The sequence below is a fragment of the Salvelinus alpinus genome, chromosome 33 (assembly GCF_045679555.1).
Source record: "Salvelinus alpinus chromosome 33, SLU_Salpinus.1, whole genome shotgun sequence".
Lineage (NCBI taxonomy): Eukaryota > Metazoa > Chordata > Actinopteri > Salmoniformes > Salmonidae > Salvelinus > Salvelinus alpinus.
This window is the reverse complement of record NC_092118.1, coordinates 7,500,399-7,782,288: the sequence shown is the minus strand read 5'-3', so window position 1 is coordinate 7,782,288 and position 281,890 is coordinate 7,500,399. Positions and strand designations below refer to the sequence as shown.

At 42.4% G+C, this 281,890-nt stretch overlaps 7 protein-coding genes and 1 long non-coding RNA gene across 30 annotated transcripts; 4 read left to right on the top strand and 4 right to left on the bottom strand.

Moving 5' to 3' along the window:
* The first annotated feature begins 65,503 nt into the window (after window positions 1-65,503).
* Window positions 65,504-70,633, top strand: LOC139563183 (uncharacterized). Its single transcript, XR_011672500.1, has 2 exons — window positions 65,504-65,776; window positions 70,207-70,633. It is a non-coding gene; the product is annotated as an uncharacterized lncRNA (long non-coding RNA).
* A 16,860-nt stretch (window positions 70,634-87,493) lies between these two features.
* On the bottom strand, window positions 87,494-91,134 carry LOC139563096 (potassium voltage-gated channel subfamily A member 1-like). 2 transcript variants are annotated; one of them, XM_071381375.1, is made up of 2 exons: window positions 90,627-91,134; window positions 87,494-90,312 (listed from the first exon to the last, which is right to left on the bottom strand). In XM_071381375.1, the coding sequence occupies exon 2, from the start codon at window positions 89,753-89,755 to the stop codon at window positions 87,797-87,799; it is 1,959 nt and encodes a 652-aa protein (XP_071237476.1). In that variant the 5' UTR covers window positions 89,756-90,312; window positions 90,627-91,134; the 3' UTR covers window positions 87,494-87,796. The 2 variants fall into 2 exon arrangements, with proteins under 2 accessions (XP_071237476.1, XP_071237477.1); XM_071381376.1 differs by having other exon boundaries at window positions 90,654-91,134.
* Window positions 91,135-104,124: 12,990 nt separating this feature from the next.
* Window positions 104,125-106,220, top strand: fshb (follicle stimulating hormone subunit beta). The gene is made up of 2 exons (XM_071380935.1): window positions 104,125-104,345; window positions 105,811-106,220. The coding sequence occupies exons 1-2, from the start codon at window positions 104,160-104,162 to the stop codon at window positions 106,036-106,038; spliced, it is 414 nt and encodes a 137-aa protein (XP_071237036.1). The 5' UTR covers window positions 104,125-104,159; the 3' UTR covers window positions 106,039-106,220.
* Window position 106,221: 1 nt separating this feature from the next.
* On the bottom strand, window positions 106,222-108,893 carry arl14ep (ADP-ribosylation factor-like 14 effector protein). The gene is made up of 5 exons (XM_071380934.1): window positions 108,679-108,893; window positions 108,336-108,525; window positions 108,097-108,240; window positions 107,815-107,876; window positions 106,222-107,547 (listed from the first exon to the last, which is right to left on the bottom strand). Exons 1-5 carry the CDS (start codon window positions 108,747-108,749, stop codon window positions 107,319-107,321), a joined length of 696 nt encoding a protein of 231 aa, XP_071237035.1. The 5' UTR covers window positions 108,750-108,893; the 3' UTR covers window positions 106,222-107,318.
* Window positions 108,894-117,834: 8,941 nt separating this feature from the next.
* Window positions 117,835-150,018, top strand: LOC139562820 (oxysterols receptor LXR-alpha-like). 6 transcript variants are annotated; one of them, XM_071380933.1, is made up of 10 exons: window positions 117,835-117,973; window positions 127,467-127,594; window positions 133,261-133,500; window positions 139,470-139,736; window positions 140,031-140,233; window positions 140,645-140,824; window positions 141,179-141,278; window positions 143,247-143,360; window positions 148,934-149,028; window positions 149,294-150,018. In XM_071380933.1, exons 3-10 carry the CDS (start codon window positions 133,335-133,337, stop codon window positions 149,438-149,440), a joined length of 1,272 nt encoding a protein of 423 aa, XP_071237034.1. In that variant the 5' UTR covers window positions 117,835-117,973; window positions 127,467-127,594; window positions 133,261-133,334; the 3' UTR covers window positions 149,441-150,018. The 6 variants fall into 6 exon arrangements, with proteins under 6 accessions (XP_071237034.1, XP_071237032.1, XP_071237033.1 ...); XM_071380931.1 differs by having other exon boundaries at window positions 143,247-143,408; window positions 149,294-149,590; XM_071380932.1 differs by lacking the exon at window positions 127,467-127,594 and having other exon boundaries at window positions 143,247-143,408; window positions 149,294-149,590.
* Window positions 150,019-154,421: 4,403 nt separating this feature from the next.
* LOC139562906 (MAP kinase-activating death domain protein-like) lies at window positions 154,422-235,388 on the top strand. 15 transcript variants are annotated; one of them, XM_071381049.1, is made up of 38 exons: window positions 154,422-154,747; window positions 176,618-176,833; window positions 176,962-177,600; window positions 180,172-180,475; window positions 186,881-187,012; window positions 187,471-187,584; window positions 188,158-188,238; window positions 190,778-190,834; window positions 191,735-191,907; window positions 193,806-194,041; window positions 197,633-197,792; window positions 198,050-198,085; window positions 198,334-198,434; window positions 198,777-199,003; window positions 199,233-199,480; window positions 199,746-199,885; window positions 200,280-200,393; window positions 202,858-202,917; window positions 204,818-204,932; window positions 205,247-205,433; window positions 205,561-205,711; window positions 207,588-207,797; window positions 209,319-209,375; window positions 211,053-211,156; window positions 211,486-211,569; window positions 212,109-212,267; window positions 212,489-212,621; window positions 214,932-214,994; window positions 215,537-215,657; window positions 215,762-215,867; window positions 216,010-216,120; window positions 218,694-218,801; window positions 219,003-219,167; window positions 219,343-219,415; window positions 220,079-220,185; window positions 223,341-223,410; window positions 231,748-231,794; window positions 233,612-235,388. In XM_071381049.1, the coding sequence occupies exons 2-38, from the start codon at window positions 176,775-176,777 to the stop codon at window positions 233,723-233,725; spliced, it is 5,166 nt and encodes a 1,721-aa protein (XP_071237150.1). In that variant the 5' UTR covers window positions 154,422-154,747; window positions 176,618-176,774; the 3' UTR covers window positions 233,726-235,388. The 15 variants fall into 15 exon arrangements, with proteins under 15 accessions (XP_071237150.1, XP_071237149.1, XP_071237148.1 ...); XM_071381048.1 differs by having other exon boundaries at window positions 199,227-199,480; window positions 207,591-207,797; XM_071381047.1 differs by having other exon boundaries at window positions 199,227-199,480.
* A 628-nt stretch (window positions 235,389-236,016) lies between these two features.
* On the bottom strand, window positions 236,017-261,912 carry LOC139562908 (gamma-butyrobetaine dioxygenase-like). Of its 3 annotated transcripts, none has more exons than XM_071381065.1 (8): window positions 261,754-261,912; window positions 260,147-260,573; window positions 257,338-257,452; window positions 249,361-249,559; window positions 240,897-241,002; window positions 240,406-240,602; window positions 238,979-239,145; window positions 236,017-238,674 (listed from the first exon to the last, which is right to left on the bottom strand). In XM_071381065.1, exons 2-8 carry the CDS (start codon window positions 260,570-260,572, stop codon window positions 238,514-238,516), a joined length of 1,371 nt encoding a protein of 456 aa, XP_071237166.1. In that variant the 5' UTR covers window position 260,573; window positions 261,754-261,912; the 3' UTR covers window positions 236,017-238,513. The 3 variants fall into 3 exon arrangements, with proteins under 3 accessions (XP_071237166.1, XP_071237165.1, XP_071237167.1); XM_071381064.1 differs by having other exon boundaries at window positions 260,147-260,629; window positions 261,754-261,902; XM_071381066.1 differs by having other exon boundaries at window positions 260,147-260,586; window positions 261,754-261,901.
* A 1,111-nt stretch (window positions 261,913-263,023) lies between these two features.
* On the bottom strand, window positions 263,024-265,174 carry LOC139563073 (fin bud initiation factor-like). Its single transcript, XM_071381348.1, has one exon. It carries the CDS (start codon window positions 264,571-264,573, stop codon window positions 263,944-263,946), a length of 630 nt encoding a protein of 209 aa, XP_071237449.1. The 5' UTR covers window positions 264,574-265,174; the 3' UTR covers window positions 263,024-263,943.
* Window positions 265,175-281,890: the final 16,716 nt, after the last annotated feature.

Genomic DNA, 281,890 nt, shown 5'->3' with positions numbered 1-281,890 from the left:
TGGTAACTTCATAATGTGACCAGTGAATTGAAGAACGCAATCTGCTTTATCTTCTAACCTTCTAAAGCTTCTAAAGCAATCACTCTTTCCAAACACCAGGAGGCAGCACTTGCCAGATAATTATCCTGGAACGTACAGTATTATTGTCCCTTGTGACAGTCTGATGAAAACAACTGGAAAGAGTGCCTCCAAATCTTCAATAAGAATTCTGTAGGTGAACAAGGATTTCCTCTGTTGAACCTACCCCCTGCGTAACACGCTAAAGAGCCTACCCCCTGCGTAATATGACAAAACCATAATTAAAAGTCAAACTACACTGCGCTAATTATTACTGCGCTAATGTCCAGAAAAATAACATCCGTCCAGACAAGTAGCCAATTATGAATCGAGGTCTTTTGAATAGCACACATTCATGTGAACACCGCAAGGTGAGTCATCGCTTGCTAATCAAGACTATAATAGTTTCTTAGAGGCAAAGCGTGTAAAGGGGGAAAAAATTGTTTTACATTTCCATTGGATAAGAAGTAATGCAGCACATGGACCAATGTAGTTTAACAGGAAGCCTTCTGAGGCTGACCATCTGTAGAACCAGCCTGGACTCAGAGCCATACGAAATATCAGGGGCGCAACTTTGGTTTTAGAAGTGGGGGGGACATAACATTTTATTTGTATTTTATTAAGTCTGATAAACACTCCACAAACAGCCTACCGGACCGCTCAGAGTCATCCCCATGGTCCTAAAGCATTCCGTTGCCTCGCTTTGTATCACATTCTAATGATAAAACTTGGGGGGGACAAAAATTGAATTTCAGTGAAAGTTGCACCCCTGCGGAATATACTATACATACAGTATTTCTGAGCACCTACATACAGCCAACGACTAGCAATCCAAAGGTTGTGTGTTTGAGTCACATTGGGGACAACTGTAGCATTTTAGCTAACCCTTCCCTTTTCACCTAACCTGCTACATAAATTATACTATAATACTATACGTCACCAATTTATATGCTATTGTACGACCAGGTAAGGTGTGATACTATACCTCCTCTAATTCATATGATATTGTAAGACCCCTATTCAATTCATAATGTGACCTAACACATCATACTAAATTAGCGGTATTCAAAGGTGGCGTTGCGACCCCTAGTTGGGTTGGGAGTGAACTGTGTGGCCCCCCCCACACACAAAATAAACAAATCTGTAATTTGTTTCGGGAACAAAAAATTTACAGTACAGATTACTGTATAGGACAATATACAAATGTTTTTAAGAAAGAACATTTGAAAAAATTTAATTTGATTGAGTAAATGTATTTATTGGTTTCTTTTAATTTTTTTAATATATTAGAAGGTTATTTGTTGATGTAAAAAATCGAAATGTACAGATTTTTAGGTTGTCATTGGATTTGGGGTGGGGTTGAGAGTAATTCTTGAGGTTAAAATGGGGACCCCAGAAATTCTGCCGGGAAAAATTGGGTCCCTGCTGAAAAAGTTTGAATTACACTGTACTTAATGGAGGGAAGAGATTAACATACCAAATCCTACGAATTGCCCTGAGACCAGGTTGGTGATCACCATCCATGGGAGCTGCAATGCGACTGATCCTGTGGCTTTCAAAATGTGTATCTGTCTGTCTCGGGATGTTGGGGAAAAGGAAGAAGAGTTGAAGTCGGAAGTGTACATACACAAATTTCTGGTTAACAAACTATAGTTTTGGCAAGTCAGTTAGGACATCTACTTTGTGCATGACACAAGTCATTTTCCCAACAATTGTTTACAGACATATTATTTCACTTATAATTCACTGTATCACAATTCCAGTGGGTCAGAAGTTTACATACACTAAGTTGACTGTGCCTTTAAACAGCCTGGAAAATTCCAGAAAATGTCATGGCTTTAGAAGGTTCTGATAGGCTAATTGACATAATTTGAGTCAATTGGAGGTGTACCTGTGGATGTATTTCAAGGCATACCTTCAAACTCAGTGCCTCTTTGCTTGACATCATGGGAAAATGAAAAGAAATCAGTCAAGACCTCAATATTTTTTTGCAGACCTCCACAAGACTTTGTTCATCCTTGGGAGCAATTTCCAAACGGCTGAAGGTACCACGTTAATCTGTACAAACAATAGTACGCAAGTATAAACACCATGGGACCACGCAGCCGTCATACCGCTCAGGAAGGAGACGCATTCTGTATCCTAGAGATGAACGTACTTTGGTGCGACAAGTGCAAATCCATCTCAGAACAACAGCAAAGGACCTTGTGAAGATGCTGGCGGAAACTGGTAAAAAAGTATCTATATCCACAGTAAAAACGAGTCCTATATCAACATAACTTGAAAGGCCGCTCAGCAAGGAAGAAGCCATTGTTCCAAAACCGCCATAAAAAAAGCCAGACTACAGTCTACAACTGCACATGGGGACAAAGATCATACTTTTTGGAGAAATGTCCTCTGGTCTGATGAAACAAAAATAGAACTGTTTGGCCATAATGACCATCGTTATGTTTGGAGGAAAAAGGGGGAGGCTTGCAAGCCGGAGAACATCATCCCAACCGTGAAGCACAGGGGTGGCAGCATCATGTTGTGGGGGTGCTTTGCTGCAGGAGGGACTGGTGCACTTCACAAAATAGATGGCATCATGAGGAAAGAAGATGATGTAGATATATTGAAGCAACATCTCAAGACATCAGTCAGGAAGTTAAAGCTTGGTCACAAATGGGTCTTCCAAATGGACAATGACCCCAAGCATACTTCCAAAGTTGTGGCAAAATGGCTTAAGGAATTTTTACTAGGATTAAATGTCAGGAATTGTTCAAAACTGAGTTTAAATGTATTTGGCTAAGGTGTATGTAAACTTCCGACTTCAACTGATTATATTGCCATTCTGCAGTTTCTCTGGATGAAAGCCATACTAATAAAAGATCTCCCTTCCTCTGGCGTAAGCCTACTAAGCCCCACTGCCAGTAGAATGCTGGTTACTTGTCCAACACTTTGAAGCCCTAAATCAATCACCATCAGCACGCTAGAAATGCCATGCATGACAATTCGCAAATATTTCCTCCGGACAGAAGCATACCTCACTGGGCAGTTGTCCAGTAATTTGCACCCACCATGCCAAACAGTGTATCTTGACCTGTAGGTCCAACGTGTTTGGAAATTATTTTTGGTGGGGCTCCCTTTCTATACTCCTCACCTTTGACCCTTATTGGAAGGTGTTTTTGTTTCCATAGCGACAGGCGGTGAAACAAACAGTGGTCGATAACATGCTTGTATAATTTGTCCTGGGGTTGTTGTCAGGGGTTGGTAACGGGGACGGAGACTCAGTGTCCCCGCAGGCATTCCCCCTCAGGGTCACTCACCAGCGAGGGGGAGGGCTCTTGGGTTATGGTGTGCAAGAGGGTCGACGCAGAAGTGTGTCACCTAAGCACATCTTCCATCTTATTCAAAATTCAGAAAGCGTTGTATTTTTTTTAATGTATTTTTTTTATTTATTACAGCTTCACGAAAAGACCGTTATGAAAAAGCTGGCCATGTGTTAATTTATTTAGGATTTATGGAGTTAAAGCCTACTGTTTAAGATACGGTACGTTTGCATAATTCAGTGGGGACTTGTGTATGGTTATCTTATGCCCTGTAGATGGCAACCTTCAGTCTATAAAATGGAAAAAAAGGATGCTTTTGTTTTGGCTGTCGAGCTACAGACTTGAAATTGAAATTTAATTGAAATATCTAGCGTGAAGAAAATCTATTTCAACCTTAGTCGTGAAATAAATCTACATATCTGCAAGGCACAGCCTGTCTAGCCTCATAAACTACATTCACATTGTACACATACATTCACCCAAAGAGACGTTGCCATTGCTATTAATAGACACACACACACACACACACACACACACACACACACACACACACACACACACACACACACACACACACACACAGGCCCACATACAAGTGTTTATTATACAGAAGCACACTATCCATCATTAAAAAAGAACATACTCTCAATGTTATATACTTAAAAACATACCAAATGCATTCACACACATTTAAAAACTTAAATCATTAACACATAAATACACACACACACACAAACACTAACACTAAACACAAACACACACACTAAAACAATCCCAGTAAGGGGTCCACTACACAAAGTGGATGATGAACACGAGACCGGGGATAGGATAAGCTTCATTATCCCTGAAAGAAGGCACATCAGTTTCCTTCCACTCTGTCTGGTCCAACTTCAATTGACTGCCTCAACATTAGGCCTACTTATTATATTTTGGCTATTTTTACACTGTTATCAAGGGTGTTGTGAAGCGCCGACTTCACATTTTGCTGCTGATTATGTGACTTGTTTACATTTCTCCAATTGGGGAGTGACTGGCTCTGCTGGGTGTTGGAGTTTGAGCCATGATGGCAGCCCTCAAGCTCCCTGCAGACTCGCCAAAACACTGCTACAAAGAGGGTAGGGTGACACGAGGTATTTTTGTCTAGTGTGCCCTCGCCAAATGTGGCATAACCCATATTTCATTATATTGTAAAATGTTATGATTTGTGAAATATTTTGCTCGTGAGTGGGACGGTCTGGCCCTTTCTGTCCAATGAGGTGATTTCTGGACAATATTTGTGTCCATTTCAGAGTTTTGCAAGAGCACCCTCAGAGACAATAATAGTTCTGTATAGTATGTTTAATGAAGCCTTCATAAGATGTACTTCAAGATGTTTAAAGTGCGACTCACTTTTCGAATTTACCGACTATTTATTATGTGAACTTCAATATTTCAGATGTTTTTTTGCCCTGGGTAGCAGAGAGCTGCTGAGATCTGACTATAGTGCTTCCCTTCTCTGTGTCATTGAGGGAGAAAGCGGAGGGGAGAGCGAGAAAGCCGCTGGGGCAGAACCCGTCCGCTTCTATCTGCCGACTTCCATGGCCGGCAGTGAGACGACTTGCGTCCGCCCGTTCTGCCCGCTGCTCTGCCTGAACGGACGCTATACTAAGGGTTTCTGGGAGCCCGCACCTCCACCATTGTGTATCTGCCCACACAGAACCCGGGCTGGGCCGACCTGTTGCACCATGAACACCCAACCCTAACCCTCTCCCCCCTTTTCACACACACATGCCAACCCCCCCACATGGGCATGGTACATGGGTACAAAGAAGGTGGTGAGGGTAAATGAGGAAAGGAGGGAGGAGGGGGTTGGAGGTTAATGTAGTCAAGCAGGGCAGGCTGGCAAGGAGGGATGGCTGGCGGAAGGGAGGGAGCCTGCCTGCCTGCCTTCCTGCCTGCCTCCCCCTTAGGCCAGTTCCTCCCCTTCCACATGAGTCACTCCCCAACACACAGGTCATCGGCTCCCTCAACATGGTAATGAATGAATTCCAAAGCATGCTGAATTAAACTGCAATCACAAGATGGGCCCGTGATGTCTTAGTCAAGCTGTCTCTTGCATTAAGGTTATATAATTGAGGCAGTGGGAGATGGAGGGCGACCGGGCTGTGTGTAGGAGGCGTAGGGTAGGCCTATAGACTAGCTCGACTTCTATCCGTCGGTTTATGGTTACGCCCCGTTATTAGCATGCCCATTGGAGGGTTTCAAAGAACAACAGAGGAGGAGGCAGGAAGCAACATAAATGGGACATTAGTGTTGATAATTGAATTGTTTCATTAGAGTCATTTTTTTAAAGTTTGAGTTTTTTCAAGATGGTAGTGTATATATTAAATGTCTGATATTATATGTAAACAGACCATATTTTTGAATGGAGCAGCACAGTGCATTTTGAAGATGAAAGAGGGCAATTTTCCGTTCGTACATTGGAAACATACGTTTTGAAAGGAAATTCAGGACAATCAAACCCCTCAACTGTTCCATGGTCTGAACTCAACCTATGGTAACTGGAAAGAATGGCAAGCTAGACAAATGCTGGTATCTTTGTGTTGCACACAAAACTATCTAGACATACTCCAAATAACATTTGGCATTAGAAAACGGAGCAGTACGGTTCGTGTCATTTTCGGCTTGGAAAGCGGACAACATATATAAACATGATATTCATTGGATAACGCCAACTCAATAGTGATGATGAGACATGTTAGATAGACCACAAACCATTTATCACGTGCTTGTGTCCCCAGCTTGGTTGCTGTGGTAGGGAGTCTGTCTGCAGTGAATGCAAGGCCCATGCTCGCTTGTGCAGTAGCTTTCCTAGCTGGGGGGCTGGGGGGGGGGGGGCTGGAAGCTGCCACTGCTCTGACTGTTATCAGCATAGACTGAGAGGAGGAGTGTGTGTGCACTCGGGCAGGTGGGTGGGTGTGCATGTGTGTGTGTCAGAATATAATATAATACAACTTTATTATGCAATGTGTGTATGTGTAGGGTGTATGAGGGGCTGGGTTAGTTTAGTGGTTCACCTTTGTAATGTGACTTTTGGACGAGATACACAATGGAAACAGGACCACAGTTCCCCCAGATTTCATTTCACTCGGTCATGTGGCCTCCAGCACTCTACTCATGCTTGGTTCAAACTCATTTGTCTTTTCAAACAACCACGCTATTTCCAACACAGTCATACCTACAGTCATACCTACAGTCATACCATATCTGTCGTTTTGGAGACCTATTTCGAAATGGGGGGAGGGAGGGAATGCCTGATGCGAGTGCCTATTTGAATTTTGATTCACTCTAGTAGAGTTAGCATACTGTGATGTCTATCAGTCAACGATGAAACACACTCACACAAAGAAAGACACACAGCATACACTGGTTGTGCCCCGGAGGAAGCATGCAACATGTTTGTCCTCGGCGTACATCGATCCACACGCCTGGCTCATTATGATAATTCATCAGGCATTATTTGAGCGTGCTCTTCAGGGTCCTGAGGGTGCAGGCGTGTTCTCATGCCTCTCTGTTTATTTGCGTAATTTTTTAAAATGTAATTGATCAATTAAATGAAACTAATTGCAACGTTGTGACGATTTCTCTGCGTATGCAGAAGGGGAAGGATCTTATACATTTTGTTGCTGATTTTGATATTTTCCAACTCTTTGGCATTTAAGGTACAGTATTTCATAGGGGATCAAATCCTTACTTACTTGAAATATGCACCAATTGACATTTGAAACATTACCATATTTAAGTTGGGAGTGAGTGAGCTGATCTCAAGTTAGATTTTAGACCCCCAAGAGTGATATTGTCGAGACTGCCTCTAAATGTTAATTGCATTTGAAAAGAAGGTCTTCTCACATGCTGTCTTACATTTTGAGTTGATTCGTTTTTGTAAAGAAATATTCCGACAATAAATCAGAATTTTAACTTGCATTGGATCGTATTAATTTGGTTCCAACTGGAAGAGAACGGACTGAAACAGGGCTGGATTACGTTTCAATGCGCTTTTACACTGAACGCAACCCTGGTGATGGAGGATCTGTTGGCCTGCTGTGTTGGTTTGTTCCAGAACAGACTCATGGAATCAGCCCCTGGCGTCTCCCTGGAGAAGCCAAATTAGATGGCTGTAATTTTGAACAAGTGGAAGAGAGCAGGCACTAATGATATCCAATGTAGGTCAGGCTGATTCATACAGGAATCAGCCTTGCAAAACAAAATCTCTCTGGCTGACTATATGGAAACCTGCCAGACATGTGAGGGCTGACTCTGACGGAGCAGCCTGACGGCCATCCGTCGTCCGTCCCCAGCTCATTGAACTCTCCCTCCATCCATCCATCACGTAGTGTTGTGCATCCTATCTGCACTGACAGTATAACTGCCTAGCCAGACACATGACTCACGTCATTATGGTTTTATGGCTAATTTCAGTGGGAGATATTTAGATGCATTAACATTGTGCTATGCCGGTGCAATACTGCAATGTTGTGGTTCATCTGTGTTTGATCAGGATTCGAACCTGGGTCTCCTGCTTGCCACAAGACTGTGTTAGCCTGCTGAGCTACAGTAGGTATGTTTTTAGGTCCCAGACAAGGTTACTCATCACCGAGTGTGGTTCCGCAACAACCCCGCTGTAATTCACCCCACCTTTGACATTCTTTTTCATTTGCAAGACGCATTGTGTGATTTGTAGGTTCAGATTAATAGTTTGCATCATGATCACGATGAAAGCTCTATTTTTGACCGGACTCCTACCTTTTACTAAAGGCTACTGACTCATTGAGTTTATGTATAGGATTCAACATTGTTAATGGGCAAGTAATGTGATTAGGTTGACAGCGTTGGCTGGTTTAAACATAACAAACCCGTGTTTTGATATGACGAAAAGGAGCAGTTGGGATGTGCTCAATGATTTCTGGAGGTACAGGGTAACTACAGCGCAGGTTTAAATAAATCCAGACGATAGTCTAGGGGCCACTAGATTATACTGTACTTTGGTGAAATTTGAATTCATGCCCCTTTTCTTTGTGCTATCAGATGTTATTGGCCCTGGAAACCAACATGTGTGCACGTGTGCTGATGCACGGTTGTCCGGAGAGTTTGTCTAGGAGGTGTGGTTCAACCAATGCATTCCTCTCACTGAAAAACATAATTGTCTGTGTTTTTTTTACGCGTCATTTCTGTATTTAGGGGCCCTTGCCCTGTCTGCAGTTTGTAACTTTTAAGCAGGGCAGCAGACTATTCTATGAACACCCCTGTCAGGGTCCATCAAATCAATTCGGCGTGTAGGCATTGTTTCGTCCCCAAAATACAGAGATGACATCATCGTCGTGCAAAGTACAAGGGATGACTCTGAACGCCTTTGCTTTGTGGATGACCTAGTGTTTGTACATTTGCTTTTAGGAGCATAGACAGCCAGAGATTAGTATCTTTTTGACTTTGAATGTGTTGTGAGAGTGCACAACACTCTCACAACACAAAACTAAGGTGAAGTATTCCAGAAAAATGACAGGCTGTGATTAATAGCTTGGCATGTTGATTCTAGGGGATGTGGTGAATTTGTCAATCGTTCTAGGGCATATCGTGTCAAATGTTTTTTTAAATTTTTTTTATGGATGCAGATCATTCAGTGTTAATATACAATATAATTGTGCTTCTACACCTGCATTGCTTGCTGTTTGGGGTTTTAGGCTGGGTTTCTGTACAGCACTTTGAGATATCAGCTGATGTAAGAAGGGCTATATAAATTGATTTGATTTAGAATTTTGTAAATCTAGATGAAGGGCCTCAGTTTTTAAAGTAAAGGAGTAGGGGGCTTTACTTACTTTTCTCTTTCTCACTCACTCACGCAGGCATGCATGCCGAACGCACCCATGCAGACACACACACACACACACAGGTACTCTATATGCATCTCTGTGACCCTTAACCTGATCCTTTCCACTGAGCTCATTTTAAGCATCCCCCTCTGACACTGAGTCGACCTGCACTACTCAATACCCCTCTCAGCTTATGACCTCGAACACTTATCGCTCTCCTTTCCAGAGTGACCCCTGTCCCTTTGCGTACTGTATCCAGCTCATGGGATGTTTGAAGGACAGGCTTTGTGACAGTTGTTATTTCAAGGGTTTGGTCATGGCACGCACTGCGAGGGCCCCGATCCCAAAACTGTTACACAAGCCTTGACCCCCCCCCCCCCCCCCCCCCGAAGGGATCATCGAACTGTAACCAAGCAGCAGCATTGTTGTGTGTGTCTCTGTGTCCTTTGGTCTCACGAAACACAACAACACACAGTCGTCTCCTAATGCTCTTATTGTGATGCTGTGGATGACAAACGGATTTTGGTCACACCGTACAAAGCTGCTTACCGCGAATAAAACTGATCTCATCCAACAAGCAGCCTGGAGACTTAAGAGACGGCGTACTGTATAAATGTCTCTGAACATGCTTTGAGAAGTAACCTGAAAACATTTATTTAGTTTGTACTCTACTCTTCGTGAGTGTTACGTTCCCCAGTTTCTGTGTTCTGGTTTGTATAAAAGTGTGTGTGTTTCAGGAGAAATTCCTGTAACTCCCCAAGCAGCTGATTGGTCGACCCCAGGCTAATTGATGATTGGAGAGCTGACCCCGCCCCCTCGTCAAGATACAGCTGTTTCTAATCACCATTGCCACCTGAAGCTATAAAAGCCAGTGTTCTGTTTAAGAGAAAGGAAAATTATTAGAGAGAGAGGATAGGCAGGGAGAGATCATTGAAGGCTGAGGAATGCAGAGAGTTTGATTGAAAGAGAGAAAAGATTAGAGGGAGATTGAATGTTTTGGAGAAAAGATTAGAGAGAGAATTGAATATTTTGGAGAGATCATTAGTGATTAGAGAGAGATCATTGTAGGTTGACATTGAATGTTATATAGAGCATTGCTGAGGGTTAAAGCATATTGGTCGTGAGTATGTACTATGTTAGTTGTTGTTGGTAGCAGCTTTGCTATGTACTGTGTTTGTTGTTCTTTAGTGACCTGAGTTTTCTCAGTTTTGTTGTGGATTGTTTGTTGTTCTGTTTCATTTGTTCCCAGGGGGGAAGGGGAAGGAACCTAGGGAGTGCTTAGGCAAGAGGCCCGCGGGCATACATATACCCGTAGTATATTCACTGTCTAGGCACACTAGGTAAGACCTGGGCGGACCACCCCCTGTATTTTGGTTAGGGCACCAGGTGGTGCTAAGTTAGGTAAGTTAAGTGAGTAGGCAGGTTAGATAGGAGAGGGGGAGCTTTGATATTTACTTTCTTTGCTTTGGTTCCGTCCAGCCCCTTTTCCCCATATTACCGTGTAGGAAATAAATCCTAGTAACGGTAAATTCTGCCTTTGTCGTCCTTTCTCGCACCTACAGTTCATACCTCTTTTGCTTCACGGGGAGTTGAGTTGCAGCAGGGAGTTGCGTTCCCTCTTCTCAGAGGCGTGCGTAACAGTGAGAGAGACCGTTGAGCCTAAGGACCGCCTTAAATCTGTCAAATCTGAAAGCCTGTGTGACATAGTCCTTATCTGCCAGTACATGCTACAGCCAACATATTGTATACATTAAATTACATCTTGTGTTATTAAAAAACACCTATCAGGCACCTTGGCTAAAGAAGGGCTGGCATCAGTAAGAATGGGGAGGAAGGATAGTGGGGCCATCCATCACCTTCTGCTGCAGTTAGGTTAGACAGCAACTGATATATTTAAGCAATAAGGCCAGGGGGGGTGTGGTATATGACCAATATACCACAGCTAATGGCTGCACTTATGCATGAAGCAACGTGAAGTGCCTGGATACAGCCATTAGCCGTGGGATATTGGCCATATACCACAAACCCCTGAGGTGCCTTATTGCTATTATAAACAGGTTACCAACGTAATTAGAGCAGTAAAAATATGTGTTTTGTCATAACCTTGGAATACAGCCAATTGGCTGTCAGCCAATCAGCATTCAGGGGTCGAACCACCCAGTTTATAATAGCAAATGACCCATATTGGTTGATTGTATCAGAAAGACTGATGATCGCATCTGCTGGCCGGCTCCCTTGGGGTGTTGGCAGTCCCCTGAAGTGGAAGTTGCATCTCATTCCTCCAAGATTTGAATGGCACTCCCATTTAACTTGGCAGTGGGCAATAGGGATGGGCATGGTTAATCGAATATCCGAACGGACGTTAGTATTCGATTACTTGAGTGAGTGTTCATAAAGAATTATCCTTGTGACATTTTTACTGACAATGACATACCATAATATTTGAAATTCTTAATTTAATAAAACAACAAACGTTTGAATGTAGTTGACATACTACATTCCCTTCAGGTTGCCCTGATATCAGTATGCTATTTTCCACACTTCAAATAGCAATTACAGGACGCTCACCTAACAGAGTTTCCACAAAACTTGACACAATGCAAAACACTCATGGCGAAAATCAGACTTCTCTTTCGCTGTTGCTTTTCAAACTACCGTAAAAAACCCTGAATCAAATCAAATGTTATTGGTCACATACACATGGTTAGCAGATGTTAATGCGAGTGTAGAGAAACGCTTGTGCTTCTTGTTCCGACAGTGCAGTAATATCTAACAAGTAATCTAACAATTCCCCAACAACTACTTAATACACACAAATCTAAAGGGATGGAATAAGAATATGTACATATAAATATATGGATAGCCGAGCGGCATAGGCAAGGTGCAATAGATGGTATAAGGTACAGTATATACATATGAGTAATGTAAGATATGTTAACATTATTAAAGTGGCATTGTTTATTAAAGTGACTAGTGATCCATTTATTAAAGTGGCCAGTGATATGAGTCTCTATGTAGGCAGCAGCCTCTCTGAGTTAGCGATTGCTGTTTAACAGTCTGATGGCCTTGAGATAGAAGCTGTTTTTCAGTCTCTCGGTCCCAGCTTTGATGCACCTGTGCTGACCTCGCCTTCTGGATGGTAGCGGGGTGAACAGGCAGTGGCTTGGGTGGTTATTGTCCTTGATGATATTTTTGGCCTTCCTGTGACACCGAGTGCTGTATGTGTCTTGGAGGGCAGGTAGTTTGCCCCTGGTGATGTGTTGTGCAGACCGCACCACCCTCTGGAGAGCCTTGCGCTTGAGGGAGGTGCAGTTGCCGTACCAGACGGTGATACAGCCCGACAGAATGCTCCCGATCGAGGTGTGCATGGCCACGCAGTCATGGGTGAACAGGGAGTACAGGAGGGTGCTGAGCATGCACGCTTGTGGGGCCCCAGTGTTGAGGGTCAGCGAAGTTGAAATGTTGTTTCCTACCTTCACCACTTGAGGGCGGCCCATCAAAGGTGGATGTGGAGGTGATGTGATCCTTGACTAGTCTCTCAAAGCAATTTATGATGACAAGTGAGTGCTATGGGGCGGTAGTCATTTGCTTCAGTTTTCTTTGCCTTTTTGGGTACAGGAACAATGGTGGCCATCTTGAAGCATGTGGGGACAGCAGACTGGGATAGGGAGCGATTGAATATATCCGTAAACACGCCAGCCAGCTGGTCTGCGCATGCTCTGAGGACGTGGCTAGGGATGTCGTCTGGGCCAGCAGCCTTGCGAGGTTTAAATGTCTTACTCACGTCGGCCACGGAGAAGGAGAGGGGGGGCGCAGTCCTTGTTGTGGCACTGTGTTATCCTCAAAGCAAACAAAGGTGTTTAGTTTGTCTGGAGGCATTATGTCCGCTGTTTACCTTTGCCGTGTGCATTTACAGTATATTATTCTGATTGCTCGAGAGTCAGTAGCTACTTATTTATATATTTTTTTGAATTTATATCCCCCAAAAAATGCCCAGAAATTATTTGAATAGTAAAATAATTTCAAATGCCAATCTCTAGTTGGCAGTGGGCACCCTCATAAGTCCTGAAAATCAATATTGGTACAGTCCACTGTTTTTAAGACACTCCCAATAATTGATTTGTATAATTCTACCCTAAATGTATTCCTTGTGACCTATATGTGAATAACATTACAATAACACAGAGTTCAGGTGGGCCTTCGCACTTCAGAAAACAAAGGAAAGGAGGGGTGCTCAACAACAATGACAAAAATCATGAGAAGTGCTTAGCAAGAAAAACTTCCAAAAGGACAAATTCAAGGTAAACAGGAGTTGGAGCACTCAACAACAAAAAAAGTCAGAGATTGATTTCTTATTGCTCACTTTAATCCATTGTACAGGATGTGGACAGGTGACTGACGTTTCGACATCTTCCTCTGTAACATATAAGCTGGGAGTCAGGAAGTAGGTGCAGAAGGTGAGTTTAATAAAGAAGCGATATCAATGAACAAACATGAGAAGCGGACAGAACGTGAGAGATAACAGTACAAATGACTGATGTCAACTAAGGGCTAAATAAAGGGGGAGTAATCACGGAGTAAATGATGACCAGGTGTGTGTAATGATGGGGAACAGGTGTATATATTAATAGTTGCCAGGACCGGTGGTTAGTAGACCGGTGACGTGGAGCGCTGGAGGGAGGGAGCAGGAGTAAGTGTGACAGTACCCCCCAGGGGAGGCAGAGGGGTGTCTCGGGGGACGGCATCAGCCAGGGGACAAGGACCCACCGGCCTGAGGAGGGAAACATGAAAGGAGCATGCGATCCGGTAGTTAGTGGGGAATTTTAGGAGATATGTTACCTCATTGACCATCCGAAGGACCTTGAAGGGCCCCGCAAACCAGGGGCTCAGCTTCCGGCAGGGCAGGCGGAGCAGGAGGTTCCTGGTGGAGAGCCAGACGCGATCACCAGGATGGAACACGGGAGCCTCACTGCGGTGGAGGTCCACCGGATCCTTCTGCACTGGAAGGGAGTCAGCCCGGTGGAGGAGTGATGAAGTGAGTTCTGGGCGTATTCCGCCCAGGGAAGGAACCGGGCCCACTCCCCCTGCCAGTCATGGCAGTGACTTCTTAGGATCCTGGTTGGTCCTCTCCAGCTCCTGGTTGGTCCTGTCCCCATGCCCATTGGACTGAGGCCGATACCCGGATGTGAGGCTGACCGTGGCCCCCAGCTTCTCCATAAAGGCTTTCTCGACCCACGATGTTTATTGGGGACCATGGTCGCAAACGATGTCCTCCGGAAGGCCATAGTGCCGGAAGACCTGCTGGAATTGTGCCTCGGCGACCTGGACAGCGGTAGGTAGACCAGAGAGAGGGATAAAACAGCAGGATTTAGAGATTATGTCAACAACAACCATAATAGTGGTAAAATCAAAGGGGGAGATCAATTACAAAGTCTATGGACAGATGTGACTAAGGTCGCTGAGGCACGGGAAGGGGAAGTAGTTTCCCTGCTGGAGCGTGCAGGGGAGACTTTGATTGGGAACGTACGGAGCATGAGTTGACATAGTGGGTGACATCCTGCGCCAAGGTGGGCCACCAGTATTTATCGGAGAGGGATTGGATGGTGCCGGTGATACCTGGGTTTCCAGCGGTGAGGTGTGTGTGCCCAGGTCAACAGCTGATCTCTCACCCCCATGGGGACGTAGATTTGCTCTGGAGGGCAGGTAGCAGGTGCGGGTTCCCTCTCCAGAGCCTGGCGGATGTACACATCTACGTCTCAAAACACCGGGCCAACGATACAGGAGAACAGATTGATAAGCTGGAGGACACTCACAGGACCCTCCACCGACGTGGAACCACAGGGTGTGGGAAAGCAAGTCCTCCGGCATCCTGGTCCACAGGCGGTGATTCTCATCCTTGACCAGGAGATGGTGGGGTTATGAAGTTGAAGCCACGGGAGGCCGAGGATGAATTGTGTACGGGTGCGGTGATGATGAGGAAGGGAAGGCTTTCCTGGTGCATGAGTCCTACATTGAGGGTGAGTGGAGGTGTGTGATGTGCCGGGTCCCAATGATCGCTTATCCAGGGCTTGGACAGGAAAAGGAGAGGAGAGAGGGTATGAAGTTATGTTCATGGAGGAGGCGAGGGCCTGGTTGATGAAATTCCGGGGGCACCGGAGTCCACTAGACTCCTCTGTAGAGATAACACCTGAGGGACAGCCAGCCAGTGAAATGGGAACCAGAAAGGGTTTGGAGGAAAACGATGATGATGAAATAATCACGCCTACCCTGGGAGACGGAAGATCACGGGGCCGCCCCTCTGCTCTAGTGTACCCTGGGTTAGTACGCTCTGGACACTGTTGAAGCTGCGGAGAGGTGTGTGTGGCCCCTACCTCCATGGGTTCAGTATCCGGACAGCCAAAGGAGGGAGGCTAGTGGCGAGGTGGGCACCGGTGCAAGAAGATTATCCAGACAGATGGCCAACGATGAGGGCGTCCAGGGAGAGGTTGTCATCCCGACATGCCTACACCGATTGGACCTCTTCGCGCAGTCCTCTCCGGAATAGAGTGCGGAGCGCCGGCTCATTCCATCCGCCGGAGACTGCCACAGTCCGATAGGTGAGGGCTTATTCCTCAGGAGTTGGAGAAGTCACTCACCTCCCTCTCTGCGCTCTGGAGGATGGTCGAAGACCGCCCTGAACAGAGCCATGAACCTCCAATAGGAACCCAGCTCCTCCTCCTCCTCTCTCCCAGACGGCCATAGCCCACTCCAACGCCCACCTGGTCAGCAGGGAAATGACCGTGGCAATCCTAGACCTTCTGTGGTGGGGGCTCCCGTCTGATAGGCGAAATAGAGAGAGCACTGGAGTAGGAAGCCACAGCATTTCGATGGAGTACCGTCATACTTCTCCGGAAGGGACACTCGGGCATCGCTGACCTGGACGGATGGCTGGGTAGGCTGGAGGACTGGCTCACTGTGACAGAGTGCCTCCTACCACGGGTCGTCACAGTGAGCCAGTCCTCCAGCCTACCAGAGAGCCTTGCTGGTGGTGTCGAGGCAGTGGAGAACGCAGAGGACCTCCTCCATGGCCGTACCCAGTTGTGCCAGCTGGTCGTGGTGTTGGTGGAGTAGATGACCATGTTCCTTGACCGTCTGGAATATGGTGTTATCCTCTTCTGCTTCCATTTTCTTTTAGATAGTATTGTGTAACATACAGTGGGGAGAACAAGTATTTGATACACTGCTGATTTTGCAGGTTTTCCTACTTACAAAGCATGTAGAGGTCTGTAATTTTTATCATAGGTACACTTCAACTGTGAGAGACGGAATCTAAAACAAAATCCAGAAAATCACATTGTATGATTTTTAAGTAATTCATTTGCATTTTATTGCATGACATAAGTATTTGATACATCAGAAAAGCAGAACTTAATATTTGGTACAGAAACCTTTGTTTGCAATTACAGAGATCATACGTTTCCTGTAGTTCTTGACCAGGTTTGCACACACTGCAGCAGGGATTTTGGCCCACTCCTCCATACAGACCTTCTCCAGATCCTTCAGGTTTCGGGGCTGTCGCTGGGCAATACGGACTTTCAGCTCCCTCCAAAGATTGTCTATTGGGTTCAGGTCTGGAGACTGGCTAGGCCACTCCAGGACCTTGAAATGCTTCTTACGGAGCCACTCCTTAGTTGCCCTGGCTGTGTGTTTCGGGTCGTTGTCATGCTGGAAGACCCAGCCACGACCCATCTTCAATGCTCTTACTGAGGGAAGGAGCTTGTTGGCCAAGATCTCGCACTACATGGCCCCATCCATCCTCCCCTCAATACGGTGCAGTCGTCCTGTCCCCTTTGAAAAAAGCATCCCCAAAGAATGATGTTTCCAACTCCATGCTTCACGGTTGGGATGGTGTTCTTGGGGTTGTACTCATCCTTCTTCTTCCTCCAAACACGGCGAGTGGAGTTTAGACCAAAAAGCTCTATTTTTGTCTCATCAGACCACATGACCTTCTCCCATTCCTCCTCTGCATCATCCAGATGGTCATTGGCAAACTTCAGACGGGCCTGGACATGCGCTGGCTTGAGCAGGGGGACCTTGCGTGCGCTGCAGGATTTTAATCCATGACGGCGTAGTGTGTTACTAATGGTTTTCTTTGAGACTGTGGTCCCAGCTCTCTTCAGGTCATTGACCAGGTCCTGCCGTGTAGTTCTGGGCTGATCCCTCACCTTCCTCATGATCATTGATGCCCCACGAGGTGAGATCTTGCATGGAGCCCCAGACCGAGGGTGATTGACCGTCATCTTGAACTTCTTCCATTTTATAATAATTGCGCCAACAGTTGTTGCCTTCTCACCAAGCTGCTTGCCTATTGTCCTGTAGCCCATCCCAGCCTTGTGCAGGTCTACAATTTGATCCCTGATGTCCTTACACAGCTCTCTGGTCTTGGCCATTGTGGAGAGGTTGGAGTCTGTTTGATTGAGTGTGTGGACTGGTGTCTTTTATACAGGTAACGAGTTCAAACAGGTGCAGTTAATACAGGTAATGAGTGGAGAACAGGAGGGCTTCTTAAAGATAAACTAACAGGTCTGTGAGACCCGGAATTCTTACTGGTTGGTAGGTGATCAAATACTTATGTCATGCAATAAAATTCAAATTAATTACTTAGAAATCATACAATGTGATTTCCTGGATTTTTGTTTTAGATTCCGTCTCTCACAGTTGAAGTGTACCTATGATAAAAAGTACAGACCTCTACATGCTTTGTAAGTAGGAAAACCTGCAAAATCGGCAGTGTATCAAATACTTGTTCTCCCCACTGTATATGCCGTCAGGAAGCAGGTGCAGAAGGTGAGTTTAGTAAAGAAACGATACCAATGAAGAAGCATGAGAAGCGGACAGAACATGAGAGAAAACAATACTCTCTAATGACTGATGTGATCACGGAGTAAATAATGACCAAGTATGCATAATGATGGAGAACAGCTGTGTGTAATAAAAGTTGCCAGGACCGGTGGTTAGTAGACAGGGAGGGAGCAGGATCAGGCTGTCACGTTCATTGTAATGAGGAGACCAAGGCGCAGCGTGATATGCATACATTCTTCTTTTAATGAAGAAAGAACACTAAACAAAGTAACAAAACGAACGTGAAGCTATACAAAACGAGTGCTGACAGGCAACTACACATAGACAAGAACCCACGAAACCAAAAGGGAAAATGGCAACTTAAATAGGATCCCCAAAAAGAGAAAACGATAAACAGCAGCCTCTGATTGGGAACCAAATCAGGTCACTATAGACCTAGAACTACCTAGACTTACAAAAAACCCTAGATCTACAAAAACCCTAGACAAGCCAAAACAAACATACCCACCCTCGTCACACCCTGACCTGACCAAAATAATAAAGAAAACATCGATAACTAAGGTCAGGGCGTGACACAGGCGTAACATTCTCAGAGTGACCTGACCATTGCACTTAGCTCCTATTTATCGCCTAGTGGCTCATTGAGACACAACAATGTAAGAAAATAATAATAATCTGTTTCAAAACATTTATAATGATAATATGTTTCAAGGTTAAATGGCAAATTATAGCACAAAATAAAAAATATAAATAATGTGTCTTGTTAATCAATAGGCCATGTGAAAATATACACAGCTGATATTTGGGTGTCTGTGAATCCGGGGACACAGAGACCCAAAAAATCAAGGCAACAACATTATAGAAACGAGGACAGTGAAAAATCATTGCTTAGCCCTTTTGGGTCCACAGTGTCTGAGTACTGCCAGAATACCTCTCTTTGTTTTAGTTTACGTACGGTATCACCTCTTGGTGATATTTGGACAGGTTCTATGGCTACAAAGCGCAGGGAGAAAGGTGGGCCTTGGTTGACTTTGATGAAGTGGCACACAATAGCATAGTCTGTGTATTGGTTTCAAATAGCAGCCTCATGTTCTGCAATGCGAAGTTTAGTTCCACCAATATAAGCAGCTCCGCAGATGCATTTGAGGATGTACAGTATATGACATTTGTGGTGCTAAAATGAATGCGGTATTTGGATTTTGTATTCTTTACCCGTTCTCGTGTGGTTAAAAAACGTTTGTATTGGTCATACTGTCATAATGTACACAGTGGCCACGTTTAATTATAATAACACATGTAGGGTAACAATTCAGTGTTCTTATTACTGTGTAATTACTCTCGTAAGTACTGTGCAACAACTACTGTAATTACTCGTTTTCACATACAGCTGTAACCATAACCTGAGCTCTAACCCTTACCCTACCTAGTGTAAGGCAAGTGCAGTGTAACGAGTGATTACAATACTTTTTACACTGTACAAGAATAATTACACAGTAAAAAGTACACAGTAAAGTCTGACCCAGTTTATTCATAATTTACGAACATGATACAAACCCCTACACTCAGAGCTGAGTGAGAGAACCACACATGGCAATACACAGTCTGCATTGAGGAGTAATGCTTGTGTCACATCTACTCCCGCTCCCTCTCTCAACCCATCATTACGCACACCTGGCAACCCTCAATACGCACACCTGGCAACCCTCATTACGCACACCTGCGCCCCATCATGAGGCACACCTGGACTCCATAACTACCGAGATAACTAACCCTTTATCTAGCACTCCCTAGCGTCTCTCCTCAGGCAGTATTGATTATGTTTCCTTGTCAGCCGTTTCTCTTGTTTTGTATCGTTCTACGTTCATTATTATGAAACTCACTAACTGCACCGACTTCCTGACTCCCAAGTCAAATCTAATTTTATTGGTCACATACACATGGTTAGCAGATGTTATTGCGAGTGTAGCGAAATGCATCAACGTTACAGCTTGACTATCTGTAACTTCCAACTAGCACATTGTGTACATAGGTTTAGCTCATGCACTACACCCTGGACAGAAGGCAGATTTTGGGTGTGCCTCAATGGACACTGGACGGGGAATGTAGTTGGACATGTGTTGTTAATTGAGGCCATAATAAAATGAAATAGAAAAATTGAAACATTAACCTCATTGTAAAGTTTCATTGGAATATTTCAGGGCTGTCCTATTCAATTATGGTAAACACGCCTGGGAATTGTGGGAAAGCCAAGCAGCTGCAGGACTAGCCAAACCCCCCGTGTTTAAAAGCCTATTAGTAAGTTTGTGACGTTTTCCCCATTGCCAAGTGTGGCTTTGGTGAAATGAAACTAATACGTCTTTTGTGTCTGGGGTAACAAGACACTAAGTACATAAAGGCGCATAACAAAGACCACAGATTATCCCTCATTTCAACAGCACTACTAGTGACTCTTTCCAAAAGTATCGACAAAAACAAAGCCTCAAATCCCTCCAAAAATACCGGCCAATGTACACTGTGGAGAAAACGCAGATTTTCTTGTTAGACCGATTCTGATTCACGCCACTTGAATGTATGTGCGTACTTGTAGAAATAACATTCAGGGGGACAGGTAAGGCCTAAGGCTTAGACTAAGCAGATGTAAGCATGGAGAACATCATGCTGGTCGATTCGCCCTTGAGCCAACACCCATCTTGAAATCAACGGACCGTGAACAATATAATGCGTTCTAATAATCCTAAACCCAACATCTGTAAGCAAACATAACAAACATTTATTTGAGATATAATGCACGTCAATCTGTGGCATGTGGTGTTTTATTCATGGATGCTTGAAAACCCTAAGAACATATGGGCAGATTTTGGCAGGAATTTTACAGCCCAGCAGACAATAGCTCACCTCCACCCCTCCTATTCGACATCACTCATTACCTTTGTATGTGGACTTAAAACCATTATCCTAACATATTTTGCATTGTTCTACAGTAAGTTGTTGTACATTTTACAATGGGCAAAGCTTGTCATAGGTCAAACCTATGGTATAGAAAGGACACCCTCAGCAGGTAAATCTACTTCCTCCCTACTTCCTCCCCTCCTCCTCCTCCTCCTCCTCCTCCTCCTCCTCCTCCTCCTCCTCCTCCTCCTCCTCCTACCATGACTTTGCAGGACTTTAAATTTCCTCAGGCCAAGCAGCAACCTATCAATCTGGTCTCGCAATCTTTCACATTACATTTAGGAAAACACCTATTCAGTTTGATCTATTCAAAGGAATATGCTTGTTTTCCCTAGTAATGTTTAGTGTTTAGCGCGTCATATACTGTATGTAGTTCCTGACATTGACGCTCATTTGAGAGTCAGTACCTGACTTTGTCTCTAGTCTCCTCCACACACAGTAGTCATTGACAGGTGGTGTTTACCTCTCTCCTGCTTTACGGGCCCGCTCAAGTACTGCCAGGGTCCACGGAGTAGGAGTGGAGAGCGCTGGGTGAGTGTGCTTTGTAGGAGGACACATTCGCATCTAACTGCGCCTCGCAACGTCCGTCCATGCAGCCCTCTCTCTTTCTTCCAACAATGTTGCGTAATGAAGATTTTTTTCCCCATGTTACATCTACAAATGTAGCTGAAGAAACAGTCACTATTAATCACATAATCAACACAACAGTGTTGCATTATCAACACAACAGTCAAGAGCTGTTATGAATGTTTATAGCAAGGCGTATAATGGTCTTCACCACCTAGGGGCCGTGCAATGAGTGCATATATAGCTATGTGTTTATAAATGCTGTTTAAACAGCGACAAGCAATTACGACTGCTTATAGCAAGCCTAATAATGCATGACGGTGTGCCAGAAGATGCTATTATTGCATTCACAATACATGATTACACAGATGGTTTGATTCACAGAAATTGTTAGCACAGAAAGTGCACCTAGTGAGAAGACACAGGGTGCATACCAGGTCAGGAAACAGCAGAAGAGAAGCACTCAGTCAAGAGAGAGAACATAATAAACCTGAACAAGGCCACATCTCATTAGATGGGCTATGCATATTAATTAAGTCTGGTTAAACTCGACTAAACTTACCACTGTGAGCACAGCATTCGGTCTTGTTTAACCAGGCTAAGTACATAAACAGCAGGCGTATTAATCCTCATGCAAGACCAGCCAGAGGGGAATTGAGCTGGACTTGGACACGGTGAGGCGTTGCTGCCATTAACCTGTCCTGCCTGGTAATAAATAGCTGTGAGCATATGGCAAGATGCGTGCACTCAAACACTTTCATAGGGTGCCAACTCATTTCGTTGGGTATTTTTTTTATTGCTGGATTATCTGCCTGGCCCTTGTTATAACACTATTCTGCAGCAATGAAAACAAGCAAACATTTATCCTCGGATTTCAGGGCTGAACAACAAAAGACAACACTCATTTTTGTATTATTTGTTTTGGCTTTGGTTTGTGTTCTCGTTTGATAGCCACTTTGTGGGAAGAGACGGAAATCCAACTGCAGGATGGAAGGATGTCCTGGCCCAGCTTTGAAGAGTTGATTGATTAAAAGGATGTGACGTGAAATTGTCACTACGAACTAACACTTGGCGCCCTATGTGAATACATTCCCCTTTATTGGCAGCAGGGCTAAAAATGAACAGCTTTCCAATTTGTGAATTGAATTTAGATTCATTTTCTAAACTGACATTGGTTCAAGTGGAATTTACACAAACTCTGCAACAGTATTTTCCAAGAGAGGGAGAGTTCTGTTGTTGAATGATGTGGTCAGATTTGGGGAATTTTCAATTCCAATTGACCACTTATTGGTTTGGAATAAATTGGAAAATTCCAATAAGTAACTTAATTTTAGGCCTTGAAATTGAAATTGAACTGGATCGCTTTATATTAGATTCTTTGACTTATTTAATAGGCCAAACATTGTAGTTTGTATGTTTTGAGAGAAAATCCAAGACATCCTAGGCAAAAATCCAAAGGTCCTATTCAGAGAGAGAGAGAGAGAGAGAGAGAGAGAGAGAGAGAGAGAGAGAGAGAGAGAGAGAGAGAGAGAGAGAGAGAGAGAGAGAGAGAGAGAGAGAGAGAGAGAGAGAGAGAGAGAGAGAGAGAGAGAGAGAGAGAGAGAGAGAGAGAGAGAGAGAGAGAGAGAGAGAGAGAGAGAGAGAGAGAGAGAGAGAGAGAGAGAGAGAGAGAGAGAGAGAGAGAGAGAGAGAGAGAGGCTTCCGTTATTCCCCAGCTTACCAACAAGTCATAGTTCTTTAGTCTTGGACATTGAGGTCAAGGAAGCTATTGTCAAACCATGTTATGAGGCTGTCAATGAACTGGGAGTAGCTTAAACTGGATTTGCCCAACAGGCAATCAACCAGAGCCATGTCGTTCGCGTATTTGATGCATGCCATTTCATTTGTGTATATGGAGAACAGGAGATGTGGCATGAGGTCTCTAAAATCTTTGCATACCTGGATTGTACAATATTTGCACAATGTATAATTTTTTAAATTCTTCAATCTCTGTCAAGTCGGATGTTGATTGTCACAAGACAGCCATTTTCAAGTCTTGCCATAGAATTTCAAGACGATTTTAGTCAAAACTGTAACTAGGCCACTCAGGAACATTCTATGTCATCTTGGTAAGCAACTCCATTGTATATTTGACCTTGTGATTTAGGCTATTGTCCTGCTGAAAGGTGAATTTGTCTACCAGTGTCTGTTGGAAAGCAGACTGAACCAGGTTTCCTTAAGGATTTTGTAACTGTTTTAAAGTCACCATTGGCCTCATGGTGAAATCCCTGAGCGGTTTCCTTCCTCTCCGGCAACTGAGTTCGGAAGGACGCCTGTGTCTTTGTAATGACTGGATCTATTAATACACCATCCAAAGTCTAATGAATATATTCACCATGCTCAAAGGGATGTTTTGTAATCATGCTTATATCATGCTCATATCTGAAATAAAATGTTCTGGTCATTTGCCAAGTTAAGGGGGTCTTCACAATGAATGCTTGTTTTCTGTGGCCTACCCATCATCGAGTTCAGTTCTCTCCAAGCCTCTCTTGCATTGCCAACACTGAATTTCTCCTCAACCTTGTTTTTGAAGTAAATTTAAGCAGTTCTTATCTTGCATCTGATGTCCTTTCAATTTCCCTGTGCCACCCTGTGCAAAGGTTATTCTCTTGATATTAGGACATTGTTTTAATTCTTTGTTCACCCATGTTTTGTTGTTGTGGAAAATTCTAACATCCTTCGTTTTGATGAAGGAGAACACAGAAGTTAACATAGCAGGTTAGTGTCCAATAGTAATTATTGGTTTAGGGAACAGAGTACTCAGATCACTTACTTTAACTCAGCATGTGTTTTTTTAGACCATTAGGGGGAATGACCAGATAACTTTCTTGGACCCCCCCAGATAACATTTTTAGACTATCACAGATCACGTCTAGTGACTGAGAGTTCATCAGGAAAACTCCTAAGTCTCACAGATCACATGTTTTAATCCCCATGGAGGTTTCAAGTGTCTTTTTGTAATCTTACCCATTTACATGTGTGACCGACTGGCTATTGAGCCCAGGTTTTTAGGTAAGGTTACTTGTCATTTGCTGAGTGTCATGTTCACCCTTAGGCTATCAGTATTCTCCACTTCACATTGTCTACCAAGTCTCTTTTATTGCTTTTGAATTAGTTATTCAGTTTGCCGCAGATCATTTATAAACAAACTCTCAGAACTTCGGCTTCCTCATTGCCTGTATGTCTTCATGAATATGTGCATGCATTTGCATTGAGAGAAAGTAGCATACGTTGAAAGAAATAGGGCATAACTGTAGGGGTGCATAAAAGCACAAATGGCTTTGAATATCTTGACAAGAAAGAGTATGTGACTTCACATAAAAAGGAAATCAGAGCACTAAAAGCGTCTCCTTGCTTTGTTTTTACGTAGGCCTACTCTTCCATACAAAAGAACACACGGCTTCCACTTCGTTGTTATTCCTTTACTTGTACCAAAGATGTTTATAACTAACCCAAGATAGACCACACTGTCGTTTCCAATAGGAACAAATTAGTCATAGTGGGCAGAACAAGAAAGGATGGGGCAGAGCCAAGCACGAGCTAGTAAGATCCTATTGGTGCGTTCTAGCATGTATTTGCATTTTTCCGTTAGGGAACGCCTACTCTGTGAAGTGTGAGTGTGCAATAACTCACTTCGCACTTGCTCTCGTTCTAAACAATGCCATTTTTTGAAACTTTGGCAACGGTTAAAGTCTACAAAACTTAGTCCAATCTGTTCCTAACAGATTCTAGTTTTGGGAGCAGAAAACTTTGAGATCAAATGTTTCATCGATGAGAACATTTGCAGAATGTTGGCCAAAATCATCTCGTTCCATCTTCTCCCACTTCCGGCCACTGGGCTTCCTCTCATCAGCATATTTGGTAGTGAGTGGAAATGCCAAGCGGATGCTTCACATTTATACATCCGGTGTAATATCTGTCTCATTGTTCTATCTGTGCTTATTCAACGGGTGGGTCTAATCTTGAATGCTGATTGGTTAAAACCAGATTCCAGCCGGTGTCTATTCCACAAGTTACCACTGGCTAAATCTATGACGTTAAAATTCCTATTTACTCTGTTCCATTTGATTGTGCAATCCACTGTTTCATCAGCCCAGCAAAGCAATTTATAAACTTGATCTCCACTTTAAAAAGCATCTAGACATTATCTCACATTTCTTTTAGACTAATATTTCATTTTCAACAGCGAAGATTTGTATAAACCTTGTCTGTTTCTTCATTTGCAACATTGTTTCAATATTGAAATTTGATCTCCAGCTGTCCCATAGTAATGAACGTGTCGGGACAAGACAGACAGGCAGGCAGCGTTTCTCAGCAGGCATAATTTTTATGGATATATACAAAGAAATGTCAATTGAAAAAAGGTAAAACGAAACGAAATGCAGCTAGTTTGCAGTCTTTCCATCTTCAGTTTGAAGTGATTGTGTTAGCTGTGTTGTTGGCTAGCTCCTCTGAACAATAGTGTCCTGACGAGTGAGCACATTTTCTATGCCAGGCGAAATCGCGCATCATTAGCTCGTTGTTATGGATGAATCCAAAAATAAATGTCACTAGAAAACAGCTTGAACAAATGCAAATGCAGCAACTTTTCTGTTATTCTGGCTGCACTTTTTGAAGTGACTGTAAGTTAGCCTTAGTTGCCTAGCTAGCAAGCAAGGGATAAGAACGTTGCCAGCCAGTATGGCAATGGAACATTTAGAACGAACGACTACCTGTCTGTCTCATCCCAACTACCAACCCCTACACGTTCATTACTATAGGACTGTAGATCGAATTTCAATACTGAAACAATGTTGCAAATGTCAAAGAGACAGATGGCAAGGTTTATACAAATCTCCGCTATGGAAAACCAATTGCTAGTCTAAAAGAAATGTGAGATAATGTCTAGATGCTTTTTACAGTGGATATCAAGTTTATAAATTGTCTGGCTGGGCTGATGAGACAGTGGATTGCGCAGTGAGACGGAAACAGAGTAAATAGGCATTTCAACGTCATAGATTTAGTCAGTGGTAATTTATGGAATAGACATAGGCTGGAATGCGGTTTTAACCCATCAGCATCCAGGATTAGACCCACCTGTTGTATAATTCCCTATAATGCAAAGTATATCAGCACGGTCTAATTCAATTACAATAGTTAATTATTTCTTAAGCTGCTTTTGAAAGCAAAAGTTGAATTGAATTGTTGATGGTTTGGTTAGATAAACTAGCAAGTCTGTTTGTTTGGTTACCAAGGCAACTACTGTCGCTATCTAGTAAACGACCTACTTCAGTGGATGTTGAACACATTTCTACCTGCAAATGAACAATTCTTTTTTTTATGGCAAATGTGTTAAATTGTATCCATGGTATAAAAGGGATAATCAACTCGGGGCTCTATGCGTTCTCTGGAAAATAATGCAACTCTGTGGAAGGTTAGCACCTTGTGTAACTAGCTAGCACCTTGTGCAACACACCTTCCACGTCGTTCATTGTTTTCCATAGAATGCATAGCCCCTCGTTGATTATACCTTACATAGTGAATTCATATTGCATTACACGCATGGCAGTTAATATAAAGTGTTAACTTGCATTTGACTGTTTCAACACGAATCGTAAACAGTATGCGACAGGCCCGCTTAATGTCATTTGGAAGCAGCATCTGCTGAAGCCAGAGGTCATGAGACTTATGTACCCAAACATGTGGTGAAAAACAGAAAGGAAAGACATTTCCCCATCACATGTAATTAGAAGCTCATTATGAAAGTGTGGCTTTTGGGAAAACTTTTCCGTCTGTCTGAATGAATTTGACATACCGTGTCCTTGAAAATGCATCAGACCGCTTGGAGTGGCAAAAAGACACGGGCTGCGCTGCAGTGCTGTACTAACGTTTGAGTTGTTGGGAAAACTTAAAGGTGAGTTAGGACATTGTGGTGTCATCATTTTGGTCTGAGTGTCATTTGATTTGGTGAACATTCATTTGAGCAGTGGACATTCTAAATCGAAATTGTTTTTTTTGACACCATTTTGACTTTGTTGTTGCCAAAAGGTTTTATTACATCCTCCGTCATCCTACTATTAAAATTGTCTTAGCCAACAGGATGAAGTGAATTTAATGACAGGAATGTGAATATTCGGTGGAATCGTTCGAATTTTTGGTTTTTATCTTTCTTTTTGCTTAATTTACCCCAACATTTGAGCCTGTTCTTGCATGTGGGAAAGCCTGGAATACCAGTTCAAGCTGTTTTTCTTTTGAGATATTACGTGCAAAGAGAAGTGTTTGTGTTTTAGATGCGCTTTAATGACTCACAGTAGCATTCTACAAGCTTCAAACTTGGGGAAATTCTAAATAACAAAATAATTCAAATGTGTAGCAAGGTGTGATAACATATGGCATATGTCGAACCATGTACAAGTGACTCCAAAATAAAACATCATGCTTGGTTGTTTCACCCTTGCTTGAATCTTATCTCCATTCTCTACAATTTTCTTACAGGGCTATAGAATTGCTAAACAATAGGCGATGATAAGGGCCTTGGCTATGGAAGTCCCATATGTCCAAATGCCTATGCATTGCCCCAGTTACAACTGCCATTCTTTAACGTTTGGGGCTGTGGTCTAAGGCACTGCATCTTAGTGCTAGAGGCGTCACTACAGACACCCTGGTTCGAATCCAGGCTGTATCACAACTGGCTGTGATTGGGAGTCCCACAGGGCGGCGCACAATTGGCCCAGCATCGTCCGGATTTGGCCGGTGTAGGCCATCGTTGTATATAAGAATTTGTTCTTAACTGACTTGACTAGTTAAATAAACGTAAAATAAAAACATTTAAAAAGAAAATGTATCCCAAGTTGCTGCGGCCACAGTGGAGCAGTTGGCATCTCTAAGAGAATCATTAAGGAAGCCTCCGCTCCTCCGTTTCCTGGCAGAGGCCCGGGGCTGGGCCACTGGGTATGAGACGACTTGCCATCTGCTGCATAACGCCAAACCTCACATGAGTCTCATTAAGTCTTGCCAGGACTTCGAGCCACAGCCTCTCGGTATCACCGCTCAGTACTCAATATAGGGGGGTTCACAACCGGATATCCCTAAACACAAACACACAGACACTCAGATCACTTTCCATTTGTAATAGAAATATCTACCAAGAGACTCATACGAAAACAAGCATCCTTTGTTTCTATTTCCGTTAAGTTCATGCCTCATCTCCCGAGTGACACAGTGGCCTAAGCTACTGCATCGCAGTACTAGCTGCGTCATTACAGATCCTGGTTCGATCCCAGGCTGTGTCGCAGCCGGCCTCTACCAGTAGACCCATGAGGCGGAGGACAATCCTTGTCCCATCGCGCTCTAGCGACTCCTGTGGCGGGCCGGGCGCAATGCACGCTGACACGATCGCCAGGTGTACGGTGTTTCCTCCGACACAGCCCAACACCGTGCAGGACGTTTGGCATTTGCCAGAGAACACCAAGATTGGCAAATTCGCCACTGGCACCCTGTGCTCTTCACAGATGAAAGCAGGTTCACACTGAGCACATGTGACAGACGTGACAGAATCTGGAGACGCCGTGGAGAACGTTCTGCTGCCTGCAACATCCTCCAGCATGACCGGTTTGGCGGTGGGTCAGTCATGGTGTGGGGTGGCATTTCTTTGGGGGGCCGCACAGCCCTCCATGTGCTCGCCAGAGGTAGCCTGACTGCCATTAGGTACCGAGATGAGATCCTCAGACCCCTTGTGAGACCATATGCTGGTGCGGTTGGCCCTGGGTTCCTCCTAATGCAAGACAATGCTAGACCTCATGTGGCTGGAGTGTGTCAGCAGTTCCTGCAAGAGGAAGGCATTGATGCTATGGACTGGCCCGCCCGTTCCCCAGACCTGAATCCTATTGAGCACATCTGGGACATCATGTCTCGCTCCATCCACCAACGCCACGTTGCACCACAGACTGTCCAGGAGTTGGCGGATGCTTTAGTCCAGGTCTGGGAGGAGATCCCTCAGGAGACCATCCGCCACCTCATCAGGAGCATGCCCAGGCGTTGTAGGGAGGTCATACAGGCACGTGGAGGCCACACACACTACTGAGCCTCATTTTGACTTGTTTTAAGGACATTACATCAAAGTTGGATCAGCCTGTAGTGTGGTTTTCCACTTTAATTTTGAGTGTGACTCCAAATCCAGAACTCCATGGGTTGATAAATTTGATTTCCATTGATAATTTTTGTGTGATTTTGTTGTCAGCACATTCAACTATGTAAAGAAAAAAGTATTTAATAAGAATATTTCATTCATTCAGATCTAGGATGTGTTATTTTAGTGTTCCCTTTATTTTTTTGAGCAGTGTATATATTTTGAAAGTTCCTGCCTCATAAGTAGCCCTGTATAATCCACAACTCATTTAACTTCTTCTCTACGCATTCCTCCTCCCCATTCTCCGGTCCAGATTTGATAAGGGGGGTGGTCATTTTGCCAGGGGAACATTGTAAGAACCTACTGCATGTTTCTTAGTCAAGATGGGGATGCTAGGGAGGATCAGTTGCACAGCAAGGTGACATGTGAGCGAGAGGTCATTTGAATATGTTTATTGGATCCTGGGTGATAATGAGGAAGGCTGACATTTACTTGGCGCCCATTCTGTTTCAAACCTTCTGGTCCTTTTTCCAGCAAGCACAGACACAAAGCAACTGTCCGCTCTTCTATTGACATTGTCTTCATTCTTCCTTTGTTCTAATAGGCAGTTGCGACTTCAGCATGTATATTTTGGAGGGGCGAACTCAACCTATTTTTTTGTAGATGCATGCCAGCGTAGCCACTACACAACACGACACTTAACAATACATTAAATGCAGTAGAACGGTGACAAACGGTGTCCACAAACTGTTAGGGCCTACATAAAGCTGTTCTGACAGCTGTGCTTTCCTTTCAGCATCACGGAGTGAATCATTACCACCACCACACCTGACTATCAGCGGAGCCTCATCTGGCAATGAAACAGTTCATTCAGCTTGATTTCCTGCCTTTAAAAAAAATCATGGCTGATATGGCTGACTTGCTGAAATAAATCTGCTTTCTACTGACTTCTTGTGGATTTGTGTAACTCGATAAGAACCGCATTCTCCTTCAATAACGAATGCCGACATGAGTTTTGACTTGTTTTGAACCATACACAAACATTATTACATGTATGTTCAGAAAATGCATAATGTTTGTTCTTATATCATTAACACAACTCTAATTTATAAGCAACTACAAGCAAAAGAGCTGCGACGAGAGAGAGAGACACGGACTCAGCGGTTAACCTACCATTTGAAAGGAAGGAAAATACAATGAAGAGGATCCACTTATATAGACAATACTGACGCACAGACAGCGCATTATGCAAAGAAAAAAGAAACCCTCGCAATATGAATTGGAATTACATGTGTCTGTTACGGAACTTTTTGTTAAACACAAATATTTGAATGGGAAGAGACTGTAACTGGCAAACATGGTTACCCATGACCCAACAACATTATATAGTATCCCCTCCTCGTGAAGAAAAGCACATGAGCTAATTATAATACACAAAGTAAGGGGCATGGACTCTTCAAGGTATCGAAAGCGTTCCACAGGGATGCTGGCCCATGTTGAGTGAGAAAAACCCAGCAGCGTTGCAGTTCTTGACACTCAAACCAGTGCGCCTGGCACCTAGTACCATACCCTGTTCAAAGGCACTTAAATCTTTTGTCTTGCCCATTCACCCTCTGAATGGCATCCATGTCTCAGTTGCCTCAAGGCTTAAAAATAATTATTTAACCCGTTCATCTACACTGATTGAAGTGGATTTAACAGGTGATATCAATAAGAGATCATAGCTTTCTCATGGATTCACCTGGTCAATCTATGTCATTGAAAGTGCAGGTATTCCTAATGTTTTGTACATCCAGTGTATATACGCAATATAACAATGGAGATGTACAAACTATGGCATAAGGGAACGATGAGCGGATAAGAGCTGTAATTTCAAATAAGATATGAGTTAGCTGAGACGGATATAGCCTATATCACTATTCGTTCAGCAATTTTGAAATGGACAGCGGGAGAATTCTGAACATGGGTCGTTCTTAAAGCATTCTCCCTGTACACCAAGTCAGAACATTAGGCTAAATAACAGGTACACATAAGCAGACAATGAAATCTCTTACAATATTTGATGATTGCATTTCTCTAAAACAGGCTAAAGGCTACATGTGCACCACCAAGTCAAAACAATAGTTCTGAGGGGGAGAGGGACCAAAGTCTTTGGGTGAGACACAGCTTACTACACAACATTCGGAAAGTATTCAGACCTCTTCACTTTTTCCACATTTTGTTACATTACAGCCTTATTCTACAATGGATTAAATAAAAAATGTTCCTTATCAATCTACACACAATACCACATAATGACAAAGCGAAAACAGGTTTTTTAGAAATGTTAACTAATTTATTACAAATAAAAAACAGAAATACCTTATTTACATAAGTATTCAGACCCTTTGCTATGAGACTTGAAATTGAGATCAGGTGCATCCTGTTTCCATTGATCATCCTTGAGATGTTTCTACAACGTGATTGGCGTCCACCTGTGGTAAATTCAATTGATTGGACATGATTTGGAGAGGCAAACACCTGTCTATATATGGTCCCATAGTTGACAGTGCATGTCAGAGCAAAAACCAAGCCAGGAGGTCGAAGGAATTGTCTGTAGAGCTCCGAGACAGGATTGTGTCAAGGCAGAGATCTGGGGGGGAGAACGACCTTAGTCAGGGAGATGACAAAGAACCCGATGGTCACTCTGACAGAGCTCAAGTTCCTCTGTGGAGATGGGAGAACCTTCTAGAAGGACAACCATCTCTGCAGCACTCCATCTATCAGGCCTTTATGGTAGAGTGTCCAGACAGAAGCAACTCCTCAGTAAAAAGCACATGACAGCCTGCTTGGAGTTTGCCAAAAGGCACCTAACATACTCTCAGACCATGAAAAACAACATTCTCTGGTCTGATGATACCAAGATTGAACTATTTGGCCTGAATGACAAGCGTCACGTCTGGCGGAAACCAGGCACCACTCATCACCTCTGCCAATATCATCCCTACGGTAAAGCATGGTGGTGACACCATCATGCTGCGGGAATGTTTTTCAGTGGCAGGGTACTGGGAGACTGGTCAGGATTGAGGGAAAGATGAACGGAGAAAAGTGCAGAGAGATCCTTGATGAAAACCTGCTCAGGACCTCAGACTGGGGCGAAGGTTCACGACCCTAAGCACACAGCCAAGACAACGCAGGAGTGGCTTTGGGACAAGTCTATGAATGTCCCTGAGTGGCCCACACAGAGCTTGGACTTGAACCCTATCGAACATCTCTGGAGAGACCTGAAAATAGCTATGCAGTGAAGCTCACCATACAACCTGACACAGAGCTTGAGAGGATCTACAGAGAAGAATGGGAGAAACTCCCAAAATACAGGTGTGCCATGCTTGTAGCGTCATACCAATGACGATTCGAGGCTGTAATCGCTGCCAAAGGTGCTTCAACAAAGTACTGAGTAAAGGGTCTGAATACTTATTTAAATGTAATATTTCAGTAAATGTTTTAATATATTTTTTTGCTTTGTCATTATGGGGTATTGTGTGTAGATTGATGAGGGGAAAAAACAATTTAATATATTTTAGAATAAGGCAGTAAAGTAACAATGTGGAAAAAGTCAAGCGGTCTGAATACTTTCCGAATGCACCTTACACTTAGTGTTACTTTCTTAGCTACACTATACTCATGTATCTCCCTGGTATATTACATCACTTCTGCAGCAGCAGCATACAAGACATATTTCAAGACATATTTCTGTTGTTGTGCTTGAACAAGAAGGTGGTGCGACAGTCCTTCTTGTGGGCAAACTTCTCAATTACTTTGTCATCAAAATCTGGCATTCTCTGGGTGAAGTCATGCTAGTTTGACAGCATGGCCAATACATTTAACCTTTTCTGGCCTATGGTGTTGCGTGTGAATGTTTTTAAAGGGGTTGGTCATCATAATGCCTTTGTAGCCTGTAATCACCTTCATGAATGGTCTAAAAAAATCACCTGAAAATGCCTGGGCAGGTATTGGCCGACTCGTCATTGCCCCGCAGTGCTGTCTCACAATTGCCACACAATTTAATGCATGTTATAATTCTGGCAAGCATGTACCTATTATCCTCCAGTCTTGGTTGTGAAGGTCAATGTTTGATTTCCCCAGTAATCTAAGTTTAACAGCGCTGTCTACATGTGATGCACAATTCTCATGTTTTGAGACCCTTTCAGACACGTTTTAAATCCTTAACCCACTTGGATCACACACCCTCTCCACTGAATAGAAGGCAGGGGAAGCAAAATGGTGATTGCTTTGCGACGCTCGCACTGCTTCCTTCCAAACCACTCAATGTTGATTTACAAATATCCGACTTGTTGTGTAATGTTTATGTCCAATGGCCGATCTTTAATTTCTCTTCATATTACAAGGATCAAAAATGATTTGCTAGTAGATTGTTGACAAGATTCATGATGATGACTGCTTAACTAGCTAGCTAGCTTGCTAGCTAAGATTTAGAAAGTATGATGTTGACATGATCCGTTTAGTCAAAGCTACAAGGAGATACAGCGTGATTTGGCGTCATTTTATCTGTGGCCAATGACCTTGAGCTTTCTTGGATGGGCACTTCTACTGTAAATCTATGGCAGCACCCAAAGGGGTCGTGAACTGCCTAGCTCTCCCGTAGATTCTGCGGTGATGTAGTGTCCCCATGAGTGACAGAACCATGAGCCAATCACAGCGCAACCAGAGAAGATCAACAACGCCTACTTTAACCCAACCCCTCTGAATCAGAGAGGTGCTGGGGGCTAAAGAGACCAAGTTTGTATACTGCTTTATTAACTCAAGGATTTCTTTCTTTACATTGTTTTCTATTATGTGACACAAATTAATGACAGAATTACATGCAAAACAGGCCAACTTGTATTTATTTTAAACAGGTGGCTCTGTGTCATGTATACTCCCTCTCCGGCCTCTACTGGCTGCTCGTTATGGCGCACACCTGTCACCATCGTTACGTGCAGCTGCGCGTCTACAGACGCACCTGGACTCCATAACATCCTTGATTACCTGCCTTATATATGTCACTCCCTTTGGTTCCTTCCCCAGGCATATTTTTTTTTCTGTTTCCTGTCTGTGCGTTGTTCGAGGTTCTTGTTTTGTATTATGTTCTGTTTATTTTATTAAAACACTCACTCCCTGAACTTGCTTCCCGACTCTCAGCGCACATCGTTACACTCTGCCCTGAATGACGGGTCTACAAAAATAGAATGTCTATGTCTGTATTAATCATCAAACCTCTGTTAAAGGTTAAGATGAAGATTTGGACATCGTATTTGGGATGAAAAACTGAGTTGCTGAAGACAGTTTCTGGGCCCCCCGGGATAATTTGGTCTTGGATGCATGTCACTTTCCCATCATGCATCAATGATTTGGAGCTTATATAGCCTCTGGATGTAAAGATGGAGAAAAAAATCTGTCCTCAGAAGCTGCGCTGGATCTGACTGGTAACTTACTTTGGTCAAAGTTAGGTACAGGTGCGCAAACGTAGATCCTATCACAGTGCTACGTGCGTATGTACCTGTTTTGGTACCTTCTCCCCGGATTTAGGAACTTTCAGAACAGATGCTGAGAAGGCCAACAACGTCGAAGGCAATATTACCATAACAGCATGAGTCTATCAGCTTAGCTGCTCCACAATGCCAGCTCCCTGTCAAGCACGTCGCTGTCAACGCCGTGTGTCACGTCTGCAGCTTTACCGCAAATTCACTAGCCGAGCAACTCTGAGAAATTAAATACGTTTCACATTTTTTCCTGCTTCTTCAGTATGTTTGAAATCGAGCGTGGTTACGTAAGTCCACGCTAAATTTATCAATGCTCATTTTATGTAAAGTCTGCGCTCAGAAATTTCTCAGAACCAAAGGATCCTTTTTGTTTCCCTTCGAGCCATTTCGTTTCTATTTTGGTCTGTGAGAAAAACAAGATTTAAAAAGGTCATGTTAATTTTAGTATGGGTTCTTGGGGGAGGAATGCGTATGACTTTCGGTTCACACTCGTGCAAACAATCAAAGCAGACCTCAATCATGTTAAAGCTATGCAGCGGATTAGTCGAGTATGAGTGAATGAGGCGAACGTTACATCTGCACATGCTGCATGCCTCAGTTGTGTGTGTGTGTGTGAGGTCTTTGACGAATGCATTTATATTCCTCTAGTGCGTGTGACTTGAAGAAGTGCTCTGATTCTGCAGGAGCTGTTAGCATCCCTCTCTTCTCTTTCTCTCCCCCGCTTCTCCTCGCCAGTGAAGTCGGGACGATGTTAGACTGAAATGTATCTCAAAACAAGCAGTGACCGCAAACAACTGTGTCTCAGTTAAGCCAAGACTAGCGCAGGCTGCTATCACTTTCATGTGTTCAGCCAGTGTGCCACTCAACGGCCATTCAACTCTCTCTTTTTGACAGATTGCCAATTACAATTTCCAAGTTATCCACATTAATGACATATATTTATTGATATATTTTTGTGAATAATTTTGGACCATATGTTGCTTTTCCATGGTCATTTTCCACAGATAATGTGGAATCTATTTAGAAGGACTTTCCTGATGGTTATTTTACTGTCCTGTTCCCCTGTAAAGGGAATTAGCAGGTGATCAATGTCCAGATACTTCTCTTTTGTCGGGCTCATGCCATGGACTGAGAGACACCTTCAAAAGGCTTAATGCATTGTGCAAACCAAAGAGCATACCACTAGAATGGTGAGGTGATATGCTCTGACATAATTGCAAGGGCACATATTGTATTCCCATCATTCAAAACATGCAGTTATTTACCATTTATGGCAGTTTAAAAGTGTTATTTGTCACCAAGGATCACCAACTAGATTCAGCCGTGGGCTGATTTTTTTTTCTTGAGCGGATGGTCAGGGGCCGGAACATAATTATAAATCATTTGTAGACTGCAAATTAACTGCAAGAAGCCCAAACAGATTTACATTTACATTACATTTAAGTCATTTAGCAGACGCTCTTATCCAGAGCGACTTACAAATTGGTGCATTCACCTTATGATATCCAGTGGAACAACCACTTTACAATAGTGCATCTAACTCTTTTAAGGGGGGGGGGGGGTTAGAAGGATATAACATTTATAACATTTGACTAAAACCTAATCATTTCAAACCTTGCTTACATTTGTATTCGATCACATATACAGCATCTCTCTATTATGCGAAGAAATACTCTGGAACAGATTTCCAAAATGTAAATAATTTGGATCTGATTTTCTGGTGTTTTTACAGTCCTTTATGTCAGAAAACTTGGGGGGTCAAACAAAATCACCTGTGGGCTGTCAGTCGGGGAACCCTGCCATAGACGGTGACAACTTGCTACACAGGATGATTTTTATTGTTGCCCTGCTAACAATAATGAGTCGTTAGGACATTGCGAAATGGTCGCCTAAAGTCATCAGGACGTTGTGTTATGAACCCGTGGAGGTTTTGTCTAGTTCCCGGTTGGTCCCGAGGAAGTTTTTAAGACATTCTTGGGAAGTTGTGTCATGTTCCCCTTGAGGTTTTTTCTAGTTCCCGGTTTGTCCCGAGGATGTTTTTAGGACGTTCTTGGGGCATTATGTCATGGTCCAGTAGAGGTCTTGTCTAGTTCCCGGTTTGTTCTTGGGGACATCCCCAAGAACAAACCGGGAACTAGAAAAATGTCCCCCAGAGAACGTTCCCTTGTGATCGTCACACGATGCCCTAAACACTAGTCAAATGAACCTCCTGAGAACGTTATATAAAGGTCCTGACATGGTCCTCAGTGATGTTCCCTTGGAACTTACAGGGAACTAGACAAAGGTCCCCCAGAGAACGTTCCCTTGGGACCATCATGCGACGTCCTAAGGACTAGTAAAATGAACGTCCTAAGAATATCCTAAAAAGGGCCTGGCATGGTCCTCAGTGACGTCCAGGGAACTTACAGGGAACTAGACAAAGGTCCCCCAGAAAATGTCCACCAGAGTGCTGGAATCAGGACGTTATCAGGATGTTAATTTTACTAGTCCTTAGGACGTTGGAACTTACAGGGAACTAGACAAACGTCCCCCAGAGAATGTTCCCATAGGAGCATCCCACAACGTCCTCAGGACTAGTAAAAATAAACGTCCTGACATGGTCCTCAGTGACGTCCTGGGAACTTTCAGGGAAGTAGACAAAGGTCCGCCAGAGAACGTTCCCTTGGGACCATCACGCAAGGTTCTTAGAATGTCAGCCGAAACCTTTAAGGGACCTAATGGGAACGTCACTGCATGTCCTCAGGAAATCCCCTGTTTGCTGCACTTTACCTGAAAATCCAGTTCCATGTTTTGACTGAACAGGGTCTTAGCCTTTAGTTCTTCAAGTTCTGTGCACAATAAAACGTTTAGCCTTTTCATTAAGATGAACGTCTCTTTCAAAATGGAGGAGAGCTCTCCTCTGAAACAGTGCTGGATTCAGACTAGACCCTTGCCAGGGTATGTTTTTTGCTCCAGACAAACCATACCGGCAGTTACCATGACAACAAACAGAATTTTCCCTTCACACGTCACCCATATGCATTTCGCTGCCAGAGCAACACAGCGCCCTCTCTCTACGCACAAACCGTTTCACTCCTGGCAGCGTCCTCAAGAGACACGGGGATAAGCTCAGACAGAGCTCCTGCAGACAACTGGAGCCAAACATCACGTGTTACATAACGCCTACTATCAAACTGATGTCTTATTTGCAGCCATTTCATTGATAGGCTATGACGAGCCCAGAATAGTACATAGTCATGGGAAAGTGCACACATGAATGGCTAAACATTTGGATCAACTACATTAGATCATACACAGGCTCATTCTGTAGGTAACTGCTAAACATATAACTAGCTCAGCAAGGTGACCAGAGTGTAATGTATCATGATGTGTGTATTGAATATGCTTGTCTTTAACATAGATCTTTATTGATTTGCTTTCGTAAAAAGTCTGGTATATAAGTTCATTTATTTGCCTTATTCAAGCCGCCATTAAAAAATATATAGATCTTCCCAAGCATCCTTTTTTACTCCCTCTTTTCTTTTGCAATGGTAGACAGGGTTAATGCTACCTCATCATAAGCACTCCTCATATTACCTAACAAAACATGTTTTTAATCCATCCAAGAACATAATTCTCCACAACCTTGTGGTTATCTTGGATCTGGTGGGATTATAGAACAGTAAAGACATAACAACACGCTCCAAAGCAATAGGTCAAGACCTCATCATTGGAACTTGACCTCCCTTTGGCATGTTGACCTGTGACCACCTAATCCCAAACACACAGAGGTGCCATGATGAATGTACCGTTGTGAGTTGATTACAGATGTTATGAATTCAGTGTCAGGGGTTCAACCACAGATATTGTACATATTGTACATTACTGGGCTTAACTGTCTGCCTGTTCACCCCATAGTCCCAGTTTGTTCCAACTTTATATGAAGGATCACAATTTGTAAGTACTAGCAAAATACCAATTAACAATGTATAGTTACAATGTAATTACAATGTACTGGTTTATATAACTACCCTGTAAATGCATGATTTTAGTGCCACAAGGTGGGAGCACATTATTTCCTGTTATCTTGGGTACCACCTCTACCAAGTTAGGCAGTCCCAAAATAAAGCAATTTCTGCTTACATTTAGATTGTATTTGTTTTGTGAGATGACGGCCAGTTGACAACTGAACAATGACTGAAAAAGCCTTTTTGTATTTTCATTGATTTTTTTCCCCCCACTCAAATTCAAGTCTTCTATTACATTTTGTGACACTTCTCATCTTCTCTCAAGTTTGCATTTCCGTATTCACAGTACTGTACGTAAACATGGGGAAATGCTTCCCGTTCTCAGAATTAGACATGTGCAGGGTTAGCAGTCATGTCAACAAAGATAATGCATGAACATTGCTAAAGCAGGTGTGATTAAATTCACCCTTAGGTTAGCTAAACAAACTTATATTTAGTCTTTGCAGAAAGAACACCTCACCGCAAACACTACTGCATCTCAAAACCTCTTGTTTACATGATTCAGATGAAGGCCTTTAATGTGCTCACCTTAGCTGTTATACATTTATTAAATCACTACATTTGATGAGTTGAGAGAGCAAGAAAAATGCTATTGCACGTCCAAGGTCAGGGCCAGTCACGCTGTCTGCAATGCTTTTTAAACACACCCGTAGGGAAGGTTGGTGCTTGAGTCATAGCACGGTTGTCTTTGACTATTATCGTTTCCAAAAAAGTACAAGAACATCTCATCCGTCAGCCTTATCCATCAACATGACATGTTTTTTGTCACCTGTTGACATGAGGGGTGATTCTGTAGGACATATACATACGTTATCTTCATGTCTTTGACAACCTGCTGTCCAATTGTACAGACCACTATTGCAAATGGTAAGATAGCTCGTAGGAGGGAGGGATAGGAAGGAACAGCGGTGTGTAGAGCAGTAGATAGGTACCGTTGGGGATTTGGGGTGTCCCATTTCAGGGGCCGGTACCGTACAGAGGCATTTTGTTTCCCAGTGCTCCGAGTGGAAGGCGGCAGCAAAGATGAACGTCACATTTGCTGGCATGGGAACGTAGCGCTGGGCCTGCCATGTGCAGGGATATTGTTCCCTGTCAAGTCTTGTGTTACGCCTTTGAGTGATGGAGCCTATTCCTGGAAGACAGTGGCAGGTTCTAACAAAAGCGATGGAACCAACAACAAACATTACTCTATATGCGGTCTGGGGGTGTTTCTGTATGTGTCCCGGCATGTGTTTGTGTGCGCAGCAAGTGTATGTGGCCAGAACCTTTTGTATCCCCCTCTGCAGGTTCACCGAGTTTCAGAGGACAGCTGTGATGGGCGCCCGGCTATATATAACTCCACATAGGTCTAATTTACGCACCCGTGGTCTTGCCCCATTGTCACACATTGACCTTTGAGAGAGAACACTATCACACACAATGACAAGTGCATTATTATCTCATTCCCTTTCTTAAAGGGGAGAGGACATTTCAAATACACCTGAAGCAAGGGTAACAAAATAATTGACTCCTTGATGATCAGTATGATAAGAATCCAGAATCATCAAGGGTACAATTATTTTGTTACCCTTGCTTCAGGTGTATTTCAAATGTTGTGACCCCTTTAAAAAAACGTTACGAAGCAATATGCACTTATCACTTATTTCATGTTTCCTTCAACATTTTCAAATACTTTAGGTATTTGTAAGATTTTTGGCTTCAGTGGTATTTGTCTAAAAACAGCTGGGTTAAATGTCCCTGTGGTGACGCTTGTGGTTTGGCTGCTGCGAACAGTGGCTGCTGCTGTGGACGTGTCCCTGTGGAGCTAATTGTGAGAAGCACAGAGAGCAGGTACAGTTCAATGCCTTTGTCGAGGGCTTGACTGACGCGGCTGGCGCTTGTCCAACAGTCAAGTAATTGCAGCACGACAGACCCATTTAAAATATTTAAACCGTGCCAAACATGAATGACTCGAGCATCAGCTTTCAAAAACAACAACCTAAAGACGCCTTTGGAAGAAAACGTCCTGTTATTGTTGTGATCCTCAATCTCTAGTGACGGAGGTGAGCTGACATTGAGAGAGAGACAAAAGGGGCCAGTCATAAAAAACACGGTGGATCCTTTTATCTATCTGAACAGTAACTGAGGGAGCGACTACGAGCCAGCTGAGCCACTGTTTCCATGTTGGCGTCAAATGTTCCATGACATTAGCATTCTGCTTTTATAATAAATAAATCATTAGGTAACCAAAGGGACAGTTCACATTCATTCCAACCAGCAACAGTTGATGGCTTACTTGCTGAAGTAGTTGACGATTTTGAAAAACATGATATCATATTTAGATGTGAGTTTAAGAGATTACACTGGTTATAGTCTCGCGTTGCCATACCTTCAAAATCACATCGTTGTCACGCCTCCCTTGGACGTCTGGAGAATTTTGTATCTCAAAAACAGTTAGAATGTTGATGTTACGTTTCAAGAACCCTCCCCCCACACGCCCATAGAAGGGGTGCTGTGTGTTATGTGCATCACTGTTTTCCATCCAGTAGGACACATTTTGTAGAGAGGAGTTGCTAGTTTCAAGTGCTCGCTTTGAAGTTCTCAAGTGTGGCCGATAGTCTGTGATTTATATTTCTAGAAACTGAAAGTGGATTATGCTGGTAAAGTCAAACATCACAACACATTCTAAACCGCTCTGGTGACAATTCCATTCATCCATATGGCTGCTGGCTGCACTTTGCTATCACTGGAAAAAATCTTGAAGATTATTATTTTGTTTTTTTAAGCATCCAAAAAACAGAGGCAGTGGGAGAACCTATTCAAGTAAGTAAATACATTTTGAAAATGTTGAACGATGTATTACTGTAACGGTTTTCTTCCATTGGTGAAGGAGAGGACCAAAATGCAGCGCGGCTAGTGTTCAACATATTTAATAAACAAAGAGACGAATACGTGGACACTATACAAAATACAAAATAACAAATGAGAAAACCGAGACAGACCTATCTGGTGCAGAACACAAACACAGAGACAGGAAACAATCACCCACAAAATCCCAACACAAAACAAGCCTCCTATATATGATTCTCAATCAGGGACAACGATTGACAGCTGCCTCTGATTGAGAACCATATTAGGCTGGACACAGAAACAGACAAACTAGACACACAACATAGAATTCCCACCCAGCTCACGTCCTGACCAACACTAAACAAGCAAAACACATAAGAACTCTGGTCAGGACGTTACAATTACAGTACTAGTAATAGGCCACTTTGTAGGCTAACTCAACTAAGCTGCTAGCTAACTAACTTTACACACTGTTTAGCTAAGTGAATTACATACATAACAATGGCTAACTGTGAACTTTCACACAAAGCAACTGTGCATACCAGCGGTATTTTTGTATACAACATTTGCTAACATATGTACAGTGGGGAGAACAAGTATTTGATACACTGCCGATTTTGCAGGTTTTCCTACTTACAAAGCATGTAGAGGTCTGTAATTTTTATCATAGGTACACTTCAACTGTGAGAGACGGAATCTAAAACAAAAATCCAGAAAATCACATTGTATGATTTTTAAGTAATTAATTTGCATTTTATTGCATGACATAAGTATTTGATACATCAGAAAAGCAGAACTTAATATTTGGTACAGAAACCTTTGTTTGCAATTACAGAGATCATACGTTTCCTGTAGTTCTTGACCAGGTTTGCACACACTGCAGCAGGGATTTTGGCCCACTCCTCCATACAGACCTTCTCCAGATCCTTCAGGTTTCGGGGCTGTCGCTGGGCAATACGGACTTTCAGCTCCCTCCAAAGATATTCTATTGGGTTCAGGTCTGGAGACTGGCTAGGCCACTCCAAGACCTTGAGATGCTTCTTACAGAGCCACTCCTTAGTTGCCCTGGCTGTGTGTTTCGGGTCGTTGTCTTGCTGGAAGACCCAGCCACGACCCATCTTCAATGCTCTTACTGAGGGAAGGAGGTTGTTGGCCAAGATCTCGCGATACATGGCCCCATCCATCCTCCCCTCAATACGGTGCAGTCGTCCTGTCCCCTTTGCAGAAAAGCATCCCCAAAGAATGATGTTTCCACCTCCATGCTTCACGGTTGGGATGGTGTTCTTAGAGTTGTACTCATCCTTCTTCTTCCTCCAAACACGGCGAGTGGAGTTTAGACCAAAAAGCTCTATTTTTGTCTCATCAGACCACATGACCTTCTCCCATTCCTCCTCTGGATCATCCAGATGGTCATTGGCAAACTTCAGACGGGCCTGGACATGCGCTGGCTTGAGCAGGGGGACCTTGCGTGCGCTGCAGGATTTTAATCCATGACGGCGTAGTGTGTTACTAATGGTTTTCTTTGAGACTGTGGTCCCAGCTCTCTTCAGGTCATTGACCAGGTCCTGCCGTGTAGTTCTGGGCTGATCCCTCACCTTCCTCATGATCATTGATGCCCCACGAGGTGAGATCTTGCATGGAGTCCCAGACCGAGGGTGATTGACCGTCAACTTCAACTTCTTCCATTTTTTAATAATTGCGCCAACAGTTGTTGCCTTCTCACCAAGCTGCTTGCCTATTGTCCTGTAGCCCATCCCAGCCTTGTGCAGGTCTACAATTTTATCCCTGATGTCCTTACACAGCTCTCTGGTCTTGGCCATTGTGGAGAGGTTGGAGTCTGTTTGATTGAGTGTGTGGACAGGTGTCTTTTATACAGGTAACGAGTTCAAACAGGTGCAGTTAATACAGGTAATGAGTGGAGAACAGGAGGGCTTCTTAAAGAAAAACTAACAGGTCTGTGAGAGCCGGAATTCTTACTGGTTGGTAGGTGATCAAATACTTATGTCATGCAATAAAATGCAAATAATTTCCTTAAAAATCATACAATGTGATTTTCTGGATTTTTGTTTTAGATTCCGTCTCTCACAGTTGAAGTGTACCTATGATAAAAATTACAGACCTCTACATGCTTTGTAAGTAGGAAAACCTGCAAAATCGGCAGTGTATCAAATACTTGTTCTCCCCACTGTAGGTCTACCAGTTTATTTGCTACACAACCCCGTTCACAAAAATGATTTGCTCCATGTAGCCGTGGCTTGCTATATAAAGCAGGCAGACAAGGCATTCAGTTACTGTTTGAATGAATGTTAGAATGGGCAAAACGAGTGACCTAAGCGACTTTGAGCCTGGTATGATCGTCAGTGCAAGGCGCACCAGATGCAGTATCTCAGAAACGGCCGACCTCCTGGGTTTTTCAAGCACGACAGTGTCTAGGGTTTACCGAGATAGGTGGGACAAACAAAAACCATCCAGTTTGTTGATGAGAGGTCGAAGAAGAATGGCAAGAATCGTGAAAGCTAACGGGCAGGCCACAAACAGGAAAATAACAGCACAGTACAACAGTGGTGTGCAGAACGGCATCTCAGAAGGCAGAACTCATCGGTCCTTGCCACTGATGGACTATTGCAGCAGACGACCACACCGGGTTCCACTCCTATCACCTAGAAACAAGAAGAAGCGGCTCCAGTGGGTACGCCATCACCAACACTGGACAATTGAGAACATCGCCTGGTCCGACAAATCCCGGTTTCTGTTGCGTCATGTCTATGGCAGAGTCAGGATTTGGCGTAAACAGCATGAGTCCACAGCCCCATCCTGCCTGGTGTCAACAGTACAGGCTGGTGGTGGTGGTGTAATGTACATTTATCGCCCTCCAGGTTCCCTTGGAGAGTTCATCAATGAGCTTGACGCCCTGATAAGTTCCTTTCCTGAGGATGGCTCACCTCTCACAGTTCTGGGTGACTTTAACCTCCCCACGTCTACCTTTGACTCATTCCTCTCTGCCTCCTTCTTTCCACTCCTCTCCTCTTTTGACCTCACCCTCTCACCTTCCCCCCCTACTCACAAGGCAGGCAATACGCTTGACCTCATCTTTACTAGATGCTGTTCTTCCACTAATCTCATTGCAACTCCCCTCCAAGTCTCCGACCACTACCTTGTATCCTTTTCCCTCTCGCTCTCATCCAACACTTCCCACACTGCCCCTACTCGGATGGTATCGCGCCGTCCCAACCTTCGCTCTCTCTCCCCCGCTACTCTCTCCTCTTCCATCCTATCATCTCTTCCCTCTGCTCAAACCTTCTCCAACCTATCTCCTGATTCTGCCTCCTCAACCCTCCTCTCCTCCCTTTCTGCATCCTTTGACTCTCTATGTCCCCTATCCTCCAGGCCGGCTCGGTCCTCCCCTCCTGCTCCGTGGCTCGACGACTCATTGCGAGCTCACAGAACAGGGCTCCGGGCAGCCGAGCGGAAATGGAGGAAAACTCGCCTCCCTGCGGACCTGGCATCCTTTCACTCCCTCCTCTCTACATTCTCCTCTTCTGTCTCTGCTGCTAAAGCCAATTTCTACCACTCTAAATTCCAAGCATCTGCCTCTAACCCTAGGAAGCTCTTTGCCACCTTCTCCTCCCTCCTGAATCCTCCTCCCCCTCCTCCCCCCTCCTCCCTCTCTGCTGATGACTTCGTCAACCATTTTGAAAAGAAGGTCGACGACATCCGATCCTCGTTTGCTAAGTCAAACGACACCGCTGGTTCTGCTCACACTGCCCTACCCTGTGCTTTGACCTCTTTCTCCCCTCTCTCTCCAGATGAAATCTCGCGTCTTGTGACGGCCGGCCGCCCAACAACCTGCCCGCTTGACCCTATCCCCTCCTCTCTTCTCCAGACCATTTCCGGAGACCTTCTCCCTTACCTCACCTCGCTCATCAACTCATCCTTGACCGCTGGCTACGTCCCTTCCGTCTTCAAGAGAGCGAGAGTTGCACCCCTTCTGAAAAAACCTACACTCGATCCCTCCGATGTCAACAACTACAGACCAGTATCCCTTCTTTCTTTTCTCTCCAAAACTCTTGAACGTGCCGTCCTTGGCCAGCTCTCCTGCTATCTCTCTCAGAATGACCTTCTTGATCCAAATCAGTCAGGTTTCAAGACTAGTCATTCAACTGAGACTGCTCTTCTCTGTGTCACGGAGGCGCTCCGCACTGCTAAAGCTAACTCTCTCTCCTCTGCTCTCATCCTTCTAGACCTATCGGCTGCCTTTGATACTGTGAACCATCAGATCCTCCTCTCCACCCTCTCCGAGCTGGGCATCTCCGGCGCGGCCCACGCTTGGATTGCGTCCTACCTGACAGGTCGCTCCTACCAGGTGGCGTGGCGAGAATCTGTCTCCGCACCACGTGCTCTCACCACTGGTGTCCCCCAGGGCTCTGTTCTAGGCCCTCTCCTATTCTCGCTATACACCAAGTCACTTGGCTCTGTCATATCCTCACATGGTCTCTCCTATCATTGCTATGCAGACGACACACAATTAATCTTCTCCTTTCCCCCCTCTGATAACCAGGTGGTGAATCGCATCTCTGCATGTCTGGCAGACATATCAGTGTGGATGACGGATCACCACCTCAAGCTGAACCTCGGCAAGACGGAGCTGCTCTTCCTCCCGGGGAAGGACTGCCCGTTCCATGATCTCGCCATCACGGTTGACAACTCCATTGTGTCCTCCTCCCAGAGTGCTAAGAACCTTGGCGTGATCCTGGACAACACCCTGTCGTTCTCAACTAACATCAAGGCGGTGACCCGTTCCTGTAGGTTCATGCTCTACAACATTCGCAGAGTACGACCCTGCCTCACGCAGGAAGCGGCGCAGGTCCTAATCCAGGCACTTGTCATCTCCCGTCTGGATTACTGCAACTCGCTGTTGGCTGGGCTCCCTGCCTGTGCCATTAAACCCCTACAACTCATCCAGAATGCCGCAGCCCGTCTGGTGTTCAACTTTCCCAAGTTCTCTCACGTCACCCCGCTCCTCCGCTCTCTCCACTGGCTTCCAGTTGAAGCTCGCATCCGTTACAAGACCATGGTGCTTGCCTACGGAGCTGTGAGGGGAACGGCACCTCCGTACCTTCAGGCTCTGATCAGGCCCTACACCCAAACAAGGGCACTGCGTTCATCCACCTCTGGCCTGCTCGCCTCCCTACCTCTGAGGAAGTACAGTTCCCGCTCAGCCCAGTCAAAACTGTTCGCTGCTCTGGCACCCCAATGGTGGAACAAACTCCCTCACGACGCCAGGTCAGCGGAGTCAATCACCACCTTCCGGAGACACCTGAAACCCCACCTCTTTAAGGAATACCTAGGATAGGATAAAGTAATCCTTCTAACCCCCCCCCCCCTTAAAAGAGTTAGATGCACTATTGTAAAGTGGTTGTTCCACTGGATATCATAAGGTGAATGCACCAATTTGTAAGTCGCTCTGGATAAGAGCGTCTGCTAAATGACTTAAATGTAAAATGTAAAAAATGTAATGGTGTGGGGAATGTTTTCCTGGCACACGTTAGGTACCTTGATACCAATTGATCAATGTTTCCATGCCCTGGAAAATTCAGGCTGTTCTGGAGGCAAAGGGGGTTCCGACCCGGTACTAGATGGGTGTACCTAATAAACTGGACACTGAGTGTATATGTCATGGGTTATATGTGTATTCCTACATAATGTAAGCACATGTTGTATACACAAATACAGTTAATCATCATACATAATGTATAAACCTATGACAATTGGAGCAGGCCAATCCTGCTGGAGGTCTGCTGGGTGTGCAGGGTTATGGTTCAGCCCAGCAATAACACACCTGATTAAACTTATCCAACCTAATGAGTTGATAATCAAGTGTGCTATTGCTGGGCCGGAACACCCAGTAGATCAGGGATCAGTGGAGCAAGGTTGGCCACCGCTGGTATCGTGTTTTTTTTGTTCACCTGAAATGATGCTTTAGTAATAATAGCCTACTTGTTACTACTCAATGATCTGTTGTTTTGTAGACCAGGGGTTCCCAAACGTTTTCACCCGGGGCCCACCTTCTAGCATTGGGGAACATCCCGCGCCACGTCTATTTCAATGGGCACAAGCACTGTTCACACCCCTCTTGTTGGTGGAGAACATTTTACTGCCTGTGTTTCTGTGTTATATTCTCAAATGTACATTTCCTTTTTATCTAGTTGTAAGATCTCCAATCTGTCTCAGTATATCAGCTATCTGAATCCATTTAGCAGCTTATCATATGGCCTGCATCGCCAATGCAACCATAGGCCTACAGTATGGTGGCATTACTGGCCTTATGGGGATCTGTCATCTGAAACAGAGAATAGCTACATTTTACATGTTGAGCTATATGTTCTCAATTTAAAATGATACCAGCAGACAGTGTATATGAGGCAAACCATACACCAGATTTTGTACATGGCTTTTAAGTGCTGACATATAAATATGTTTAGTGCAAATCCAACCCTTGTAATTTAGGTACAATATGAAAATAAGGAGATGACAATTTGGCTACAGGAGATTAGCATTACAGGTAACATATGAGGTTTAATTTAATTGAATTCATTTTAGCAGTGTTGGTTGCAAAATGATTGCGGTTGTTCCCATAGTAGATAGACCAGGGGTATTCAACTCTTACCCTACAAGGTCCAGAGCCTGCTGGTTTTCTGTTCTACTTGATAACGAATTGCATCCACCTGGTGTCCCAGGTCTAAATCAGTCTGTGATTACAGGGGAACAAAGAAAAAAAAAGGCTTTGAGGTTTGAGGGAGATAGAGCAACCATGTACTGTCTATGTAGGCCCATCACTGACCCTGGATAAGCTAGATACTGGGCTCACGGCTAACCTTTTAGGTCAATAACATTCTTTATATATGTATTTTTAAATGGCTTTCTAATCGTGACAGAAATTGAACTAGCTAGTAGCTAACGGTACAAGGTTAGACTTTTCTCAAAATTAACCTCATTGTGGCTAGCTACTTCCTGTCCCTCATGCTTGCCTGCACAGCCAAATATCACTCCAGAAACATATTTTTTGTTATTATTGATATGGTCAGCATTGTAGACCATTTCTCCCGTGCTGCAGCTTCAGCTCATCTCAACATAAAATAGAAATGCCGTGAAAACCAGCGTGCTTCAAACGTTCTAAAATGTTTTGTCACCAGTGCGTGTATTGTAGACATCTTTTGTCCTCACAGCACTAATCTGGTGAGCACCTTTGGAGCTCTGCCCAAGCAAGGCATTTGAGTGGTTTGACGTGGTTTGACCCCCCTTTAGCTCAGTTCTGCCATGGAACTTGTTTTCGGGAAGCCTGGTTCGCGACGAGGCTACACTGGTTATAGTCTCGAGAAATCCATGCAGCTCTAAGATTTTCTGAGGACATTGTTGTGGACTAACACGTTTTAGAAATGGTGTACAAGGTCTTATCAAAAATATCTTTCAAATGATGAGATAAGAGTAAAAGAAAATTGTCATGAGTGGTTTATACAGAATATTTCTGGTTATTGGGAAGCCTTCGAGGCAACTGGGTGACAGATGTAAGAAAGCTTGGAACATTCTAAAAGACCCTGGGTGACACTGTCTGTTTCCAAATTTGGAAGAACTAGGATGAGTCACAGAATGCCTATGGCAGCAATAAACATTTTTAGGGAAACATCTTATTCCGAATTGAATTCATCAAGTCCTTATTTATTGTAATTGCCATATGCGTCTTTGGATTTGGAATCCTGCCAAACACTATATATCAACGTCTATAGGAGAGAAAATAATGCAAAACATGTTCTTGCATAAGGACATAACCAGTAAATTATGAGGTGACATATGAATACCACTCATAGATCAAGTTGTTGCAATACCTTCAAGTCACTCTCGCAGTTGTTTTTATTTCATATATTATATTTTTCTTTATTCAACATTGCACATACTCCGTTTGATCACATCTCATATTGCTGCCTACAAAAATGATATTAATGTAGAAAATCAAAAAGTCTGAAGATTTACCTAAATAAAAAAAATAAAAAACATAGGTAGGAAATGAACGAGCTCCAAAGATAGTACACAGAGAAGAAGTAACCGCAAGAAAAGAATACAAACATCTCAGATGAGGATGCACTTTTCAAAAACAAAGCATCATGCAGAAAAAAAGCACGGCTGACCAAAACATGGGCACTTTATCACATTTGGACTGTAGAAATATTATAACATCCTCAAATACACTTCTACGGAGTTGTTTTAATATAAACTTTAAGAGTCAGTTCTAATTTGATTTCGCTCCCTTAATGACCCTCCAGTGTTCATGAAAACGAATGGTTCAAACACACACACATACGTGGACTGCATTAACATTGAGTTACAATTTAACAGAAGAATAACCCATGTCATTTCCATGTGGATGTTCACGGTAAACGTACTTAGTGATGGTACAATGATTCCATGGCTGAAACATATCACTGTAACAAACACACACACCCTACATACGCCCACACTCACATAACATGCACACATATGCATACTGACGCAACACACACACACACACACACACACACACACACACACACACACACACACACACTTTCACACTCACCACATATGCATGCTGCTACTGTGTGTTATCTATCCTGTTGCCTAGTCAATTTGCCCCTACCTATATGTACAGCACATAGCTACCTCAATTACATCGTACCTCTGCACATCGACTCGTTACTGGTACTCCCTGTATATATGTTACTTTTACTATTTATTTGTATTTGTTATTCACTGTGTATTAATTCCTTGTGTCACTATTTAAATGTCGTATTACATGTTTTATCTTTAACTCGGCATTGTTGGAAATAAGCATTTCACTGTTAGTCTACACCTGTTGTCTATGAAGCGTTTGAAAAATAAAACTTGATTTGATTTGTATATGTTTGTTATATTTATATACACAATGGACCCTTAACAGCTCCCCAGTTTATACCTGAGAAGGCACTACTTTCAAATGTATACAATGGTTAAACATGTCTTTTATAATGATTTTGAAGTCATGAACTTGATTTGATTTGTATATATTTGTCATATTTGGGGCTGTACGTATCAAGCGTGTCAGAGTAGGAGTGCTGATAAAGGATCAGTTTTGCCTTTTATATTACAATGAATAAGATAACCTGGACAGGGGAACTGATCCTAGATCAGCACTCTGAGACACTTTGTGTGAGTACGGGCCCAGGTTGGTGTTCAAAGACAGACCAGCTAGTTGTACATTTTCTGGACCTTTTCACTGTAACTAGTCACACCTTGAAGCAGGCCTCATATCTATACTAAGGATACGTATAGATACTGTAAACAGGGCTAAGCCCCATCTTTGACATTATTGCATTGTAAAACGCCTTTTCTTTGACTCTGTCTTTTCAGTTCAGTCCAATCACAATTACGCCATTACCATAATATTCTACCATAATGTAGTCAAATATCATTGTTGGGTACTCAGGCTATACCAATTACTTATAGTGATTTTTTATTTTTTTTACATTTTCATCATTATGCAAAGTGCTTTAGGCCGGGACATAACACTGACTGATAATTTCAAAAGAAGCCACCACTTCGGAGTTGTACTACGGATTGTGTAGTTAACTAGGAAGAAGGTCATCTTTGCTAACAGTATACAGTATCTAACAGTATAGTAACATCGTAATATACTAGAAACACTTGATTTTGAAAGATACATCTTTCTCTTTGTTTTCCCTTAAGTTACTGCTTATTCAACTACAATTTGGGAATCCAGAGTATTTTAGCTTAACTATGGCAAGACACTGCAACTTCTTGCTAGGCACACTAAATGATACCATTAATTGCTGAGGGATTTAGATGTAAACAGACACTGATATAAGGGCAATTTCCATCTCCAGATTCAAGTGATCTATGTCTTTTCAGACAGTACAATGAAATATGTTAGTTTTCTTTTTATGGAAGAGAGTAGAAATGCAGTACATTGCCTATGCAAATAATACAGTATCAAATATTAGGTTCCACCCCTTTCAATAACATAAAATAATAAAGAACTCTGTGTAGATGATGCTCTAAAGCACAGCCATCATGGGCCGACCTCACAATTATAGACAGTACGCCCAGGAGCGAGCATTACTAAGTTCTTGGCTGTTGACTGAACGTAAGAAGGATGGGGTTAAACATACGATGGCATTTATGTTTTAAAAAAGCAAACACTTGATTTGTCTGACAAAGCTGCAACAAGCAAGCAGTGCATACAAATCGGTGTCTTTGAAAGCAGGCCAAAAAGAGAGTGGGCAGGTTTTCTACGAGCAGTTATATGAGAACAGCACAAAAAAGAAATAGCCCACTTGTCAAAAAAACGAAATTGAAGGGGGAAATCATGGATCTTGTTGGAGCAGCATCCACAAAATGTTAATGTAAATAAAAATGGAACATGACTTCTGAAGATCTGAACATCGTTAACAGTCAAACTAAATAAAAGTGTCCCGAATGTCATGATTTGCGACACATTGTAGGACACATAAATATAAACATCAGCATATATATGTTCTATTCAATGTGCATCTATTTTCACAACATCTCCAGAGGAAGTGTCCACCACGTACAATAAAATCAGGGTTTAAACTTTGGTTAAGATATATAGTCAAGGCTAGGTTTACAAAAATATATAACACACTTCCATGTTACTTTGCATACAGTTAACTTTAAATGGATCGAGGTTTGCGTCAACCAAGCAGCTGGTCAATTCTTTCACTAACATAATACAATTTGCATCTTAGGGAAAACCCTTTGTGTCACTTCGGTAGATCATTGTGTGTGTGTGTGTGTGTGTGTGTGTGTGTGTGTGTGTGTGTGTGTGTGTGTGTGTGTGTGTGTGTGTGTGTGTGTGTGTGTGTGTGTGTGTGTGTGTGTACCTGACATCTTTTGTGTTTGAGAGTGCGTGAACAGATGCTTACAGTATGTGAAAAAAAGAGGAGAAAAATAATCAGATGTTTCATGTATATTGTAGAGTCATTTTGTCTCATTTTTGACTCCCTACTCCTTTCTGAATTGGAATATAGTTGTCATAACATGATGTCGTGAATTGAAAGACATTGGAGCCGGTAGCTGAGCGAGCAGCTCCGCTTCAAGCCAGCCTCATTTTGGTTGACAATACGAAACGAGATAAAAATAGATCAACTCATTCTGCTGGCTGCAAGTAAGCAGAGAAAAACTCCACCATTTGGTTATCAATGACACCTACAAAGCAGACCCAACTAAGACATTGTCGACATTACAACCAAACTATTTTTCTCTATCTTATTAATAAAATATTCACATCTGTTCCTTACAAGACACTGTTTCACACATAAAGAAAAACATATTTGAACTCGGATAAGTCTCTAGTTTCATCACTTCATATATAGGTATATACAGTGGGGAGAACAAGTATTTGATACACTGCCGATTTTGCAGGTTTTCCTACTTACAAAGCATGTAGAGGTCTGTAATTTGTATCATAGGTACACTTCAACTGTGAGAGACGGAATCTAAAACAAAAATCCAGAAAATCACATTGTATGATTTTTAAATAATTAATTTGCATTTTATTGCATGACATAAGTATTTGATCACCTACCAACCAGTAAGAATTCCGGCTCTCACAGACCTGTTAGTTTTTCTTTAAGAAGCCCTCCTGTTCTCCACTCATTACCTGTATTAACTGCACCTGTTTGAACTCGTTACCTGTATAAAAGACACCTGTCCACACACTCAATCAAACAGATTCCAACCTCTCCACAATGGCCAAGACCAGAGAGCTGTGTAAGGACATCAGGGATAAAATTGTAGACCTGCACAAGGCTGGGATGGGCTACAGGACAATAGGCAAGCAGCTTGGTGAGAAGGAAACAACTGTTGGCACAATTATTAGAAAATGGAAGAAGTTCAAGATGACGGTCAATCACCCTCGGTCTGGGGCTCCATGCAAGATTTCACCTCGTGGGGCATCAATGATCATGAGGAAGGTGAGGGATCAGCCCAGAACTACACGGCAGGACCTGGTCAATGACCTGAAGAGAGCTGGGACCACAGTCTCAAAGAAAACCATTAGTAACACACTACGCCGTCATGGATTAAAATCCTGCAGCGCACGCAGGGTCCCCCTGCTTAAGCCAGTGCATGTCCAGGCCTGTCTGAAGTTTGCCAAAGACCATCTGGATGATCCAGAGGAGGAATGGGAGAAGGTCATGTGGTCTGATGAGACAAAAATAGAGCTTTTTGGTCTAACTCCACTCGCCATGTTTGGAGGAAGAAGAAGTATGAGTACAACCCCAAGAACACCATCCCAACCGTGAAGCATGGAGGTGGAAACATTCTTTGGGGATGCTTTTCTGCAAAGGGGACAGGACGACTGCACCGTATTGAGGGGAGGATGGATGGGGCCATGTATCGCGAGATCTTGGCCAACAACCTCCTTCCCTCAGTAAGAGCATTGAAGATGGGTCGTGGCTGGGTCTTCCAGCATGACAACGACACGAAGCACACAGCCATGGCAACTAAGGAGTGGCTCCGTAAGAAGCATCTCAAGGTCCTGGAGTGGCCTAGCCAGTCTCCAGACCTGAACCCAATAGAAAATCTTTGGAGGGAGCTGAAAGTCCGTATTGCCCAGCGACAGCCCCGAAACCTGAAGGATCTGGAGAAGATCTGTAGGGAGGAGTGGGCCAAAATCCCTGCTGCAGTATGTGCAAACCTAGTCAAGAACTACAGGAAACGTATGATCTCTGTAATTGCAAACAAAGGTTTCTGTACCAAATATTAAGTTCTGCTTTTCTGATGTATCAAATACTTATGTCATGCAATAAAATGCAAATTAATTATTTAAAAATCATACAATGTGATTTTCTGGATTTTTGTTTTAGATTCCGTCTCTCATAGTTGAAGTGTACCTATGATAAAAATTACAGACCCCTACATGCTTTGTAAGTAGGAAAACCTGCAAAATCGGCAGTGTATCAAATACTTGTTCTCCCCACTGTATGTAATAATTAAGGCAATCATTTGGGCCATGACTTACTCATTTCCCTGCCTCCAGGTTTACTAGGAAAGATTCTCGTTCCTTGTGCACTCCGTATAGTGTCCCAGTGTCTAATTTGTCCGTTCAAACTTCCCATGTCCGATCGCTGGGTTCACTCTTGCAGTAGATCTGTGGTCATCGATGTCCGTTGTCTCACCCCAGATGACCAGTCATAATATTTGCTCTTTCTCTGACAATTCCAAGAGTACCAGCCAGCACATCCTCTCCTAAGCCATCAACTGACAGCACTGTAACAAAAGATAAACAGGACATGAATACCAGGTTATCATTCCGGGTTATCTACAAATGCCAGGTTATCGTACCAAGTTATCGTTCAAGGTTATCTACAGATACCAGGTTATCAGAGACCATTCCAGGTTATTTATGAAAACCAGGTTATCATTCAAAGTTATCTACACATACCAGGTTATCAAAGACCATTCCAGGTTATCTATAAATACCAGGTTATCATTCCAGTTATCTATAAAGACCAGGTTATCATTAAGGTTATCATTGCAGGTTATTTATGGGTACCAGGTTATCATTACAGGGTATCTAATACCAGGTTATCATTCCATGTTATCTACAAATACCAGCTTATCATTCCAGGTTATCAATACAGTATATACAATATCTATCAGGTTAGCAACTGGTGTCAGCGTTTATGAACATGAAACCATTAACATATTATAGTCTCATGGGTACCAATACACTGCAGTCTCTTCTTTATTAAGGTCCAGTGGAATATCTACAGCATACCATAACAGATAACAATCGCCCGAGCTCAGCCATTAAGTCTGAGTTATTGGGTCCCTGACACGCTTTTGCACGCCGTTCAGCTCGGGGCCAAACACCTCATGTAGTTCCAAAACATTAACCTGGACTGCCAGTGCCAGGGGTGGGAACTGGAGGCCAACACGGAGGGGTGCGTCGTGACATCCTTCCACTACTGTTGAACTGCATGCTCCCTCTGAGGCTAGGGCCTCTTTGGGGAAATAAACCCAGATTTAAACATTTGGATAGATTAAATGTATTAAATATATTTTTTATTGCCCAGAGCATATTGTGAAAATGGACACGTCTCATAATATCTATGTATGAGACATTGAATGAATTAGCAGTACAATTCCATAGCATTTCTCTTCCTTTTCTGTGTAATGTAAATGTACCTCATTTCATGTGTATTTATTTAATAGTAAAGACATGATCAATTCAAGACAGCCCTCTTCTTTGAACGATATAGCTGGTGTTTCAGTATATCAGTAATTGCAGGATTCCCAGATTCCTCACACTATCTAGGCCTAGACCCAGACGTTCTGTGTTAACTCCAAGCTATGCCAGAGACTAGACAACTACAACTAACTTACTGAGTGGTTGTGTTGTGAACGGTCAGGTTCAAGGACAGTCATGTCTGTCCTTAGGCTGCTCTCCGAAAAAACTGAATTAGCATGGCATCTATGTGACGTGTCCTGCTGTCTCATTTTACAACACTGAAGCCAGGACCACGAAATAGGTTCCCATATTGACAATACATGAAACTCCTTCACATTCTCCTGCTGCATTTTGTTGAATTCAGGTGTCAACAATCAACATTCGTTAGCTTTTAATAAGTGAAACATACAGTAAGCTATAGAGAGTGTTGTAGAGAGTTTCTTCTGATGACTTCACGGCTATTTTATGACTACTTTATGGCACTTACAGTACTGTTCAACAAAATTTGGGGTCACTTAGAAATGTCCTAATTTTAAAAAGAAAAGCACATCTTTTGTCCATTAAAATAACATCAAATTGATCAGAAATACATTGTAGACATTGTTAATGTTGTAAATGACTATTGTAGCTGGAAACGGCAGATTCTTTATGGAATATATACATAGGCGTAGAGGCCCATTATAAGCAACCATCACTCCTGTGTTCCAATGGCACATTGTGTTAGCTAATCCAAGTTGATCATTTTAAAAGACTAATTGATCATCAGAAAACCCTTTTGCAATTATGTTAGCACAGCTGAAAACTGTGCTGATTAAAGAAGCAAAAATCTGTCCTTCTTTGGACTAGTTGAGTATCTGGAGCATCAGCATTTGTGGGTTCGATTACAGGCTCAAAATGGCCAGAAACAAAGTACTTTCTTTTGAAACTCGTCAGTCTATTCTTGTTCTGAGAAATTAAGGGTATTCCATGCGAGAAATTGCCAAGAATGAAGATCTGGTACAACGCTGTGTACTACTCCCTTCATAGAACTGCGCAAACTGGCTCTAGGAGTAGAACAGAACATAGGAACATATGAGTAGCAAAAGGGCTAGCTTTTCACAGGTTGCACACTAAGCTAGTGTAAATTATACAATGGATTATACAGTATCTCCCCTGTCTATACCTAAGAAGGCGCTACTTTAAAATGTATACAATGGTTAAACATGCCATTATAAGGATTTTCATGAGTTTTATGAATGTATTCACTATTGTTTGTGTCTCAAATCTTCAATACTGCCACAGGAGTTAGCGTAAATTAAAAGTGGAAATCCCAGTCTCAATTGAGCTAATTGTGCGTCCACAATACTATCATACAGCTACTGCATCCCCTGCCATGATATACCATCATTGTTGATGACAACACTTAAAACCTCTGACATCACAGACTACTTTGTATTTTTCTCTGTGTTCCTTAAGTGTTGTATGTGACAGACCGATGCTGGCACTAACGCCGCACTCAGTGAGCTGCATATGGCCTAAAGCAAACAAGAAAATGCACATCCAGAGACGACGCTTCTCGTAGCCGGTGATTTTAATGCAGGGAAACTAAAATGAGTTTCACCAAATGTTTACCAGCATGTCACCTGTGCAACTAGAGGCGACAATACTCTAGATCACCTTTACTCCACACACACAGAAAAGCAAGGCTCTCCCTCCCTTTGGCAAATCTGACCATAACTCTATCCTCCTGATTCCTGCATGAAAGTAAAATCTCAAACAGGAAGTACCAGTGACGTGCTCAATACAGAAGTGGTACGATGAAGCGGATGCTAAGCAACAGGACGGTTTCGCCAGCACAGACTGGAATATGTTCCGGGATTCATCCGATAGCATTGAGGAGTTTACCACATCAGTCATACGACGTAGTCCCCACAGTGACAGTACGTACATATCCCAACCAGAAGCCATGGATTACAGGCAACATCCACACTGAGCTAAAGGCTAGAGCTGCCGCTTTCAAGGAGTGGGACACTAATCCGGACGCTTGTAAGATATCCTGCTATGCCCTCCGACGAACCATCAAACAGGCCAGCTTCTACCCCCAAGCCATCAATTCGGGAACAAGATCGTATCCAACTACAACGGCTCTGAAGCTCGTCGGATGTGGCAGGGCTTGCAAATGACCACAGATTACAAATAGAAACCCAGCTGTGAGCTGTCCATTGACGCAAGCCTACCAATGAGCTAAAAGGATTCTATGCTCGCTTCGAGGCTAGCAACACTGAATCATGCATGAGGACACCAGCTGTTCCAGACGAATGTGTGAACACCCTCTCCATAGCTGATGTGAGAAAGATCTTTAAAAAGGTTAACATTCACAAGGCCAGACGGATTACCAAGACGCGTACTCAGAGCATATACTGGCCAGCTGGCTAGTGTCTTCAGTTACATTCTTAACCTCTCCCTGACCCAGTCTGTAATACCTACATGTTTCAAGCAGACCACCATAGTCCCTGTGCCCAAGAACACCAAGGTAACCTGTCTAAATGACTATCGCAGAGTAGCACTCACATCTGTAGCCATGAAATGCTTTGAAAGGCTGATAACGGCTCACATCAACACCATCATCCCAGACACCCTGGACCCACTCCAATTCACATACCGCCCCAACAGATCCAACGATAATACAATCTCTGTTGCACTCCACACTGCCCTTTCCCACCTGGACAAAAGGAACACCGACATGAGAATGCTGTTCATTGACTACATCTCAGCGTTCAACACCATAGCGCCCTCCAAGCTCCCCACTAAGCTAAGGACCTCCTTTGCAACTGGATCCTGGACTTCCTGACGGGTTGACCCCCAGACGGTGAGGGTAGACAACAACACATCCACCATACTGACCCTCAACACGGGGGCCCCTCAGGGGTGCGTGCTTAGTCCTCTCCTATACTCCCTGTTCACTCACAACTGCGTGGCCGCGCACGACTCCAACACCATCATTAAGTTTGCAAAGGACACGACTGTGGTAAGTCTGATCACCGACGATGATAAGACAGCCTACAGGGAGGAGGTCAGAGACCTGGCAGTGTGGTGCCAGGACAACAACCTTTCCCGCACCGTCAGCAAGACAAAGGGGCTGATCGTGGATTACAGGAAACGGAGGGGCAAGCACACCCCTATCCACATCGACAGGCTGTAGTCGAGCAGGTTGAGAGCTTCAAATTCCTTGGCATTCACATCACTAAGAAATTATCATGGTCCACACACACCAACACAGTTGTGAAGAAGGCACAACCATGCCTTTTCCCCTTCAGGAGGCTGAAAATATTTGGCATGGGCCCTCAGATCCTTAAAATGTTCTTTGGCTGCACCTTTGAGAGCATTTTGACTGTTTGCATCACCGGTTGTTGTGGCAACTGCTTGGCATCCGACCGCAAGGCGCTACAGAAGGTAGTACGGAAAGCACAGTACATCACTGGGGCCGAGCTCCCTGCCATCCAGGACCTGTATACCAGGTGGTGTCAGAGGAAGGCCCTAAAAATTGTCAAAGACTTCAGCCACCCAAGTCATAGACCGATCTCTCTGCTACCGCACGGCCAGCACTTCCAATACAACAAGTCTGGAACCAACAGGACCCTGAACAGCTTCTACCTCCAAGCCATATAATTACTAAATAGTCCGGGTAGCTAATGGTTAACTCTTTAACTATCTGCATTGACCCTTTTTGGACTAACTATTTTGACTCATCATATGCGCTGCTGTTACTGTTTATTATCTATCCTCTTGCCTAGTCACTTTACCCATATATGTATGTACATATCTACCTCAATTACCTCGTACCCCTGCACATCGACTCGGTACTGGTACCCTGTGTATATAGCCAAGTTATCGTTACTCATTGTGTATTTATTCCTCGTGTTAATATTTGTCTATTTTTCTCTCTCCCTGCATTGTTGGGTAGTGCCTGTAAGTAAGCATTTTATTTTACAAAGCATCTGACAAATACAATTTGATTTGATTTGAAACATACATAATAAATTATATCAAATATACCAATAAATGTGAGGAGCAACATATATCTCTGACTGGACTTCCCCTTTAATGGTTTCATTTACATTTTGTTGAAAAGGAACTCTTTATTTGCAGTAAGTACAGGACTGAAGGTGACTAACGAGGGAAATGCAGGGCTAAAATACCTATCGTCAGTCCCTTTACTCTGACAGAGATTGATATTCATATTTTGCCAAGGGCACAAGGTCAAACAGGAGCCTATCAGCATGCAAAGAGGGGTGGATCGGTGTGCCCAACGACTTCAGAACCAACGCTGATGCCATAAATATATCCTTAAGCACAATACCACAAATTCCACTTTGGTAACAGTTTACTTAAAACCTGCAGGTCTAACGCATTATGATGCAGTTATCATCATTCACCACAGAATACACATGAACTGTGACACTTTGTTTTGTGTTCTCTTTTTAATTCTTCACTTTATTTATTCTTCGTTTTTTTTTATTCTGATGTTTCTCCCCTGTGTACTGCTTGTCTGTACTGCTTCTACGTTACCTTATACTTAATATAATACAAGATAATTGCTCACAAAAAAATATGCAGTTATCATGAGCATGAATGACCCCACTTAAATCTATTATAATCATCTCATAATAAACCACATTAAATACCAGCCTGGTATTGGAGTAATAATTTCAGAAGTTACAACTTCAAATATGAGACATTTTAAACTATTGGCATGTGTTTTATGATGCAAGCCAACTCCCAAACATAGCTTTCCAAGGAACGATGTAACCGCAGTAACACTGTAGCAGCTCCTTTTTAAATAGCTGTGGAAAAGACCATGCTTGGGCTCTCGTCGAGCTGCAGCAGATTCACACAAACTGCTCCAAGTAACAATAATAAAAAAGGAAAAAAACATTTCCTGGCCAGAGGAAAATCAAATAATAGCTTAATAGAATGTTTTCCCTGTGACATTTTATCACAACATTACTTCCTACTTTCGGGAATCTGCAATTACCGACAGCATTCTTCTCGGATGTTTCACCTGAGTCGAAAGTGTGATGAATGCTGATTGTTTGTTAGATTTTATGGAATGGGCTTGAAGTAGGCTAGTTGTCATAGAAATGGAATGTGAATCAGGAAGTAAGGAGGGGTTTGGGGGGGTTAATAGATTGGAGAGGCCCCGCATGACACATCACAACTTAGACAAAACTCTCATGTGCTTTCCAGTGGACTGTGAAACATTTTAGAATGCTAAATGTAGTCTACAGTGGCCCAATAACAATTCTGGCTCCAAAGGTAAGTTAATGAATTAATGAAACGCTCGCCATCTTTTTACTAACAAACGAAGAAAAAAGCTTGTAAAGTGCATGAATGGAGAATGTAAGAAAAGCAGACCTTAGGTGAACCAAGTTCTGCCCAAGCATTGTGAGTTAGGGCTAGATTCTATCAGATCGGTGATAGCCAACACCCGCATATCGGTTGTTTGGGGGTGTGGAACTGCATTAGAGCTGTGAAATCATTGGATTACGGTTGTAACCCCAGTTCCCTGAAAGAAATGAGTGAGACCCCTCAGTATGGGACACGCACTCATGTGTGTCACTCGCTGAAGCCTATTCCATCACACCTAACAGGCTAATCAGAGCTTTGCCTATATAACTGCTCTGGTTTCCTCCTTCTAAGAACTACCTCTTACACGAGATGTGCAAGAGGGGCAATCTGGTTAAATGTCTCCCTCATCTCCTTCCGAGAACCAGAGGTAAAACCGTAACCCTAAGTGCTTTCAATCGACTTGGTTCGACATCTCACTATGACACACTTGAAAAACACCCCGATTGCCAATAGCCCATTTCCTTAGACGCCTGTGTGGTGGTACATACAGTTAAAGTCGGAAGTTTACATACACCTTGGCCAAATATATTTAAACTCAGTTTTTCACAATTCCTGACATTTAATCCTAGTAAATATTCCCTGTCTTAGGTCAGTGGGTCAGAAGTTTTCATACACTCAATTAGTATTTGGTAGTATTGCCTTTAAATTGTTGATCCTGAGTCAAACGTTTCGGGTAGCCTTCCACAAGCTTCCCACAATAAGTTGGGTGAATTTTGGCCCATTCCTCCTGACAGAGCTGGTGTAACTAATTTTGATTCCTTAAGTCAGGTTTGTAGGCATCCTTGCTCACACACGCCTTCAGTTCTACCCACAAATTTTCTATACGGTTGAGGTTAGGGCTTTGTGATGGCCACTCCAATACCTTGACTTTGTTGTCCTTAAGCCATTTTGCCACAACTTTGGAAGTATGCTTGGGGTCATTGTCCATTTGGAAGACCCATTTGCGACCAAGCTTTAACTTCCTGACTGATGTCTTGATATGTTGCTTCAATATATCCACATACTTTTCCTCCCTCATGATGCCATCTATTTTGTAAAGTGCACCAGTCCCTCCTGCAGCAAAGCACCCCCACAACATGATGCTGCCACCCCTGTGCTTCACGGTTGGGATGGTGTTGTTCAGCTTGCAAGCCTCCCCCTTTTTCCTCCAAACATAACAATGGTCATTATGGCCAAACTGTTCTATTTTTGTTTCATCAGACCAGAGGACATTTCTCCAAAAAGTATGATCTTTGTCCCCATGTGCAACTATAGTCTGGCTTTCTTAATGGCGGTTTTGGAGCAGTTGCTTCTTCCTTGCTCAGCGGCCTTTCAGGTTATGTCGACATAGGACTCGTTTTACTGTGGATATAGATACTTTTGTACCTGTTTCCTCCAGCATCTTCACAAGGTCCTTTGCTGTTGTTCTGGGATTGATTTGCACTTTTCGCACCAAAGTACGTTCATCTCTAGGAGACAGAACGCGTCTCCTTCCTGAGCGGTATGATGGCTGTGTGGTCCCATGGTGTTTATACTTGCGTAATATTGTTTGTACAGATGAACGTGGTACAGGCATTTGGAAATTGCTCCCAAGGACGAACCAGACTTGTGGATGTCTTAAAAGATTTTCTGAGGTCTTGGCTGATTTATTTTGATTTCCCCATGATGTCAAGCAAAGAGGCACTGAGTTTAAAGGTAGGCCGTGAAATACATCCACAGGTACACTTCCAATTGACTCAAATGATGTCAATTAGCCTATCAGAAGCTTCTAAAGCCATGACATAATTTTCTGGAATTTTCCAAGCTGTTTAAAGGCACAGCCAACTTAGTATATGTAAACTTCTGACCCACTGGAATTGTGATACAGTGAATTATAAGTTAAATAATCTGTCTGTAAGCAATTGTTGGAAAAATTACTTGTTTCATGCACAAAGTAGATGTCCTAACCGACTTGCCAAAACTATAGTTTGTTAACAAGAAATTTGCGGAGTGGTTGAAAAACTAGTTTTAATGACTCCAACCTCTGACTTCAACTGTAGTAATGTACCTGATCCATCCTACTCAGTTCCAGCGCCGAGGTCTGTGTGTGCCAGGAAGGGCGCAGTGACATCCAGATGATAGAACCTCCCAAAGGTGTGATGGGAAGCCCAACTAGCCGCCAAACAAATCTCAGAGACGGAGATACCCCTGAACAGTGGCCATGACGTAGCAATTTCTCTAGTGGAAAGCGCCTTGACACCCAGAGGAGACTGCAGTCCCCGACAACTGTAGGCCTTGGTGATAGCCTCCACTACCCAGTGGGAAAGGCGTTGTTTGGACAAAGCCTTATCCCAAGCAAGTTTGGTAAAGCAAACTAACCGTTGGTCACAACCCCAGAATGGCCTCGTCCTGTCCATGTAGATGTGCAGGGCTTACAGTGGACACAATGTGTACAGGCGCCGCTGCTCTGGGGAAGAGAATGGCGGCGGATGGAAGGAAAATAGATTAATGGCTTGACTACTATATGTCATTTAGGGCATATTGTAATCTTGGAGTAGTTGGGGGCAAACTGAGCGCGTGAAGGATGAACTGAGAGCACATGAAGATCGCTAACGTGCTCATTGGCCACGGTGAACAACAGTGCCATCTTATAAGATAGAGTCTTAATGCGGGATCAGTGTCCCTTACACGATACGGTTGAGCTAATGTAGGCTAATGCGATTAGCATGAGGTTGTAAGCAACAAGAACATTTCCCAGGACATAGACATATCTGATATTGGCAGAAAGCTTAAATTCTTGTTAATCTAACTGCACTGTCCAATTTACAGTAGCTATTACAGTGAAATAATACCATGCTATTGTTTAAGGAGAGTGCACAATTAATTTACAAATTAGGCATATTTGGGCAGTCTTGTCACATTTTTTTTACAGAAATGCAATGGTTCATTGGATCAGTCTAAAAACTTTGCACATACACTGCTGCCATCTAGTGGCCAGAATCTAAATTGCACCTGTGCTGGAATAATACATTATGGCCTTTCTCTTGCATTTCAAAGATGATGGTACAAAAAAAATACGAACGTTTTTTTTTTGTTGAACGGTTGGTTTTTTATTTTATTATCTTTTACCAGGTCTATTGTGTTATATTCTCCTACATTCCTTTCACATTTCCACAAACTCCAAAGTGTTTCCTTATAAATGGTACCAAGAATATGCATATCCTTGCTTCAGGGCCTGAGCTACAGGCAGCTAAAGTTGAGTATATCACTTTAAGCAAAAATTTAACAAAAGGGGCGGATCCTTAAGAGGTTGATGCACTGTCTTGAGGGGTTCAAAACCAGCGGCAAGTGGCTTGGAGACCGGACGGATACCTTTATAAAACAACGAACCAGGGGGTGTATCCTGGGGGGGAGTCAGGCCCACGGGAGGAAAGGCTATTGGCGCAGCGGTCTAAGGCACTGCATCTCAGTGCTAGAGGCATCACTACAGACCCTGGTTCGATCCTGGGCTGTATCACAACCGGCTGTGATTGGGAGTCCCGGGTTAGGGTTTGGCCGGGGTAGGCCGTCATTGTAAATAAGAATTTGTTCTTAACTGACTTGCCTAGTTAAATAAAGGTTAAATAAAATACATTTTTAAAAACGGTGCACAGAAGCACTGTAGAGGAGCGCAGTGATCTCTCATCGCGAAGAACAAGCGACAGTGTGCATTGTCCTGCCATGCCTACAGATCTGCCGTAATGTCCCCACACCTCCTCGACAACTTCAGGATGAAGTCGCCACTCCCCTAGTAGGAGGTTTCCCTTTCCATGTACCTTACTCTACGTTTAAGTACACCTGGGCCCAGCTGGGCGCAATGTGCACATCTAGCGTGGTCCACGCCGAGGCAGGCAGCTCATAACTGATGGGAATCAGAATGGGCCATGTAATTGCTGCAATTACCAGGACAAGCCTTGCTAGGCTTGCGTTGCTTTCTCTCCCCCTTCCCTGATGACTTGGTCGTTAAACCTGTCGCCATCTCGTTTCGACCGGGGGGAGCGATGGATACCCGCACCACAAGCTGCTATTCAACAGGTAAGTCGGACGAGGTAACATTAGCTGGAAGTCAGGTAAGGAGAAAAAGAGAGCTTTATTCACCAGGGGAGTGGGAAATAAAGTCATTCTATATACTTTCAGGTTAGTGAAAGTAGCTCTAAGAGTGATGCTACCTCATTAGCTGGCCATAACCACCACCATAGTTAGCTAGCCAAGCCAGTGCGTGTTAATACCATTGTGCAGACTGTGCTTAAACCAAGTAACTTGAGGTAAAATGCACTGCTAGGCTTATCTTTTACAAGGGATTCAAAAGGGGGATGGTGATTCAATGGTGGGGTAACAACTTTGAAGAAACAGCCCCGCTCTTGTTAGCCAAACAAAGCACGAAAGGTTGCTAGCTTTGACACGTGTGGTGCCGTTCGCTATCTATCTAGATAGGACACTCAACAGTTCAGCTAGCTAACTCTGAACGGTGGGAACCAACCCAATTTGAGCATCATTATTTCTATATAACCTACACTTTCTCGTTCTGAACTTCTAATGCGAGTGGGACGGGTGTGGCTTTGTGACAATGATCACAAGAGCAGCTGCTCACCGATTTAACAGTTCCAATGTAGTTACACCTTCAACACCGCCATTGCATCAAATTAATCAACAATACTCTTTGGGGCCATATTTGCGAACATTAGAAATAGTTTAAGTTTAAACCTTTTATCCATCTCAAAATGCGTATCAGCCAATTAAAGTCCTTGACGTAGTTGCATGTGTGATCACACTCTATATGTTAGCTATTACCATCAGATAACCTGGCAGACAGATGGCTGTGATTATATCCGGTTCAAATTCCGTATCAGCCAATTAAAATCGTTGACCTAGTTGGATGTGATCCAACACTTGTTTATGAAAGCGTCCTTAAAAGAAGTCCAACAGCACGTTCTGATAATCAAAGCAACTACAATATATCATGTGTTTGACTGACTGGTCAAATAGCTCTCTCTGTGGAGTACCTAACACCATGTAATTGTCGCAGATTGTGCCATGGGTTTGATTTCACATTCGTTTTTTTCCCCCTTTGAAAATATAGAATTACATTTATTGTGTTAGTGTTGAGAAGAAAAGGGCAGTAAAACCTTATAAATGAAGAATACGAATACGTTTAATGAGGAGCTTCTAGGTGGAATACCTCTTGCAGACGTCACATAGGCTACTGGCACTGCTACATAGATAATCGTTGCTACTATAGGCTATATTACTTTATATTGTATAATCATCCACTTTGTCCCATATGCGTTATTTGAATCAAGCATCGAGGACCAACAGTGGACCGTGTTTTCCTTAACAAAAATGCTTGATGCGAGGGAACCACTTTAGCAGTGTGTGCTACCAGAATGCAGTAATGAAGTCGGTAAATTACAGCTATTTGACAAGTCCATAATGTAATAATTTTGTATTATTTGTCATAAACTGTACGTTTCCATCTAATTGGCTAAATATTTTCATGTGAATATTCTAAAATCCGCATAAAGGAAATATGCACATTTTCCCACCAGTGGTGTGTTTCCACCAAACTGACTTTGCGGATAAAAAAAAAACTGTGTGTGATGACGTGGTGCACACAAAATGTACTTTTTCTCTTAAGTTTTAATGCACCGAATGAAACTTCAATGTATTTATGTTGCATTTTCAACTCTACCGTTAGTTTTGTCACAAAAACTGTTGCGTTAAATAGCAAATGTGCCTACTCTGGTCTTGTCACGTGTGCTCTAGCCAACAGCTCGCAGATACAGTGTGGGTAGACTGTGCGGATAGGCTAGTGTACATGGTGAGATTATTATGGATAAAAGCGAGAATATTTGTATTTGTCGAAAGGCAGTCAAGCATCGATCACCATGTCACCAGAATAAGACCCTCAATATTTATTGGAAAGGAACATCAAGATCACTGTGCACTTTCACCACCCTGTAAATGTTATCATAACTTATTGAATCTATAGCCTAATAAACTGCATGGATTCCTGAGTCGTAGTGGGAAAATCATACACCAAGTTTACCTCGATATGATGGCTATCGTTTCCACCGCCATTTATCACATTATAAATGTTATTGACACATAAAGATCACACCATGTCGAATGAACAAAATGATCTGTTAGCATTTATAATTCTGTAACGAAAGGTCCTGTTTCCATCACAGTTGTCATAATTTTTTTTATACAGTATTATTTAAATAGTATCAAATCTGTGGATGAAAATGTGATTATATATGCGAAATCTTTTGAATTTTGTCTAAAGTTAGTAGCTGGAAGCCTAGTCAAGGATGCATCATGCAATATTGTCACTCTGCACTTGAGACAGACCAAGCGGAACAAAACTAAACCTTGAATTTGGAGGTGTAACATATCCCTCTGGTGGCCAAGTTGACCTATTTTAAGAAATGCTATTGGTTGGTGGATATAAAGTCTAAGATATTTGATAGGCTGATGCAGAATTTATCACAGGAAATAATCACTGCCACCTGCTCAGGTTAGCATAGGGCTAAATATGCTAGGTTGTGTAATTGGAACAGCTAACATGTAGCATTTGATCATGTGCAACTACTTCAACGATTTGAATTGGCTGAAGCGCATTTTGAGGTCCAGGTTGAGCTTAAACTTTTTCTAATGTTCGCAAGTATGGACCCTGTGAGTCTCCTTAATGTACATATTGTCATGAATTTTAATTGTGATTTCAACTTGAATGTGTTATTGGGTGTGTATTGTAATAACCATGTATTTCAGTATTTTTGACTGCCATGTGGATATCAGTAAAAACTTGAACTTGAACATCAGCTATGCAGGTGTCAGCTATCGCCGGTTAACGCTTGATCTGATTGAATCTAGGCCTTAGCCTTGCCAAGTACAGGCATATCCAAGCAGCGAACAAAAGGTAGGCCTATACAGTGTGTTTCACCATAACCTTACTGATCTAAATTACCTGTGAAGAAACTGCCTACCCTGCCTTAAAAATTCAGATTTTTTGGTACCAATACTCATAGATACAACTACCTCATAGGCGAAATTTAAGAATGACCAACACCAAGGCACATCTTTCCCAGATATATTTTGATAGACAAACGTAGGGACCAAATCCCTTGAGCCAGTGACACATAGACTGAATGATGAAATGTAGAATTATCAACTGGAATATTTCACTTTTGGAGAATCTCTTATAAAATGGGTTAAAATCATGTATAGTAACCTTAGGTGTAAAATAGTAAATAATGGCTACTTCTCAGAATGTTTTAAACTGTCAAGAGGAGTAAAACAAGGTGTCCACTATCGGCATATCTATTTATTATTGTCATTGAAATGTTAGCTTTTAAAATTAGATCCAACAATAATATTAAGGGATTAGAAATCCAGGGCTTAAAAACAAAAGTGTCATTGTACGCTGATGATTCATGTTTTCTTTAAAATCTACAATTTGGATCCCTCTACAGCCTCATAGAGGATCTAGATCATTTTCCTAACCTCTCTGGATTACAACCAAATTATCAAATCAAATCAAATTGTATTTGTCACATGCACCGACTACAACAGGTCGTAGAACGTACAATGAAATGCTTACTTACAAGCCCTTAACTAACAATGCAGTTTTAAGAAAAATACATAGAGGTCCTGGATGGCAGGAAGCTTGACCCCAGTGATATACTGGGCCGCAATTGCCATACCAGGCAGTGATGCAACCCGTCAGGATGCTCTCGATGGTGCAGCTGTAGAACCTTTTCAGGATCTGAGGACCCATGCCAAATCTTTTCAGTCTCCTGAAGGGGAATAGGTTTTGTCGTGTCCTCTTCACGACTGTCTTGGTGTGCTTGGACCATGTTAGTTTGTTGGTGATGTGGACGCCAAGGAACTTGAAGCTCTTAACCTGCTCCACTACAGCCCCATAGATGAGAATGGGGGAGTGCTCGGTCTTCCTTTTCCTGTAGTCTACAATCATCTCCTTTTGTCTTGATCACGTTGAGGGAGAGGTTGTTGTCCTTGCATCACACGGTTAGGTCTCTGACCTCCTCCCTATAGGCTGTCTCATCGTTGTTGGTGATCAGGCCTACCACTGATGTGTCATCTGAAAACTTAATGATGGTGTTGGAGTCGTGCCTGGCCATGCAGTCATGAGTGAACAGGGAGTACAGGACGGGACTGAGCACACACCCCTGAAGGGCCCCCGTGTTGAGTATCAGGGTGTTGTTACCTACCCTTACCACATGGGGGTGGCCCGTCAGGAAGTCCAAGATCCAGTTGCAGAGGGAGGTGTTTAGTCCCAGAGTCCTAAACTTACTGATGAGCTTTGAGGGCACTATGGTGTTGAACACTGAGCTGTAGTCAATGAATAGTATTCTCACATAGGTGTTTCTTTTGTCCAGGTGTGAAAGGGCAGTGTGGAGTGCAATAGAGATTGCATAATCTGTGGATCATTTGTTTTTCAACAGGACAATGACACCTCCAGGCTGTGTAAGGGCTATTTGACCAAGAAGGAGAGTGATGTAGTGCTGCATCAGATGACCTGGCCTCCACAATCACCTGACCTCAACCCAATTGAGATGGTTTGGGATGAGTTGGACCGCAGAGTGAAGGAAAAGCAGCCAACAAGTGCTCAGCACATGTGGGAACTCCTTCAAGACTGTTGGAAAAGCATCCCAGGTGAAGCTGGTTGAGAGAATGCCAAGCGTGTGCAAAGCTGTCATCAAGGCAAAGGGTGGCTACTTTGAAGAATCTCAAATATAAAATATATTTTAATTTGTTTAACACTTTTTTGGTTACTACATGATTCCAAATGTGCTATTTCATAGTTTTGATGTCTTCACTATTATTCTACAACGTAGAAAATAGTAAAAATAAAGAAAACCCTTGAATGAGTAGGTGTGTCCAAACTTTTGACTGGTACTGTGTGTATATATATATATATATATTTATATTATTGTTATTTAAAAAATGGCAATTCTCTTAAGAACAAATTCTTACTTCCAGTGATGGCTTACCCCGGCCAAACCCGGACAATGCTGGGCCAATTGTGCGCCGCCCTATGGGACTCCCAATCATGGCCGGAAGTGACATATATATATTTGCCCAAAAATATATGGGGATTGGAAATTATGCAGACACGTACATTGATGGAAGTTACAATTTATCTGCGATATTAAAGCTGATCTACACCTTCAATTTTTTTTTGAATAATAATTCTCAACAGCCGCACTAAGATTCTTTGAATTAGATCTCTATTGATGTTCAAATGGCATGCCTTTCAAGTAGCTACAGACCGATATGGAGAGGATTGAAAACCTGAACTAATGGAGAGGATACTGGCTGTCATGAAGGGCTTCAAGACAATCGAGAGACTATAATGGAACGCTGTGTACTGTAGTATGGAGAGAATTCAAACAGACAGCTTTAGAGACCCAACAGACACACGTAGCTCAGGGGGGGGGGAAGTGCAGCCTTCGTTTCCTGCACACTGACACTAATCCAAAGGCTGGGGGATTCTTGCCTCATTCCCCTGCAGGCACTGCTCTCAGATCAGTCCTGACATTCACAGTCACACAAAGCAGACTATAAATATGCAGGCCACACACGCACACACAAATAATCAACATTCGGTTCACCATTCTCAAGCTCATTTTAAGCCCACAGCCACCAATTGTCAGCTGAAAATATTCATACGTCGTTTTTCTACGATTCATCTACAGTGGGGAGAACAAGTATTTGATACACTGCCGATTTTGCAATTTTTCCTACTTACAAAGCATGTAGAGGTCTGTAATTTTTATCACAGGTACACTTCAACTGTGAGAGACGGAATCTAAAACAAAAATCCAGAAAATCACATTGTATGATTTTTAAGTAATTCATTTGCATTTTATTGCATGACATAAGTATTTGATACATCAGAAAAGCAGAACTTAATATTTGGTACAGAAACCTTTCTTTGCAATTACAGAGATCATACGTTTCCTGTAGTTCTTGACCAGGTTTGCACACACTGCAGCAGGGATTTTGGCCCACTCCTCCATACAGACCTTCTCCAGATCCTTCAGGTTTCGGGGCTGTCGCTGGGCAATACGGACTTTCAGCTCCCTCCAAAGATTTTCTATTGGGTTCAGGTCTGGAGACTGGCTAGGCCACTCCAGGACCTTGAGATACTTCTTACGGAGCCACTCCTTAGTTGCCCTGGCTGTGTGTTTCGGGTCGTTGTCATGCTGGAAGACCCAGCCACGACCTATCTTCAATGCTCTTACTGAGGGAAGGAGGTTGTTGGCCAAGATCTCGCGATGCATGGCCCCATCCATCCTCCCCTCAATACGGTGCAGTCATCCTGTCCCCTTTGCAGAAAAGCATCCCCAAAGAATGATGTTTCCACCTCCAAGCTTCACGGTTAGGATGGTGTTCTTGGGGTTGTACTAATCCTTCTTCTTCCTCCAAACACGGCGAGTGGAGTTTAGACCAAAAAGCTCTATTTTTGTCTCATCAGACCACATGACCTTCTCCAATTCCTCCTCTGGATCATCCAGATGGTCATTGGCAAACTTCAGACGGGCCTGGACATGCGCTGGCTTGAGCAGGGGGACCTTGCGTGCGCTGCAGGATTTTAATCCATGACGGCGTAGTGTGTTACTAATGGTTTTCTTTGAGACTGTGGTCCCAGCTCTCTTCAGGTCATTAACCAGGTCCTGCCGTGTAGTTCTGGGCTGATCCCTCACCTTCCTCATGATCATTGATGCCCCACGAGGTGAGATCTTGCATGGAGCCCCAGACCGAGGGTGATTGACCGTCATCTTGAACTTCTTCCATTTTCTAATAATTGCGCCAACAGTTGTTGCCTTCTCACCAAGCTGCTTACCTATTGTCCTGTAGCCCATCCCAGCCTTGTGCAGGTCTACAATTTTATCCCTGATGTCCTTACACAGCTCTCTGGTCTTGGCCATTGTGGAGAGGTTGGAGTCTGTTTGATTGAGTGGGTGGACAGGTGTCTTTTATACAGGTAACGAGTTCAAACAGGTGCAGTTAATACAGGTAATGAGTGGAGAACAGGAGGGCTTCTTAAAGAAAAACTAACAGGTCTGTGAGAGCCGGAATTCTTACTGGTTGGTAGGTGATCAAATACTTATGTCATGCAATAAAATGCAAATTAATTACTTAAAAATCATACAATGTGATTTTCTGGATTTTTGTTTTAAATTCCGTCTCTCACAGTTGAAGTGTACCTATGATAAAAATTACAGACCTCTACATGCTTTGTAAGTAGGAAAACCTGCAAAATCGGCAGTGTATCAAATACTTGTTCTCCCCACTGTATGTAGATTTATCAGCAATGTACTTTTTGCTGGCACAGTTGAGTGCCCACACAGACACTGTTGTTTCTTTTTCTCATTGGCTGTGCTGTGCTGGTCAGCTGCGCTGGCCAAGGCAGCCCATGCAAGCAAGCGTGGCGTATGTGACGGTTGTGCGCCTCAAGTTGATTCAAAGCGACAAAGGGGGGCTCCACTCAGAAAGCACATGTGCAATGCACTGTGAGTCATATTACACCATGACAGAACATCACAGCAAATTAAAGGCATGGCGCTGGCAGGGTTGGCGGTGGTCAGAAAACATCATTAATGCAAAGACGCCCTCGTCCCCTCTATACGAGCTCTCTGCACATGGATGGCAGGACTGGCAAGAGCAGATCTACGAAATACAGTGTGTACGAGTGAATTCACTACAAGCCGACTGAGGGAGCTGATACATCCGCAACTCAAATCACTTGAGTCCCGCAAAAGCTTTTTTTCTTGGGACATTGCTGGGAGGTTGAAGAACCTATGTTTAGACCCTATTCTACTGGCTTACAAGTGGAAAGCAAGCCTGGCTACAGTTGTGACAGGTTGCTAGGCAGTGAGAAACGCCTCCAAATGCACCGTGTTCATGGGATGTAGGGAGATCATCGCTGGTATAATAGAAGTCCATAGCAAATATATGCCGAAGATATTGAAATAATCACAAATAATGACAGGTATACACAGTTATACATGTGCAATTCTACCGGGTCCACAGACAACTTTTTAAAGGACCAGGGCATCATTACTGCCACAGAGTGAGAGGTTCAACCATGAATAACTAATCATTATTTGTGCACCAACTCGCAAGGGCAAAGAGTAGGATTACTTTGCATGTCTAACTTGTAAGCTTAGGAAGGATATACTACTATAAAGGGACATGTTTATAAAGTGTTGACAACCAAGTACAAAGTTTACACCGATTTTCTCAGTTGGGGTTAAAACACCTCCCTAAAAACTAGAAACAAAACATCAAAATGTGAGGGTAGAAGATTGCGAATGCACTAGCAGGACAACCCTGCATCGTGTGAAACCACAGCCGAAATGGGAAAGTCCAGCTAGCATGTCTGATTTTCAAGCCTCTACAGCCAAAAGCAGGAACGGTAACGTTTCTGTGACTCCCTAGCAGAGGAGAAATGCCAGAGCGGTTGATTTATAGCCTCACTTCCCACATAATAAATCACACAGATGCTTCTGAAACAAAAAGTGATATCAGCTGTCATCTCTACCCAGACTTCCATCCCTCCTCTCCGAAGGAATTCATACTGTCAATGACCTTCATCCATACGAGAATGATAAAGCCATTTGTTTCCAATGGATTGCAGCTCATGCAAATGATCTGTCCGTGAATGCCGTTGTTTATGTGTGTGTGTATACAGTGAGGGGAAAAAGTATTTGATCCCCTGCTGATTTTGTACGTTTGTCCACTGACAAAGAAATGATCAGTCTATAAATTAATGGTAGGTTTATTTGAACAGTGAGAGACAGAATAACAACAACAAAAATCCAGAAAAACGCATGTCAAAAATGTTATAAATTGATTAGCATTTTAATGAGGGAAATACGTATTTGACCCCCTCTCAATCAGAAAGATTTCTGGCTCCCAGGTGTCTTTTATACAGGTAACGAGCTGAGATTAGGAGCACACTCTTAAAGGGAGTGCTCCTGATCTCAGTTTGTTACCTGTATAAAAGACACCTGTCCACAGAAGCAATCAATCAATCAGATTCCAAACTCTCCACCATGGCCAAGACCAAAGAGCTCTCCAAGGATGTCAGGGACAAGATTGTAGACCTACACAAGGCTGGAATGGGCTACAGACCATCGCCAAGCAGCTTGGTGAGAAGGTGACAACAGTTGGTGCGATTATTCGCAAATGGAAGAAACACAAAAGAACTGTCAATCTCCCTCGGTCTGGGGCTCCATGCAAGATCTCACCTCGTGGAGTTGCAATGATCATGAGAACGGTGAGGAATCAGCGCAGAACTACACGGGAGGATCTTGTCAATGATCTCAAGGCAGCTGGGACCATAGTCACCAAGAAAACAATTGGTAACACACTACGCCGTGAAGTACTGAAATCCTGCAGCGCCCGCAAGGTCCCCCTGCTCAAGAAAGCACATATACATGCCCGTCTGAAGTTTGCCAATGAACATCTGAATGATTCAGAGGACAACTGGGTGAAAGTGTTGTGAAAGTGTTGTGTCAGTAAAGTATTGAGTTAGCATGCAGTAGGTTCCTGGTTTTATCCCAGTTACAGTTAGGTAGCAAACCCCCCCAAATATGCTAGACTGGTGTCAGAAGTGGGATGGATGGCTGTGGTCAGGTATTTTACGTGAATGTTAGATAACCAATTAGGCCATGTCCTTACCGAAGTCGCAAGACTGAATCTTGGCTCACACGAGTGGCATGATCGTTATTGCTTTTCCATTCCTCTTCATTAACACAACTCTGACTGCCTTTTGGATCTAGACACAGCTTTCTTTGTAACGCCATTGGCCACAAGTGCCTTTCCTGACTGCACGGCACTGCTGAAGCTCCTTTGCCTAATCTTACCATAACACCCGAGAACAACTTAGTCCTCTTTCCTTACCACAATCGCCTACCACAGAAGGCCAATGCAATTAACCATTTGAGTTAGTGATGCCATTTGGTCACACTGTACATTAAGCATAACTTACAGTAAATAAAGCATGAATGTCTCTTCAAGAAATGTATGGATGACCCACCTACACACATCAAGTAAATAGTTTGGGTCAAGCAAGAAACTCATAGGACATGACACACATAAATAAAGTCAAATGCAAATGAAAAGTGCTTTGTACACTCCATTTGGCACGAATAGTGAAAAATCGCATCACATAATTATCTTGGGCCAAGGAATCCAGAAAGCCAGTGAACGCTGCCCAGGCTTCTGGATCTGACTGAAACATTTGGACTTCATTAATGAGAGGGAGTAGGTGGATGTGGTGGGGGGGTGAAAAAGGGGGTGCTGAGAATGCGAGCAGCTGAGAAAAACACATAAACAGTTGATTTGATCTCTTTCTTGTCTTATTTCATTGATTAGCTAGTTTGGGATAAATGCAAACGGACTGGGAGCGGGTGAGCGTGACTAGCCAGTGTGATTGATTACACGATGACTGTTCACACAGGAACTTTCTTGAATTTTCTGTGTGAATGATGTGGTCTCACCTAACTCTCGGCAGATGAATGCACTAATTGTAAGTCGCTTAGGGCGTCTGCCAAAGGACTAAAATGTAAAGTGAATCCGCTGCAGAATAAGTACCCTTCCCTCAATAGTAGCCCTTTGTAAGTATTACAGCTTTTGCTGTAATACTCTAGAACTTCCTCGAAGTGATCCTGTTTTGTCAGAACCACAGGTCTCCAGTGGCTATCCTATTTCCAAGGAACCAATCTGAGCAGCATTACTTGATTGATGGGCAGTAAGGAAAGTCGATAAAGGAGTGAACGAAGACGTTTTGAAAACCAATACAAATGTCAATGTGGGCGATAATAGTATTCATGATATTCCAATTAGGAGCTCAGAAATACAGACAGCGATGTGTAAGGAGGAGGTCAATAGGTGTTGACAGTGCCATGTTCAGGAGCTTTTAGGATAGTTAGAATAGGATAGTTCCATCACCCAGAGTGCAAAACCCACTACACTGATATACTGTGTCCCTCGGCCTCGGGAATCCGGTTATTATTCCACTGTTATTACACCGTTACTTTTAACATGCATGTCAAAATGAAAAACAAACACAAAGAAATGCAGGTGCACACCCAAACAAGAACAAACACACACTTCCTTTGCGTCCATAACTGTGAAATGCTGTTGCGCCACATTGAAATGAGAGCACAGTGTCACATTTTAACACGTGGCGTTGCAACTGGGAAAGTGTGATGAATAATGCAACCTCACACTGAGAGTTAAACCACGCTCCCCAGTCAGAGGACAGAAACCACTTAAGGGCACAGCATGTAGCACATCAAAAAGGACCAGAGAAGTGATATGACGAGTTTCCCCGCTATTGCTGACTTGCAGTTGGATTTCAGCCGCCAACCCACAGGTGCTGTAAATGCCAGATGGAGTCGCAAAATAAATCTCTCGTATTTTAAGCGTTGTAGTCTGCCAGTGGTTTGTTTAGGGGAAAACTGCACTGTGTACTTCCCTGACACATATTTTCCAAACAGAGGGTGAGAGTTGGAAAAACAGTCTCTCAAACACTTAAAAATACACATATACAGATGAGCGTACACACACACAAACACACACACTTTACTCCGACACACTATACATCAGAAAATTTCAGGCACGGTTGCTATGACAATGCTTTCATTTACCACAAACATTCTCATCTGCAGCTTATCGTGGCCCCTGGCACCCTTGGGAAAAGTGTTTTTAACTTCATGCCTGGGAAAGCAACAGTGGAAAACGCATACGCCTCGACTGATTGATCAACTCTGATTTCCCAATCTGGGTTCCAAAGCTACACCGGAGAGCCTGGTATACAGTTAAACCTTCCAGATGTTAATATTCCCAATTATTTCAATAAGAAATTTGGAAAACGACGTAATACTCAATGATGAAAGCATGAAAAGGTAATTTTGTTGGCATATATACTGAGAGAAAACCAGAACTCTCATTGAATTGAATAGGAGCTCTTACAGTGTATTAAAGATCTTTATCCTCCTCTTTTGAACTTAAATTAAGACAAAGGTTATCTCGTGCCACAAAGTTCTCTCTGTTCTCTGTCATGACACCTCTTGGTGTGTCTATACAGAATAAAGATAGGCAATGCAACAACAAATGGCATCAATACAGGTTATTTTCAAAATACAAAATCTCTCCCCAGTACAGCAGGAAATGCTATCAGCTATTTATAGCCTCAAACGTGCAGTTTTTGAGCCGGCACTCAAGGGAGGGCACAAAACCCCAATTAACTCACCGGAAACCTACCAAGGCAAACAGTGAGATTACTAATGATAAGGCAGATGCTAGAATATTTTATTTGATCTCAGAAGGCTGCCAATATCACCGCCTTGCAGATGTGCCGTACAACAAAGGTATTTGGCCATACCATTTTTAATCTCCTAGACAATAGCAGTAGACAACACATTATCGTTGTTTAGTAGACTAAGCGTAATAGGCTGCGGGGAGGAAATTTGACAGTTTTTAAGTGGAGAATGGAGAATCCTTTGGTGACCTAGAGTGGGATAATTGTTAATGAACAGCACTTAAGCCACGTTGTTCAGGATATTGCACATTTGATCATTTCTTTACAGCTCAGTAATGCTGTTAATTGCAGTTGTTTTGTAACTTTTGGAACATTGAAAGAGCCTAATTCTACATAGGACATAGAGGGACAGTTTCCCTAACACAGATTAAGCTTAGTTCTGGACTAAAAATCTGTGTCCAGGAAACCAACCCAAAGAGTACTCTGTGCATCTTCAGTATTTCTTGACATGTAGTGAAAAGTACAGTGGACTGGCTATGTGATCAGTTAATCGATGTCAAATGGTTTGAACGTATTGATAAAACCCTTAACATCAATACACTTCAACTAACTACAGTACAACCAGCTACCAATTATACAATAAAAAAAACTGCTACGTTATCTGGAATTAAGGATTGAAGATCCCTTTATAAAGCAACAATAAAGAAGAAACAAATAATGCTTTGTCTCGCATCATTGCTAGATAAATGTAATTGCTGTATAATCATTTACACTAGAGATCTATCTTTAATCATTATCTTTCCACCTGCAGGTGCAGCAGAGTTGTTTCTCAAGTATGGGTAAAAAGGATTACAGAAGAAAATAAATAAACCATTTGTTATTTATAAAAATGGAGAGGGAATTTTCCATCACTGCCGAGCAGTGTTTTAACGTGCCAGCTGACGAAAGAGCAGAAAACCATGACTATAAAAACCAAGACGTGGCTTGAGGGAGAAAGGACTTACTGTTTGAGAAGTAAAACAAAATCCTAAAAGAGAACTTTGTTGTTTCCTGCGTAATCCACCAAAAAAAGTGAAAGCCTTCCCAAAAGAATTATGTGGATCTGGTCCAAATAAAATTAAAAGACATACAAAGCCCTTGAGCACTGACTGTTACTTTTAAAGAGAAGTAGCATGTTTTTGCCAGGGGGCATATCTGCAAGTCACCATCAAAACCTCTGTGAGGAATCCAAAACCAATGATATTTGACCATTCAAGGGCTTACTGGTACATTTTTGTAACATTAGTTTTTATAAAATCAAAGACAAGGATAATAGTAAAGCAAACGTTCCACAACGGCTCCTTAGGGAAATATATCCCAAACATTTATGGTTGGGGTAACAACATGTCTATGTTATCAGACGAAGCCATGAGAGACTCAAGAAGTAAATAAATCATTCAATTATAGATGTTATGACGTCAGCAATAGAAAGTAAACAACAGCGTTCTCCACCCCTCAGCAGTATTTCTGTAAATACGTACCTCGGTTGGTTTAAAAACAGCTCCCTTTGACTCTGTACTAGACCAATTACAACCATGAGTTTCAACTTCTTCTTTAAAACGGCCAATCGATTTTGGGGAACACTACATTTAAGCATACTTAATAAAGGGTTTATAAATGGATTATAAGTATCTTATGGACTGTTCATTATTAATCTATAGATAATAATAAGCAGTTATAACTAATATTCGTCTCACAATTTGTCAATCACAATTTCAATGAATGAGTATAGCTATTTATTTTAAACCACCTATAAACGTATAATACATAGTCTATAAACCACTTACAAACCCTTTACAAGGCATACCTTGATGATGTAAAGTGTTACCTGGTTTGAATCATTTCACTTTGAGAAAATATGATTCTGCTTGCTTCCCTTGACCTAACCATATATTTGAACAAGACCACGTGGCATGTCAAGCACTATAAAAATAAGGGTACTCCTTCATTCATCAGAATGTTCATCATTTTTTACTGAACAGCAACTCCCATGCACTTTATGCGGGGGATCTTGGTCTTTGTAGTCCTCCGGGCTGCCTTCTGAGTCATCAACAGTGAGTGGAGGCCCCTGTAGGCTGGCTCCTTGTGTACAGCACACTCGCATGCACTCACACACGCACGCACACATGCACCGATACACCCAGGGCCCTGGAGAGCTAGCATTAATCACTCCACATAAAAGCTTCCAGTCACTCCAAAGCAGGAGAGCACAGAGAGGGAGTGGGAGACTAGGTCTACGGGGTCTTCATTTATGGCAGCCATTTTGGCTCCACCTGGACTAAAGATGCCACTGCTTTGATTTTGGGAATGCAGGCTTACGTTTACATAAGCTGATCAATACAGAGGGAGGCTCTGATCACGTATCCCGGCTCATCCAGGATTGAGGGTTTCAACGTCCACTGGGGGTGGCCTTGATTAGTCATGAGTGAAAAATTAGTATGCTTGATTTACATATATCCCTGACTAGGAACATGATCACGTTGCTCATTACATTTCATTACATATGGTATCCAATGCACAACGTGTGCTTTTAATCGAATTGTAAACCATGATTTTACTTAGGATCGAATCATGGAAAAACCAAATTAATTAAGTGGTTTACCTTCTTCACATATTTTGTCATTTCGTGGTTGGATTACACAAAAGAACCTTGTTGCATTATCTATAGGCCTTCATTATATCAACTACTATTCAAAACTCCATCTACTTGACCTTTTTGCCTTGTTACTTTACCAGATTGTTCGACCCTGCGCAATCAAGCTTGCATTTGAACACTACATGAATAGTTTACACTGTACAGCTCATATGACGTCGTTCGTTAGGTGTTTACGACAACCAGCGAGACCCTGCTTACTCATTCATGACTTATCTCAACGCTCCGTTCAAGACTCCCACAGCTGATGACACATCTGGAGCCACTAAAGTTTACCAGCAGGCCTCTATCCTTCCAGTCACCAGCCCGCGTCTGTCAGGAAGAAAAAGTCCCGCGGTTGAGCAGCTGTTGCGTTGCATTAAATCTCCAGCTTGTTAATACACTACCACTGCATCTCTGCAGGCCCTTCGCGTGCACCCCGAGGGACAACCAAGTCCGAGTAAGACTCCATGTGACATCTCTGGGAAGTGCTTACCTGTCCAGCGGTGTGCCAGGATTTAATTTCCTCCTGCCCCAGTTACATGTGTGACTCCAAACTTGAGTCAATTCTGTGGACTATATACACACTTCCTAGCTCCGCTCATGAAGAATACAAAGACTCATAAAGACAAAGACTCGTAGTCTACAAAGACTTGGTAGCATTTTACGTCACTCTGTAATAAGAGTGTAACCACGGCGACAACCGTTATCTCCATACGTGTGAGTCAGGAAACCGTGAAACCCTACACTAAAGCATATGTGTAACTAGCACAATTATCTACACGTCTAGAATGAGGTAACATAATCGACTCCTGTGCGCACTGTCTGATGAATTCAGCTCGTTGGAAAGATCCGCTGTGAGATTTTGTGTTGTTAACAAAGACTTGGGTTGCTATCTTTCAATGGAGGCATATTATGTGACTTCAACATTGAAACCTCAAGGGGGGGGGAGTTCCATTTACACAGAGGTTAGTCTCCTAAAGCTCCCACGTGTACATTAGTCAATCTCTTCTGCAATTGAGAACTACAGTAGGATTGTTTCCATACAGATTAGCCTTTCAGTTTCCATGCGCACGCAATATTTGTGTAACTTGGAATTGCAATGCAATACGACATAGCATAGTCTATAAATATGTCAGACGGAGGCCCAGACATACTGCACATGTCCAAAGAGTTCTCTGTAGCTCAACTGGTTGAGCATGATGCTTGCAACACCAGGTTAGTGGGTTTGATGCCTGGTACCATCCATACGTAAAATGTATGCACAAATAAAAGATTTCAGGCCCCTCGGATTTCCTCACATTTTATTGTGTTACAAAGTGCGATTAAAATAGATTTTTTTGTAAAAAAAATTGTCAACAATACACACAAAATACTATGTAATGTCAAAGTGGAAGAAAAATGCAAAAAATAAATAAATTAGATTCTTAAAAAAGTCAATAACTAAAAATATATAAATAATTGTGCATAAGTATTCAGCCCCTTTGTTTAGGCAAGCCTGAATTCGTTCAGGAGTCAAATTTGGCTTAACAAATCATATAAAAAGTTACATGGACTCACTCTGTGTGAAATAATAGGGGTTGACATGATTTTTAAATGACTAACCCTTCCTCACATTCATACAACATCTGTAAGGTCCCTCAGTCAAGTATTGCATTTCAAGCACAGATTCAACTACAAAACAACAGGGAGGTTTTCGAAAGCCTCATAAAAAAGGGCAGGTATTGGTAGATAATTAACAATAACAAATCAGATACTGAATATATTTTTAAGCATGGTCAAGTTAATAATTATGTTGTGGATTATACTGTATATTAAACCACCCAAACACCTCAAAGATACAGTCATCCTTCTGAACTGAGCTGCAGGACAGGAATGAAACTTGTCAGGGATGTTATCATGAGGCCATTTGTGATTTTAAAACAGCTACAGAGTTCAATGGCTGTGATGGGAGAAAACTGAGGATGGATCAACAGAGTGAAAAGAAGAACACAAAAATACCAAATAAAAATTCCAAAACATGTATCTTTGCAACAAGGCCATAAACAATACTGAAAAAGGCAAAGGAAAACACTGGGCTCCCGAGTGGCGCAGCGGCCTAAGGCACTGCATCTCAGTGCTAGAGATGTCACTACAGACCCTGGTTTGATCCTGGGCTGTATCACAACCGGCCGTGATTGGGAGTCCCATAGGGCGGCGCACAATTGGCCCAGCGTCTTTAGGGTTTGGCTGGGGTAGGCCGTCATTGTAACTAAGAATTTGTTCTTAACTGACTTGCCTAGTTAAATAAAGGTTAAATGAAAAGCCCTATGTTTGGGGCAAATCCAACACATCACTGAGTAACTGCTTCCTTATTTTCAAGCATGGTGGTGGTTGGATCATGGTATGGTTATGCTTGACATCGGCAAATGCTGGGGAGCAACCCACAACACAAGGCCAAATCTAAACTGAAGTTGCTTACCAAGAAGACAGTGAATGTTCCTCAGTGGCCAAGTTACAATTTTGACCTAAATCTGCTTGAAATACTATGGCAAGACTTGAAAATGGCTGTCTAGCCATGATCCCTGTCACGCCCTGACCTTAGAGAGCCTTTTTATTTCTCTATTTGGTTAGGTCGGGGTGTGATTTGGGTGGGCAATCTATGTGTTCTATTTCTTTGTTGGCCGGGTATGGTTCCCAATCAGATGCAGCTGTCTATCGTTGTCTTTGATGGGGGATCATACTTAGGCAGCCTGTTTTCCACCTTAGTTTGTGGGATCTTGTTTTTGCATAGTTGCTGTTTAGCCCTGCAGAACGTTAAGTTTCGGTTTTGTATTTTGTTGTTTTGTCGGAGTTCAGTATTAAAAATCATGAACACTTTCCACGCTGCGCTTTGGTCTCATTCATCTAACGACGGACGTAACAATCGCCAACAATTTGACATTGCTTGGAGAATTTTTAAAAGAATAATAGGCCAATATTGCACAATCTAGGTGTGTAAAACTCTTAAAGACTTACCCAAGAAGACTTACAGTTGTAATTGCTACCAAAGGTGTTTCTAACATGTACAGTATGGACTCAGGGAGCTGAATACTTATGCAATGACTATATTGTATTTATACATTTTTCATTCATCTTAAATAAAGTTATGATTGTTCTTCCACTTTGACATTCCAGAGTATTTTGTGTAGATTGTAAACAATTATTTTTTATTAAGTCCATTTTAATCCCACTTTGTAACACAATGAAATCCAAGGGGTCTGAATACTTTTGCAAGGCATTGTACGTTGCTTTGGATAAAAGCATCTGCTAAATGGCATATATTAAACTCAGCAAGAAAATAAACTTCCCTTTTTCAGGACCTTGTCTTTCAAAGATCATTCGTAAAAATCCAAATAACTTCATAGATCTTCATTGTAAAGGGTTTAAACACTGTTTCCCATGCTTGTTCAATGAACCATAAACAATTAATGAACATGCACCTGTGGAATGGTCGTTAAGACACTAACAGCTTACAAACGGTAGGCAATTAAGGTCACAGTTATGAAAACTTAGGACACTAAAGAGGCCTTTCTACTGACTCTGAAAAACACCAAAAGAAAGATGCCCAGGATCCCTGCTCATCTGCGTGAACGTGCCTTAGACATGCTGCAAGGAGGCATAGGGACTGCAGATGTGGCCAGGGCAATAAATTGCAATGTCCATACTGTGAGACGCCTAAGACAGCGCATAGGGAGACAGGGCGGACAGCTGATCATCCTCGCAGTGGCAGACCACGTGTAACAACAGCTGCACAGGATCGGTACATCCGAACATCACACCTGTGGGACAGGTACAGGATGGCAACAACAACTGCCCGAGTTACACCAGGAACGCACAATCCCTCCATCAGTGCTCAGACTGTCCGCAATAGGCTGAGAGGCTGGACTGAGAGCTTGTAGGCCTGTTGTAAGGCAGGTCCTCACCAGACATCACCAGGAAACAATGTCGCCTATGGGCACAAACCCAGCGTCGCTGGACCAGTCAGGACTGGCAAAAAGTGCTTTTGTCGCGGTTTTGTCTCACCAGGGGTGATGGTCGGATTCGCGTTTATCGTCGAAGGAATGAGCGCTACACCGAGGCCTGTACTCTGGAGCGGGATCAATTTGGAGGTGGAGGGTCCATCATGGTCTGGGGCAGTGTGTCATAGCATCATCGGACTGAGCTTGTTCTCATTGCAGGCAATCTCAACGCTGTGCGTTACAGTGCACTGCAGTACTTAATGCAGCTGGTGGCCACACCAGATACTGACTGTTACTTTTGATTTTGACCCCCCCCCCCCCACCTTTGTTCAGGGACACATTATTCCATTTATGTTAGTCACATCTCTGTGGAACTTGTTCAGTTTATATCTCAGTTGTTGAATCTTGTAATGTTCATACAAATATTTACACATGTTAAGTTTGCTGAAAATAAACACAGTTGACAGTGAGAGGACATTTCTTTTTTTGCTGAGTTTATATTGTATTATACTGTATAACATAAACTGTACTAGAGAAGGCCCAAACATACATTTACTATGTTTTTGAATCAGAGCAAAGTTTGTACCTATTATTCCCAATGGAATAAAACATAAAAGGGAGAGATAACTTTGTGCTAAGTGAAGTGTATTTATCTTGTTGATCAGATCTGACCCACTCTGTAGGTTCACAGAGTATTCCACACAAACAGTACGTAGCTTCAGTCAAACTGGTTGTACATACAGCCTCAATGGGGAAATTCACTAAACCAAATAAACGATAAACGCGAATGCGACCTTTGGGGACTTGCCAGGGTCCCCAAAGATCGCATATGGCAACAGCCATCCAAATGAACACTGAATCCTTTGAATTGATACCTGGAGATGAGGAAACCCCATGAAAATCAGAAAATCTTACACTCATGTATCCTACTCATCATATGTGGTTAGTGTATGGTAACAATTGACACTGCCAAGACTGTCTTGCACATGACATCAGAGGTCAAACAAACTCATAATAATGTAAACGTTTGACATCTGACTTAACATTGCCATGTGATGTCCCAAACTATTTTTAACCAAGCTTGATGGCAAGCAGTATCCGTAGCCGACACAGGCTTACCATTTCGTTGTCATAAATCGGGTAGCGTAACCATTATGACTCCATGTGTCAAGTAAAACAAATTTAAATCGAAGGCATTGATGCCATGCTGGGGAAATGGCAAGCAGATGCTGAGTAACCTTTTTGATGAGGATTTGCTACACAGCAACTTTTTAACATAACTAATTACAGTGTATTGGCGCAGTAACAAAACACATTAAGCCAGCTGCTTTTGTGTGTCTGGATGTACCGTTTCAAAAGAACAATGAATACCAGTGAATGTATTCGTCTGACAGGCGATGACAGGTTTTCTGGATAAAGACACAGAGCTCTGAGTGCAGAGAATATACAAATATTGCTTTGTACAACTCGGTTTTAAATATTTTATTATTATATTAGGCAGAATGTCAGGGCCCCAAAAGTATCAATGCTGTCAACATCAAGAGTGTGTGTATTGGGGCTGTACAACCAAGTAGTTTCGGGTGACAAATTAAATTAATGCTATCAGCAGGCTAGTAGTGGCCTGTGCAGCACACTATCCTTTGTTTTGATACAGTTGGCCTAGTCTATTCATAGTTAATGGCATCACTACCGTCAATGAAAAAAGTGCGTCAAATCCCTTTACGCACGCGCATATCTTACTTTTTGGATTGTTGCATCATTGAATATAGTTCGAAATGTATGTATATCCTTCTAAAAATGTGGGTGTAGTATGGCAGTACCTGACCTGATTCAAAAACATGCAGCAAGCAACTAAGTCTTTCATCAATTCATTTGGAATGTCTCCAAATGGTTCCAGAGTGCGTCACATGTGTACGGTGACATCAGTGTGTGTGTGTGTCAAGCTCATATACAGAAAACCACATCACATGGTGATTGTATTTAAAAGGTGAACATACCTTGGAAAACAACCGCCTGCTGGAGATCTTGGTGCTTTCTGGGATGACCAACAGACCTTCCTTTCTCATTTTAGAGAAATGTGCCCTAGGTCCAGCGAACAAGAGATTAAGTTCACAAACCCAAAGTTTCCATGATGACAGTAATTTTTTCCCCCAAATAAGTTTCAGTCAACGTCCGTGTAAAGGGATATTGTCAGTTAGTTTGAGGTGGTTTTAAAGGGACGGAGTTGTAGTCGCGCAAGATATCCGTGCAGGACCTCTCATGACAGCCGGTGTGGTAATTCCTGTGCTTCGCCTCGGTGGTCGGTCAATACAAGGCTTTATTTTGCCCTAATCGTTGCAAAGAATGTTGCTTGCCAAGCGTCTCACTTGTTGACCCTTTGTGTGCTGCCAAAATAGGCATCATGCTCATTTACTCAAGAATCTCACAAATGATTTAGCTATTTCAATGTTTCCGATCGATATTGAATGATTATTTTATTGTGTACACAGAGGGGTTAGACCTACACTGAAACGCAATAAGAATTGATTATTGTTCAGAATAAAAAACATCTCAATACTCATTATGCCAGACGAAGGGTGTCTAGGTTGCCATATGTCCTACAGTTTCTGTCTCTCAATATTACTTCCTAGTCTATCACTCTTGAAAGTCAGTGTCTCAAACAAGCTTTTACAATAGTGCAAACTAGGCCTACTATAAACTTTGACTTTATCGCATAACAGCAAAACAATAACTATGTCTCCCCTTCCATTATTGACAAATGAAACTCATAAAGTGCATATGCATAGCCTGTCCCTTAAATATTTTCGATTTCATTTGTAGGTTTACGAGGCCCAGATAGGTAGCCTATATCTGATATCATCGGATTACATTGGTCATAATAGTTATAAAGCTTTTGATTTGGGCGTCTATTTTGCGTAGGCCTATATTCCTCTAAGCAGCCACATGGCAAAATAAAACACCACGTTTGAGCTTCCCAAGATCTAGCTAAATATAAAGTGTGTGTGTGCATGCGCGCAAGTGCGCACTTGTGTGAGTCTGACCACCTACGTGTGTGTGATATGACAGCATATCTTTCTTCACGAGAATAAGATTTTTTTTTGTCATCACACGTCAGTCTGTTGTGACTTTGAACTTGTACTGTTTTTCCTGCCAATGTCTGTCCCGTTTCCTTTACTCAGGCTTGTATCCACCCCACACAGCGACTCCGTTACCCCCTCTTCCATCTCCATGTACTCTGCTTTATCACCCAGCGAAGAGCCCGAGGGGGACCCTTTGAATTTCTTTAGAAAGTTGGGGAAATAGGGGCAGGCAGGTGGTGGGGTTTCAACAACCGGTGGCGGGTCTGCTTCATTATCAGTCTCCCTGTGGTAGAAGTAATTGAAGTTTGATACAATGACGGGCACTGGAAGAGCTATGGTTAACACACCCGCTATGGCACAGAGCGAGCCCACTATCTTGCCACCGACAGTAATCGGTTTCATGTCTCCATATCCGACCGTGGTCATAGTGACGACAGCCCACCAAAAAGCGTCGGGAATACTTGTGAATTGAGACGCGGGTTCGTCTGCCTCCGCGAAGTACACTGCACTTGAGAACAAAATAACACCAATAACGAGGAAGAAAATCAGAAGCGCTAGTTCCCTCATACTGGCGCGGAGGGTATGTCCGAGGATCTGCAGTCCTTTGGAGTGCCTGGAGAGTTTAAATATGCGAAAGACTCTGACAAGGCGGATTATTCTCAAGATTGCAAAACTCATTGCCTGGTCCCCTTTGCCTTGCTGTTGAGCAAGATCTGTGCCGAGCGTGATGAAATAAGGCAAAATCGATACAATGTCTATAGTATTCATGATGTTTTTAAAGAAATCCGTTTTACTTGGACTTGCAAAGAAGCGCACTATAATCTCAAATGAAAACCAAATAATGCACACCGTCTCCACAATGAAAAAAGGGTCGTTAAAAGGGGTCTGTCCATGAGGTTCTGTCGAATTGTCTCGTGGTTTAAGGTATTCTTTTTCGTCCCTGAACTCTGGCAACGTTTCCATACAGAAAATGACTATTGATATTACGATGACTAAAACGGACACGACTGCAATCCCCCTCGCAGGTTGTGAGCTCTCTGGGTATTCAAAAAGAAGCCAAACTTGGCGTTTGAACTCGTCCTCTGGTAAGGGTTTCTCTTCCTCTTTGACAAAACCCTCATCCTCCCGAAACTTCAGTATTGCCTCCTCTCCGAGTTCATAGAATTTCACCTCCTCAGAGAAGATGTCAAACGGTACATTTTGGGGTCTCTTCAATCGCCCCCCTGACTGGTAATAATAAAGAATTGCGTCGAAGCTTGGTCGGTTCCTGTCAAAAAAATATTCGTTCCTTAGAGGGTCGAAGTACCTGATTCGTTTGTCCGGGTCTCCCAAAAGAGTGTCAGGAAACTGTGTGAGAGTCTTAAGTAGAGTTTCAAACTTTAGTCCGGACACATTAATAACAACTCTTTCGCAGCACCCATACTCGCTGTAAACATTTGCGTATCCTGATTGGGGACGTCTGTCTGTGAGTGAGACAGTATCTTCATCATCCATATTACAGAGAAAACTGGAACTCTTGCTTCCCCTGTCCTCCTCTTCTCCGCCTTCCGCCTCGTCCTCCTCTATCATATCCTCCTCTGATCCAAGTAGCGCCAACTCCGAGTGGCGCAAGTCCCCACCGAGAGTCTGGCGACTCCTTCTCCAACGTCCTACGCCGCGTTGCTTTTTCCTTTCTCTGAGAACCTGCTGCTCAGACTCATGGTGGTGCTGCTGTGGCTGTTGCGAGGAGGAGGGGCGCGAGGCGGTACTGCCGCTACTGTTGTTGGCATTTGATGAGGAGGCGGTGCGAGACTGATGCTGCTGGTGGTTGTTAAGGAGATGGCCAGAGGACTCCCCTACCTCTCCACTTGCTGCACCTTCCGCAGCGGCTGTTGCCTGCTGTACCTGTCTCTCCCTTTCGTGCTCCCTTTCCCGTGCGCGAGCATACCCGTAAGGCAGTCGAGTTTTGCACCCATTATCTGCACCTATCATGGCAAACTCCATTTTGAGGAGGGTGTAAATTCAGTTCTGAGTGAATGATATAATCCCTTTAGCGACGACTCGTGTAGGACAATGGAAAGTAGCAAATTGTAGCAAAGGGCGCACAGGTTGGTTGATCCTGCTTTGACAGATAGCAGGCACGTGTTATTCAGTGAGGCGTAGGTGAGTTAAGAATGCGTAATTAAAGGTCCATTTTTGGAATATAGTTCACATTGTCGTTGACATAAATCACATGAATATATTTTTGTAAACGGACTCCTCATGTATTTTATGACATCATTATTACAGCCAAGTGAATATAGGCTGTAGATGGGTAGACCTTTTATGCTTTTCATATGTATAGCCTATTAAATCACCAGATATTGGACAATATATTCACAAAACCACCTAATTTGTCCATCAGGTGCTTAACTCCAGTGTGAGTACTTGCAGAAATACGGCATTTTTGCCTTTTCGTGGTCCCTCCTGGTTGCCATTTTAGGTGATGAGAAAACCGGCCCTTTTATGCTGTACACCTTCAGTGATTCTGAATGACTTTATTCCTCTGACGACTTCAGCAGCTGCAAGGGAGAAACAGCAGTTCGATTAGACAACCTACAAATGCATGTATTCAAATGCATGTCCCCTGTTTGGGCGATGCATGCACTATATAGCCGACGTACGCATCACCAACTTAAGAGCAGAAAACACAAGTCTAAAAATAACAGTAATTATAATGAAAATATTTATAACACGAATTAATAATTAATCATACTAATAATAATAACTAACATGGCAACAGGAGACAACGCATGATAACTGCAACATTAGTCTGTGTAAACATTCTTTAAATTACGCACGAAATTGTGTTCACTATGTAAAAAAAATGCCCCACCTTCATTCATTTAGACATTCCACTTACATTTGATAAAGGCCGAACGAAATCGTCTCAGCACCTTACAAAATGTGCTGTAGGTGAGGATGCAATTCCTTGGTTTGCCCAATTTCGCATCTTGTTTTGGGAATATTAAAATCCCTCGACGTATCCAACCGGCGAACATGTCACCTATACATCTGTGTTCGATTGCACTCGAGGGATGACACTTTTTGGACGCGTCTCGGCGTTGTCTTGTCTCAATTCAACAGGATCTGTCTATTGAGTATCACCCCCATTCCCGAAAAAAAGATCCACCGCTGCATCGGTGCTGGCAGCAAAAAAATATATATAAAACGCAGGTCTAGCGAGTATCAATACCTCAGCCTGGTCAAAGAAGCTGCGTCGGAGAGAGGGCAAATAAAAGTTTATGTTGATATGTGAAATCGCCCACGGTTAAGTAAGCGCATCACACATCTGTCCGTTGCCTCTACCTCCCCAATTTCCCATTGTGCGTGTTATTGAGGAGTTGTGCCTCGTCCAAGTCGAGCATGTGCCGCAGCGCAGGCAGAGCTCGATCATCCCCCAGTGGATAGAGCGGGTCACTACGCACCTCAGCCACCACCACTTCTAACACTGGGATGATCAAATGCAACTGTTGCCATCTATCAAAGGTAACCCTCCAAAATGCCATTGATATCATTTGACCGTCTACTATGCAACCAGATCGAAAGACACATGGGGCACAATCATCCTGCACCTGATGAGCACCTCACCTAATAACATCTCAAAGCGAATGCAAAGCAAAAAACGAATAAAACAGGCATAACAAATTATATAAAATGGAAAGCAAATCTGTCTCTATTCAGCTTCAGATAGAAGAAGAGGCAGATTTTCACCTGTCTTCAAAGTATTGACTTAACGGACTACTTGCAATTAACTTATGCCTACATTTAGAGAATTCTATTATCGAATAGAATAGTATAGAGGCCAAAGTTAACCTGATGTTATGGTAACTGTATACGGATATTCTAATGGCTATTATTTATATATATACAGTGCCTTCGGAAAGTATTCAGACCCATTGACTTTTTCCACATTTTGTTACGTTATAGCCTTATTCTAAAATGGATTAAATAATGCAAATCCTCAGAAATCTACACACAATACCCCATAATGACAAAGCGAAAACAGGTTTTTAGAAATGTTTGCATATTTCTAAAAAATTTAAAACAAAAATACCTTATTTACATAAGTATTCAGAACCTTTGCTATGAGACTCGAAATTGAGCTCAGGTGCATCCTGTTTCCATTGATCATCCTTGAGATGTTTCTACAACTTGATTGGAGTCCACCTGTGGTAAATTCAATTGATTGGACATGGAAAGGCACAGATCTTTCGATATAAGGTCCCACAGTTGACAGTGTATGTCAGAGCAAAAACCAAGCCATGAGGTCGAAGGAATTGTCTGTAGTGTTCCGAGACAGGATTGTGTCGAGGCACAGATCTGGGGAAGGGTACCAAAAAATGTCTGCAGCATTGAAGGTCCCCAACAACACAGTGGCCTCCATCATTCTTAAATGGAAGAATTTTGGAACCACCAAGACTCTTCCTAGATCTGGCTGCCCGGCCAAACTGAGCAATCAGGGGAGAAGGGCCTTGGTCAGGGAGGTGAGCAAGAACCCGATGGGCACTCTGACAGAGCTCAAGTTCCGCTGTGAAAATGAGAGAAACTTCCAGAAGGACAACCATCTCTGCAGCACTCCACCAATCAGGCCTTTATGGTAGAGTGTCCAGACAGAAGCCACTCCTCAGTAAAATGCACATGACAGCACACTTGGAGTTTGCCAAAAGGCACTTAAAGACTCTCAGACCATGAGAAATAAGATTCTCTGGTCTGATGAAACCAAGATTGAACGATTAGGCCTGAATGCCAAGCGTCATGTCTGGAGGAAACCTGGCGACATCCCTACATTGAAGTATGGTGGTGACAGCATCATGCTGTGGGGATGTTTTTCAGCGGCAGGGATTAGGAGACTAGTCAGGATCAAGGCAAAGATGAACGGAGCAAAGTACAAAGAGATCCTTGATGAAAACCTGCTACAGAGCGCCTAGGTACTCAGACTGGGCCGAAGGTTCACCTTAGGACAACGACCCTAAGCACACAGCCAAGACAATGCAGGAGTGGCTTCGGGGCAAGTCTCTGAATGTCCTTGAGTGGCTTAGCCAGAGCCCGGACTTGAACCCGATCGAACTCGCTCCCCATCCAACGTGACAGAGCTTGAGAGAATCTGCAGAGAAGAATGGGAGAAAGTCCCAAGAAGACTCAATGCAGTAATCGCTGCCAAAGGTGCTTCAACAAAGTACTGAGTAAAGTGTCTGAATAATTATGTAAATGTGATATTTCATTTTATTTATTTATTTTATTCACAAACATTTCTAAAAACCTGTTTTTGCTTTGTCATTATGGGTTATTGTGTGTAGGTTGATGAGAAGAAAAAGGGTTTAATCCATTTTAGAAAAAACCTGTGACTTAACATAATGTGGAAAAAGTCAAGAGGTCTAAATACTTTCCGAATACACTATATACATACAGTACCAGTCAAAAGTTTGAACACACCTACTCATTCCAGGGTTTTTCTTTATTTTTTTCTATTTTCTACATTGTAGAATAATAGTGAAGATATCAATGGTATGAAATAACACATACAGAATCATGTAGTGTAATAAAGTGTTAAACAAATCAAAATATACAGTTGAAGTCGGAGGTTTACATACACTTAGGTTGGAGTCATTAAAACTCATTTTTCAACCACTCCACAAATTTCTTGTTAACAAACTATAGTTTTCGCAAGTCGGTTAGGACATCTACTTTGTGCATGACACATGTATTTTTTCCAACAATTGTTTACAGACAGATTATTTCACTTATAACTCCCTGTGTCACAATTCAGTGGGTCAGAAGTTTACGTACACTAAGTTGACTGTGCCTTTAAACAGCTTGAAAATTCCTGAAAATTATGTAATGGCTTTAGAAGCTTCTGATAGGCTAATTGACACCATTTGAGTTAATTGGAGGTGTACCTGTGGGTGTATTTCAAGGCTTACCTTCAAACTCAATGCCTCTTTGCTTGACATCATGGGAAAATCAAAAGAAACCAGCCAAGACCTCAGAGAAAAAAGTTTTGACCTCCACAAGTCTGGTTCGTCCTTGGGAGCAATTTCCAAACGCCTGAAGGTACCACGTTCATCTGTACAAACAATAGTACTTCAAGTATCAACACCATGGGACCACGCAGCCGTCATACCGCTCAGGAAGGAGACGCATTCTGTCTCCTAGAGATGAACGTACTTTGGTTCGAAAAGTGCAAATCAATCCCAGAACAACAGCAAAGGACCTTGTGAAGATGCTGGAGGAAACAGGTACAAAAATATCTATATCCACAGTATCAACCAGGTTTTCAGGTTTGAAAGGCCGCTCAGCAAGGAGAAGCCACTGCTCCAAAACCGCCATAAAAAGCCAGACTACGGTTTGCAACTGCACATGGGGACAAAGATTGTACTTTTTGGAGAAATGTCCTGTGCTCTGATGAAACAACAATATAACTGTTTGGCCATAATGACCATCGTTATGTTTGGAGGAAAAAGGGGGACGCTTGCAAGCCGAAGAACACCATCCCAACCGTGAAGCACAGGGGTGGCAGCATCATGTTGTGGGGGTGCTTTGCTGCAGGAGGGACTGGTGCACTTCACAAAATAGATGGCATCATGAGGGATGAAAATTATGTGAATATATTGAAGCAACATCTCAAGACGTCTGTCAGGAAGATCAAGGTTGGTCGCAAATGGGTCTTCCAAATAGACAATGACCCCAAGCATACTTCCAAAGTTGTAGCAAAATGACTTAAGGACAACAAAGTCAAGGTATTGGAGTGGCCATCACAAAGCCCTGACCTCAATCCTATAGAAAATGTGTGGGCAGAACTGAAAAAGCGTGTGTGAGCAAGGAGGCCTATAAACCGGACTCAGTTACACCAGCTCTGTCAGGCGGAATGGACCAAAATTCACCCAACTTATTGTGGGAAGCTTGTGGAAGGCTACCCGAAATGTTTGACCCAAGTTAAACAATTTAATGGCAATGCTACCAAATACTAATTGAGTGTATGTAAACTTCTGACCCACTGGGAATGTGATGAAAGAAATAAAAGCTGAAATAAATCATTCTCTACTATTATTCTAACATTTCACATTCTTAAAATAAAGTGGTGATCCTAACTGACCTAAGACAGGGAATTTTTACAAGGATTAAATGTCAGGAATTGTGAAAAACGGAGTTTAAATGTATTTGGCTAAGGTGTATATAAACTTCCGACTTCAACTGTATATATAAAATCACAAAACCCATCAGATTGTCATTCCACCCCAATAACCCTGCAAAATGTATCAAAACCATTTAAACAAAGAGTCCCTCCCCTCCATGACAAGTTAGGACACAACAGTCTGCCCTCTCCACTCAATGTTAGAACCGTGACTGAACGCAGCGGTGTCTATCACTAAAACCCTCCCAATACCCCTGAATGTCTCACTCCATTGCCTAAATATCTTGCATTAACTGACACAATGGAGATATAAGAACGGCAAGAAATGCTCAATTGACTGAATGATTAAGCCTTAACGTAACAAAAACATGGAGAACTAACTTGCAAAATAATTCAGCGACGATAGTTGACTTCTCTAGCTACATAGTTGTTGTCATAGCAACATGAGACAAGTTAGCTAGCCAGCTACCACCAGACAAAGTTATCACACGAACGTTGTAAACGTAACTTAGTTGTAAAATACGATTTTAGTTTATAGAAGCTAGGTAAACATTCAACAACATGTAGGTTATACTGAACACTAAATAGATAATCAGCTAGCTAGCTAACAGTTGTGATGATGACTTACTTAGCTAGCTGCTAACGCTATTAGCTGTAACGTTTCTGTCCCAATCAACTACCTGGAAAGCTAGTTCACTTGCTAGCTAGCATGCTGGTGCTCCGTTGTTGAAGTTCATAATGATCACAAGTAATTAGATCAAATGTTCCTCAAAACTCCTTGGAGTTGTTGATAAATCCTCTTGACCGGTTGACTTATTCAATATGTTCCCCGGTGCTTGCATGGCCCCGTTGTTGAGTCTTCCTCCTCGGGAGGGACCACAATCACACAACGGGACCACAATCACACCTCCTCCTCCATGCTTCACGGAAGAGAACCACACATGCAGAGATCATCCGTTCACCTACTCTGTATCTCACAAAGACACGGCGGTTGGAACCAAAAATCTCACATTTGGACTCATCAGACCAAAAGACAGATTTCCACCGGTCTAATGTCCATTGCTCATGTTTCTTGGCCCAAGCAAGTCTCTTCTTATTATTGGTGTCCTTTAGTAGTGGTTTCTTTGCAGCAATTCGACCATGAAGGCCTGATTCACACAGTCTCCTCTGAACAGTTGATGTTGAGATGTGTCTGTTACTTGAACTCTGTGAAGCATTTATTTGGGATGCAATTTCTGAATCTTGTAACTCTAATGAACTTATCCTCTGCAGCAGAGGTAACTCTGGCTCTTCCTTTCCTGTGGTGGTCCTCATGGGAGCCAGTTTCATCATAGCGCTTGATGGTCTTTGCGACTGCACTTGAAGACACGTTCAAAGTTCTTGATATTTCCCGGATTGACTGACCTTCATGTCTTAAAGCAGGGGTGTCAAACTCAAATACCCAGTGGGCCAAAATGTAAAACCTGAACAAAGTCGCGGGCCAACATTGAACAAATGAACCTTTTAATATGGACCCAAACAAGTTTTGCTTTAACATTGAATATGGAACAAGCATCGCTTATTACCATACAATATATAATTTAATAGTGGAAACATGCAAAATCGAATTTCAAATGAAAAAACACATCAATGGCATTAATTTATTAAATAAATAAAATTTAAATAAAAATCGTATGCCTCTTTTTTATTTGCAGCCTTCTGATTTAACTAGCCTTTACAGCAGCCTCACTTTGTGATGTGGCTTTTTTGAACATATTCTGTTGTGAAACCAAACTTCTTTTCATCTCCTCTACTTTCTGGCTCCTTTGAGTCATGTCCAGGTCCTTGTATTTGTCATGGTGTTTCGTTTCATAGTGTCGTCTAATGTTGTACTCCTTACTTACAGCCACGTTGACTCCACAAACAAGACAAACAGGTTTGTCTTTTACATATGTAAACAGATATTCTGCCTCCCACTTGTCCAGAAAGCTCCTGTTTTCTGCCTTTCTTTTTGCCATTTTTGGGAAGGGATAGCGCGCTGACAGTTGTAGCGTCTATGTTGCTATGACTACTGTCACAGAGGAGAGGGCGTTTCTGAGTCCTGTCCTGATTGGCGCGCGAAAACAACAGCAGAGCATTATGGGATTCGTAGTATTAGCGGTGAATGCGCTGTATAATACCGGCGGGCCAGCTCTAGTAGTAATTTGGTATTGTCTCGCGGGCCAAATATAATTACCCCGTGGGCCAAATTTGGCCCGCGGGCCAGAGTTTGACACCCATGTCTTAAAGTAATGAGGGACTGCCATTTTTCTTTGCTTATTTGAACTATTCTTGCCATAATAGGGACTTGGTCTTTTACCAAATAGGGCTATCTTCTGTATGCCAAACCTACCTTGTCACAACACAACTGATTGGCTCAAACTCATTGAGGAAATAAATTCCACAAATTAACTTTTAAGAAGGCACACCAGTTAATTGAAATGCATTCCAGGTGACTACCTCATGAAGCTGGTTGAGAGAATGCCAAGAGTGCGCAAAGCTGTCATCAAGGCAAAGGGTGGCTACTTTGAAGAATCTAAAATCTAAAATATATTTTGATTTGTTGAACACTTTTTTGGTTACTACATGATTCCATATGTGTTATTTCATAGTTTTGATGTCTTCACTATTATTAGAAAATAACTAGACAATAAGAAAAATAAAGAAAAACCCTGAAATAAGTTGGTGTGCCCAAACTTTTGACTGGTACTGTAAATGCATGTTTATTTTCTTTCTTCCAGGACTGATGGAATGTCCGCTACCAATATATATATTTTTACATGTTTATCAGTGATTCTGTATCTCTAACCTTTGAAAATGCTTTCTGAGGCAGGTGCCTTGGGAGTTAGTATAAAAGTACCTGGATCGGGTTGTTAAGGGAGCTCCCAAATTAAGTAAGGCCTGGCCATTTTCTTTGATTTTACCTGTTATTAGTATTTGTTAGTGGTGTTAATTCTGATTTATTGTGTGGGGTCTTTTTATTTTGGTTTTAGTGGGTTTTTCACGGGTTAGAAAGGATGCACCTTAAGGGGCACACAAATGAAATGTTCTGAAGTATCTAATGGACAAGTTTTTGGTTGCACACATTCTCTTGATTTGAAATGTACTGAAAAACCCAATATAAACCTGGTACACAAAATCTTTGGAATGTTTGAAGTATCTTTAAATAGAAAGACTAGAGACATTGGGTGACTTTTAAATGGGCTGTGTAAACACTAATACTTAGGAAGAAGCTATCAACTGCCTTTTCTCTCTTGTCTTTTCTCTCAGGAGTGCGACATGAGTCCACGTGGAGTGAGCATGGAGAGAGATCCCGTCCAAACGTCTCTCATGCTGCTGGTGTACTGGTAGGAAAATGGACAAGACATAATGGACTGTAAAGGAGGGTGGCGGCTCAGGTGAGAGATTCGTCTGCTTTGAAATCGGGACATTGTCAAGGGCCATCCACTTTGAACAACGTGCAATTGGGAGGACGAACTAAAACACTATCTGAAGAAGAAAATGAAGAAACGGCAGAAGAATGAGTGCCGTGAAGAAAGGGGGTGGTCAACCGTGCCCATAATTGATTTAAGCTTGTCCAAAATTATTTATTTGGGTTATCAGGTTGATTAAGGAGGTCTGCACACTGATAAATGTGTAGTAATTTAGACTAAGAACGCATTGAGATACCGATCTGTCATTACCACAAATGGGGGCCGTGATTCGAAAAGTTAACGATGAATATAAGGTGAATATACTGTACATCAATGTAAATGTACATTCTGCCAGTATCGGTGTGTGCTAAGTTGAGGGTCTTAAAAGTTGAGTGAGAGAACCAACATGAAGCACGAAGGACTGTCATTCTAAATTTGGGTTGGATCATTGATCAATAGTTCTAATTATGATTTGGAAAGGCGAGGCTTCTAGAGACAGAGTGATGCCCCTCAAATGTGAGGAGAGACACTAGATTGTAGCTTGGGCTAACCTTGCCCCAATTTCATTCTTGTCAAGGTTGGTGTGAAAGTCTTCTCTCATGTTCTGTCTCTTCCCTGTGAAAGTCAATATGGTTTCTAGGTCGTGTGGAACATGTGAGTGATCATTGTTCCAGATGAGGGATTGTTGGAAACTGACACATTTTTTGTAACTGGCTAATTGACTTGAGCAAGTTTTTTGTATGTTTCTAACTATATAAGTGGAGCAATTCATATGTTATGGGTTAGATGGAATCATTTATGGGCAAATGTATTTGGTAAAGTAGAAGGAGTCCTGAGCGAAAGGGACCAATGCCGGCCCGGAGTAGAGGCCCAGAAGTAGATAGTCATCGTGGAAGGAGAGCCCTACTGGGCCCTGAGTTGGGTCCGGTTAAGTGGTGAACTTAACAAAAATGCCCTAGACCAAATTCTGGAGATCTCTGGAGATGTAGAGAGAATTGGTAATGCTAAAAGATTTTACTCTGCAAAACAGAGAGGCTCTTGACTATATTTTGGTCAAGGGGGCACTTGTTCAATCATTGGCGCTGAACATACTTTGTCCCAGATCACTCTTCTAATATCATTGATTTCGCCGAATACATTGCCACCGTTGCTAAGAATAATTCCCCACAACCAGAGTGGACGCCTGCAACTTGGTTGGAATCCCTGTTTGGAAGTTGGGGATCCCAAATTGCCAACATTTAACATTCTGTGTATGTGTGTGTGTTTTTGATGAATTCACTCCCGTTAATAGAAGTATATCCTTTATTATGATGATAGTATTACCATACTAATTAGATTGTATAACCCAGAATGAAGGGTTTGAAATTATGAAGTGTGTCACATTCCTGACCTGGTTTCTCTTGTTTTGTATTTATTTAGTATGATCAGGGCGTGAGTTGGGTGGGTTGTCTATGTGTTGTTTTCTATGTTGGGGTTTTGTGCGTTCGGCCTGGTATGATTCTCAATCAGAGGCAGCTGTCAATCGTTGTCCCTGATTGAGAATCATACTTAGGCAGCCGGGGTTCACGTGTGTGTTTGTGGGTGTTTGTATTTCGTGTCAGTGTTCGTGCCACACGGGACTGTTGTTCAGTTAGATTATCTTTTGTTATTTTGTTTCGTGTAGTGTTCAGTTTATTGTGAATAAAACATGGACACTTTCCACTCTGCGTTTTGGTCCGATCCCTACACCTCCTCTTCTGATGAAGAGGAGGAAATCTGCCGTAACAAAGTGTCTAGTTTTATGTGTTGATTTCCCTTACTTTAATAGAAGTATAGAATGTTTTGATAGAAGCTATGATCTAATGCTTACCTTAAAATGTAATGATAATTATCACAGATTGAGTGATAAGAGGAGGTAATGTGATGGAACATTTTATGTTTGTGCTTTTCTAATAACGAATTTCTGTGTTCCGTTTTTGTGCTTTTCTAATAACCAAGTTCTGTGTTCATGCAAGTGACTGATTGAACGAATCCTCACTATCGGTATCAGCAATTTGGCAGTATGCCCAGAATCTTGTTTTGAGAACGAAAGGATATCTCAGTTTCAAGATCTCAGCTTGGAGAGAAGAAGCCTCGTGAGGTATTGGTCTGTCACATGCATGAACCAGTATTGGTTGGTCACATAAATTAACCAAACGTTAAGGATGAATGAATTATGATCAGCTAAATCATGCAAATATAACTTGTCTGTGTGTCACTTCAGACCAGTACCTTATGCATCTAAGTTTGACTGTGACTTCTCCAGTTAAGTGTTAATAAACAAGGATAAATTAAGATTGACTTCGAGTGTCCCTGTGTAGAATTTCCATAACAGTCGCTACAACTTGATTGGACTCCACCTATGGTAATTAAATTGTTTGGACATTATTTAGAAAGAAACACACCTGTCTATATAAGGTCCCATAGTTGACAGTGCATGTCAGAGCAGAAACTATACCACAAAGTCCAAGGAACTGTCTGTACAAACCATGGCTGCTGCCCACACAGTTACTGTTATTAGGCTGTGGTGTGTTTTCATGTTGAAACCTCCAGGACTGACTTTACTGAATGCAGCACAGCTTGGCCAGCTAGGGACACGGCTAACTTTCCCTACCATTGCTTCATTGGCAACATAAGCTCCATATCTCTTTGCACCAGTGCAAAGTGTACATTTTTGTAACAATTTATTTGACAATCTGGTTAACAATATGGTTAACTTATTGTTTAGTTATTGTCCATCAGCAGACCTACGGACACTAGCCACCACCCTTCTTAGTTTGTCCCATCCAGCGGTGTAAAGCACTTTAGTAAAAGTACTTTAAAGTACAACTTAAGTTGTTATTTCTGGTATCTGTACTTTACTCATTTATATTTTTGACAACTTTTACTTCACTACATTCCAAAATAAAATAATGTAAGTTTTACTACATACATTTTCCCTGACACCCAAAAGTACTCATTACATTTGGAATGCTTAGCAGGACAGGAAAATGGTCCAACTCACTGACTTATAAGGAGAACATCCCTGGTCATCCCTACTGCCTCTGATCTGGCGGACTCACTAAACACAAATGCTTTGTTTGTAAATTATGTCTGAGTGTTGGAGTGTGCCCCTCGCCCTGGCTCTCCGTAAATTAAAAAAATAAGAAAATGCTTTGCTTAATATAAGGGATGTGAAAATATACTTAAGTATGTTTTAGCAATTTCATTTACTTTTGATACTGAAGTATATTTCAAACCAAATACTTCTAGACTTTTACTCAAGTAATATTTTGCTGGGTGACTTTCATTTTTACTTGAGTCATTTTATATTAAGGTGTCTTTACTTTTACTCAAGTATGACAACTGGGTACTTTTCCCACCACTGGGTTTATCTTGTGTGAGCATGGCTGGTGAAGGTGTCAGAAATGATAAAATACTAGAGTCACTCACTAAGCATATTCCCCTAGCAAAGGATTAATAATAAACTGAGGAATGGCTTAGTCAGATTATTGCATTTTCTCGTGAAAAATAACCTATGACAAATAAGATTCTTTAGAGATATGCCTCGAATTTACCCATCTTATGCATTGGGAACTTATAAAGGGAGCCAATGGTTCAGAGGGGAACGCAATAATGATGATACACCACAGAATGGGATAGTCAAATAGACCAGAAGTGTTATTGTCAACCATTGGAGGCATTGGTCAATTACTGTATTTGTGACCGACAGAGTTAGAACCCGGGACTTCTACAAGTGTAGTCACACAACCATCTCTGTTACATACGAATGTATCCAAGGAATATCTATAGTGCAGACAACACTGTCCGAGTCTTTGAAATGACACTGAAGATTAGGAGTGCTGTCCCCTTTCTGAGAGGGGGCTGACAAGCACCGACAGTATGGAACATGCAGGCGTTATATGGGTTTTCCATGCGTTGGCAGTGTTACATGTTGGTTCTGATGCGAGCACACATTGCTGATCCATTTAAGCCATTCTGCCTTGTGTTTTGATACAGATATTCTAAATACGTGAGCTTGCTCCCCTTGTGTGGGTGCATTGACCTTGAGTTACAGACCTGAGCCTATCCACGTACCAAAGGAGCTAAACCACTCTATTTACACTTAGACAGACAGGTAGGAAAAACCTCACTATTCCAAGGCAACAGAGCTTAAGAGATTTGAGTCCACCCCCATGCAAGGTTTAAGAAAGGTCCTTGTCAGATGAAAGCAATCAAAGATGGAGCAATACCCTTATGATAATATTTATAGGTGCAGAGAGGATAAAAGAGCTGGGGCAACCCTTCTTCGTCACTAAATCAAAAGGGAGAACCCAACAGGTGAGCATGTTGACTTTGCAGACTTTTGTGTACACTGCTGATTTCATTGACTGTCTCTGCCTGTAAATGTAATTCCTTAGTGTGTGTGTGTGTAGCCTAGTGTATATCTGAATGGCGTGCGTGTTTTCCCTGAATCTTTATGTTTGACTGTAATGTTTGTATTTGTCATGCTCAAAATAGATGACACAGCTTGTGGAGAGAGTAATAACTCGATCTGGAAGGGTTCAAAGACAGTATGCACTTAGAATAGTTCGAAAATATTTTCATCACTTACTGAGATCTTTTCAACGTGACTAATCTGAATAGAAGAAAAATATGGGAAAACTACCATTGATAAATTGATATTGTAATGCTAATTTGAATTCTAATGGTTTTAAATTGCGCGAATATTAAATTGTTACTATTGTTGAAAAGTTGAAAGCCTTTCATGAGATTTGATATTTAAACTAAGATTCTGATGTAATGTCATCTCTTAATTGTCTCCCCTTTTCACCTTCTAATTTACTTTGGTACCTGGGCTGTAGCTGTTTCTAATGCAATAACATAATAATACAATAATAACAATACATTTTCCCTCATTTCAAAAGACTCAGTCATGCACATTATTTTAGGGCGTTACAGATTATTTGATAAACTAATTGACGATTTAATCTGAACATTTAATGTAATCTAATTCAACATCATTTTGGTGATACATTTGTCCTCCCTTCTTCCCTCCCCTGGATGCCCGCATTAAATTACATCACATTACGTTTTATAGACAATCTTATCTTGTCCATGGCAGAGTAACAATAATAGCCTTAAGCTCATTCCATTCATCCTGGCCACAAAGGTCTAAGATGGCTATGTTGATGTAGAACAACATATATTCTCTTTCTCAGTGAGCGAAGTAGCTTCCAACGGCATACTATCTTTTTCCTCCCAAATCTACTATTGGTTTTGACACGCTGCAAGTCCCGCCTCTCCCATCTCCTCATTGGTTTTTAGGAGCATATACCCATGTGGGTGATTGAAAGATGAACTGAGGTCCACACTCCAGTCTAGTTGTTGGTAGTAATGTACCTTAAAGTTGGTTGCCAACCGTCATATAAAGTCCAAAGAAGAAGAAGCCTGAAGGAGGATAATTCATCTGTGGAATAATTGTTAGAGTAGAGGACCTTGTGCATTTCAGGTAAAATAACATCCCATGTTTATATCCCATGACAAATTAGATAGCAACAACAAGCTAGCTAAATTGGCATACATTTTTTATGCTTTTCAACAAGTCCCCAAATTAATATAGTTGGTTCAGAGTTTGATTTGATATTTCAACCTGCATGTCCTGAACGCGTCTGGTGTTGGTGTACAAAATCGACATGCGCGTGATGGCAAACGAAGACGCACGCGTACGAGCGGTCTGATCAGCATGTGTTTCCCTGCTGTATAGCAGATTCCTGAAGGGACCTGTTCTCCTTGTGGAAGCATTATGTACTGCACCCACTTAATGACGCTGCAGCTGGTCGTCATGGCAACGCTGTGGGTGACACCAGTGAGAGCGGGGACAGACTGCATGTATGGCTGCCGACTAAACAACATGACCATCACCGTGGAGAGAGAGGACTGTCACGGAAGCATCACCATCACCACCTGCGCCGGCCTGTGCGAAACGACGGTAGCTAAATAGGGATAGACAGTACTTATTTAGGGTTGTGTGTTTATTAGGTACCAAACTGGACAAGACTGATTGAAACAGGGAGGGCCTACTTGGCCAATAGAACACACATTTTTATTTTCTGATGCACAGTGTTCTGTTGAGTGCCCTAATGAACACACCCCTGTACAATTGTTTTTCATTACATTGAGTTATATATATTTTTGCTCTCAAGTGGTGCAGTGGTCTAAGGCATCTCAGTGCAAGAGGCATCACTACAGTCCCTGGTTCGAATCCAGGCCGTGATTGGGAGTCCCATAGGGCGGCGCACAATTGGCCCAGCGTCGTTTGGCAGGGGTAGGCCGTCATTGTAAATAAGAACTTGTTCTTAACTGACTTGCCTAGTTCAATAAATAACAAAATATATATATTCTGTTGCATGTGAGCTGTTGTGTAATATATTGTAGTGCAGCCATGCTACATTTTCTGCTGTTTAATTTAATTGACTAGGAGTATGTGCTAATTGACCTAAATCATTAATTCTACTATTTGACGTTGCACCAGGTTGCATCAGCAGCCCTTTGATATTACTGAACAAAATTATAAACACAACATGCAACAATTTGTAAGATTTTACTGAGTTACAGTTCATATAAGGGAATCAGTCAATTGAAATAAATTCAATAGGACCTAATCTATGGATTTCACATGCCTGGGCAGGGTTTAGGCCCACCCACTGGGGAGCAAGGCCCAGCCAATCAGAATTCGTTTTACCCCACAAAAGGGCCCCCCCAGAAGATCCCGCAGGTGAAGTCAGTTGTGGAGATCCTGGTTACACATGGTCTATGGTTGTGAGGCCGGTTGGACGTAGTCTAAAATGACTTTGGAGGCAGTTTATGGTAGATAAATTAACATTCAGTTCTCTGGCAACATTCCTCCAGTCAGCATGACAATTGTACGCTACTTCAAAACATCTGTGGCATTGTGTTGTGTGACAAAACTGCACATTTTAAATTGGCCTTTTATTGTGCCCAGCACAAGGTGGTAATGATCATTCATTTTAATCAGTTTCTTGACATGCCACACCTTTCAGGTGGATGGATTATCTTGGCAAAGGAGAAATGCTTACTAAAAGGGATGTAAACAAATTTGTGCATAACATTTCAGAGAAATAGGCTTTTTGTGCATATGGAACATTTCTGGGAATTTTTTATTTCAGCTCATGAAACATGAGACCAACACTTTACATGTTGCGTTTATATTTTTCTGTGTAGATCACAATGGCAGCAGAAGAGTAACACTATGAATCATGCAATAATTTAAAAAATATGGTTTCCATTAGCCGAATCCCAGATTGGTTTGAGTTGTCTTGCCAAGCACTATGGTTATTGTCATGCCATGAGTTGACTATACATTACAACAGATCTGGGACAAGGCCAGTGTTCAGATGATTTCAATTTACCGTTATGAATGCTTTTGTTGGCAGGATCTGAACTATCAGAGCACATGGCTGCCGCACTCCCAGGGGGCGTGTAACTTCAAGGAGTGGTCCTACGAGAAGGTCTACCTGGAAGGCTGTCCATCCGGAGTCGACCCCTTCTTCATACCCGTAGCCAAGAGCTGCGATTGCATCAAATGCAAGACGGACAACACCGACTGTGATCGCATAAGCATGGCAACACCCAGCTGCGTAGTAAACCCACTAGAAATGTAATACTGTAGAGTTAGGCTGTTGCAGCAGCCAGTTTATGTTAAGCAACGGTTTGACTAGTCTATGGTACCGTTTCCATTGTTGATGTGCTATCACAATAAAACACTACTTAAGTCTAAACGTATTTGCTTTTAAAATATACTTAAGTATCAAAAGTAAATGTATAAATAAACAAACAAAACAGACCACACTCAATTTTTTATTTACAGATAGCCAGGGACAGTCCAACAAGCATGTCCTTAGTGAGTCCACCAGATCAGAGGCAGAAGGGATGACCAGGGATGTTCTCTTGATAAGCGTGTGAATTAGACCAGGGATGTTCTCTTCATAACTGTTTGTGAATTAGACCGTTTTCCTATCCTGTTAAGCATTCAAAATGTAACAAGTACTTTTGGGTATCAGGGAAAATCTATGGAGTAAAAAGTACATTATTTTTGGGGGGAATGTAGTGAAGTAAAAGTAGTCAAAAATATAAAAAGTACAGGTAACCAAAGAAACTACTTAAGTAGTAATTCACACAACTGTGACTATGGGACATTTATCACGACACCAAAATAGACCTAATAGGTCACAGACAATAATTGTGAAATTGAACAGAACACTCTGTAATGGAGATGATCTGTGGTAAAGCGGCACGCTTGTTTTGACCGCTTAACACCTCGTGGACATTTCTAGGAAATTGTTGCAAAACCACACACACGATACTGAAGAAGCCACCAGTCATCGCCGATAATTATGATAAACTTTTTGTAGGGCTCACAGCAAGGGTTGGAATCTGGACACTCACATATTTTTTATATGAATTAAAACCAATTTAATTGACAGCTGTGGGCACAAAACAAATATGTAATCACTAATCAAAACAAGTGGAGAATTGCAAAAACCATGAGGAAAGGCAGAAAATGAAACGTGGGAAATTCTTCAGGAATGCATACTTTCAAAAAATGTGGAAACAAATCTCCGTCATATACCTCTTTTTCCTTTGCATGAGACCTTGTAGCGAGGTACCGGCGAAGTGTATGCGCACACACTTTCTTGAATTGACCCTCTCGGTACAGGAACTAAACTACATATGCAATGTTTATAACACTTGGTTGAAACCATTGTGGGAGTATTATTTCTTATTCATTTACTCTTGATACATCTTGTGATAACTTGATTTAGTATCTTTTGGCAACTTCAGACCATTTCTTATTCTGTCCTCGTTTTACAGAAAACTAAAATGAGAAAAAAATAACAGAACATAAAAACAGTCATAGTTCAAGGCCTAAGGATGGGGGAGACTAGCCAGCGTACTTGTTGCGGATGATCTCTCCCCCCTCCACTTCAACCTGCTCGTATAGCCACTTGCGGTCACAGCGGCACTCCACGCCACACCTGCGGGAGCTACACTCGGGGCAGGGGTAGAAGCAGCCCATGCAGTCCGCGTCCAGGCAGTCACACATGTCCTTGCCGCAGGAGAGCAGGCGGCCTTTGTTGTCATACACTTTGCTCTTCGCCCCAATAGTCTGTCTGCAAATACACAAAAACAATGGAAACGTCTGACCTACCGCCTGTATGTGACTACCGTCTGCGTCTTGCTTACTTGGTTGTGCATCATTTATGGAATGACACTGCTTTCTGCTGGTTTACCTGCTCCCTGATACAAATTTTGATTGACTAGCAACCATTTGAAATGCAATAATGAAAACAAGCATACATTGCAGCCTTCGAGGAAGGTAGCAGAGCAGTGGACCCATGCAGTGATGGATTCTGGAAAGTGATGGTTTCCACTCTTACCGGTCAGTGTTTGAGGAGATTCCACCTCGTCCTCCACCTCGTTTTTTGCCATCACCTCTTCCCTGCAAAAACAAAAAAATAACTTTGAGTGAATGTTGATAGATGAAACAGGAGAAGTATGCTCTTGTGCACGTGAACACAAGGCTCTGAAAAACAGCACTTAACTGTGCAGAAATTCACCAACACCTGCTATACTCTGCAACAGGATTTACACTAACATTCATTTAGAGGGGTGACACCCATCTGTGAGAGGTGATAAAAATATTTATAAAGTTGACACACCTTGCCAGTATCCCGGGTACTATGTCGTTTCTCCTTGACCTTGCTCTTCTCCAGCGTCTTAGCCCTCTCCCGGTCTGACGGTGCCCCGAAGCGGTTAGCCGCATTTGTGTCCTTGGTCATCATACCCCTTTTTCGTAATTCAGGCTGCAATGTTTTTAACATACATCTTGTAGTCTAGCTGAATAAAAACAAAGACAGTTGGGTAAACTAGGTTGAGCAACTATGAAACCATACATTACCTTCGATGAATCAGCACCGAAAATGGTGGGCACGGCATCTTCCCTAAGAAACTGTTTGCCATTGTAGTCTCGGAAACAATCTGGGTTGAAATGTTCTGAGCAGAGGCAAGTGTTAGGTGTAGGGATGAAGTTTTTCATCCCCAAACTTTGTACCCATTGGTTGGCAAGCTGAGGCTTACTGATGGGGAACCTGAGAACAGGACAAGAAACACTGCTTAACACAAGCATGCATTCTCTTGCGCACGCATAAACACACCACATTTAGCTACAACAACATTTGAAGAACGACTTAGCGAACGTTAGCAAACTAGCTAACGTTAGCTTGAAGTCCTTTACTCCTTACCTGTAAAATCGTATTTCTGACCCTTTGATAAACTTGTTGGTGCAGCCGTTTACTGCACAGGTGACAGGCATGATGAACCTCGTGCTTGTATGGTCTGATGTCAATTTATTTAGTAGCAATATAAACTATCGGAAGCACCGCTTCCAGTCCAACGCCTGTGTTGTTACTTCTTCTTCGATGATACAATTGCGGTCTGCAAACAAACGTTAAAGATGCATGCCGCCACCTACTGTGCTGGAGGGTGTTGTAAATCACGGTTTACAAGATTAGCTCCAAATTTCTAAATCCTCTTACCTAACTCAGTACTTCTGAGGAAATAAAAAATGAGCCCTACTAACTTCCAATACACCCTCCCACATCACCAAAATCCCTTCCAAACCCCACCATCCTCAATGACTCTACACTTCAATCTTTCCATCTCTGTTCCTCTGCATACACATCACGGACAAACTGAAATGGTCCACCCACACAGTGTGGTGAAGAAGGTGCAACAGTGCCTCTTCAACCTCAGGATGCTGAAGAAATTTGTCTTGTCACCTAAAACCCTCAAACCTTTACAGATGCACAATTGAAAGCATCCTGTTGGGCTGTATCACTGCCTGGTACGGCAACTGCCGCAAGGCTCTCCAGAGGGTGGTGCGGTCTGAATAACGCATCACCGGGGGCAAACTACCTGCCCTCCAGGACACCTACAGCACCCGATGTCATAGGAAGGCCAAAAAGATCACCATGGACAACAACCACCCGAGCCACTGCCTGTTCACTACGTTACCATCCAGAAGGCGAGGTCAGCACAGGTGCATCAAAGCTGGGACCGAGAGACTGAAAAACAGCTTCTATCTCAAGGCCATCAGACTGTTAAACAGTCTGTTAAACAGCCATCAGACTGTTAAACAGCCATCACTAACACAGAGTTAGTGCCTACATACAGACTTGAAATCATTGGCCACTTAAATAAATGGATCACTAGTCACTTTAATAATGCCACTTTAATAATGTTTACATATCTTGCATTACTCATCTCTTATGTATATAATACCATCTATTGCATTTTGCCTATGCCACTCTGCCATTGCTCATCGATATATTTATATGTATATATTCGTATTCCATTACTTAGATTTGTGTGTATTAGGTAGTTGTGGAATTGTTAGATTACATATTAGATATTGCTGCACTGTCGGAACTAGAAACACAAGCATTTCACTACACTCGCAATAACATCTGCTAACCATGTGTATGTGACCAATAAAATTAGATTTGATTTTAACATTCGACCATACATTCCAGACACAAACCATTCACATGCTTGACAACCAGCTGTAATGACGAGTTCAATGTACAATGTCCTAGGCACAATGAAGAAAACACCACCTCTTCCTTCCTAGTCTGACCTATGAAGCTTGGTCCACCGACCTTTCTTTGGAGGACATATACTGTAAATGCCGGCCCTTTGGCTCAGAGTCCCATTTCCTCTGCCACAGATCTATCAAATTAGCTCTGATCTTACATTTCACCTCACCTCTAACGAGTGGAACATTAATATCAATTATATCTTGTTTTAAAGCTCTTTTGGTCTACAATTTCATTCCATTCCACACCCGAATGGGCTGGGACCCAGCAGAATCTCACATCTACACCCAGCCTCTCAATTCTGCATTATAACCTTAATACCTCCAATAGTTGGTCACTCCTATTAGATTTACCAGATGATAAACTATTCAATACACAAAGGGAATCTGAGCCCACTATAATTCTGAAAGGTTGTATGTCCTCCACCCACTGGAGGGCAACTACTATCGCCAACAATTCAACTGAGTATACCGACAGTTCTCTGTTAGTCTTCTACATATCTGCACATCAAATTCAGGAAAGTAAACGCCTGCTCCTGTGCAACTCACTATTTGGGTCATTGGATCCATCTGTGAAAAGCAGTAAAAATGCATAAAACTTCGACCAATGTAATTGTCAACCAGTTTCACTATATGACTGACCTCTGACCAATCTTTCCTTTTCTCTACCAAGGTTAGATCAACAACAGGATCTGGGAGTAACCATGGAGGAACATTCCCTATCACCACAGAAGGTCCAACCTCAAACCACTCTCATCAGCAAGCTTTCCAACTGTCCAACCAAAACCACTGCCTTGTCTACTAGTATATTCTCAACAGTCATCTAGAACAGTAGCAGTTGGATGGTCAACCTCACAGCCTAACCCAATAAGCTAATACATTTTTTCCCCCACTGTATATCCAAAGGAACCTCACCTGCCTCCACTAGTAAGGCACATACAGATATTGATTTAAATGTACCATTACATATCCTTAAAGCTATATATAAAACTATATACTGGATACTGTCCAGCCTCTGAAGCCAAGTCGTTGACACTGTTCCATAAACTATACACCAGTAATCAATTGTCGTCCTGATCAGAGCTCTATAAAAATCCATCAACGATTGTCTGTCAGCACCCCATTCATAACCAGAGACCGAACGCATAAGATTCACCACCTTCTAACACTTTGTTTGAACATTTATGACATGCTCTTTCCATGTAAACGCAGCAAAAAAAGAAACGTCCTCTCACTGTCAACTGCGATTATTTTCAGCAAACTTAACATATGTTCATACAAATATTTACACAACAAGATTCAACAACTGAGACATAAACTGAACAAGTTCCACAGAAATGTGACTAACAGAAATGGAATAATGTGTCCCTGAACAAAGGGGGGTCAATATCAAAAGTAACAGTCAGTATCTGGTGTGGCCACCAGCTGCATTAAGTACTGCAGTGCATCTCCTCCTCATGGACTGCACCAGATTTGTCAGTTCTTGCTGTGAGATGTTACCCCACTCTTCCACCAAGGCACCTGAAAGTTCCCAGACATTTCTGGGGGGAATCAAATCAAATTTTATTTGTCACATACACATGGTTAGCAGATGTTAATGCGAGTGTAGCGAAATGCTTGTGCTTCTAGTTCCGGAGGAGGATGGCCCTAGCCCTCATCCTCCGATCCAACAGGTCCCAGACGTGCTCAATGGGATTGAGATCCGGGCTCTTCACTGGCCATGGCAGAACACTGACATTCCTGTCTTGCAGGAAATCACGCACACAACGAGCAGTATGACTGGTGGCATTGTCATGCTGGAGGGTCATGTCAGGATGAGCCTGCAGGAAGGGTACCACACGAGGGAGGAGAATTCCTGTTCCCTGTAACGCACAGCGTTGAGATTGCCTGCAATGACAACAAGCTCAGTCCAATGATGCTGTGACACACCGCCCCAGATCATGACGGACCCTCCACCTCAAAATCGATCCCGCTCCAGAGTACAGGCCTAGGGGTAACGCTCATTCCTTCGATGATAAATGCGAATCCGACCATCACCCCTGGTGAGATAAAACCGCGACAAAAGCACTTTTTGCCAGTCCTGTCTGGTCCAGCGACGGTGGGTTTGTGCCCATAGCCGACGTTGTTGCCGGTGATGTCTGGTGAGGACCTGCCTTACAACAGGCCTACAAGCTCTCAGTCCAGCCTCTCTCAGCCTATTGCGGACAGTCTGAGCACTGATGGAGGGATTGTGCATTCCTGGTGTAACTCGGGCAGTTGTTGTTGCCATCCTGTACCTGTCCCGCAGGTGTGATGTTCGGATGTACCGATCCTGTGCAGGTGTTGTTACACGTGGTCTGCCACTGCAATGGACGATCAGCTGTCCGTCCTGTCTCTCTGTAGCGCTGTCTTAGGCGTCTCACAGTACGGACATTGCAATTTATTGCCCTGGCCACATCTGCGGTCCTCATGCATCCTTGTAGCATGCCTAAGGCACGTTCACGCAGATGAGCAGGGACCCTGGGCTGTGACCTTAATTGCCTACCATCTGTAAGCTGTTAGTGTCTTAACGACCATTCCACAGGTGCATGTTCATTAGTTGTTTATGGTTCATTGAACAAGCATGGGAAACAGTGTTTAAACCATTTACAATGAAGATCTGAGAAGTTATTTGGATTTTTACGAATTATCTTTGAAAGACAGGGTCCTGAAAAAGGGACGTTTCTTTTTTTGAGTTCATATCGCTCATTGAACCATAGACCCAAATATTTGTACTTAAAAACTCTCCCCATAGGCTGTCCATTCAGAAACAACGGTATATTATCAGCAACTTTCTTCTTTGAGAAGAACATACAGCAAGATTTCGCCACCGACAATTCAAAACTCCAGTCAATCGACCATCTTTCAACATCCATTATAGCCCGTTGAATAGAAGTTCACATGAGAGATATTCCTTCTCCTCATCCAAATAGCTCCATCCTCAGCATATAGGGAAACCCCAATACCCCTACCTACATTTGAAAACACATCATTAATCATAATGTTTAACAAAATAGGACTGATAGCACTGCCTTGAGGAATACCGTTGTCAACTCCATAGGCATCAGATATATTGGATCCTATTTTAACGCAATTAAATAAGGCCAAAACACAGTTATATAGTCTCCCACCAATACCAATTATTTATATATTAATCAGTGGGGCTCCCGAGCGGCGCAGCAGTCTAAGGCACTGCATCTCAGTGCTAGAGGCGTAACTACAGACCCTGGTTTGATTTCAGGGCTGTATCACAACCGGCTGTGATTGGGAGTCCCATAGGGCTTTGTTCTTAACGGATTTGTCTAGTGAAATAAAATAAAATGCAAAGAGCGATTAAATAAGGCCAAAACCCAGTTATATAGTGTCGTGGATATTGTGTTACAGAGACATCAATCAGGAGCTCTTCCTGGGCTGACCCAGCAGTTGTCTTATATTTTGGCTATACACAGACAAGTTATATTTGCATGATTTAGCATAACTAATGAATCATTACCGTTTTGTTTCATTCATGTAACCGACCAATACTGTTTCATAACACGTGACAGACCAATACCTCACGAGGGTTCTCCTCTCTAAGCTGAGACTTTGAAACGGAGATATCTTTAGTTTGTTCTCAAAACAACGTCATTTGTTTTCAAAACACGGTCTGGGCGTACTGTCAAATTGCAGCCACTGATAGGGGTGATTTGTACAGTCAGCCACTTGCATGAACACAGACATTGGTTATTAGAACAGCATATGAATAGAACACAGAAATGTGTTATAAAGAAAAGCACAAACTTTAAAATTCCCATTACAATCGTCTCCCACCAATACCAAGTCTTTCTATCTTAATCAGTGGGGCTCCCGATTGGCGCAGCAGTCTAAGGCACTGCATCTCAGTGCTAGAGGCATCACTACAGACCCTGGTTTGATTCTGGCAGGTAGCCTAGTGGTTAGAGTGTTTGGCCAGTAACCGAAAGGTTGCTAGATCAAATCCTCGAGCTGACAAGGTAAGGTAAAAATATGTTGTTCTGCCCCTGAACAAGGCACTGTTCGTAGGCCGTAATTGTAAATAAGAATTTGTTCTTAACTTAACTGACTTGCCTAGTTAAATAAAGTTAAATAAAATTAAAAAAAATCCAGGCTGTATCACAACCAGCTGTGATTGGGAGTCCCATAGGGCGGCACACAATTGGCCCAGCGTCGTTAGGGTTTGTCCGGGGTAGGCCGTCACTGTAAATAAGAATTTGTTCTTAACTGACTTGCCTAGTTAAATAAAATAAAGTAGGCCTGCTCTCCACATGGTGTCCTATGCCTTTTCAATGCCAAAACAGACAGTAGCCATTCATTCTATCATAACCAGAGTCTTTTCAATTTCATTGCTCACCTTTACTAACGCATCCAAAGTAGATCTACCTTTACGGAATCCACTTTTACATTAACTCAATAAACCTCTATGTTCCAGGAAACATGACAATCTGTAGACTATCCTCTTTTCCATCCGTTTACACAAGTTAGAGGTCAGTGCTATTGGTCTATAACTATCAGCACCATGAAGGTTCTTACCAGGCTTTACAAAAGGTCATATTACTGTACGCTTCCAACCAGAAGGTATAACCACCTCACTCCAACTCGTATTAAATAATTCCAGAACATGTATGACCTCATCAGGTAGATGCTTAAACATTACATAGAACAGCTGTTCATGAGCTGGGGCTGTATATCCACAGCCTTTTAAGACGGAACACATCTCATATACGGTAACAGTATCCCTTTTCTTATACACATTAACATGAGCATTTAAAATCTCAAACGTTGCTTATACTTAATCCAAAGTAACCCCCACTATGTGCCCAAGCAAATGTCTTCCTGAACAAGTCATATTTTTCTTGATCAGTTACAGACATTTTCTGACCCACAACCAAAACTGGAATTCGAGTGGACTTGCTTATTCCAGTCATCTTCTTTAACATAGACAATACATGCCCCAGCTCAGTACCCCTGCCTATTGTAGAGCAGAGCTGTCTCCATGCATTTCTCTCGACAGACTTAATGACCCCACGTACTAAACCTCTCTTCCTTTGGAAATCAAGTTGATTCTCTGGAGTCATATTCCTACACAACATTGTAAGCCCTATTTATTCCTCGAATAGGAGCAGTGCACTCTTCAGTCCACCAAGGAACCACCTTCTTTTTTGCCCCTGTTTGCTTTTCTTCAGAGAGGAAGAGGAGAAGCAATAGGGTTTACTCTGCCCAAAATCTGTCTACGAAAATAAGACCATGAAGTGAGTAAAGGTCCATTAGTGTCGAAATTTCCTAAACAAAAAATGTAATTGCTAATTTGTTCGAATAGAAGTGTCGTAATGGTTAGGTTGTTACGATTGCAATGATCTAAGTGGACACACATAGCATTTCGCCAAACCGACTTTATATCGGAGTTGTGCCTTCCATCTTTGAGGACATGCATTTCCATTGTTAGAGCGGTCACTTCTTCTTCTTCTTCTATGAGGTTTAACGGCGGTTGGCATCCAAATTGTTGCATTACCGCCACCTACTAGACTGGAGTACAACTCCCTTATACTTGCTTGAAAAAATAAATAAATAATAACTAAATAAATACCCTACCATCTAACACTACACTCACTCATTTCAAAATGATCAAATAAAATTAACACCACCCTACTCCACTAATTACATGTATTTATTCCTATTTCATGCCATCATCCTGAAAGGATGGGAGATCACCACTTAACACACCCTGTAACTCTTCTGATGTCAAGTCTCGCACACCCAAATACCTCTCTGCAGCTGCCACCACAACCTCAATTTTCAGAGACTTCCGTTCCATGCCTATAGTACAATTGATAACCATTGCTATAAATCCAATCTTACTGAAACTTATTTCACTGTTTGGCCTATCCCTCTGTACTGGTATATCTCTACTACTCTCACCACTCCTCCCCCTTAACCCATCTTCCTCAACTTTCTTCACTGCCTCAGCATATGACAACTTCTGCACTACTCTAACCCTGGAAACCTCAACCTGCCTCTCTCACACGGGACATTTCTAATCCCAGCTCCATGGGCACCCTTACAATTAACACATTTCGCTACTTTCCCCAATACTACACATTCCTTTGTCACATGCCCTTCTGCACATTTCTCACATCTTCACACCTTGGACCCTCCCTCCTACACACTGCTGCCACATGCCCATAAGCTTGACACCTGTAACATCTTAATGTCTTCGGCACATACGCTCGTACAGGATACCTTATATATCCTATATTTCACTGTCAGGCAAAGACTCAACTTTAAAACTCAAAAGAACAGACAATGACTATTCTGTTTACCCACTCTCGCCACCCCGTCTGCGTCGCATCAAACGACGAGCATCATATACACCGGGAATCTTTGCCCTCAGCTGGTCAACTTTTATATCTACTGCTACCCCAGTTATCACTTTTTTCATTGGTGCCCCTTTCTTGAGAACGAAACGATTCACTTTTATTGCCCCATTCGTTTTGCTTCAGGCGCATTCTCCCTCTGCCCAACAGAAACACAAACAATTATCACTAGACCACTTCTAGTTACCCTCACCGATTCCACATGACCCAACTCTTTTTTCACCCACCGTAAAACCACAAATGGATCAGCCAAAAGGCAAGAGTCCACTTTTTCCATAAACGTCACTCCTACTGTCACAGACTCTTCTTTATCCTGATCATCGGTGCATACCTCGGTCTCCGATAACTTTCCCGCATTTACCACCTCTGATACTTCACCCTCATTCACTTCTATTTCTCCTCCTGTCTTCAGCTCCCTCTGCTTACATTTTCCCCCCTTCTTCTTTAACAAACCATCTCCCTTTTTTCCCCACCATTCTTATCCGACTCAATCTCACCCTCTCTTTCTGTTAGACCTTCTCTCCCTCTCAATTTCCCTTCATTCCTCCTCCGTTTTCCAAGTATACGTCTCCTCATGATAAAACTGCACTACTCCTGACCGCCTTCTCCAGGGACTCCATTCCATTTCCTCACTTTAGAGCGGTCACTCGACTATTTTATCAATCTAATAGATAATCTTTGTTTACTTTAGTGTGCACAACCTACCGGAAATGATATTGTTTATTCTCCATGGCCCAAATTTGTTCCAACTTCTATTCCAAAGCAGCAAGAGAAACATGGAAATACATTCTTTATGACCGTGTTTTCTTTCGGCTTGCATTTCTATTTTTTGTAATTTATGTAATCCAGGGCTCATATGTAAAAGAGACATTGGTCTCAGTATGACTCCCTGATAACGGTTAAATAAATAATGCATGAATGATATCGTTTGCTAAAGTGCCCACATCTTCCAGAAATATGGCCGCGCACAGAACAACTGGGGGCTTGGAACTCCGAAATATCGGACTTCAGTGCGTTCAAAACAACTGGGATCTCCGGAAAAACCCGAACTCGACTTGAACGAGCTCGATTTGAACGGTCATCCGACTTGGAATTCCAACTCCAGAACTCGGGCCTCATTCTAGATCTCCGACTTTCCGACACGAGGATCACTGAGGTCATGATTTCACCGTATTTGTCCGAGTTCACAGTTGTTTTGAACGCAGCATACATTGCGACCCCTCTTCAAAATGGATCGAGTTTACAAATTGTCGTCGTGACGTCATGTGCAATTGATCAGATCAGTTTTGGTCAAGGCCGGGGGTGGTGCAGTTAAATATGTGGCATTCGCAATAATGTATTCCTTTTAGTTGTATCTAGGCTATGTGTGTTAACATTGATACATCTTTGTGGCTTCGGCTTAAATGTATTTAGGCCTAGCTCTACCTGTTTCCTGCTCAAGTCACATGATTGACTACACCGACCGTGCAGCAGGACTTCGTGGGATCTGTCTGGCTAGTCGCTACGAAACGGGGTGACTATCGGTAACAAACTCAGGCAAGGCAACAAATCTGACTTTTTGTGTTGCGTAGGATAGTTTGTTTTCTTGAAATGCCAGTTTGGACATGATACAGTTGTCTTTTTCTACTTCTGTCTACTCGAATAGCTAGCTGACGAACTTGGTAGCTAGAATCCACCACCACCAGCCAGAGTTAGCCCTTGGGCCATAGCTAACGTTAGCGTGCTAAGCAGGCATGTATTTGTTTACCGATAGAGCTAACATTAGCTAGTTAGCTCTTCTAAATAGCTAGTTATAGAAAAACAGCGTACGAGCCACAGAATAACATGGTTAAGGCAATGCCTAACAGTTAAAATGTGAAGCGTTTATGAAGTTTAAATGAGTTATGTGGCTAGCTTTCTGCGTTAAACAACTTGCTAACAAGTTAGCTACTAGTAGTTACCTAGTAAACGCTACCTAGTTAGTTAGTTAACTAACGCCAACATCACTGTCATCAGAAAGCGAGTTAGCTAACTGCTAGCAAACTATATTGTTATCTAACTACCCCAATGGTCATGATGACATGATTGCGAAATAGTAAGTTGGGATCTTGCCATAAGATTGCAACACAACTTCAATAGCTGGACAGTGTTGTCACAAAGGCACATCGACTGATTGTTCACCTAGTCGGCTAGGGGATTCGAACAAGCAATCTTTAGGTTACTGGCCCAACGCTCTTCACAGCTGGGCCACCCTGCTGCCCCGTGCTGCATTTGACAACTTGATGGTGACTAATGAAGTCTGTGTTCAATTTGTCAGACTCTGAATTTTTACAAATGAGATTAGTTGTGTTTTTGATCATGGTTGTTAAATGTGATTGTGATACATAGCTAGCAGATTGCAACGGGCTAACAATGTTGTGATGTTCCATTAGCGGTTACAGGATAGGTACTGTTTGGCTTAGCACAGATCATTTACAATGAACTTTAACTTGGCAACACTATCTTAGTTCTCGATTTGGCCAAACATGTATATTTAAAAATGTCTAATTCCAGGTGGTTCGTTTGAATTTCGAAAATGCTCAGATAATTTTTTGGGGGGCTCCACGAAGTAATCCAACAATGTGTATGCTGCCATCTTGTCTATTTCAAATCTTCTCTCATCAAATCAAACTTTATTGGTTACATACACATATTTAGCAGATGGTGTAGCAAAATGCTTGTGTTCCTAGCTTCAACAGTGCAGTATTATCTAACAATACACACATCTAAAATGGAATTAAGAAATATATAAATATTAGGATGAGCAATGTGGGAGTGGCATTGACTAAAATAGAATACAGTATATACATATGAAATGTGTAAAGAAGTATGTAAACATTAAGGTGACCAGTGATTCCATATCTATGTATATAGGGCAGCAGCCTCTAAGGTGCAGGGTTGAGTAACCGGGTGGTAGGCAGCTAGTGATGGCTACTTAACATTCCTGATGGCCTTGAGATAGTGGTTTTTCAGTCTCTCTGTCCCAGCTTTGTTGCTCCTGTATTGACCTCACCTTCTGGATGATAACGGGGTGAACAGGCCTTTGCTTGGGAGGTTGATCTTTTTGGCGTGCCTGTGATATCAGGTTCTGTAGGTGTCCTGAAGGGCAGGTAGTGTGTCCCCCGGTGATGCGTTGGGTAGACCGCACCACCCTCTGGAGAGCCCTGTGGTTGCGGGCGATGCAGTTGCCGTACCAGGCAGTGATACAGCCCGACAGGATGCTCTCAATTGTGCATCTGTTAAAGTTTGAGGGTCTTAGGGGCCAAGCCAATTTTTTTTTCTCAGCCTAATGAGGTGAAAGAGTGTTGCACTGTGTTGTCCTCAAAGCTGGCAAAGAAGGTGTTTAGCTTGTCTGGGAGCAGGACGTCGGTGTCCGATGTGGCTGGTTTTCCCTTTGTAATCTGTGATTGTCTGTAGACCCTGTCTGTATACCCTGCCACATACGTATAATGTCTGAGCCGTTGAATTGTGACTCCACTTTCAAATCAAATTTATTTGTCACATACACATGGTTAGCAGATGTTAATGCAAGTGTAGCAAAATGCTTGTGCTTCTAGTTCCGACCATGCAGTAATATCTAACAAGTAATATAACCGAACAATTTCACAACTACCTTATACACACAAGTGTAAAGGAATGAATATGTACATAAAAATATATAAATGAGTGATGGCTGAATGGCATAGGCAAGATGCAGTAGATGGTATAGCGTACAGTATATACATATGAGATGAGTAATGTAGGATATGAAAACATGTAAAGCGGCATAGTTTAAAGTGGCTAGTGATACATTACATCAAGATGGCAAGATGCAGTAGATGGTATACATTTACATTTACATTTAAGTCATTTAGCAGACGCTCTTATCCAGAGCGACTTACAAATTGGTGCATTCACCTTATGATATCCAGTGGAACAACCACTTTACAATAGTGCATCTAACTCTTTTAAGGGGGGGGGGGGGTTAGAAGGATTACTTTATCCTATCCTAGGTATTCCTTAAAGAGGTGGGGTTTCAGGTGTCTCCGGAAGGTGGTGATTGACTCCGCTGACCTGGCGTCGTGAGGGAGTTTGTTCCACCATTGGGGTGCCAGAGCAGCGAACAGTTTTGACTGGGCTGAGCGGGAACTGTACTTCCTCAGAGGTAGGGAGGCGAGCAGGCCAGAGGTGGATGAACGCAGTGCCCTTGTTTGGGTGTAGGGCCTGATCAGAGCCTGAAGGTACGGAGGTGCCGTTCCCCTCACAGCTCCGTAGGCAAGCACCATGGTCTTGTATAGCGTACAGTATATACATATGAGATGAGTAATGTAGGTCATGTAAACATTATATAAAGTGGCTAGTGATAAATTGATTACAACCATTTTTCCATTATTAAAGTATCTGTACTGACGTTTTGTCTGTTTGATTACCTTACGGAGGGAATAATTAAAATGTTTGTATTCAACCATGGTTAAATGCGGTGGTTTGCACTTTCAGTTTAGCGCGAATTCTGCCATCTATCCATGGTTTCTGGTTATGGGTAGGTTATAATAGTAATTGATTGAGACAGGTGTGTCCACCCCTTCTATAAGATAATGGCGGTCTGCAAACAAACGTTAGAGGTACATGCCGCCACCTACTGTACTGGAGTGTGTAGTCAATCATCCATCCCTGTCCATCCTCAATGACCATCAATCTATCCCTCTCTTCCACATACTGGTACTTAGAACAATACATCAACACATGCTTCACTGTTTCATCAACCATACACTCCAGTGGCTCCACCCCAAAGTGCAGTATGTCATTATGACACTCACCTGTCTCGATCAATGAGAGAATATTTTAAAAAGACAAGATGGCGGCTTACACATTGTTGGATTACTTCATAAAGGAAAACATGGATTTATTTTAATAACAGAGCGTTTTCTAAATTCAAACTAACCACCTGCAACTGGACACTGACTTTTTAGAAGATACAGTGCATTGGGAAAGTATTCAGACCCCTTGACTTTTTCCACATTTTGTTAACAGCCTTTATTCTAAAATGTATTTGTTTTTTCCCCGCAATCTACACATAATGTCCCATAATGACAAAGCAAAAACAGGTTACATTTACGTAAGTATTTAGACCCTTTACTCAGTACTTTGTTGAAGCACCTTTGGCAGCGATTACAGCCTGGAGTCATCTTGGGTATGACGCTACTAGCTTGGCACACCTGTATTTAAGGTGTTTCTCCCGTTCTCTGCAGATCCTCACAAGCTCTGTCAGGTTGGATGGGAAGTGTCGCTGCACAGCTATTTTCACGTCTCTCCAGAGATGTTTGATCGGGTTCAAGTCCGGGCTCTGGCTGGGCCACACACTCCTGCATTGTCTTGGCTGTGTGTTTAGGGTCGTTGTCCTGTTGGGAGGTGAACCTTCGCTCCAGTCTGAGCGCTCTGTAGCAGGTTTTTATCAAGGATCCTGACTAGTCTCCCAGTCCCTGCCGCTGAAAAACATCCCCACAGCATGATGGTGTAAGGTTTCCTCCAAACATGACGCTTGGCATTAAGGCCAAAGAGTTCAATTTTGGTTTCATCAGACCAGAGATTCTTGTTTCTCATGGTCAGAGTCCTTTAGGGGCCATTTGAAAAACTCCAAGCGGGCTGTCATCTGTTTTTTACTGAGGAGTGGCTTCCGTCTGGCCACCCTACCATAAACGCCTGATTAGTGGAGTGCTGCAGAGATGGTTGTCTTTCTGGAAGGTTTTCCAATCACCACAGAGGAACTCTGGATCTCTGTCAGTGACCATCGGGTTCAGAGTGACCATTGGGTTCTCGGTCACCTCACTGACCAAGGACCTTCTCCCCTGATTGCTCAGTTTGGCCAGGCGGCCAGCTCTAGGAAGAGTCTTGGTGGTTTCAAACTCCTTCCATTTAAGAATGATGGAGGCCACTGTTCTTGTGGACCTTCAATGCTACAGAAATGTTTTGGTACCTGTCCCCAAATCTGTGCCTCGACACAATCCTATCTCGGAGCTCAACGGACAATTCCTTCGACCTCATTGCTTGGTTTTTGCTCTGACATGCACTGTCAACTGTGGGACCTTATATAGACAGTTGTGTGCCTTTCCAAATCATGTCCAATCAATTGAATTGGATTCCAATCAAGTTGTAGAAACATCTCAAGGATGATCAATGGTAACCGGATACACCTGAGCTCAATTTAGTCTCATGGAAATGGGTCTGAATACTATGTAATACCTTATGTAAACAAGGTATTTCTGTTGTCCATGTCCAATTCTACGTGTGTGTGGGGGGGGATTTTAATTTGAGGTGACTTTTTTCTTTCCTCAGTGGGTCATTAGAGGCCAAACTCATATAAATATAATGACTAGAACTCCAACTAGTTCTGTACCCAGAATTCCTTGAAGTGTGATGGTCAAAATCTGCTAATGTTATCTTTCACACGCTGTTGTTGGTGCTGAGTATGGAAGACTTTTCGCTTAACCAGTAGAGTTACATCCGCTGATGTTGTGACATTCAGGAGAACAAAAGTTACACCCAATTTGCTTACTGCCACTCGATGTTCTACTGTGATGGAACTCAGTCTCTTGCTGCCTTTCACTGTGAGATTGCACGTACACACACACACTCCCATGCATGCTCACCATCAAAGGAGGTACTGAAACTTTGGCATAAGCAACACGAGTTCTCTTAAAGCTTTGTATGGCATCTTCACCATTGCTGAGTAACAATCCTATGTTTACAAATGAGGGGACCGTTCCCTATAGCTCTCATGACAGGCTTCGAATAAAGTACAGAATAAAATGGATTAAAGGGCATATTCCTAATTTCCTACCTCAGAATGTCTGCTCCCCCTAGACATGGAACTAAATTAATGTAATCTATTTGACCAAAATTATATTTTTTAAGTAAGGTTTTTGAATTAGGCCTCTTCAGGAATCAATGGGCGTATATCATGAATAAAATAAAATAAATGGATGTAGCAAATGCAGATATCCCCTTTAAAAAAAAAAAAAGATTTTATAATGTATTGGGAATGCCTCCTATGATTTAAATTCCACCAGTCTTTGAGAACAGTAGCACCCATTTCCTGGACAAAGGTTCCTGATAAGCTCTACAGAACATTGGACTTGTAATGAGCAAGGGAGTGAGGTTACTTTAGGTCAGTGGCCCACAGCCCAATGATTCTCATTCACCCAGTCAACTCAAGCTTTCAAACCAGCTGCAGCTTTCCTGTCCTCTAAAGTGGAAATTGTTAGCCTAGGACACAGTACATTTAAATAGGCAAAAAGTATTGAAAGGAACAATCCTTCTTTAGTTTTTCATCAACGACAGCCCAGGCACTTGTTTTGCCATAACTTAGAAATGGGCCTGGAGAAATGTAGGCCTAATCTCTCTTACATTCATAGATGGTACTTGGATACAACTGACAGTCCACGATATCAAAAACATCGTTTTAAACTTATTTTGAAGCTTTTTTACAAACAAGTATAGCCTATTTTATTTGGGGTTGTCAATAGTGGTGCGGGTGAAATCAATAGTTACATATCACAATATTATATTGATAATTTGACTCCCAAGAATCGATTTGTAAAAAGCAGGGGTGTAATGTACTTAATTAAAAATACTTTAAAGTACTACTTCAGTAGTTTTTGATACTTTACTATTTATATTTGACAACTTTTACTTCCCTGCATTCCTAAAGAAAACAATGTACTTTTTACGCCATAGATTTTTCCCTGACACCCAAAAGTACTCGTTACATTTTGAATGCTTAGCAGGACCAGAAAATGGCCTAATTCACACACTTATCAAGAGAACATCCCTGGTCATCCCTACTGCCTCTGATCTGGAGGACTCACTAATCACAAATGCTTGGTTTGTATGTAATATCCTAGTGTTGGAGTGTGCCATCTGGTTTGCTTAATATAAGGAATTTGAAATGATTTATAGTTTTGATGCTTAAGTATATTTTAGCAATTACATAAACTTTTTATGCTCAAGTATATTTAAAACCAAATATTTTTACTCAAGTAGCATTTTACTGGTTGTCTTTTACTGATTGAGTGATTTTTCTATTAAGGTATCTTTTACACAAGTATGACATTTGGGTACTTTTTCTACCACTGGTGCTAAGATTCGTTAGCTAATGTTAGTTGGCTTTACCTGCACATTAACACGGGTATTTTTCATCCTATAGCTTTTTACCCATCTTCCTTTTTAAACAGTGAGCCAACACATTTTCAGCACTTTTACTTCCATGACTGATCAAAATAAATGTTCTTATGCTCTGTCTTGTTTCTCAGCAGAGGACATGTAGTGAGCAATATGTTTGGAACATCAAATTGCAATTAAATCGCAGTATCTAATCGCAACACATCTAGAATTATGTGAATTTAAATACATATTAAATCGGGGCACCAAAGTGTCTTGATCAGGTCGTGAGGTCCCTGGCAATTCCTAGCCCTAGTTATCTTGGTAAGACGGTTGTACTAAGCTCATGCGGAGTCTAGCGTAGCTGTGGTTCTTTTAAGAATCACTTTTTTTTTTTTTTTTTACAACTGTGATTCTCATGAAACCAGCTTTAACCGTGGCTTAGCAAATTGAGTTCGAAATCCGTGATGCATCTGCAACGGTGAACTATAATTCTGAAGACTAAGATGCCTAGTTTATGGCACTGTCTTTATTATAATGGGGAAAAAATGTCACCCCAAAGTCTCATTACCAAATCATTAAATCTTCGGGTCATCTTTATTAAGTTTATTTGAATAAAACACGGCTGCTGTAGTTTGGCCATAAATTGTTTACATTAAACTATAATGTTTATTACTTCAACACCTGTGGACATGTTTCTCATAACACTGTTTGAAGTTGCTGTACAAACTCATTTTTTTCCAATAAATTTCTATTCACCCATGATGCATCATCCATTGGAGTAGTCCTTAGTTGAGCACCGATTCATTTAATTTCTTCACTTCTGTTTTCAGAATGAGGATATATTTCTCAAAAATAACCTTTATGACACTTGTCCTTCTCATTACCGAAATGACTAAAGTTCAGTTCCGCTCAGGTAGCACGTCCGGTGAACAGGTCAGGGTTCCATAGCCGCAGGCAGAACAGTTGAAACTGGAGCAGCAGCACGGCCAGGTGGACTGGGGACAGCAAGGAGTCATCATGCCAGGTAGTCCTGAGGCATGGTCCTAGAGCTCAGGTCCTCCGAGAAAGAGAGAATTAGAGAGAGCATACTTAAATTCACACAGGACACCGTGAGGTGTTATTATATATATTCCCCCCCCCCCCCCCCTTTTCCCCCCCTCCAATTTCGTGATATCCAATTGGTAGTTAGTCTTCTCCCATCGCTGCAACTCCCGTACCGACTCGGTAGAGGCGAAGGTAGCGAGCCACGCCAAGCCACACTGCTTCTTAACCCGGAAGCCAGCCACACCAATGTGTCACGAACCGGCTCAAAGCCCGTAACAAAAGGGAGACAACGTGGAGATAAGGAGTAACAAAATATATTTATTAAATAAAGTAACCTAAATGCAATTAACAATGGTGTGTGTAATCAGTAATCAGTAGTGTAAGTGAGTGGTTTGCATGCATGAATGTGATAATGCAAACAACCAAAAAGTCACAAAAAACCACAACAAAATCTATGACGGTGTCTGCATGGAGAGAGTCCCCTCCATGAATGGGGAAGTGGTGTATTTATCCTGGGAGACACCGGGCCCAGGTGTTTCCCATGTAGCTGACGACCCTCCCAACTCCGCCCACCGACATCCTAATAAGGAAACAAGAACAAAGAGAGAATACGGCAGACAGAGTGGGAGGGTCGTCACAAATGTGTCGGTGGAAACACCATACAGCTGGCGACTGAGGTCAGCGTGCCTGCGCCCTGTCCGCCACAAGGAGTCACTAGAGCGCGATGGGACAAGGACATCCCGGTGGCCCAAACCTTCCCTTAACCGGGACGTCGCTGGGACAATTGTGCGCCGCTTCACGGGTCTCCCGGCTGCGACACAGCCCGGGATTGAACCCAGGTCTCTAGAGACACCTCTAGCATTGCCTTACATTCACTTATATTAAAGCTTAGACCCTACTTTACATCATCTGAGGTTTTTGTGTTGTGCCTGCCATCGGTTGAGACATGCTCTTGAATACAAGGTGGCTGTCATTTCAATTATAGAAACATAATTCATAGAATGGACCTATTCCTGCAATGGACCACTGCAATTTAGCTGGTACACCATTAACATTTTTATTGAAATGTGAGAAATGGTTGCACTGTGGAGCCCTGAAATGTGTCAACATGCATAGGCTATTCTCATTGAGCGTGGCGACGTACTGTTAACGTTTTATCCACTATCTGTCCATCGCTGTTGTAATCTGGCAAGACATAATGTTCCCAAACTGGAGATTTAAACTAGTTCCTGGCTGCGCCTCACAAAAGCACAGTTTCAAATGCGACAATTAAGATAAAATGTTTTATGGAATAGCCTGAAATGTTTTTCAGTTCAGATTTACTTGAGGCATAGGCCTACAATAGCTTATAGGCCTAGTGTATTTTTATTTTGTACATTTTAAAAAATGTATTAATTGGGGTTCAGTGCGGACAGACCTGAGGTCCCCATACCGAACGGTTCAGTACAAAGGGTGTACTATTACACCCTAACTTGTGATTTGTTAGTTCTCTGTTCACAAGCCTACTTTAGACTTTGAGAAGGCCCTTTTTTTGTATTGTGTTTGTGAGAAGTGGCTGGTTAGACACACTCCAAGATGAACATATTTGAGCAGCACAAGGCCCTATGGGGATTTCAGAGCCATGCAAACGACCAATAGTTACCTCGCCTGTGTTCCTGTTTCCACCCTGCCTCCCCTCCCTTTCCTCCATCTCTCTGTTTCTGTCTCCCACAGGATATTGGCTAGCAGAAGGGTTTGCGTTTCTCTCAAGATATTCTTGAGTCATAAAACTTCCACGAGACCGAGGACAGAAGGATGTAGTATTTAATTTATTATTCTTTTTTTTTAGCGTGGAACACAAACGGGCCTGTCCTTAAAGCCGTTCGCTTGTCAATGCCAGGGTAGCAGCCACATTGAATGAGGTTTCAGTCTCACATGGGCAAGATGGACAGATCATAACAAGACATTACTTCAAAGGTATGTTGAACACCAGATGCCCAGTTTAACTGTCTCTCTGGTCAATCTCTTAAACACACTGACAAGTTACTGACATGCAATACACTTGTGCTGCTCAAACGAATAACAGGACTATGCTAAGTAAGTCTGTTTCTTTAATTTTGTACATTTTTATTATGCCTACATTTGCCAAAATGGTTGAATTGAGTCAATGAATATGGGGCAGATGGCATTTTCCATTTACATCATAGGAATTTATCAGACGCTCTTATTCAGAGATTTACAGGAGCAATTAGAGTTAAGTGCCTTACTCAAGGGCACATCGGCAGATTTTGGGCCTAATCGGCTCGGGGATTCAAACCAGTGACTTTTCGGTTACTTGCGCAAACGCTCTTAATCTAGGCCATCTGCCGCCCTGCTTTTTTTTCTTAATTGCTCACATTTGAACAAAGGTGATGTAGCACAAATACTGGCGTTTTGTTGCAGGTACAGCCAACTAGTGCAGAAATTAAATTGTGCCATTGTCAAAATTATACGATATCTCAAAAACAATGTCCTTATAAGTAACTATCGACCCCCCCCCCCCCATCATCATTCGTTTTTAGGCTATACAGTTTGTTTACACGTACGTTGTTTACAAACATTGGAGTAAAGCAAGCTTCGTGAGGCATTTCTAAGTTATGTTCTTGAAAGAATCAATGGGTATCAATCAATCATTCCACAAAGAGTACTATTCGAATCCCTTGAATATTTTAAAGCCTGTTCTAAGTTATTACAAAGTGCCCTTTTAATATAGACCACATGGACATTTCAATAAATCAATTTCAACCCACTAAACCACAACATGTCTCCTAGCTACAGACAATTCCACTGTAATAGAATTGCACTGAGACACTTAAAATGTATACCAATCAATAACCATTTGATTTCAAACTCTATGCACAGGCTACTTTTAAGATTTGACCAAGAACATTTTATAAAAACACAATTACTTGAAGAACTGTGGAGATGCAAAGTTTGGTAGCAGAATTTCAGCCCCCCCCCCCCCCCAAGTGACCACTTTTTGCCAGAACTGTTACATATAGGCTTCAAGTTAAGATTCAAAGACGTCTGCAGAAAGAATGGGGTGTCAACTATGACATGTTGCGTTTGAAAGCATCTAATTTGGTTATTAAACTACACTAGTGGATTTATACCTGGTAACAGAATTGTGTTAACGGAATTTCATCATAGGTCCGTCCCTGCATAATTATGGATATGAATGTCATTCTCTTCATGGTGATGTATCCTAAATAGGTACACAAAGGTAGAAATATTTGGGTATTATTCTACACTGGCTATTAATTTAATGAGCTCCACCACAAAACAAGACCAAATTTGGTTGCTTTGGACCGGACCAAATCTGAACCATTCATAGATGTCCAAACGTGTGCAACAGACATCGGAGTACAGCACACTATATTCAAGTAAAGTATACTACACTACATTATAGTGTACTCAACAGGGGTCGTGTTAATGCAGAATTCTGCATTTTTGAGATTTTTTTTTGCCACATAAGAAATATCTTGCTGCGTTTTGTAAATCAGATCTAAAATGGTGCATATTGTCAGCACACATTTTGTACATCAGTTGCACTTCTCCAATTGGATGATAATTCACAAACGGGCATTTTATCAGCAGACCATGCTCTGACTAATGTGTAGCTACTTTTCTCAGTGTAACCTACCTTTTCTCCTTTTCTCTGGTAATATGTGAAAATTAGGAAATTTAAGGGCTATATGTAGCTGGCTACATTATTTTTATGATAAACATTAGAAATATGATGGCCATGCATCGTTTTTGCCAAAAATACATTTTTTCATTCTAAGCTCATTTGAAATGTGGCTCCTATAAATAGAATTGCACTTTGGTGGCCATCCTGATGAAAAGGAAGCTATTTTCTGCCGAATGTGTTGCGCTAATGTATTTTCTTTGAAGAAAAACTATATTCTAACACCCCTGATCACTCTATTGACGCAGGAAATACACTGACTTTCAATATGAAACACAGGTGACTTCTTTTTTCTTTTTTTTTCTTTTTTCAAGGTGTTTTTTTTTTTTTTTGCAGATTTCTGGACCTCAACTCTAGTGTGCTCTACTGTCTACTAAACTCCATTCTATTCCATTCTATTGTACAAGGACTGTTCTGATCTATACTCTAATACAGTAAAGAAAAGTAGTGTAGTCAAGTACTGTACTGTCCAAACTTTCGAAACCTAGACGTCCATGATTGGTTCAGATTTCGTCCGGTCCAAATCTGAACCAATCATAGACGTCTAGGTTTAGCCAATTAAGGACCAACATTTTTTTTGTGGACGTTGAAATTAAGGCCAGGTGACGGACCGACAATTTCAACTACAATACATTCAGAAAGTATTCATACACCTTGACTTGACCAAATGTTGTTCCAGCCTGAATTTAAAATGAATTAAATTGAGATTTTGTGTCACTGGCTTAATGTCAAAGTGGAATTATGTTTTTAGACGTTTTTGAAATGAATGGTCTATAGTTTCAAAACTAGTTTTGAAATGAATGAAAAGCTAAAATGTCTTCAGTCAGGTATTCAACTCCTAGAAATTAGCTCAAGTCGCATGGACTCTCTGTGTGCAATAAGTGTTTAAAATGATTTTGAATGACTACCTCATACATGAAATTATCTGTAAGATCCTTCAGTCAAGCAGTGAATTTCTAACAGTCAACCACAAAGGCCAGAGGTTTCCTAATGCCTCGCGAAGAAGGGCACCTATTGGTAGATGGGTAAAAATGTAAAAAGCAGACATTGAATATCCCTTTGAGCATGTTGAAGCTATTCATTCCACTTTGGATTGTATATAAATATACCCTGTCACTACTAAGATACTTCCTAACTCCGTTGCCAGAGAGGAAGGAAACCGCTCAGAGATTTCACCATGAGGCCATGGTGAGGCCATGGTTTAAAACAGTGTAGAGTTTAAAGGCTTTGATAGGAGAAATCTGATTGACAGCATTGTACTTACACCACAATACTAACCTAAATGACAGAGTGAAAAGAAGGAAGCCTATACCAAATGAATGGTGAAAACCGCAGCCCCGGTCCCAGCAATTTTGCCACCTAGTCAAAATTTCTAATAGGCTATTTTTGCACAAGAAATAGGTTAAAATACTAGAGATTCTTAAGTGGCCAATTTTTATATATTAGGCTAGCTGTCTTTTTGGGCTATATCAGCCAATAGTGTAGACGTAGTTGGGGTGAAATATAGGAGAGTGGACACTTACTTACTTGACTAGAGCTACGTTTTGCATAACTTTTAGGAGCATTTTGTATAAGTGGTGGTGGCAGGAAGCTGAGCGGTTAGTTGGGCCAGTAACTGAAAGGCTGCTGGTTCGAATCCCTGAGCCTACAAGGTGAAAACCTGTCTGCCTCTGAGCCCTTGATAAGAGCATCCTCTAAATGACAAATGTGAGCCGGATGATTTTTCAAGCAGTGTAAAATGTATTTCCAGTCGACGTTGGAGTCTAAACTATAGCCTATCATATTTAGGAAGTTAAAGACGACTGCGCCGTGCTTCCCTGCCCCATATAACGTAGTCTACAGGCTATATAATTGAGACCACACGTATAGGCGCACTTGATATTGCACGTTTTCTACTTGATCACTTTATGGCGTTAAAGTACTGTCTATTGGCTCTCATATTATAGTTATATGATATTATTTCATTAACCCCAGGTGTAGATTTGATTTCGTAATGACAAGCTGCTGTGCAGATGTCCACACTGTCTGGGACTGATATCACAGATGTTGGTCATGGTAAAGAGCCCCATGTTGTTTTAGTCATGATCTGACTGGGTACTTGTCCTTAACGCCCATTCATCAGCTGGGTTCTCAGTCGATCCCCACTTGTCATTGCACTGACATTGTAGGTTACCCCACATAGTACACTACAGAATGAAAAAAAAAATATATATATAGTGACAATTTTAGATTAAAAATATACATATCTATTCTTTAAAAAAAAGTATATTTGAACTGGCTTAGTCATGTCATGAAAATATGAAATGTTTAAAGAAATTAATTAACTCAGTATGACTTTTTTACCCTGTCATAATCCAAAACCCATCTGTTTCAGGGATGTGAAGTATTATATTGTTTGTTTTCAACCTTCTAGAACCAACAGTGTAACAGGAAGACGTTGCTATTTGTATACATTGTCATAGAACCTAGCGTTACCAGCCGATCGGCAGTAAAACATCTACTTTTTATAGCTTCAAGTTGTTAAATTATAATTGTTTTCTTTTACTACTACAGATAGGCCTATATCATTGACATTTAGGACTGTTTTCAGGTGTAATTGTTGCATGAAGTTAGAGCACATTTAGGCCTAAATGTGAACGTCTCACAATATTGTGACTTTATTAGAACTGAGTGTCCTATGTGAAAGGTGATGTGGTCATGTATGATTTCAAAAGTAAAGCCACAGCAAGTGACCGTAAAGTGGTCTAACATCTCAATGTGTAGGTTGTCCTGCCTACAGTGGGCGAAATGTTTTCTTATGGTATAAAATACATTTTACCAAGGCAAATATGATTATTCTTGTTCTGAATCGTTCAGTGGGGTCTTTCTCGAAAACATAATTTAACATTATGTCTAATGCATCCAATAATAAGCACCGGGCTCTGTTGACATAGCTATTGAGGATTTTACATTTTTGTGGTTGTCATCAAAGTTGTTTCCGCAAGTTGCAAAAAGCTAATTTTAGCATGACACAAGCAGAATTAAATGTAAAAGGATTTGAAAATGAAAAGCTTGGTATATGCTCAGTGCTCAGTTGAAATTTCAGAGATGCGCTTGTTTTTGTAAGAAATCTTTGAAAAATTACAGGAATTTTGAATTAATATGAAAAGCATATACTAAAATATTACATGACGTGTCTGAAAATCGCTTTCCATCTAACCTCTATTGTTATGTCCTGCGGATTCGAGAAGAAAGATAATGAGTTCAACAGGAAAGTGAGCCTGTCAGGTAGCCGGTTGCCTAAATTATTACATTTTGAACAGATTATGATAGGGACATGCGGTTTGGACCATTGGCTTTCTTACAGGATTATCTATACCGGCAATTCTCAACTGGAGGTTTTGAATGGGTCGTGGGTAAAATAATACTCCAGTCTGAACTTAAACCAGGTATGTAGAATAATAATGAACTTACATTAGGAAAAAAAGTATGGACTCAAGTCACTCTTGATAAGATAAATGACACATTTTAAATGTTTTAATCTTTGAACAATTGTTCTTCAATCACAGTATTTTCAATATAGTGCTATTAGGAGTGCTATTTTTGGTAAATTGTGGTCTTAAACCAGTGAGTTCATCAAGAATATGGGAAAATTGTGTCATCCACAATGAGAGGTGGAAAGGTTGTTCCCTTGTCATATAATTGCTACATTTACTATCAATATAGCATTAAAAAAATTGTTTTCCAGAATGTATTTTGGCAACAAAAAAAAGTGTGAATATTGGGTCACGACTGAGACAACCTGGTTCAATTTGGGTCCTGAGGCAAAACCCAGTTGAGAACCACTGATCTACACAATTAACATGATTATTTTACCCATTGGTCAAAAAATGTGTTTTTGATTGGACACCCTGCAATGTGTGTTTCTGTATCGTAGGTGAGGTGTTTGACGGGGCCCCAGAGCTGCAACTGGACTGCCTCTGCAGTGGTGACGACCGCAGCAGTGCAGAAATGAAGCATGAGGGCAACCTCCTCCCCCTGGAACTACCCCACCATGCAGGGTTTTCCAGCCCCCCCCAGAAAGGGCCTTCCTCACCAGCTGAGAAGAGCAGCCCGCTGCTCATGGAGCCCAGCAACATCAAGGCCGACCCCGCCGGCGACATGCCTGCCAACACAGGTGCGCATGTTTTTGTATTTATTTAACCTTTATTTATCCACAAAGTCCCATTGAGGTCAAGATACATATTTTGTGAGGGAGACCTAGCACCTGTGTTTTCAGTGATGTCATCAAACCAGTCGGACTGGTCCAAGCGTCAGGCTAATCTGTTTGTTTTCGACAGTAGTAGAAGTCTCATCTTATACAGTACCAGTCCAAATTTTGGACACCTACTCATTTAATGGGTTTTTCTTTATTTGTACTATTTTCTACATCAAAACTATGAAATGACACTCATGGAATCATGTAGCAACCAAAAAAGCGTTAAACAAATCCAAATATATATTCTTCAAAGTAGCCACCCTTTGCCTTGATGACAGCTTTGCACACTTGTCACTCTCAACCAGCTTCACCTGGAATGCTTTTCCAACAGTCTTGAAGGAGTTCCCAAGTATGCTGAGCACTTGTTGGCTGCTTTTCCTTCACTCTGCGGTCCGACTCATCCCAAACCATCTCAATTGGGTTGAGGTCGGGTGATTGTGGAGGCCAGGTCATCTGATGCAGCACTCCATCACTCTCCTTCTTGGTCAGAAAGCCCTTACACAGCCTGGAGGTGTGTTGGGTCATTATCCTGTTGAAAAACAAATGATAGTCCCACTAAGCGCAAACCAGATGGGATGGTGTATCGCTGCAGAATGCTGTGGTAGCCATCCTGGTTAAGAGTGCCTTGAATTCTAAATAAATCAGTGTCACCAACAAAGCACCCCCACCTCCATGCTTCACGGTGGGAACCACACATGGAGAGATCATCCATTCACCTACTCTGTGTCTCACATAGACATGGCAGTTGGAACCAAAAATCTCCCATTTGGACTCATCAGACCAAAGGACAGATTTCCACCAGTTTAATGTCCATTGCTTGTGTTTCTTGGCCCAAGCGAGTCTCTTCTTCTTATTGGTGTCCTTTAGTAGTGGTTTCTTTGCAGCAATTTGACCATGAAGGCCTGATTCACGCAGTCTCCTCTGAACAGTTGATGTTGAGATGTGTCTCTTACTTGAACTCTGCATTTATTTGGACTGCAATTTCTGAGGCTGGTAACTCCAATATCCTCTGCAGCAGAGGTAACTCTGCGTCTTCCTTTCCTCATGAGAGCCAGTTTAATCATAGTGCTTGATGGTTTTTGCAACTACACTTGAAGAAACTTTCAAAGTTCTTGAAATTGTCAGTATTGACTGACCTTCATGTCTTAAAGTAATGATGGACTGTCGTTTCTCTTTGCTTATTTGAGCTGATCTTGGCATAATATGGGCTTAGCCCTATTTTGTAAAAGACCATCTTCTGTATACCACCCCTACCTTGTCGCAACACAACTGATTGGCTCAAATGCATCAAAGAAATTTCACAAATTAACTTTTAACAAGGCACACCTGTTCATTGAAATGCATTCCAGGTGACTACCTCAAAATGCTGGTTGAGAGAATGCCAAGTGTGTAAAGCTACCATCAAGGCAATGGGTGGCTCCTTTGAAGAATCTCAAATATAAAATATGTTCTGATTTTTAAATTTTTGATTTTTGGTTACTACATGATTCCATATGTGTTATTTCATAGTTTTGATGTCTTCACTATTATTATACAATGTAGAAAATGGTACAAATAAAGAAAACCCTTGAATGAGTAGCTGTGTCCAAACTGGTACTGTATATTTAGAGTACATGCCTATATTTTCCCAGATAGTTCCATGTAGTATATTAACTAGAGGTCGGCCGATTATGATTTTTCAACACCGATCCCGATTATTGGAGGACCAAAAAAGCCAATGGCGATTTAATAAAAAATTAAATTTATTTTTAAATTAATTTTACTATTTATTTTATTTGTAATGACAATTACAACAATACTGAATGAACACTTATTTTAACTTAATACATCAATAAAATCTATTTAGCCTCAAATAAATAATGAAACATGTTCAATTTGGTTTAAATAATGCAAAAACAAAGTGTTGGAGAAGAAAGTAAAAGTGCAATATGTGCCATGTAAAAAAGCTAACGTTTAAGTTCCTTGCTCAGAACATGAGAACATATGAAAGCTGGTGGTTCCTTTTTAACATGAGTCTTCAATATTCCCAGGTTAGAAGTTTTAGGTTGTAGTTATTATAGGAATTATAGGACTATTTCTCTCTATACCATTTGTATTTCATATACCTTTGACTATTGGATGTTCTTATAGGCACTTTAGTATTGCCAGTGTAACAGTATAGCTTCCGTCCCTCTCCTCGCCCCTACCTGGGCTCGAATCAGGAACACATCGACAACAGCCACCCTTGAAGCATCGTTACCCATCGCTCCACAAAAGCCGCCGCCCTTGCAGAGCAACTACTTCAAGGTCTGAGCGAGTGACGTCACCGATTGAAACGCTGGTTAGCGTGGTGCTAGTTAGCGTGGACGGAAGCTATACTGTTACACTGGCAATACTAAAGTTAGCGCGCACCCCGCTAACTAGCTAGCCATTCCACATCGGTTACACCAGCCTAATCTTGGGAGTTGATAGGCTTGAAGTCATAAACAGCTCAATGCTTGAAGCATAGCGAAGAGCTGCTGGCAAACGCACAAAGTGCTGTTTGAATGAATGCTTACGACCCTGCCTACCACCGCTCAGACTGCTATATCAAATCATAGACTTAATTATAAAATGATAACACACAGAAATACGAGCCTTAGGTCATTAATATGGTCAAATCCAGAAACTATAATTTCGAAAACAAAACATTTATTCTTTCAGTGAAATACGGAACCGTTCTGTATTTCCCTAAGTCTAAATATTCCTGTTACATTGCACAACCTTCAATGTTATGTCATAATTATGTACAATTCTGGCAAATTTAATTACGGTCTTTGTTAGGATGAAATCGCCTTCACAGTTCAACGAGCCAGGCGGCCCAAACTGCTGCATATACCCTGACTCTGCTTGCACAGAACGCAAGAGAAGTGACACCATTTCCCTAGTTAAAAGAAATTCATGTTAGCGGGTAATATTAACTAAATATGCAGGTTTAAAAATATTTACTTGTGTATTGATTTTAAAGAAAGGCATTGATGTTTATGGTTAGATACACATTGGTGCAACGACAGTGCTTTTTTCGCGAATGCGCTTGTTAAATCATTACCCGTTTGGCAAAGTAGGCTGTGATTTGATGAGAAATTAACATCCACCGCATCGAATATATGCAATGCAGGACAAGCTAGATAAACTAATATATCAATCAACCATGTGTAGTTAACTAGTGAATATGTTAAGATTGATTGGTTTTTATAAGATAAGTTTAATGCTAGCTAGCAACTTACCTTGGCTTCTTGCTGCACTCGCATAACAGGTAGTCAGCCTGCCACGCAGGCTCCTCGGGGAGTGCAATGTAATCGGCCACAATCGGTGTCCAAAAATGCCGATTACCGATTGTTATAAACTTGAAATCGGCCCTAATTAATCAGCCATTCCGATTAATCAGTTGACCTCTAATATTGACATTACATATATGCATTTACTTTCTGATATTTGTATATCATATTGACAGTACATGTTCTTTTTTTTTTTTATATTTTATTTCAAAGGATTTTCTTTTGCAATTTAGTACAAAACAAAAGCACACAACAACAAAAAAACACAGCTGCCAGACATATGAAATGAAGTATTGCTTAGGCAAGACATGTAACAAGAATAGAGCAAGAATGACAGTTACAACAACAGTAAGTGTTCCTCGTCAGTCTCTGTCCAGATGGTCCAGAAACAGACCCCAAATCTTGAGAAATCTGCTGGAGGGGTTGGTTTAAAAAAAAATATATATATATATATATAATATTTTCTAAGTTAATGGTGTAAAACATTTCTGCTAGCCATCTACTGAAGCAAGGGGGGTGGGTGACGTAAATTCTGCAGCCACCATTCCCTACATCAGAGCCTGTTCCTCCATAGGACGATCTTAGAACAGACTCTGAGGAACCAAAGAGAGCGAGTTCTGCGTCAGGATCAGTGGCCCTCTCATATACCTTTTTGAGTACCAATCAAAGATGTTCCTCCAATAATTATTGAGAAGGGGGCAGAGCCAAAACAGATGAGTTAAGGAACCCTCTGAGGCTTTACACTTGTCACACAGTGGGGAGGCCTTGGGGTAAATTAAATGTAATTTGGTTTTGGAGTAATGAAGTTTATGCACAACTTTGTATTGTATCAATTGATATCTGGCATTGATGGAACGTGTGAATTCTAGACCGGGCTTCTCTCCATAGTTCATCTGAGATCTCAATATTTAACTATTTTTACCCCAAGTCTCCTTGATGACCAGTAAAGGCCTGTGTAGTTGGAGAAAAACTGAGATTAGGTGTTTTGAATTGGGAGGGTGCTGTAGCAAAGCATAAAATAAATGTTGTACAGGGAGGGTGTCAGCATTTAGAATTTTCCCTTTGATATAGTGTCTGTCTTGGAAGTAATGTGAATGGGGGAGTGAATGTATTCTTTAAATTGGACAAATGATGCTAATTGCTTATCTATGTATAAGTCTTCAACTGTGGCCAGTCCCTTCTCCCTCCATTCAAGAAATACCTTATCACACTGAGATGGAACAAAATAATGATTAAAGCATATCGGGGTGTATACAGAGGTATCAGGCACCTTACAAACATGCTTAATCTGGTTTCTTAAATTCTTAAAGAATTTCTCAAAGAAATGTTGTCAGTTTGTGTGGGCACTCTGCTTTGGAGAAAAGCAAGACTGGAAGAGAGGAATTTGTGACAGACTTGAGTTGCATATTTAGCCACGGGGGAATAATGTCAAACTTATCAGGGAAACCCAGGTGCCAGTATGTTAATGCCCTGGCATTTGCAGCCCAGTAATAATGCTTAAAGATGGGTAGGCCTAAGCTGCAACTTTCCTTGGGCTTTTGCAAGTGGGCCTTTATGAATACGGTGGTTTTTGTAACCCCAGACAAATGACAAGGTTGTTGAGTCCAATGTCTTAAAAAATTGATGTGAGAAATTTGAAGATTCTGGAAAAGATAAAGGAACCTGAGAAGAGAAACCCCATCATGGAAAGAGGCATACTCCTGCTCTGTTTTTTGTTGTAGCTTTGCAACCAGTTCACTGTAGTAGTTAAGCTTGAAGATGAGCTTTGGATTTCTAGGTATTTTTAGTGCCATGTAAGTTAAGTGGTCATGCACCACTTTAAATGGTATCCTCTCTAGCTCACTTGTCGTAAAATTATCTGAGATGCACATGATCACTTTCCCCCAATTTATTGAATAGCCAGATAGTTTGCAAAATTAATTGATTATAAGTCTAGCGGGTTAGGGACAGAGGCTACTGGGTCCAAGATGTATAAAAGTCGCCTCACAAGTCCTCAACTGGCAGCTTCATTAAATATTACCCGCAAAACACCAGTCTCAACGTCAACAGTGAAGAGGCGACTCCGAGATGCTGGCCTTACAGGCAGAGTTGCAAAGAAAAAGCCATATCTCAGACTGGCCAATAAAAAGAAAAGATGAAGATGGGCAAAAGAACACAGACACTGGACAGAGGAACTCTACAATTTTTTTCCCCCCTGAGGTCTTTTTCTGATTTTCTTTTGATTTCCCCATGATGTAACTTCTGACCCACCGGAATTGTGATACAGTGAATATTGAGTGAAATAATCTGTAAACAATTGTTGGAAAAATGACTTGTCATGCACAAAGTAGATGTCCTAACCGACTTGCCAAAACTATAGTTTGTTAACAAGAATTTTGTGGAGTGGTTAAAAAACAAGTTTTAATGACTCAAACCTAAGTGTATGTAAACTTCCGACTTCAACTGTGTGTATATTTTTTGTTGTTGCAAACTTGGAAATGAAACGATAACAATTCAAGATTTCAAAATAAGAGGAGAGGAGATCTGAAGGAGCGCTTCTACTCCATGCGCACTAGCGCCCCCTCAGTACATACATTTTCTATGTTTCCACAGAGGGTCAGCGGGTGAAGAGGAAGAAGGGTCCAGCACCCAAGATGCTGGGTAACGAGGTGTGCAGCGTGTGCGGGGACAAGGCCTCAGGCTTCCACTACAACGTGCTGAGCTGCGAGGGCTGCAAGGGCTTCTTCCGCCGCAGCGTCATCAAGAGCGCCCAGTACTCGTGCAAGAACAACGGCCGCTGTGAGATGGACATGTACATGCGCCGCAAGTGCCAACAGTGCCGGCTGCGCAAGTGCCGTGAAGCGGGCATGCTGGAGCAATGTGAGTTGTCTCTGAGCTACAGTTCCCTGTGGCAGACATTTTTATTTTTTATATACACATTCATCTTCAAACACCTGTGCTTTTTTTTTTTACCCTAGATATGTAGGGGTTGTGCTAAAAAACAGTAGAAGATGCACTAATATTAAATGTATAGATACTGATTGGAGATGGCTTGGCAAGAGCTCTATAAAAAGCTATAGTACATCATTGAAATTGACCTCCCAAACTATGGTAGTATGTCTTTTTCCTACTCGTCATTACTGTGCTGATTTGATGTGTTCCTGGCATTCCCAGGCGTTCTCTCAGAGGAGCAGATCCGAGTGAAGAAAATGAAGAAGAACGAGGAAGAGACTGCACGCACGTCTGCCGTGGTGACCCCCACCCCGGTGCCGGAGGTGGTCCCGCTGGCGCCCGAGCAGTTGGAGATGATCGAGAAGCTGGTGGCCATGCAGAAGCAGTGCAACAAGCGCTCGTTCATTGACCGGCCCAAAGTCACGGTGATTGTCTCTGAGTGTCCCAATCCTTTTGTGACGCCACAGGGCAAGCTACTAACATATGGCATGCTAGATATCTTAAACAGTTTTGCTTGATTGACAGTTGCACTAATGTAGGGATTGGTATGAAATCTTCATCTTGATATGGAGGTGGAATACAACATTTCTGCATTGCACAACATTTACACAACACCTCCGCATGTTCAAAGACATGTTAGCCAAGAATACTGCACAAAATATTGTTACTGTTGAATTTTGGGAAAATTAACTTTGTCATCTAGCCAATTTTTGGTAGGTCTGCAGCTCTGAGCACATGGTGAAATCTCTGCATTGTATTAGGTGTTAATTTTTTTATTTTTTATAATTTGTTAATTCATTCATCTATTGACGTCTTTGTCTCCATCTAATTTCCAGCCGTGGCCCCAGAGTCAGGACCCCCAGAACAGGGAGGCGCGGCAGCAGCGCTTTGCCCACTTCACCGAGCTGGCCATCATGTCGGTCCAGGAGATAGTGGACTTTGCCAAGCAGTTGCCTGGCTTCCTAGAGCTCACCAGAGAGGACCAGATTGCCCTGCTGAAGACCTCAACCATTGAGGTGAGTCATGGTTTTTCTAGTGTATTACTCTATCTCCTCACCGTTTACCTTCTTTCCCCTCATATTCTCAGACTGATTTGTTAAAGTGGTAAATACAGTAATAACAAATGCCGGCTTGATATTGTTTTCTGCCTATTTTAAACACTCTTTCGCCTATTTAAAAAAATAATAATAATAATAAATAAATAAAATTCACTTCTAGTCAAGACCACTGGGAGGAGGGTAAATCCTGTCTGGCTCTATCATTATGTTGGTTTTCAGGATCACATGTCTCAATATGTCAAGTAGATTATCTACTTTGGAGGTTGTCTCTCACTTGATCCCCTGTCACTGATGTGCCTTGTTTTTCTGCAGATCATGCTGCTGGAAACATCGCGGAGATATAACCCTGCCATTGAGAGCATCACGTTCCTGAAGGACTTCAGTTATAACAAGGAGGATTTTGCCAAAGCAGGTACAGCATCATCTTTCCTTTTTGTCTGAGATGTTTATGATCCACATTCAAACTGCAATCAGTCAAAAACAAGCTGCTCACCTTCAACTCCCTGCTGTTCTGTACCCCAGGGTCTCCCACCCTGTTTTCCTCATGGCCCCCTTTTTAACATAAAAAAAAAAGTCATTTGTTGTTTTTGAAGCTCATTTCCTGCAATTCCATGTCGTTTAACAAGATTCATAACATATTTTAGGTAGGCTATTTGATGATAATAATGGATAAGGAAAATGAAGTTTATACCCAATTTCCCCAAATGTTTTATTACTATAATTTATTTGAACCCTCAATTTAATTATACATATTCTTTTACAAAAAGTGAATAGATTAATTGAAAGCGACAGTCACACACACAAGATTACTAATCAAGCAAGGTCCAATTTCTTGGACTCCACTTTAGGTTGTAGCTCAGCTTCTGAATGTCATGGAGACAAACCAAAGATCTCCCCGTGTGCTTCAGTTGCATCTTCCTCTATTTTACAGCTTGTTTTTTTATACAGTACTAGTCAAAAGTTTGGACACCTACTCATTCAAGGGTTTTTCCATCTGATGTAGCACTCATCACTCTCCTCCTTGGTCAAATAGCCCTTACACAGGCTGGAGGTGTATTGGGTCATTGTCCTCTTGAAAAACAAATGCGCAAACCAGATGGGATGGCATATCGCTGCAGAGTGCTGTGGTAGCCATGCTGGTTAAGTGTACCTTGAATTCAAAATAAATCAGTGTTACCAGCAAAGCACCATCACACCTCTCCCCCATGCTTCACGGTGGGAAATACACATGCGAAGATCATCCGTTAACCTACTCTGGAACCAAAAATCTCACATTTGGACTCATCAGACCAAAGGACAGATTTCCACCGGTCTAATGTCCATTGCTTGTGTTTCTTGGCCCAAGCAAGTCTCTTCTTATTGGTGTCCTTTAGTAGTGGTTTATTTGCAGAAATTTGACCATGAAGGCCTGATTCATGCAGTCTCCTCTGAACAGCTGATGTTGAGATGTGTCTGTTACTTGAACTCTGAAGCATTTATTTGGGCTGCAATTTCTGAGGCTGGTAACTCTAATCAACTTATCCTCTGCAGCAGAGGTAACTCTGTCTTCCTTTCCTGTGGCGGTCCTCATGAGAGCCAGTTTCATTATAATGGTTGATGGTTTTTGTGACTGCACTTGAAGAAACTTACAAAGTTATTGAAAAGTTCTGCATTGACTGACCTTCATGTCTTAAAGTAATGATGAACTGTCGTTTCTCTTTGCTTATTTGAGCAATTCTTGCCATAATATGGACTTTACCAAATATGGCATCTTCTGTATACCACCCCTACCTTGTCACAACACAGCTGATTGGCTCAAATGCACTAAGGAATAAAATTCCTCAAATTACTGTAACTTAACAAGGCGCATCTGTTAATTGAAATGCATTCCAGGTGACTACCTCATGATGCTGGTTGAGAGAATGCCAAGAGTGTGCAAAGCTGTCATCAAGGCACAGGGTGGCTACATTGAAGAATTTCAAACATTTTTATATTTTTTTGCACACTACATGAGTCCATGTGTGTGTTATTTCATAGTTTTGATGTCTACACTTATTCTACAATGTAGAAAATACTGAAAAACCCTGGAATAAGTAGGTGTCAACTTTTGACTGGTACTGTGTGTGTTTTATACATGCATACATGCATACATACAGTACACAGGCTGGAGGTGTATATTTGTGTGTGTATGTGATTTTCTTTTTATATGCATATATAAAAAATAATCACACACATACACCCCTGAAGTCAAGGAAGGTCCCGCACCCACTCAAGGAAACTTTGGTGCAACCCCTAGGTAGGGAACCCTTGCCATACTCTGTGGAGACATTGACCTCTTACCCTTAACCCATATTTGTATCCCTCTGTCTGGATTTCCCTCTTTCGCTCTCATCCCCCTCAGGGCTGCAGTTGGAGTTTATCAACCCCATCTTTGAGTTCTCCAAGGGCATGAACGACCTGCACCTGGACGAGGCGGAGTACGCTCTGCTCATCGCCATCAACATCTTCTCTGCAGGTCAGAGGTCAAGTGGTATGCTAGTGTGGAACAGAGCCCATATGCAAGGTACCTTTATTACGAAGGTCTGGACATCGAAGTAATCATTAGGGATTCACTGATGTGGATATTCTGGGGCGATACCAATATTAAATATTTCCTTTGCAATATCGATTTTTAAGCCATCATCGGCCTATACCAATATGGTCACTGATATATTGTGCATCCCGAGTAATCATATGCGAAAGCTTCCAAAAACAAACACATTTATAGAAACAGGGTGTGTTTTCAAAGATTCTACAGGGTTTGCAGTGTAAAATATGAAGTTAAGTAAAGGTGGCTGTAGATATTTCGAAAAACTTTTCAGTAAATAGAATGACAGTAAAACAGTTAATGATATGGTGCCTTCAGAAAGTATTCCTACTCCTTGACCTATTTAGAATTGTTACAGCCTGAATTAAAAATGGACTGAATAGATCATTTTTCTCACCCATCTACACATAATACTCACATAATGACAGTGCGGACCTGGCATCCTTTCACTCCCTCCTCTCTACATTCTCCTCTTCTGTCTCTGCTGCTAAAGCCAATTTCTACCACTCTAAATTCCAAGCATCTGCCTCTAACCCTAGGAAGCTCTTTGCCACCTTCTCCTCCCTCCTGAATCCTCCTCCCCCTCCTCCCCCCTCCTCCCTCTCTGCTGATGACTTCGTCAACCATTTTGAAAAGAAGGTCGACGACATCCGATCCTCGTTTGCTAAGTCAAACGACACCGCTGGTTCTGCTCACACTGCCCTACCCTGTGCTTTGACCTCTTTCTCCCCTCTCTCTCCAGATGAAATCTCGCGTCTTGTGACGGCCGGCCGCCCAACAACCTGCCCGCTTGACCCTATCCCCTCCTCTCTTCTCCAGACCATTTCCGGAGACCTTCTCCCTTACCTCACCTCGCTCATCAACTCATCCTTGACCGCTGGCTACGTCCCTTCCGTCTTCAAGAGAGCGAGAGTTGCACCCCTTCTGAAAAAACCTACACTCGATCCCTCCGATGTCAACAACTACAGACCAGTATCCCTTCTTTCTTTTCTCTCCAAAACTCTTGAACGTGCCGTCCTTGGCCAGCTCTCCTGCTATCTCTCTCAGAATGACCTTCTTGATCCAAATCAGTCAGGTTTCAAGACTAGTCATTCAACTGAGACTGCTCTTCTCTGTGTCACGGAGGCGCTCCGCACTGCTAAAGCTAACTCTCTCTCCTCTGCTCTCATCCTTCTAGACCTATCGGCTGCCTTTGATACTGTGAACCATCAGATCCTCCTCTCCACCCTCTCCGAGCTGGGCATCTCCGGCGCGGCCCACGCTTGGATTGCGTCCTACCTGACAGGTCGCTCCTACCAGGTGGCGTGGCGAGAATCTGTCTCCGCACTACGTGCTCTCACCACTGGTGTCCCCCAGGGCTCTGTTCTAGGCCCTCTCCTATTCTCGCTATACACCAAGTCACTTGGCTCTGTCATATCCTCACATGGTCTCTCCTATCATTGCTATGCAGACGACACACAATTAATCTTCTCCTTTCCCCCCTCTGATAACCAGGTGGTGAATCGCATCTCTGCATGTCTGGCAGACATATCAGTGTGGATGACGGATCACCACCTCAAGCTGAACCTCGGCAAGACGGAGCTGCTCTTCCTCCCGGGGAAGGACTGCCCGTTCCATGATCTCGCCATCACGGTTGACAACTCCATTGTGTCCTCCTCCCAGAGTGCTAAGAACCTTGGCGTGATCCTGGACAACACCCTGTCGTTCTCAACTAACATCAAGGCGGTGACCCGTTCCTGTAGGTTCATGCTCTACAACATTCGCAGAGTACGACCCTGCCTCACGCAGGAAGCGGCGCAGGTCCTAATCCAGGCACTTGTCATCTCCCGTCTGGATTACTGCAACTCGCTGTTGGCTGGGCTCCCTGCCTGTGCCATTAAACCCCTACAACTCATCCAGAACGCCGCAGCCCGTCTGGTGTTCAACTTTCTCAAGTTCTCTCACGTCACCCCGCTCCTCCGCTCTCTCCACTGGCTTCCAGTTGAAGCTCGCATCCGTTACAAGACCATGGTGCTTGCCTACGGAGCTGTGAGGGGAACGGCACCTCCGTACCTTCAGGCTCTGATCAGGCCCTACACCCAAACAAGGGCACTGCGTTCATCCACCTCTGGCCTGCTCGCCTCCCTACCTCTGAGGAAGTACAGTTCCCGCTCAGCCCAGTCAAAACTGTTCGCTGCTCTGGCACCCCAATGGTGGAACAAACTCCCTCACGACGCCAGGTCAGCGGAGTCAATCACCACCTTCCGGAGACACCTGAAACCCCACCTCTTTAAGGAATACCTAGGATAGGATAAAGTAATCCTTCTAACCCCCCCCCCCCCTTAAAAGAGTTAGATGCACTATTGTAAAGTGGTTGTTCCACTGGATATCATAAGGTGAATGCACCAATTTGTAAGTCGCTCTGGATAAGAGCGTCTGCTAAATGACTTAAATGTAAATGTAAAACAAGTTTTTAGAAATTGTTGCAAATGTATTGAAAATTAAATACAGATATCTCATTTACATGAATATTCACACCCCTGAGTCAATACATGTTAGTATCACCTTAGGCAGCGATTACAGCTGTGAGTCTTTCTGGGTAAGTCTGAGCTTTGCACACCTGGATTGTGCAAATATTGAAAATTCTTATAGCTCTGTCAAGTTGGTTGTTGATCATTGCTAGACAGCCATTTTCAAGTTTTGCCATAGATTACGTCTATTTAAGTAAAATCTGTAACTAGGCCACTCAGGAATATTCAGTGTCATCTTGGTAAGCAACGCCAGTGTATATTTGGCCTTGTGTGTTTATTGTCCTGCTGAAAAGTGAATTTGTCTCCCACTGTCTGTTGGAAAAAAGACTGAACCAGGTTTTCCTCTTGGATTTTACTTGTGCTTGACTCTATTGTTTCTTTTTATGCCCACAAAATTCCTAGTTCTTGCTGATGACAAGCATACAGTTGAAGTCGGCGGTTTACATACACCTTAGCCAAATACACATTTAAACTCAGTTTATCACAATTCCTGACATTTAATCCTAGTAAAGATTCCCTGTCTTAGGTCCGTTAGGATCACCACTTTATTTTAAGAATGGGAAATGTCCGAATAATAGTAGAGGGATTTATTTCAGCTTTTATTTCTTTCATCACATTCCCAGTGGGTCAGAAGTTTACATACACTCAATTAGTATTTGGTAGCATTGCCTTTAAATTTAACTTTGGTCAAATGTTTCAGGTAGCCTTCCACAAGCTTCCCACAATAAGTTGGGTGAATTTTGGCCCATTCCTCCTGACAGAGCTGGTGTAGCGGAGTCAGGTTTGTAGGCCTCCTTGCTCGCACACGATTTTTTTAGTTCTGCCCACAAATTTTCTATAGGATTGAGGTCAGGGCTTTGTGATGGCCACTCCTCCGATATACCTTGACTTTGTTGTCCTTAAGCCATTTTACCACAACTTTGGAAGTATGCTTGGGGTCATTGTCCATTTGGAAGACCCATTTGCGACCAAGCTTTAACTTCCTGACTGATGTCTTGAGATGTTGCTTAAATATATCCACATAATTTTCCTCCCTCATGATGCCATCTATTTTGTGAAGTGCACCAGTCCCTCCTGCAGCAAAGCACCCCCACAACATGATGCTGCCACCCCCGTGCTTCACGGTTGGGATGGTGTTCTTCGACTTGCAAGCCTCCCCCTTTTTCCTCCAAGCATAACGATGGTCATTATGGCCAAACAGTTCCATTTTCATCAGACCAGAGGAAATTTCTCAAAAGTACAATCTTTGTCCCCATGTGCAGTTGCGAACTGTAGTCTGGCTTTTTTTTATGGTGGTTTTGGAGCAGTGGCTTCTTTTTTGCTGAGCGGCCTTTCAGGTTATGTCACTATAGGACTTGTTTTACTGTGGATATAGATGCGTTTGTACCTGTTTCCTCCAGCATCTTCACAAGGTCCTTTGCTGCTGTTCTGAGATTGATTTGCACTTTTCGCACCAAAGTACGTTCATCTCTAGGAGACAAAGCGTCTCCTTCCTGAGCGGTATGACAACTGCGTGGTCCCATGGTGTTTATACTTGCGTACTATTGTTTGTACAGATGAACGTGGTGCCTTCAGGCCTTTGGAAATTGCTCCCAAGGATGAACCAGACTTGTGGAGGTCTACGATTGTTTTTGAGGTCTTGGCTAATTTCTTTCAATTTTCCCATGATGTCAAACAGAGGCACTGAGTTTGAAGATAGGCCTTGAAATGCATCCACAGGTACACCTCCAATTGACGTCAATTAGCCTATCAGAAGCTTCTAAAGCCATGTCATCATTTTCTGGAATGTTCCAAGCTGTTTAAAGGCACAGTCAACTTAGTGTATTTAAACTTCTGACCCACTGGAATTGTGATACAATTGTTGGAAAAGTTACTTGTGTCATGCACAAAGTAGATGTCCTAACCGATTTGCCAAAACTATACAGTTGAAGTTGGAAGTTTACATACACTTAGGTTGGAGTCATTAAAACTCATTTTTCAACCACTTTGCAAATTTCTTGTTAACAAACTATAGTTTTGGCAAGTCGGTTAGGACATTTACTTTGTGCATGACACAAGTAACTTTTCCAACAATTGTTTAGACAGATTATTTCACAATGTTGTTGACCTCCCTACCACAGCCACTAAACTCTAACGGTTTTAAAGACACCATTGGCCTCATGGTGAAATCCCTGAGCGGTTTCCTTCCTCTCTGGCAACTGAGTTAGGAAGTATCTTTGTAGTGACAGGGTGTATTGATATACCATCCAAAGTAGAATGAATAATAACTTCAACATCCTCAAAGGGATATTCAATGTCTGCTTTTTACATTTTTACCCATCTACCAATAGGTGCACTTCTTTGCGAGGCATAAGAAAACCTATGGTCTTTGTGGTTGAATCTGTTTGAAATTCACTGCTCGACTGAAGGATCTTACAATTATCTGTATGTGTGGGGTACAGAGACGAGGTAGTCATTAGAAAATCATGTTAAACACCATGCAACTTATTATGTGACTTGTTAAGCAATTTTCTTATTTTGGCTTGCCATAACAAATGGGTTGAATACTTATTTTCAAATAATATTTAAGATTATTTTTTTTAAACATTCCACTTTGACATTATGGTGTATTGCGTGTGTGTAGGCCAGTGACACAAAGTCTAAATTGAATCAGTTTTAAATTCAGGCTGTAACACATACTAAAATGTGGAAAAAGTCGAAGGGTGTGAATACCTTCTGAAGGCACTGCATGTGTTTGTTGAGGAGTTCACTATGAATGTGTTTATTTTCCACTTTGGTGAACTTTCCGTGCCATTCACTCAGTTATTTTCACTCGCCTCGCTGGTCCCTTCGTTTAGAGTTCTTCCGCATTTATGCGAAGAGTTATGGGATTTCAAACTATTAATGTCTTGACCTGGGTACTACAGAGACCTTGCCCATATGTAGGAAGTAACATTCAACATATCTATGCATTAGGTATAAAACGTTAAGCTGTATTCGTATGTTCCCCAGACCGGCCCAATGTGCAGGACCATGAACTGGTGGAGCGACTGCAGCAGCCGTACGTGGACGCACTTCGTTCTTACATCATGATAAAGAGACCAAACGTGAGTGCCCTAGTTACATATGATTTAACTTGCACAAGCCGCCATGTGTAGGTTTTGAGGATGTTTCAGTTTCACACACACTTGAGTCCGCGTTGAGTTGAATTCAATTTTCAATTCCAGTCAGTACAGAAAATGTATTGAAATTTAGGTCATGAGTGGGGAAAATCCAAATTGAAAGTAATAGGAAAATGTTTAAAAATACAAAATGTAATGGTCCCCAACCCTGAATGATGAGTGGGGTTATATTAATCTCTCTTCCTTCTAGGATCACCTGATGTTTCCACGCATGCTCATGAAGCTGGTCAGCCTCCGCACCCTCAGCAGCGTCCACTCTGAGCAGGTCTTCGCCCTACGCCTCCAGGACAAGAAGCTCCCGCCGCTGTTATCTGAAATCTGGGACGTCCACGAGTAACTTCGCCGACACCCTTGCGGAACTCTGCCGCGCTCCGCAAACCTGCGTACTGGGATGGACAGAAACAGTCTTTCGAGTGTCGAAAAAAAGACTTGAGAATGAATCGATGCCTCCCAGGATACCCAAACACGACGGATCAAACCTACTGATCGGTTGCCAGATTGGAGGAACTTTTTTTCTTCTGTATCTTCTATGCAGTTTGGGAGGATAGTGATGGCCCTCTGTCCTGCAGACTGGGATACTAATCTCATGGGGAGGTTGGGGCAAAGAAATAGAATTACCAATTATATTCATTCTATTTCTATGGGTTGAGGATTGTGTACACCTGATTTCTCTCCCTCGCCCATTTCGTTACTAAAGGTGAGACAGGCTTGTGGTGAGATTGTGCTGCCATGGTCAGTGTGGCTCAGACTTGCTAGCCAGTGTTCACCATTACATCTACTGATATCTGTTGATAGTCTCGTGATCGGCCTATCTATAACGACAATTACCATGAAGGTTTTGGCAATGCCCCCCCCCCCCCTCCACATCATGGATGATAACCCCAAAGTGGAAATAAACAAAGACGTTATAGCCCCGTGTTGCAATGGGATAGGATACAGAGGTATCCTAACTGCTGGACAATGTTAAGCAATGTGTCTTATTGGTGTCCACTGTCCAGATGTATTTTAGAAGTTTATTTAGCAGTTTAATAGTCAGCCATCTGATTTGTTCTCCTCTCGGTGAAGGAACAAGAAAGCAATTCTGATTGGTGTTGAATTGTTTAGAAGTGTTGGTATAGAGATGCGTAGCCTACCACTTTCGAGTGCAGGACCCCCACCAACCATTTTGTAAATGCACTCAAACATTGATTTACATGTACAAAGTATATATTAATATGACAAAATATATATATTTAGTATTCCCACAAGTGAAGACATCCATACAAAATGACTTGTACAATCACTCACTTACGCACAAGCAAGCAGTGAATTTTTAAATTGTATTTTTTTAAAGCATCACTGGATATGTGAGGTCCAAGCTGAGGCCTTATACACTGGAACAACTTCAATGCTACGCTAGGGAGTAGTAAGCTTAGGCCAGGGATAGGCTTCTTTGATGCGGCTGGTGGCACAAAAATCTCCCCCGCCTACCTTGCGAGCAAAACATTTTAGCGACACCGGTCGGTAATTCGGCCATGCTTACTACAAGTTTAGATAGCTGGCCGCTAGAGTAACTTAGCTGACATGAGCTAATTGACTGCTGATGCACAACCAAATTTCAAAATTGCACATAGAATATACAAACTCTGAACAGTAAGTTGAGTCCCCGACAAATTAGTCCGAGGGGTCCACCAGTTGTACATCCCTGGTCTAGTTGTATGTACTGTCCTCCCTTCCCCCAAAACAGCATGGTTCCAGACATCTGAGTGGCAATTTCATCCAGATGTCTAAAATGTGCTTTGCATCCCACAATAGCAAAATAAGTTAAATTACGCTCCTGCAGTACTTTCTGCAACGGTAACATTTTTGGGTTACACTATAACTTTCATGAATAAACCATTGTAAATGTTTAGAAATGCTTACAAATAATAATAAAAAACTCAATAGTTTTACACTATTTATAAATGGTTGTTCGTGAATGTTATAATGGTCTTACCCATTTCTGACCCATTTCTGATTGCTAATAAGGTCATACTCGACTAAGCTGTTACTCATCCGTTTTTTCCCCCATGATGCTGTTTCTATCACAGTCCTTTGTATGATGATGACTTTGCTAATGTGACACTTTTGAAAACAAACGTTCAGAAGGAATTAGAGAAGGAAAGCTTCTTTAAAAAAAATGCGATTTCTGATTGACAAGACAGTTTTGTCCATTACTGACCCCACTTTACAACTCAGATCAGTGTGAAACAGAGGAGAGTTGATGACTCCAAGACAAAATAGGGAGATTATCATAACAGTTGCACAATATGTCAAAGTAGCACAGAGATAAGGGAGTAAGCTATATGGAACAATTACTAGACGGAGCTTTCAGTTAGGAGAAGAAAATCAATGCAATTTTTTAACAAATATGTGTAATATTAGGGTTGGTGGTCTTCTATTTGTAGTCTGATGTCAAACATCAGGTTTTTATGGCTTTGTTTTATTTAGTTCGGTTGATATTGAGATTGATTGTCTTTGATGGAGCTGACTCATAACCTGAAGATGGTTCAAAGTTCACATTATTCAAAGGGTTTGCTCTTCCCTGGGCATGCGTGTGGAGCCATCTAATTTGAACTACTCTTGAGACTTAAATTGCAAAACCATACAATCCCAGTTTTCCTATTTTTCCTTTCAATATGTAACTCATACCAGCAAATGATTGTCTACATTGAAATGACATCAGTATTTTCAGTCTGAATAGAAAACCTAAGCATTAACACAAAGTATGGGGTCTTAAGTCTAAATGATGTTTTCAGTTGTTTAGAATACACAATGTTAATTATTGTTAATACTGTAGGTAACTGAAAGTTGACTGTAATAGCATTTATGACCTTCTGGTGTGCAGAACCCATTTAATTCCCTTCTCTACATCTTAAAGGGTGAAGCTGTAAACCATATTGACATAGAAATGCAAACTTATTTGAATATTTTAACACTTTAAGACATGTATATTCTGCTTTATATGTATAAATTAAAACCTGACAGATATTGTAGCCTATTGCCAGATTATATATTTGTGTACGAACTGAAACCAAAAACCACTAATTTTTCCGATTTTTGTTTTATTACAATTTCAAAGTGATTTGAGTTATGCTTATACAAAATAAATGCTTTATTGTAATTAGTTCTCTTAAATATATCACGGCCAGTAAAATGAATTTATTTGTTCTGTTGTCAAATAGAGCAGTCAACAGTTGTGGCTATTTATTCATTTTTATCAGAAGAGCTTGGAAAACACAGAATGAATTTGGGCAACTTGGAATTTTACTGCATTGACAAGTATTTACTTTATGACACAGCGGGCTTCATGCAATTATAGTTCTAGTCCTTTCGGGGTCTATTTTCTTGTCATTTAAATGTTATGCTTAGTGACAACTCCCAAATATACTGAACAAAAATATAAACGCAACATGTAAAGTGTTGGTTTCATGAGCTGAAATAAACGATCCCAGAAATGTTCCATGCGCACAAAAGCTTATTTCTCAATGTTGTGCAAATATTTGTTTACATCCCTGTTAGTGAGCATTTCTCCTTTGCCAAGATAATCCATCCACGTGACAGGTGTGGCATATCAAGAAGCTGATTAAACAGCATGATCATTACACTGGTGTACCTTGTGCTGGGGACAAAAGGATAGTGTAAAATGTGCAGTTTTGTCAACAATGCCACAGATGTTTTGAGTGAGTGTGCAATTGGCATGCTGACTGCAGGAATGTCCACCCAGAACTGAATGTTCATTTCTCTACCATAAGCTGCCTCCAATGTCATTTTAGAGCATTTGTCAGTACGTCCAATCGACCTCACAATTGCAGACCACGTGTAACCAAGCCATCCCAGGACCAACACATCCAGCTTCTTCACATGTGGGATCGTCCGAGGCTAGCCACCCGGACAGCTGATGAAACTGGAGTATTTCTCTCTGTACTAAAGCCCTTTTGTGGGGAAAAACTCATTCTGATTAGCTAGGCCTGGCTCCCCAGTGGGTGGGCCTATGCCCTCTCAGACCCACCCATGGCTCCACCCCTGCCCAGTCATGTGAAATCCATAGATTAGGGTTTAATGAATATATTTAGTTGACTGATTTCCTTATGAACTATAACTCAGTAAAATCTTTGAAATTGTTTTTGTTCAGTATACATTGTAACGATGACTAAAGGTACACTAAGCAAGTTTTAGTTGCTAATGAATTCAGTGTTGGCGATGTTTTCTTAAACTATACAATCCTTGAATTTCTGGCCATTTAGGGGACCTTTTTTGTCCATTAACTAATTTCATTTAAATGGATGTCAAGGCCCTGCATTTGAGATTGGACTAAGAACTGACAATAACAAATCCACCCAATGTGGCACAATGCAATCATTTGACAAATGCATGTAAAACGTGTATAAAAAAGGGTGTGTTCTGCTGTAGTGGCAGCAGTGACTTTCTAGCTCTCTGCCCTGTTCTCCCAATAACCTATGTGAAGCTAGCCATAGTAAGGATTACCTACCTACAAAAAACAAAGTCCCTCATTGAAAGTGATGCAAATGGATACAAATAAACTTCAGAATTGCATTGGGGGCATACTTGTATTTCACTGTACAGCCTTACCTATGGATTGGCGATCAATGGAATTGGGTATCAGTTCACTCAGTGACACCCACAGAACACAACTGTGAAGGATTACACAAATATGAGTCTCGTAGCTCATATTGCGGGACTTTTGACTGTGGGAAATCACCTCCCCTGTCAGCCTATTGTGCGTATTGACATTCATATTGTACTGAAGTGATTTCCCACAGTCAATGTCCTGCAATAAGAGCTACACCGCTAATATCTGTAGCCCTGGATGTCACTGAGCAGACTGATACCTATGGATTGTGGATCAATGAAATGGGGTAAGACTGTACAGTGCAATATCATTATGAATATAAATATCCACAGTAGGCTGACTGAGCCCATAGTCAAAGTCCTACAATAAGAGCTATGATACTAATATTTGTGTAAACTATTCACAGTTGTTCTGTAGGTGTCACTGAGTAGACTGATACCCCATGTCATTGATCCACAAGCTATAGGTAAGGCTGTACAGATAAATAAGTATGCCCCCAATGCAATGATGAAGTCTAATACATCCACAGTGCGATTTCAACTGATTGTTAAATGTATATAACATGCCCACCTTGTTTAACATATTGTCCAAATATGACATGATTCAACTATTTGTATCCGTTTGCATTACTTTCAATTAGGGACTTTTATGTTGAAGACAAACCGCAAATTCCACTATTGTGGCTAGCTTCACAATTGTACAGTCTGCCCCCACCCGCGGAACTCCAGTCCCTGCAGATGATCTGGAGGAAATGTTATGAAGACGGGTTTTATGCCAATAATCATACGTGTGCAAGCAACTAGCATTTCACAGGCTAAAATTAGGTGTGGATTTAAAATACACATTGAAGAGCTGTTGAATCACCATCTCTGGAAAATGGATCCAGGATACTTGTTACACCTCGCTATTTGAAATACGTCTCAATTCATCTCCTCGCTGGCTTTCTTTCTACCACCAACAACATACCAGGCCGACGTCGACGACAGCTAGCGTGTATTGCTAGCCACCTAGCTAACATACTGCTAGCTACTGGTAAGATGTTCTTGCATTTTCAATTCGTATCTTGGTTGATAATTTCACAACTATCACAAATGTGACAACGTCAATGAGTACAGATCGATCAAATATTATATTACTTGCCATGGTAAACAAACTTAAAGATAGACAGTCAGCTACTTATGATAGCTAGCTACATACGATAGCTGTTAGTTAAATCACTCGTGACGTACGTATACGTGATGGAGTTGTTTGCTCTCTACCTGTCCTGAAGGACGCTGATTATAGATGGTGCTAAACACTGGAACAACAATTACATGCGGGTCGTTGTAGATAGAATATCCATGTCCTTATTGCAATTAAACATGGGACTTGTCAACCATTTGGAGGTAACTTTTCCGTTTCACATAATTAAGTCACCTTCACCACTGTCTTCCTTATTCCGTCAAGACAGCGTGAGGTAGTGTCATAGCCTGGTTTGCTGGCTAGATAGAGCTAAACTATGTGTAGCTAGCCGAGAATGGTGCCATTGAGACCCGCATTAGCAGGAACCTCTCTTTATACTTCTATTGGTCAATTTTTAAGCTAGGACTTTAAGCTAGCGCTCCAGTACAGTAAGTGGCGGTAATGCACCATAACATTGGATGCCAACCGCTGATAAACCCCACAGAAGAAGTGACGGGGCAGCAAACCTTAACTAGTGATGGGGAAACTAAGCTTCCTGAAGCATTGAAGTTTTTCACACAATTCTGTCAAATATGTCCATTACTCGAGTCTTTGACCAACACGGTTACTATTGGCACCTGCTGGTCAAAAGAATTTAGAGCAGCCAAATTATTATAGATGACGTCCCACATCCTGTAAGCGTGTGCGCAAGGTAGCCTTTTTGTCTTCTACCAAACCGATCAGGTGGTTGTTCGACGAAACGAAGCTTCGGATGTCATTGATCACATGCTTCTGATAAATTGATACAGTCATCGGCACCCTGCTTTGAAGTACACTTATCGATTGCGACGTGTGCCTCTGAGCTCCAGTATCAAACGTAGCATCACTAGGTAGACAGTGTCATTTGCCCCGGCCTATCGGCAGGGATGCAAACTAGTCACCTTTTGGCGAAATTCGCCGTTTAGAATCCAAAATAGGTGACCTACGTGTTCGTGTAGATCTGACGAGTGATGTGCGTTTGGAGCAATACTGGCTGTATCCAAGGCTCAGCCAATCGTTCACATAACAGAATGCAGCATGCGACTGAAGAGAGAAGAGACAACCGAGTTGCAAGTTACAGCATCAGCGCGTGCTCTGGAAAGACAGCAGAGAGTAGGACGGCAGTTTGCCATTTACAGCAGCACGTCCTCTGAATGATAACGAAGAGGTAGGTGTAAAGCCTGTCCATGGAGACGGGGGTGAGAAGGTGATGAAGCGTACTTCATGAGCTGTAACCGAAAAACAACTGGCATTTGGAAAATTTGAGGTGAGGGAGAAGGTGTGGTGGAACAAGTATTGTTAGCATTGTTAATTATCCTGCTAGCTGGATCGAGGCTTAAGCTGGATGACACTATAGAGGTGAAAGGACCACCACACACTTTCCCTCTTTCTCACTTTTTCAATACAGTGGATAAAAAGGGGTATGCCAGGTGTACTGTCTGCCTGAAAGAGATCAATTATGCCAACAAAGGGCATCATGCTCTGCTGGCACATTGTAGAACAGATGTCCACAGGCAGAAAGTGTACAATGTAATAACCTGCAGTGTAGCCCAATGTATTGCTTTTGTTGTGTTGAACTTGACAGTACCACTTGTGTGTAAGTGAGTGGGGATTATTACATTTTTTACTCTGTGAACGTTATTTTTGCACACATGTAGCCTTGTGCACTTATCAATGTCTACTATAGTGGCCACTATAATAGAGCAAAATAGAATGCCTGTTTGTTCCACTTTAAGATGTTTTTTTTACCCAAGTGCAATATTTAGATGTGTGTGGTCACAAGCGTTCTATTATAAAGGCTGTCATGGCTAACTGCAATATTAGTGTTTTGTTTTGAGTGTCATTTGCAGTAAAGTCTAGGCAACAAATAACATCGGGTTGCTTTCTTTACATTTTTCAGCTGTGAGTTAGGTTCACATTAACCACTTTTTATGTTACACACACAGACTGAGCCTGTAGAGCATATTCTTTGTTGTTTAATTAGCTAAAACCTGCATTTCCCCCTAGCAGGGATTTTTTCCCGCATGTTTCCGTGAAGAAGAAAAAAAGTGTCACCTTTTTGGGCCCTCACCAGTTTGCGTCCCTGATCGGGCACTCCTTTCCGGCAGTTTTGTTAACGATGGCGAGGGCAGGTGTTCGGCATGCGGGAGCGAAGGACACTGTGTGAGCCCTCTAGCTAGCTAGGACTCCTGTACACAGCAGGTGGGAAAGGTAGCTAGCTAGCACACCGGTAGACTGTACTTCACTCCCGCTTGTCTGTTAACAAAGGCAAGGGCAGGTGTTTAGTGAAGGACGCTGGGTGCTACCTAGGTAGCTAACAATAGCTAGGACACCAGTAGAAGGTGTATTTGGCCACCGCCTGTCGGGAACTGCTTTCCCGCAGTTCTGTCAACAACGGCGAGGGCAGGCGGGAGCAAAGGACACGGTCTTGCACTGTCTAGCTGCAGTTGCACGTCAGGCAAATTATGATGACATTGCAAGAATGAGGAAGACGCTCAAGCCTATAGCTTAAATACTTGCATGAGTACTACTCAAGCAGTTTTGCTTGTACTAGTCGGTGTCTTCTTCATTTGATAGAAGGCATAATATTATATTTATTTATTTAACCTTTATTTAACTATATTAGGCCTATGTCTGAATGCTGACACACTAGCCACAACATCAAGATCCGTCCCTTTAGGGACCAAGCGAGAGAGCCACATTTGTTTATTTACTATGAGATCATGGCCAGCCAGCTGGTGTGATGGAGTCATTTTCATGTTTTGAAACACCATCAAGAGCACCAATTTCCAGTGAATGGTGAAAATGCAGTACTTCAGAATATTCCCAACTGTACAGCACTTTTGTGTACCTATGTTTACTGTTTCTAGGTGTCTTTCCGCAGTTTTAGTTTTGTTCGCAGCAAAACTATCAAGACGTTGTCTTGTCCAATAAAGGGACAATCTGGCCAGTTTAAAAATGTGAGGCAACTGCAATAGGCTACATCCTTTCCATCTTGGTTGCAATTCAGTGTTACTGGTAAAAGTTGGTTTGCATGTTGTGTGAATCATATCTCCCCTCAATGCTTACATAACCAGTCAGTGCCTCCTGCAGAGTAGACCGCTCTGACCAGATTCAGCTGTTGCCTTAACCTGTGCCATTATTTAGACTGTGAAGATGATTCGATTTGTGGGGGCTTGCTTTCTCTCACATGGCTCAGTCATTACGCCAGCCTACTCTGATTTCCTGCTCTCCGAGAAAGGAAGGCTTTGATTGCTCGACCCAGATCTCACCTCTTGTCAGATGAGGCAGCTGAGAGGTTTACAGTGTATCTTGTGTTTTGCCAGTGTTGCTGTTGCATTGGTACACTTTGACCTGGAGCTCTAGCTCTGTTACCCCTACCCTAAAATGTGTATTTTCAATAACTCTATTTCAATATGTCACAATGTTAAAATTGTGCAGATATTGAAACATGGCATGCAACGCATAGTGTACACAGTGACGTACACTATGCATAGTGAAGAAGGGTTATTGGTTTTGGTGGGGAAATTGTGTATGTTGTCAGCTCTGTATGTTGATGCTGGGGGCCTTCACGTCCAGGCCAGATATAAAAACTCTGGTGTTGTCATTAATGTGGCATACTGAAGGTGGCAGTTACAAATGTTTTGCTATATACTGGACAGAAATACCGGCCTAGCTAGGCCCTAACTATAAACATAAAACAATAAATTGCCCAATCAAAAGGACATTTCTTAATCAGCTTGGCTATGTGGCATTTCCAAACAGAATTTGCTAGTGATGGGGGGGATTGATATTATTTTGGACTAATTTATATTGATACTTTGACTCCAAGTATCGATTAATTTTTATATACACTGAACAAAAATCTAAATGCAACATGTAAAGTGTTGGTTGTATGAGATGAAATAAAGATCCCCGAAATTTTCCATATGCACAAAATGCTTATTTCTCTCAAATTTTATGCACAAATTGTTGACATCCCTGTTAGTGAGTATTTCTCATTTGCCAAGATAATACATCCACCTGACAGGTGTGGCATATCAAGAAGCTGTTCGATGTGGTTGAGGTCAGGGCTCTGTGCAGGCCAGTCAAGTTCTTCCACACCGATCTCAACAAACCAATTCTGTATGGACCTTTCTTTGTGCATTGTCATGCTGAAACAGGAAAGTGCTTCCCCAAACTGTTGCAACAAAGTTGGAAGCACAGAATTGTCTAGATTGTCATTGTATGCTGTAGCATTAAGATTTCCCTTCACTGGAACTAAGGGACCTTAGCCTAAACCATGAAAAACATCCCCAGACCATTATTCTTCCTTCACCAAACTTTACAGATGGTACGATGCGTTCTCCTGTCATCTGCCAAACCCACTTGAAGATACTAACAAAGTTCTTGAAGTTTTCCATATTGACTGACCTTATCTTAAAGTAACGATGGACTATTGTTTCTCTTTGTTTATTTGAGCTGTTCTTGCCATAATATGGACTTTGTCTTTTACCAAATAGGGCTATCTTTTGTATACCCCCTACCTTGTCACAACACAATTGATTGGCTCAAATGCATTAAGAAGGAAAGAAATTCCACAAATTAACTTTTAACAAGGCACACCTTGAAATGCATTCCAGGTGACTACCTCCATGAAGCTGGTTGAGAGAATGCCAAGAGTGTGCAAGCTGTCATCAAGGCTGTTTTGAAGAATCTTAAATATAAAAATATATTTTGATTTGTTTAACACTTTTTTTGGTTACTACATGATTCCAAGTGTGTAATTTCATAGTTTTGATGTCTTCACTATGATTCTACAATGTAGAAAATAGTGAAAATAAAGAAAAACCCTTGAATGAGTGTTCTAAAACTTTTGACCGGTAGTGTATTTGGAATGTCAAATAGCAGTATATTTGCAGTATCAAATCGCAATACATATAGAATTGTGAGAATCGCAATATATCTGTTATCGGCAGCTAAGTATTGTGGTAATATTATATCGTGAGGTCCCTGGCGATTCCCAGCCCTAGTTTTTGCCCATAGATTCATTAGAGTTGAATCTAGTGATGCACCTATATGACATTTTTCGCCAATACCGAAATACTTTTAGCTTCCTTTTTAAGCATTCTAGTACAGTTAAATAGTTAACACACACACATGGACGCAGCGGTCTAAATCACTGCATCTCAGTGCAAGAGGCGTCACTACAGTCCCTGGGGTCGAATCCAGGCTGTATCACATCCGGACGTGATTGGGAGTCCCATAGGGTGGCGCACAATTGGCCCAGCGTCGTCCGGGTTAGGCCATCATTGTAAATAAGAGTTTGTTCTTAACTGACTTGCCGAGTTAAATAAAGGTTACACACACACACACCACACTGACCAAAAGGTTATTTTGTTTGCATTTACGTATGTCCCCATTACAAGTAAAACATTTCTTTCACTTACTTGCTGTGCTGTTTCATTGTTCATTTGTTCAGTCGGTTCATTCTCAACCAGGATTGTTATGGAACGCCGTTTGAGTTTCAAAAAATATACTATTTAACACTATTTGACGTGTCAAATAACATAACACTATTTGACGAATCAGGACCTGAATATGACTGCACGTCACATAATAATTTAACGCGTTCATACATTTTATGTAGTTATTACACATTGATTACACTATCACTCGTATTTCATATGTCACAGCGATTCATCGATACGTATGCTATGATGCTGGTAAAGTTGTCTTGCGCCCCTACAATGCTGGCCATAAAAAGAAAAGCTAGCTAGCTCATGGATTCAAATAATGTTCTTCCTTCAAATACATAGCAAAACGACAACTGTTTCAGTAGCTATAGTTAGCTAGCTAAATATATAGCTAGGTGTCATCATCTAAAATAACCCTAATTTATTAAACAGTTATTATTTGATTAATGGTGGTCAGACCCATCTGTGAAGCTAGCCACAATAGTGGCTTTGCGGTTAGCCTTCAAAATAAAAGTATGGCATAATTCTACTATTTGTATTAATTTGCATCACTGTCAATGACATACTTTTATTTTAAAGGCAAGTCGCAAATTCCACTTTTGTGACTAATTCTTATTGTGGCTAGCTTCACAACACATAACCCGGTGCGGTCGAGCCTCACTAGCCAGATGAAGCTAGCTGGCTGCTTATAACTTTAGCTTTGGGCAACAGGGTTAAGTAGCTGGCTAGCTATTTATTTTCACAAACTGAAGTTCAATTTTAATAGACGAACAACAATTGGAAACCTAGCTAATACTTAATCACAAGGATTCCTAAATCATTGCTAAGAATAATGAAAAAGACTGCAGTTTCTACTGGTCATTGTTTTCAGGCTGGTTGTATTAGTGCTAGCTAGGTACCAAGAAGTTGCGGTCAAACAAATTATTATTCATTACCAATGCGGTATTGTAAACACATCGTTCGTGTCTGGTGTTTGCTTGTTTGCAGACTTTTTTTGTACAGCTTTGATAGTGGTACTGTTTCTTTTTTGACACGCAAAGACCCAAACGGCATTCCATAGTATGTATGTTGTGAAGCTAACAGCAGTGGCGCTATCACTGTGTAACTCCGGTAGGGCAACATCTGAAAAATTGCGCACTTAGTAGTGTGTTGCGGTGCTCGACCAGTCGGCGAAATCCAACATTACCCACGACGGAGAACGGTTTATTGTCAAGGGCAATGAATTCCATTATCTTGGCTTTAATGGATTTTGCCTTTGAGTTGTCTCGCTGAAATTTTGTTTCTCTTTCAAATGACTGCTCGACTTGTTGACTGCTCGATCCACACAGCAGACATTGTGGGCTAGGTTAGGAATGCTGTGTTGCACGTATAGCTCAACATTTTACCTGGCGTCATTACGTCATGTACCTAGGTTATAGAGGTATGCACGTCAGCTTCGACATTGGTTTTGCACATCGGCGTTAAACTAGACATCGGCCGATACTGATGTTGGCATTTTTAGCTAATATCGTCCGATTCCGATATGTTCACCGATATATCGTGCATCCCAAGTTGAATCCAATTGGAGGAAGGCAGCCTAACAGTGGCTTGTTTCTTGTACAGGTTTGAATTATTTTGTAAATGTTGTCAAGGCCCCTGAGGCATTGAAATTCAGCGGCTGAATATCAGTCTTTTGCAGTCTGTTGTGTGCTACAGGCTGTTTCAGTCATAGCCACTCCAAATGGCAAACTGTTAGCAAATGAATGGCACGAACAGCCTGTATTTCATGTCTCCATCTCCGGGTACACATACTATCCAGACGGTCTGGTGCTTTTACTCCATTCTCCGTGGCTATTTCTTTTTGCTGAGCACTTGGGCCTAGAAGGCTAATATTTGAGGATGCCTTTACCCATCAGATCAAACACAACCAACTTTAACATGTAGGCTACTGGTAGGCTGATCTGGTTGTGGAGTGTTTGTCTTTCTGGGTGTAGTTTCAAAGGCACCACTTGCAAATGTATCTAGTTTCTAGTGCAGAATGCACCGAGTAGTCCAGATGTAGGTACTGGACTACTTTGTTAAATGATCACGTTGTCTGGCTCTAGATGTAGCCTAAGCCTAGTTTGAATTATAGATGCTAGGTGTAGCTGAGATTTTATCACCATTTAAGAAGGCTACTGGGAACAAGATATAAGCGTGCACAGTTTTTACATGGCCACATAGATTTGTTATTTGCTGACACTTCACTGCTGAGGTCCCCAGTGCATTAGCGCCCACACATTTGTAAGTTAATTATGCTACTCCGAGAAGGAATGTAAACAAACCAGTGAAGGCGGCTCAGGCAATATTTGCTCTGTTATTGATAGGGAGGAAAAGCTAGGCCTACGTACATGCGGTGGCATCTTAAATGAAGATTCTAGACCGTTTATAGGCCTAGTTACTTTGTTGACAATTTATAGTAGTAAGCCTAGTGGGCCTTTTTTGACAACTGAGAATAACCTTCCATGGACATTTGTTTATACCAGCCTTTGACGTCTGCGTAATATTGTAAGGGTATGACCTGAAATTGAGCACGCAATTAAGCTTTATCAATATCCCAGGCCTGTGGGTAGGTAATTAGGCTTTATTGTGAAAGGAGCAACTTAAGAAATGAGCCACAGGCGTCATTGAGGAAATTGAATGAACTAGAGCTGTTGTAATCAAACATTAGGCTACCTTTTCAATGAATGGCCAGTTATGCCTATTTTAGAGCACAGCCTCACTTTTTATGAACCAATTCACATTATTCTTTGAGTCTACTTGAGGTACTTGTCCTCTTCCGTTCTTTGCCTGTCAGGTTTTTTGTTAATGCTTGCCATTTGGTCAGGCCTTGTCCAGAGCCATATATAGGCTACATCCTTCCTGGTTTTTGCTTTGTAGCTGTCATGGTAAATTTCCTAATTTGACCTCATCATATTTTGTAAAATGGCCCATTAGCCTCGATAATAAAACCTTTGGTGCCGCTGATAACATGGTGCCCTGCTCACTAGCGTTCTCTGATTTAAGAATAGCCGACACACAGCTGCACAAGAAGAAAGCAGAGTTGGGTTGCTATGACGACTATGCTGAATGTTATTACCTCAGGCCGATAGGGCTGTAGGCGGAATAAAAAATGATCGACTGGGAGGCAAGTAGGTCACATGACCAGTTGAGCAAGGACGTTAGACTTCCATTCTCTATCTTTTTAGAGATTTTTCTCTCAGATCCACCTTGTTTTTCACACACTCAGTAGGCTAATATTTCCTCAATGAATTATGCCTTAAGCCTAGTTTATACCCTATGTACAGACGCATTGAAGAACTACAAGTAGCTATACACAATGGTGTTGCGTAGGAAACCTACACAGACATGTGCAGCCCCACAATTCATAATTTGACACGAATGCGTACTGTTTTTGTGTTGCGTACGTAATTTAGAAACCAGCCCTAATTCTTTTAGATGGGAAAGGTATGGCAAGCCTAAATAAGTTCAGGAGTAAAAATGTGCTTAAAAAGTAGGCCACAGACTCACTGTGAGCGGAATAATAGCTTTAAACATGATTTTTGAATGACTACCTCATCTCTGTACCCCACACATATAATTATCTGTAAGGCCCCTCAGTTGAGCAGTAAATTTCAAACCCAGATTCAACCACAAAGACCAGGAAGGTTTTCCAATGCCTCGCAAAGAAGGGCTCCTATTTGTAGATGGGTAAAAAAACAAAACAGTCAATGAATATCACTTTGAGCATGGTGAAGCTATTAATTACATTTTGGATGGTGTATCAATACACCCAGTCACTACAAAGATACAGTTGTCCTTCCTAACTCAGTTGCCGGAGAAGAAGGAAACCATTCTGGGATGTCACCATGAGGCCATTGGTGACTTTTTAAAACACTTACGGCGTTTAACCTCTCTGGGATAGCGTCCCACATGGTCAACATCCAGTGAAAATGCAGAGCGCCAAATTCAAATAAATTACTATAAAAATGTAACTTTCATGAAATCACACATGCAATACACCAAATTAAACCTACACTTGTTGTGAATCCAGCCAACGTGTCAGATTTCAAAAAGGCTTTATGACGAAAGCACACCAAATGATTATGTTAGGTCAGTACATAGCCACAGAAAAACACAGCCATTTTTCCAGTCAAAGAGAGGAGTCACAAAAAGCATAAATAGAGATAAAATGAATCACTAATCTTTGATGATCTTCATCAGATGACACTCATAGGACTTCATGTTACACAATACATGTATGTTTTGTTCGATAAAGTTCATTTTTATATCCAAAGATCTCAGTTTACATTGGCGCGTTACATTCAGTAACGTTTTGCTTCCAAAACATCCAGTGATTTTGCAGAGAGCCACATCAATTTACAGAAATACTCATTATAAATGTTGATGAAGATATGTGTTATGCATGGAACTTTAGATAAACTTCTCCTTCATGCAACCGCTGTGTCAGATTTCAAAAAAGCTTTACCGAAAAAGCACACCATGCAATAATCTGAGTACAGCGCTCAGAGCCCAGCAAGCCAAAGAGATATCCGCCATGTTGTGGAGTCAACAAAGTCAGAAAGAGCATTATAAATATTCACTTACCTTTGATGATCTTCATCAGAATGCACTCCCAGGAATCCCAGTTCCACAATAAATGTTTGATTTGTTAGATAAAGTCCATCATTAATGTCCAAACACCTCCTTTTGTTCGCGCGTTTAGTACACAATCCAAACTGCCGACGCGCTGGCAGGTCCAGGCGAAAAGTCATATTACAGTCCGTAGAAACATGTCAAACTAAGTATAGAATCAATCTTTAGGATGTTTTTATCATAAATCTTCAATAATGTTCCAACCGGAGAATTCCTTTGTCTTCAGAAATGCGATGGAACGCAAGCTACCTCATGTGAATTCGCGTGACCAGCTCGTGACACTCTGCCAGACCTCTGACTCAATCCCCTCTCATTCCCCCCTCCTTTATAGTAGAGGCATCAAACAAGGTTCTAAAGACTGTTGACATCTAGTGGAAGCCTTAGGAAGTGCAACATGACCCCATTTCCACTGTATCTTGGATAGGCAAAGAGTTGAAACACTACAAACCTCAGATTTCCCACTTCCTGGTTGGATTTTTTCTCAGGGTTTTGCCTGCCATATGAGTTCTGTTTATACTCACAGACATCATTCAAACAGTTTTAGAAACTTCAGAGTTTTCTATCCAAATATACTAATTATATGCATATTTTAGCTTTTAGGACAGAGTAGCAGGCAGTTTACTCTGGGCACCTTTTTATCCAAGCTACTAAAGAAGTTAATGGCTGTAGTTACTTCACAATACTAACTTAAACGACAGAGTGAAAAGAAGGAAGACTGTACAGAATAAACTATTTCCAAAACATGCATCCTGTTTGCAATCAGGCACTAAAGTAAAACTGCAAAGAATATGTCAAAGAAATTAACTTTATGTCCTCAATACCAAGCATTATGTTTGGGGCAAACACAACACATCACCTTTCTTCATATTTTCAAGCATGGTAGTGGATGCGTCATGTAATGGACATGCTTGTCATTGGCAAGGACTAGGTTTTTTTAAGGATAAAAAGAAACAGAATAGAGCCAAACACAGGCAAAATCCTAGAGGGAAAACCTGGTTTAGTCTGCTTTCCAACAGACACTGGAAGATTAATTCATCTTTTCAGCAGGGCAATAACCATTTATTTTTTAAATATTTTACTATGTAGCTAATATTGTTTTAATTAGAACAATTTTGATAAAGGGGGTTGGATTACACCAAGATGGGTGCCCTAGTTTTTTGTTGTTGTCATGTGGAGGTCCGTGCTCTCGATTTCTATGATTTTCACAATTCTGTATGTATTGTGATTTTATTGCGATTCGATGTTCCAAACATATTGCTCAACATATGTCTGCTGCAGAGGGACTAGAGAGCCATGGGAAAACGAGTTTTGATTAGTCATGGCGGAAATGAGGGTTGAAAACAAATTGTGCTCCCTATTTTAAAAGGAATATGGAGAACAAGCTATGACGGACAAGTACTGGAGTTTAATATAACATAATGCAGAGCTGTGGTAAGTGTCCACTTTGAGAGCGCACACTACTAGGTTGGGTTGTCTGTCAATTAGGCTGTAGTTTACCTTTGTTTGTATTGTCTCCTGACTCTCCAATTACTCCTCTGATGGGTGCTGTAGCACTGGTTTTAGACTACAGTCCTCGATTCCACATGTCAGACACACACCTCCATTAAGTTGATTCAGTCTCTTTTAGTATGTTAAAATCTGTCCTGTAGCCTAAACGGTACTTGGTGACATGTTTATGTCTTGTGGTATTTACTATCCAAATGGCCCATTACTGGTAACTTACTATGTCATCCCAGCTATCAATCTCCGATCTCTGTCCACAGGTTGATTTGTGAGCTATTTTGCCTCTTAGCAAAAACTGCTATACGAGCAGAAGTGTCTGCACTAATCACTGAATCATGCCTTCATTTCCACCTCATTGCCAACGAGGCAGATTGATCGTTTTGCTGGTTCGAGAGCTGCGAGAGACTTGCAGCCCGAGCGATTCTCCACAAGCAGGATCTAATCAGAGTATTTCATTATATTATAGTAGTATTCATCTTATCGAAATGTGTTGTATTGGAAGAGGAGTACTAGGTGTTTGAATGTGACACAATGTGACCTATAGCCTATGATACAAAATAAACTCACTGGTCCATTTCCTGATTTTTATGTTGAATTGCAATGTGTATTTTGAATTCCTACATCTTAGTCATGGGTTGGTGAAGTTGTAAAGGTGGATGTGGAGAAAGCTTATTTCCACATTTCATATCCTCTGTCCTTTGGGCTACATCTCCATAAATCCTTAGCTAGATTACTTCTCATGCTCTCAAACACTTGAGTTTGCAGTCCTCACGACAGATTATTTGACACACCTGATCTGTCTTCTGTGAGATAATTGCAGTACTGTAGCTCAGCAAATGCCCTCTCTAGGGTTAGATAAGTGCCTCGTCAGATGGGCCTATAATTCAACATCAGCACAGTTTTTCTGGGAATACTAGATACCTGTTAGGCATACCAGAATGCCACGGGCCTTGTAGGCATCACTTTGTGGTGTCATGCACAATGAATTTAGCTCGCTTTAAGTAACTGTCCAGTGTTTCCATATTTCTATGAAGTATACAATATGAGTGAAATAGTTTTCCTTCCATTTACATATTTTTTTTGTTAATCAGCTTTTCTGTGTTGGAATGGTTAGGGCGTACCACAACAACAGAATGGTGTGGGTGTACAACGGTTATAAAAAATATGAGTGCGAGTTAGGGCCGTCCTCCAAAAAATCCCCCAACCAAGAGTCGTCTGTTCTGTTACCGAAATCCTTCATTTGTTTAGGAAAAACATTCCCTATTCCCTCAACCCTTGCTCTCTTTACGTGACAAATGTATCCAACGCAAATACCACTTCGCACAGGACTAGTATTACTAGAGAACGATTATAGATACAGAGTATAATTACAGTATAGGTGATAGGGCCACACTGATAATTCTTCCAGAGAAGACAAACAGCAGGACAATGACCCTAAGCATACTGATAAAGCAACACTCGAGTGGTTAAAGGGGAAACATTTACATGTCTTGGAATGGCCTAGTCAAAGCCCAGGCCTCAATCCAATTGAGAGTCTGTGGTATGACTTAAAGATTGCTGTACACCAGCAGAACCCCTTGAAGGAGCTGGAGCAGTTTTGCCTTGAAGAATGGGAAAAAATCCCAGTGGCTAGATGTGCCAAGCTTATAGAGAGAGACATGACCCAAGAGACTTGCAGCTGTAGTTGCTGCATAAGGTGGCTCTACAAAGTATTGACTTTGGGGGGGTGAATAGTTATGTACGCTCAAGTTTTCAGTTTTTTTGTCTTATTTCTTGTTTCACAATAAAAAAATGTTTTGCATCTTCAAAGTCGTAGGCATGTTGTCTAATTCAAATGATACAAACCCCTCAATCTATTTTAATTCCAGGTTGTAAGGCAACAAAATAGGAAATGCCAAGCGGGGTGAATACTTTTGCAAGCCACTGTAAGTATTCAGACCCTTTACTCAGTACTTTGTTGAAGCACCTTTGGCAGCGATTACAGCCTCGAGTCTTCTTGGGTATGATGCTACAAGCTTAGCACACCTGTATTTGGGGAGTTTCTCCCATACCTCTCTGCAGATCCTCTCAAGCTCTGTCAGGTTGGATGGGGAGCGTTGCTGCACAGCTATTTTCAGGTCTCTCCAGAGATGTTCGATCGGGTTCAAATCCAGGCTCTGGCTAGGCCACTCAAGGACATTCAGAGACTCCTGCGTTGTCTTGGCTGTGTGCTTGTTGTCCTGTTGGAAGGTGAACCTTCGCCCCAGTCTGAGGTCCTGAGCGCTCTGGAGCAGGTTTTCATCAAGGATCTCTCTGTACTTTGCTCTGTTCATCTTTGCCTCGATCCTGACTAGTCTCCCAGTCCCTGCTGCTAAAAAACATCCCCACAGCATGATGCTGCCACCACCATGGTGCCAGGTTTCCTCCAGACGTGACGCTTGGCATTCAGGCCAAAGAGTTCAAGCTTGGTTTCATCAGACCAGAGAATCTTGCTTCTCATGGTCAGAGTCTTTAGGTGCCTTTTGGCAATACCCAAGCGGGCTGTCATGTGCCTTTTACTGAGGAGTGGCTTCCGTCTGGCCTGATTGGTGGAGCGCTGCAGAGATGGTTGTGCTTATGGAAGATTCTCCCATCTCCACAGAGGAACTCTAGAGCTCTGTGAGTGACCATTGGGTGACCATTTTGGCCATCTCCCTGCCTTTCTCCCCCAATTGCTCAGTTTGGCCGGGCGGCCAGCTCGAGGAAGTCTTGGTGGTTCCAAACTTGGAGGCCACTGTGTTCTTGGGGACCAAGGATGATCAATGGAAACAGGATGCACCTGAGCTCAATTTCGAGTCTCATAACAAAGGGTCTGATTACTTTCTGAAGGCAGTGTGTGTGTGTGTGTGTGTGTGTGTGTGTGTGTGTGTGTGTGTGTGTGTGTGTGTGTGTGTGTGTGTGTGTGTGTGTGTGTGTGTGTGTGTGTGTGTGTGTGTGTGTGTGTGTGTGTGTGTGTGTGTGTGTGAGAGAGAGACTAGGAATACTTACTGTTGTTGTAACTGTCATCCTTGCTCTATTCTTGTTCCATGTCTTGCCTAAGCAATACTTAATTTCATATGTCAGGCAGCTGTGTTTTTTTTCTTGTGTGCTTTTGTTTGGTACTAAATTGCAAAAGAAAATTCTTTCAAATAAAATATTTTTAAAAAGAACATGTACTGTCAATATGATATACAAATATCAGAGAAAGTAAATGCATATACAGTGGGGAGAACAAGTATTTTATACACTGTCGATTTTGCATGTTTTCCTACTTACAAAGCATGTAGAGGTCTGTAATTTTTTTTATCATAGGTACACTTCAACTGTGAGAGACGGAATCTAAAACAAAAATCCAGAAAATCACATTGTATGATTTTTAAGTAATTAATTTGCATTTTATTGCATGACATAAGTATATACTGTCTATATACTACATGGAACTATCTGGGAAAATATAGGCATGTACTCTAAATATACAGTACCAGTCCAAAGATTGGACACAGCTACTCATTCAAGGGGTTTTCTTTATTTGTACCATTTTCTTGTAGAATAATAGTGAAGGTATCAAAACTATGAAATGACACATATGGAATCATGTAGTAACCAAGAAAGTGTTAAACAAATATATTTTATATTTGAGATTATTTAAAGTAGCTACCCTTTGCCTTGATGACAGCTTTGCACACTCTTGACATTCTCTCAACCAGCTTCATGAGGTAGTCACCTGGATTGCATTTCAATTAACTGGTGTGCCATAAGTTATTTTGTGGAATTTACTTCCTCAATGCGTTTGAGCCAATCAGTTGTGTTGTGACAAGGTAGGGGGGTATACAAAAGATAGCCATATTTCGTAAAAGACCATATTTATTTTCCATATTTCTGGCAAGAACAGCTCAAATAAGCAAAGAGAAAACAGTCCATCATTACTTTAAGACATGAAGGTCAGTCAATACGGAACATTTCAAGAACTTTAAGTTTCTTCAAGTGCAGTCGCAAAAACCATCAAGCGCTATGATGAAACTGGCTCTCATGAGGACCGCCACAGGAATGGAAGACCCAGAGTTACCTCTGCTGCAGAGGATAAGTTCATTAGAGTTAACAGCCTCAGAAATTGCAGCCCAAATAAATGCTTCAGAGTTCAAGTAACAGACACATCTCAACATCAGCTGTTCAGAGGAGACTGTGAGTCAGACCTTCATGGTCGAATTGCTACAAACAAACCACTACTAAAGGACACTGAACCAGGTTTTCCTCTAGGATTTTGCCTGTGCTTAGCTCTTTTCTGTTTCTTTTAATCCTAAAAAATGTACTAGTCCTTGTCGATGACTAGCATACCCATAACCTGATGCAGCCACCACCTTGGTTGAAAATATGAAGAGTAGTACTCAGTGATGTGCTGGATTTGCCCCAAACCTAACGCTTTGTATTGAGGACATAGTTTATTTCTTTGTCACATTTTTTGCAGTTTTACTTCAGTCCCTTGCAAATATTATGCATGTTTTGAAATATTTGTATTATGTACGGGCTTCCTTCTTTTCACTCTGTTATTTAGGTTAGTGTTGTGGAGTAACTACAATGTTGTTGATCCACCCTCAGATTTCTCTTATCACAGCCAATATACCCTGTAACTGTTTTAAAGTCACCATTGGCCTCATTGTGAAATCCCTGAGCGGTTTCCTTCTTTTCCGGCAACTGAGCTAGGAAGGACGCCTGTATCTTTGTAGTTACTAGGTGTACTGATACACCATCCACAGCGTAATTTATAATTTCACCATGCTCAAATGGATATTCAATGTCTACTTTTTTTTGTATTTTACTCATCTAGCGATAGATGCCCTTTGCTAGGCATTGGAAAACCTCCCTGGTCTTTGTGGTTTAATCTGTGTTTGAAATTTTACTGCTCAACTGAGGGACCTTTACAGATAATTATATGTGTGGGGTACAGAGATGAGGTAGTCATTCAAAAATCATGTTTAAAGTTATTAGAGTACAGTACAGTACAGTGTGGCAGATTTTTTTTTTTAAAGCACATTTTCACTCCTGAACTTATTTAGGCTTGCCATAACAAAGGTGTTGAATACTTATTGAATTTGTAAAAATGTCTTAACATAATTCCGTTTTGACTTTATGAGGTATTCTGTGTAGGCCAGTGACAAAATCTCAATTTAATCAATTTTAAATTCAGGCTGAAACACAACAAAAAATGGAAAAAGTCAAGGTGTGTGAATACTTTCTGAAGGCACTGTATATAAATGAAGGCATGGCACGTTGCACAAGCCCTGCGGTTTTAAAATGGCTGTGTCCCGATGTGAATTTGCTCATGTTTAGAGCGCCACCATTAGGTAAAAGATCAACAACAACAATTATTATTTTATTTTTTTGTCCTTTTGAACAGTAATTGGCTTCCAAATCTCTTGTCTCTTAATTAAGACACAAACAAAACAATTTTTACATCTTAGTTTTGGGTTTTGTAGTAATCCTATTGTTTCTGACACCTTTATCAGAATCTCACAGTTCTTCCCTTTCTAAATGTACTAGGCAGGTGTTTGTAGAAATCATAGTTTTGAAACTGAAATGTACTTTATGAGGGTAGTATAGAATATTGGGGCTCTTGGTTTGTTTCTAGAGCAAGGCTAATCCTTGCAGGCTTGATTGCGCCCGCCCAGTTGACTGAGTGTCTCATGCTGATGTCTCATCCACTTCTGAAGGGTTTTGCCAGATTCGCTGGCTGTGCGCTGGGGTAACTGAAGGACACACACACACACACACACCGCAGTGTAGGTCTGCCATATGAGGATATAACATAGCCACGGAATCTTGCCTTTTTATTGGTTAGTTTGCCTCTAACAGTCACCATTGTTAGTTCTCAAAGATTTTATTATTTTAATATATATATGTATGTGTGTACAGTTGAAGTCGGAAGTTTACATACACCTTAGCCAAATACATTTCGACTCAGTTTTTCACAATTCCTGACATTTAATCCAAGTAAAAATTCTCTGTTTTAGGTCAGTTAGTATCACCACTTTATTTTAAGAATGTGAAATGTCAGAAAAATAGTAGAGAGAATGATTTATTTCAGCTTTTATTTCTTTCATCACATTCCCAGTGGGTCAGAAGTTTACATACACTCAATTAGTATTTGGTAGCTTTGCCTTTAAATTGTTTAACTTGGGTCAAACGTTTCGGGTAGCCTTCCACAAGCTTCTCACAATAAATTGGGTGAATTTTGGCCCATTCCTACTGACAGAGCTGGTGTAACTGAGTCAGGTTTGTACGCCTCCTTGCTCGCATACGCTTTTTCAGTTCTGCCCACAAATGTTCTATAGGATTGAGGTCAGGGCTTTGTGATGGCCACTTCAATTCCTTGACCTTGTTGTCCTTAAGCCATTTTGCCACAACTTTGGAAGTATTTATTTATTTATTTTATTTATTTTACTGTTATTTTACCAGGTAAGTTGACTGAGAACACGTTCTCATTTGCAGCAACGACCTGGGGAATAGTTACAGGGGAGAGGAGGGGGATGAATGAGCCAATTGTAAACTGAGGGATGCTTGGGCTCATTGTCCATTTGGAAGACCCATTTGCGACCAAACTTTATCTTCCTGACTGATGTCTTGAGATGTTGCTTAAATATATCCACATAATTTTCCTGCCTCATGATGCCATCTATTTTGTGAAGTGCACCAGTCCCTCCTGCAGCAAAGCACCCCCACAACATGATGCTGCCACCCCCGTGCTTCACGGTTGGGATGGTGTTCTTCGACTTGCAAGCCTCCCCCTTTTTCCTCCAAGCATAACGATGGTCATTATGGCCAAACAGTTCCATTTTCATCAGACCAGAGGAAATTTCTCAAAAGTACAATCTTTGTCCTCATGTGCAGTTGCAAACCGTAGTCTGGCTCTTTTATGGCGGTTTTGGAGCAGTGGCTTCTTCCTTGCTGAGCGGCCTTTCAGGTTATGTCACTATAGGATTAGTTTTACTGTGGATATAGATACTTTTGTACCTGTTTCCTCCAGCATCTTCACAAGGTCCTTTGCTGTTGTTCTGGGATTGATTTAAACTTTTCGCACCAATGTATGTTAATCTCTAGGAGACAGAACGCGTCGCCTTCCTGAGCGGTATGACGGCTGCTTGGTCCCATGGTGTTTATACTTGTGTACTATTGTTTGTACAGGTCTACAATTGGCTGATTTATTTTCTTTTTTCCCCCATGATGTCAAGCAAAGAAGCACTGAGTTTGAAGGTAGGCTTTGAAATACACCTCCAATTGACTCAAATGATGTCAATTAGCCTATCTGAAGCTTCTAAAGCCATGGCATAATTTTCTGGATTTTTCCAAGCTGTTTAAAGGCACAGTCAACTTAGTGTATGTAAACTTCTGACCCACTGGAATTGTGATACAGTGAATTATAAGTGAAATAATCTGTTTATAAACAATTGTTGGAAAAATGACTTGTGTCATGCACAAAGTAGATGTCCTAACTGACTTGCCAAAAGTATAGTTTGTTAACAAGAAATTTGTGGAGTGGTTGAAAAATGAGTTTTAATGACTCCAACTTAAGTGTATGTAAACTTCCGACTTCAACTGTGTGTGTGTGTGTGTGTATATATATATATATATATATATATATACCACTGCTCAAAAAAATAAAGGGAACACTTAAACAACACAATGTAACTCCAAGTCAATCACACTTCTGTGAAATCAAACTGTCCACTTAGGAAGCAACACTGATTGACAATAATTTTCACATGCTGTTGTGCAAATGGAATAGACAAAAGGTGGAAATTATAGGCAATTTGCAAGACACCCCCAATAAAGGAGTGGTTCTGCAGGTGGTGACCACAGACCACTTCTCAGTTCCTATGCTTCCTGGCTGATGTTTTGGTCACTTTTGAATGCTGGCGGTGCTTTCACTCTAGTGGTAGCATGAGACGGAGTCTACAACCCACACAAGTGGCTCAGGTAGTGCAGCTCATCCAGGATGGCACATCAATGCGAGCTGTGGCAAGAAGGTTTGCTGTGTCTGTCAGCGTAGTGTCCAGAGCATGGAGGCGCTACCAGGAGACAGGCCAGTACATCAGGAGACGTGGAGGAGGGCAACAACCCAGCAGAAGGACCGCTACCTCCGCCTTTGTTCAAGGAGGAGCACTGCCAGAGCCCTGCAAAATGACCTCCAGCAGGCCATAATCACACTGGAAGTTGCATTATAAAGCAACTTCCAAAGGCCTTTAACAACCATTTTGCTATTGTAATAATCAGTTACTACACATTAGTTACTACAAAAACTGGATGCCAAGTGTTCCTCTATTACCTTATGTCTCGCTTATTATGAAAATATATTTGTTTGGTCATTTTGAAGCTGCAAAAGTGGTGCTAGGTTCTAATTATCAGAGTAAGAACTTGACGGACACTATGAAAGCTTAAACCAAGTTTATTCTTCCCAAAGGATCGAGCAGCTGAATCGACAAAAACATGTTTACAATAGTGGTGGTATTTGTATCTCCTTTGTTTTGTTGACGTTCAGTGAGAGGTTATTTTCCTGACACCACACTCCCGAGGGCCCTCACCACCTCCCTGTAGGCCGTCTCGTCGTTGTTGGTAATCAAGCCTACCACTGTAGTGTCGTCTGTAAACTTGATTATTGAGTTGGAGCAAAGAAGTTGTTTAATTTGTCTGGGAGCGAGACGTCGATGTCCGCGACGGGGCTGGTTTTTCTTTTGTAATCCATGATTGTCTGTAGACCCTGCCTCATACGTCTCGTGTTTGAGCTGTTGAATTCTGACTCTACTTTGTCTCTATACTGACGCTTTGCTTGTTTGTTTGCTTTGCGGAGGGAATAGCTACACTATTTGTATTCGGTCATGTTTCCAGTCGCCTTGCCGTGATTAAAAGCTATCCTAGCAAGAAACTGATATCCTAGCAAGAAACCATGTTGATATAGCAATGCTCCAAGAAACACACCTGGTTCAAAAGGACTCGCATAGAATAGAGAACCATTTGTACAAACTGGCTGCTTTTTCATCAGCCCCAAACAAAACTAAAAGTGTAATCGTAATGATGCATAAAGGCTAACTAACTAAAAAGTTGGTTACAAAAAAGAGACAACTGATCATAGATTCTTAAGATATTTGCCCGGGGGCGACATATTACCAATGGTAATTGTCCGCACTGCTGAGGTGGGGTGGGAACTCTCTTTTCTGTAGAGTCTGTGAAACTACATGGCACACGCTACCTCAAATTAGTCATTTTTAACAGACGTGTTCAAGTTGTCATAGCAGTATTAGCTAGACGAGCTTGAATGACAAACAAATGGTTAAACAAATAAGCCTTGTGTGGTTAGCTGATTTTTCAATTTACCGTCAGTTTTAGGCAATAGATTTCCATTCAAAACATTTACAATTACCCTTGCTACTTTAGCCTTGTTCACACTGCAGGCCTTAATGCTCAAATCAGTTTTGTTTTTCAAATCCGTTTTGGAATGCTGCCTGTTCAAACAGTAAGTTACAAGTGATCAAATTGCATTTGTGTGTATTCAGACCTCAGTCATTTGCTGACGTGGCTGTGCTAGTTGTCATAGTAACGACGGGTGTGTGCAGTGTTGTAGGTTGACTGGTGGTGGTGATTGTGCTTCCTATCACTCAGAAGTGATGTAGCAAGCTAAGCTAACTTTCAAAACGAGTCCTTTTTGGCTAACCACAGCATTCAACTACCTAGCTAGGTAGCTGTTCAGCTTTCTAGCACATTCACAATTTTTTTTGTTAGCAATTAACAAGCAAGTTAGCTACCACATGTTCTTGTCAAACTGTCAACAGAGTAGCTAGAAAGCAACAAAATATGCCAAATAACGATCTAAAAAACACTTGAGGGCAAATAAATCGCATGGCCAGGACTCAGATTTGTATGTGGCTTGAAATATCCCATTCCATGTGCTTTTTGGCTGTTCAGACTGCAGGAAAAACGAAATATTTGAATTGGATGTGCCAAAAAATAGGTTGAGAGTCACTTCAAACTACCAGTGTGAACAAGGCTTTAGTGAAGGAATAAAGCTGATAACCGTAACATACTACATTTTCTTGTTTTGCAGGTTTCCCCATTTCTTTTCTCAGGTGTCCACAATGACAACTAACGTCCTGCATGCTCCTCCCACACCTAGCCCTGCCTCTTCGTGATTGAACAGCTGCTGACTGACCAGAGAGGTGAAAAATGTCTGTGTTGCCATGACTTAAAGACATCAATCAAAGATGGAGAAAAAGAAAATGTGCCCCCGTCTTCTGGACTACCTGGTGGTGGTCGGAGCCAGGTGAGGACTTCATAGGGTTGGTTGGGAGATAACTGATTTCTACTACCTCACATTATATCTTTAGGCCTTTGTTTTTTTAAATTCAAGACTGTTTCTAATGCCCATTCTCCCTCCATGCTACCTTGCAGGCAGCCCAGCACTGACAGCGGATCCCAGACCCCCCAGCTCCTCCGTCGCTACCCCCTGGAGGACCACCCAGACTTCCCTCTGTCCCCGGACGTGGTCTTCTTCTGTCAGCCTGAGGGATGCCAGAGCATCCGGCAGCGCCGGGTCAGCCTGCGAGACGACGCCTCCTTCGTCTTCGCACTCACTGACAAAGACTCGGGCATCACGCGCTATGGTATCTGCGTCAACTTCTACCGCTCCTTCCAGCGAGGGGGGCACCGCCGTGACAAGGCGGGTAGCGGTGGAACGGCGGCGCAGACAGCGGAAGCGACCAGCGAGGGTTCCGATGGCAGCGGTGGCTGCACCACTGCCTCCACGTTGCCGACACCTGCCAGTGCTGACACAACAACCACACCTGTGCCAGGCACGGAGCCGGGACCACCCGGTGGCGAGCCAAATACCGGCAGGTCCCCTCGGCACAAACGCAGCACGGCCAAGATGGTCAGTCGGAACCGCGACAGCACGCTGACCTCGCTGTGCATGATCAGCCACTACCCCTTTTTCTCCACCTTTAGGGAGTGCCTGTACATCCTTAAGAGAATGGTGGACTGCTGCAGCCACAGGTTGACCCAGCGTGCCGGCCTGGCCCGCGCAACTCAGAGGTGAGACCTATGCATAGTGCCAGGCTTATCAAACGATGGAGCCCCCTGGTTTCCATTTCTTTCAGGAGATTTAGTTGAGTAAATTCACAACGTTGCTAAAACTATCCTAAAACTACCCAGGCCAGAACACTTCCAACCGCAGTACTAACCACGCTCATGATATTTAATGGACAAGATAGAATTGCCCCACTCATTCTATTTTAAAACAACACTGTGGTCTGAAATGCCGGAGGATTCAATTCTTGGAAGTGAAATGGACACTGGACAGTGAGAAACTTGTGGTAGTGTCATCAGTGAGTCAGCAGGGCCTTGCCTTATCCCCTATTGTGGGGTCTCCTAACAAATGTTGCAGGAAATGTGTGGTTCCCCTGCTCTCGAAGACACACACACACACACACGGCCTATCATGCTGCTGTCAGCTGGTGTTCATGCAAGGCAATTGATGAAGATCCGTGAACATTGTGTGCATGCATCTTTACGCACACAGGATATTGAGACATTCCAATGCAAAGCATTTAGTTTTACATGCAATAATGTTTATTATTTTTGCGAGTTCTATTATGTTTTCTTAGAGATATGTAACGATCAACACCACAATATTGTCTGCCCAGACAATAGTAACAATTGTCCCTCCAGTAACAATTGTAGCTCAGCTTCATGAAAATCAGAAGCAGAGGGGAGTAAAGCACAGATAGAGCTGTAAAGATGCTTCTGCTTCGGGTTAATGAAGACCTCACCCACTGTCGTGACATTGTCCCTGGTCTGTGTATAGCACGGTGACGAAGACCGAGAGAGAGACCCAGGGATAAAAAATAAAAAAAATGGTAGCACTTGTGCTCCTAACTTCAAAAAGTCATCAATCTTAGGAGCACCAGAAAAATAGATTTGTAAATTGATTCAGATATAGCCTGCATTGGGCCTATATAAATCCTACTTACTTTTGAAGCACAGCTCCTGAAAAATATATCACCTTTTCTTTCTTTCTGTGCAACCAAATGTTTGCATATACTGGTAAAGTTACCAGGTTGGTACTAGGGCCGCACGATAATATGGGGGGAAAAAATATTGTGATTTTTCAACCGAATCTTGTAATTTGACTTGCGATATAGTTCAAAACACTTGGGTGAACTGTTAGAATTTTGAATAGTATTTATATGATTCCATGGTTGGTGTTGTTTGGCATGACAACAAATTAAAAAGCCAGCTAGGAGTTATGACAGGGTGGGAACCAACGTGTTGGTCAGTGTTTCCCAGGGGACCCTAATCACATTTAACTAGATGCTGCATTTGGACAAAGATTTTAGAATAGGCTATCTGATTCAGAACATGCCGTTGCACAAACAACATGCTGATCTACACCACCACTGGTAACAACCTGTATGAAAGCTAATGTTTGCTTTGCCCTAGCATGAGCTTTTAGCTAAATGGCATTTTAGCTAGCTAGTTAGCGATCAGCATTAGCATTATTGCCAGCTTCCTTAGACTAACTTGGGTTTTGCAGAGGGCAAGATACACAAAGTAATCGTATAATAGAGAAGACATGTAGTTTCATATTTAGAAACAGCCTGGAAAGCGCCATCGTTCTTGTTTTGGAGTGTGGAGTGTATGAATTGACACCATGCTGAGAGAGAAAAAACGGCTGTGGAGCTTGGTGTGTGTGTGTGGTTCGGGAACTGGAAGCAAGCAGATGCAGGAGGCAGTCTTATTTGAGCAGTGTAGAGAAGTGTTGCGGTGAAATACTGTTAGACATTTATTTATTTGTGATTTTCTTTTAGTCGCGCTGGTGCTCCCAAAATAAAACCCCAGGTCGTACAGCAAAATATTTAGTCGTATATGCGTCCAAATTGCTCACACTTTAGAGCCCTAGCCGTGCTGCCTTACATAACACTGTGAGGGTCTACTGCGTTGCGGGCTGCTGCGGCGCACACACACACACATAGTCACACAGGCGCACAGACAAACACGCACACAGTCACACTTACACACTCCCTGAAGTCTATGACGTGCGCACACACATTCACACACAGCGCTCGCCTGACAGATTGAGGTCTCTGACTGCCTTCAGGGAGCAGCTGCAGTGGGCGGCGGCCCGGGGCGAGCTCTGACGAGCTAATGATTAATCTCCCTCCCTAGCCAACAGACGCCAGGCAATTGCAAAGAGGGTTCGATGCCGCCACGTTGTGTGTACAGGTGTGTAAGTTCAGAGTGGAGGGCTGTCGACATATCGGCGGCTCATATCGGCGTCTTGTTTGCTTATTACACATTGACAACGTACAGTAGAATGCAGAGGGAAGGCTGTTTTGTCTGTGTAAATGTAGTTAAAAGGCTTTGATGATGTAGCACTCACTTAATATTAGAATAATGTATGTGGACAGGTGGTGTTGCGGTACGGTTTGATTGGGTGGATTATCTCGCAGGATATGCTTTTATCACCTGTTGAGAAGTATGATTGTAATATGATTTGTTGACTGTCTCCTGTCAGGGACACCATTTCCCTCTGCATGTAACAGAGGCCTCTACATGTGTATCTAAACTGTCAGTTTGTTGACTGACTTGTCATTCTGCCATCAGGGACACCATGTGGCGCGTGTTCACGGGGGCCCTGTTGGTGGAGGAGAAGGGCAGCCAGCTGCTGGCTGACCTGCGGGAGATCGAGTCCTGGGTCTACCGCCTCCTGCGCTCCCCGGTGCCCGTGGCGGGCCAACGGCGCGTAGATGTGGAGGTGCTGCCCCACGAGATGCAGCCGGCACTCACCTTCGCCCTGCCCGACAACTCTCGCTTCTCCATGGTGGACTTCCCCCTGCACCTGCCCCTGGAGTTGCTGGGTGTGGACGCCTGCCTCATGGTGCTCAGCTGCATCCTGCTGGAGCACAAGGTTAGGGGAAAGGGCTGACGTTTTAAATGGAGTTTACCCTGAGAACTGAGTAGTTATTTAGGATGCAAAATGATTTGCAAATCAGTCAGTTGGTGCAGTCGGTGATCAGCGACTCAGGAGAATTTATGTTCTCAAACAACTCTGGGTGCGTTCGAAATTTCAGCCGACTTTAAAGGCAAGTCGAGACTGACTGATCTACAAATCACCTTGCATCATAAATAACTACTCAATATTATTTGTTTATCAGTCAGTCACAATTAACCCATGATACATCAAGCTTTTGATACTGTCGAGCACGGCCTCTGCCTTAAATAAGGCTATTGCTCAGTCACAAATCAACCCATTTGCCTCCTAGGTGTGTCAGTGGAATGAGTGCTGTTGTGTGTGTGTGTCCCTGGCATCAACAGCTAAACTCAGCAACAACAAAAAAAGTCCTCTCACTGTCAACTGCGTTTATTTTCAGCAAACTTAATATGTGTAAATATTTGTATGAACATAACAAGATTCAACAACCGAGACATAAACTGAACAAGTTCCACAGACATGTGACTAACAGAAATTGAATAATGTTTGCCTGAACAAAGGGGGATGGGTCAAAATCAAAAGTAACAATCAGTATCTGGTGTGGCCACCAGCTGCATTAAGTACTGCAGTGCATCTCCTCCTCATTGTCTGCACATTGTCTGCAAGTTCCTGGACATTTCTGGGGGGGAATGGCCCTAGCCCTCACCCTCCAATCCATCAGGTCCCAGATGTGCTCAATAGGATTCAGATCCAGGCTCTTGGCAGAACACTGACATTGTTGCAGTGTCTTGCAGGAAATCTCGCACACAACGAGCAGTATGGCTGGTGGCATTGTCATGCTGGAGGGTCATGTCAGGATGAGCCTGCAGGAAGGGTATCACATGAGGGAGGCGGATGTCTTCCCTGTAACGCACAGCGTTGAGATTGCCAGCAATGACAACAAGCTCAGTCCGATGATGCTCTGACACACCGCCCCAGACCATGACGGACCCTCCACCTCCAAATCGATCCCGCTCCAGAGTACAGGCCTCGGTGTAACGCTTATTCCTTCAACGATAAATGCAAATCCGGCCATCACCCCTGGTGAGACAAAACCGCGACTCATCAGTGAAGAGCACTTTTTGCCAGTCCTGTCTGATCCAGTGACGGTGGGTTTGTGCCCATAGGCGACATTGTTGCTGGTGAGGACCTGCCTTACAACAGGCCTACAAGCTCTGTCCAGCCTCTCAGCCTATTGCGGACAGTCTGAGCACGGATGGAGAGAGTGTGCGTTCCTGGTGTACCTCGGGCAGTTGTTTTTGCCATCCAGGTTTGGATGTACCGGTCCTGAGCAGGTGTTGTTACACGTGGTCTGCCACGTCTCCCTGTAGCGCTGTCTTAAGCGTCTCACAGTACAGACATTGCAATTTATTGCCCTGGCCACATCTGCAGTCCTCATGCCTCCTTGCAGCATGCCTAAGGCACGTTCACGCAGATGAGCAGGTATCCTGGGCATCTTTCTTTTGGTGTTTTTCTTGAGTCAGTAGAAAAGCCTCTTTAGTGTCCTAAGTTTTCATAACTGTGACCTTAATTGCCTACCGTCTGTAAGCTGTTAGTGTCTTAACGACCGTTTCACAGGTGCATGTTCATTAATTGTTTATGGTTCATTGAACAAGCATGGGAAACAGTGTTTAAACCCTTTACAATGAAGATCTGTGAAGTTATTTTGGATTTTTACAATTATCTTTGAAAGACAGGGTCCTGAAAAAGGGACGTTTCTTTTTTTGCTGAGTTTATATGTTAGGGTTGTGAACAACGGACAATTTTGCGTAGCGTTTAAATTGCCATTTTTTTAAAATCATAAAATTCTACTTCAATCCACAATGCGGAATAATAGTCTGATTACATATGTATGACCGCTAGGGCCGGGCGATTAAGTTATATCTACCGCAGGTTTCCGTTCAAATTAATTAGAAGCCAATAAATACAATTGTAGCCGGTCAAATTGTCCGGAATTGCACATCGTACATCCTGATTTCACCATCAGCACCATTCTCACTCCTTGCGTGTTGCCTTAAGTGCGTGCTACTGAGGAGAGAGAAATAGTGAGAAAGGAGCCTTGGGCTACTTTTGATTGCGAAGATAGTAATTTTTCTTTGAAGTAATAGAGATTATGCCTATAGTTTCAATATTGTAGTAGACAATTATGGGAAGAACTTTGGCGCGGCCAAATCCAAGCTACTGTGCAACTCGCTATTCAGGTAGGATGCAATTTTTTTTAAATGTAATTAAATTTCTCGTATTTATAATACTTTATCATTACTGTATATCATTGTTATTGTAATGCATATTTATTCATCTAAACTAGTTCTTTAAAAATGCTAAATGTGTTTTGTTTAATTCTGTTGAGACATTTTTGTTGGTTAAATTAATTTCAATCTGCCTTTTTAATTGTGTGCTCCGGATTTAGTTTACGATGGGTTCAAAGTAGGCCTATTGTTAAATTAATAGCATTGGCCTATTGCTGTCATTTGTTGGGTACGGTAGGCATTGGCCTTTTTTATTTTTTGACCTTTATTTAACTAGGCAAGTCGGTTAAGAACAAATTCTTATTTTCAATGACGGCCTAGGAACAGTGGGTTTACTGCCTTGTTTTATTAAGGGGCAGAACGACAGATTTTTTACCTTGTCAGCTCGGTGATTCGATTTTGCAACCTTTCGGTTACAAGTCCAACGCTCTGACCACTAGGCTACCTGCCGCCCCAGGTAGCCTAGTGCAGGCTGTTCAAAACTTTTATGAGATTTGTTTCATTCGGTGTAATTTTCTTTGGCCAAATTCAATTCCAACTAATGCTGTGTTTGCTGCAATAATAATATCCTGCTCGTATTTTCCATATAAAAGTTTGAGTGACTTACTTTTGATACAGTATTACATTAATGGAGTTTAGAAACTTTTGTGAAGGTTTGGTGTGGCTATTAGCCTGCAGGCCTATGATAAGAAGGCAGTGCGCACCTATAATCCAACTAACCCTTGACAGTTGAACTTGAGGTGAGGTAGAATGTTTTTGGCCTACCAGAGTTACTCCTAAAATCTTACAATATAATGCCTATCTTTATAAAAAATATTGTAATAGAAAATTACTATTTGGCCTCCTCCTGTACGCCTATACTGTGCAACAGATCTAGTATCCTAGCTTATCTGACAAGGATAATGAAATGCATGTGAACAAGCATTGTGATTGGTTGAGAGGCTTTTTAAGCCAAACTAAAGATCCTGTTTGGTAAGGGTTAACCTATGACGCAAAAATGGGAATATTGTTTTCTGTTCAATCTGAGAAAGTAATTTCGAAGCGCCACTGAACGGGCATTTTACTTTAACCGCCATCGATAGAAAACAGTACTGTGCAGCCGTCTTCATCGACCTTGCCAAGGCTTTCAACTCTTGTCAATCACCGTGTTCTTATCGGCAGACTCAACAGCCTTGGTTTCACTAATGACTGCCTCGCCTGGTTCACTAACTACTTCTCAGATAGAGTTCAGTGTGTCAAATCAGAGGGCCTGTTGTCCAGACCTTTGGCAGTCTCTATGGGGATGCCACAGGGTTTAATTCTCGGGCCGACTCTCTTCTCTGTATATATCAATGATGTCGCTCTTGCTGCGGGTGATTCTTTGATCCTCCTCTACGCAGACGACACCATTCTGTATACTTCTGGCCCTTCTTTGGATACTGTGTTAACAAACCTTCAAACGAGCTTCAGTGCCATACAACACTCCTTCCGTGGCCTCCAACTGCTCTTAAATGCAAGTAAAACTAAATGCATGCTCTTCAACCGATCGCTGCCCGCACCTGCCCGCCCGCCTAGCATCACTACTCTGGACGGTTCTGACTTAGAATATGTGGACAACTACAAATACCTAGGTGTCTGGTTAGACTGTAAACTCTCCTTCCAGACTCATATTAAGCATCTCCAATCCAAAATTAAATCTAGAACCGGCTACCTATTTCGCAACAAAGCCTCCTTCACTCATGCTGCCAAACATATCCTCGTAAAACTGACACCTACTGATCCTTGACTTTGGCGATGTCATTTACAAAATAGCCTTCAACACTCTACTCAGCAAATTGGATGCAGTCTATCACAGTGCCATCCTTTTTGTCACCAAAGCCCCATATACTACCCACCACTGCGACCTGTATGCTCTCGTTGGCTGGTTCTCGCTACATATTCGTCGTCAAACCCACTGGCTCCAGGTCATCTATAAGACTTTGCTAGGTAAAGCTCCGCCTTATCTCAGCTCACTGGTCACCATAGCAACACCCACCCGTAGCACACGCTCCAGCAGGTATATTTTACTGGTCATCCCCAAAGCCAACACCTACTTTGGCCCCCTTTCCTTCCAGTTCTCTGCTGCCAATGACGGGAACGAATTGCAAAAATCACTGAACCTGGAGACTTATCTCCCTCACTAGCTGTCAGAGCAGCTTACCATTTGCTGCAGCTGTACACAGCCCATCTGTAAATAGCCCATCCAACCAACTACCTACCTCATCCCCATATTTGTTTTAGTTTTTCTGCTATTTTGCACCAGTATTTCTACTTGCACATCCCATCTGCACATCTATCACTCCAGTGTTAATTGCTAAATTGTTATTCCTTTGCCACTATGGCCTATTTATTGCCTTTCCTCCTTACTTAATTTGCACACACTGTATACAGATTTTTCTATTGTGTTATTGACTGTACGTTTGTTTATCCCATTTGTAACTCTGTGTTGTTTTTGTCGCGCTGCTTTGTTTTATCTTGGCCAAGTCGCAGTTGTAAATGAGAACTGGTTCTCAACTGGCCTATCTGGTGAAATAAAATGTAAAGAAAATCTGTAAAGTAATGCTTCTTTTGAAGTTTGACTAAGGTCCATCACTAGGTGACTAGAGGTGTCAATCAAAAAAAGCCTGCCTGCTGCCTGCCCACAAACCACTCTCTCCAAAAAAGTACTTTACAGTTTGCTAAATACCGTGACTTACCATGACATTTAGTAGAAAGAAAACACATTTTCATCTAGGAATCGACTCCAAAAATCCAGTATTCTTGGAACGAAGGAGACTGATTAGGTGGCTTACTTTCGAGAATATTAACACTCGCTTCTTTCATAGCTAGCTAGCGAGGGACGGAGAGAGGCACAGTATAGGAAGGTCGGTTACCAGGCAGACTGTCAGAACCGTGCACTAGGGCTACCAGCAATCAAAGCTGTATCTCACTGGAATGCTGTATTTCGCAATTTCCTGGCTTGTAATGTCTTGCAACTTCAGTAAAGCAGGGCCTATCACCAATGAATAGGCTAGGATATTCTACACGCAACAGACTGAAGGCTGAACACACACTTGCACCATTAGTGAAAGAGAAATAGCAGGCGAGCCAGCTGCACTGTGATTTTAATTTTGTAGAACAAATAAAATAAACATTGTTTTTCCGTTGGGATCCTTAACGTTAAGAAAGAAGCCTAATATCTTTTTAACGTTTAAACATTCTCACCCCTAGTATATATCCAACTCTTGATATTGAATAAAAGGGCCTACTCAAACATTTAGTTCACAATCTCACTGGATTATTAAAGACCAAGTCCCACACTACACATACACTCATTTTATAGGTAGCAGGGGTATTCAACTCTTGCCCTACGAGGTCCGGAACCTGCTGTTTTTTCTGTTCTACCTGATAATTAATTGCACACACCTGATGTCCCAGGTCTAAACAGTGCCTGCTTAGAGAGGAACAATGGGGAACAAAGCAGTGGAACTGGCTTTGAGGTCCAGAGTTGAGTTTGAGGGATATATAGTATACTACTCTTTGCTCCTAAGCTAACATCCTGTGTTGTAAACTGCTTTTAAACCCAACTCTCATCCATTCTCCGTTCTTAACCCACCCACTCATACAGTCACTGCTGGAACCCTCCTTGGGTTGAAGTCACCACTGTAATCGTCACGCTCCCTTATTCAGTCCCCTTGTTTCACTGTCTGAACACCTGCAGTGACTACGCTCTACCCCCTTCCCATTTACTGTAAGAACAATATGTCAGGTTAACCTTGAAGGACCTCCTTTCGCTGTTCAAGCTTAAACACGCCACTGTTTGTAGAGTGAAAACAGCAGATTTTGATCTGTGTGGCTGTTGAAACAACCACACAACTAGTCAATGCTACATCTCTTATTGTGAAGGAATACAACTCATTGGGAGAAAAATGAAGATACTTTCTCGGGTGGTAGTCATTGAATGTAATTGAATTGATCTTGTATGGAATAAACAGCATGTGGTCACCTATGCCCAACAGTCTTCTGAAGTATTTATTGTACATTTACAATTGAGATGTTTAAATGCACATCAAATAGTTTGTTTTGTGTCTTCCAGGTGGTCCTCCAGTCGCGGGACTACAATGCCCTGACCATGAGTGTCATGGCGTTTGTAGCCATGATCTACCCCCTGGAGTACATGTTCCCTGTCATTCCCTTACTGCCCACCTGCATGGCCTCCGCTGAACAGGTACGTCAATCAAACCAATGACTGCAGCACTGGTAGTTGTAGTACTATTAGGAGAACAAATAGAGGGCTTTTTAATAGCTGGAACCAGATGTTGTGGATGGATTTTTTTTTTAAAGGGATGCACTTCCACACACAATGTTTGAAAAAAGTTAAGGAATTCCTGCGCCGTAATTGATTGCCTTTGAAAGTTTCACTATTTTATTTGATTCATTTTGTCAGTTTTATCATCCATTGCTTTTTTTTGTCAGGACATTTGTGATTGTAGTTGTTGAATAAGAGATTCGTCCCTGTATTATGTTGGGTGTTTTACCTGGGATTTGAATCCATGCCTAGTGGAGTTCTAGCCCACTAGCTTTAGTTTAGGAGGCTCCTCCTATTGGAGCTATTCTTGCTTGTGTGCTGGTTTGATTTTGTCTGATCGTGACATCATGCAATGTCCTTTCTCTCTCCTTTTGTAGCTTCTCCTCGCCCCCACCCCTTACATCATAGGTGTGCCTGCCAGCTTCTTCCTCTACAAATCCGATTTCAAAATGCCCGACGATGTGTGGCTCGTGGACCTGGACTGTAACAAGGTAAGTGCCCCAAAATGGAGGTGCGCTTCAGCGTCCCCGCAAACGTTCTCTGCAGATCTATGCTATTCTTTGGCAGATCTATGCTGTTCCTTCGCAGATCTATGCTGTTTCTTCGCAGATCTATGCTGTTCCCTACTCCATTTGAGTCCCATACAGCATTATCTCTGATTGGGAGGCAAGATTCTAGACACTTGCTTGAGATGTCTTTATTTTCACTGCTAAATCCCTTTTGGGGTTCAGTTCTCTCATTGTGACAGATATTGTGTTAGGCTAAATATCGACTTGATGCAGGAGGGAAAAGCCTTGCTCTTGTCATCCTCATTTCAGACCTAAGTCCTCCCTCTCTGAGACAGAGAGAGCATCAGTGTTTTCAGTGCTAAAACACACACCCACATCCCAGTCTGTCTTTCTAGGGGCAAATTCCTTCCCTCTCATCTACTACTTAGTAGGTAATAGGTGACTGATGTATGCTTTCATCATTTGAAGGGGTATTTGTGTACCCTCGTATGTGTGTAGTGTACATGGTTGTTTTGCTAACATTTGACAGTTTGAGCATGCTCTGTTGCTCCACAGGTCAAAGCACCCACCAATGCAGAGCACCTACCCCCTCTTCCCGAGCCGGAATCCACAGAACTCAAGAAACACCTGAAACAGGTAAATATAGCCTGTCGCAACATACCCGATAGCGCTATTTTCAGTGGTCGTTCATTAAGCACTGCCAACCGTTAACTCCGTTTATTTCTACCTCTTGTATGGATTTATTACATTTTTATTTATTTTAAAACAGCGATATTACCGTATGTGTTATATGAACTCTTTGTTTTCAAGTCATCACCTTCTCTTCTTTCAGCTTTAGATATGTTTGAAGAGAGGTTTGATGAAAAGCGCCAGGCACACGGGTGTCCCTGTTCTCTTACCGTGTTGTATGTACTAACTATGCATATAGCGTGGGAGCATTGTGGAGTTAAGCATTGTAATGTCCTAACGACGACAAGTGTTTTGTTCCCTTGTTTTTTTTCTGTCTCTCTCTCTCTCTTCTTTGCATGCGCTAGCTCTTGGAGGTAAAAGCAGCTACTAGGTCTTACTCTCTGGGGCCTTAGTAACAGCTGTAGCAGTAGAACTAACCAAATCCTCCTAAGCCCAGAACCTCAAATAACAATACGTTGATTACAAGCTGGTTCTGATTCACAAACCTCTCTTACGCGTGTTGTGAAATGCCAATCAAACCGTCCACTCTAGTACCACGTCACAGCTTAGCATTGTAACTAAAAGCACCTTGAATTATCAGCGGACATCTAGTTGCCCCCACCCTCCATCTTGACATCAAGCTATCGTTAGTACATGTTGCCGTTTAACTATTCCTACCCGACATTGTCATCATCTAAGTTTTGAGTTTATTTGATTTGAAAGTGCATATTAAGCACAAGATGCTTTATGAGGAGAAGTTACACGAAAAGAACAACAAAACATAAATCCGCCATATGAACAAATGTCACGTTTAAACATTCTAGGCACAATTTCTCATCGCCATTTTAAAATGCGTCTCAACTCGTCATCAAATGTTATTCAGCGGTTGTTTTTTAACATCCAATCCCAGTAAGCCCAATTTGAATCCCCAATCATACCTCATCATGTTGAAAATCCCTGCATATCATAGTTTGTTGATATGCTTTGAATCAGAACCAGTGTTGTTATTTGTGTGTGATACACTTGGCCCTATCACAGAGTGTGTGTGCGATTGATTAAGATAGACCTGTGTGTTGGCAGAGCCAAAAATCTGTTGTGGTAACAAGCCATTTGAGTGACAAAATATGGGTAAAGGCGAGTTTTCATAGGTTCTATTGTTTTAAGGGTTAAAGCAGTCCTCAGCAGTCCTCAAAACAGTAACAAACAAGTGGTAGCTGGTAGGTCTTTGCAGTCCCACACAGAGAATGGGTTAGTATACACTGAGTGTACAAAACATTAGTTACACCTTCCTAATATTGAATAGCATCCCCTTTTGCCCTCAGAACAGCCTCAATTGATCGGGGCATGGACTCTACAATGTATGAAGCGTTCCACAGGGATGCTGGGCCACTCCACTGCTTCCCACAGTTGTTAAGGTGGCTAGATGTCTTTTGGGTGGTGGACCATTCTTGAAAAACCCAGCAGCGTTGCAGTTCTTGACACACTCAAACCTGTGCGCCTGGCACCTACTACCATACCCCGTTCAAAGGCACTTAAATCTTTTATCTTGCCATTCACTCTCTGAATAGCACACATACGCAATCCATGTCTCAATTCTCTCACGGCTTAGAAATCAATCTTTAACCTGTCTCCTCCACTTCATCTACACTGATTTGAAGTGGATTTAACAAGTGACATCAATAATGGATCATAGCTTTCACCTGGATTCACCTGGTCAGTATATGTCATGGAAAGAGCAGGTGTTTTGTAATGTTTTGTACACCTAGTGTATGTCAGAATCTCACAGGTTACGGGATGGGAGAATTTGAGTTGGGGGGAGTGTATGGACAGTGTAAACAAAAAGCAATTATTGTCAAGAGATCTGCTCCCTTCTGTGTCTCAGTGTCACCTCTCCATCGTTGCCACTGGTTATCCTCCCAGTTGGTAACCATCGATAGGCTCTTTAGTCTTCAGTGGCTAACTTGTGTTGGGTGTGGTGTGGTGAACTACTGTTCCTTTTTGTGTGTTGTTTTGTCGCACTCATGTTTGTTTGTGTCTCTCTCACTTGTCTCTGTCATGGTTTGTTCTCTTCCTCTCTTGCACCTCTTCTCTCTCTCTCTCTCGCTCTACTTCTCTACATCATTCTTTCTCTCTTGTTCTCTGGCTATGTCCCAGTTCTCTAAAACTGCCCCTTTCCTGTTCTCCCTTCTTTTGCAACCACTTAGCTGAAAGGGCTGTATGTGAAAGCAACAAGGAGGCATCTCCATCTCCCCACTAGCCCACTTATTGGCTAGTCAAGGTTCCGACGTCGCTTTCAAGCATCCCGTCCTTTCAGCTGTTTAGTAGTCAGGATTGAGAGGAGATGAGGAAAGGAATCCATTTTTAAAGGGAATTGGACCACACAGCCTCCTATCTTGACCCTTTTTGTCATGTGTGGTTTCAATTCTGCTAAGCAATTGGTCAGCTCAGCCTTTTCATGTGATCCTCTTCCTGGCATCTCTCTTGTCCCCCTCCTCCCCTTCCCTAGTGTCTGGTTAGGTTGACCGTGATCACCCAAAAGCAGATCTTCTCCTCTGACAATAAGGTTCCTAATTTCTCCTTCTGCGGAATGTGCCCATGCTCCTTGCACGGATATTCTTCCTAACCAAACTTAAATATTTTTTGTTGTTGCTTGTTATTATTTCAGTTTTCTCAAGTGTCGTACACTATTGTTGAGCTGTTGTAACAGACTGGCGGCATAGAGAGATATTTCGTAAGACCCACCACTGGCTGCTTAGTTTTGGCTTGAGCATGCCTGAATGTATGCACATCTATCTTGTCATCAGTGGGTGTTCTTGTAAGCAAACACAGTGGATATGCAGATCTTTGCTGTAACACATAGGTTGCGTCCAGGACTGAACCTGGCCATCAAACGATCCACTGTGCTAACATCGTGCAAAACCCTGAATGAGTCTGCAGCAATCCCAGAGTGCTAGTGAATTCCCTCTGCTGTTACTTCTTCCGCCGACCTTTCCCGAAGTGACGCTCCCATTTCAGGCATCTGCAGAAATATGCACTCTTCGGATTAATTTGCTGGGGAAACGGGCTTCCTCATTTTAGCCCACACTCTCACCTGTTAGCTTATAACATAATCACATTGTGAGTCCTCCTAGCTTAGTCCTTGTGTTTTATCGATGATTTATTCTCAAATGATAACTTACATCATACAGACAAAAAAAATAATAAAGCAGCACAATACATAAACAAATAAATGATAAGTTGTAACTTATTTGTATCAAATTTTGAGGTCTCAAACCCTGTACTACTCTCTTGCACCATTTTGAACCTCAAACAGACAGTTCCACACTGGTCCTAGTGAGACCATTCTGTTGCACTACCCTTCAGCTGATGCCTGAGGTGTGAGTGCCCCCTAGTGGGGCCGAGTGACCCCTCATCATCACGACAGTGTGTTGATTAAAACCTTCCTCACCTCTACCCGCTCCAGGCCCTGGCCAGCATGAGTCTCAACACCCAGCCCATTCTGAACCTGGAGAAGTTCCAGGAGGGCCAGGAGTTACCCCTGCTCCCCCCCGGCCAGAACAAGGCGTCGCCCTCCTCCACCGAGTTCAACCCCCTCATCTACGGCAACGACGTGGACTCTGTGGATGTGGCCACCAGGCAAGGCTTGACAAAGTTTCTCTGTCCCTTTTTAAGTATATCTCATATTATCCATGCAAGGCAATTTGTGAGGTTGGTTCAATTTGAACTTTGAGCCTAGCAGAATAATCCAGTCAGGACCTAGACACTACTCCATTTGATTTAGTTCCTGAATATTGTAGATAGTTAATAGATATGAACGGCTATTTACATATGCACAATTTATGGATTGACCCCTGTTCCCACTTGACGTTTTTAAATTCTGAAGTGTATATTTGTATTTGTATTGTATTTATTATGGATCCTGCCAAGGCAGTTAATGGGGGTCCAGCAAAATGAAGGCAGTTATACATCATCAAAACTTTACAATACATTCATAACCGATTTCACAACATTGTGTGCCCTCAGGCCTCTACTCTACTACCACATATCTATAACACCATGTACATGTGTGTATAGTGTGTATGTTATCGTGTGTTTGTATGCATGTGTATGTTGATTCACAGTCCCCGCTGTTCCATAAGGTGCAGTAAAATCTAATTTTACTCCTGGAGTTACTTGATATACTGCATGAGTTACTTGATGTGGAATAGAGTTCCATGTAGTCATGGCTCTATGTAGTACTGGTCGTCTCCTATAGTCTGTTCTGGACTTGGGGACTGTGAAGAGACCTCTGGTGGCATGTCTTGTGGGGTATGCATGGGTTGTGTGCCAGTAGTTCAAACAAACAGTGCATTCAACATGTCAATACTTCTCATAAATACAAGTAGTGATGAAGTCAATCTCTGCTCCACTTTGAGACAGGAGAGATTGACATGCATATTATTAATGTTAGCTCTCTGAGTGCATCCAAGGGCCAGCCGACCTGCCCTGTTCTGAGCCAAATGCAATTTTCCTAAATCCCTCTTTGTGGCACCTGACCACAACTGAACGGTAGTCCAGGTGCGACAAAACTAGGGCCTGTAGGACCTGCCTTGCTGATGGCGCTGTTAAGAATGCAGAGCAGCGCTTTATTATAGACAGACTTCTCCCTATCCTAGCTACTGTTGTATCAATGTTCTATACACTACCGGTCAAAAGTTTTAGAACACCTACTCATTCAAGGGTTTTTATTTTGACTATTTTCTACATTGTAGAATAATAGTGAAGACATCAAAACTATGAAATAACACATATGGAATCATGTAGTAACCAAAAAAGTGTTAAACAATTCTGAAGATCTTGTACAACACGGTGTACTACTCCCTACACCAAACAGCTCAAACTGGCTCTAACCAGAATAGAACGAGGAGTGGGAGGCCCCGGTGCACAACTGAGCAAGAGGACAAGTACATTAGAGTGTCTAGTTTGATAAACAGACGCTTCACAGGTCCTCAACTGGCAGCTTCATTAAATAGTACCCGCAAAACCAGTCTCAACGTCAACAGTGAAGAGGTGACTCCGGGATGCTGGCCTTCTAGGAAGAGTTGCAAAGAAAAAGCCATATATAAGACTGGCCAATAAAAAGAAAAGATGAAGATGGGCAAAAGAACAAACACTGGACAGAGGAAATCTGCCTGGAAGGCCAGCATCCCGGAGTCACCTCTTCACTGTTGACATTTCTAAGTGACCCCAAACTTTTGAACAGTAGTGTATATTTTGATTTGTTTAACACTTTTTTTGTTTGTTCCATATGTGTTATTTCAAAGTTTTGATGTCTTCATTATTATTCTACAATATAGTAAAAATAAAGAAAAACCCTTGAATGTGTCGTTCTGAAAGTCATAATGTCATGTGAAACAATGTGTTTAATTTGAGCCTCATATCAAAGACGCGTGTCTCTCGTATGTAAACTTGATAAACAAGAAAGCTTTTTGAATTTAATTAAATTTGACTCATTGAAGTGTTAACACACTCACCTTTCCTTCTTTCTCCAACAGGGTTGCCATGGTGCGGTTCTTCAACTCCCCCAATGTGCTCCAGGGTTTCCAGATGCACACACGTACGCTGCGCCTCTTCCCCCGGCCTGTGGTGGCATTCCAGGCCACGTCCTTCCTGGCCTCACGGCCCCGACGCTCAGGCTTCGCTGAGAAGCTGTCGCACACCCAGGCCGTGGAGTACTATGGCGAGTGGGCCCTCAACCCCACCAACCTGGCCTTTCAGAGGATCCACAACAGTAAGTCCCTTACCCTAGCCTACACGCCTGCTGTACTGCATATACCATGCACTGACTGACAATTGGTGTGTTTGTGTTTAGAGCTGACCCGAACCATACTGTGCTAGCTTGGATATTTATAGTGTGAAGTGAAGTGTAGCCCTTTACACTCATACCCGTATACGAGTTGAAAATTGCAGATTTGTGCACTAGTTGTCTAAATTGGAATGTTAGTGGCTGTACAGTAACACGCTATATATGAAGTTAGAGCTCTGGCTCTGCGCTTCACAGATGACGCGGATGCTACACTAAAGGACAGTTTTGCTAGCACAGACTGGAATATGTTCCGGGATTCATCCAATGGCATTGAGGAATACACCCGCCTCAGTCATCGGCTTCATCAATAAGTGCATCAATGACGTCGTCCCCACAGTGACTGTACAAACATATCCCAACCAGAAGCCATTGATTGCAGGCAACATCCGCATCGCGCTAAAGGCTAGAGCTGCTGCTTTCAAGGAGCGGGAGAACAATCCGGACGCTTATAAGAAATCCCGCTATGCCCTCAGACGAACCATCAAACAAGCGAAGCGTCAATACAGGATTAAGATTGAATCCTACTACAACGGCTCTGACGCTTGTCGGATGTGGCAGGGCTTGAAAACTATTACGGACTACAAAGGGAAACCCAGACGCGAGCTGCCCAGTGACGCGAGCCTACCAGACGAGTTAAATGCCCTTTTATGCTCGCTTCGAGGCAAGCAACACTGAAGCATGCACGAGAGCACCAGCTGTTCTGGATGACTGTGTGATAACGCTCTCGGTAGCCGATGTGAACAAAACCTTTAAACAGGTCAACATTCACAAAGCCGCTGGGCCAGACGGATTACCAGGGCGTGTACTCAAAGCATGCGCGGACCAAATGTCAAGTGTCTTCACTGACATTATCAACCTCTCCCTGACAGAGTCTGTAATACCTACATGTTTCAAGCAGACCACCATAGTCCCTGTGCCCTGAGAAGCAAAGGTAACCTGCCTAATTGTTTACCGCCCCGTGGCACTCACGTTGGTAGCCATGAAATGCTTTGAAAGGCTGGTTATGGCTCACTTCAACAGCATCCTCCCGGACACCCTAGACCCAATATAATTCGCATACCGCCCCAACAGATCAACAGATGACGCAATCTCAATCGCACTCCACACTGCTCTTTCTCACCTGGACAAAAGGAACACCTATGTGAGAATGCTGTTCATCGACTACAGCTCAGCGTTCAACACCATAGTGCCCACGAAGCTCATCACTAAGCTAAGGACTCTGGGACTAAACACCTCCCTCTGCAACTGGTTCCTGGACTTCCTGACGGGCCGCCCCCAGGTGGTAAGAGTAGGCAACAATACGTCTGCTACGCTGATCCTTAACACTGGGGCCCCTCAGGGGTGTGTACTTAGTCCCGTCCTGTATTCCCTGTTCACCCACGACTGCGTGGCCAAACACGACTCCAACACCATCATTAAGTTTACTGACGACACAACAGTGGTAGGCCGGATCACCGACAATGATGAGACGGCCTATAGGGAGGAGGTCAGAGAACTGGCAGTGTGGTGCCAGGACAACGACCTCTACCTCAATGTGAGCAAGACAAAGGAGCTGATGGTGGACAACAGGAAAAGGCAGGCCGAACAGGCCCCCATTAACATCGGGACTGAAGTGGAGCGGGTCGAGAGTTTCACGTTCCTTGGTGTCCACATCACCAACGAACTATCATGGTGCAAACACACCAAGACAGTTGTGAAGAAGGCACCACAAAACCTTTTCCCTCTCAGGAGACTGAAAAGATTTGGCATGGGTCCCCAGATCCTCAAAAGGTTTAGTTATAGACTGTTTTCTCTGCTGCCGCACGACAAGCAGTACCGGAGCGCCACGTCTAGGACAAAGACTCCTCAACAACTTCCACCCCAAGCCATTAGACTGCTGAACAATTCATAAAAATCGCCACCGGACAATTTACATTGACCCCCCCCTCCCTTTTGTACACTGCTGCTACTTGCTGTTTGTTTATTACCTATGCATAGTCACTTCACCACCACCTACATGTACAGATTACCTCAACCAGCCTGTACCCCTGCACACTGACGCCACCCTGTATATAGCCTCGCTATTCTTATTGTGTTACTTTTTATTATTACTTTTTATTTTTTAGCCTACTTGGTAAATATTTTCTTGTTCTTGAACTGGACGGTTGGTTAAGGGCTTGTAAGTAAGCATTTCACGGTAAAGTCTACACTTGTTGTATTCGGCGCATGTGGCAAATAAAGTTTGATTTGTATTTTGACTGACAGACGTTCTGAACTTGACCATCAAGCGGCTAGAAGTTGCTCCCACCCCTCCTGGTAATTGGACAACTTTAGCACATTTTTGGTTGTCTTAATGAGGGAAAATGCTGTAAATAAAGATGACTCGATGTATTTTGAAAGATGAGAGGCTGAGGATTATAATAGGTACCGCTTTCATGTCATAAAAGCAAGCCAAACAACCGCGAGTCCAAATGTGCACCTCACATTTCCAAATTCCAAAAATCAATGGTCACTATGTTTGATGTTCAGTTACAAGATGACATGGCGTCATCCCTTGGGTTGTTCTGATCAGAACGAGCCTACGTTTGTTTATTGTGAAGGAAATTTGCCGCAGGACACGCACCTGAATGCACTAATGACTCCTTTCTAAGCGCACCAATCTGTTTCTTGTGAAAGCCTGATAGTATTTTAGAACGTAGCTAGTCACGTTGGCAATAGACCAAGCTTTCAAATAATGCACATCTGACCCAGATTGCGATTTTATAATGGGCCATTTTTGCATCGCGTTAACAACAACAGGAATTGTGTGATTGCAGGGTTGTGTTCCATGCGATACGACTACAAGGGTTCTTGCTACAGTTCCTCAAACGGCACAGCAGGAGAGCTCAAAAAAAGTACCTGTATGGTTGAAGACTCTTCTTTTGAGTCATAAAAGTGCGTTGAAATTGCTTAGGAACTGTGCACACTTTAGAAAGGTGTGTAGCCACTTAGTCCTCTCACTCAAACCCTTGTCATTTTCCAGTAATAGTCTTATCATGTTACTGAATGCATCCAGAGTATTTACAAATGCGGCAAAAGTACAGTAAATGTAAAATGCACATGAAATCAACAGTGTAATGTTTGGAGAATGAACAACCCAGCAACTATTGAGCATGAACAACCCAGCAGCGTTGCAGTTCTTGACACAAACCGGTGTGCCTGGCACCTACTACCATACTCCGATCAAAAGCACTTAAATATTTTGTCTTAACCATTCACTCTCTGAATGGCACACATACACAATCTATGTCTCAATTGTCTCAAGGCTTAAAAATCCTTCTTTAAGCTATATCCTTCCCTTCATCTACACTGACTTGAAGTGCATTTAATAGGTGACATCAATAAGGGATCATAGCTTTCACCTGGATTCAACTGGTCAGTCTGTCATGCAAAGAGCAGTTGTTCCTAATGTTTTGTGCACTCAGGTGTAGTTCAATGAGCGATACAGGCAGTTTGAAGGTCTCATAGTGTTTCTGAGCATACCTCTGTGTTCTGCAGATGTGTATGACCCATCTTTAATCGGAGACAAGGGCAAGTGGTACGCCCACCAGCTGCAGCCAGTGTTCTACCGTGTGTACGACGGCAGCTCCCAGCTGGCCGAGGCCATGAGCGGACCCGTAGAAGATGAGGCCAACGACTCGGACCCCACAGACGACAGGTAAAAAAAACAAGACCTCCACGGTTGGAAGGTTATAATGTTTTTTTGATAACATTTTGTCAATTATATTATCACAGTGGTAAATTTGAAGATTTTCTCAGTGCCAGGTACTGTCAACGGTCTAAAAGCTATTTTTCAATGTGTAAAACATGTTAGTGCTCCATTTAGCTGCATATAAAACTAGATTTGAAAGGAGGTCCTTTCCAGTGTTTGATCTGTGAATGTGTGCATCATTTGTGTGTTTGTGTGTGTGCAAGTGCGGCCGACGGAGACATAGCAGAAGAAGCAGCATGGTAGGCTATAGAATGTTGATAGACAGCACATTAGCCACTAGATGGCGAACTCTAAACATTAGCTAGTAGATTTGCTAGTTGGCTCAATGGTTAGCTTGCTAGTCTTGCTAGAAATGATGTATGAGTTGAGGTTAATTTTAGTCTGAGAAAGGTTTAGTTAGCGTTTTTCAGTTAGCCTTCTGTAGACATGTAAGATGTCACCAAGATGGTGTCCGGGGTAATGCTACTCTGTTTTGTCTCCGTGGCAGCGACAGTGAGGCTGGCTACGATGACTCCAGCTCTTCCTACTCGTCACTTGGAGACTTGGTGAGCGAAATGATCAAATGTGACATCCAAGGGGACACGCCAAGTAAGTATCTGTGCCATTTCACCAAGGCTGCATTTATTCAGGCAACCCAATTCTATTATTTTGCCCAATTATTGGCAAAAGAGCTGATCTGATTGGTCAAAAGACCAATAAAGTGAGAAAAAGATCAGATTTGGGCTGCCTGTGTAATTGCAGCTCAAGAACCACCCAGCTTACACATACTTATTGTTATGACAAAAAACGGTAAATTCCCCTGATTATAATAACCGACAATTGTTTTCATCTTGAAAAAGATTCCTTTCAGAAACGGTCACTAGCTAAACATTTTGTTTTGTGAACCTTTGGCCATCAATACTAACTAATATCTGTCTTTTGGTGTCGTAGACCTGGATCCCCCTACCCACGCTGCACTGGGAGACGCCAGCGAAGTGGAGTTCCAGGACTTCCAGGAGTTTAAGGGAGGAGAGGGTCCTCTCCCCCAAGAGAAGGCACTGCCTGAGGGGGGTGACGGAGCTCCTGAACCTCCTGATGGACAAGCCCTCCGCTCGAGCTCCAGCACAACCGCCAGCTCCAGCCCCAGCACCAGCACAATCATCCAGGGAGTCAACAATGTCAGTGAACCGCTCAATTTACACCAGTATAAAATTATGCAGTTAACACGATATATGTTTTTAGCAACTGGCATTTTTGGCAACTTACGTTTTGAATTCGAGAACATAATGGCAATAATTATATCTTTGCTTGAGTTTTTTGTTCTTCTTCCTTCGAAAGTGGCAATCTCGTGTATTTAATATCAACCATTAGTGTCCATTGATTGATGTTCATTGTGGCCAGGAGCAGGCAGAACCAGTGGAAATGGAGGCATTGGCCAGTGCAGCTCTACAGAACCCTGTCCCGGGATTGGGCGCTCCGCCCTTCTCCAGACCTCCCCCCGACGCCGCCCCAGTGGGACCACCCAATAAGAAGGGAGAGTACGACAACCCCTACTTTGAGCCTCAGTATGGCTTCCCTGCTGAGGAGGACCCTGAGGCAGAAGACCAAGAGGAGATGTACACTCCCCGGTTCAACCAGAACCTCAATGGCAACAAGTACGTTACAACACACCTACGTTACAACACACCTACGCCATAACGATGTACACACAAACAAGCATCATAAGCCACACATTCTGAAAACATAGTTGAAAAAAAAAAGTGATGTATTCATCTCTTAAACATACACACCCAATTTAGTCTCAGCTCCTGAATTCTGCATCTGTGATATGCCTCTGGTGTAGCAGTCGAAAAACTAAGCTAACAGAGCGTGACAGACCTCTAACAGATCCAGACCTCGAACACTTCTTCTGCTCCACAGAGCCCAACGCCCCCTGAGGCCCAGCAGCCTAAAGCTGCCCGGAGAGTCGGACGGGGAGGGCGACTCCCGCAACAGTTCTCCAAACTCCACCATCTCCAACAACAGCAGTGATGGCTTTGGGGGCCTCATGTCCTTTGCCAGTGAGTCTCCTGATCCGGAGTCTATTTCAGTTGTATGATAATCACAGATCTGAAAGGGCTGGATAGGTGACGGTTACAGTTTGTCCTCCAAAGCTGAGCTTTTTTGCCTTTCTGCTCGTCTATCCTGTCCTATGGGATCTTTGAACACCGAAGGGGGAATGGGTAAGGATTACCCAGCGGGCAATACTGGTTGCTGGTCTTCTCAACCAGGAAGACAACCAGAAATGTACAGTTTACAACCAGAAATGGACAATATTTGCCAGCTAGGTAGGGATTGAAATGGAGCTTGACGATGGGCTGCAAATCATCACGGGTAATACTATAGGATGGTGAGACATGGTTGAATGTTGGTTTCTTTGATAGACTTCATCAGCGACACTCTCTTTCACTGCAGGTAATCTGTACAAGAACCACGGCACCAGCTTTAGCCTCTCCAACCTGTCTGTACCCAACAAGGGGGGGCTGAGGGAGAAGGCCGCTGGGGCTGGGCCCTTCCCCAATCTCAAAGGTACCATACTAATGCAGCCCTTTGCCCTGTTTTGTCCACCTTTCACGTTGTCTTCACTCATCCTTCATCTCTCTTTCTATCTCTGACTTTTATCCATCTCATCTCCTTCTCCATGGCTGTATTCCCCTCTTATCTGTTTTCTGTACAATTTTTGTGCCCTACAGCCGATTGCGGTCAGGTTTGTCAGTTGAAGGCAGTAGAGGCAGGCTGTCTACCAAAACAATGCCCTTTCAAAGTTCAAAGGGTTGCCATACAGCTCTTGCAGTGGTTACAAAGTGTAAATGTTTTCGTTTTGTCCATGGGCATTAAAAGTCATATTTGGAGTGCAAATTTTACAATATTTTATACACCGTATCGTGTCTGCTATTTATCTTGATAAGACACATTGAGCATAAGCTACAGTCAACTTAATCATTTAAAGTAACTGTTTCCAGATTTCTTAGAAATTTGACCAATAATTAATTACAATATGAGTGAAAAAGTTTTAATTAAAAAACGTTTATTTTATTAAGTGTGTTTTAAAAGCAGCTTTTCTTTGTTTGAATTATGTGGGCATACCCCAACAACAGAATGGTGTCGGCGTATACCAGTCATTAAAACCACTGTAGACCGCTGATTGGCCAGCTCAATGAGCCAACATGATGTCATGTTCTATGAGGAAATAACAGGCATTTTTTAAACTGTTTGACTTTGAGGTGGGGTTTTTGAAGTGTTTTTTCCCCCTCCAATTTATGATTTGGCCACAAATACAAGTATGGGATGAGTTAACAACATGATTCGGGTACGAGTTAACAGAATATTACTTTTAAAAGTAAGATTTTCACTGGACAGTTAGGCCTACTTTAACCTGGTGTGGAGAAGGAAGGAGAGAAGATGACATAATAATGTGTAACTCTGACTGACATGTTGAACTTCTTTAACATCAGCATATTTCTTCCTCAGAGGCTGTTGCTTTGTTTGCACTAAGTAGAGTTAGTATTGACAGTATGTCAAGTAAGCATTCAGGGCTCATGCTGAAATGTCTGGTAAGCCAGTTTAGGCTACACGGTATAGCATTTATGCAACTTTACATTGTAGATTTTTACCTTTTTTCCTTTTGCCTTTTCTCCTCTAATTATTTTAATTTACAAAAATATAGAATATTTTAATTTTGACATAGAGGAGAACATTGAGGAAGGTTTGTAGAAATCTTTATTTAGATTTTTTTAATAGAATGAATGGACTTTCATTCTAAATTTGTATTTGTCCGTCTGTGGACTGTCATGTTGATGTAAGTTAGGCAATAGGTGGATATTGAGGACCCCGTTTTCAATGTTCCCAATCCCACATGGTTGCCTGATTTGTTATGGGAACATTTGTGAGAGAAAATAAGAAATGCATGTGTTAAATTCAATAGCCCCACGCTGTGTGGGACAATAGCCATAGCAAACCAACGTTTGTTTCTTTTTTCCTTTTGATGGTGATTTTGTTTTGTCTTGACTGTTCAGATGACAGCCCGGCTAGTACCCCGGGTAGCCCGGGTCCAGACAGTCCGGGTATGTTATTGTCTGGTGTGGTAGTTTGTTTTGCCCTACAACTAGCTCCATCTTTGACCCTTATTCGATCCTACCTGAGTCCATATTACTCAGGTTGCATACTAGGAGATATACCTGTATATACATTCATGTATATCCATATCCTTCCCTCTGTTTCCTTGTTATTCCTCTCTGTTTGGTGGGAGTCTGATGCGCTATGATGCACACATTTATAGACGACAGATCTCTCAATTTGCATACATATTTACCCCCTTTTTATGTGGCATTTTCACGTTTTGTGTTTTTTCTCTTGGTTTCCAAACAGGGTTGGGGTCAAGTCAGTTTTCAATTCCACTCAATATTTGAGGATGAATTGACATTCAGTTCCTGAATGGCAAATTACCCATTGCTTTCGATGAGGATTTTTCATTTCATCGATTTGAAGCACAATTGATTACCCAAGTGGACTGGAATTGAAATGAAACTGACACCTGATCTCCTTGCTCTGTGCAGTCTGTTACCTTGCTTGCTCGCTTGTTCGGTGGCTCTCCATCGTTCTTGTGTGTTCTCCGTCTGAGGTCTCTGTGGTCCGGGAGCCCATAAACTCGCTCTCTTCTGGACATAGACACTTAAAATTGGCAAATGCTTTCTCCCACCCCTAGATGGTCTAAAAAGATATAGCGGTCCTAACAATCACCACATGTAAGATTGGCCATGAAATTTAATGGCCATAACCTTTTGAGATTAAAAAATGTCCTTCCCCCTTCCTTGGTCTGTCTCCCTCGTTCTTTTTCTTCTTCTTTTTATTTTCTGCACTCTTTGTGCGCTCTGTCAATGTGTTGCTGTGCATGTGTGTTGTGTGTTGATGTTCAGACTGGTTCGGTCTGGGCCGGTGTCCCTCTCTGTCCCTCTTCCCACTTCTCTGCACTAATTCTGGGTTTTGTGTCCAGTATTTGGACTAAATTCTCTAATGGAGATAATTACAGAGGCCGGTCCGGTGAGTGGAGAAGGTGGGTTCCGCCCTTTAAAACTGCGTGGGCTGCATGCTTCTCCTAGCCAGTCAACTACATCTCCCGGCATCCATCCTCGCTCACCCTCTCACTCCTCTGTCACCTGACATGCACCATCGAGAGATCATTCATCGTCATACATCGAGTCTGTCCTGTTGTCTTTCCCCATCCACAGTGACTGTTCCCCCAATCACTAACCTTTGCCGAGTCACTCCACCCATCCACACGTCTTTGTGTTAGTTTGGTTCGGGCCCATCACGATCTTAGCTTGTTAGAAGCTGTGCATCCCATATTGACAATTGTGAAGATGATGCCATTCATTTATTTATTTTTTGTGCCAATCTAAGTCTCTGCATTCCACAGTATTGTATGGGACCTGACAAGATGTTGATTCGAGTTGGTCAACATCAGCTTTCCCATTATTCTCCAAGCCAAGCAAGAAGCTATATTTGCTTGTTTGGCCACCTCTTTGGTCTCACACATGCACACCTAGACCTCCCATCACCTTGCCAGTGGAGGCAGGCCTTAGCCAATCAAAACTGCTACCCTGTAGGTAAGGCATGACATCATTCTTCCAGTGCTGTGAGTTAGTTTTAAACACTGTTTCATTGATAATTGAATTAAGGAGTGCGGTCTCACAGCACCAAGAGTGCTGTTCTGTCTTACTTCCTAAACTCATAGTCACCAGTTTTGATTGGAGTTGTCATTGGACACTTAGCTGGCTTTGTGGTTACTGAGCATCTGTACCAGTACCACAGTGATCAAATGGAATGGAATTGTTTGAAGTGCTTTGATGCATGTTGTACAACTTATGGACGATGCTTCGGAAAATGTGGGGGAAAATGACATCGTTGTCAGGTGAGGTCTTTGGTAACATGCGGTCATAGAGCCTACAATAATGGCTACGAAATGCCATGACAAAATTGGATATACTGGTAACAGCCAATGTCTGTTTATGACAAGGACCCAATGCATTTTTGGTGGATGTATTAATTTGTATCCTCACATTCAAGACATTAGCTTTAGCTTAAATGTTCAGTGTCAAACAGGCTACCCACTGGGCAAAAACTGGTTGAATCAACATTGTTTCCACGTCATAAAAAAAAGTGACTTTGAATCACCGTGGAAAACTGATTGGATTTGCAAAAAGTCATCAACGTAAGGGAATACATTTTTTTGGTGTTGATTCTCTTTAGTTGACAACTCAACCAAATGTAAATCAAAAATAGACGTTGAACTGAGGTCTGCCCAGTGGGTAAGTTATGTAGGCGCAACAATATTATAATCGGTTTGATAATAATATTGTTCACAGGCCAAATCTCTGCAGGGGATCCACCATATGCCATGTCACTGTGTTCATGTGAGTGTCTGTCAAACTGTACAAGGTGACTAACCGTATGAACACTACAGTGTGGAGCTTTCCGTTAGCCATGTGTGTGTGATTGTCGACCCATCTGTATTTTTCGTTCTTTTTCTGCATGACACACAACTTGTCTTGTTGCCATGCAGATCCCGCTCCGATCTGACCTCGCCTCTGTTCTCTGCCAATGTGTGATGCCCAAACACAGCGCCATTTTGACTCCTTCTGTGTGACGTCCCAGTTGATCTGTCCCTCACGTTTTAGTGTCTGAATATGAAACCTGTAGCTCAGCTGGTCATTAGCTAGTGTCCCTGCCACTGAAAATGTATGTGTGTGAGTGTGTCCTTTCATGTATGCAGGATGTGTCCCGTCTTTGATGTGGTTTTCTAATTAGTACACCGTAGACTATGTGATTTAGGGGCTTTGTAGTGAAGTGTATAAGCTCTTCCTGTATCAAGTCGACTAGTATTTCTCTTTGTATGTCCCCGACTTGTCGTTGGTTTACTATAGAGACCTCATTGTTCTATATGGCTCCTGCAGGAGGCGCCCGCGGTCCCCCCAGGGCGCTCGTTGACCAGAAGTCGTCGGTCATTAAGCACAGTCCCACGGTCAAGAGAGAGTCCCCTTCGCCCCAGGGCCGTGCCAACAACACCAGGTAACAGACCCCTATGAGACTGTATTACCAGGACTTTGCTGTCATGGCATTCTTTGACAACTCACGCTGACTGCCATATTTGAATTAGTTTACCACCTTCATGGCATAATGTCTTCATGATATCATGTTGGCCATCAAAAAACAAAAGCTGGTTGTCATAAACTTTCTGGCCAATATAATGTCAAATGACAGACCTGGATAGGGGATAGACAACCCTTCTCCTGAAGGGGATTGATATAACTTAAGAGCCAACGGTGACATATACAAAAAGGGGAGTGTGGTCGGAGTGACTGAACCAGAGCTGTGTCTCCCAGTGAGAACCAGCAGTTCCTGAAGGAGGTGGTGCAGAGCGTGCTGGATGGCCAAGGCGTGGGCTGGCTCAACATGAAGAAGGTGCGCCGCCTGCTGGAGAACGAGCAGCTGCGCGTCTTCGTGCTGAGCAAGCTGAACCGGGCCGTCCAGTCAGAGGAGGATGTCAGGCAGGAGGTCATCCGGGATGTGGTGAGTGGAGAAAGGAATTGGGCAAGAGAGGGGGAGAGAAGTTGTAATTGTGTTTTTAACCTTGATTTTGAATTAAAGCTGAATAACACCTTTCAATTAAAATGTGCGTGTGTGTTCTACTCTTCAGGAGATTAGCAGGAAGGTTTACAAGGGCATGTTAGACATACTGAAGTGCACCGTTTCTAGTCTGGAACACTCGTACACCAATGCCGGGCTTGGAGGCATGGCCAGCGTCTTCGTTCTGCTGGAAATCGCACGCACCCACTACCAAACCAAAGGTAACGTTCAGGAAACCTACACTCGACTGAAAGTGTCAACATTTTCTCTCAAAGTACACATTCAATCAGCATGTCATGCCCCCTCCCAAAACTACGGCTTAACTATTTCCTCTGAAAAAATGAAAGTGACTGATGCTTGATTCTTGTTTGAAACCAAAGAAGTGCTTGACAGCGTTTCATATACTCCACTTAAAGGCAGCGTAAGTATTGGATAGGAAAAGGAGTGCAATCTAGATCATTTCTGCGGCCAGCCTTTTTTGTATTTTTCTTTTATCAACTCACCTGGAAAGTAAGCCGTATGTTTTTACAGCAGTGAGTTCAGGTTTAATCTCTGAGTCAGTACCGTCAACGCATGCCTCATTTTTAGGTGACCGTTGCAGTTTAATTAAGCATTCACTGAGCGAATTTGGGTCATAAGAGCAGACAACTAGGGATGTGACAAACGATAAAAAAAAACATTTAATAGAAATTCAACTCAAATTCACAATGCAGCTTTGCTACTGCCAGCAACGGGTTGGGTCTCGGTGCATCCCTTTTAGATGGGTAAGCATTGCACCTCTACTGCCATTACTGGACCTCAATTCCACGCTGCAAAGTTTACATTTCCTTCTTCACGTAACTTCTTAAAATATTGCAATACAGGACTTTGATACTGTCGCTTGCCTTTCTCTGCCATTTTTCCAACCGTTAACGACGATGACGTAGTGTTGGAGCATCGACTCCAAAATAATTGATTCTTCGACTCCTTGCATGTCGACTCCCATTTCTAAGTGCTAAGATTCGATTCCGCTAGGAATCACTCCTAAGATTCCGATTTTTTTGGAATGGAAGAAACGGATTAGTTGCCGTACTTACGAGAATACAAACACTCCCATCTTTCATGGCTAGCTAGCAAGGGACAGAGGGAGGGGAGGGGAGGGGCACAGTATAGGCAGGTCAGTCACCAGGCAGACAGTCAGAACCGTGCACTAGGCCTACCTATCGGCAATCAAAAGCTGTATCTCGCAATTTCTTGGCTTACAATGTCTCGCAACTTCAGTAAAGCAGGACCTGTCATCAATGAATAAACTAGAATAGTCTACACGCAACAGACCGAAGACTGAACACGCACTCGCATTGCGAAGAGAAAGAGCAGGGGTGTGTGTAATCATTAGTCTAAATAGTTGCAAAACGTTTTGCAACTTAAACAAGTTTCTATTGGACAAATGCAAGTAGCTCCCTACCTTTTTTGATCCGTTTAAGAAACGTTTTGCAGAATGGGCGTAATGAATACGCCCCAGGCATCCAGAAAAAAACGTGTGCATAGACGGGTTGGTTGTTTAGCAACAACGCCGATGCGTGCGCAACTATGGGGCGAAACAGACTGGGTTGGCTTAGATTGTTGACATGTAAACTATATTTTGTCTCCAATGTTTATTGAAAACAAACACATTTGCACAATGAGCACTTTGTCTCTCAAATACATCTTTACAGTTGTTGATTAGCTAGCTAGTGAATTATTGCCATATTAGCATTGACATGAAAATCAGTCAACATACCTCAAAACAAGACCTGGTATCAAGAACAAGATGAAACTAGCTGAAATGTGTCACTTACGATTCCCCACATGGCAGTTTCTTGTCAGTGTTGGTAGCTATCTGGCCATCCAGAATCACAACTCACGGACTTCTGCGCAGCTGCTGTATGCACATCGTTTTCTTAATGTTAAGGATCCCAATTTCGTTTTAGCGTTTGAACGTTCACACCCCTACAAACAACCGTCTATTCTAACCTTCAAACCTCCTACTGCAACTCTACACTGTTTCTTTCTTCTTTCGCTACTATCTCTTTCCCTTCTTCCCTATTCTTCTCCCTTTTTCCTCTTTGGTGGCCCCAGTAGACCCAGAGAAGCACAAGAGGAGCCCCAGTGACTCTGCAAGCAGCCCGGGCAGCAAGGAGAGCCCGTCTGCCCGCATGGAGAGCACCAGGCCCCCGGTGCTCCTCGTGGTGCCCCGTCTCCAACTGCCGCACCCCACCTCGGGGGGCAAAGGCACCCACCACTTTGACACCCGGAGTCTGAACGAGGAGAATTTTATTGCCTCCATTGGTGTGTAGCCCACCCCATCCCCCCTTGCATGCGCTCTGAGAGCACCCCTTGCCCCCCTGCTCACCAGTCTAAACCCTGCCCTACCCCTTGACCCACCTCTCTCCAACCAGGCAACAAGGAGAGTGCTTTCCCCTTAGAAAAAGAGCCCCTTATGATATTCCATCCACTTTGACCCACACCACTGATGTGCGCCCAATGGGTCAGCATTTAAAGCTGTAAAACTCTGAAATATATTTAGAACATAAATACACTATGCTGGTTTGCCGTAATATTTGTACACAGGTTGCATATTTGCACGTCACGCAACTCCAACCAAATTTTACAAATAACCACATTTGAATTCCAGATCTGGCCTTGGATCATATGTTGCTATGTGTGTGAGATTGTAACAGCTTTGAGCGGTGTAGGCGTGTGTGAAATATTGCATTGAGCCCCCCCCCCCCCCCCCCCGGCCTGGATGTGTTATGTGTTCCTCCCTCCCTTCTCTGAATGTTGAGTGCCCCTGTTTGCCGCCTCCTCTCGTGGAGTCCTCCTTTGTTTCCCTCCTAGCACCTTGACTGTGCATGTCTTCGTTTTCTGTTGTCTTCTCGAAACTCCAAATCTGCAGTACCGTCTGACCACCTGTCTCTGCCTTTACTGCAGGTTTCCTTTAAAGCGTGCTGTACAAGTAGCAGCTCTCTCAGCTCTAGCATGGAGGGTGGAGCGTCACTCCCCAGTAAACAGGCCCAAGGAAGAAACAAATGTCATGCTCACCGTTAGCAAGCCACGGTTGGCATTTAGCTTAGGGATAGGGCTAATTTAACACTGAACATCGTGGAGAAGGAGTGAAGCATTGCTTCTCCTTTCGACCACCATTCTACTATCTCAAATGTTACTTTGGGTCTGTATACAGGGGACAGATTCACCCAACTCCCTCAATCTCCCTACCTACCAACCTACCCTCACTTCACCAGTCCCTTTTCTCTCTTTGGGAAGATGCAGCTTCAATTCTACAGAATGTCTTTTTGAGACTTGCACCCCTGCTTCTGCAACAGCTCCATTCAACTTGCCTGCTAGCTGGCTGGCCACTCCATCCCCATCCCATGCCCTTCACCCAAGCCCTGCTGCCTCTGTCACACTGGTTCTGGAGAGCCACACACTGCTAGCCAATAAGTTAACGCCTCGGTCACAGAACATTTTCAAGGAGCCGCAGTATTCTCCCTTGTGTGGTTCTCCAGGACCATGGTCCAGGAGTGTTGGGTGTGTTGTAATGTTACACCTCAGTAGCAGTAACTGGCAATGGATCAAACTCTGCATACAGATAATTATGTCATAGTGTTCCATATTGCCAAGCTGGAATGTGACTACTCGCAGACATTACAAAACATCCTCAATTGTTAAAATAATATATTTTTTTTTTAATGCTTAATTTTTTTTTATGTTATGGTTTATCTAATGCTCATCCTCCATACCTGCCTACTCAACCAGCTCTCTGACACTCTCTCTGTCTTTCTCTCCTTGCTTGCAATGCATCTTGGGTAGAATTGTGGAGCAGGCACCATGAAAAGGATAAGCAAAAAGCTATGGAAAAACAACAGAGTAAGATATTTTTCACACACAAAAAAAGACTGGGGCATTGCATAACCGCCAGCTCTTAACACTTCCACGCCCTTTTCTCCACCTTTCCCCAACCTACTTATGTTTATTAGTCACAAATGATTTAAATAGTTCATGTAAGTGATCATGTTGACATGGATAATTATTCTAGGTCTATAATCTTGATTTGAGGTGTGTACGTAACGTTTTGGGAATTTGGGGTGAATCACGTCTTGATATCAGTGGAATAACTTGAGTTACACTTGCATATCTCAAATCAGGAGTCATAATGTAGGAAGTTCCTCTTTCTTTCCATAGAGCTCCTCTGTCATATGTTTGCCAACAACTTTTTCCATTCCTATTCACTGAGTTGTGAAATAGTCATTGGAAACGTAGTCTGTCAGACCCATACCTAATCCCAAACATTCCCTATTTTCCTGGGCTCTTGAGGTTCTATCAAAGTTAAGTAAGTTGTGGCATTTTTATTTAGCAAATGTGCTTTTCTGGAAAATCACTACATGGCAAGAAGTTAAATTGTACAACAAGAAAACATAACTGAGCCATGAATGAATACACACTAGTTTGTTAGAGTACAAACATCTCTTGCAGGTTTGTTGGCTGCATGACCAAATGTATCACAGAAGTCAAGTCATGGTTACATTTGCATTGAACATTTGCACATTTGCCCCATTTATAATTGACTGTACTTTCTTCCAATGTAAAGGTTTGATGTCCTGGACTCTTCAAAATGTACAGATTGCAGGCCAGCGTTTGTTTAATTGTAGTAACATTTTCCTAGAGGTGCATTATGTGAGTCGTAACAAGGTCTTTCTGCAACAACTGACTGAGATATTAACAACAGTGCCGTTGGTCAATGCTTGTCTGAAAGCAAACTTGTGCAGAAAATGGTCTCCTATTTTGACTGTCCCTCAGTTTGTCTGCATGCCTAACTGCCTGAGTCTGTATGTCCATTTTTGTAACTTTGACCTCTTTTATATTGGTATCTGCCTTTGTCAATTACAGTTTGATGTACATCTATCAATATTCCTACTGATTTTGCACTCTCCACTTGCCTCTAAATAGTCACATGCTTGGTCTATTGAAATCTGACGGCTGGGTCATGTTCATTAGGGCACACAAAACAATGTTTTGCAACAGAAAATGGGATTTGATCTCTCTGTTTTGGGCCATTTTCTTATGTTTTGGCCTACTGAACATGACCGATTTATTATAAAAAAATTGCTTCCTGAATATAAAAAATAAAAATAACTGTTGTTCATTGAATTCCACAACAAAAAAAGAAAGGCAAGAGCCTCCGGTTAAATGAAGTGGCCCTATTGTAGGGCCAGTATTTCCGGTCAATCCCAACGTGATGGTATTAGAGGTCAGACACACCAATAGCGTTTGCTGGCCGAGAATACCTTGCACCTCTGAACGTAATTTGCGAACCGAGTGCGCACCAATTTTACATGGAGAATCGTGTGAAAAGTGTCGTCATTCAGATCGGAAGACAAACGCTAAATCCACATTCAGTGCGATGTGTGCAAGCCTTTCAGTAGCAGTTAGGTCACCAGCCCCCTCCCCCACTTCTCTGCCAGTTGCCAATCATGTGACACTCCGTAAGGGGGCAGTGTGGAAGTGCGCATGGCACCTGTGCTGACAACAACATGTATCCTGCAGGAGCGGAGGGGGCTAAGAAACAGCACCCTGAGCTGACTGACACAGAGGAGAAGAAGTCCCAGATCAGTGCTGACAGTGGCCTCAGCGTCACCTCTGGATCCCAGGTCTGTTCTTTTCCAAAGCCAGCTCTTGTAACTAAGGGAAGAATGCACACGTTGAATCTGACACTTGTTGCATTTCGGTTATCCCCCAACTCTGGTGCTTGTCTGCTGGTTCTCATTCTTGTCAAAATGTCGAACATTTTCCTGTCAATGTAACGAGTACTTTTGGGTGTCAGGGAAAATGTATGGAGTAAAAAGTACATTATTTCCTTTAGGAATGTAGTAACGTACAGATACCTCAAAAAACAACTTACGTAGTACTTTAAAGTACTTTAGACCACTGTCTGTCTGCTCACCTCTCTTTCTCAGTCTTTCTCGGTCTTGCTTTGCAGAAGAGTGACACAGAGTCTGTGACCGGCACTGAACCGCCAGTCCTTACCAGAAGCACCAGCCAGGACTCAGAGGCCAGCACAGTGGTAGGGCGCGGCCAACACAGAGAAACAATCTCAACCCGATCCTTAGCCCCTCTCAACCTTACCTCAGTGTGACTCATCCCAAGGCCCGCTTATCCCTAAGCTCAATTTTTATCCTTAGTCTTACAAGGTTTACACTCAAGGCTCTACACTCATTAAAGCTCAAGCCATACATCCCCAGTAACACTTATCCCAAACCAGGTTGCTTCCCAATCTCACTAAATTCCGAGCTTGATTAATTTCTAGTCTTTGCTAACTTTAGTCCTACTCATCTCTTGTCTTGCTTTGTCTCAGCCTGGCACAATGGCTGTTGCCAAAACCGTACGTGTCATACTAATCTACCTCTTCCCCAGTGTTTCTTAGCCTTAGTGTAACTCAGTGATCCTCAAAAAAACCTGTAGTACTGCAGCTCTCCAAGAGCAGGGTTGAGGAGTACTTATCTAACTCTTGTCTCTTTTAGCCTTAGTCAGTGTGAGTTCTCTGTGTCTCAGTATGCCTGATATTCACTAGTCTCCTGACACTTTGACCCCTGACCCCTCCAGATAAGTAACAGCTCAGGGGAGACGCTGGGAGCTGACAGTGACTTGAGTAGCACCACTGGGGAGGGCTTGGGTGGCAGGCAAGCCCCCCACCTCAACCTCTCCAGGGGAACACTGTCCGACAGCGAGATTGAGACCAACCCGGCCACCAGCTCAGTGTTTGTGAGTGGAAAGTCCTTCCTGGCTGATCACACTGCTTGATTCACCAGTTAATATTCATGCAACTGTTTTGTTTTTTGGGGCGTTTTCGATAAGTGCAAATGCATTCGCTGCGGGACATGAAGTCTCTCCGTGGATGTCAATCTTGTAAATGCAGGAAAACCTTGAACATTTTTGGCAAGACGAATTTATCCCATGATTTATGTTTTGTGGTGTTTTCCCAGGGTAAGACCCAAAAGATGAAGCCTTGTGTGAAGGAGGTGAAGGCTAAACTCGTGCCTGTCGTGGTTAAGGGGCCTCCCACCCAGCCCTTGGAAGACATCAGCATGAGGATTTACCTGTGTGATGGCCTGCTGGGTACGTTCCAGATGACTGATGTTTTAGAAAGGCTGTGGGTTTTAATATATATTCCAGTGCCTTCTTTAGTCTCCCTCTGTTCAACTTTGTGGTTAAAAAGTTACATTAAATATCGAGTAGCCTCAGCGAGATGTTGCATGCACAAGGTAAACACAATATCAGGTCAATTTCCGCAACATCAAAGAACGTTGAAGCGCGATGCTAAATGTCTCTGTTGTCTTGCATCGTGCTCATCTCACATCTGCGGTGCTGCTCATTGTAATGTCATCTTGCTGAGTGAATCCTTCCTATAAGGCAAAACACATACATACAAACATACATACATACATACATACAGTACCAGTCAAAAGTTTGGACACACCTACTCGCTCAAGTTTTTTTTTTTTTTTTTTTACCTTGTAGAATAATAGTGAAGACGTCAAAACTATGAAATAACACATGGAATCATGTAGTAAGCAAAAAGGTTTTGAACAGATAAATATATTTTTGATTCATCAAAGTAGCCACTCTGCCTTGATGACAGCTTTGCACACTCTTGGCATTCTCTCCGTCAGCTTTACCTAGAATGCTTTTCCAACAGTCTTGAAGGAGTTCCCACATATGCTGAGCACTTGTTGGCTGCTTTTTCTTCACTCTGCGGTCCAACTCATCCCAAACCATCTCAATTGGGTTGAGGTTGGGTGATTGTAGAGGCCACGTCACCTGATGCAGAACTCCACTCTCCTTCTTGGTTAAATAGGCCTTACACAGTCTGGAGGTGTGTTGGGTCATTGTCCTGTTGAAAAACAAATTATAGTCCCACTAAGCGCAAACCAGATGGGATGGCGTATCACTTCAGAATGCTGTGGTAGCCATGCTGGTTAAGTGTGCCTTGATATCTAAATAATCACAGATGGTGTCACCAGCAAAGCACCCGCACACCATCACAACTCCTCCTCCATGCTTCACGGTGGCAACCACACATGCCACGTCTTGCTTCCGGACAGGCTAAACACATTCTTCGCACGCTTTGAGGATAACACAGTGCTACCGACGGGGCCCTCTAACAAGGACTGTGGGCTCTCCTTCTCCGTGGCCGACGTGAGTAAAACATTTAAATGTGTTAACCCAAGCAAGGCTGCCGGCCCAGACGGTATCCCTAGCCGCGTCCTCAGAGCATGCGCAGACCAGCTGGCTGGTGTGTTTACAGGCATATTCTATCTCTTCCTATCCCAGTCTGCTGTCCCCACATGCTTCAAGATGGCCACCATTGTTCCTGTACCCAAGAAGGCAAAGGTAACTGAACTTAATGACTATCTCCCCGTAGCACTCACCTCTGTCATCATGAAGTGCTTTGAGAGACTAGTCAAGGATCATATCACCTCTACCTTACCTGCCACCCTAGATCCACTTCAATTTACTTACCGCCCCAATAGATCCATAGACGATGCAATCGCCTGCACACTGCCCTATCCCATCTGGACAAGAGGAATACCTATGTAAGAATGCTGTTTATTGACTATGGCTCAGCATTCAACACCATAGTACCCTCCAAGCTCATCATTAAGCTCGAGGCCCTGGGTCTGAACCCCGCCCTGCGTAACTGGGTCCTGGACTTCCTGACGGGCTGCCCCCAGGTGGTGAAGGTAGGAAACATCACCTCCACTCCGCTGATCCTCAACACTGGGGACCCACAAGGGTGCGTGCTCAGCCCCCTCCTGTACTCCCTGTTCATCCATGACTGCGTGGCCATGCACGCCTCCAACTCAATCATCAAGTTTGCAGACGACACAACAATAGTGGGCTTGATTACCAACGATGACGAGACAGCCTACAGGGAGGAGGTGAGGGCTCTTGGAGTGTGGTGCCTGGAAAACAACCTCTCACTCAACGTCAACAGACAAAGGAGATGATCGTGGACTTCAGGGAACAGCAGAGTGAGCACCCCGCTATCTACATCGATGGGACCGCAGTGGAGAAGGTGGAAAGTGTTATTTCATAGTTTTGATGTCTTATCCTACAATATAGAAAATAGTAAAAAAATAAAGAAAAACCCTTGAATGAGTAGGTGTCTCCAAACTTTTTCTGGTACTGCATATCTATCTGATTCGTCTAACTCTTTCTCACTATTTGACTAACACTGCATGAACTGTACTATAAAGCGTGAAGGTAGGTCTGCAGTGAATTGGGTCTATTTATTTGTGCTTTCACCCCTTCCTGTGGTCTCTCTCTTCTCTTGGTTTGTCATTAACCCACTCAGCTCTGAGCTTAACCCTCTTTGCTCTGCTGCTCCTCTTCCTCCCTACTGCGTGTCCCGGGAACACCTTGCAGGGCGAGACAAGAGCTCCATGTGGGACCAGCTGGAGGATGCTGCCATGGAAACCTTCTCTCTGAGTAGGGCTGACCTCTTTTTCACCTTTTGACCTTCTATGTTTGTGCTTGGATGAAATGCCCGCCTGGGCTCTGGTGCTCACTTGTGTATTGTCTGGTGCTTTGAAGTGCTGCTTTGATCTTTACCGCCACTGGATTTCCCATCACACCGAGTGGATGGTTTTGTAAACAATGTAGCAGGACAATGGACAAGTAAACAAGAGACAATATCTCTTGGTTGACAATACATTTTCAACAATCACATGGTCAGGTGTGTGTGTTCGTATGGATGTGTGTTCATATGAGTGTTTGTTCGATTGTGTGGGTGTTTGTGTGTGCAGTTATGTAAGGATCTGTGGGATCATGTGTATGTTAATGCATGTCTACTGGCGAGTGTGTGGTGACATGTACAGTAGTTGTCAGTGTGAAGGGGATTTTGACCTGGAGATGATTTTGTAGGCTAGTTTTGTGGTTTTGTGTGCCCTTGTGATTGTGGTCATGATGTGTTTTGTGTAAGTGTGTCCCCTTTTGGACACAGATAAGCAGTGTGTGTTGTATTTATGTAGGTAAGGAGCGCTCTACACTGTGGGACCAGGTCCAGTTCTGGGAGGATGCTTACTTGGATGCTGTCATGTTGGAGAGAGAGGGGATGGGCATGGACCAGGGACCTCAAGAGATGATTGACAGGTACAGGTTGCCTATTAGAGTGGATCTGTATTTTTGAAATGACAGCCATCCTTGTATAGCTGTGTTTCCTGTTTAGAGGCTGATGGTTACCACTGTTTACACAGATACCTGTCACTCGGGGACCATGACCGTAAGCGCCTGGAGGACGATGAGGACAGGCTGCTAGCTACTCTACTGCACAATATGATCGCCTACATGCTAATGGTTAAGGTGGGTCTATCACACACAATGTTTCACTCCGTAACCCCCGTATGTCAACTGCAGCAACTACGAATGTTCAGATAAGTAGGCATCGCATGTTTTCCGACGTCTCTTGCTAAGTTTGTCTGTATATCCTTCTCTGTCTGTCCAGGTGAACAAGAATGACATCAGGAAGAAGGTGAGGCGTCTGATGGGGAAGTCCCACATCGGCCTTAGCCACAGCCAGGAGATCAACGAGTGTCTGGACAAACTGGCTAATTTGGTAAGAAAGAACCAAGGATTCTCTCTCTTCAATAAAATAGGAGCCACTAAGGCAGTCAACTGTTCTACCAAGTGGCATAAAGATTCAACGTTTTATGTGGTCCTTCGAGCCAGATCCTTTTATGCAACACATGTTTTTACGGTGTGTGAGAATATCAGTGTTGCTGATACAGTATCTCTGTTTAACACGCTAGAGTCTAAGCCCTGTCTAAGCCGGGGATGAAACATTTGATTTGGCATTATTGCTATTAGCCCATAGAAAAGCGTTGAATAACAGATTCAATATATGGAACAACAATCCTCCCTAAAAAAAAATCTAAAGGAAATTCTGTCCTATATCTGAGAGATATAAGAAAGGACACATGTATTTAACCCCTTATTCAAGGGACTAAACAATCTCCATTAGAGGTCGACCGATTAATCGGAATGGCCGATTTAATTTACACCTTTATTTAACTAGGCAAGTCAGTTAAGAACACATTCTTATTTTCAATGACGGCCTAGGAACGGTGGGTTAACTGCCTCGTTCAGGGGCAGAACGACTCATTTTTACCTTGTCAGCTCGGGGGATTCAATCTTGCAACCTTACAGTTAACTAGTCCAACGCTCTAACCACCTGATTACATTGCACTCCACGAGGAGCCTGCCTGTTACGCGAATGCAGTAGAAGCCAAGGTAAGTTGCTAGCTAGCATTAAACTTATCTTATAAAAAAACAATCAATCAATAAATCAATCATAATCACTAGTTAACTACACATGGTTGATGATATTACTAGTTTATCTAGCGTGTCCTGCGTTGCATATAATCGATGCAGTGCGTATCGTTGCTCCAATGTGTACCTAACCATAAACATCAATGCCTTTCTTAAAATCAATACACAGAAGTATATATTTTTAAACCTGCATATTTAGCTAAAAGAAATCCAGGTTAGCAGGCAATATTAACCAGGTGAAATTGTGTCACTTCTCTTACGTTCATTGCACGCAGAGTCAGTGTATATGCAACAGTTTGGGCCGCCCAATTTGCCAGAATTTTACGTAATTATGACATAACATTGAAGGTTGTGTAATGTAACAGGAATATTTAGACTTATGGATGCCACCCGTTAGATAAAATACGGAACGGTTCCGTATTTCACTGAAAGAATAAACGTCTTGTTTTCGGATTCGACCATATTAATGACCTACGGCTCGTATTTCTGTGTGTTATTATGTTATAACTAAGTCTATGATTTGATAGAGCAGTCTGACTGAGCAGTGGTAGGCAGCAGCACCCTCATAAGCATTCATTCAAACAGCACTTTCCTGCGTTTTGCCAGAAGCTCTTCGCTGTGCTTCAAGCCTATCAACTCCCAGATTAGGCTGGTGTAACCGATGTGAAATGGCTAGCTAGTTAGCGGGGTGCGCGCTAATAGCGTTTCAAACGTCACTCGCTCTGAGACTTGGAGTAGTTATTCCCCTTGCTCTGCATGGGTAACGCTGCTTGACGTTGTGTTCCTGGTTCGAGCCCAGGTAGGAGCGAGGAGAGTGATGGAAGCTATACTGTTACACTGGCAATACTAAAGTGCCTATAAGAACATCCAATAGTCAAAGGTTAATGAAATACAAATGGTATAGTCCTATAATTCCTATAATAACTACAACCTAAAACTTCTTACCTGGGAATATTGAAGACTCATGTTAAAAGGAACCACCAGCTTTCATATGTTCTCATGTTCCGAGCAAGGAACTTAAACGTTAGCTTTCTTACATGGCACATATTGCACTTTTACTTTCTTCTCCGACACTTTGTTTTTGCATTATTTAAACCAAATTGAACATGTTTCATTATTTATTTGAGGCTAAATTGATTTTATTGATGTATTATATTAAGTTAAAATAAGTGTTCATTCAGTATTGTTGTAATTGTCATTATTACAAATGCATTTAAAAAAACGGCCGATTAATCAGTATCAGCCTTTTTTGGTCCTCCAATAATCTGTATCAGTGTTGAAAAATCATAATCGGTCGACCTCTAATCTCCATATATACTTCCATTGATAAAAAAAATGGTACCGGGTACCTTCAGATGAGTCTTGAGGCCTTGTGGGCATCCTAGAGCAAAACAACCAACATGAATGTGTTTGTGAGAGACTCGCCTTTCCACAGAGAGGGGTCATATTACTGTGTAGCCCAAACTGTTCAGAGGCTACAGACAGAAGTTGGCAGAAGGGGATGTACCAACTTCGTAGAGCAAAACGGAGAACACCATTGGGTTCATGAGTCATCTTTCTACAGAGGAGTCATAATAGTTTTATAGGCCAAACCGTTCAGACGTTTTTGAGAGAGGACCGATCTTCTGGATATCTCATGGTCTGACAAACACAGTTCTTCTAATTCTGCCACCTTTCACCACAGATGTGGAAGGTCGATCTCGGCGAATATGGTGGATTGAGACGCAGCCCATGCAACAAAAAAAACATATCTCTAGCTTAAACGGATGCATTTTGATGGGGATTTATTTATTATGTTAGATTTCCACGGGGCCGCAGAAATTGTAGAAGGGTAAAAAGTCTTGTTCACTCACATTTCAGAATGGCCGCGAGCTGTCCATCAGACCTAGCGGAAGCCGTCACATCAAGAAGCAGACCTTCGTGGTGCATGCTGGGACAGATACCACGGGGGACATCTTCTTCATGGAGGTATGAGAGACACTTTCAGCATTCACTTTCCCAGCCCTTCCTTGTACATACAGTAGGCCTTGTTCATGTTTTCTTTTTATTGTGCCCCCAGAGATGGCCTGACGAGTATCTGAATAGATCAAATTTATAGATCTAGCGTTTAGCTCTACAGTGGATATCAAATAATTGCATCCTTTGCCTCTGTCCATTTCCCCCATTCAGGTGTGTGACGACTGTATAGTCCTGCGCAGCAACATCGGCACAGTGTATGAGCGCTGGTGGTACGAGAAGCTCATCAACATGACCTACTGCCCCAAGACCAAGGTCCTGTGTCTGTGGAGACGCAATGGCCAGGAGACCCAACTCAACAAGTTCTACACCAAGAAGGTGAGCCCCTACCGTTAGCGCTTCGAGTACTGAAATGCAACTAGCAATTATGAACACCATGATATCCGTGTTAGTGGAACCTGTGACTGTAAATTGAATTGTGACTTTCGTGTCAGACTTTTGTACAGCCACTTTTTGTATTCCATAATCTGAATTCAAATGTTTTGTTGTCTAGTGTCGCGAATTGTATTACTGTGTGAAGGACAGCATGGAAAGAGCTGCTGCCCGACAGCAGAGCATTAAACCAGGTATGTGGGTGTGCACGTTTGGCTGGAGTCTCCTTCTTTGAGGCAGCACCAATGTATTCTTGCCCTGCGTTTTGAAAATGGATAGCCCTAGGGCAGTGGTATTCGAAGTCTGGGTCGGGACCTAGAGGAATTGCAGTGGGGTCACCAAAATATATTTCAAAGAAATGAAGAGTACAGATTAATGTATGAGACAATATATACAAACGCTTTTGAGAGAGATCATTTGAAAAAGGAATTATTGAATTTATTGGTTTCTTTTCATTTTGATAAGAGAGATGAAAATGTCATGAAATAAAGGTTATTTGTTCATGTAAAAATGGAAATGTGCCGATTTTTAAGGTTGTCACTACATTTGGCCAAAAAAACGGGGTCCCGATGAAGAAGTTTGTATACCGCTACACTAGGGGTTAATAACAGTTAGTAATAGTTCGTAGTCTATGGAGAAGTAGAACTTTGGGATGTAGGAATAACTCTGAGTGAAGGTGAGCTCTACCCTACTGCTTTATCGTCCAATAAATTCTATAACCATTTGAGTCAATCAGCTGAGTTGGCCAAGTAAAGACTTTTCTGTCTGTTATCACGAACACTTTTCGAAAGGGATGTACAGCGGAATGGATAGGGGAGGGATCCTTTGGTTTAAGCGATCTGTCCTTCTCTCCATAGGGCCAGAGCTGGGTGGAGAGTTCCCTGTGCAGGACATGAAGACTGGCGAGGGAGGACTGCTGCAAGTCACCCTGGAAGGCATCAACCTCAAATTCATGCACAGCCAGGTAGGAGGCCTGTATTACCACACGCACACGCGAAACCATTTAACCTCCTTCCAACCACCGCAATTCTTCTCCTCGTTTTCTGTTTTCTTTCTCTCTCTCACACACACACACAACAGTGGCTCACTTCCTCTAAGGTCTCTTTAAAAAACAAAAGAGAGAATAGAAGGCATTTATGGTTGTTTATCTTTGACATTGATACATTTTTATAGCCTACTGAATTGACTGAAAAAGCAGAGTACATTTTAAAGGTACTTCAGTCACTGTTTTGATCAGGACCTTAGAGGAATAACTCATTTTTGTGCTTTGTCTTTCTATGATTTATTTGTGCAGTCACTAAGATGTATGTTTCAAGATGAAAACACATATCCACTTCTGTTAAAGGCCTCCCGAGTGGCGCAGCGGTCTAAGGCATTGCATCGCAGTGCTAGAGGCGTCACTACAGATCCGGGTTCAATCCCGGGCTGTGTCGCAGCCGGCTGCGACCGGGAGAACCATGAGACGGCGCACAATTGGCCCAGTGTCGTCCAGGTTAGGGGACAGTTTGGCCGGCTGGGTTGTCCTTGTCCCATCACGCTCTAGCGACTTCTTGTGGAGGCCGGGGGCCTGCACGCGGACTTCAGGTCCCCAGCTGTACACTGTTTACTCCGGGTTAAGGCAGCAGTGTGTCAAGAAGCAGTGCGGCTTGGCAGGTCGTGTTTCGGTGGACGCGTGGCTCTCGACTTTTGCCTCTCCCGAGTCCGTATTGGGAGTTGTAGCGATGGGACAAGACTGTAACTACCAATTGGATATCATGAAATTGGGGAGAAAAAAGGGGTACATTTTTTTAAATTTTTATATAATCATAATTGGACATATTTTTTTTTATATATATATAAATACTAAAATAGTCTGTTAATACTTAGCATTCTTAGTTGTGGTGCCCAAACCTTGTCGTTTGTGGGGGAAGGCGAGTGTTCTGTTTGTGTAAGAGAGATTTGTGCATCAGAGGTAAGACAGATGACCTTGCGCAAAGACTTTTCATTAATAATTGCCATTTTATTTTTCCCTTTTAAAGTTTTGTCCCCTTGACCTGCATATTAAAGTTCGATGAAAAATACCTCAAGTATTCACAACTTTTGGTGTTGGGGCAATTCCATTTCCTGAATCAACTTGAGTAAGAATATAATTGACCTCAGTCCTCACCTGTCACAAGTAGATATTTTTGGACCCAAAGGAAATGCTTGGAATCTGAAATAACAATTATACAATTGCTCCGCCAGTGATTGAGGGTCATAGGAGTGGCACTCATTTAATATAACCATAGTGAAGAAACATACTGGACATATCACACTGTAGGATTGGGGCAAAAACGCATTGAATCAACACATGGGAATGCCTACTCATAAAGTAATACTCAATTGTAGTAGAATAGAAAACAATGTTTTTGACCACTGCTTCCTTTATGAAAGGTCTTAGCTCTTTGAACTGCTTTCTTGATTTCTTTAGATCACACAGCGCACCTAATTGAAAGGAATTAAGGCTAGACATTGGAGTGGCCAATCGAGAGTGTATTTGATAGTGTTGCTTCAAAAAGAAGGTACAAACAGGTTAGAACACAGTGCTATGGTTGACGAACAGTTACATCATCATCATCATCATATAGAATTTAACAAGGGTACCACAGTCAATGTTATAATACCTTTTCCCTACTACAGACAACTTAGCCTAATTTACCTTTTAGGAACAACACATACCTTTGTGCAACCTGATTGTACGATAATGGTCCATAGTTCTCATTGAGATACTGCTTGGAGAGTTCAAACCACCTCTTTTTCCAACGTCAGCTCTGCAGGAGCTTATCCACCAGTAGTAGATGTCATATTCATAGACCTCATTCATGCAATAAAACATTTTAAAAAACACTTAACTGTCTTGTTGTGAAGAACTTTTAATGCCAACCCATTACATTTTGCCAGTGCAGGCCCACCCAAGCTTCCAGTGACAGACATGGGTCACCGTAGGGTTAAATACGCTACAGAGGGGTGAGGTTGTTAAAGGCGGCAGCCTGTTTTGTTGGGGAGGCGATGTGGCTGACTGCCCTCTTGGTCCTGTACTACTGAGCTGTTGGTGCCAGCCCTCGTTGCTGGAGGAGGGGGCATGGAGGGCATGGGGGGCGGGAATGGGTTCCCAGCAGTCAAAACTGGTTGAAATTATGTCATTACAACCAGAGATTGGTTTTGGTAAACTGGTAGTAATTATGTCATTTTCTGGGTTAGGCCCAGGAACGAACCAAAAAAAAAAGTCCAGCTGTTTAAAGTATAGACTAGACCAACTTTCAGTAGTTATTTTTCCATTTTTTGTACTTTAGTTTAGCACTTCATCATTCCAGTAGAATTTTCTGTGGCAGGTATATTGGCATTGATAGCTGTTAGTACGTCAAGTCCCGTCCATTATGTTGATCGTTTTTGGGGGATAGTGCAGCGCCCTCTTTGAGCGCCGTCCAGTGTTTGTGCTCTTCTGTCCGATAATAATCCAAACCGTTTCTCTTCCATGCTCTCTCCCCCTGCAAGGAGCGGAAGGTACACAACCTCTGCCGTGTTTGCTTGTTAGCGGTTATGACTTTTTTGTTGGGTTCGTTTTCCTCAATTTCTTTAGCTGTGTGTGGTAAACTTTATGTTATGTGTCCTCATCTCTGTTTTCATATGGAATTTCCATGTATGCTTAGCATTACATGGGCCACAGTGCATTTGCATTAGTAGGGAAAACGGAAATGAGTTAGCAGTCGCCATTGCTTCACTGTTGACAACAAATGGCCACAATAGCTTTGCTGATGCACAGTTTAGCTAAGGCACTATAGTGCGAACAAATTGCCATATTATAGTTTCATTCAGCAAATAATCATTAATAGCACTCACTTCATCATAGACATTTCCACAATGCAATCTACTCACCTAACCCCAGCCCATGTAAGCATTCAAACATGGAAACTTCTGTTTTGTGCTGTCCCATTTCATTTTGGTAGCGTTTAAAAGCTTGCATATACCATCTTCTGTATTCTTTCCCTTTTAGTATTGACTAGATGAGAATTTAACGTTGTTCATTTTCTCTCTGAAATGTTTAATTTCAGCATGTCATTGAGTTACTAATGTTCTGTCTTTTTGTTTTTTTTGTTTTAGGTTTTCATAGAGCTGAATCACATTAAAAAGTGCAATACTGTGAAGGGAGTCTTTGTCCTGGAGGAATTTGGTAATTACCACATCTATTGATTCTAGGTCTGTACTCGACACGGCAGTAACTCACGACAAACGCAACGCTGACGCACAGAGTTAGCAACTGCAACGACTCGGCGTTCAGTGGATTCACAACAGCTCTTGCTTACCTCAGGGCAAATTATAGTCAGTGCTAGAGTTAGCTAGTTTCATTTTGCAATTTGAGAAGTCCAGCCCTCACAAATATGAATCTTTGCTTATTTTCATATATATTGCTGATTTATAAAATAAGAGAAAACAGCCCTATTTGTGAGATTTCTGTCTTTATCTGCTGTGTTTTTAGTTTTTAACCATGAGGTCTTAGGAGTCAGGCCTGCTGTGTTATGATGGAAGACTTGATGCACAGCTTGTTTCTGCATCAGACTTTTGTAAGGATCAAATGTTGGAAATGAGAGCTTTAGGGTAGGAAATCGTTTTTAGGGTTCACTCGACCAAATAAGATGCTATGTGCATGAGAGGGAAATTCATCAAAGCCCAGAGCAGAGGGAAGCGGAGCCACAGATCGTATTTGAACTGTTTTAAACGCTCATTAGGAATAAAGGACACATACGTTAATGATGTTCTCAGTTGAAGCTGAATTATCTCGCTCGATCTTCAGGATGGAAGGTTGCTAACTTTCTGGAAATGGCCACATTTGGGTTGCGTTGAGTAGGCACAAAAAAATGTTTTCAGAAAGAAAAGGAAAATGTACTTTCTTAGGCAGGTAGTATCTCAGCCATTTCAAAACGTTTTCTCTCAATGGTGCCTACTAAATGCGATTGGTGATTCCTTTCCTGAGACCAGGGCTAGTATTTAGATATTTAGAGCATTTCCTTCAAGATGTGTAGACGGTTTATCGTGTCTGTTTATACTGCCATATTTGAAACAGACAACCAGTGACCAATGAGATTGTTAGGAGAGGCCTAGATCTGTGAGGTTATAGCCCCAATTTATATCAGCGCTGGACTGGGTTACTGCCGTGTCTCTGTGCTGCTTTTGTAATACGTTACCCTCATCCTTGCTGCTATGAAAACCTTCATTCTCCAGCAGGTAAAGTGCTGTCACCTTTCTCTTCTCCTTTCCCTTACGTAAGAGCATTCCTCCTCTCCGTTCCCGCCTTCTCTCATGCCCCTCATTCTTTATGCCGAATCCCCCTCGTTCCTTTCTTGTAAACCTTGGCTGAGTTTCTTCCTGTCCTGACCGTTTATTAAACTGAAACTTTCTGCTCCTCTCCATCACTTTAAAAAAGCAAACCCCTCTAGTGTTGTTTTTTTCCTCCGTGCTTTGGGGTTTTGAGGCCAAGAAACCTGGCGACTTGACAATGTGGGGAGCAGAGGGCTTTGACTGCCCCCCCCATTCCCTCCCCCTTTTTTCCGACCCCTACTTATCATTGTCCCCTCTTTCATAGGTTCACAGTTACTAATGAAAAGTCTGTCCACCGACACTGGCTTTGAGCTTGGTCTAGGGAGTTGGGCCTCATTAAAAGGACACTTCGGGATTTTGGCCGTCTACTTCCCCAGAGTCAGATGAACTCGTGGATACCATTTTTATGTCTCTGTGTCCTGCGTGGATGTAGTTTCGTGAGCCCATAAACTTCCAGTCATTGCACTAGCGCCAGTTAGCAACTTCCTTCAAACTGCACGCAGAGACATAAACATTGTATCCATGAGTTAATCTGACAATGGGGATGTAGATAAAGGGCCTCAATGCCAAAATCCCAAAGTATCCCTTTAAAAGCTTATGTATTTGTGTCTTAAAGCATTCAGTTTCTTGGTTGACACACTTTGTTTTTTCCCTATAATGTCCTGCTTTGTTTCTTTCCCGTTCTCCACATTGTTTTACATTGTTGTTGCTGTACACATTTGCTCACACTGTGTGACACTGATGTTTTTTGTATTTTCAAGCCATTAGTGGGAGTTCTTTCCTTTTCCGTGGGCCACATATGTCCTTCTTTACACAATAATTTTGATGTCTGTGTTCAAATGGCTTGCTGCTACAAACAGTTGAATCTATTCACCAAAACAAATCTAGGAACAGTAATTGTAATGGGGGCAGTAAAAAACACTTTTTAGGAAACAACAGAACCTACACTACCGTTCAAATGTTTGGGGTCACTTATAAGTTTCCTTGTTTTTGAAAGAAAAGCACATCTTTTGTCCATTTAAAATAACATTCAATTGATCAGAAATACAGTGTAGACATTGTTAATGTTGTAAATGACTGTTGTAGCTGGAAACGGCAGATTTTTTTTAATGGTATATCTACATAGGCCCATTATCAGCAACCATAATTTTAAAAGGCTAATTGATAATTGGAAAACCCTTTTGCAATTATGTTAGCACAGCTGAAAACTGCTGTGCTGATTTAAAGAAGCTTCACAAGTCCTCAACTGGCAGCTTCAATAAATAGTACCCGCAAAACACCAGTCTCAACGTCAACAGTGAAGAGGCAACTCCGGGATGCTGGCCTTACAGGCAGAGTTGCAAAGAAAAAGCCATATCTAAGACTGGCCAATAAAAAGAAAAGATGAAGATGGGCAAAAGAACACTGGACAGAGAAACTCTGCCTAGAAGGCCAGCATCCCAGAGTCAACTCTTCACTGTTGACATTTAGAATGGTATTTTGGGGTACTATTTAATGAAGCTGCCAGTCTGTTTCTCAAACTAGAGTCACTAATGTACTTGTCCTCTTGCTCAGTTGTTCACCGGGGCCTCCCACTCCTCTTTCTATTCTGGTTAGAGCCAGAATCCCTTCTGTACACAGCGTTGTATGAGATCTTCAGTTTCTTGGCAAATTCTCGCATGGAATAGCCTTCATTTCTCAGAACAAGAAGAGACTGACGAGTTTCAGAAGGAAAGTTATTTGTTTCTGTCCTTTTTGAGCCTGTAATTGAACCCACAAATGCTGATGCTCCAGATACTCAACTAGTCTAAAGAAGGCCAGTTTTATTGCTTATCTTTTTTTTGTTAAATTTATTTTTATATTTTTTATATTTTTTATTTATTTTTTAATATTTTTTTTTCTTTTCCGTTATTTTACCAGGTAAGTTGACTGAGAACACGTTCTCATTTGCAGCAACGACCTGGGGAATAGTTACAAGGGAGAGGAGGGGGATGAATGAGCCAATTATAAACTGGGGATTATTAGGTGACCAAGATGGTTTGAGGGCCAGATTGGGAATTTAGCCAGGACACCGGGGTTAACACCCCTACTCTTACGATAAGTGCCATGGGATCTTTAATGACCTCAGAGAGTCAGGACACCCGTTTAACGTCCTATCCGAAAGACGGCACCCTACACAGGGCAGTGTCCCCAATCACTGCCCTGGGGCATTGGGATATTTTTTTAGACCAGAGGAAAGAGTGCCTCCTACTGGCCCTCCAACACCACTTCCAGCAGCATCTGGTCTCCCATCCAGGGACTGACCAGGACCGACCCTGCTTAGCTTCAGAAGCAAGCCAACAGTGGTATGCAGGGTGGTATGCTGCTGGCTATCAGAACAGCAGTTTTCAGCTGTGCTAACATAATTGCAAACGGGTTTTCTAATGATCAATTAGCCGTTTAAAATGATCCACTTGGATTAGCTAACACAACGTGCCATTGCAACACAGCTGATAATGGGCCTCTGTACACCTATGTAGATTTTCCATTTAAAAAATCAGCCGTTTCCAGCTACAAAACTCATTTCCAACGTCTACACTGTATTTCTGAATAATTTTGTTTTTTTAATGGACAAAAAAATTGCTTTTCTTTCAAAAACAAGGATATTTCTAAGTGACCCCAAACTTTTGAACGGTAGTGTATATATTTTTTATCAGGTGAGAAACTGAGCCAGCTCATACAGGTATACTGTTTGACATGTACCACAAGGATAAAGCTGGCGGCAAGCTAGAAGCGAGGTCGAAGTTTGGGTGGTTCTCGGAAACGAAGCTAAATAAACAAACTAGCCAGCTGTTTGTCAGAGGTGTTTGCAGTTGGCCGCATGCTGTGGACTGGGCAGACTAAATTCTCTAACTTTGCGAACTCATCTCTGGTGAACTATGCAGACAGTCATCAAGATGGTAGTCTGGTATGCAGACATGGTGGAAACATAACCAAACTGTCCCCAAGTTATTATTCACACAAGCAGTTTTCCATAGTTAGCTTGAAAGATGATGGCTAGCTACCTAACTTAGCAGTGGCTGTTTGCCAGTCAGCATAGCTTGTAGAATACTGTGTGTTATGCCCTGGGAGTGCGACCCTAGCCCCTGTGTCTTCGGTCAAAAAGACGATGCAAGCCGTTGATTCACTGTGAACACCTCAATTCCACAGTAACCAGAATAATGGTGAATATGTAGTAGTACAAATTTCTACTAGAGAAAAGGAATGATAATACAATATTAGTCATGTATAATAATTCACTAGATAAAACATTGACATAGGTATACAATAGGAAATAAGCAGGGGAAATATGCATAAACATACAGAAAAGAATATGCATAAATAGTCATAAGGAATGTATACAAACATAATGGCAAGAATACCTAAGAAATATGCATACGTAATATGTGGTTGGTATATATACATAATAGGTGATACACATGTAAACAATATGCATATAAACCTTGCCACTAGGCGAGCCCTGTAATAGCTCTAATTGCAAAGGCTGACTGACATCCGTGAACATGCCAGAAAGGGCGGTGCTGGAAAACGACAACTCTTAACGGCTGCGTTTCAAACTCAAAGTAGACAGCCCTCGGCCCTGAACTCTAAGCCCTTGACTGGCATTTTACATCGTCACATCCGAGTGTTCCTTGCCCAAGCGAGGGAGTGTTGATCGAAGAGGCAACGTCCTTGGTGTAAATCTTGAAGTTGAGCTTCAAAACAACCAACCTAAGGCTATTAATGTTAACGACGCTGGGCCTATTGTACGTTGGCTTATGGGACTCCCAATCACGTCCGGTTGTGTATACAAATTTCAGAATTCCCCAAAAATATGTTTATGAATCTACTGTTTATAGGCTCCTCACTATGAGACTAAGCCAATTTTACAACGCTAAAATCAATGTTGTCTAGATATATTTTTTATCAAGTTAGGGTCATCATTTTTTCTGGCATGCCGAAAATGCAGCCTTCTTGATTAAATGTATACCTTTGCGGCCACCAGAGTTTGACATGTGACTACAGTTTGCATTGAATTGTGGGTCATATCAACCCTGCAAGTGACAAATTCTTCACTCGCTCCGTCAAGCAAAATCGAGGGCCAAGGGGGCAACGTTTGTGAATTTGACCTCCGTTTAAGGTGGCAATCAAACTACATCCGGTTTCAATGGGGATTCCCCGAGGGAAAGTTACTAGACCAAGGGCTGATGGGGTAAAAATCGCGTATTTGGACCGCAGCCTAGTGAGTGCCTTATTTTTCCATAGAGATTAAGAGGCACAAATGGTGAACTGCCTAAATGGCCTACAGTTACATACAACACAAATAACATGCAGGGTGTAAGCATACATGGTAACAAAATTGATAGAAGTAAGATTTGATGGAATATAAACCTGTACATGGCTGTAATGGATATAACAAAATACTGTTCTGACCACGGTTTACCTCAACGGTGAATAGACCAGTCAGAGGAACAGTAATGGAAACCTACATAATATGCAGCGAAACAAGGAAGGTGAACTATATGTTGTAACCCAATACTGATATATTCATTTGTAATAGACAATATATAAAGGTGAGTAGCAAGGCTACATTAACTGGGAACTAGCATAGGCTGACCGGGATAAATTAGCAATGACGCAGTAGAAAGTTATCTGTGGGGATATACAACAGGCATAGCAAAAATATTGTAATCAGATTGTAGATACTTTAGAGGATTACTTTTTGGATGACATGTAAGGATTTTTGTTAGGGGGAAAATATGACACCGTTTTCTCTCAATTCAGCATTGGAAAAAGGACACATTTAAGTTTGTTCCACCTGAGTGAGTCTGACCAACAGTCAGAGACCACAATGACAATCACCAAATGCATTTGGAAACTTTTTGTCTTCTTCTCGGTAGCGATGCATGGGTAATATCACTGGGGAAGCCAGGACCATGCGGACGCCTCCGAGCGATCGGGGAGGCTGTTTGGAATATTTATCCGACTGGATTTAAAAAAAAAAGTGTCACCCCTACTTCTAAAACCAAAGTTGCGCCCCTGAATTCAACCACACCTTTGTTTCATCCCAAAACCGGGGAGCAACATCTGTCTGGTGAAGTCCACAAAGCAGATTGCATGTAACAAACAGTTACGTGACCTACAGCATGGTCAAGCAAGTTAATGTTTACGACATTTTCGGACAACTAAACTAATGATTTAGAACTAAGGAGAGTTACCGCAAGTTGCAAAGAAAACAGGAGCTGCCTCCATTATTCCAGCACCATTTTAACTTCATCATTTCAACATCATCAAATCATCTATGCTTAGTCTAGTAGTGACAACTAAAATATACCAAAAGCAATATAGTCTGATCAACATAAGCTAAATATGATGTGGCTGTCCATTGTTCTGATTTGTGTGTGCATGCAGAGAAAAACATGTTGACTTACCCTACTACAAGCATTTCACTACACCCGCAATAACATCTGCTAAATATGTGTATGTGACCAATACGATTTGATTTATGACTGTCATACAAAAGACACTTTTATTTTTTGTTGTCCTAGGCTACCTGGCTAAAATGCTTGCTCGCTAGCCTAACTTCCTTTCGTGGGCAACATTAGCTAGTTAACATTAGCCTTCTACATATACAGTAGCTACATAGCTATTGAACTTCCAACCTCTCAGTCCAGGGGCACAATGTCTGAATTTATGGTTGGATCAGAATCGCTTTTATAATCATTGGCCAATACGGAGAATTAAGTAAAACCAAATCCCTATCTCCATCCATGGCAAGGAAATGGACAATTTTAGCTAGCTATCCATGGCAAGGAAATGGCCAATTTTAGCTAGCTAGCTAGCCACCGTAGGACAACACAAGATGCAACAATTGAAGTTGTTTCTGTCAATTACGTATTTTTCTTGAAGCGATGTGAAAGAAGTGAAGCCAAATCCAAACTGGCTTCCCTTGATACTTTTTTTTGGTGCGCCAGGAGCATTCACAGTTGAGCTCACTCAGTTCAGCGCAACGCTGATTGGCTATTATTTTCATTACAAAATTATCAAGGGAGGCCAAATGTTCGCTGGCTTCCCTTGCATTCAATGCTACGGGTGGCAACAATGTCATACTCTTTAAGACTGTAACTCTGTGTTGTTTTTTGTCGCACTGCTTTGCTTTATCTTGGCCAGGTCGCAGTTGTAAATGAGAACTTGTTCTCAACTGGCCTACCTGGTTAGATAAAGGTGAAATAACATTTTTTTAATTAAAAAGACCAGACAGCATCAGATAGATGGCCTACACATACGGAGACAGAGGGGCGCTGTGTCGCTCTCTTGGATGCTTTCTCCATGATATACATTCAGCCTCTTGCGAATTGAAGGACAATTCTGAAAACACAAAGAGACGAAAGATATATATTTTTTTGTAAATTTTTCAAGGAAGCCAGGCTTCCCTTGGTATCCATGACTACACACCACTGCTTCTAATGCCTCATAAGGGGTAAGTAATCAACTATGTTACTGAGTTTGGGTAATCCAAAGGTTACTTAACTGATTACAATTTTGGACAGGTAGTAACAGATTACAATAAGAGAGTAACCTACCCAACCCTGCTGGTGACTGAGTGAGGGAGATGGGGATTCTTCACCTAGCTAGTGCACTAGCTAGCTTATTAGCTGGCTAGCTACCTACAGTGGCTTTCTTAGCGCATTATTGAACTTCGCTTCGCAAAGACTATAATTTGAGATGATTTACGAAGAACGTATTTTGCCTACAAGAACCACCCAAAGTTGCACTTTGATTCTACTGTCCTTCCCCCTTAAATATCAAATATATTTGCTAGACCTAGCAGTGGCAGAAAGGTAATTTTGAAAATGCCACACATTTTCAGATAGTATATGAGAGTATCCACCGTCTTAGACTTCAGATTTTCATCATGCCCAAGTGAAGCGTGTCCGTGTTTTTGATTCGATCCAATCTAACATATGCCCAAAGCAAATCAGGTACCATCATTTTCGAGCTAAGTGTGAACTCTGAACCAGTTCAGTACTTGTGTGGACTCTTGGCCCACAGCCTCTTTTGCGTACCCTCTCATAGTCTGAAAACTCTAATCACATGCTACACCCGCTGCAACCCCCAGCTCTAACACTCTTTCTTGAAGGGTGGTTTCAACCTCTTGAATCCTTTGTTTTGTCTCTTGCACCTGCACTTGTAGTTCCTGAAACTAAAGAAGTGGTGATCCACAAGTACAAGACACCCATGGTGAGTTAAACTCTTCCGCTCTTGTAGCTAATGCCATACTCTTGGCATTCAATAGCCACCAGATCTGTTTTAACAGTACTGCGTTGCATATACAGTTGAAGTCGGACGTTTACATACACTTAGGTTGGAGTCATTAAACTCATTTTTCAACCACTCCACAAATTTCTTGTTAACAAACTATTGACACAATAATTGACACAATTTTTTACAGACAGATTATTTCACTTATAATTCACTGTATCACAATTCCAGTGGGTCAGAAGTTTACATACACTAAGTTGACTGTGCCTTTAAACAGCTTGGAAAATTCCAGAAAATGTCATGGCTTTAGAAGCTTCTGTTAGGCTAATTGACATCATTTGAGTCAATTGGAGGTGTACCTGTGGATGTATTTCAAGGCTTACCTTCAAACTCAGTGCCTCTTTGCTTGACATCATGGGAAAATCAAAAGAAATCAGCCAAGACCTCAGAAAAAAATTGTAGACCTCCACAAGTCTGGTTCATCCTTGGGAGCAATTTCCAAACGCCTGGAGGTACCACGTTCATCTGTACAAACAATAGTACGCAAGTATAAACACCATGGGATCACGCAGCCGTCATACCGCTCAGGAGGGAGACGCGTTGTCTCCTAGAGATGAACGTACTTTGGTGCGAAAAGTGCAAATCAATCCCAGAACAACAGCAAAGGACCTTGTGAAGATGCTAGAGGAAACGGGTACAAAAGTATCTATATCCACAGTAAAATTAGTCCTATATCGACATAACCTGAAAGGCCGCTCAGCAAGGAAGAAGCCACTGCTTCACAACCGCCATAATAAACCCAGACTACGGTTTGCAACTGCACATGGGGACAAAGCTTTTTGGAGAAATGTCCTCTGGTCTGATGAAACAAAAATAGAACTGTTTGGCCATAATGATCATCGTTATGTTTGGAGGAAAAAGGGGGAGGCTTGCAAGCCGAAGAACACCATCCCAACCGTGAAGCACGGGGGTGGCAGCATCATGTTGTGGGGGTGCTTTGCTGCAGGAGGGACTGGTGCACTTCATAAAGCTTGGTCGCAAATGGGTCTTCCAAATGGACAATGACCCCAAGCATACTTCCAAAGTTGTAGTAAAATGGCTTAAGGACAACAAAGTCAAGCAATTGGAGTGGCCATCACAAAGCCCTGACCTCAATCCTATAGAACATTTGTGGGCAGAACTGAAAAAGCGTGTGTGAGGCAGGAGGCCTACAAACCTGCTCTGTCAGGAGGAATGGGCCAAAATTCACCCAACTTATTGTGGAAGCTTGTGGAAGGCTACCAAAAACATTTGACCCAAGTTAAACAATTTAAAGGCAATGCTACCAAATACTAATTGAGTGTATGTAAACTTCTGACTCACTGGGAATGTGATGAATGAAATAAATCACTCTGTACTGTTATTCTTACATTTCACATTCTTAAAATAAAGTGGTGATCCTAACTGACCTAAGACAGGGAATTTTTACTAGGATTAAATGTCAGTTTAAATGTATTTGGCTAAGGTGTATGTAAACTTTCGACTTAAACTGTATGTCCTGACATGATTATGAAGAGTAATCCCTTTGACATAACTGCTAAAATGCATGTAATATTCATTTTTTTCAAGGAGACTTTTTATTTAATCTCTAAGTATTTTAAAATAATGTAATCTTCTTTTTGTTCATAACGATTAGTGTAAATTCTACAGAGCCATGACATCAAATAATAAAGTGAAAGGTGGCAGAAGTAGTATAACTATGCCACAAGTAGCTTGACTTCCCTCAAGTTCCCTCTTTTTTTCTTGCTCTCAAACAGGCACACCAGATCTGTTACTCCGTCCTCTGCCTTTTCTCCTACGTGGCTGCGGTGAAGGGGAAGGAAGCAGAAGGCAAGCCCAAGCTTCTATCTCCAAGACCCCTGGCCAGCTAGTCTACGACCCCTCCAATCTACCCCCCCCCCCCCCCCCCCGTGCCTCTCACTCTGCAACAAAGTGGAATCTCGGTCCTACTATGACATTGAGTTCTGACAATCCTTGATCCTACACACCTCTTTACTCCTCTTTGCACCCTGTAAGTACATCTCCAAGAAATACCCTCTACTCTTTGCGCCTCGCCATGTAAGTAAAATCCCTATGGTGTGTGTATGTATATGTGAACCTTGGTCTGTGGCATCGTGTGTACCCTTCCCAACCATGGTCACGTCCACTAGGCTCCTCCCATACAGGCCCAGCCTGATGTCTTGGCCGTAAGCTTGCTTGATCTTCAAGGCGAGGTCCGTCCGTCCCCCAACTCTGTCCCCTCTGAGACTGTGTCCTTCTCTCGGCCTGGCCTGCTGCCAAGGTCTCATTGGTTGTTTTTAATGGGATGGAGACAGCAAGGGGGAGGGATGTGAGGCACAGCTCTGCAAGTCGATAAGAAAGCAACCAACCGCCCCGTCCACACTCTGCTCCACTCCCTATGACTGTGATGAATATTCTATGTGCTACTACTGTAAAACTCCAGTCTGTCCAAGTCCAAACCGGTGAAACGTTTAAAAAGCATTCTAGTACTGACGGTTGTCACTTTGTTAATAAATGCTACTTCTGCATGGTGCATCAAACACTGCACGTAAAAGCTTTTAAGGTTTCATTCCTTTTGATCCCAAAATATCTTGTGTGGTCAAAGATGTGTGCATCTCTCTTTAGCTTGCCCAGTGAGGCTAAACTACTGTCAAATGTCTTGTCTGTGGTCCTCTGTATTGAATTGCATGTTACTATGGAGAGAAAAAATGCTGTACATTCCACCATAAGATGTTTTGCAAAGTGTGGTTTATTCACTAGATGTGCAATACTTTACGTAGTTAGCCAGAGCCAGATCCTTGTTCAGATTTTTTTTTTAATCTTGGCAATTCTGGCTTACAAAGAGCAAAGATTGTAAAAAAGGACTTCATTGTCGTACATATTTATTGAAGTAAATAAATATGATGACCTATTGTTTGTGCGAAATCACTATTTGGAGATTCTAGAGATGTGTAAACCTACTGCTGTTATGGTTTTGTCTGTTGGAGAGGTGTGTTAAGTCTTCATGTTGTGTCTGTATTGTAGTAAGATAAATAAATCCAATCTAGCCCAACTGTAAGTGGTGTGTATGTGAGTGTATACAAGCAGTGTATTGTTTTGCCAGATCAGCAATATATGAATAATACAGCTATATGATCAGGATATTGTTTTTAATGTTTACGTGGCTTTTATTTTTTAGAGATGAAATGCGTGTGTAAGAAACATATTGTTACAACTTCCATGAGAGGTAGTTAAAGGTATTTCATTCTTGACAATAAAAACACTGGTGTAAATATGAGAGTAACTGGATGAGGAGTGTCTCAAAACGGTAACAGAACATAATAGCATAGTTTGTTAGACTAGTTACATATAATGAGAACATTACGAAACGGGAGTATTTGAAACCAACCAACCCTATTATTGTGCTAGCTAGCCTACTGCTGTTGAGAGAGAAAGTGATGGAATAATTGAAATGGTTGTAAATATTTGTTTGAAATAAGTATTTATAGAACATGTACAGCTTTGGCAATATCAAAATAAAAGTTGTCAACTAAAGCCCTACATTGTCTCAGTTTGGAATGAACACTAAAATGATGTAGCACATATCCAATGTGCATACATATATTTGGAAAACATAAGAATGAAATCTAGAGTAATATTTGTGAAGATTTAATGCAATACTAGCATGGTCTAAGACAATACCCTTTTTTAAAATTAACACATTTGTGAAGGCACTGACTCACATATCACTGCAAATTATTAAAATGAGTGCTGTTAGCATTAACTATATTAACTGTAATAAAGAATAGACGATTGTAACTGAATAGCAAATATTTGTTTGTACTGGAACTGGAGTAAATGCCAAGTTGCACGTGTACTGAAGAGGACGAGTTATTTATAATAAGGGTTACATGGAGAAAATCAGACCTCTTTAAAATTAAAATGGAGTGCCCTCCCTTCAGCAAAATATATTGTACCTGCACCTTAGATACGCACTTTTAGAAACTGTTCTTCATCCTGTAAGCATTACATGGCAATGCCGGAATATTGATATCGCACTGGGCTGCGGGCCAGAAGCATGCAGACCACCATGGACAAGAGTAGCCTAGGGGTGGAAACATCTCCTTTTATAGTAAAAGCATTGCATTAATCGATCATATTTGCCAGTTTAAAAAAAAAGAAGCCTTTTATAAAAATGTAATTAAATTCATAATTTCACATGTATTTTTCAATACCACACAAATTACTGAAATTTCATTCTAAACATTAACAGAGAGGCTTAAGTGTTAATCTTACAATATTTCTCCAATGCCAAATCCGTGTCTTGTTTGCAAATAATTAAATCTGAGACGTCATTAGGAATCTAAACATGGTACTTTCAAAAGTTTGACCTACCTTTCCAACCCAGACAGAGTAGGCTTACCGACACATCAAAATGTAAGCTTTAACTGCTGGCTTCTGTTCTTCCGTGGTTTAACACAACGAGGGAAGGTCACGTGTTTCCCTAAAAGCTGTCTGGGTTTAAACATTATTTTAGCCTACAGAAAGTGAATAGCTTAATCAATTGATAGTGACAGAATGAAATTACTTCCCAAGCAAAGTCTGTTTAGTCTTCTCGGGCTATAAAAGGTTGAATCTCAGCCTCTGAATGTCAAAGAAACTAAACAGTGATATTCCCATATGCATGGAGTAATGTCTTTCCCGGGTATTTTACACCTTCATGCTTGTTTCTAGACACAAGCATAAAGCATCTCGGGCCAAGGCACTGTTATACATCACTTTATATAAATCGGATCAGTTTAATTTTATTACAAATCTTAAGCGAACAAAAGTCGGTGCTTTTTGCTATTTTCTTTAATAAAAAGTAGGCCGATGGCATCCCCCTTTCATACCCCGTCAATTCGAGTCTTGGTTTTAACTTAACAGCCTGTCATTGACATGGAGGTTGGATATTTAAAGAGCGGGTGGAGTAATTGAGCGACAAATCTATGGATATAGCAGTCCATAGCCTAATTTCGTCTGTCAAACAGGTAGGCTTACCTAATTTCTTAAATAGGAAGAAATTGGTTCCAACACAAAGCCCTCTTGTTGTTAGCAAAGTCTCATTCAAATGAAGACTGCTGAAATGAATTATGCCTACTTTCAGCACCATGAGCTGTCTATTTCTGATTGATTGTGCCGCGGTGGCTGCTGCTTCAAGTTTCAGCGACACGATGTAAGTTACTCGAGTCTGGCTTCTTGTGAGGTCAATGACTCTGATAAATACATAATGGGCGAGAAACATATTGTTGCGCTCTCCTTCTCAAACTGAACAGAACATAAGCTAGTCCATACGCAAGTTTTTTTTTTACATTTGTAGAAGCCTCCTGAACTGCCACTGTAGCCCTACACAGCACAGCCATTGGTTAGGCAGCACACAAAAAGGTTTTTGATCAGCCAGGGGCTCCGGGTTGGAATATCCATTGCGGTGTGTAACGCAGCCAAGTTGTATTTACACCATCATCAGCTATCTTAGAAATATAACTTTGCTCTGTGCTTCTCTGAGCATGCACTTCGTAGCCTATAGGCTATGGATCATTTGATTGAGACTACACTAAAGAGTCTATATGCACACTTGATATTGAGCACCCAGCGAAAAATCTGAGAAAAGTTATTCTAAAACATTGATAAATATTGAAATTTCATAAATTACATGACCCTCCCCCTGGACTAGATAACAAAAAAAATGACTAAACCCTCCCCATGACTGAAATTGAAAAAGCATGACCCTCCCCCAATTTCCTTCAGGTAACCATTCTGTAAATTTAGATTAATCCCATAGCTGATGCTTTTATCCAAACTTGCATGTGCATACATTTTACATACGAAGAGTTATTGTAAAGAGAGTTATTAAAAAATAATTGATTTGTGGGGCTGATACTAGTGCTATACACTTTTTTTGTCTTAAGGTTAGATGGCTGAAACTGAACCATACTACTGGATACAAGAGGTAGAAAATGTCAAAAACTTCATCACCTCTTGTTGACGTGACACCCTTAAGACATTGAGAAGTTGATGTAGTAAAGTGCTGCCAAATTATGACCAGCAGAACACAGGCCGATAGAAACATAGATTAGAGCAAAGGGAAAGATAGGTCAATATTTTCGCTTACACAACCCTAGGAACAAAGGCACTATAGTCTACCGGCTTCATACAGTAACAGACAGATTCTTCATAGGTATGCTACTCATAAACAGCTTCTATGCCTCTGTTAGCACTTATAAAGGGGAGTGTGTATCATTTAGGAAAGTGCTCAACCCTTTTCCCCATCTTCTTGCACTTTGCCCACTTGTCACTCTGTTCAAAAAACTGGCAGCCATCTTGACTCACACACGAGGAGACGTAGCCCACTAGACAATTAGCCTCTGCCTCTTTTGGCCGCTCAGAAATTCTGTAGATCAGGGCTCTCCAACCCTGTTCCTGGAGAGATACCCTCCTGTAGGTTTTCACTCCCAGTTGCAACTAAACTGATTCATTCAACTTATCAACAAGCTAATTATTAGAATCAGGTGCACTAGATTAGGGTTGGAGTGAAAACCTACATGACGGTAGCTATCCAGGAAAAGGGTTGGAGAGCCCTGTTGTAGATTGATGCGGTTCTATATAGTTGGAGGAGGCTTCGCTCTGGGGGCTTGGCGGGTCTAGCTCTCTCCGTGGACAGACTTGCAGAGTATCCGCAGGCGAGACATGACTTCGTCCCAGTCCAGGTAGGCTCCCTCCAGGTGCCTCACCCGGTCTGGGTGGCTCTGAAAGCTCTTCCGCCCATGGAGCAGGCGCCAGTTGTCAAAGGTGACCAGGTCGCCTGCAGGAGGAGGTGGAGGGAAATGCCGACTCAGTACTCAACCAATGTTATACAGATATTTCAAGATGAAAGTTCAAACGAATAGGCTAATAGGCTAACGAATACTAGCACTCTTAAGTGCTAGTACAGTATGTCACATAAAAGATTAGTCATAGACGGTAAGTCTACCATCTCTACAACATTTGTAACTACAATGAATGAAATATTTTACAATACAATCCTATTCACATTGCCAACTTTTATCCAGGGAAGCTTCACTTGAACTGCTAATGTTGAAGGGGCACACTCATGCACACACACTAACCAGGCTCCATCTTGTAGGTGAGCATGTTTTCTGGTCGCGTCATCAGCTGGACGTAGGCCTTGAGGGAGCTGTAGAAGGCCTGGACCTGGTGCAGGGGGAGGTCCAGCACAGAGTCCCTGGTGGCATTGTTGTAGTTGATCCGGACCACCCGCCCATCACTGTCAACACTGCTCAGAGAGAGGAGGGGTGCCACTGTTAGTAAGTGTGTGTGTGTCAACCTTTAAAAAACGATGAAAAAGATTGCATGTTGGACATCTAGGCCTTGTTGCATAATCAGACTCGGCAGTTGTCAAGTGTCAGATGTACATATCTGATACAATCGTATAAGAACGATCAGTAGCAGTATATATCAATTCCCACAGTGACCTTGCTTGCTCACTTAAAATCATCTTCTTACCCATCAGTTGCAGGCTATGTTCCCTCAAAAAATGTTGGGCACTAGGCAACATTCTGTGCAACTTCTGGGGGGCGTTTACAGTGAACACTGAGGCTGTACCCGCTTTAAGTTACAGTTTTAACAGTGGTTAAAGTAGGCCACTGTGGCTATTTGATCATAATGTAGGTCCTACTAGAGTGGCCTACCATCAAAAACAATGTGAAAAAATGCATCGCATAACAGCCTACAGTAGCAGCAAATGTGTAATGTACAAAGTAGGAGACGTTTGAAAAAAAGGTATTAACCTGTTTAGCTACTTGTCCTTCAGACAAGGAGGTGACTGAAAATGTTGTGTGATTTGATGCAAGAATCCACAAAATTCATTATTATTACCTGACTAGCTTTTCAAAGATGACTAGAAATGCACACATTTTGTGCTCTTGTAGGAAGCAACCGCTCCCCCATCGTTGACAAAACATTAGCTATAACTGTGCTAATAACTCACTAACAAGCAAAGAATATGAACAAATGTGCACAGGTGGCTACATGCAGCCCTCGCTTTGATCTCAAAACAAGCGCATCTACACACAACCACTCACGCTGTAAACACAGTTGAACTGGACTGTGTTTACAGCGTGAGTGGTTGTGAGTGGTTTGTGTAGATGCACACAAAATGTGTCCTGCTGATATTTATTCTGCCCAGCAGTCCAAGGGGAGCTGCGCTTCTGCGCACAGCTTAGAGTGAACATTGGTTGAAGGTTGTGTATTATACATTTATACTGCGGTTTAAATTCTGAGCAGCAGATGGCGACACATATCCATCAAGCTCCTAAATCATATCCATGTAGCTTTAAAATAATCCTGGGAATGTGACTGACTGTCTGTGTGTCTGTCTGTGTGTATTTTGGTCCATGTGCTACCTGGAGCAGTTCTAGACTGACCTCCTGTCAAGTCACATTAATATGTAAGCTGAGTGATGTCTCTTATGTGTGCGAAAAACAAGCCAATGCATCCATGTCTTATGTATTTTAATGGTATGGCGCTCACTCACTCTATGATGTGGTTCTTGGACTGCACCATGAAGTCGCAGTAGTCGGACCCTGTGTCGGTGAAGTCCACCCGCAGGGAGGTGAGGGTCCTGAAGGCCTCGGGGTCTTCTCTCCTCAGTTGATCTGCCATGTGGAAGCCGTCCACCGCTTCACTCTCCCCGCCCTCGCCAGCCTGGCTCAGGCAATGCAGGAACTGCACCTGCAAACAGCCATACAGGATATTAGTACCGTTGCTAACAGCCATCCCATACAGGATACATACATCTTACAATATGGGGGGTGGGGACTGTGTGCAGTAAACTGCTTAAAATATATATATATATATATATATATATATATATATATATATATAGTGTGTGTGTGTGTGTGTGTGTGTGTGTGTGTGCGTGCCAGAGTGTTTCATCCAGATATGACTCAGGTGTCTGACCGATAGTGGGATAGGAGAGGATTCATGTAGATTTCATGAACATGACGGTGGATACTGTCTACTCACTCCAGGTGGGTAGTGCAGTGCTGGATAGTCAGTGTGGAGACTGAGTTTGCCAGAGGTGTAGGCCACGTTGTTAGCCTGGGATTTGTCCTGCACCTGCCATGTGTGCCTGAAAAAGGAATGAGACAAGTTGAGAAAGGTCCATTATTAATGATTATTAACTAATTGTCTAATCACAAAGGTGTTGAGCACTAATGGCCAAGGCATTCTCTTTGGAAACATTAAAAAGGTTCAAGAGCAACAGGACATGGAAAAGGTTACTCATCGTCCTACATTTCTAGTATTTTGTTAAATGGATACTGTTGAAATAGTATGTCAATTGTGACCCGATTCAGGAAACTAGGTGTATGTCGCAAGTCATGACTTCACAGGAGAGGCGTTTGAACGTACATAAAAAAAAAAAATCTAAATGTGTTTTCAGCCAGAAGTGCCTTCTCGAACATGTGAACTTTCATGCCATCTGTAAATACGAATAAAGTTGTTAAATTAAGAGCCTTGTTGGTTTAGCTAAAGAAAAAGTCAGGAACCTTCCCGCTAGCCATGATTGGCTGAGAGAATGAGTGGGCTGGACATGCCGAGAGATGAGTTTCAGATTGTTCTGCGGTGTAGCATATCTTCTGTCTATAAAATGAGCTGCTCGTTATGCGTAGATAATCCTTTCTACTGCAGTTTTTTTCTAAAGATATAACGTTAGCCATGGAGAACTGCAAATATGTTGCTACTGCTCTCAATAACATTGCTGCCCTGAATTTATCAGGGGCTATCGACAAAGGTCAGTGGGAAAAAGTTGTGATGGACTACTTTCTGGAGGACGATCGTGCCATGCTGACTCCCGGACTCTGAAAATGAATCAGACGATGAAGAAATCCCTGACTTAGGTAAAAACATTTTCATTGAATCAGACATTCTAGAGTCTTCTGATGACAGTGATGGCGAAGAAACGGCGATCAACAGTGTTGTTATCACGGAAGAAGAACACCGAGTTTTGAAATCAGTGGAACATAACGGGCCAAACAAGCTGTGCGAACTAAATGGAAACGACACAGGACATCTTATTTAATGAAACGGGTTGCAGTCTGCCGTGAAGCTCTCATCCATGTATATGGGTAAGAATCTAGCTACACTTTCAGATATTATACATTTCTAATTTAGTCAGAAAGTTGTTTTCCTTGAAAGTTAAGACTTGCTGTTAGCTAGCCAGCTGGAGTTTGATGGCTGGCTTGTTAGCTAACGTTAACATTGAACCTAACTTATTTGGTTAACTTTAGCTATGACAATTGGTTTGTATTGCTAGTAATGTTACTCTATGGATTGGGATGATAGTACATTTTTTAGCTAGCTAACCTTAATGTAACATGTCCAAACATAAGACCCCAAGTTAAAGCTTGCTGTTAGCTACCTAACGTTAGCTGAGGTTAGATGACTGGCTGGCTTGCTAGCTAACATTCATTTAGGTATATGAATTGTGTGTAACATTAGTGATGTTTTCTCAGAATGCCATTTTGCAAGGCTAGTTATAGCCTAATGTTAGCTAGCTAACATTGAACTTATTTGGTTAACTTTAGGTAGCTATGCCAATCGGTTTGTATTGCTAGTTAAAGCTTGCTGTTAGCTAGCCAGCTGACGCTAGATGGCTGGCTAGCTAGCTAACATTACGTGTATGATGTGTGTGTAGTGATATTCTCAGAATGCCATTTCGCATCTATTGTATAATAATGCTCAAATATTTGTATCTGGAATTTGTCTTTCAGCATCAGTAGGACATGCCTAACTCTCCTTCACCAGAAATACAGGGAGAATGGTCTAATGCCTCCCATCAAAAAGAGAGCTGGCCCAAGCAAGCAAAGGCAGCAGCGCAGTCATCAACTACATGCACCATTTTTTCATCAACTACGGAGTTGGGGAAACACGTGTGGACCTGAATTGTGATAACTGCTGTGGCCAAAACAAGAACAGGTTTGAGCTCTAGTATTGTGCCTGGCGAACCATGCACAAGCGCCACCACAGTCTGGACCTTCACTTCCTTACAGGCCATACCAAGTTTGCCCCCGACTGTCATCAAGCAGCGCTTCAGAAAGACCAGAGTGAACATTTTGTCTGAGATTGCTGGTGTTGTGAAGGACAGCACTGTGAAATGGGCCAACATCCCACAGCTGGTTGGACTGGAGGATGATACGGTGCTGGTGGAAAGCTATGGCTAGTAACAACACCTGCCTCCATACTTCAGGCCGCTGCCACAGATCAAGCAGTACCAGAACTTCAGGTGAAAATCCTTTTCATTGCATTGTATGAGGTGAATCTTCTTATCTAAACTTGGGAGGTGAATTGATGTTGTGCAGGGTTGTAATGTCTCCTGATTTTTTGAAAATGTTATTCCCTGTTTTACAGCTTCGAGGCTCTGGAGCCTGGTGTTGTTGTCGCCAAGGAGTGTTCGGACTAGAGGTCGACCGATTAATCGGAATGGCCGATTAATTAGGGCCGATTTCAAGTTTTCATAACAATCGGTAATCGGCATTTTTGGACATCGATTGTGGCCAATTACATTGCACTCCACAAGGAGACTGTGTGGCAGGCTGACTACCTGTTATGTGAGTGCAGCAAGGAGCCAAGGAAAGGTGCTAGCTAGCATTAAACTTATCTTATAAAAAACAATCAATCTTAACATAATCACTAGTCAACTACACATGGTTGATGATATTACTAGTTTATCTAGCTTGTCATGCGTTGCATATAATCGATGCTGTGCCTATTAATTTATCATTGAATCATAGCCTACTTCGCCAAATGGGTGATTTAACAAGCGCATTCGCTAAAAAAGCTCTGTCGTTGCACCAATGTGTACCTAACCATAAACATCAATGCCTTTCTTAAAATCAATACACAAGTATATATTTTTAAACCAGCATATTTTGTTAATATTGCCTGCTAACATAAATTTATTTTAACTAGGGAAATTGCGTCACTTCTCTTGCGTTCTGTGCAAGCAGAGTCAGGGTATATGCAGCAGTTTGGGTCGCCTGGCTCGTTGCGAACTGTGTGAAGGCCATTTCTTCCTAACAAAGACCGTAATTAATTTGCTAGAATTGTACATAATTATGACATAGCATTGAAGGTTGTGCAATGTAACAGCAATATTTAGACTTAGGGATGCCACCCGTTAGATAAAATACGTAACAGTTCTGTATTTCACTGAAAGAATAAACGTTTTGTTTTCGAAATGATAGTTTCTGGATTCGACCATATTAATGACCCAAGGCTCGTATTTCTGTGTGTTATTATATTATAATTAAGTCTGATTTGATAGAGCAGTCTGACTGAGCGGTGGTAGGCAGCGGCAGGCTCGTAAGCATTCATTCAAACAGCACTTTCCTGCATTTGTCAGCAGCTCTTCCCTGTGCTTCAAGTATTGCGCTGTTTATGACTTCAAGCCTATCAACTCCAGAGATTAAGCTGGCAATACTAAAGTACCTATTAGAACATCCAATAGTCGAAGGTATATGAAATACAAATGGTATAGAGAGAAATAGTCCTATGACAACTACAACCTAAAACTTCTTACCTGGAAATATTGAAGACTCATGTTAAAAGGAACCACCAGCCTTCATATGTTCTGAGCAAGGAACTTAAACGTTAGCTTTTTTACATGGCACATATTGCACTTTTACGTTCTTCTCCAACACTTTGTTTTTGCATTATTTAAACCAAATTGAACATGTTTCATTATTTATTTGAGACTAAATTGATTTTATTTATGTATTATATTAAGTTAAAATAAGTGTTCATTCAGTATTGTTGTAATTGTCATTATTACAAATTATATATATATATATATATATATATATATATAAATAAATAAATAAATAAATAAATAAATAAATAAATCGGCCGATTAATCGGTATGGGCTTTTTTTGGTCCTCCAATAATCAGTATCAGCTTTGAAAAATCCTAATCGGTCGACCTCTAGTTCGGACTGTCGGGACCAGGTTTCAGCTGCTGCGCAACGCTGACATCCTTCAGCCCATAGATGGTCTGCCTGTACAAGCACCACCTGGACTGGACACAGCTAGACAAACCAATCTTTTTGAGAAGATCAGGGAGTTTTGCAACGAAGAGGCTATGGACATCACATGCCCTGCACCAAAGTCAAGGGCAGGACAGAAACATGCTCTCCGAATATAGATTCCCTTGTTCATGCGTGGTAATGTAGATTCCCTTGTGCATGCGTGGTAATATAGATTCCCTTGTTCATGCGTGGTTCGGACGGACCAGTCATCAGCACTATCTGCAGTGCTTCTATTCAAATGATTCTCTCCTAACACAATCAGGGGTAAAGTGATTGTGATACACAATCAGGGGTAAAGTGATTGTGATACACAATCAGGGGTAAAGTGGCTGAGCAGCAGGATAAAACAAAACAAAATTGTAGCAGCAACGTATGGCGTTTATGTCATTTAGAAGCTTCTGATAGGCTAATTGACATCATTTGAGTCAATTGGAGGTGTACCTGTGGATGTATTTCAAGGCCTACCTTCAAACTCAGTGCCTCTTTGCTTGACATCATGGGAAAACCAAAGAAATCAGCCAAGACTTGGTTCATCCTTGGGAGCAATTTCAAAACGCCTGAAGGTACCACATTCATTTGTACAAACAATAGTACGCAAGTATAAACACCATGGGACCACGCAGCCGTCATACTGCTCAGGAAAGAGATGCCTTCTGTCTCCTAGCGATGAACGTACTTTGGTGCGAAAAGTGCAAATCAATCCCAGAACAGCAGCAAAGGACCTTGTGAAGTATCTATATCCACAGTAAAACGAGTCCTATATCGACATAACCTGAAAGGCCGCTCACCAAGAAAGAAGCCACTGCTCCAAAACCGCCATAAAAAAGCCAGACTACGGTTTGCAACTGCACATGGGGACAAAGATCGTACTTTTTGGAGAAATGTCCTCTGGTCTGATGAAACAAAAATAGAACTGTTTGGCCATAATGACCATCGTTATGTTTGGAGAAAAAAAGGGGGAAGCTTGCAAGCCGAAGAACACCATCCCAACCGTGAAGCACGGGGGTGGCAGCATCATGTTATGGGGGTGCTTTGCTGCAGGAGGGACTGGTGCACTTCACAAAATAGATGGCATCATGAGGGAGGAAAATGATATGGATATATTGAAGCAACATCTCAAGACATCAGTCAGGAAGTTAAAGATTGGTCGCAAATGGGTCTTCCAAATGGACAATGACCCCACGCATACTTCCAAAGTTGTGGCAAAATGGCTTAAGGACAACAAAGTCAAGGTATTGGAGTGGCCATCACAAAGCCCTGACCTCAATCCTATAAAAGATTTGTGGGCAGAACTGAAAAGATGTGTGCGAGCAAAGAGGCCTACAAATCTGACTCAGGAATGGGCCAAAATTCACCCAACTTATTGTGGAAGGCTACCCAAACCGTTTGACCCAAGTTAAACAATTTAAAGGCAATGCTACCAAAAACAAATTGAGTGTATGTAAACTTCTGACCCACTGGGAACGTGAGTAATAAAAGCTGAAATAAATCCTTCTCTCTACTGTTATTCTGACATTTCACATTCTTAAAATTAAATGGGTGATCCTAACCGACCTAAGACAGGGAATTTTTACTAGGATGAAATGTCAGGAATTGTGAAAAACTGAGTTTAAATTTATTTGGCTAAGGTGTATGTAAACTTCCGACTTCAACTGTATGTATGGAATACTATGTGATAAGTACATGTGTAACAGTATATAAAGTATGTTAATGTACTGGTGTGCATTTTGGCAGTGGTAAAAAGTACTTAAGAACTTAAGTATTTTTGGGGGGTATCTGTACATTACTTGACTATTTATATTTTTGGCACCTTTTACTTTTACTTCAATACATTCCAAAATAAAATAATGTACTTTTTACTCCATACATTTTCCCTGACATCCAAAAGTACTTGTTACATTTTGACAGGAAAATTGTCCAATTCACACACTTATCAAGAGAACATCCCTACTGCATCTGATCTGGCAGACTCACTAAACAGAAATGCTTCGTTTGGAAATTATGTCTGAGTGTTGGAGTGTGCCTCTGGCTATCTGTCAATAATTTAAAAAAACATTTGGTTTAATATAAGGAATTTGAAATGATTTATACTCAAGTATGACAATTTAGTACTTTTTCCACCACTGGATGTGGCATTTATTTCACATCAATTTAGACAAGTGTGTCTGGGTAAGTGTCATCTAGTATTTATCAAATATTTTTAGCATCTGGACCACTTTCTGTTTACCTGGAATTTTTCCCTTATTGTAGGCTACTACCACTTTTAGTCTTAATCTTTACTACACTACTCACTGTTTAGCACATGACCTCATGTGAATCCTTAAAGAGATGAGGGGGCTGGCTTAAGAGGGTGTGAACAATGCTGAATGGGTGTAGACCAAGTATTCCCAAACGCGCAATGTCATCATGGGTATGCAAATTAAACAAATTATTCACATTAAATAAGGTTTTTTAAAATGAGGGTTTTTTCTTGTCTGAGTAGCCTCGTTTCACTGACAAAAATCAAATTAAACCATCAGCGAAATAACAACACAATGTCAAATACAGGTAGCCTAGTCAAATAATTAACATCCAATCACATTAACCATTACTCTCTCGCGGGAATTCCACTAACGGTCCGTATGTAGCCAAACGTAGCTGCTGCTCATGTTGGTATCTGTACTGATGGCGCAAAAGCCATGACAGGGAGACATGAAAATGCTCATCCAGAAGCGGCACTCCTAGTGGACGGGGACTTTAATACAGGCAACCTTAAATCTGTTTTACCTAATTTCTACCAGCATGTCACATGTGCAAACAAAGAGAAGAAAAAACAACTCTGGACAACCTTTATTCCACACACAGATACGCATACAATAGCTCTCCCTCGCCCTCCAGTTGACAAATCTGACCATAATTATATCATCCTGATTCCTGCTTACATGCAAAAACTAAAGCAGGAAGTACCAACGACTCGCTCAATACGGAAGTGATCAGATGACGCGGATGCTACACTACAGGACTGTTTTCCTAGCACAGACTGGAATATGTTCCCGGGATTCATCCAATGGCATTGAGGAGTATACCACCTCAGTCACCGGTCTTACTACACCGGCTCTGATGCTCGTCGGATGTGGCAGGGCTTGAAAAATATTACGAACTATAAAGGGAAACCCAGCCACGAGCTGCCCAGTGACGCGAGCCTACCAGACGAGCTAAATGCCTTTTATGCTCGCTTCGAGGCATGCATGAGAGTACCAGCTGTTCCGGACGACTGTGTGATCACTCTCTCCGTAGCTGATGTGAGCAAGACCTTAAAACAGGTCAACACTCACAAACGGATTACCAGGACGTGTACTCAAAGCATGCGTGGACCAACTGGCAAGTGTCTTCACTGACATTTTCAACCTCTCCCTGACCGAGTCTGTAATACCTATATGTTTCAAACAGACCACCAAAGCCAAGCTTCCTTACATCCAGACCCTATATACCAGGCGGTGTCAGAGGAAGGCTCAAAAAATTGTCAAGGCCTCCAGTCACCCAAGTCATAGACTGTGCTCTCTGCTAATGCACAGCAAGCGGTACCGGAGCGCCATGTCTAGGACCAAAAGGCTCCTTAACAGCTTCTACCCCCAAAACCCATAAGACCGCTGAACAATTAATCAAATGGCCACCCAGACTATTTACATTGATCCCACCCCCTTTGTTTTGACACTGCTGCTACTCACTGTTTATTATCTATGCATAGTCACTTTACAAATTACCTCGACTAACCTGTACCCCCGCACATTGACTCGGTACCGGTACCCCCTGTATATAGCCTTACTTTTTGATTTGATATGTTTACTTTATTTAGTAAATATTTCCTTAACCAACAATGCAGTTCAAGAAATAGTTAAGGGCTTATAAGTAAGCATTTCATGGTAAAGTCTACACCTGTTGTATTCGGCGCATGTGAAAAATAACATTTGATTGAGTGTATTGGGTAATATCTCGGGCTTAATGTCCCCTGGATAAATTTTGGACTGGCCTTCCAGTCTTTGTCCCTGTGCAAGCATTACTGAACTAGAACAGCCCAAGTTGAGATGGATTGAGGCCTCACCTACCAAAACTCAATTAGGTTACATGTCCATAAAACCTCTGGTTAATCCAGACTGAAGGTAACAATAGTAAGTGTAGCGTTCAGTCTGGTTTAACCAGGCTGCCCGTGTCATCCTCAGTATACAAAGGAGCGGATAGCTGAGTAGCAATGGTTTCTATAATTAGGATGTTTAGGAAAAATCGACAACAAACGCACCCTAGTAAATCTGCTGCGGTGAAAATATAAAGCTGTGTGGAAAATGCAGAGCTTTTAGAAATGATATCACCGTGGTTTGGTTTAAGAGTATATGACGCTAATAAAGTCAGAGGGAAAGGTTTCTCACCCATAGAACGTCAGTCGGAGGTATCCGATCCTCTGGCTGAGGCGGGCCACCTGACCCTGCTCCACCGGCGCCCCCTTCAGGTAGACGATGCCCACGCGACGTAGAGCCAGCAGCCAGGCCAGGGCGGCCTTGTCGTCGTGGAGGACCTCCTCGAAGTTGGCCGTGGGGATCCGCAGCTCTGAGTCCCAGTACACACGCTCTGAGAGAGCCAAGGAGATAGATGCACTTCATTAAAGTATTGTATCATCCTGTATGGTCTGTATCATACCGTCCTGTATCGTATCAGTTTGTCAAAGTTCCCAGATTTTTCCGAAATTTCAGTTGGAGGCTCCCCAGAATCAGGAGGGAATAAGCTGGGAGGGAATCCTTCAACTGAAAATCCTTGAGGCAGGATTTCTGAAAAACCTGGTAAATTTCCGTAATGTCAGAATTTTGCAATGCATAGAGAGTGCAACTTCTAACTCTAGAGATACAAATTTCGGCCATTTTCTACCAATATTGACAACTGACAGTTTCTGCTCTGTGCAGTGATTGAACTGCAGGTTGGGGACAGAATAGAATGTCCTGGTTTGTTTGCCTTGGTTTCAGGACAGCTGAGGTTGTCAAAACCATATGGACAGACACCACAGCCTGTCAATGAACAATGGACTCTAACGGCAATATGTGTAATGCTCCCGGTCACAGTCTGTACTGTCTGTATATAATGTGTCTGTGTGTCCATGAAACGTTTCCTCCTAGGGATAGGAGGGAGGGAGGCCAGCTCGCTACGGTTCAATAATCTGTGAGGAAGGGAAAGGGGTGAGAAGAGTGCATGTCTCGACTGACAGCAGTGGAAAAAGCCTCCCACTGCTTCGCTTTGCACCAAGCTGGCTTCAGCCCTTTTTCCATAGAGGCTCTCTCCAGTGGCTCCTGCATTGCAGACACAGCTGCCGAGCTCATTTAGTGTGTGTGGCTGTGTGTATGTGGGGGGGTACAACAAACCTATTCAGTAGCAATTCATCAGGATTAAGTGGAGAGAAAATCCAAGTCAGATGTTAGAAAGCTTGACTTTGCATCAACTCAGTTGATGTAATTATTTGTGTGGCGTAGTCAATGGATTTTGCTCCGTGAGTACAGCTATGGTAACACATGGAGTCTCTACGTGTCTAGGGGCTTTGCATGAATATGCTGCAGCTTGATTGTCACTCTGGGGGATGATCCTGAACCTTTTCACCTGCAACAATGAGTCATCGAGATACAATGATATCTTTCACTGATACTGATGACTTAACCCACAGCAGGTTTTTACATCTCCTGTCACGCTGTCATCTCCAAAACAATTCTCTGTCAAAAAGTCAAGAAGAACCCCCCCAATCCAAACTCTGTAAATGAAGAGGGTTGAAAAATGTTTGGAAGGGAAATAAGATCTTTATTAAAGGCTGGCTGATCTTGAGGGTCACCGACAAAGAGAAGGTTGAAGTATGAGGAACTTCTAGAATAAAGGCTAGTTCCTTCCAATGTTACAAGCACTCCCATGCAATCAGACTAGCCCATAGACACCATTTGACCAGTTGGTATGTATCTGCACACAAAGGGGGACATAAAGTTCTTGGCTAGAGGCAGAACGGTGCTTCAGGGACAGAGCCCTGGGGTTTTGGATATCACACATGACGTAGTAAGCCATAACAGCAGAGGTAAAAGCATGTCGTATCGAATTAGGAATTTTGGCTGAACTTGCCTTCCCCCTGTAAATGGACCTTTTCTTGTCTGGTGAACTTGTCATGTTCGGCTAACATCACTGGTTATCTTCTGATTGACTCAAGATCAGTATTAACTACCTTCACTGTTATGTTTTAAACCAAGGACCGTTATGTTTTGAACAAACCGATTTCAATCCTTGAGGTCCAAGAAAAATGTAGAGAGCGAGAGTAAGGAGAGAGGAAAGGATAGGAAGGGAGAGACAAATGGAGACAGAGGAAAAAAAGTGAGAGAAAATGGAGAGTGGAAAGGAGCATAGAGAGAGTCAGAGCAGAGAGCGCTAAACCCGGGTAGGCCCTTTAGTGGGTGATGGATGGGGTAAGAGAGCGGCTGGCTGGGCAGTGGGCCCGGGCTGGAAGGGTTCAGATGGTGCAGGGCCCAGAACATTGTGCTCGACACTCAAATTCTCACCAAGCGCAAAATCGCTGCTCTGATTTCCTGAAACGTGTAGCGTCGGTCCACCAGGCCAATCAGCGATTAGTCTCTCTGACTCTTGCATAGTTTCCAACCGGGGTTAACTGAGATACAATGTCCGGCTGTGTGTCTGTTTGAGAGAGAGCTAGTGCCTGTCCTAGTACTTATGTGTCGAAGAACGCAGGAGTTTTAAATGTGACACTATTATGCTTGTGTATGTACGTGTTATCTGTCTGTTTGATGGGAGCGTGTATTTGTAAATCCTTTCCTCCCTTCCTTGGGCTTTTGCGGCTCTTGCGGCTTTTCCAGACGAGGTACTCTCTCTCTCGTCGTGGAGTTCCCCAAAAAGCTGCTCTGAGCGTAGACAGGGTCTTTCACAATTCAATTACACTAGATCAACTTCCTCACAAGGTCAACTGTGGAGTTCAGTTCTTTTCGACTGGAGGTATTAGACGCCGTATTGTATTTGCTGTAAAGGCCTTCACAAACATGGTGGCATTCATCAGTGCTTTCATTGCAAAGGGGGCTGATGCCAGTGAGTGTGCCCACTACAACTATCAGGACAAGCCTGCAGCTGTACTGAAATTTTAGATGAATGGAATTGGGTGTTATAATCGGCCAGAGAAATGTTATCTAGTTGAATACAGAGGTTTCCGCAAAATAACTACAATCCTGTATCCAATCATGTGAGAAGTGAAGTTGCATAAACACACAGTCCCAGACACACACACGTCGCCACATTGTAGCTGTTGAAGTCTCATTTACTAAGAGCCTGTGTCTTAAACTGACGTGGCACAGCTAGTCCTTCTCTGGACTAGCACAGCTAGTCTCTTCTCTGGAGAATACAACAAACTAACCTTTCTCTGTTTAATGGAGAAACCTGTACCACAGAGACACCTCTGCCTTCTCAGCTTTAATAAAGAGTCTGGTGACCAATTCCAAACCGACCCCCTAATCCCTACCTCTACCCCATAGTACTTTTTATAGATCTGGAAGACATGGATAGGAGTCAGCAATAATAGCTTTCCCCTCTTGTTATAGCTCGACCTAGCCCTCAGATGGGCTGGATGGAATTTCCCCATGTTGCTTACACCTATTCAATCCATTCAGATCTTTAATATCCTTATCACTCTCCTGAGCAGTAAAGCTGAACTGAGCTGTGCTGTGCTGGCCTGGTTACACATCCACCGAAACATACCATACGCATCCATGTGTGTGTGTCTGTGTATGTCCGTGCGTGCGTGGCGCTGTGTGTGTGTGTGTGTGTGTGTGTGTGTGTGTGTGTGTGTGTGTGTGTGTGTGTGTGTGTGTGTGTGTGTGTGTGTGTGTGTGTGCATAGCGGGAGAGATTCATCTCCTTGATCGACAAATCAGTGTGTGTACATGGAAATGGTGAGGTTTTGGGGGGAAAGATGCGTGTTTTTCCATTGATGCACCGGTGCAGCTATGTTTTTAGGAGCCTTGTTTTTTCTCCCCAAACTGATGTGTTCTCACGTATCGACCACAAGAGCCCGTAGGTCCAGAGGGTGTCTAAATTCATACCAGATGAGTCAAGGAAGACACAGACTCCCATTAAGTCAATGGAAAGACATATCAGCTGCTGCTTGGATGAGTAGGAACCAATCAAGTTCCATTAGGACTGAGGCCAATTCGGGGCAAATTATCGTAACATTCAGACAGTTTGCTAGTTGAGCTGATGAGAGTACTTTAGACAGCGAACCTAGTGAATGCAATATCTATGCCGTTAAGTAACATTTTTATTTTTTTTATATATTCATACTTGTGTTCATCTCTAAGCCAAGCTAGATATCAATTAGATCCTCATTAAAAAGTGAGAAATAATTCTATCCTATTTTATTACGATTTACAAACATGGCTTGCTTGCTAAAACTACATCAGAGCAGAATGTTCCATTCCTTGGTGGCCAAACAGGGACAGTCTTAAGTATCTATCTCATTATACCACTAACAACTGGCCCAGAGTCAGATTAGGCCTGTTTATCTCATGAAAGGATGCTTTAAACTGATGCATGGCGAGCTGATCCAAAATCTGCACCGCAGGGAAGAGAGTGACTCAGTAGGCACTATGGTAGTGACCAAGCAGACAGTGAGTAAAAGGTGTTGACACATTTCAAATCAAATGTTATTTGTCACATGCGCCGAATACAACCTTACAGTGAAATGCTTACTTACAAGCCCTTGACCAACAATGCAGTTTTAAGAAATATAAGTGTTAAGTAAAAAATTATTCAAGAGCAGCAGTAAAATAACAATAGCGAGGCTATATACAGGGGGTACCGGTACAGAGTCAATGTGCGGGGGCACCGGTTAGTCGAGGTAATTGAGGTAATATGTACATGTAGGTAGTGTTAAAGTGGTTATGCATAGATAATAAACAGAGAGTAGCAGCAGCGTAAAAGAGGGGGGGCAATGCAAACAGTCTGGGTAGCCATTTGATTAGCTGTTCAAGAGTCGTATGGCTTGGGGGTAGAAGCTATTAAGTATTTTGGACCTAGACTTGGCGCTCCGGTACCGCTTGCTGTAACGTAGCAGAGAGAACAGTCTATGACTATGGTGGCTGGAGTCTGACAATTTTTCGGGCCTTCCTCTGACACCGCCTGCTATAGAGGTCCTGGATGGCAGGAAGCTTGGCCCCGGTGATGTACTGGGCCGTACTCACTACCCTCTGTAGCAGTCGGTAGAGAAGAGTCCAGAGGAAGATGTGTGAGAAAAGACTGTGGCCTCTTGGATAAGCCAGCCAACACTGCTTCGTCACCTCGCGGTAGGTAAAAGGCTCAAAGTACACTAGCTAGAAAGTGAGAAAACACCATGTCATTCACCGACGATAATCCTCATCCTCCTCAAGCGTTCAAAGAGAGCTTAAGGACACGGTAGTGCCAGTTTACAGGCTTGATTACTGTTCACAGGATGCGGCGAGTTGGAACAGTTGATAAACATACAGAAGATAATGACTACTAGACTTAGAATAAAAGGTGCTATCTAGAACCTAAAAGGGTAATTTGGCTGTCCCCATAGGAGAACCCTTTGAAGAAGGGTTCCCCGGAGGTATCTACATGGAACCCAATAGGGTTCTGCATGGAATCAAAAAAGGGTTCTCCTATGGGAACAGCCGAAGAACCCTTTTTTCTAAGAGTGTACTGATAATGTTAATAATGTAGGCCTAGAAAGACAATGCCTCGTAATAACGGGAATAATAACCACACTACTGTTGGAATATAACGTGTGCTATCCAATATTTCCTATGGAGGGGTGATTGAAACAGGTCCACAGCCCCCCAAAAGCCACATCTCCCAAGACAAGGGTTTTAGAAACCGAAAATGACTATAGTACCATTCCTAGAATGCTTTTGGAATAAGAAGGCAAAACAACTCACGGTTGCTAAGGTCCTCGGTAAGATACACAGGAATTGTAAACACTAACAAATATAATGATGACAAACACTCCTTGTAGATTCCAATCTCCCTGGGCACAAAAAAAAGTATTTGAGTGTTTGCTTGTATACTATACACACTATGGCTTCAAGCTCTAGCCTAGACGATATAAGTGAGGTCAGAACCAGACCTGGGTTTAAAATAGTACTTGAAATAATTTAAATACCAGTGGAAACCCCACTCGCCTGGCACTCGAGGCAGGCTCAAAAATGCCAAATAGCTTACTATTTAAATCCAAGACTGGTCAGAACAAGGTCCCCTCAGTTGCATGGGGTGGATAAACAACAGGGCAAATTGGTTCAACGAGTTGAGTTTGGCTTAAAAACGGTGTCTCTAAACATCCACTTCCATTCAGCTTCCCTTTAATTAGTATTCCATATGGCAGAGGGGGGGGGGGGGTTGAACATGACTGCACACAGACTCCACACCTTGCCGAAGGTCTCAAGTTATTAAGCTATTTCACATACGGCCGCTGCATACCTCAGTGATATAGTCTGGTCTAGATGTGTGAAAGCGACATCCTCTGGGCTAGAGATTGACAGGCTGCACACGTTGACAGCAGCAGCAGTGTCTGGGGAACCCCACATAATTAGAAATGATTGGAGGCATGTGGTCCTGGAGGTTGGTCTAGTGGTCAACACAGCCGCCTCCGGACTACCCGTGCCCCTCAACAGCGGGGGTTCAAATCCGTTGTGCTAGTTTCTGTACTGTTCATTCTCCCACTCATTTCCATGCTGTGTAAATAAATGAAATATAACTTTTTTTTAAGTAAATGGTTAGGGGGAAACTCCTAATTCCTACAAACACCAAAAAACAAGTGAGGGGTGATTCAGTCTGAGTAACACCCCCGCAGCTCATATTATCATATTAACCTCGGCATCTCCCGCGTGTGCTACACTTTGACAATCTTACCGGTCTTCTGGGAAAAAAGGAAAACATACAGATATTCCAAACTAGGTCTGTCTGTGAGTGAAATAGAGAGAGAGAGAGAGAGAAAGAGGGAGAAAAAAAAGAGAGGGGCCTATAGGGAGCTAGGTAGGGATGTGAACAAAACTTGAGTAACAAAACTTCCAGATGTGAACATTGTTTCACCATCCATCCATCTAAAAGCGTCAATTTTTCCAGGGTTTTTGGCAGGAGGAATTTCAGACCAGACCTCAGGAGGATATAATTAAACCCAGAGACAGGGGGGCTGGTGCGTGTGTGTGTGTGTGTGTGTGCGTGCGTGTGCGTGTGTGAAAGACAGAGCCAGACAGAACATGAGCTAAACTCTGTCTGATAGGAGCACTCCTGGTGCTGAGCTAGCAACAGTTGAAGAACAAAAACCCTGCACTTACAAAGTGTGTGTGTGGGGGGGGGCTCTTACACCTGTACTAAAGGAGAGAAGGAAGGGGGGGTGGGAAGGTTGCTATCCACACACACTGTCTTTAATCACTCTAGAGTGGAAACAAAGCAGGAGCCACTGAAACCTGTGGATCCTTCAGGACCACGTGTGGAAACACCATCTAGTCTCTCCTCAGTTGAAATGCAGCTACAGCCTTCATTTCACCTTCATTACTGCCTTGTACACTGCTCTTTCCATGACACACAGTAGACTGACCAGGTGAATGCTATGATCCATTATTGATGTCACTTGTTAAATCCACTTCAATCAATGAAGGGGAGGAGACAGGTTAAAGAAGGATTTTTAATTACGACACGGCGTGTGGTGCATGAAATGTATTCTTGGATGTTACACATATTCAAGTTTAACAGTCTGTGCTCAACACTTAGCTAACTAGATGGCCATTTAGATCACTTGTAACAAGCAAATACTGATATACAGTAAATACACTTATTGGTATCAATAATGTTTTTCTAAAGTACTTGTGGCCTGTAGCATATGTTTTTTTAAAGAACTGAAAATGCAGTTAGTATGGCACAAAGAAAATGTCAATCAAAAAGTAACATTGGAATTTGCACAACAGAATGCTTGGTTAAGGTACTGTACGAGGGCACAGAATCTTACTCTTTTTCAGATAAATTCTTCAGGGACATTTTCAAGAACAAAAAGCATTTATCTCATGGGTCTTCAGAGCACTGTAGCAGTCAGCTACTGTTAGACTAGACAAAAATAGAATGGACACTGTCAGCATGGGTGAATTGGCTGTGTGTGTGTGTGTGTGTGTACTGTAGCAGTGAATTTCAATAGACAGAGACACATGCTCAACACAAACTAAGAGCTATGAAACTACGTAGGCCCTACCAGTTTGGGATTGGATCAAATTCAATCATTATATTTAAAAAAAATGATTTATCCTGATTTATTCCAGAATATCTACTTTCAGCGACAGTGGGGAAATTGCCATATAGCAGTTCTTGGCATAATATTCTTACCGTTTAGGAAGAGCTCCTCTTGTAGGGCTTGTCTGGCAGCAGGAGAGAAGCACCGTTTCCTTAGCCATTCTGGGTCAAACTCGCTGGTGTGCTGGTCCGGCCACACTATGGACACCTGAGGACAACCACAGAGGTTGGTTAAGGGTTTGCGTGAGAATCCCAAACCTTTCCCAAAGGCAGCTCACACTAGTGTAGCACATGGGGATGTGTGAAACTTGCTCCTCAGCCTGAAGTGTCCCCACTTGCACTTCTCTCAAATGTTGTGCACAAATTTGTTTACATCCCTATTAGTGAACATTTCTCCTTTGCCAAGATAATCCATCCACCTGACAGGTGTGGCATAGAAGCTGATTAAACAGCATGATCATTACACAGGTGCACCTTGGGGACAATAAAAGGCCACTCTAAAATGTGCAGTTTTGTCAGAGAATATAATGTTAATTTCTCGATCATACCTCACTCCAATGTCGTTTTAGAGAATTTGGCAGTACGTCCAACCGGCCTCACAACCGCAAACCACATGTATGGCGCTGTGTGGGCGAGAGGTTTACTGATGTCATCATTGTGAACCGAGTGCCCCATGGTTGCAGTGGGGTTATAGTATGGGCAGGCATAAGCTACGGACAATGAACACGATCGTATTTTATCAATGGCAATTTGAATGCACAGAGATACAGTGACGCGATCCTGAGGCACATTGTCGTGCCATTCATCCGCTGCCATTACCTCATGTTTCAGCATGATAATGCACAGCCCTATGCCACAAGGATCTGTACACAATTCCTGGAAGCTGAAAATGTCCCAGTTCTTCCATGGCCTGCATACTTACCAAACATGTCACGCATTGAACATGTTTGGGATGCCCTGGATCACGCGTACGACAGCGTGTGCCGTCAATATCCAGCAACGTTGTACAGCCATTGAAGAGGAGTGGGACAACATTCCACAATCAACAGCCTAATCAACTCAATGCGAAGGAGATGTGTCACACTGCATGAGGCAAATGGTGGTCACATCAGATACTGACTGGTTTTCTGATCCACGCCCCTACCTTTTTTTTAGGTATCTGTGACCAACAGAATCATATCTACAGTACCAGTCAAAAGTTTGGACACACATTCTCATTCCAGGGTTTTTCTGTATTTTTTACTCTTTTCTACATTGTAGAATAATAGTGCCTACATCAAAACCATGAAATAAATAGTAACCAAAACAATTGAATCAAAATATATTTTATCCTGTTGAAAAACAAAATGATAGTCCCACTAAGCGCAAACCAGATGGGATGACATATCGCTGCAGAATGCTGTGGTAGCCATGCTGGTTAAATGTGCCTTGAATTCTAAATAAAATCACTGACAGTGTCACCAGCAAAGCACCCCCACGCCATCATACCTCCTCCTCCATGCTTCACGGTGGGAACCTCACATGCGGAGATCATCCGTTCACCTACTCTGCGTCTCACAAAGACAAATTTGGACACATCAGACCAAAGGGCAGAATTCCACCGGTCTAATGTCCATGGCTCGTGTTTCTTGGCCCAAGCAAGTCTCTTCTTATTATTGGTTTCCTTTAGTAGTGGTTTATTTGCAGCAATTAGACCATGAAGGCCTGATTCACGCAGTCTCCTCTGAACAGTTGATGTTGAGATGTGTCTGTTACTTGAACTAATTTATTTGGGCTGCAATTTCTGAGGCTGCAAACTCTAATTAACTTATCCCCTGCAGCAGTGGTAACTCTGGCTCTTCCTCTCCTGTGGGGGTCCTCATGAGAGCCAGTTTCATCATAGCGCTTTATGATTTTTGAGAATGCACTTGAAGAAACTTTCAAAGTTCTAGAAATTTTCCGGATTGACTGACCTTCATGTCTTAAAGTAATGATGGACTGTTGTTTCTCTTTGCTTATTCGAGCTATTCTTGCCATAATATGGACTTGGTCTTTTACCAAATAGGGCTATCTTCTGTATACCACCGCTACTTCGTCACAACACAACAGATTGGCTCAAACGCATTAAAAAGGAAAGAAATTCCACAAATTTACAGGTGTGCCTTGTTAAAAGTTAAGTTAATTGAAATGGATTCCAGGTGACTACCTCATGAAGCTGGTTGAGAGAATGCCAAGAGTGTGCAAAGCTGTCATAAAGGCAAAGGGTGGCTACTTTGAAGAATCTCAAATATAAAATATATTTTGATTTGTATAACACTTTTTTGGTTACTACATGATTCCATATGTGTTATTTCATAGTTCTGATGTCTTCACTATCATTCTACAATGTAGAAAATAGTAAAAAATAAAGAAAAACCCTTGAAATGAGTAGGTTTGTCCAAACTTTTGACTGGTACTGTATATTCTTAGTCATGTGAAATCAATAGATTAGGGCCCAATGAATTTATTTCAATTGACTGATTGGGGCAAAGGCACTGCATCTCAGTGCTAGAGGCGTCACTACAGACCCTGGTTCGATTCCAGACTGTATCACCACCGGACGTGATTGGGAGTCCCATAGCGCAGCGCACAACTGGCCCAGCATCGTCCGCGTTAGGGTTTGGCCAGGGTAGGCCGTCATTGTAAATAAGAATTTGTTCTTAACTGACTTGCCTAGTTAAATAAAGGTTAAATAAAAAAATACAAAATATGAGCTGTAAATCTTTGAAATTGTTGCATGTTGCGTTTATATTTTTGTTCAGTATAAATTAACTTAAGTGGAGTAGGATGAGTGCCATTAGATTGACACGGATATAAGGTCAGTTTTACATTTCCCTCCTTATGGTTAAATTGAGGAAAGATAAGTTCATCCAAGATATGTTACCTTGTTGTTGTCAGTGACTTGGACCCGGTCAACCCCAGTGTGGATGTCCAGCTGGGAGAGCAGCAGGCTGCGGGCCTGGGCCGACTGCAGGGTACACAGTGGGCATTGACAGTTGTCCCTAAGCCATGTGTACGGGTACAGGCTCTGTCCGCTGCCCTCCCACTCAACCTCCAGTAGCCTTTCCTGCTCCAGGGCCCGGACCTGCCTCACCCCAGGGCTGTCCCCCAGGGCAGTGGAAGGGAGCGGGGCGGGTGCCTGGGTCCCGTGTCCACGGAGCTGCCTCCAGGTCAGGTGAAGAGAAGGAGATGAGGAGATGGCGGCTGCCCATCCAGGCCTACCCCCAGCCCTCAAGGCATGGCAGGCCAAGACGGAGCTTCGCTTGAGCATGGTCGGCAGGGTACATCGTGCTATAGTGGTCGTCCACATCCTGGAACCGGGACCTCCGGATGAGAGCAGAAGGGTTGTCGGAAAGGACAGTACACTCTGGGATCCAAGTCATCATAAATATTCCAACGGTTAATAAGGGTACAGGTCAAGACACATCTAGGCATGTATTACTTGTTTTTTTTTACTTTTATTTTGAAGTTATTTTTGAATTATTGTTTTAAATGTATTGTATTATCTAGGCATAAATGGAATTGAGATGTTTTAAAATAGTCACTTTAATTTAAATAGTTCGATTTAAAATAGGCTAGTTTGAGGCAAAAGGTGTAATAATACTAAATGCACCTTGCTACCACACTGATGAGGAGAACAGGACCTTGCAATTTTGTTGTATCCAAAATTGCTTTCATTTGTTATTTACAAGCGCGGCAACACTGGGTCGTCCCTAGACACCACAGACAAAGTCATAAACCCTGCCTATTTCTACAATTTATCTTCTTAAATGTGATTTTAAACATTACCCTAACCTTAAAAACACAATGCTAACCCTAATCTTAAATTAAGCAAAAAGCAACAACAAAAGAACATGCTTTTTACGATATAGACTATTTTGACGTTGTGGCTGCGCTATCTAGTGGAAACCACAACATTGCGCGACACATTTTTTGTTGTTATAATACTGTTCTGATACTTTGCATGTTTCCGCTTTGGAAACTAGATGAAAGGTCAATACATGGGCAAGCGTCCCGGAAGCAGCTTGCACTACAGATTTAGAAAAAAGGCTAATATATATAATAGATTGCCTTATTTTGTTATTCCGTACTTTGAGAAACCTTACAAACTATATATTTTTAACTATTTGTACTTATGCGAGTCTGAACTGCTAGGCTAGGTTTACTGTAGCTATCTGCCCAGGCTAGCTCTCGTTCTACTACTAGCTAACGTTACCTTAGCAAGCTACTATTACCATTTAATTTAGCCTCCAGTGACAAAATAGTTGACATTAGACGCTCGCTTGCTGATATTAATTGAATGATTTACGAAAATCCCGTGTTTGTAGCGAGCTAGCGAGCATATATCCCATTAATTTATGTGGAGACATCGAACTAACGTTACTTTGCTTTCACTACGCAACCAGACATTCCAGTGACAACACATGCTATATTTACCGGCAACATTACAATATGTAGTATCTAAAAAATAATTATGAAAAATTGATGTACCTGTATTATTTTGGTAGGCTTCTAAACTTTTGAATGTTCTTTGTCAACGAAGCGTCTATCAAAAATGCCGTGCCGACTGTCAAACTAGGGGAAAGGTTAGCACGTGGGTGAATGACATAACCACTGTCGTTGTGGAGGCATCAGATATGGTGAGTCAGTGAACTTTGCTGACATGACATCAACAGACCAGGGTTATAGTGTCCCAATATCAAGGCTGGGAACTTAGAAAGTCGATCACAATTAGAATAGCTATTAATCATTCTCCCACTCGGTTTGCATATTACAGAATATAGCAGAGCAATCTCTTACCTCTCAGCTCTTCAGTTGTGTCAGTGAGACAGTTTGGACTTGTCCAGTGTAGTTGGTCAGTAACAGGTTGAATTAAACTAGCCTGTGGTCTGGAACTGGGTGCAACAACTGCTTAAAATTATATTTAAATTATATTAAATTAAAATTAATTATTCACACTACTCAGAACCCTGTTAGAGGAGAGTGACAGTATTCTAATTATTTCCTTAATACTGTCTGCTACTTACCCGGTATTGATTTAGAAAATACTTTAAACAATAATAGCTATATTGTAATAGAATACTAATTATCTTCCAATACAATTTGTTGCCAGGTACTTTCCATTTGTGTTGAATTATTTTATGAAAGTGCTAGATGATTAACTGTTATCACATGAGTAGTGTAATTCTGCAAGGGGACATGTTAACTAATCTCCCTTCCCCTCAATGCAACAGCAGACAAACTATTGTAACGACCCTGGGTTTATAAGCGCGGAAATCGACTCTGCCGCTCGAGCATGCTTTTGCGGCACAGTCGATAGTGCGCCGGACTTCGGGCTAGAAGGTCGAGGGTTCGACACCTGCTCCCTGCTGTTTCATTACACTATGTAATCGAAGGCGCATGACTGTCTGTGAGACCAAGACTGCTTTATTCCACTGAGCAAAAGCCTAGGCATTTGATCTGGGAGCTAACACAAGTCTTCAGGTCACAGTTATGAGGTATCATTTCCAGCAATTCTAGGCTATTCCTCCCTCTTGCCTGGCTCTCCTCCTTGCAAATGCACACAGACTACTTCCTCATGGGAAAACACAGTGTGTAATAAAACACTTCTTGGTGGGCATGTAGGGGCACTTTGAAGTATGTCCTTAGAATCTTTGTAAAGTTGCTAACTACTGTTTGTCCTAGAAAGCTGTGCAAAGCACTGGTTTCACCAGCTGTAGTTCAGTCTTGTCTATAATAACGAGGCGTCCAAACCCCTGAGTCAAACACAAAATCTTTATTAAAAAAACGGAACACACAAAACATGTTAGGCACGTTGCCACAGACAGTGTTTGAAGTCCATGAGTGCTGCCTGCAGTCTTAAGTGTTTATCATACTTGTTGCCACACATACATATATATCATTTCGAAAAGAAAAACAATAGATATTGCAGATATTGAAACATATTAGCCTAAACAAAAATAACGAGTACAATTAAGCTCTTCTGTCACATAGATATTGACATGCACGGCATTTATTCCCATAACATGCTCTGAACATTTCCCCAAACTATATTGCATCCACAAAAATGCAAAGGGATTTACACATCATAAGTCACAAACTTATACGTTTAAACAAGGCAAACATTGTTCAAAGTATTATTTAAAACTCTTGTTAATTGGCCTTACTGTAAAAATAAAAATGCTAATTGTTATGCATTGTAAACATTTCAATAATTTCCAGCCAAATTCACTCAACTGAATGCAAGATCTCAGAGCTGCCAAGTGGATGCTGTAGGTAGGCAATGTCACATACTCTATAAATAACACCTGTTGCGACTGTTAGACAACGTCATCGCGATGAATGAATAGTCATCTTTGAAATCCCCCGTCAGAGCAAGGCATCGACAATTATCAATTGCAAAGGCATTTTAACGCAACACCATATTGCAAATGCCCAAATAATGTTGCCACAAGTAAACCATAGGCCAACCCAAAATGAACTGACAACATTGTAAATTATTTACATTTCACCCGACATGCAAACCCCCACTAGGCCTATTGTATTTTTAGAATAAATAAAACTGGTATCATCTGTCTGCATGTTTTATCTCTCCTTTAATATAAATATGCAATGAAATACGACATGATTTCGCCAATATTATTTTCCTCAGACTACTTTTATAACTCGGCTTAAACTAATTTACCCAAGTTTAACCTTCATGTATTCATTTTTCAATCGGCTCAATCTGGTCCCGTGACTTCGAATTATGAGAGAGAGAAGCTCGTGTTTATCCTTCAACCCCACCGATATGTACAGTGTGTCCTTTAGCACGTCTCTTGTGTGGACAACCATGTTCAGAAAGTCGTCGTTTATGCGGTGCTCCTCCTTCAACTCGTTCTCCTGACTCTGTTTGAATTTCACCTCCAGTTCTAACAGAGACTTTTCAGAGTTTGTAAAAGCCTCGCCAATCTGAGTCGTCTCCCTTCTCAAATATTTTCCATAGCTGTCCTCTCCGTCCAAATCAAAAGAAATGCTTTTCCCGATCCCCTCTAGCACCCTGGCCGAGTCTTCGATGTGTCTCTTGATGATCGTGAAATCATCTCGGATTACCGAATCGTGGTCCTCGTCAAGACCGCATTTTCGGTCGTCTGTCATTTTAAAAAGCATTTGACATTTTTCCGGATCATCGTTATTCTCATAGTCGCCGTCTGGCACAAAGTAGTGATGGAACGTGCCGTTAGACATCTCTGGATACAGAGGTCCGTTAAAAAACGCACCGCAGATCGGCAATGAAAACATCCCAATAGCGAGTAAGTGTAGAAAAGCCATCCTACCCACTTATTGACAATGCGTGAGCAATAGAAGATGCTTTCCTTTAGAGCGCAAAAAAATATTATTTAATTCGCTCACCAATCAAACATTTCCAATCTTGCAATGCATGTGGTATCCATGAGCTAAAATACCGAAAGTAACTAGGTGTCCAGGCAGGCTTTGTGATATTTTTTTCTCTTCTTTCAGGTCGCTCCTCGTTTAGCCTATGCAAGTGTTGCCAACTATTTTTCAAGGAAAGTAGCAGTTGGTTCAGCCACAGACAGTCACGTGAAAGTTTGAAATACTTTTTTTTAGCTTTACACATAGAAACCCCAAAGATTTCACGCAGGAGTAGCCTATCAAACAGAGAAATTTGAAAGTGCCTGACCGTAGCTGGTCTCCAGTCTGTCAGGTATCAGGACTTGAAAGTGCCTGACCGTAGCTTTGTGACTCAATTTCAAGTTCAACATCTGGATTGCTCAAGCACCGCGTTTGGTTTTGACTAATGATAGCCTACCCTCTCTCAACTCTCAAATTACATCCATGCTCCGTCACTTAAAAGGAAGCGCAGTTTCAATTGACTTCAGGCCCGGTCCTGGCCGATATGCAGCCTAGACAAGACAAAAAAAATGCTCCCCTCCTATCCCCACAAAGTAGAATACAGTCTCGGCCCACAATGCACTTTAATGAATGCCTATCCATCTGGTAGCCTACTTTTGTAAAACAGGCACGTTACATTAGCTTTATAGTCCTTATACCTGACAGACTGGAGACTAATTATATACTGAACAAAAATTAAATGCAACATGCAACAATTTCAAAGATTTTACTGAGTTACAGTGCATAGAAGGAAATCAGTCATTTGAAATAAATTCATTAGGCCCTAATCTATGGATTTCATTCATTAGGCCCTAATCTATGGATTTCACAACTGGGCAGGGGTGCTGCCATGGGTGGGCATAAGCCCACCCACTGGGGAGCCAGGCCCACCCAATCAGAATCAGTTTTTCCCTACAAAAGGGATTTATTACAGACATAAATACTCCTCAGCACCCCCCCTCTCCCTCAGACGATCCCGCTGGTGAAGAAGCCGGATGGGGAGATCCTGGGCTGGCGTGGTTACACGTGGTCTGCGGTTGTGAGGCCGGTTGGATATACTGCCAAATTCTCTAAAATGATATTGGAGGTGGCTTATGGTTGAGAAACTAACATTAAATTCTCTGGCAACAGCTCTGTTGGACATTCTTGCAGTCAGCATGCCAATTGCACACTCCCTCAGAACTTGAGACATTGGTAACAAACTGCACAACTCAAGGTGTCCCAAAAACAATGCACTCACCCTCCCTAACTTTAAAAATATTTTCACATGACCCTCCCCTTGTACTGTGAAATACATTGAACACCCACCCCCTCATAGAATTAACTGAAAATAATGTTTACAACCACAAATAACAATAACTTTAGTGACCGTGTTAATAAACATGGATAGACTTTGCCACTCCACCATGCTTTTGTGGCAGTCGATGCCACACATTACTACAGGCCAGAAGGTTGAGGGTTAACAGACTTATGTTCCCCAGCAAGAAAACCAAGCATGTTCCTCAAAAAGGGGGAACCAAGAATGAGTCACTGACAACAACCAGAACGAAACAGGTGGGGTTTTAGAAGGGGTTCTAAAAGACACTCATGGGTGTATCCACTGAAAGTTGCATAGCAACAACAACTGGGACCTAAAAGACACACACCATATGAGTGCCCACTAAATTTGCCCACTAAGAGGCAAAAAAAAAAGAAAAAACACACCAAACTTAAAGACAGGAAGCAAACCAAAAAGGTAGAGCAAAACAATATCATTGTTTGTCTATAATTCAAAATAGGGAGAACCAACTAAAGGTGATAACCTTCCGCATCTATCAAGACAACTGGAGCACTGGGCCAGCCACTCTTACATTTACATTTAAGTCATTTAGCAGACGCTCTTATCCAGAGCGACTTACAAATTGGTGCATTCACCACTCTTAAATAGATCCTGGGCCAGCACAGGTGAAACATCTTCCCACTAACGAGACGGCAACCAGCACAGGTGTAACACATACTGACTAACGAGATGACACCAATTGCCGCGCCCTACCTGCTAACAAGTTATATGTACGAATGTCCAACCTCAAAACATAAATGGAGCCGGCTAGAGACAATGATCAGCTAGGGGGCGATCAGATTTTCAACATTTTGATGCCATATTTATAGTTTAAAAAAATACCGTATATGCAATGACTATTCCACCAACAGGTTTCTGTGCCAATGCACCACACAACCAATAGACAAAGCATATCAACTTCGGGCACTTAATATCATGGTTTGCGTTTTCAACACCACAATAAATAGACTATGTCAATCTCGACAAACAGAAAATACATCCCTCCCTACCTTGTTGGCTTACCCAGTGTCAAAGGCTTGTTTTGACAATCTCCAAATGTCATTCAACTTTTTGGTGTTTTGTAACAGATGTCTCTTTCCATTCATCAATTGCCCACTGCACAGTTTGGATTGATTGATTGATTTATTGGTTTAATATTTCAGAAAAAAAAATACACCTTTCCTTTTTTGAAGTGACTTGGATTGCACAATAAAGTCAGGGACTTATTTCCATTGTGGTCCCTATTTGTTTACATAAATACATATACAATTACACTGAACAAAAATATTAACGCAACATGTAAAGTGTTAGTCCCATGTTTCATGAGCTGAAATAAAAGATCACAGATATTTCTCGCAAATTATGTGCACAAATCTGTTTAAATCCCTGTTAGTGAACATTTCTCCTTTGCCAAGATAATCCATCCACCTGACTGGTGTGGGATATTAAGAAGCTGATTAAACAGCATGATCATTACACAGGTGAACCTTGTGCTGGGGACAAAAAAGACCACTCTAAAATGTGCAGTTTTGTCACACAACACAATGGCAAGTTTTGAGGGAGCGTGCATTTGGCATGCTGACTGCAGGTCAGAGCTGTTGCCAGAGAATTGAATGTTAATTTCTCTACCATAAGCCGCTTCCAACATTGTTTTAGAGAATTTGTCTGTACGTCTAACAGACCTCACAACTGCAGACCATGTGTAACCACACAAGCCCAGGACCTCCACATCCGGCTTCTTTACATTCGGAATAGTCTGAGACCCGGACAGCTGATGATCCTGAGGAGTATTTCTGTCTGTAATAAAGCCCTTTTGTGGGGGGAAACGAATTCTGATTGGCTGGGCCTGGCACCCCAGTGGGTGGGCCTATGCCCTCTCAGACCCACCCATGGCTGCACCCCTGCACAGTCATGTGAAATTGATAGATTAGGGCCTAATGAATTTATTTCAATTTACTGATTTTCTTATATGAACTGTAACTAACCTGCCCAGGGACTGCGGTTGAAAATTAGCCGGTTGGCTAAACCGGCACTTTTACTGAAACGTTGATTAATGTGCACTGTCCCTGTAAAAATAAAAATAAACTCAAACTCAAACTCAGTAAAATCATTCAAATTGTTTCATGTTGCATTTATATTTTTGTTCAGTATATAAAAATATCAATATCATGCAGTGGATCACCATGTGCAATGCTAAGCGTCGGCTGGAGTGGTGTATAGCGCCAACTGTAAAGTTTGATGGAGGAGGAATAGTGGTTTGGGGTTGTTTTTCATGGTTCGGGCCAGGCCCCTTAGTTCCATTGAAGGGAAATCTTAACGCTACAGCATACAATGACATTCTAGATGATTCTGTGCTTCCAACTTTGTGGCAACAGTTAGGGGAAGGCCCTTTCCAGTTTCAGCATGACAATGCCCCTGTGCACCAAGTGAGGTCCATACAGAAGTGGTTTGTCGAGATCGGTGTGGAAGAACGTGACTGGCCTGCACAGAGCCCTGTCCTCAACCCCATCGAACACCTTTGGGATTAATTGGAACGCCGACTGCGAGCCAGGCCTAATCACCACAACATCAGTGCCCAACCTCACTAATGCCTCTTGTGGCTGAATGGAAGTAAGTCCCCGCAGCAATGTTCCAACATCTAGTGCAAAACGTTCCCAGAAGAGTGGAGGATGTAATAGCTGCAAAGTGGGGACCAACTCCATATTAATGCCCATGATTTTGGAATGAGATGTTTGACGAGCAGGTGTCCACATACTTTTGGTGTGTATATATAAACTCAGCAAAAAAATAAATGTCCTCTCACTGTCAACTGTGTTTATTTTCAGCAAACTTAACATGTGTAAATATTTGTATGAACATAACAAGATTCAACAACTGAGACATAAACTGAACAAGTTCCACAGACATGTGACTAACAGAAATTGAATAATGTGTCCCTGAACAAAGGGGGGATCAAAAAAAAGTAACAGTAAGTGTCTGGTGTGGCCACCAGCTGCATTAAGTACTGCAATGCATCTCCTCCTCATGGACTGCACCAGATTTGCCAGTTCTTGCTGTGAGATGTTACCCCGCTCTTCCACCAAGGCACCTGCAAGTTCCCGAACATTTCTGGGGGGAATGGCCCTAGCCCTCACCCTCCGATCCAACAGGTCCCAGACATGCTCAATGGGATTGAGATCTGGGCTCTTCGCTGGCCATGGCGGAACACTGACATTCCTGTCCTGCAGGAAATCACGCACAGAACAAGCAGTATGGCTGGTGGCATTGTCATGCTAGAGGGTCATGTCAAGATGAGCCTGCAGGAAGGGTACCACATGAGGGAGGAGGATGTCTTCCCTGTAACGCACAGCATTGAGTTTGCTTGCAATGACAACAAACTCAGTTCGATGATGCTGTGACACACCGCCCCAGACCATGACGGACCCTCCACCTCAAAATCGATCCCGCTCCAGAGTACAGGCCTCGGTGTAACGCTCATGCCTTCGACGATAAACGTGAATCCGACCATCACCCCTGGTGAGACAAAACTGCCACTCGTCAGTGAAGAGCACTTTTTGCCAGTCCTGTCTGGTCCAGCGACGGTGGGTTTGTGCCCATAGGCGAAGTTGTTGCCGGTGATGTCTAGTGAGGACCTGCCTTACAACAGGCCTACAAGCCCTCAGTCCAGCCTCTCTCAGCCTATTGCGGACAGTCTGAGTACTGATGGAAGGATTGTGCGTTCCTGGTGTAACTCAGGCAGTTGTTGTTGCCATCCTGTACCTGTCCCGCAGGTGTGATGATCGGATGTACCGATCCTGTGCAGGTGTTGTTACACGTGGTCTGCCACTGCGAGGACGATCAGCTGTCCATCCTGTCTCCCTGTAGCACTGTCTTAGGCATCTCACAGTACGGACATTGCAATTTATTTCCCTGGCCACATCTGCAGTCCTCATGCCTCCCTGCAGCATGCCCAAGGCACGTTCACGCAGATGAGCATGCACCCTGGGCATCTTTCTTTTGGTTTTTTTCAGAGTCAGTAGAAAGGCCTCTTTAGTGTCCTAAGTTTTCATAACTGTGACCTTAATTGCCTACCGTCTATAAGCTGTTAGTGTCTTAACGGCCGTTCCACAGGTGCATGTTCATTAATTGTTTATAGTTCATTGAACAAGAATGGGAAACAGTGTTTAAACCCTTTACAATGAAGATCTGTGAAGTTATTTAGATTTTTAGGAATTATCTTTGAAAGACAAGGTCCTGAAAAAGGGACGTTTATTTTTTTGCTGAGTTTATGTATATATAAAGGAAGAGAAGCTTAGGACTAACCCCAGAGAGATAGAGATATGCCGGTGGCATGCTATGACACCAACATGCATTTCTTTATGTCAGATGGCTACTGCGTCTGCTATACAGATATAGACGTACAGAAGGATGGTAATTCGTTAACTCTCGTAGGCCTGAAACAGTCTTCCTCACCTTAAGTTCAACTGTCAGAGTCAGTTGGAGCGCCAGGACGTACTGCCTTCATATCATAGACCTGCAGTAGATAAAGCTTAATAATAGCCACACCATACCAAACCTTCACAAACGTTTCAAAACTTTATTATGGTAATATCAAAAGTAAGTCCAGCCATTGTTTATAGGGAAAATACGAGCAGAAGAGCAAATGTAAGCCAGGGAAAAAACGCACTACCCTCCCCTGTGCCCACAAAAAACCCATGCAACCCTCCCCAAAGTTAAAAGAACAATTTGACAACCCTCCCCTATTTTGGACCACCCTAGTAAATTTCGACCTGTCCCTAAAGTAAATTTAAATAAATTTGCCAAAATTATATAATTACTCCTGTCTTTACAGAAATAAATAAAATCATTCAAAAATACTTCAAAAGAAAGCATGACAGCCACAAAGGATGATTAGCTTCTTCATTTTTTTTGCTGTGGATTGTTTCAAATCACATGCGAGTAGGCTTATGCCTAGTTCGGAAGTCCGCAATTTGGGCAGCACGTGGCAATAGGCCTAGCTGATTATTTAAGTGAAAAGCATCTGAAATATGTGTGAAAATAATGTGTCTTGAATTGTTGAGAAATGGTGAAGATATAGGCACATCTCTCTCCAGAATGATCTCAGCTCTTCAGAATATGTTCAGCTGTCTCCTGCCAATTCTTGCACATTGTTTCACAACCAAAACAAACAGCAAATGCATCCAACAAGTTTGTAGAGTCACAAGCTTTATGTAATCATTGCGTGCTAGGAATATGATACCAAATACTAGAGCTCTGTAGAGCTCCAAGACAGGATTGTGTCGAGGCACAGATCTGGGGAAGTGTACCAAATCAGTTCTGCAGAATTGAAGGACCCCAAGAACACAGTCGCCTCCATCATTCTTAAATGGAAGACGTTTGGAACCACCAAGACTCTTCCTAGAGCTGGATTGAACTCTTTGGCCTGAATGCCAAGCGTCACGTCTGGAGGAAACCTGACACCATCCCTGCAGTGAAGCATGGTGGAGGCAGCATCATGCTGTGGGGATGTTTTTCAGTGGCAGGGACTGTGAGACTGGTCAGGATCGAGGGAAAGATGAACGGAGCAAAGTACAGAGAGATCGTTGATAAAAACCTGCTCCAGAGCGCGGACTTGAACCTGGTCCAACATCTCTGGAGCTACCTGAAAATAACTGTGCAGCGACGCTCCCCATCCAACCTAACAGAGCTTGAGAGGATCTGCAGAGAAGAATGAGAGAATTCCCCAATTACAGATGTGCCAAGCTTGTAGCATCATACCGAAGAATACTCGAGGCTGTAATCGCTGCCAAAGGTGCTTCAACAAAGTACTGAGTAAAGGGTCTAAATACTTATGTAAATGTGATATTTCAGTTGTTTTATTTTGATAAATTTGTCATTATGGGGTATTGTGTGTAGATTGAGGGGGGGGGGGAACTATTTCATCCTGTTTAGAATAAGGCTGTAACATAACAAAATGTGGAGAAAGTCAAGGGGTCTGAATACTTTCCGAATACACTGTAGTTGAATTTGTCCTAATACTTTTGGTACCCTAAAATAGGGGGACTATGTACAAAAAGTTCTGACATTTCTAATCGGATCACCCGATACAGATGAGAATACCCTCAAATTAAAGCTGACCATCTGCACTTTAACCTTATAGTCATTTTATCATTTAAAATCCAAAGTGCTAGAGTACAGAACCAAAACAACAAATATCTCCCTGCCTAATGGGCGGGCCGGTCCTGATTGACTGTCAGGCAGGACTTGTCATCATAGTGAGAGAAGTCAAGTTCTCTTGAAAACCTAACACCAAATGAATATGCACCATCCAAAATAGGACACAGGGTAAGATGTATAACATCAATAATTTGCAATGTAGCCTGGGTCAAAAAGGTCATTTAGCTACATATTTTTGTTAAACTATAATTGGTAATTTTTTGAAGAATAGCCTATTTTAGCCTACATGATTTTGTAGGGAACTAATTCACAATATGTGCACATTGAAGTGGAACATTGATTGTGCCAGTCTAATTTAAAACATATAGGCTTGCATGTCCTTTTTATGACGGCTAGATTGAAGTGGCCACAATAAGTGTTAAATAATAGATAGGCTTACATGAAAACCACATTTTAAATATAATCTTTAGTGCTGAGCGATTAGTTCTTTTTGAGGGCGGTTCGGTTTCGGATAATCACGGTTTTGAATTTTCATTAGATGTATTATGTGGGTTGAATGCTGTAACAACAGAGAATAAAAGTCCCATGACGGTAGTGACTGCCCGTTACTGCTTATCACTTATTAACCATCATTTGTTCACATTTACTTTAATTAAATATTTCAGTTGTTGTATTTATTACATGTTTTATTTGATGACTTTATTATTTAATTCCAAGTCATCTCATCTCTATAGAGCTGCTGCCTATGCTTTCTGACAACATCTCTATTTTAGTAGTTCTTCAAAGTAAGTAAGGCATACTTTTATGACTGCTGAATACCAACTATCAAAAAGAAAGTAGGAGCGCAATGGATTATGGTCATTGTAGTTAATTCCCACATTTTCTGAGCTAAACTATGTAGAATATTGGCCTGTTGGAAACTACATCTCCCTACTACATTGCACAGTTCGGGCTTGATCTGATTTATGTCTAGAGAGACTGTGCAATGTGTGCATTGCACCTGTCAGTACTGCACATGTAGCCTAAAATGGGCACAACTGGTTCCTATCTTTGAGTGTGTGTAATAAGACAAAACAGTTTAGTTTATGCCTGTAATACATGTTACATAAAGAGTACATCTGAAAATAATTGTGTACATTTTGAACATTGAGTAGTATATGAAAGGTTTTTGTTGACATACTGCTCAACATTTGATGGCAAGTAATCTATATTTGAAGACAGTTACCCTCAACTATACACTGTACCTCTATCACTTTCCTCAATTCTACTTATGGGTGAACAGACTCATAGCAGCCTGGCTTTATTTCCTTCTTATAAATAAAATCAAAGTTTATTTGTCACGTGCGCCAAACAAAACAGGGAAATGCTTACTTACAGGCTCTAACCAATAGTGCAAAAAAAGTATCAGGTGAACAATAGGTAAGTAAAGAAATAAAAACAACAGTAAAAAGACAGTGAAAAACAGTAGCGAGGCTATAAAAGTAGCGAGTCTACATACAGACACCGGTTAGTCAGGCTGATTGAGGTAGTATGTACATGTAGATATGGTTAAAGTGACTATGCGTTTATGATGAATAGAGAGTAGCAGTAGTGTAAAAGAGGGGTTGTCTGGTGGCGGGACACAATGCAGATAGCCCGTTTAGTCAATGTGCTGGAGCACTGGTTGGTCAGGCCAATTGAGGTAGTATGTACATATGTACATGAATGTGTATTATATTGATAAAAATATGTAAGATAAAAATATATACCATAGTAGACTGTGCAGATTCTGGTCAATAATGTCCAGGGTTTTTCAGTTAAAAACATGCTGAAGCACATTATGGTGTTTCAAAGCCTTTTTTATTTTGCCCAAATGTTCCAGCTATAGGCCTATTAATTGAAATAATATGGAACCACTCCTCTCCAAAAATGTGTGCTTTGAGAGGGAGAATGAGGAGTGGAAAAGTGGTGAACCACGATTTTTCACGTTGGAACATTTACATTGTGTCATTCACTGAAAGTAGCATTGTCAAGATGGCTGTAAAACCTTGACCTATGGCTAAAGGTGGTCACGGAACTTGAACCCAACAAGTCCTTTTCATGGTGATATGATATGAATTCCCTCTCGCTCTCATCCAACACTTCCCACACTGCCCCTACTCGGATGGTATCGCGCCGTCCCAACCTTCGCTCTCTCTCCCCCGCTACTCTCTCCTCTTCCATCCTATCATCTCTTCCCTCTGCTCAAACCTTCTCCAACCTATCTCCTGATTCTGCCTCCTCAACCCTCCTCTCCTCCCTTTCTGCATCCTTTGACTCTCTATGTCCCCTATCCTCCAGGCCGGCTCGGTCCTCCCCTCCTGCTCCGTGGCTCGACGACTCATTGCGAGCTCACAGAACAGGGCTCCGGGCAGCCGAGCGGAAATGGAGGAAAACTCGCCTCCCTGCGGACCTGGCATCCTTTCACTCCCTCCTCTCTACATTCTCCTCTTCTGTCTCTGCTGCTAAAGCCAATTTCTACCACTCTAAATTCCAAGCATCTGCCTCTAACCCTAGGAAGCTCTTTGCCACCTTCTCCTCCCTCCTGAATCCTCCTCCCCCTCCTCCCCCCTCCTCCCTCTCTGCTGATGACTTCGTCAACCATTTTGAAAAGAAGGTCGACGACATCCGATCCTCGTTTGCTAAGTCAAACGACACCGCTGGTTCTGCTCACACTGCCCTACCCTGTGCTTTGACCTCTTTCTCCCCTCTCTCTCCAGATGAAATCTCGCGTCTTGTGACGGCCGGCCGCCCAACAACCTGCCCGCTTGACCCTATCCCCTCCTCTCTTCTCCAGACCATTTCCGGAGACCTTCTCCCTTACCTCACCTCGCTCATCAACTCATCCTTGACCGCTGGCTACGTCCCTTCCGTCTTCAAGAGAGCGAGAGTTGCACCCCTTCTGAAAAAACCTACACTCGATCCCTCCGATGTCAACAACTACAGACCAGTATCCCTTCTTTCTTTTCTCTCCAAAACTCTTGAACGTGCCGTCCTTGGCCAGCTCTCCTGCTATCTCTCTCAGAATGACCTTCTTGATCCAAATCAGTCAGGTTTCAAGACTAGTCATTCAACTGAGACTGCTCTTCTCTGTGTCACGGAGGCGCTCCGCACTGCTAAAGCTAACTCTCTCTCCTCTGCTCTCATCCTTCTAGACCTATCGGCTGCCTTTGATACTGTGAACCATCAGATCCTCCTCTCCACCCTCTCCGAGCTGGGCATCTCCGGCGCGGCCCACGCTTGGATTGCGTCCTACCTGACAGGTCGCTCCTACCAGGTGGCGTGGCGAGAATCTGTCTCCGCACCACGTGCTCTCACCACTGGTGTCCCCCAGGGCTCTGTTCTAGGCCCTCTCCTATTCTCACTATACACCAAATCACTTGGCTCTGTCATATCCTCACATGGTCTCTCCTATCATTGCTATGCAGACGACACACAATTAATCTTCTCCTTTCCCCCCTCTGATAACCAGGTGGTGAATCGCATCTCTGCATGTCTGGCAGACATATCAGTGTGGATGACGGATCACCACCTCAAGCTGAACCTCGGCAAGACGGAGCTGCTCTTCCTCCCGGGGAAGGACTGCCCGTTCCATGATCTCGCCATCACGGTTGACAACTCCATTGTGTCCTCCTCCCAGAGTGCTAAGAACCTTGGCGTGATCCTGGACAACACCCTGTCGTTCTCAACTAACATCAAGGCGGTGACCCGTTCCTGTAGGTTCATGCTCTACAACATTCGCAGAGTACGACCCTGCCTCACGCAGGAAGCGGCGCAGGTCCTAATCCAGGCACTTGTCATCTCCCGTCTGGATTACTGCAACTCGCTGTTGGCTGGGCTCCCTGCCTGTGCCATTAAACCCCTACAACTCATCCAGAACGCCGCAGCCCGTCTGGTGTTCAACTTTCCCAAGTTCTCTCACGTCACCCCGCTCCTGCGCTCTCTCCACTGGCTTCCAGTTGAAGCTCGCATCCGCTACAAGACCATGGTGCTTGCCTACGGAGCTGTGAGGGGAACGGCACCTCCGTACCTTCAGGCTCTGATCAGGCCCTACACCCAAACAAGGGCACTGCGTTCATCCACCTCTGGCCTGCTCGCCTCCCTACCTCTGAGGAAGTACAGTTCCCGCTCAGCCCAGTCAAAACTGTTCGCTGCTCTGGCACCCCAATGGTGGAACAAACTCCCTCACGACGCCAGGTCAGCGGAGTCAATCACCACCTTCCGGAGACACCTGAAACCCCACCTCTTTAAGGAATACCTAGGATAGGATAAAGTAATCCTTCTAACCCCCCCCCCCTTAAAAGAGTTAGATGCACTATTGTAAAGTGGTTGTTCCACTGGATATCATAAGGTGAATGCACCAATTTGTAAGTCGCTCTGGATAAGAGCGTCTGCTAAATGACTTAAATGTAAATGTAAATGTATATGGTATTTAAGGAAATTCCGACTGCTTATTGCTTTTTTAAAGCAGGAAATTACTAGACATGTAGCACCCTTTGTGCCCCAAAAGGAATCCAAGATGGGGTGCTATTATTGTACTTGCAAACTTAGTGAACGGTCTTGATTGAACAGAGTATGAATATATATAGTATTTAGTGGTACCTAAGTCCCTTCCCTTTATACTGAAGAAGTCCTTCTGTTTTTTAAACGTCATATCCCTGTGCAGTCTAACCTGATGATATTCTAGACAGGCCTGGTGAGTGATGACTTGGAAGTCATGACCCCCAGGAATGGAGCCTGAACAGACCCTTGTCTTGCATTTACATCACCACGTCTTTGCTATGGCCTCTGACTTTATATCCTCCATGAGAAAAATTGTCAATAGTAGAACTAAAAGGGGGTCGCCAAAAAGGCGAATTCATATATTACAGCAAATATTTAGTTTAGCGTGAAGTTTGTCTCCAGTTCAAATTTCTCATGGACTTTGAGAGGTGTTTGAGGCTGCCACTACTGCACAATGATAGAGGCAGATGTATTATTCTCACACAAATGGGTAATTTGTATTATAACATTCTATTATCATCTGACAAACATAGTTTATGGGTGATTTTGAAATTATGGGCACTTTTGTCATTTCTATTTTCTTAGTTTCTATAAGAAAATGTATCAACAGAAATACTTTTCTCATTTTGTCAGGAATCACAAACTGGTATTGGCTGTGACCATTTTAATTGACAATAAATGGATTTGACTCAGTTTTCTAATAACACCTTCTGCAGATGTGGTTACCATCAAATCCTAAAACATTTTTGTTTAAAACTGAATGACATACCCAATGGGTTTTTTGATTATTTGGTTAATCTGTACTACTACCACATTAAGAAGTAATTATTTGAATTCCTTAATCCATAAATATGGGCCTGCGCTGGCTGTGCTGTATACCAGCACGTAGGCTACCATCAGCAGTGCAAGTTTCTTGTTAAAATGTATATATGCTAAACTAATATATAAACGCAACAATTTCAAAGGTTTTACTAAGGAAAATCTGTCAATTGACAAATCCATTAGGCCCTAATCTATGGATTTCACATGACTGGGAATACAGATATGCATCTGTTGGTCAAAGATACCTTAAAAAAAAAGTAGGGGCGAGGATCAGAAATCCAGTCATTATCTGGTGTGACCACTATTTGCCTCTTTCAGCATGACATCTCCTTTTGCATAGAGTTGATCAGGCTGTTGATTGTGGCCTGTAGAATGTTGTCCCACTACTCTTCAATGGCTGTGCAAAGTTGCTGGATATAGGTGGGAACAGGAACACGCTGTTGAACACGTCGATCTAGAGCATCCCAAACATGCTCAATGGGTGACATGTCTGGTGAGTATGGACATTTTTAGCTTCCAGGAATTGTGTACAGATCCTTGTGACATGGGGCCGTGCATCATCATGAAACATGAGGTAATGACGCTGGATGAATGACATGACAATGGGCCTCAGGATCTCGTCACGGTATCTCTGTGCATTCAAATTGCCATCGGTAAAATGCAATTGTGTTCGTTTTCAGTAGCTTATGCCTGCCCATACTGTAACTCCACCACCACAATAGGGAACTTTGTTTACAACGTTGACATCAGCAAACTGCTCGCACACGACGCCGTACATGCAGTCTGCCATCTATCCAGTGCAGTTGAAAGCTGGATTCATCTGTGAAGAGCACACTTCTCCAGCGTGCCAGTGGCCATCAAAGGTGAGCATTTGGCCACTGAAGTCGGTTACGATGCCAAACTGGAGTGGTTATACGTGGTCTGCGGTTGTGAGGCCGTTTGGACGTACTTCCAAATTCTCTAAAACAATGTTGGAAGTGGCTTATGGTAGAGAAATGAACCTTAAATTCTCTGGCAACAGCTCTGGTGGACATTCCTGCAGTCAGCAATTGGCATTGTGTTGTACGACAAAACAACACATTTTAGAGTGGCCTTTTATTGTCCCCCAGCACAAGGTGCACCTGTGTAGTTATCATGCTGTTTAATCAGCTTCTTGATATGCCACACCTGTCAGGTGGATGGATTATCTTGGCAAAGGAGAATATTCTCATTAACAGGGATGTAAACAAATGTGTGCATATGGAACATTTCTGGGATCTTTTGTTTAAGCTCATGAAACATGGTACCAACACTTTACATGTTGGGCTTATATTTTTGTTCAGTGTAAAATTGTAAACTTAAGTTTACAAAAACAAATTTGGTTCTGCAATGTTGACAATCCAATAACAATTTCTGGGGGACCCAAAGTTATTTTTCTATTTGAACTTGTTTTCTAAGAAAACGGGGAATTATTTAAGAAAAGTGCAAGGCTGCCAATATAATTGTATATGTACAATAAAAACATCTAAATTAATTGTGTTTTTCTTACCATTCTACCCCGTGAGACACAAAAAAGGCTGTTATTGCAAAATTGCCCTTACATACATTTACATTTAAGTCATTTAGCAGACGCTCTTATCCAGAGCGACTTACAAATTGGTGCATTCACCTTATGATATCCAGTGGAACAACCACTTTACAATAGTGCATCTAACTCCTTTAAGGGGGGGAGGGTTAGAAGGATTACTTTATCCTATCCTAGGTATTCCTTAAAGAGGTGGGGTTTCAGGTGTCTCCGGAAGGTGGTGATTGACTCCGCTGACCTGGCGTCGTGAGGGAGTTTGTTCCACCATTGGGGTGCCAGAGCAGCGAACAGTTTTGACTGGGCTGAGCGGGAACTGTACTTCCTCAGAGGTAGGGAGGCGAGCAGGCCAGAGGTGGATGAACGCAGTGCCCTTGTTTGGGTGTAGGGCCTGATCAGAGCCTGAAGGTACGGAGGTGCCGTTCCCCTCACAGCTCCGTAGGCAAGCACCATGGTCTTGTAGCGGATGCGAGCTTCAACTGGAAGCCAGTGGAGAGAGCGGAGGAGCGGGGTGACGTGAGAGAACTTGGGAAAGTTGAACACCAGACGGGCTTACATGATAATGACATACATGATCATAATTTAGAGACAATGCAATCGGATGCATTAAATCATCCTTTTCAAAAGTCACAGATGCCGATTTACTTACTCCCATTATGGTTGGAATAAATGTACAATATAATAAAATTCAAGGTTGTGTCCCTCTGCCTTTTTATTTATCCGTACCCTACTGTGTGTCACTGTACGGTAATGGCAAAACCCCTTACAAGTCTGGAGAAAAACAACAACTCCCAATCAAAATGCTTAGTCTGGCAAAGGAATTCCAGTCTGGTGTCTGTCAAGATGAAATCCTGACAGGAACATTCGAAAAGTGATTCACAAGATACAAGGGTGTGTCTGCTTCATTTTCGTTAGAACCCTGTTGTGGCACACAACATATTGCACATGAAGCATTCAGGATTGACTCATAAAATCCTACAAAGTGGCTCATGACCTCACTGTCATTATACTGCAGAGACTGGAAAAGAGGTTTGTGGTGAGGATGTGTTGTCCGTGATGAGTTCTGCAGTCAGCCAGAGTGGCCTCCTCCAGAGGCTCTTTGAACTTTTATGACAGAGCTAAACACAAGATACCCCTTGGCTTCTTTACATCCCTTTAGGTCCGGGCCTCTCCTGAGATGTCCTTGTATCTGTTTAAAGAGGAGGTCCTGGCCACACTTACATTATATAGGCCTTAGACCAGAGTAACCACCATACCAGTTAAATAACCTATATAATAACCCTGGAACAAGTTAGAGCGTTCATGCAGGTAAGGAATACTTTCAAAAATATTACATTACTGTAGTTTGTAATTGCCTGTAGGCCCTACTGCCTGTACATACAAGCATTTCGCTACACTCGCATTAACATCTGCTAACCATGTGTATGTGACCAATACAATTTGATTTGATATTACAGGTTACCTTTCTTGGGTAAATACATTTTGAGAACCTTCAACATATCTAAATTCAGGATTTATAGTCTTGACTGTAGTTACAGTACTAGATCAATGGACACTTCCAATGTTTCTACTTCACCAAGCGTTCTTCTCAACAAAATGTCACTGACTGACGCTTTACAAAATTCTGATGCACCCACATCTCTGTACAGAGCCCACTGTGAGGTGTGTGGTGATGCTGTAAATCCAGCCTTGTGCAACACCAACGTGAAACGTACCGACTTTGATCTCCTTCCCTTGCAGACGGCCATGCAAATCTATCTTGACTTTAATATACTGTAGTCTCAAGCTCACCTCACCACATCCTTATTAGTCACCTCCTCTATATAATATTAAAGACCATATGACTAATCAAGTTTTGAAGGAAACACCTGTAGAACCACTTTGTTCAATGCGTCAGAGGTTGGACCGATCTCACACAAGTTACAACATTAGCATCTCAGGAGAAGCAGGCAACATTTCATAAACTCACGAACTTCACATGAACTTGTACCTATGCCAGTTGAACTGGTCTGGACTACATTTATCGTTATTTATATGGAACCCGATAAAGCATACTGTAGCTGTTACGGCCTCGCGGAATTTTCCGTGATATAAAAGTTTCAATTATTTGCAGCTCTCTTTTTAAGCACCATGGTATTGGACGGCAATGAACTCCTTAGATGCCAGAGAGGCTGTCACTGGAAATAAAAGGCCAATGAAACACAGCAGGACCTCTTTGGGCTTTATTTACTTTGCCTTTACAAGATATGATGGAGACGAAGTCGTTTTAGGTTTTATTGGTTTCTCGCAGTCGTACACCAATTTGCAATCATAACACCAATCATGAATAATGATCAAATAGTAAAAACCTAAACTACCAATTCACTTTTAATATAACACAACGCTAAAAAATGTAATAATAAAAAACAATACCACAAAGACAAGGTTTGGGGTGGCAGCTTTAGAAACTACATCTTTAGAGTTCTTAGGAAAGCATTCTAAGGCCCCTGGGCTATATGGTGTGTGCATTGATCAGTTTAGTGAAGAATGGAATGGGAGAGTTCTGATAGCGGCCTGTGCGTGTCATGGGAGTGTTCAGTTCGTGGCTGTTGTGGGTTGCCCGTCTGCTGTCTGGTTGAGGGGAGCCAGTCTGCAAACTGGGAGTTCTGGAGGGATTTAGCAAATGTCAGGCAGAACTGTTCCCGTCTTGCTCTCCAAGGACGTGATTCTGAGGGTTTCGAGGGCTTCCCGGTAGCGAGTGTACAACCCGCCCAGAATTATTCTGTAGGCTCTCTTCTGGACACGCTCCAGCTGAGCAGTCAGGGTTTGAGTGAGGCCACGGTGTCAGGCAGGGACAGCATACTCCAGAACTTGTCTTA

Bases quoted from the DNA above. Each gene is read 5' to 3' on its own strand.
- LOC139563096 (XM_071381375.1), bottom strand. From the start codon at position 89,755: ATGGAGTTTGCCATGATAGGTGCAGATAATGGGTGCAAAACTCGACTG.
- fshb (XM_071380935.1), top strand. From the start codon at position 104,160: ATGTACTGCACCCACTTAATGACGCTGCAGCTGGTCGTCATGGCAACG. The intron at 104,346-105,810 runs GTAGCTAAATAG...TTTTGTTGGCAG, and splicing joins CCGGCCTGTGCGAAACGACG to GATCTGAACTATCAGAGCAC.
- arl14ep (XM_071380934.1), bottom strand. From the start codon at position 108,749: ATGCCTGTCACCTGTGCAGTAAACGGCTGCACCAACAAGTTTATCAAA. The intron at 108,241-108,335 runs GTAATGTATGGT...AAAACATTGCAG, and splicing joins TCGGTGCTGATTCATCGAAG to CCTGAATTACGAAAAAGGGG. The intron at 107,877-108,096 runs GTGTGTCAACTT...TTGTTTTTGCAG, and splicing joins GTACCCGGGATACTGGCAAG to GGAAGAGGTGATGGCAAAAA.
- LOC139562820 (XM_071380928.1), top strand. From the start codon at position 132,661: ATGCGGTTTGGACCATTGGCTTTCTTACAGGATTATCTATACCGGCAA. The intron at 141,279-143,246 runs GTACAGCATCAT...CATCCCCCTCAG, and splicing joins GGAGGATTTTGCCAAAGCAG to GGCTGCAGTTGGAGTTTATC. The intron at 143,409-148,933 runs GTACCTTTATTA...TATGTTCCCCAG, and splicing joins GAACAGAGCCCATATGCAAG to ACCGGCCCAATGTGCAGGAC.
- LOC139562906 (XM_071381047.1), top strand. From the start codon at position 176,775: ATGGAGAAAAAGAAAATGTGCCCCCGTCTTCTGGACTACCTGGTGGTG. The intron at 187,585-188,157 runs GTAAGTGCCCCA...GTTGCTCCACAG, and splicing joins TGGACCTGGACTGTAACAAG to GTCAAAGCACCCACCAATGC. The intron at 198,086-198,333 runs GTAGGCTATAGA...TCTCCGTGGCAG, and splicing joins ATAGCAGAAGAAGCAGCATG to CGACAGTGAGGCTGGCTACG.
- LOC139562908 (XM_071381065.1), bottom strand. From the start codon at position 260,572: ATGTGGACGACCACTATAGCACGATGTACCCTGCCGACCATGCTCAAG. The intron at 257,453-260,146 runs GTAACATATCTT...GGTTGTCCTCAG, and splicing joins AAGTCACTGACAACAACAAG to GTGTCCATAGTGTGGCCGGA. The intron at 238,675-238,978 runs GTTAGTGTGTGT...CTCCTCCTGCAG, and splicing joins CACCTACAAGATGGAGCCTG to GCGACCTGGTCACCTTTGAC.
- LOC139563073 (XM_071381348.1), bottom strand. From the start codon at position 264,573: ATGGCTTTTCTACACTTACTCGCTATTGGGATGTTTTCATTGCCGATC.